Genomic DNA, 288358 nt, shown 5'->3' with positions numbered 1-288358 from the left:
ATCAGAGGACTTGAGTTTTAATCCTGACTCTGCTACTTGCCTGCTTTGTTACCTTGGACAAGCCACTTAATTTCACTGTGCCTCAGCTTCTTCACCTGTAAAATAGGGATTAAATGCCTGGTCCCCCACCCAACTTAGTCTCCGAGTCCCGGATGGGACAGTGACTGGGTCCATCCTGATCAGTCTTGTATCTACCTCAGTGTTTATTACAGTGCTTGATGCATAGTAAGTGCTTAACAAATACCACAGTCATTATTACTGAGGGTGCACCAGAGGATTGTCCCCGGCAGTTCATCATCAATCGTATTTGTTGAGCGCTTACTATGTGCAGAGCACTGTACTAAGCGTTTGGGAAGTACAAATTGGCAACACATAGAGACAGTCCCTACCCAACAGTGGGCTCACAGTCTAAAAGGGGGAGACAGAGAACAAAACCAAACATACCAACAAAATAAAATAAATAGGATAGATATGTACAAGTAAAATAAATAAATAGAGTAATAAATATGTACAACCATATATACATATATACAGGTGCTGTGGGGAAGGGAAGGAGGCAAGATGGGGGGATGGAGGGGGGACGAGGGAGAGAGGAAGGAAGGGGCTCAGTCTGGGAAGGCCTCCTGGAGGACGTGAGCTCTCAGCAGGGCCTTGAAGGGAGGAAGAGAGCTAGCTTGGCGGAGGGGCAGAGGGAGGGCATTCCAGGCCCGGGGGACGACGTGGGCCAGGGGTTGATGGCGGGACAGGCGAGAACGAGGTACGGTGAGGAGATTAGCGGCGGAGGAGCGGAGGGTGCGGGCTGGGCTGTAGAAGGAGAGAAGGGAGGTGAGGTAGGAGGGGGCGAGGTGATAGACAGCCTTGAAGCCCAGGGTGAGGAGTTTCTGCCTGATGCGCAGATTGATTGGTAGCCATTGGAGGTTTTTGAGGAGGGGAGTAATATGCCCAGAGTTCACCCCCTCCTCCAGAGGTCACCCCAGCCCTGTACAGGATTCTGTTAAAATCTCTACAGATGGGGACTGCAGACGCTGGTGAAGGCATCTCCATTGATAATAACTGAAGCACGCACTTGGACAGCAGAGCAAAGTTGGAACAGTCTCTCCATTCCATGGCCCATGCAGCACGATGACCCTGGAACACTCCTTCATTTTCCAACTCATCTTCTAAGCAGTTAGATGACATTTCTCCAACTGGTGGCTCTTCACTAGTCAACAACAGGTGAAATGCTTGTGAGTTTGAAATGTTATTTTTATTTCAACCAGGGGCCCAATTTTCCCGGTAACCCCTAGAAGGTTATTTAGGGTATGGTATGGTATGGTATGGTACGTTCAGTGCTGGCAGCCTTAATGGTGTGAAAGACTTTATGCCCCTTTGTCCTGACAAAGACACTGATGTAGTTTAAACTGCCTGTGGTGGTGTATTCCATGAACAGAATCAATTTTGCCACCATCTTAAAGTATCAAATCTAAATAAGGCAATAGAGTGTTTAACCAGAGACTGCCCCATTGTCAGCACCACTGTAACGACACAGTAAAGCAAAGCTTCAGACAATGCTGTATGCCAGTTTAAAACTGGGAGTTAACTACTGAGGAAAGCAGATGACGGCTCTGTTTATCTGCTGTGTGACCTTGGGCAAGTCAGTTAACTTCTCTGTGCCTCAGTTTCTTCATCTGTAAAATAGGGATTATGGTTGTGAGCCCAAAGTGGGATAGGGACTTTGTCCAACCAGATTACTTTGTATATGCCCCAGCGCTTAGTGCAGTGCCTGGCACACTGTAAGTGCTTAACAAATGCCATTAAAAAAAGATTGACCAGAGGAGAGGAGAGGAGAGGAGAGGAGAGTTGTTCTCTTTGAGTCAAGTTTCAGAAGGAGTGGGAGACAAGGATGCAGAAGGGAAAACAGCCCCAGGAGCTTCAAACATAAACCTTGACAAACACAACCAATCACTTTTTTGCACAACTGTGGCCAGATCTCTGGATTCCCTCGTTAGTCTTTTTGGTCACACACTCAAATAGACAAAATTCATAATCAATGGGATGTTATTTGATTACCAAGAACAACTATTTAAAATGTATTTGGGGCTATGGCAGGGCTCCTAGGTCTTCCCCAGAGCTCTCTGGGAGCCCTCTAGGGCTAGATTTCACCTAGGTTACCCTCCTGGACTAAGTCCTCAAGAGCTGTCTCTGAATCACACCCTGGACAACCATGTCAAGTTATTATCTTGCTGCATAATGGCAGACACATTTTTAGTGTGAGCAAGCCACGATAGATAAGAACAAGATTCATCCTTGTTTTCTATGTGGGATCTTAGATAGGATTAATGCCCAGTGCCTTTTCTTTGTTAAGCTCAATCATTACAAATGGGCTCACCTATCTATCAATAGTGAACATCACTGCTTCCATTCTGGAATCGACGCTTAACCTGTTCAGATTGTTTTGGATTTGTGTCATTTTATTAATAGCTTTTATAAATGCATATAGAGTAGATGCTATCTGCATTTTTGCTTAAAAAAACTAAAATGAATTTCTTGCAGTTTCCTTCTATCCCCCACCTGATAACTTTATTCCCTTTTGTTTTTTTCATGTAGTTTTGGATTCTCCCCAAAACACACACAAGACATTTGCAGAGCACTAAAAGACTACATTCAACCATACATCAGCTGGCTTACAAGAGGGAAATAACATGTTTAATAAAAATAACTCTTTTTTCAACCTCTCAAGCTTGTTATAGTTTACCCCTAGTCTAGGTCTGACCCCTCATTCCCACCATCCACGTCCCTGAAACAGATTTTCTCTCCCCAAAAACAAGGACACATCATTTGACTTTCCATTTAGAATCTACTCACTTTCCAGGAAATGTTTTCATCTAAATCAATCAATCCAAGGTATTTACTGAGTGCTTACTGTGTGAAGAGCATTGTATTAAGAGCTTGAGAAACTACCACAGAGCTGGTAGACAAGATCCCTGCTTTCTAGGAACTTTCAATCTAGTGTTCCCAATAACATGCGCCCAAATTGCAAATTTCTCAAATTTCTTAGAAATGAGATGGCAACCATTTACGTGGTCAAGAAAATGTGGATTCTCCTCTATTTTTTAAAGTACATATTGGTTTGGTCCAGAACTTCACCCGGCTTCTCTGTTTTCTGTACATTTTGTTCTCCTATCCCCACATCAGCATCATCGACGACTATACTGCATCAGCATTAGTGAGAAAAGCCCAGTGCTATAGTAGGGACATAAGGAGCCCAAGGAATCACTGCCTTCCAGGAGCTTAACAATTAGGATGCGTCGGACATCATATGCAGTTACTAAATATTCATTGAGCTGAAATGAATTGATCAGGTTCATGTATAGTTCAGGATAGCCGGGATCAAATTCAAAGCCCCTAGCAACTTAAATTTTCCCATCATGAAAGATTTCTTCTTCACACGAAATCTCTTCTTTTCTATTAGGAGCATTCTTTCCTTAGACACCGTGGTATTGATATAGCCATTACAATCACTGAGCCCGTGTTTAATCCAAGATGAGATTTGTGTTTTCCAAATGCATTTGATGGCTTGTTTTACCACAAATTAAATCTTTTCATTTCAGTAGAATGGCTCCCAAGCATTACCATGGCATCATGCTCACATTCCCACTATACTTCATTCCATTTTTCCCTTATCCTACTCACCTTCCTCCAAAATCAATTATGTTTATCATAGGTGCAGACTAGGTAGTAGAAATTAGAGTTAATAGCCATACATTTTTAGCACCCGAGGAGAAGTTAACCACAATGTATTAACCTTGACCAGAGTACAGTGAAATTGATGGGAACGTTCTAAATTAAAACAACCAATGTATATATTCACATCATTTTAACGTCTGCAGCTGGTAAAAATTCCCTCAGACACTTATCTCTCTTACAAGGACCTAAATCTTTCCCATATCAAGACATCATTTTCTCTCAGGAGAACTGGATAAATTCCACAAATCAGAGGTACCGATTTTGAGAAGCAGAATGAGCCTGTGAGTTGGAGGACCCGGTTTCTAATCCTGACTCCACCACTTGCCTGCTGTGTGACCTTGGGAAAATCACTTAACTTCTCTGAGCCTCGGTTTCCTCATCTTGTAAAATGAGGATCGATACTTGCTTTCCCTCCTACTTAAACTGTGAGCCCCCTGTGAGATAGGGACTGTGTCTAACCTGATTAGTCTTGCATCTACCCCAGCACTTAGTAGAGTCTTGGCACTGATGCTCCATAAGAAGCAGCACGACCTAGTGGATAGGCCATGGGTCTAGAAGGACATAGGTTTAATCCCAGCTCTGCCACTTGTTGGCTGTGTGACCTTGGGCAAGTCACTTTACTTCTCTGTGTCTCAATTACCTCATCTATGCAATGGGGATTAAGACTTGTGAGCCCCATGTGGAACATGGACTGTGTCCAAATCGATTAGCTTGCATCTACCCCAGTGGTTAGTACAGTGCCTGGCACATAGTAAGTGCTCAACTAATATCAGTACTATTATTAATAAGAGGAATATGGGGCTTGGCACACGGCAAAACCTTAACAAATACCATTTAAAAAAACCACTGAACGAACACCACATTTATTCATTATTATGGGTGAAAGGAGAGGGGGGTTTTTGAGAGGGTGAGGTTGGGGGAGTCAAGCAGGATGGGGTATGGAGAGGCAGTTGAGCTTCAGAGAGCTAGTGGGTCCCTCTGGCTCCATTTTAAACTCTTACACCCTGTTAGGAGGCTCCCAGCAATTTGCAGTCCTCTTCAGAAGCTCTCGCAGTTACCAGAGCACTAGGGAGAGGGACTGGGAGTCGAGCTCCAACAGCTGAGTTTCAAACAATAACTTTGCCCCCATAGCCAAAACCCTGCATGGCGAAAGCCCATGTAGCCCTATTGTAGAGGATAAACCTTCAGGATTGCCCATTCTAAAGGAATGAAGATAGTCAGTGCCTTTATCTTCCAAAAGCTATCTCTGGTCACGGGACACCCTAAAAGTGGCTTCTTGAGCAGTCAAGCAAGGGGACTCAGCATGGCCTAGTGAATAGAGTGAGAGCCTGGGAGTCCAAAGGTCACTGGTTCTAATCATTCATTCATTCATTCATTCATTCATTCAATCATATTTATTGCGCGCTTACTGTGTGCAGAGCACTGTACTAAGTGCTTGGGAAGTACAAGTTGGCAACATATAGAGACGGTCCCTACCCAACAGTGGGCTCACAGTCTAGAAGTCTCTAATCCTAATTAGAGAAGCAGCGTGGCTCAGTGGGAAGAGCACGGGCTTTGGAGTCAGAGGTCATGGGTTCAAATCCTGGCTCCGCCACACGTCTGCTGTGTGCCCTTGGGCAAATCACTTAACTTTTCTGAGCCTCAGTTCTCTCATCTGTAAAATGGGGAATAAGACTGTGAGTCCCATGTGGGACAACTTGATCACCTTGTATCCCCCCACCCCAGCACTTAGAACAGTGCTTGGCACATAGTAAACACTTAACAAATGCCATTATTATTATTATTATTATCCTGGCTCTGCCATTTCACTATGTGACCTTGGGCAAGTCACTTAACTTGTCTGTGCCTCAATTCCCTCATCTATAAAATAGGGATTAAGACTGGAAGCCCCATGTGGGACAGGGGCAATGTCCAGCCCAATTATCTACCACAGTTCTTAGGACAGTGCCTGGCACACAGTAAACACTTAACAAATATCATTATTATTATTATTATTATTATTATTATTATTATTCAATAGATTTCCCCCATGTGAATGGTTTCATGGACAGACCTGGCTCTTCTCTAGATTGTAAACTCCTTGAGGGTAAGGACCGTGTCTTCTAACCCTATTGTAATCTCCCACAGTCTTAGTACAGTTCTCTTTACACAGTTGGAGCTCAATAAATATTATTCATTGATTGATTAATAAAATCAGTCAGTTTACTGACAGTTGAGAGCACTGTCAAGAGAATTCGTCATTTTGGTGCATTGCAGACATTAAAATCTCTGATTTTTCAAAAGCACCTACACTGAACAAACTTGCTCATTGAGGAGTATCACATGCAGGATAATCCAGGGACAATTATCAGTGGTGTGAACATCTAATTGAAATGAGGCCTGTGCAAGGCAGAGAAGGAAAATGTGGCCAAGAAGCTAGGCTTTTTTAGATGGCATTTTAAACGTTTTCCTTAATGCAGTGGCAGTGAACATAGAGCTGCACAAAAAGTGTTTTTTTTTTTAAAAAAAACACACTACATTCTCCCCTGTAGATACAGGCTCTCGACTAAATTGAAAAGGATTATCAGTTGTCAGGTTGACACTTGTGGGTCTTCTATCCAAATAGGCATTTCTTACCTCACCTCCTTTACCCAAGTCATTCCTGTGACACACTTTGCCTAGGAACAATAATACCTCACATCTGCTGTAGATCTGCTAACCTGAAGAACAGAGCACTTTCACGGCATTCCCTGCTCCATGCCCCGCCATACCCCTAAGAAGCAAACGGTCAGCAGGCATTATTGTTCCCATTTTGCGGATGGGGAAAGTGAGGCAAGGCAATAGGACCGACTGAAGTGTATCTCAACTTGGCCACTGGCCCGGAAGGGCCATGAAGAGAAAGAGTGCCTGGTGTTTGCATATTTCTGTATATATTTACTTATTTACACCTCTCCTCCACATTTCTGGTTTTATAATTAATCGATTGTTGCAGTTACTTATTCTGAGGATATAATTTGTAAACATTTTTACATCTGTCTCCCCTAGTTGAGCATGGGCACGGGAATGTGTCTCGGGCTTCTGTTGTACATTATCAAATGCTTGGTATGGTACATTGCATTCAGTAGGTCATGAACATATACCATAATTACTTAGAACAGTGCTTGGCACATAGTAAGCGCTTAACAAATACCTTCTTTATCATTGTTTACTCCTCCTATTGCAGAGCTCTAAATAAGCAGGCCCACATTTGCAGAAGAGAACAGTGTCCCCACTGTGAGAGCAGGAAGTGATCCATTAATCAATCAGTTGCATTTATTGAGCACTTTCTGTGTTCAGAGCGCTGTACTAAACACTTGGTAGAGTACAGTACAACAGAATTAGCAGACAGGGTTCCTTCTGGTAATGAGTTCACAGTCTAGAGGGATCAGCCCATTCCCCTCCCGTGCTCTCCCCCACAATGTTCCCCACCCCACAGCTACAGTATGATCTGTAACATTTCCATGAGGGAAACGAAGTGGGGAGTTTTCTTTGAAATGCAGGGGTAATGCCAGGCACAGGAGTCTCAGAAGATCCCAGCAGGACACAAGGGAATGAGAAATGCTAAGGAATGTTGGGATTAGGGCCTTCAGTAACTCAGTTAGAAAGGTTAAACCTGGAACTAAATCTTCTGACTTTACTTCCTTCTAATAATAATAATAATAATGATGGCATGTATTAAACGCTTACTATGTGCAAAGCACTGTTCTAAGCACTGGGGAGGTTACAAAGTGATCAAGTTGTCCCACGGGGCCTCACAGTCTTAATCCCCATTTTACAGATGAGGTAACTGAGGCCCGAAGAAGTGAAGTGATTTACCCAGTCACACAGCAGACAATTGGTGAAGCCAGGATTTGAACCCATGACCTCTGACTCCAAAGCCCAGGGTGTTTCCACCGAGCCCCGCTGCTTCTCTAATTCTAATAGATTTCTTGTAGGATCTAAATTCTGCGGGAAATACACCATGTTGCTTTTTGCTCGTGGGGCATGAAGATAGTCTGATCTCACCTTCCAGACCGGCCTGGCTTCTAAATGAAATTTATAGAGTTATTTCATAGTAGAAACAAAAATGGTCCCTGAGGGAGGAGGGGATGGGGAAGAGGAGAGGTGATTTAGGAAATTTTGAAGAAACAATCAGTCAGATAATCAGGGGTATCGATTGAGTACTTAGTCCTTGCAGAATCCTGCACTAAGTAAGCACTTGGAAAAGCACAGCAGAGTATGTAGACTTGCTCAAAGCCCTCACGGAACTTCAATCTAGTGGAAGAGACAGATGTTATTAAAATAAATCACAGACGGGGGGAGCAACCAAGTGTAAAAACATGCACATAAGTGCAGTGGGGGCTGGGGTGAGTGAGTTTCGAAGGATTTAGGGGCGAGGACTGGTGCACACAGAAGATACAGTGAGGAGAGAAACAGAGTGGGAAACTGAGAGATTAGTCAGGGAATCAAAGAGAAGGGAAGAGCTCCATCAGCTATTTCAATTAACTTCTGATACTGGCCCCTCCCCCTCAAAAAGAGAATAATTAAAATCAGAAAAATCAGGTAAAATCCTTATTTCTGCAACAGCAAGTGCCAAACATTGCCAACTACCCTGAATGAAGGTATTTTGTGTTTTCTAACATTAACAAAGAGTGTTTGCTTATGACAATGCCATTGACTCAAGTGCTTAATCCAGTGCTCTGCACACAGGAAGCGCTCAGTAAATACCATTGATGATCATGATGACTTTTTGACATTCTCAACTTTGCAGTTAAAGTTAAAGTGGAGGCCGCACTTCTGAAATACAGTGCTGTTTTGGAGGGATGTCATCTTTTCTTTGGATTCCTCCAGCCTTGCGATTTATTCATGCAGGATATACGTTATTGCTTTTTCACAATGGAACACCCAGCTATTTATGCCTTAAGTAGCCAGAAGAAAAGAGTTGCATTGACATGTTACGCTCAAGGCACAGATTCCATGCTAATTGTTCCAGGTAAATTCACCCCCCTCCACCCTTACAGCATTTATGTAAGTATCCGTAATTTATTTATTTATATAACTGCTTGTCTCCCCCTCTAGACTGTAAACTCATTGAATAATAATAATACTAATGATGGTATTTGTTAAGTGCTTACTATGTGCAAAGCACTGTTCTAAGCACTGGGGGGATAAAAGGTGATTAGGTTGTCCCACATGGGGCTCACAGTCTTACAAAGAGACTTTAACAGATGAGGTAACTGAGGCATAGAGAAGTTAAGTGGCTTGCCCGAAGTCACACAGCTGACAATTGGCGGAGCCGGGATTTGAACCCATGACCTCTGATTCCAAAGCCCGGGTTCTTTCCACTGAGCCATGCTGCTTGTTAAGTGCTTACTATGTGCAAAGCACTGTTCTAAATGCTGGGGGGATACAAGGTGATCAGGTTGTCCCATGTGGGGCTCACAGTTTTAATCCCCATTTAACAGATGAGGTAACTGAGGCCCAGAGAATTGAAGTGACTTGCCCAAAGTCACCCAGCTGGCAAGTGGTGGAGCAGGATTAGAACCCAAGACCTCTGACTCCCAAGCCTGGGCTCTTGCCACTAAGCCACACTGCTTGAAGGCAGGGAATGTAACTACCAGCGTGGCTCAGTGGAAAAAGCCTGGGCTTGGGAGTCAGAAGTCATGGGTTCAAATCCCGATTCTGTCGCTTGTCAGGTGTGTGATTTTGGGCAAGTCACTTAACTTCTCTGTGCCTCAGTTACCTCATCTATAAAATGGGGATTAAGACTGTGAGCCCCCCTTGGGACAATCTGATCACCTTGTATCCTTCCCACCACGTAGAACAGTGCTTGGCACACAGTAAGCGCTTAACAAATGCCATCATCATCATCATCATCATCACCAACTCCATTATATTATTATATTGAACTCTCCCAAGCACTCATGACAGCACTCTGCACACAGTAAGTGCTCAATAAATACGGTTGATTGATTGATTAAATTAAATGGAAGAAAATAGTCCAGAACATCGATTCAGCTAATCATAGAACAGATATTGGTTAAAAATCTGTGATTATTCTTACCATGTTTTATGGGACCATATACCTGGTCTGCACAAGGCAAGAGTAATCCGAAGGATTGTGAGATTTGCTTCCAAATGTTTTCCCCATTCCATTATGATCTTATTCTCCAATGGCTTGGACTGAGACCGAGTGAGAGTCCCAGCTGGGTGTCCCAAAGGCTATCTCTCAGCTTTACCAAATGGATGTCCATTTATCCGTAGGACCTCTTTCCTTTAGTAGGAATAACGTGGCAAGAGTCAACTGAGCCAACAGCTTGAAAATAAAAGGAATCTGTGGAGTGTGGGAGTGGGGAGGAGAGACTGAATCATGAGGATAACTCCTGGGAAGCAAAGCACCAGCAGAGAACAGTACAGATTGAATCAGGAAAGGGTCAGTGGGACCCAAGCCCCTATGATTCATCTTGTTGATGTTTTCCCAATTGCTCCCTGTCTCCTCACTGACTCCAAATTATGGGATAATCTACTTGATTGTACTACTTGAGCCTCCTTGGGGCCTATACTTTGCTATTCCTTGTGATCAAGGGGGACATGATCAAAGGGGACACTGCTGCTGTTGTTTCCTGGATTTCTCAATTTCATTTCTGTGTGAAATCACCAATTCTTCCCTCTCCCTCCATGACTACATTTCTCCAGTTTTATATCAGATAATTTTCAGCCAGTCGGTCCCTGGCCTGTACTGATATCAATCAATCAGTCAATCAGTCATATTTATTGAGTGTGCACTGTGTATAAAGCACTGTACTAGACTCTTGGGAGAGTACAGTATAGCATTGGATGCCTTTACGACCTGTGTTTTTATTTTCAACATTTGGCCTCCCTCTGCCATGGCTCAGAAACAGTGCCTCGGTTTACAGTGACCTGGGAGAGAAGCCTGATGGTTGTGGAGAAGGCTCTTTGGCACTTTCCTGGAAGGTTCCTGATGAAGTCATTAAATTACACTGACCTGCATAATCTGCCTCATGTCTGTTACTCCTGGTTGGCAAAGGTTTATCTGGTACCCAGAACTATCATAATAACAATAATAATAATGGCATTTGTTAAGCACTTGCTATGTGCGAAGCACTGTTCTAAGTGCTGGGGGGGAATACAAGGTGATGAGGTTGTCCCACATGAGGCTCACAGTCTTAATCTCCATTTTACAGATGAGGTAACTGAGGCTCAGAGAAGTTAAGTGACTTGTCCAAAGTCACACAGCTGACAAGTGGCGGAGCCGGGATTAGAACCCGTGACCTCTGACTCCCGAGCCCGTGCTCTTTCCACTGAGCCACACTGCCGTGAGGTAGATTTTCTAGCCTCAGGGATTCCCTGACTCTACGTCATACCAAATGTAAGAACATTGGGATGGCCCAAAACCCTTACGTGTGTTTGGGAATTGTAGTCCAGGTGCTTTTCATAGGCCTTGGAGTATGCTCACTGTAGACCAGTAGTAATGAGCAAGCCCCATTTGTACCTCCCATGTCTCAGTCTACCTATCTGGTCATAAAGGACCCTCCTGTCCATCACAGGGCAGTAGTGGAGGCCTCCACTGGATTGCTTGCACCCCCATTACCCCAGTAGCAGTCCCTCTGTTAAGCCTAGAAGATAGGCCTAAGCACTTTGTAGACACCATGAAAATTTGTTGAGGATAATGAGTTGTTAGAAGGCGACATTCTAGGCACCTGCCGGCAGCCATGTGGGTGCATTTTTTAGAGCGGAAGAGTGAAAGAAGGTAGATGGAGGAAGAGATGGAGAGGGAAAGAGGGAGGTCCACGGAAGGAAAAGCAGGACAGGTAATAAATTAGCCAAATCAAGCACCTAGGACATCTGTGTTATCGAAATCATCCAATTCTCCCTCTCCACATTTCCGATCCAACATGAGACTAAACAAACAACTCTAGGGGTTTTACTTATCCAGGGAATATTAGAGACAAGATCCACCAAGTATAGCAGACAAGCCAATTTTGCCTTGCAAGTCAACAGGTCCTGGCATAATTCAGGTCATATATTTCTAGGCTGCAGATAAATATCCAGCCCTCTCAATCACATCGACACAGTTATTACTGTTATTACAGCTAAATCTTCTCATTTCCCTGACATTATTAACCACGACAAATGCTGCCCCTGTAGCTTTATTTCACGTCGTAGATCATCATCTACTAAAGCCGAGAACAATAGCATCGTCTTCAGCAGCCCTTGGAATGTTGCTCTCACCCTTTGAGAGCTGGGCTGGTGGTAGTTTCCACCCAAAACAGGGCTCTTAACCCCACGGCCATTACAACGTACCTATAACATGTTTTCTGGAGGCCAGTATTTCCCAGGCCTTAAGTGTAATCAGAAGAATTTGGGCATATATTACGCTCTTATTGTGTGCTAAGGCACAGGAAATACCCACTTACTCTCCCAAGCACTTAGTACAGTGTTCTGCACATAGTAAGCACTCAATAAATATGATTGATCAATTCATTGTGTGATTAGGTGTGGTACAGGTAATTGCCTTGCTGATTTCCCAATACTGGATCTGAAGTGGTCCTATCATGATCTCATAAGCAGCGTGACTTGGTGGGAAGAGCCGGGGCTGGGAGTCAGAGGACATGAGTTCTAATCCTGGCTCCTCCGCTTCTCAGCTGTGCGACTTTGGGCAAGTCACTTAACTTCTCTATGCCCCAGTTACCTCATCTGTAAAATGGGGATTAAGACTGTGATCGGGACAACCTGAGTGCCTTCTATCTACCCTAGTGCTTATAACAGTGCTTGGCACATAGTTAGTGCTTAATAAATACCATTATTATTATTATTATTGTTATCATATTGGAGGCAAAGACAGTTCAACAATTTACCACGCTCCCCACCATCAAAACCCTCCTAAAATCACACCTCCTCAAGGAGGCCTTCCCAAGACTAAGCTCTGTATTTCCTCTATCTGCCCTCCCCTCTGCATCGACTGGGCCACAAAATAGACGAGTGGCAGAACCGGTACAAGAACCCAAGACTCCTAACTTCCAAGCCATGCTTTTCCCATTGGGTCAGCCTTTTTCCACTCTTTGGTCCCAAATCTTCTGATGCATCATGAGACATGTACATGAAAGCAAGGCGTGAGAGATTCAGATGACGATCATGCATGCCATGGTCAGCTCAGGTTGTTCTATAGCATTTGATTCTGCCTTCGTTCTAGCACATTTTCTCTTACTGCAGCAATGCACGTTTGTCCTCTATGGCAGCTCTGACTCCTTGAGGATGTCTCTCTCTCTAGGGAGATAAGTACTACAGGAATAGTTTCAAAGGAACAGATTTTAAGGCTGGCCTTCAGGATGTCATTGTAGCATTTCCCATGGCCAATTCTGGAGCATGTACCATCGCTAAGCTAAATAGGGAATCCTATTACCATCCGTTCGTACCAGATGAACATACAATAAAAGAAAATGAAACAAATGGAATGAAATAACTGAAGTGAAATAAGTAAAATAAGTGAAATGAAGTTCTTTTCATCAACAGGCAGAAAAGCTTGCTCAGCCTATTCTGGGAGGTAGGCAAGCTATTTGAAAAGGTCGGCTAGAGACTCCCAAATTCATTTCATCTTCATTTTCCTATGGGCAACTCTGTCACATTCCTCTCCAAGTCCTTGTTTGAAAATGTCTCTCATTCGGTTTTGTGTTAGTTAACATTAACTGTAGACTGTGTTTGGGCTCCTTTTCACTCACTCTCTTCCTCCCCTACCCTCCACCCCATTATTCAAATGTCACATTATTGTCCCTTTGTTAAAGAAAAACAATCCCTTGCAAGCAGCGATATTTCTGGCTGTAATCTAGAGTAACACACAGACATTTTATTATTTTGTATTTTCACAGGATCATAAGGGTGCCCAGTGCTGTACAATAAATCAACTCACTCCAGGATAGTAAACAAACTAGAGGGTAATGCTTGTGAGAAAAGAGCTAAATGTTACATAAAGTGTTCCATACTGATTGAAGTTCTCCTGAAAAGTGTGTCTTGTTCAGTGTGCTGGCCTCAACAGGGGCTCGGTAAATACCACTGATGGATTGAGACCATCCTAAATATTCAGACACAGTCAGACTTCTCAGGTCCTGTCCCAGATAAGACTCACAGTCTAAATAGTACCTCATTTAACTGATAAGGTAATTGAGGGACTGAGAAGTTAAGTGACCTGCCCAAGGTCACACAGCAGGCAAGTGGCAGATCTGGATTAGAACCCAGGTCTTCTGCCTCCCAGGACCTCTTTCCACCAGGCCATGCTGCCTCCCACCATTAGAGGACTTTATAGGCCATTCTGACTTCCATTTTAAGAGATAAAAAAACTCTCTTGGCTTCAGGTTGCTGAGACAGGCTAAAATATTGTGCAAAACAATGGCTTTTGTAGATGTGGATGGGTTTCCTGTGTTATGTGGCCATGCTGATCAAGGACCAGACATAGCTCCCCTACTAGGCCATTTCTAAAGAGCCATTTGGAGATACTTCAAATGGACAAGCTGCCTTTTTACTCGAAATATTGGTTTCTCCCCATTTGCAAACAGAAGGCTTCCATCTGCTTGCTTCTGGGAGATTCCTAATTGCTGGAGGATACTTGGGGAGGGCTCAGAGTGGGAACAGCACTGTTTATTCAAAACAAGGACTCAGTGAACGATTAGATTTCACCAGGCTTTGAAATGAACCTGTGCCTGGGCCAATTTCCTTAATACGGAATGTGAAATGAGAGGGAGATATGTGGGACAATGGGAGAAATGAATTCTCAGTGAATGAATGCACCTCCCCCTTTATATTTTAAAAAACAGCTAACACTTTTGTGCTCAATCTCTGAATGTTTTGACTGGCTTAAAGAAGGACACCTGGGATTTGCGAAGACAAGGAAGCAATTGTATAATGTTGCCCCAAAGGCCTCGAGGCCGCAGAAAAATGAGCCATGATGCGTTAGCCGCCGAGTACACTACTAGGTCTTAGGCCTCAGGATTTATCCTAGGGACTCCAATTTTAATGTTTTCTATTTTTTAAGAGGGCATTGCTGTTGTACCTGATGGAGGCTTTCAGAAACTGTGGCTGTTTCCTGGCGGAAAAGCAGTGTAATTTTGTGTCTAACCGATGGATTTTTAGAGGATGAACCTTCGTGATGCTCATGTGAACAAAATACAAGTTTAGTTATCAACTCATATTGTACTCTCCCAGGTCCTTAGTACAGTGTTCTACACATAAGTAAATGCTTGAAAAATGCCACTGATTGATCGATCACTTCATTTAGTCAAATCTCCTGGATCGGCGCAGGGCGCTTTCAGTTGGATAAATGAGAGCAAATGCCTGATCTAGTTGGGTTCCATAGTCTGGGGTCACTCCAACAATTGAGGATGGGCAAGAGTGTGGAATACCAAGACTTGGGGCCTGATTCTGTGGTGTTTTCCCAGAATCTCCCTCATTTGATGGGTGGCTCTGCAAATGTAAGTTGAAAAAGCAGCACCCTATCAAATGGCCACATATTGAAACATTGAAGAGACATAACCACCCAATCGTCTGTTTGTGAGGGGCTCAGTGATGGATTCAAATGTGTGATGACCATTACCTGGCCCAAAGCCAGACCTATGTAACAATATTAGTAAGTTGAAAAGAGACGTTCCTTCTCTGAATTGTTTCTTTTTTAATAAAACTTCAATTTAAGCCTTTCATGAACATTCACTTAATTTGACTAACAAGAGTCAGCAGGCAATAATCTCGATTTATTAACAATTTTTCCGGGCTGGGGGAGGGAATTTAACCTACTAATTAGCTGGGTTCATTAAATAGCACAATCAGACGGAGCTTTGTTTTTTTCTTCCTTTAAAACAAATTAAAAATGTAAGGCCAGTTGAAGTTGTTCAACTGAATTTAGGTTGGAAAGAAAACATCACAGCAGTTCTTCTCCAAGAAATGGCCATGGCTATTGACAATCTAAATAAAATATACAAAGTGCCAGCCTGGACCTATAAGATTTTATGCCTTACAATCCTCTATTATTTAAACAGGAACTAACTGAAGGTGTGCTTATCCGGGAAGCAAATCATTCGTCTTTAATTTGCCATGCATAGCAGTGTTGAAGCTGAAACAGGCATAAGGAGTTGAAGATTATGATGAAGACATTAAAAAATGATATGAATGGTATTAACTTTTGGGAAAAATGCACAACAGATTTTTAAGATTAACAAAGGCTAACGGGAAGTATCTCCTAACTTATTTGAAGAGATCAATGGAAAAGAGACCAATTTTATTCTTGGCTTTCTCGAGCACTTAAACTCCAAACACTACAGCTGTGACAAAAACTAAAAGATTCATTTTCAGGGTGAACTAAATATTATTCAGAGGCAAAATAGCTTTCTCTTATCATTCTTTTGGGGGTTTTTTTCAAAGAGAAATATGTTACGACTAATAAAGAATTTTATCTTCAGGGGACAAAAAAATACTGATACAGAGAAATAATCTCCCTCATCTCAGAAGAACTGACTTCAGTTGTTATATTACACTTGTTGGGGTTTTATCTGAGCTCCAGACTCCAATCTATGGAATCTCTTAGATTAAATTGGCATTTCACGATCTAGATGTAGTTTTAGATCAAACGGCTTGGTTTGGGATTTCTACCGAGTTTGTTTAATGTGATGCCTTTAGTTTGGGTATTGGCTAACTGTCATTGCAATTGCTTGTCTAATTTGATGGGACTACTTTGGATGCTCCGCTGAAATCTGTGAGCAGCTTCTAGAATCGCTGATTAGTTTTAGGAAAACAGAGAAGTTCATTTTTAAAAATTAAAAAAAACAAAAACGAAAGGCCAACATCAGGAAACTTGACAGAACACTGCAAGACCCGTGAAGTGGGGGGAATTGTGTTCAAGTATTTCTCATCTGCTCTGATGCTCTGGAGCCTCCAACGAGCAATGGGCACAAATCATGAAACGCCGTGTCGCCTCTTTGTGATGCTGTCATCTGTCTGGACTGAGCTGGCTGGGAAGGTGGAAACTGCCAACGTCATTTTCACTTCTGAGTCGAAGCTGACCAGAACATTCACGATTCACTGTCACGGGGAATCTAACTCACCTTTGAGTGGATTGCCATTTCAGTAAAATTGTAGCCTACTGGAAAGAGCACAGGACTGGGAGACAGGACACTCGGGTTCTAATCCCTGTTCCACCTGGTGTGTGACCTTAACAAGTGACTTAACTTCTTCGTGCCTCCTTTTCCTCATCTGTAAAATGGGGATTAAAAATCTGTTCTCTCCCCCTTAGACTGTGGGTCCCTGTGTAAGACAGGGACTGTGTTTGATCCAGCACTTAGAACAGTGCCTGGCACATGGTAAGCACTCAATAAACGCTATTATTATTATCTGACTGTATTGTAGACATGCCAATTCATGGCACATAGCTCATTACAAATACTGCAGCCATCATTATTAAGTAAAATTGGACTTATAGATTCAGCTTGAGTGTTTATGAGCAAAACTGGGGACAGGGTCAATGACTGAGGACCATAGACTAATAGCAAAAATACTGGTGAGAGACAGCAATGTGGCTTAGTGGATAGAGCACAGGCTTGGGAGTCAGAAAGACCAGGGCTCTAATCCTGGCTCCGCCACATGTCTGCTGTGTGACCTTGGTCAAGTCACTTAACTTTCCTGTGACTCAGTTACCTCATTTTTAAAATGGTGATAAGAGGGTGAGCCCCATGTGGGATAGGGAATGTGTCCAACCTGATTAGTTTGTATCTATCCCGGCACTTAGAACAGTACTTGACACATAGTAAGTGCTAACCAAGTATGAAAATTATTGTTGTTCTTCTAATTATTATTATTGTTATTATTTTGGTCATCAACACCTAAGTGGCTAACAGAAATTGTCTGCATGATTCCTATTGTCTCTAATAGGAGTCACTCACAGTTCAATCTCTGCTCTGGGCCTGGCATTGGTTAAACAACAGCAATCTACCCAATTTCTCATACTATTAACTCAAAGGGAAGAAATATCAAGCCTCTTCCTTCTGATGCCATCCCACTCCTGAGAATAGAGACTAGGTGGCTTTTATAACTCCTGAAAATCAGACTGCCGGAGGAGCTGTGTTTCCCCTTGAGAAAAGAAATTATGAGTGTCTTTGATCTAGCTTTTTTTTTCCTGAGGTGAATTTAATGCTTGTGGAGAGTGTCAGACTGACAGCCCTGTAAAATGAAGAATTGAATCGGATGATGAGATGGATGTCATTGAAGGGGAAGCCTGAAGCTTCTCACTTGAGCCAGTTTCAATCTTGTAAGTCTGGGGAGAATATTGGCCTACATACCCAGGTGCAGGAATCATGTCTACCTACTCTAATGTATTATACTCTCCCAAGTGCTTAGTACAGTGCTCTGCACTCTGTAAGCACTTAATGAATTCCATCGATTGACTGATGGTCAGATGATCGGATACTTTCTCTTCTGCCATTTTCTTACCCTGAGAGCTCAGCCACATCACTGGTCCTTAGTATGACCATCTGCAAAATGACTTGATTTCAATCTTCTCTCCCACTTCCACCAAAGGACATTTTGGGAATAAAGAATCTTGGTTGTATGGAAGACTTTGACCTCCTTGGAGGAAGGGCAAGATGATGCCTTAGAGAAGCAGCGTGGCTCAGTGGAAAGGGCACGGGCTTGGGAGTCAGAGGTCATGGGTTCAAATTCTGGCTCCACCAATTGTCATCTGTGTGACTTTGGACAAGTCACTTCACTTCCTGTGCCTCAATTACCTCATCTGTAAAATGGGGATTAAGATCGTGAGCCCCACATGGAACAACCTGATCACCTTGTATCCTCCCCAGCGCCTAGAACAGTGGTTTGCACATAGTAAGTGCTTAATAAATACCAAGACTGTTATTATTATGCTGATAATGATGATGATTATGATGAACAAGACAGTGCTGATGATGGTGATGAGGATGATGGCGTGGTGAAAATGATGCAGACGATAACGCTTATGATGGTGCTGATGACCATGACAAGATAATATCTGGCTACTTAACATGAAACCTGCCTGGGAAGTGAAAGCTCCTTGAGGGCAGGAAAAAAGACCTACTAATTATGTTTTTGCTTTTATGGTATCTGTTAAGCACTCACTATGTGCCAAGCACTGTACTAAGCACTGGGGAAAATACAAATGAATCAGTCCCTGTCCCACATGGGGCTCCCAGAATTAATCCCCCTTTCATAGATGTGGGAACTGTGGCACAGAAAAGTTAAGTGACTTGTCCCAGGTCACACAACACACAAATGGCAGAGCCGGCATTAGAACCCAGGACCTCTGAATCCTAGGCCCATGCTCATTCCACTGGGCCACATGTCTCTCATGCTCTTGGTACAGTGTTCTGCTCACTGGAGGTGTTCAATAAATACGATTGATGGATTGGATGATCGATTGGCAGGCAGAAACAGTCCATAAAGGCAACTGGATGGAAGGAGAAAAGTCAAAAGAAGAAATACCAGCTAGGGAAACCTTTCATTTGTGTTTATTCACCTAGGCCTGCGGGTTCACAGAGATTCTTCATGCTTTTCATAGGTTTGCCCCCTTGCCACTGAGGGTGGTGACCAAGTAAGGGTGCTATAATAATAATGATGGCATTTATTAAATGCTTACCATGTGCAAAGCACTGTTCTAAGAGCTCGGGAGGTTATAAGGTGATCAGGTTGTCCCATGGGGGGCTCACAGTCTTAATTTCCATTTTACAGATGAGGTAACTGAGGCACAGAGAAGTTAAGTGACTTGTCCAAAGTCAAACAGCTGAAAAGTGGCAGAGCTGGGATTTGAACCCATGACCCCTGACTCCAAAGCCCAGGCTCTTTCCACTGAGCCACGCTGCTTCAGCACCAGCCTAGGCTAACTGATCCAGCAGGTTGGTTGTTTCAAAGTTGTGAAAGTTGTGGTCAGGAGGATGGAACGGTTGTTCACCTTATCCTATAACACAAGGACAAATACGATTGAACAAATGAATGAATGAATGACAAGAAGGTGCATACACGGAAACTTGAATCAAGTTGCTAGGTTTTAAAAAAACCTAAAAGGGAACTCTTCTTCACTCAGTAGGTAGTAAGCAAATAGAATTTGCTACTTCAAGATGTTAGAGGGATTTGAATAAATTAGTGAGTGAATAGGAGGGTTGTCATCATACAGTTTCTCCAACTCTCCTCGCTGCCCAGAATACTAGGTTTGAAGGATGCCTGGTTCTGTTCTAATCCTGGTATTGCTTATGTTTTCACAGATTTTCATGTTCTATCCTCCATAGAAATTTCCAGCTTCAGTGATCTTCCACCTGCTTAATATACCAATATCTTTTCAGGGGTGTGATAGGTGTCAGCATCAGACACCTTAACCTAGCTCCGGTTCTTCCTCCATTCCACGTTTGGATCCTCAGCAATGAGTCAGTCCTCTTGCTCATTTAAAATTCATTTCTAGGCTGAGAAGACTTGATCCCCAAAGCTTCCAGTCATCTGCTCTGCCACATGAAAATGTCGACTATTGTCGCTAGATAATAGCTAGACAGTGTATCGCTGACATCTCAGATGAGAAAAATAAAAAGAAAATCTAGGAAATCTAAGGAAAAGGAAGGTTGTCAAAAAAGAGGGGGTGGATGAGATGGTGAGTAGCCATTCAAGATGTCCCTGGCAGACCAGATAAGGATAGGAAGGAAAGCATAAAGATAGGAAAGTTTGTGAAGGTGAGTTTGTAGTGAGAAGAATGATTTCAAAATCCACCTAGGAGCCACCTAGGAAATGAATGTGCCTTTGCCTTTCTTAGGACAGAGTCCCAAATGGCATCTGTGAGAGTGGCTTGTGTGGAGTTGATTGGCTGGGATGGAGGAATCGGAGTAGGAGATGGGATATTCAATTACCTCAGATACCATGGGAAAGAGGTTGGCAGAGATAGCTGAAGATATTTCAGGGCAGAAAGGGAGGATTTTCCACTCAGAAAAAGCTTGCAGGACCGAAAAGACTCAACTATTACAGTAAGAAAAGAGCAGAGGCTGAGAAATTGAACAAAGGAGGATGAAGATGAGCAGGAATTGGTGGAGTCGATGGGTGCAGGAAGGGGTTTGAAAAAGCAGCTGAGAGATTAAAGAGGTGGAACCAGGGTTTGGGAGATGAGAATGACAGAGCAAAGATGAAGGGATGAAGGGCCAGCAGATATTTTCTGCAGGCAAGACTTGGTTTGGGGAAATGGGAAGGAAAGTCTTTCAGAAAATGTAATTCTTCTTCTTTTTAATGACAAACAACTTGCATCATTATCAGTTTTCATGTGCTTCCGATTTTTACTGAAGGATTTTGGATTAAAGCCTCAGCCTCAAATCAAATAGAACAGGTTTGCAGTGAGAAATGAGTAATGCTAGGCAAGATTTTCAGAGGGAAAAGGCTGCAAATGAAAATGATCACAATGAGTAAGTATAAAATTATTATAAAACTGTCACATTTCTAATATTTCATATCACTTTTGACCATAAGCTCCACAGCTATAAAAGCAATATATTTTACTCTTCCTTGTGCACAGATGATGGCACGCATTCTTCAGGGCTTATGATGTTAAAATGCCTTTAATTATGTTCCAGATAGCTATTTGTAAGGCACTCTTCAACCTCTTCAAGGTCAGAGTCTTCCCCTTTGCTGATCCTCAGATCTCCGTTCTATGATTTCTGTCGTACTGATATGAAACCTATTCGATTCCTGGGAATTTCTAGATTGCTGAATCGGCCATGCCGACAGAGGCCAGAAGAGAAGGGTTCCATGATACAGTGTCTGGGGGCTTAATCTCTGTCTGTTTCTCCTCTGTTGGCCTTCGAGGTGAGCCAAACTGAGACAGGAACATACCCTGATCGCAAAGGCGAAGACAGAACGCTCCAAGCCGCTACCCATTTTGGCTTCCTTTGGTGTCTGGAATATCAAACGTATGGTAAACAGGCCGGGCTTCTTACAAGCTTGTATTTCTGGTGACACTCAGTAATAGGAACAAGGAAGAAATGATTGGTTGCCAATCATGGCACTAAGCAGGCTCCTTGAGAACCCCGGCCTGTAGGTAGTTTATGTTGAATTTAAACGATCGCTAGATAGGCTGCATACTGTAATAGACTTTACACCCAAACCATTAATTTAAACTCTCAGACACCAAAACCCAAATAAAGAATCATCTTCATGGATCACTGACCTTGTTAACGAGGAGCAAATAGGATAAATTGTATATTACAGGAGTACCTGCTAGCCCAGCTCTGGGAAAGGGTATATCAACGTAACGACTGGGGACATTCCGTTTTCAGGGTGTTTCCAATCTCCCCTAGCTGGACTGCACATAAACATTTGACTCCAAGCTGAGCCTTGGTAATAAAAGTCTTTAAAGCCTCGGCTGTGGTTTCTGAACTTCATTACCCACTTTTTGTCGTGCTGGCACCTTTTTTAAGCAGAAAGAGTAGCAGTCCCGTCCACCATCTGAAAAGGAAGGTCAGCAGGCTGTGAAGTAGCCACTCAAATCCTTCCCCCAGGGAACAACAGCCAGTGAGAGCGTTTGCCACCTCTAAAGGGGCATTTGTTTCTGTGACAGCAACAAAAATATCCCCAAACAAAAGCTAAACTACTCTGTATTCATGAACAATAATACTAATAATTGTACTCTTCCAAGGGCTTAGTATAGTAAGTGCTCAATAAATACCATTGATTTATTTACAATTTACAAATTTACAATTACCCTCAACCCATTCCTAAAAGATTTGAAAATTTGAAGATACCTATTTTCTGGTTTTGGGGAGCGACTTATCCAAGGTCAAAAACATGTCAACAATCAATCTTGGGAAAGACTTCTTCTTGGGGAGACTTATATTACCCGATCATTGCTATAGGATTTAGGTATTTCGATGGAGACATTTTAGGCTGTGTTTAAATAGTCTAATGGGTCAGACCAATTGGATGAGGATCTTCTGAAGTCGGAGGGGCACCCCAGGGTAGAAGGCCTCCAAAAGGTTGAGTTAACAAATAATATTAGCATTTATTAAGCTCTTACTATATGCACAGCACTGTACTAAGTATAGGAAGAGTACAATGCAATTCGTAGATCTATGTTTACTGAATCCTGCATCTTTTCCAAGAGAAACCAGCATTTACCAGCATTTAGAGAAGCAGCGTGGCTCAGTGGAAAGAGCCCGGGCTTTGGAGTCAGAGCTCATGGGTTCAAATCTCGGCTCTGCCCATTTTCTGCCGTGTGACTTTTGGCATGTCACTTTACTTCTCTGGACCTCAGTTACCTCATATTTAAAATGGGGATTAAGACTGTGACCCCCGTGGGACAACCTGATCACCTTGTAACCTCCCCAGCGCTTAGAACAGTGCTTCGCACATAGTAAGCGCTTAATAAATGCCATCATTATTATTATTATTTACCCATCTCCTCTTCCCCTACTCCCTCCTGCACCTCCCTCCAATTCCCACGGCACATATGTATATGTGTATATATAACTGCATATATATGTTATTTATTTATTTATCTAGCTATCTCCCCCGCTAGACTGTGAGCCCATTATGGGCAGGGAATGGGTCTGTTTGTTGTTAGATTGTACTCCCCCAAGCAATTAGTACAGTGCTTTGCACACAGTAAGTGCTCAAGAAGTCTGATGGAATGAACGAACAAATGAATGAAAATCAAGGGAAGTGTCCAAGTGTCATTAAGAGTCCCGAACTCCATCTTGTGAATTGACTGCACTCTGGCGTGAGCTGTCTGCTGTGTGACCTTGGGCAAATCACTTACCTTCTCTGGGCCTCGGTTTCCTCATCTGTAAAATAGGAATGAAGACTGTGAGCCCTATGTGGGTCACGGACTGTGTCCAATCCAATTATCTTGTATTTACCCCAGTGCTTAGAACAGTGACTGGCACATAGTAAGCACTTAACAAATACCGTTATTATTATTATTATGTTCCCCGCACTCTACTAAGCACTGGGGTAGGTACAAGTTAATCAGGTTGGACACAGTGCACATTATTATTATTGTTATTATTATTATGGTATTTGTTAAGCACTTACTATGTGCCAAGCACTGTTCTTAGCGCTGGGGTAGATACAGGGTAATCAGCTTGTCCCACATGGGCCTCACAGTCTTGATCCCCATTTTACAGAAGAGGTAACCGTGGCACAAAGAAGTTAAGTGCCTTGCCTGCCGTCACACAGCAGACAAGTGGCAGAGCAGGGATTATTATTAATAATAATAACAATAATAATAATAATAAAGGTTTTTGTTAAGCACTTACAATGTGCCAGGCACCGTACTAAGCTCTGGGGAGGACAAAAGCAAATCGGGTTGGACACAGTCCTTGTCCCATATGGGGCTCACAGTTTCTATCCCCATTTTTCAGATGAGGTAACTGAAGCCCAGAGAAGTGAAGTGACTTGCCCAAGGTCACACAGCAGACAAGTGGCAGAGCCGGGATTAAAACCCATGACCTTCTGACTCCGAGGCCCATGTTCTTCCCACTATGCTACACTGCTTCCCATTAGATTGGATTAGAACCCAGGTCCTCAGACTCCCAAGCCTGTGCTCTTTCCCCTAGGCCATGCTGATTGTGTTATATTCTCCCGAGTGCTTAGTACAGTGCTCTGCACAAAGTAAGGAGGCCATAAATGTCATTGATTGATATTCAAGGGGAAAGGTGATGCTGACCTTGAAAGTCCTCAGATTGTAAGATCGGATGTGTTGGAGAAGAAGTCCATGCCGTAGCACATTCCTCGAAGGGAAGGGAGCTAACTAAGCTTCCCAAAACAGACCCAGAGTTTCTAAATAAAGCAGTTTATCCCCGGAGCTCCTGAAACCCATACCCTCATGCAAACAAACACACAAAATAATATATGTGTATATCATGTATGTGTGCCTGTATGTATATATATATATATATATATATATATATATATATATATATGAAAAAATTCAACTTCATTATCTACAGGGCAAAACTGACTTTATAGAGCTTTTTATATATACAAAATCAAAGCAACAATTTCATGTAGGAGAATTTTGATAATTTATAAGCCATGCCTTTCTTGGTAAGGCGATTTAAGCTGTCTGAATTCAGCTCCCTGAAGAAACTAGCATGAAATAATGGTGTAAATTTTAATACAATATGCAAGGAATTTGAGCATTAAAACTCCCATTATCAGCAGTACCATTATCGGTACAGGGGTTGTATACCTAATTCTCTGTACATTATGCTAAAAAATTTACGCATTATGTCTAATGCAATATCAAAGACAATGTTAAGCAAAAATTAACTACACTAAAGTACAATAGGCAAAGAGTGAAATTAGAAAAGAACGAGTTAGAATGATGTCAGTAAGCAGACTAAAGCTTCTAGTATGGATACAAAGAATCCTCACTGAGAGACTGAAAATCTTGATTTATTCTGAGGAACTGGAAGAAAATGTACTCTGGCAAGTTTTCCTCATGCTTATGAATCTGCTCATACTGGGTAAATAATTTTCAAAGATCATTTAAATGAAGATATATTTTTTTACTGTTACCAAGAAAAGCAAGTAGAATAGCAAGATTGATTCAGTTCACTGAGCAAAACCTGGAAGGTCGGAGGCTACGATGTCTAATTCAATTTATCTCATTTGCTGGCTGATCTCGGTTGTGTGATCTCGGGATGGTCACTCGACCTCAATATTCTCCAGTACCAGAGGAGTCACCTCACAGGATCATTCGTTCTTACCTCCCCTGCACAACCAAATGTTCACCAGTGCTACTGAAATGGAACAAAAATGGACTGACATGAGTTACCCTCTATATCCCCCTGTTCCTGACCTGCTTGGGAGAGAAGGGTAAAACATAAAATAACGGCCAAAAGGGGACAAAGAAAGAAGGAGAGGAAATTAAGGGGACACACAGGCGTACACACACGCACACATTCTTCTCCAAATGACCTATATAATCTAGAGTTGGCTATATAAAAAAATGCTGCCAAAATTAGTCTGCTCACCCAGTGGGAAATCTATCTCCCAGAAAACCCAATTCCCAGGACAGAGACAATGGGCTCAGCCATTGGGGAGGAATCTGGACTGAGTATTCTCCGGCTCCGGATCACCTCTCCTTTGCGGGGAGCTGACTGGGGTCCCGGTAGAGTAGAACAGCCCCAGACACTGCCTCCTACATCTGTGTTGGGCAGGAAGGTCATTTTAACCTTTGGAGGCGGCAGGGCCTAGAGGACAGAGCACAGGACTGGTAGTTAGGAGGCCTGGTTTCCAATCCCGGCTCTGGTACTTGCCCGATGTGTGAACTTGGACAACTCACTTAACTTCTTCGGGCCTCAGGTTCCTCTCCTCTAAAATGGGGTTATACTTCATCTCCCTCCCCTTTAAACTGTGAGCTCCAAGTGGGGCTGAGACTGTGTCTGATTGTACTGAATCTACCCCATGGTTAGTAAAGGGCTTGGGGCAGAGAACCCGCTTAACAAACCCCATAATCATTTGGATAAAAAGGGCAACTGCCCAGGGTTCTCTACCTTCAGGGCAACCCCGTGACCAAGAGGAGTCGATTAACGACTGTGGGGCCCATCAAAATAACCTCAACTGCGCTCATCCCTCCTTCTCTTATAGTGGCCACTGTTGGCCTATAGATTGTCCCAGAGTGCTGGAAAGGAAGCCTTACTATGGAGGCAGAGATGCGCTTAATCATCCCAGAGGGAGAGAGGGGGCAAATTCTTGGTTGCCGAGATTTCAGATTCCATTCTTCCCTTCTCCTGGACCCTCCACAGCCATAATCGGAGACTAGCAGGAAAACCACTTATACACTTCTCTCCGAAATCGTGGGGAGAGTCGAACTCTGGGTCAACATTTGTCCTCACAGCTGGATTGAATAACACCCTAGAAAATTGCTTTAGTGGCCAAATCCAATTTTATTTCTCCAGACAGCAACGTTTGTTGATGATGGTCTGTTTGCAACTGTGAACGGACAGAGTGAAAAGTTGGGGAAGTGGACAAAGGCAATGTCGACATGCAATACGGCATTCTCCCAACGACTTTCATCTAATTCTCAGTCCTGTATCGAAATCTCCGTAACTCTTCTCTTCCCTGCCTTTTGCTATGCAGAGACAGATCATTAATCATGTCCAATTGAGTGGTGATTTCGTGATGTGAACAAACTTCCACTGGGGATTCAGACCAATGAATAACCCTTTGGCATTTTAAATCACAAACACAATTACTACTGAAATCAGCTTCTCGATGTTCATGACCAGGTTTGGCAAAAAATACAAGCGAGTTTCTCTGGAGGTTGATCCTTCCTTATGTTGAATGGCACGAAATTTTAGAGCTATGGACTTGTTTGGGGCAAAGGTGTCATAAACCATATATTAGTACTGACTCTGGAGCATCATGCCTTGGCTCTACAAAATCCCACAGAGGTTCATTTTCATTGTCATCAAAATGAGGTGAAAATCAAATGAAAACATTTTGAGAGGCCATCACATTTTACCCCTTTTTATCCCTGTTTAAATCACGTGTCATAGACTACAGTTTAAAGCTTTCTTTTGGGCCACTTAGTGTGAACTGCCTAGCAAGTTGATCCCTCCCCCATTTCACAGATGAAAAGGCCAAAGAGGTGAATTACTTGGTGTGGGTCAAAGAGAAAACTAACAGCAGAACTAGAGAATTAACCTTCTAGATTGTAAATTCCTTAAGGATAGGGATCGTGTCTACCAAAGACATGGTGCTGTACTTTCCAAGCACTTAATACAGTGCTCTGCACAGAGTAAGTGCTCAAAATATTCCCTTGATTTATTGATTGATAACCCAGATCTTCTGGCTCTAGTTTAATTTCCAGCCACTAATTCTATTTTCCGTATTCTGCATATAAAAGAAGTTCAGCCACAACATGATTTCATGGTGTGTTTTCTTTAGAACACTATTGCAGAATAATGGAACACTTTTCCAACATCGCATATCTTTCTGGGTACATTGTAGCATGGTGTCGGAGGAGATAGGTTTGCAAACGCGTACAGCATCAGACAAAGCACGAATACAACACTGCGAGATACGACACTGTGAGTGTCCTTGAAAGTGAGGGTCTTCAGGACAAAACCAACACATCAATACAACACTCTCAACACAACCAACGTAACACACCAACATACCAACACAACCAACACAATACATCCAATCACTTATCCTGTCCTGCCTTGATTACTGTATCAGCCTCCTTGCTTATCTCCCTGCCTCCTGTCTCTCCCCACTCCAGTCCATACTTCAGCTGCTCAGATCAGCTATAAAAACGTTCAGACCATGTTTCCCCACTCCCCAAGAACCTCCAGTGGTTGCTGTGAGCAGGGAATATGTCCATTTATTGTTGAATTGTACTTTCCCAAGCTCTTAATACTGTGCTCCATAAATATGATCGAATGACTGAATGAACAACCTCCACCTTACAGGAGAGCCGACTCTACAGTTAGAGTTTAAGCTCCTTAAAGGGCCAGTATAATGTCTTATACTTCTTCTATGTGATCCCCAGGCTTGTAGTAGATAATACTCACTAGTGTGTAAACTATTTGGGGTCAGGGGGCATTTTTGCATTCCTGATGTGTTTTTCTAAGTGTTTATTACAATATTCTGCACATAAGTAGGTTCTCAATAAATAGTATTGACTAGTTGATTGATTGCACCCAGTGGGGATGCAAAAAATACTGCTGTTAAGTGGGGTCCAATCAATAGCACTGATCCTAATGCCATAATATGTTTCCAATATTCCAAACAAAAATGTTGCTACCAAAACAATCACCATAAGCCAGATATTATTTAGGATTTTTCCAGCCAAGGACTGCAAACAGAAGAGCCGATGAGCCTTACCAAAATGTCCCTGGTTAGTCCTTCAAAACTGAGTTTGCTATGAAATCTTGTCCCCATATGAAGGCAACCCAGGTACACTTAGGCTTTCAAACTTTAGTTCCAGTTACCTGTAATTAATATTAATTAAGGCAGAGGCTCTCGTTTATGAGAAGACTGTGGGAATCTGCGGGGTTCGTTTTCCTATTTGTCAACTTTTATTTGAAAACAGCAGGTGAAATTCTGAATTGAGCAATGTTTAGCCTTAAACTATCCTGCGGATTGTTTTGTATCTCTGAAATTGCAAAGGACCACTTTGGTCGAGGCTCCTGAACACTTTTTATTGCTAATTTTGGCAATAAACCTGTTAATTAGTTAATTGTAAAACATTAGTGAACCAAGCAAAAAGAATCCATCTGTTTATAAAATGTAAAAGATATCTTCTGGGCATACCGCTTTAAAACCCAGGGATAGCAGTCTTTGAATCACCTACTGATTGCAAAAACCTTTGTTTGCTGTGCTTTTACAGTAGCGTCATAGCCCTAGAATTATTTTTAATAAAATTGCCCAGTCCAGTTTGGTCTAGTATGGCCAAAGTGTCACTTGAGGGGACAGTGATTTGGGTCCTCAGATTTAAACATAGCTTATCATCTAGGTTTAGACCGGATCAAGCTCCAAAATCTGGACGTTTTCTTCGGTGCAGATGGAGAAAAAATGTTGCATTGTCCCCTACTGCTCTCCCCCTCCAAACTCTTGGAAAAGCCACCGGGATCGGAGGGATATCGGACGCCAGGACTGCCTACAGCAAATGTACTTTTTTGGGCCACACAAAATGGTTGGTGCCAAGTGCCAGGTGAGGATTGGAAGCCCTCCATGATCATTCGCTACCTCTCAGGTGGAAATGTGAAAGTCCAGCTTTGCCCCTGGCTTATTCTGAAACATCTGTCCCTGGACCAGGGGAGTCTCTGGCAAAAGGCTGGATAACTTTTCATGAAGCTAGGTTATAGGACAGTACACTGAGGTGGGGGTAAGGGGCAAGGAACTTGACTTATACTTCCCAAGTGCTTAGTACAGTGCTCTGCACACAGTGATCGCTCAATAAATACGATTGAATGAATGAATGAAAGGGAGGAAGATGGGGTGGCGGGCGGGGGGGAGTTGTTGCCAGAAGCAGCGTGTTGAAGTAGGGGAATAGAAGAGGGGTCAGCTTGTATCTGAGTTCATTGTTTTGGCTTCAACTGGGACGACAGTAACTCAATGCTGCTACTAACTGAAATTGATAATTGGGGAGGTGGATGGTGGAGGGGTGTGGGGGTTGTGGGTGTGTATGTGTGTGTTTGTGCACTCTTTGGATGGGACTTTCCCACAGATAACTGGCAGCCTTCATCTTCCAGGGCCCACCCCACGCAGTCATCCAAAGCGTAGATGCCATTTTTCACCTCCAGGTAAAAAAAGTACCTTTTTTAAAACGCCGGCACATCACGTCTCGTTTGTCTCACATAACATTTGACTTCAGGATAAAGATCTTCTTTCAACTCAGAAAGCAAACCTCTCGTCTATTCATCCGGATTACAGCATCATTTACATATCCAAATGGAGCATTTATTTTATCTGACCAGGAGTGAAGATGATACAACATACTTGACTGATTTGTAAAATATATAAGGATGGAATATTGATAGCACTCTACGATTTGAGAAAAGAAAGCAGAATGATGCAGGGTGGAAGCTGATAAGGATGAAATGGTTTTTCTCTGAAGTGAAATAGATAACCTAAAAAGATAGAGATTGATGATGGTCGTCTCGAAGTCTAAGAAAGGGGACACCAGAATAAAAAGGGAATGAATGTGGGCATTCCAATAAAAGGAAGCAGGAAGTTAAACATACAGCACTAATTGAATTATATGGTGTAACCAGATAACATTCTATTAAGAAACGATGAAGTCTGTAGTAGATTCAAGGCATCTAGTGAAAACATATGTCAGCTTGAATCCCTGAAGTTTATTTTCAAAGTGGCAGCTTCTAATTGAGTCAAACAATTTCAATAATTCCATTATTATTTGACTTAATTCAAAAGGGTGATAAACACAATCCTCCTTCGTGGTTGTATCAGTCATCACAATCCAATAAGCCAAGGCCAAAGACACTCACAGCTAATAAGGGAGGCTCTTAGGGAAACCTCTGAATTTTCTAAGGCAACAACGTGTTACTCACTCAAGGTACCAACAATGGCACTAAAGAGTACAGGCCTAGGAATCGGGGGTCCTGGGTTCTAATCCAAATCTACCACCTGCCTGCTGTGATTGTCTTTATTATGGTACTCGTTAAGCACTTCCTACGTACCCGACACTGTACTAAGCACCAGGGTGGATACAAGCTAATCAGGTCAGATACAGTTCTTGCCCCACAATCATTTAATATCTCTGTGCCTCAGTTTCCTCATCTGTAAAATGGACATTAAATATCTGTTGTCCAATCCCGCCACAGACTATGAGTCCATGTGTGACATGGACTGTGTCCGACCTGATTATAATGGCATTTATTAAGCGCTTACTATGTGCAAAGCACTGTTCTAAGCGATGGGGAAGCTACAAGGTGATCAGGTTGTCCCACAGGGGGCTCACAGTCTTAATCCCCATTTTACAGATGAGGTAACTGAGGCACAGAGAAGTTAAGTGACTTGCCCAAAGTCACACAGCTGACAATTGGCAGAGCCGGGATTTGAACCCATGACCTCTGACTCCAAAGCCCGTGCTCTTTCCACTGAGCCACACTGCTTCTCTACCACCTGCCTGCTGTGATTGTTTTTATTATGGTACTCGTTAAGCACTTCCTATGTACCAGACACTGTACTAAGCACCAGGGTGGATACAGGGTAGATATCTTGTATCTACTCCAGCTCTGAGCAGCGGTTGGCCCCAGAGTGAGCACTTAATAAATCCCATGACTACTGTTGTTGAGACTGGTGAAAGCCCAGGGTTTCAACATCAATGGCATTTTCTGAGCACTTACTATGTGCATAGCACCAGACTAAACACTTGGGAGAGTACAATACAACAGATTTGGCAGACATGGGTATCTATGGCATATTGTGAGTTTGATGCCAGAACATTTGTGTACCAGAAAAATGCCTTTCCAGAGCATGTAGGACTTTGGCATCTGAGGCAACAGGGAAACAGGACATGCCACCGTCTTTTAACGAAGAAAGGGCATCACTCAAATGTACCAACCCAGAGGCAGGATTAATGGGGCACTCTCCAACATTGACAAGTCTGAATAGAAGATAAAGTGGTCAGAGATGCTCCTTGATCCACCAGGCAAGGCTGAAATAGTGGTCCCCACTTCCACCCCTGGGGTGGTGGAAGTGACGAACCAAGCCTCACTGGGCAACAGAACTCTCATTATAATCAATGTTAATCCACTTGAGATGGCTAGTGAAATGCCCAGTAATAATAACAATAACGATAACTTCGGCACTTACTTTGTGCCGAACACTATACTGAGAACTGGGGTGGATACAAGCTGATCGGATTGGACACAGTCTCTGTCCCACATGGGGTTCACGGTCTTCATCCCCATTTTACAGATGAGAGAACTGAGGCCCAGGGAGGTGAAGTGACTTGCCCAAGGTCACACGGCAGTCAAGCGGTGGAGCCAGGATTAGAACCCAGGTCCCTTGGACTCCCAAGCCCATACTCTATGCACTAGGCTATGCTGCTTCTTAGATGCAGAGCAGTAGAACCTGCTCTGTACAGTCTCCACTCTCACTCACTCTGAAATCCCTCTATCTGACCACAGCCGTGAACACCATTTATTCATTCAATCGTATTTTTGAGTGCTTACTGTGCGCAGAGCACTGTACTAACAAGACAGCCACCACCTGGATATTGGGCCAGGCTAGAGCAAGTCAGAGAGCCAACCTACATCCACGGATCCCTGCGGATCCCTGCATGAGAGGTCAACTGAAAGAGAGCAAAGAGAGAGACACCCAAATTATGAAGTACGTGCATTTCTCCATCCAATATGTGCTTCCCAATCAGATGTAAAGATACATTATTTTCCACTTCAGAGGTTTTTGTCCTTTGAAGGATTTCCTTCACGTCATCTTTTGGAAGATAAATCCCGGCAGGAGATCAGACCACAGGGTCATAAACCAAGCTTAGATTGATGAGTGCTGATGCAGAGCAATAATAATTCCCAAACTGTGATGGGAAAAGCTATGCTCTGACTTCCTCCGCGAATCAATGCATTTTGTGCTATGGCCAGTCAGAATTGTGAAGACTCCTAAGGAAATCAGTGTGTAGCACTTTTATGAATAAATTGACTGCTAATTGCCTAAAGCTACCGCCTATTCACTTTTATCAGATGATAGCAGCTAAACATATGCTAAGTGATTTTAAACACAGGAAAATTTTACTCTTACCAGATCTCTTCTTATGTATTAAACCAGCTGAATGAACCTTCTTCTTAAAACCGTTTTCCAGGGAAACCTACGGGATTGTCCTTCTTTTCCCCTACTCTGGGAGCAGTTCAGACCACAGATCGCCCGGTAAATGCTGGGTTTAACTTTCTCTGAACTATTTCACATGGATTTGAGAATTTCTTCCTTTTTGAGTGTCTCATGACCGTTGATGAAGGATGTTAACAGCTGTGGGAGTACCAATTAGAGTCAATTCTAACCTGATTGACATGGTGAGTGAAATGCCCAGTAGAACCTGCTCTGTTCTTCTGAAAGGGAGATTTGCTGTTTTATGGTTCTGGAGAGCGTGAACGCTGGGTGTAATTATCCTAGTGCAGGTACCCCAGTGGCACCTAATTACAGAATCCCACCTAACTTCACGTGGCGTACGTGCACAGAGGAAGAGAAAGAGAGGAGGCTTTGACAGTTGTATCCGAAGCAAAGGTTTTAAATGAAGGCACGGAGGAAAATTAAAAATGAAAAGTGAGAAGTGCTTCTAGAAACCAGGAGGCAGCAGGATGGAGGAGAGGGATGTGCTCAAACCCTGAAGTAAAATACTGGGCTCCCAAAATATTCTAGTCAAGGAAAAGCCGATTAATTAGGACATGGTCAGATTGTGAGCCCACTGTTGGGTAGGGACTGTCTCCATATGTTGCCAACTTGTACTTCCCAAGCGCTTAGTACAGTGCTCTGCACACAGTAAGCGCTCAATAAATACGATTGATTGATTGATTGATGTGAACAATGCATTTCCTGGGGAAGCAGTGTGGCCAAGTGGAAAAAGCAAGGGCCTGGAACCCAAAGGACTTGGGTTCTTACCCCTGTTATTTTATGACCCTGAGCAAGTCACTTCACTTCCCTATCCCTCAGTTCCTCCTTTGTAAAATTGGGGTTAAATATCTATTTTCTCCCTCTTACACTGTCAGCTCCATGTCAGTCAATTGCATTTGTTGCGCACTTATTGTGTGCAGAGCATTATACTAAAAGCTTGGGAGATACAATATAACAATATAACAGACACAGAGAAGCAGCATGGCCCAGTGGAAAGAGCCCAGGCTTTGGAATCAGAGGTCATGGGTTCGATTCCAGACTCTGCCACATGTCTGCTGTGTAACCTTGGGCAACTCACTTAACTTCTCTGAGCCTCAATTACCACATCTGTAAAATGGGGATTAAGACTGTGAGCCCCAAATGGGACAACCCAATCACCTTATATCCTCCCCAGTGCTTAGTACAGGGCTTTGTAAATAGTAAGCGCTTAACAAATGCCATCATTATCATTATTATTACCATTCCCTGCCCACAATGAGTTTACAGTCTAGAGAACAGTCTTCACAGTGTAGACTGTGGGACAGGGACCCTCTCTGACCTGATTATCTTATATCTACTGCAGTGCTTGACTTGTAATAAGCACTTACAAATACCATTATCATTATTATTGAGAAGTAGTCATCTCAAAATAGGGGTTATTCACTGAGTAGGATATTGCTGATTCCTCCAGGAAGCTTTCCTGATTTACCTCATTCTCTTAGCCACTCACCTCACCCGTGACCCATCCCACCTCCTCATATTATTCTTATACGCACCGTATCCACTTGAACAGAATTGGAATCACTGTATATTCATCTGCCCCGTCTTCCCTATCAAAGTGTATATTCCTTGAAGGTGGGAAGGACAACCCACATAGACTCTTAGACCCTATTACAGTACTGTACAGTTGATGGCACTCGATAAATGTTCGTTGACTGACTGCTCATGAAATCACCGACTTTGAGCAGGACACTGCTTTCCCCCCATAAACCTACCTCTTGCCCTTACTTTCTCATCTCAGACATTAACATCACTATTTTCCCTGATCAAGAAGCCTACAGAAGGAACAGAAGTCGGAGAAATGCTGCCTTTTAAGTAAGAAAAAATAGTTAACTAATAGTCATGCAGTGTAACAGTTGCTGGAAACTAAATGATATTTCCCATTTGCATGGAAATGTACCTCAAGTAGCCCATAGTGTGGAGAAGTAATAAATCCATTCCTACATCACTCTGGATCACCGTTATTGTCGGCAACAGTGTTTCTTGAAAGCTTGCTGTGCAGAGCACAGTAGTAGATACTCAGTGAATGTACAGAAAAGTAAAACACATGACCCCGGCTGTAAAGGGGCTTGTCATCTAATGAAGAAGGCAATTAATTACTGTTCATATCATTATATTTTCCTTGAGAGTGGGGGTTCATTCATTCATTCAATCAATCATATTTATTGAGCGCTTACTGTGTGCAGAGCACTGTACTAAGCGCTTGGGAAGTACAAGTTGGCAACATATAGAGACGGTCCCTACCCAACAGTGGGCTCACAGTCTAGAAGGGGAAGGCAGAGAATGAAACAAAACATATTAACAAAATGAATTAAATAGAATAAATATGTACAAATAAAATAAATAAATAAATGGAGTAATAAATATGTACAAACATATATACATATATGCAGGTGAGGGTTGTGCATTTTACCTCTATTATAAACTCCCAAGCACATGAAAACTCCCATTTTCCTCTATTATAACTCAGTACAGTGCTCAACAGTTAGTAAAGTACTCCCAAGAACTTAGTAATAATAATAAAAATGATTGTGGTATTTGTTAAATGCTTACTGTGTGCCAGGCACTGTGATAAGCACTATGGTAGATACAAGGTAAGGGGAAGGGGAAGGAGGTAAGGCGGGGGGGATGTTAAGGAGGAGAGGAAAAAGAGGGCTACATCTGGGAAGGCCTCCTGGAGGAGGTGAGCTCTCAGTAGGACTTTGAAGGGAGGACGAGAGCTAGCCAGGCACTGTACTAAGCAGTGGGGTGGGTACAAGCAATTGAAATTGGACACAGCTCCTGACCCACTTGGGGCTCACAATCACAATCCCTATTTTACAGATGAGGCCCAGAGAAGTGAAGTGATTTGCCCAAGGTCACGCAGCAGACAAGTGGCAGAGCTGCAATTAGAACCAATGACCTTCTGACTCCCAGGGGCATGCCGTATTCACTACGCCATGCTGCTTCTCACAATCCCCATCAACCTTCTCCTGAAGTTCCTGGTACCCCTTCTGTCATCCCAACTCTTGATGGCTTTGCCATCTACTGGGATGGCAAACTGAAGCCATAAGGCGTGAACTTCCTCAAGTTTCCCCATTACCTCCTTAACGGTTTACGACCTCACCTGGTCTTTCTCCTGTTTCTTTGCTATTTCTCAAGAGCTCTCCCACAGGAGCTCGAAATCTACTTCTTCTACCTGTGCCACAGACCTTGTCCCCATTCACCTTATAAAAGTAATTGACCCACTCTTTCATTCATTCAATCGTATTTATTGAGCGCTTACTGCGTGCAGAGCACTGTACTAAGCACTTGGGAAGTACAAGTTGGCAACTAGACTGTGAGCCCACTGTTGGGTAGGGACCGTCTCTATATGTTGCCAACTTGGACTTCCCAAGCGCTTAGTACAGTGCTGTGCACACAGTAAGCGCTCAATAAATACGATTGAATGAATGAATGAATGAACATATAGAGACGGTCCCTACCCAACAGCGGGCTCACAGTCTTCTCCCTTCCCTCACTGCTACCTTCAACCTCTGCTTCTCTTCTGCTTTCAAATATACCAAATGCTCCACCAGTAAAAGTTAATGGCATTTGTTAAGTGTTTAATATGTGTCAGACACTGTACTAAGCGTTGGGGATGAATCGAGTTAGTTTGGACACAGTCCCTATTCATTAATTCATTCATTCAATCGTATTTATTGAGCGTTTACTGTGTGCAGAGCACTGTACTAAGCGCTTGGGAAGTACAAGTTGGCAACATATAGAAGACGTTCCCTACCCAACAACGGGCTCACAGTCTAGACTGGGGAGACAGACAACAAAACAAACATGTAGACAGGTGTCAAAATTGTCAGAACAAATAGAATTAAAGCTATATGCATGGGGCTCACGGTATTAATCCCCATTCTACAGGTGAGGTAACTGAGGCACAGAAAAATTAAGTCAGTTGCCCAAGTGGCAGAGCTGGGATTATAATCTAGGTCCTTCTGAACAGCATTCACTCCAGTTTGGGAAATTAAAAAAGAGCCACAGGCCAGGAGGCTAAAGAGAAAGAATGCCATGAACCCAGATACTGTGTTTCTGTTAGCGGTCTACCTTCCTAATAATTTAAATGGTTGCATTAATAGAATATACTATGATTTGTTTTCTCTAATTAAGTTTAAAGGGAGAAATGTTCTGTCCTTTAAAAAAAAATAAGTCAGGGTGTCGCAGATGATTAATTCAGTTATATTTATAATGCAAAACATTTCATCAGGAAAATGGCTATTGAAAATTAGTTCTAAACTTCAGTGATACAGATATCATGGCAATAGAGTCACTCTCTTCCACACGTATTTTGTGGTCTATAAAAAACTTTCCTCATGGGAAATTTTTAGCTTGGCTCAGTGAAAAGGGCATGGGCTTGATAGTCAGAGATCACGGGTTCTAATTCCCGCTCGGCCACTTAGCTGTGTGACTTTGGCCAAGTCACTTAATTTCTCTTTGCCTCAGTTACCTCATCTGTAAAATGGGGATTAAAACTGTGAGCCCCAAAGGGACAACCTGATCACCTTGTATCCTCCTCAGCTCTTAGAACAGTGCTTTGCACATAGTAAGGGCTTAACGGACATCATTATCATTATTATTTATTGTGTTAATCAACACCCCAAAAGGAGAGCTGGAAAAATCTGGAAATTCATCTTCCTACCGTAGCCCAGCCCACACACTTGGCTCCTCTCCGGCCAGCTAACTCACAGTGCCCTAATCTCGGCTATCACATCACCAATCACTTTGTTGGGTAGGGACTGTCTCTATATGTTGCCAATTTGTACTTCCCAAGTGCTTAGTACAGTGCTCTGCACATAGTAAGCGCTCAATAAATACGATTGATTGATTGATCTTCTCTCTGGCCTGAAACTCCCTCCTCCTCACAAGCACCACTCCTTCTTCCTTCAAAGCCTTAAGGCTACACCTCCTCCAAGAGGCCATTCCCAATTAAGCCCTTTTTTTCCCTGATTCCCTCTCCCTCTGCATCACTTATGCACCTGGATCTGTCCCCTTTGAGAATCTGATAGTCACCTTATCCTCAGTCCCATAGTACTTAGGTGCGTATCCATAATTGATATATTCATATGATAATAATAATGATGGTGGCATTTATTAAGCGCTTACTATGTGCCAAGCACTGTTCTAAGCACTGGGGACGTTACAAGGTGATCCCGTTGTCCCACGTGGGGCTCACAGTCTTCATCCCCATTTGACAGATGAGGGAACTGAGGCAAAGAGAAGTGAAGTGACTTGCCCAGAGTCACACAGCTGAAAATTGGCAGAGCCGGGATTTGCTTAATAAATGTTATTATTATTATTATTATTATTATTATTATTATTATTATTATTATTATTATTATTATTATCTGGGCCTCAGATACCTCGTCTGTAAAATGGGGGTTGGGACTGGGGGCCCCATGTGAGACAGGGAATGTGTCCAACCTTATCTGCTTGTATTCTGCTTGCCTGACACACAGTCAGTGCTTAACAAAGACCACAATTATTATTATTATTATTATCCTGTACCTCCTCCAGAGTTTAGTACAGTGCCTGGCACATCAGAAGTGCTTAACAAATAGCATTTAACAAAAATACTAATAAGAGTCATTTATTCATTCAATCATATTTATTGAGCACTTACTGGGTGCAAAGCACTGTACTAAGCACTTGGGAGAGTACGATACAACAATAAACAGACACATTCCCTGCCCACAATGAGGTCACACTCTAGAGTCTGACTAAGGCATTGACATAATCAATCAATCAATCAATCAATCAATCGTATTTATTGAGCGCTTACTATGTGCAGAGCACTGTACTAAGCGCTTGGGAAGTACAAATTGGCAACACATAGAGACAGTCCCTACCCAACAGACAATAAGTTCAATAATGCAAGGATTTTCTGGAGCATTTTCCCCACTAGCATATTATTCTCCCACCACCCCCCCCGGAACACCATTATATCCTAATTTATCTGTCTGGGGAACCCTTTATAGCAGTAATAGTAATAATAATAGTGGTATTTGTTAAGTACTTACTATTTGCCCAACATTGCATACTCTGTGCTGGGGTAGAGAGAAGAGAATCAGGTGGGACCCAATTCCCACCTCATATGGGGCTCACAGTCTAAGTGGGGGGAAAATATTCCCTCTCAGATTAGAAAGGTAGAGTCTACCATCACTTACCAACTGCCTTGAAGACAAATAAATTCAAGTCAAGGGGCTTTAGGCTCATGACACTCTGTTCACTTTCCAGGCTTCTAGGACTCCGTGGAAATTGCTACCCAGACAATTGATACCCACTGCTGTTTTCTTTGTCATTGCTGGACAGGAGGGACTGCCGCTCAGTGATTTTCTGTCACCATCTGAAAGTGATGGGGTCTATGAAAAGTGTAATGGCAGCAGAAAGGATTTCCCGATACCCCACCGAGGAGGCACCGTAGTGTACTGTTCTTACAGTGTATTTCCAAAATATGACCCTCGGGTGCTTCCAAGTTGAGATTTTGGCTGTCGTTTGGCATCTTCAATTTCTCCCGGAGCGACTGCTCAGCTTTGCAGGTACTCTGCCTGGTCTAAAGATAGATTCCCCATAGGTGGTTGACAGCAGTTAAAATATGGGGCTTCATTTGTAGCTGTCAGACACTGAAGGATTTTCATTTTACTGTTTTAGTGGGGGGAAACCATAATAATAAATTGAAATAAAAGTACCTGGAGAAGTAGCCCCAAAATAAATAAATAAATAAGAAATCAGGGTTGGAAAGCACCCTGAATGAAATGACTTATGACCCGTATGCATGCTACAATAATTATGGTATTTGTTAAATGCTTACTATATGCCAGGCATTATTCTAAGTGATGCTTCACAAATATAAGCTGCATAACCTATTTCGGGGCAACTTTTCCTCTCATGTCACTTCATTTCTTTGGATTCTAGTGGCCATCTTAAAAGTGGGGGCCAGAGAAAGGATGCAAAGCTGGCGAAGAGGAGGATGGAAAGGTAAGAAGGAGTAAGAGAGTAATAGAGCAAGGGGAAACGGGCAAGAGAGGGGGTTTGGATTTGTCCACAGAGCTAGAGGAACACAACTGATTCATCTGTCGTTTTGGTCTGAAAGCAAGGGTGGAAATGCGGCGAAGACCTAGGGCTTCTTTTGCCCGATAGATGTCAAGCTCTGGGCTCAGACTCATCCCTGGCCTTGCTTCTGATGACTGCAGCGTCTCAGCAAGTCACCTGGCTGCCCAGAAACCCGGCAGAAACCCAGGTCTCAGGGTTGGCGGGGCCAATGTGCTGATTCCCTCCCCACAACCATCTCTCCTTCTCTATAAGGTGGGGATTTTTGCATGTGGGAACTCCTTTCCTACCTACCCTATGGTATTTGTTAAGCTCTTACTCTGTACCAGGCACTAAGCACTGGGGTAGATACAAGCTAATCAGATTGGACACAGTCAAACCCCCATTTATAATAATAATAATAATACCATAATCATGGTATTTGTTAAGTTCTTACTATGTACCAGGCACTGTACCAAGTGCTGGGGTGGATGCAAGCAAATCAAATTGGACAAATCTCTCCCATTAGCTGAAATGGATGCATCGCTCACCCAGCATTTCTTATTTGGAGAGTTATTTGCAACATCTTTGTGTCCCAAAGGATCTTTTGGGACTTTTCTGTCTATATCGAGCCAACTGGTCACCTCACTGTGGGCTCCACACTGACTCCCAGGCAGTACATGGATATTTTATATGCATCCAACTCAATGGCAATCTAAGGGCCTGTTCCCTGGGCTGCTCAAAACACAGGGAATGCTTTAGGGGGGGATCCACTGTGCTTCTTTCTGATTCAGGCCTTAATAATAATAATAATAATGCTGGTATTTGTTAAGCACTCACAATGTGCCAAGCGCTGTTCTAACCACTGGGGTAGATACAAGGTAATTAGATTGTCCCATTTGGGGCTCACAGTCTTAATGCCCATTTTACAGATGAGGTAACTGAGGTACAGAGAAGTTAAGTAACTTGCCCAAAGTCACACAGCTGACACGTGGCGGAGCCAGGATTAGAACCCACGACCTCTGACTCCCAATCGCCTGCTCTTTCCGCTAAGCCAGGCTGCTTTATTTGTACTTTTCCAGAAGTCAAAGAAAATCGGTAGAAAGGTGAGGTTGAGCTATAAATTGTCAGCAGGAGAAATGGTTTGGGTGTCATAAATGTAACTGCCTGGGCACCACTTAATCATATAAGGTTGACCGTGGTGGATACAGAGTTTCAAGCAGAGTGCCAGGAAACAGAGAAAGGGCAGTAATTCCCCCTTAAAAGCAGTTCACTCTCTCAATCCTTCCTCCTACTGCTGTGCTTTCCTTTAGGAAAAATCCCCCCTCAGATTCAAAACACTTGCTCCCCCAGAAATGCTCTGAAGATTGTGCTTTACACCCAGTAAGCATTCAATAAATACCACTGAACGATCGATTGCTTGATTGTGCTTGGTTGACCAATCGATTGATTTTTCTGGAAATGTCCTGCAGCCCAAGTCTGAACAGTCAAAGACAGGCTCATGAATCAGGAACCAAATATCTTCCAACCAGCCTACTGCTGCGATGACTGACACTTAACCATTTACTCTCCTCTCCAACGTGTCTGCTAGTCTGGAAGCAGGTGAAGTCCATTACCTTTCTTCAACAAGTTAAAACGACTCATTTTAGGGTTCCCAACTTAAGTAGTTGTGCTGGCCTCAACCTTTATCATCTTGGGGCAAAGCTCCCGCTTAGTTGGGGCAGTGTTCAGTGCGATGTTTTGAGTAGGGGATGGGGCTCTCCCTTAGCCATTAACTGATTCTACAGTGCCATAAATTAGCACTCCACCTATCATGACGGCATCCTGTGAGATGGGTCCAAGACTCTAGCCTTGGAGGGGGATTACAGTTTACCAAGAAAGATTTACAATCCGGTTCCCAAAAGACAGGTGAACTGTGAAGGTTGCACGGTCAGATCAAGAACTGGCAAGCATTGCCTGAACGAGTTTTCTTCCCCACTTCAGGGTTTTTTTTTTTTATGGTATTTGTTAAGTGCGTACTAAGAGCCAGGCACGGTATTAAGCACTAGGGGAGGTCATGGGTTCGAGTCCCAGCTCCGCCACATGTCTGCTGAGTGACCTTGGGCAAGTCACTTAACTTCTCGGATCCTCAGTTACCTCATCTGTAAAATGGGGATGATGACTGTAAGCCCCACGTGGAACAACCTGATCACTTGTATCCCCCCCCCAGTGCTTAGAACAGTGCTTTGCACATAGTAAGTGCTTAACAAATGCCATCATTATTATACAAGGTAATCAGATTGGACACAGTCCACGTCCCACATGGGCCTCAGAGTCTTAATTCCCATTGTACAGGTAACTGTGGCACAGAGAAGAGAAGTGACTTGTCCAAGGTCACATAGCAGATAAGCAGGTTCACAAGGACAATAGTCGCTACGCATTCACTGAAATGCAGGCCACAAGCCATGACTGCCGGCTTCCCCAATGCTTGCCTAGACTGTGAGCCCACTGTTGGTTAGGGACCGTCTTTATATGTTGCCAACTTGTACTTCCCAAGCGCTTAGTACAGTGCTCTGCACACAGTAAGCGCTCAGTAAATACGATTGATTGATTGATTGCCTGGTGGTCTAGAGATCGGAGGTGGGCAATGTACTAAAGTCATTTCACAGAGCCCAGAGGTTTATCCCCCTGACATCCTTGTGTCATGAGCCTTATGTTGCTGATTTGTACTTCCCAAGTGCTTAGTACAGTGCTCTGCACACAGTAAGCGCTCAATAAGTACAATTGAATGAATGAATCCCTCCAGACAAGCATGATGAAGGAGGCTGAAAACTGACCCATCTATATCCACTACCTGCCTCCCTTCCATTGCCTGCTAAGGAGATTCATGCTTATACTTATCCTGGGGTGATCCCGGAGGCACAGGGGAAAAAAGAAAGAAGGGTAAAGGGATGAGCCACAGTCCTTTGGGGGCTTGTGTCCCAAAGAGAGGTCCATTACCAAGTAGAAAGAGCACGGGCTTGGGGGTCAGAGGTCATGGGTTCAAATCCTGACTTAATACAGTGCTCTGCTCACAGTAAGCGCTCAATAAATACAATTGAATGAATGAATGAATGGCTCCGCCACTTGTCAGCTGTGTGTCTTTGGGCAAGTCACTTAACTTCTCTGTGTCTCAGTTACCTCATCTGTAAAATGGGGATTGAGACTGTGAGCCCCACGTGGGACAACCTGATCACCTTGTATCCCCCCCAGAGCTTAGAACGGTGCTTTGCACATAGTAAGCACTTAACAAATACCATTATTATTATTATTATTATTCTTATACTCTGTGCCTCAGTTACCTCATCTGTAAAATGGGGATTAAGTCTGTGAGCCCCACGTGGGACAACCTGATCACCTTGTATCCTCCCCAGTGCTTAGAACAGTGTTTTGCACATAGTAAGCACTTAACAGATACCAAAATTATTATTATTATTATTTTGAGGTCCTACCAGTAAGGCTCTAAGACACCAATTCATTCAGTCATTCAGTCCCTGATTCAATCGTACCCAATCATCTGGGTCAGGATTCAAGATAGGATGACTGAGAGTAATGAGGGAACAAAGAACCATGCTTTTATCACTTTAATGGAAGCTAGACTGCAAGCTCCTTGAGGGCAAAGATCATGTCTACAAACTCTATTGCACTGTATGTACCCTCCCAGACGCTTAGTACATCGCTCTGCACAAAGTTAGTATTCAGTAAATTCCACTGATGGCTCCAAGTCTATTGATTGGCCCTGGTTCCGTCTCTGCACTTCTTATAGGCATGGCAAGAGGGGGAAGTGGAGGTGATGTCTACAGTTTCCTTCCATTGGTAGTCAAAATGAGACTTCTTGGAAGAAATGGGCTTTAATTGGACTATTTTCTCTGGACCTTAATTTCTGAGAAAAAACATCCAAACCTTACAGGGCTTTTCAAATACTGTAAACAGTCTATTCTGTGTGTCTCAAGAAAAGCTGGGTTGAGGATAAAAGAAACACAATTTCAACAGAATTCTGCAAACTGACCCATCCACATTCACTCCCTGCCTCCCTCCCATTGCATGGATGCTAAAATGAAGAGGCTAAAAGAAACATAATATCAACAGAAATCTTTCTCGCCAGTCAACAGGAATGGAAATTCCAGAAGGCAAGTAGTGCAGCATTTCAGCCATTAGCTAATCCTGCTTGCCCCTTTTGGTGCAGTCGCCATTTCATTTATTAGCGAACAAAGCATCAACCGTGTTTTAATATTGCTTAATTCGAGAATAAACGTTGTCATCATCCTTTCAGAGAATTATGAACTGCGTTTTTATTTACTTGCAGGGCACAATTTTCAAACATGCGACAGACCATTGCTCATGTTCTTCATTGTCAGGGTATTAGGGAAATGTAGCATAGGCTTTAAATTTGAAACTGCTGTCCAATCAATAAGAAGATCCCACCATCCGAATAGTGCTGTGATATGTGACATTATCTATTCGACTGTTCTGTTCCTTGGGACTCCTGAATGCTGTCACCACTGGAAAATGAACAGCATTTGTGCTGACAGCTTTTTATTTCCTATTCACCTCTTCTAATGAATCTCTTCCGAAATGAGGTACAAGATTAAATAAATTTTATGTGCCATATCAAAACAGAGATATTAACCGTTTTTGTAGCAGCAGAGTTCCAAGTAAATTGCCGGGAACGTAACACACGCGCTACACGCAGTAAGAGTGGGGTGTTCAAATGGTATAAATCTTGTCAGCTTGCCATGCTAATGATTTGTAGGCCTTATTCTGTGTATTTTCATGAGAAGAGCAAAAGTGTGCTTTGGCAGAGTTTTCCAAAGCCTCAAATTAGAATCCGAAGGAGAATTTATTGCGAATGCGAAAGTTTAGAAAAGAAGGCCCGTAAACTGTAATAAAAGGCTACTATATCTTTAGTTCCCTAGATCCTAATGTGACAAGAGTATTATTATCCAGTAGATCCATAAAGCCTTTTATATAGATATTTTCCCCATAGCCCTGTTATTTTAATTTGTGCACAGATTTTAGTTCAGGCAATTTTCCACGGCAAGGTGTCTGCTGAAATAGAATTCCCCCACAAATGGCTGCCAGCTTCTAGCAGACAGGACTTAAAGGGTGATTAACCTGTGTGGTTCCTTCTACACCTCCTAGGAGCTAGGTAGTGTCTGTCCTGAACCCCCCACCCCCGGTGCCATGAAGTCACCCAGGAGTCTATCAAGCCGGACCGAGCCTGCAAACGACGACGGCATTCGAATGCTTCAGAGAATGGATTTCCCCTCCGGCAGGGCACGGTCCTGGTGTCTGAACCCTTTCAACATCATCGCAAAGTGTTTTTTCAATAAAGGGGCCCCTAACAGGATTAAATGTAATTTAGAGTCAATAGAAGGAAGGTTGCCATCAGGCAGTATTATAATAGACAGAAGTACCAGAAGGTAGTGTTCGGAAGAATTTCAGTGACCCGTTTGACTGTAAAAGATGAAACCGTCACAAGAAAGAGGCCTGTCTCCATCAGACTCTCCCACCAGTTCCGTGGTGAAGGCAAATCAATTCACAGTCCATTTAAGTAATAAGGACCGTATGTTATATTTTATGAGTTAAAAAGCACATTTGCAGGAGGTCCGAAAACACCCCTGAACGTTCTCCATATGGTCTTCTTTATTGTCCCTAGAGTGGTAAATAAAATGTTTTCAGTTCTGCCTGACACCGAGGCTTCATGTGCGCAAGACACGTAAAACCCACCGTGTGAAAGGATTGTAGTTTGAGCCTCAGCAGGGTGGCTCCTAAATCATCCCTCAGTTAGCCATCAGAGCCTCCCCAGGTGGAGCTCGGGATGCTTGCGTGCAGTGAAGAGGTCATTCTTCATAGAGGAGCGTTCTGGCAGGAGTCTTTCCAGAAGAACAGCTTGTTATTTAAACTGGGCTGGAGCCAGGAGAGCCCCTGCCGCAGGAAAGATGAAGTTCTTCTTCTCTCTTCTTCCATCCTTGGCCCAGTGAACGACCAAGGAACCTGGGAATGGGTGGATGGAGGTGGAACCCATTTATCAAAACCATGAGCCCGATGGGTCTGCGGCCCCGCACGAGGAAACAGCCAATGCAAGTTCTTTCCTCCTCAAATTCGGGACCCACAGGTAATGAGAGTTCGCCGACTGATCCTCGTGAATGAGAAGGAAAAAGAAGGAAGAGATTTTAAGAAGAAATAAGTTTTTCAGGCAACACTTGTGGATTTGAAACTCTTACGGAACGACTCCTGAAGCACTTAGGTTTCAGCAGGTTTGATAGGGAGGATGGGAAGATGTAGTGCCTTGAGACAGGAATGAAATGATCCCTCTTCTCTGGCACTAACAAGACCATCCTGGGTCCCTTGGGGAGCAGCTTAATCCCAAAATGTGAAAATCCTGCCTGCGGAAGGGTGGAATAAAAACATATTCTCCCGATAAACAGAGGCATCTGGGGAGTCATTTTGACACCTCACACCCAACCTGGAAATCAATCTTAGTTGCACAGAGAACATCCTAATGGTGGGAAAATCTGAGCAACGTGGGAATAATATGTCCAGGTAAGGTACACTGAATTACTAGCGCCCTCAGTTTCCAATCTGTGTTGTTTCTCTGAGAGGGATCTAAGAACCCTTCACAAAATCTTTCTCATTGAATGCTATTCTTACCTCCTTTTTCCTTCCAGGAGAAAAAAGAGGCTGAGGGACACGATGTGGCTTTTCAAGATCCCACTAAGAATGGCAGCATTTGGACTAACCTCAAGGCCCTTCGTTCCCTTTCCCTTTGCCCTCACGGCCTCCAGTAGGTGATGAGACGTTCCATGAGGGTTTAGGACTCTATGCTTTCCAAAAAAGTAAACCATGGCTTGTAATAGCTGAACAGAGGTGTCCTTGTCACCACCGTCCTTGAAGCCTGGAAAACCTGGAGTTCATTCGCATAGCACAGTGTGTTTCTCTTTGAATATTCTAATTGCAAGCTGGCAGTCTGGAAATTTCCCATGAAAGGCAGTGTCTGAGGGTTGCTGGAGACTTAAAGATTCAGTCCTCCAGGATGGTACCTGGAGATTTTGTAATTCGAAGCCATTATACAGCCTTTTCTGGCTTTCTTTCCCCATTGATATAGCTAGGTTTGTCCCTGTCTCATTCCTTCACAGTTCCACCCTACTCCCTATCTCCACTCCTGCTCACGCTGCAGCTCAGTCCTTCTCCAGCTCCAAGTTCTCTCCCTCCCTTCCTGCCTCCCTGCTCCTCCACGGCTGCAAAGGGGAACTAAAGAAGAGAAAAAGTAAAGTGTCCACCTTCTAGGCAAAAATAATACAATTTTAACTTGAAAATTGCCTTTGAATTAGCTCCCCACTGTATGAAAGCCTATGCAAATCACACCCAAATCATATTTGAATCCCACGCCAATCATCCACTAATTTTTATGCAAGGGCAGAGAAATCGGGCTGGGTTTAGCACTGAGAATTGTTAAAGTTTAAATGTCTCCAGGGTGGAACTGGGAAACTTTCTGGACTGAGCAAACAGTAGATAGGCACAGGAGCACTCTGGGAAGGACAAAACAATGTGGATTTTCTCTGTAGGCAGAGCCCTTTTCTGGGGAAAGCAGGACTGTCCATAGTAGAGAAATCACCACAAGGAGTTAGAAATACATATAGGGATATGTGTAAATAAATCAATCTCATTTATTGTGTGTTTTACTCCCTGCTCAGAAGGAGTTTAGAGGAAAGCGTATGTGCATGTAAATGGTTTGCTTTTATGGTATTTGTTAAGTGCTCAGTCTGTACCAGGCACGGTTCTACACACTGGGGTAGATAGAAGGTAATCAGGTCCCACATGGGGCTCACTGTCTTAATCCCCATTTTACAGATGAGGTAACTGAGGCCCAGAGAAGTTAAGTGACTTGCCCAAGGGCACAGAGCAGACGAGTGGTAGAGCTGGGATTAGAACCCAGGTCTTTCCAACTCCTAGGCCCAAACAATAGCCAACAGGCAATGCTGCTTCTCGTAGATATTTGTGTATGTAAATGCATATATGTAGATATACATACATATGTGGATATACATATATGTAAAGCTGAGCTTCAGGCTTGAAATTGACATTACTGACTTTGATATTAAAGCAGTGTGTGGGTGCGGTTCATAAATGCAACGCGTGACTCAGAGTCCCTTCTATAATAGTAATAATAATAATTATGGTACTTAAGTACTTAATTGTGATACTTGTGAAGTGCTTCTCTGTGCCAAGCCCTGTGGTAGATACAGAATTATCAGTTCGTTTACAGTTCCTGTCCCACACGAAGCTCCCTGTCTAAAGGTGAGGGATAAAAAGCAAACTGAGGCACAGAAAAATTGAAGTGACAAAGCATGGAAGTGGTGGATCTGGGGGATTAGAACCCAGGTCCCTTGTTTTGCAGGCCAGGGCTCTTTCCTCTAGGGTACGGAATTTACCTCTGTCTCCTGTGTCCCTTACTGCACTGCTGTATAAGTTATTCCAGACACTGGTTTTGTTTCTTTCTCTGTGACCCAACCTTCTCAAAGTCTCTGCTGCATGTCTAATTGCTGTATAATGCTGTATGATTGCTGTATATGCTTTATTCCATGGCTGGTATCTCCTGCTGCTGTTGCCCAACTCCAGTGCTCTGCCAATCTTTCCAGGTTTTCCTTTACTATCTGGGAAGCATCTCTTATTTTTCCACCATTTCCGGTTAGTCTCCTTTAGTCTCAACATAGAGCAGCTGTGCAGGCATTTTGCTGTCATTCATTCCCCTTTGTTGTCATGATGAGCACCGGCTGCCTTGGAAGTGTTCTAGACTCTCTTCTAGAAACGCATTCTTTGTGCCCCTATCTTCATTCATTCAATTATATTCATTGAGAGCTTACCGTGTGCAGACCACTGTAGTAAGCACTTGGCAGAGCAAAATATAACAATAAACAGATGCATTCCCTGCCCAAAAAGAGCTTGCTAACTGGTTTAAAAAATGATTCAGAGGTGGCTCCGGTGGAATATGTATATATGTTTGTACATATTTATTACTCTATTTATTTATTTATTTAACTTGTACATATCTATCCTATTTATTTTATTTTGTTAGTATGTTTGGTTTTGTTCTCTGTCTCCCCCTTTAGACTGTGAGCCCACTGTTGGGTAGGGACTGTCTCTTTATGTTGCCAATTTGTACTTCCCAAGCGCTTAGTACAGTGCTCTGCACATAGTAAGCGCTCAATAAATACGATTGATGATGATGATGGTGAAATTAACACTTGAGGAAGGTTTAGTACTGTCAGCTATAAGGACTGTTACTATGATCGCTTCTTCCATCTCCACTTATATCTGCATCTTGCTGCCATGGTAGTGAACTCCTTATTTTTTAGCCTGCCCTGGGGTTTTTTTCTGGCTCTAGCATCATATGAGTCCAAAAACCTGTGTAAAGTTTCAACTTCCTTTATATTCTGCTAACTTTATTCGTTAAAATTCACCAGGCTTTGTGGTCTATACTATATTCTTCCCTAGACAGTTAGGTACTAAAATATAGTAATCAGTAATGAGTACGGTTCTCCAGGTGAGGCATATAGCTAGTAATTAACTGGTATTAATTCCATCATGTTTGATTCATATTCTGTTCCCCAAGAAATGAAGCCTAGTATCTATTTTCCTTCAACAAGAACCCAGCAATTTCTTCAAGGATTATTCTGTAAATCTGTTTTTTTGGCTACTTGATGTGGGGGATATTTTCCAGTATATTACAAATGCATTCACTATTCCCTCATTCATAAAAATAATTAAAAGTTACAGGCCAAACGCTAATTCCCAGATTAAGGTTACCTGGATGATATTCTTTTGCCAAATACTAAGGTTGCCAGCTTTCCAGTTTACGAGCTTCTTGATGAAAGCTCGTACATTCTCAGCTCAATAAAGAGGCTTAAGTAGACAATTCCCCGGTGTTCAGAGGAGTTATGTGGCTAAAGTGTAAGCCTCCTAGTGAAAACTACCATTTTGTTTCTAGTTTTGAGTAACTTTAAAATTATTTTCTTCTTGAATAAAATCCATGGAAAACCGTTTTCTTTGCAAGAGGATTTGAAGGTGCTTGGCTTTTTTTCCCCACCTCTTCCCTAACAAATAAATACATTAATTAAAATGCAACTACGTCCAATCTATCGTTCCAACATCTAAGCTTTCTCTTGAATAAAACAGGCATTAAAAATATGCTTTACAGTTCTCTGATGACCTTCTAGACTTCTAAGCACAGTATCTATGGATTTTTAAGTATAATTAACAACTTCCAGTTGAGCATTTAAAGGCTCCAAGTTCTGTTTCTCTGACAGTCAAAAGACAATCAATCTTGTTCTCAAATGCTAATACAGGCAATTAAAAATAACATTAATTGAAAGACTGCAGGGGCTGTTAGTTTTTTTGGTGTGATTTTTTTTATGTTAACCTCATGGCAATCCTAATTTGCAGTACTAATTAGTGAGTTGCCCTCTGTATTATAAATCTTTGGAAGGGAGCAACGGTCTTTAAAACCCACCAGAGAGATGCAGATGGCCGGTGCACTTTGAGTAAGCCATTGTGCCAGCACTCAGGATATTTATTTCACCTGGAAGCCCAAATGTTATTAGGAGGGTGTGGGAGAGGGGGGTGTGGGGAGAATTATTTACAGGGAGACTGTTCATTTTCTTTTTTAGAAAAGAAAAAAAAAAACATTACTCATTTGGATTGTTGTAAAACTTGTAAATATGCCCTGAAGGATAAATAATATTCAAAGGAACAGCCTAATTAAAAGGAAAACTCAGTTGTCTTGAAAGTTAATATGAGGGCATATAAATTATAAATAAAATACACCGAATAGATGGAAAGGATATACTATGTAGGACAGGCATGAAATAAGATTTGGAACCTTGCTTTTTAAGTGATCTCAAACTGTAAGACAGTGTCTCATGGCCCCCCAAAATAAACAATTAATGGCAAAGGTTGAATTTCCTTCATATTCCATTTTTACCTTAATCGATCATATCTAATGAGTGCTTACTGTGTGGAGTGCATTGTACTAAGCACTTGGGAGAGTACAATATAACAGAGTTGGTTGACAAGCTTACTGTCTAGAGGGGGAGACAGACATTAAATAAAATACATTTTGTATATACATATAAGAACTGTGGAGCTGAAAGGGGGTGAACAAAATGTGCTGATACAAGTGCAAGGCTATTGCTCAAGGGAATGGGAGATCAGGGAATGAGGGATTAATTGGGGAAGGGCTCTAGGAGGAGATGAGCTTTATAAATGTGCTTAATATCCTCTTTTTTCCAGAAAATTCACGTTTTTAACCACGTTTCTCTCTCTCTCTCTCTCACTCTCCCTTCCCACCCCCAAGTCATGTGGGGTATTTTCACTGCCAGTCACAATAATATGCATCTTGACCTGAAAGAAATCCAGAAACTACTCCTTGTTCAATGTGACTTTGTTCCCTGAATTATATCCCAGGCATAAATAATCCTAGGAATGTAGATAGTGAAACCTGGGGCTCTAGAAACCATGCCCTACTTTACGTGAACAGGACAAATCTAGTTTGTTTGTTTGATTCTCCATTAGAGGTATTAAGCAAGTATGCTCTTGCTTCCAAGGGATTCATGATTTACTAAGGGAAGCTAGAAAGGTTGGGAGAAATAATAATAATAACTGTGGGATTTGCTAAGCTCTTTCTGTGTGTCTAGCACTGTACTAAGCACTGGGTTAAATGCAAGATAATCAGGTCCCACAGGGAGTCTCGTGGTCTAAGTAAAATGGGAATTAAGAATGTGAGCCCTATGTGGGACAGGACTGTGTCCAATCTGATTATCCTGCATCTACCACAGTGCTTAGAACAGTGCTTGTCAGTCAATCAATCATATTTATTGAGCACTTACTGTGTGCAGAGCACTGTACTAAGTGCTTGGGAAGTACAAGTCGGCACACAATAAGCACTTAACAAATACCATTAAAAAATAGGTGGGTGAACAGGTATTCAATCCTCATTTTGCAGATGAGGTAACTGAGGCATAGAGAAGTTAAGAGAAGCAGCCTGGCTCAGTGGAAAGAGTTTGGGCTTTGGAGCCAGAGGTCATGGGTTCAAAACCTGGCTCCACCAAGTGACAGCTGTGTGACTCTGGGCAAGTCACTTAACTTCTCTGTGCCTCATTTCCCTCACCTGTAAACTGTGGATTAAGACTGTGAGCCCCCCATGGGACAATCTGATCACTTTGTATCCTCCCCAGTGCTTAGAACAGTGCTTTGCACATAGCAAGCACTTAATAAATGCCATCATCATTCATTCATTCATTCGATCATATTTACTGAGCACTTACTGTGTGCAGAGCACTGTACTAAGCCCTTGGGAAGTTCAAGTTGGCAACATATAGAGACGGTCCCTACCCAACAACGGGCTCGCAGTCTAGAAGGGGAAGACAGACAACAAAACAAAACATGTGGACAGGTGTCAAGTTGTCAGAACAAATGGAATTAAAGCTAAATGCACAACATTAACAAAGTAAATAGAATAGTAAATGTGTACAAGTGAAATAGAGTAATAAATCTGTACAAATATATATACAAGTGCTGTGGGGAGGGGGAGGAGGTAGGGCCGGGGGGATGGGGAGGAGGAGAGGAAAAAGGGGGCTCAGTCTGGGAAGGCCTGTTGGAGGAGGTAAGCTCTCAGTAGGGCTTTGAAGGGAGGAAGAGAGCTAGCTTGGCGGATGTGTGGAGGGAGGGCATTCCGGGCCAGAGGAAGGATGTGGGCCGTGGGGTCAACAGCGGGACAAGCGAGAGCGAGGTACAGTGAGGAGGTTAGTGGTAGAGGAGCAGAGGGTGCGGGCTGGGCTGGAGAAGGAGAGAAGGGAGGTGAGGTAGGAGGGGGCGAGGTGATGGACAGCCTTGAAGCCCAGGGTGAGGAGTTTCTGCCTGATGCGGAGGTTGATTGGTAGCCACTGGAGATTTTTGAGGAGGGGAGTAATGCGACCAGAGCGTTTCTGGACAAAGACAATCCAGGCAGCGGCGTGAAGTATGGATTGAAGTGGGGAGAGACACGAGGATGGGAGATCGGAGAAGAGGCTGAGTAAGCACTTAAAAAACACCATAAAGAGGAGGGGACCACTGGAGAGAGGCTGATGCCACAACCGTGTCTGCACAGTGGCAAATAAAAAATACTTTGGAAAATGGCATACTACTGAGGGCGGCAGGGTCCAACCTAGATGCCCTGAGAATGCTTTTTACCAATCAATCAGTGGCATTTATTGTCCACATACTGAACTATGCACTTGGGAGAACACACTACTAAAAACCTATCCTCGAAACTAGCAAGCTATGTCAAATTGAAAGAAAATTTCCAGGCAGAGAAAGTTTCTCTGACCTCATGTAGACCACAAACTCCATCCCTCTGAGGTGTTTGGGGACAGACTCTCAGCGAGGTGACCGAAGTGGGGCTGGAGACAGAGGGGACCGAACATCGGGGCCAGCCAGGGAACACGGGAAGATCCCAGACACCTGCAATGTCATTCTGGGGAGCCGGGTCATCCTCGAAGGGCACCAGACTGCCAATTCACAGGTACAGAAACAATAGCCCTATATAACACGGCTCCAAACTGTACAGAAGCGGCATGGCCTGGTGGATAGAACACAGGCCTTGAGGGCAGAAGATCATGGGTTCTAATCCTTGCTCTGCCACTTGTCTGCTGTTTGACCTTGGGTAAGTCACTTCACTTCTCTGGGCCTCAATTACCTCATCTGAAAAATGGGGATTGAGACTGTGAGCCCCACGTCGGACAGGGATTGTGTCCAATGTGATTTGCTTGTAACCACCCCTGAGATTAGTACAGTGCCTGGCAAATAGTAAGCACTTAACAAATACACCTGTTTCTGTCTTTGTAATTAAATCACATTACCAATTAACCCATATGTCAAAGTACATTCATAATTATGAAAGTTTTTGCCTTGTTCAGGGGCAAGGTGACCTTCTTTAAAATACTCGACTGGAGAAACATTAAAGTAATGATTTTTATAAGAAGAAAAAACACAGCATAAGAAAAAAAGAAAGCAGAAAAAGAAATGTGTATTATTTATACAAATAAATACCGTTATTTATTATTATTATTTTGCTTTGCTGGGAACCAAGGAAAAGGGAAACAAATGATTGATGGAGCCACATGATAGAGTTGGCAGATACCCATCAGTGGTAACATTGTCTATGTGCTAGTTCAATTCTACTAGTAGTAGCAGAAGCAGTAGTACTAAGCAGTTGGGATAGCACAACAGATGAAAACACATGTTCCTTGGCTCAAGGAACTTATAATCTAATGGGGGAGACAGACATAGACAATATTTACAAACAATAGGAACAGGAAGAAGAAGAAGAATCGGGACTAGACCAAACATGCCAGGAAGAAATATTAGATGTAATTATTTCATGTGAATCTTTCTCATTTAATAATTCACAAGATTATGCAGAAAAAAGATGGGCAAAGAGTCATTTTAGAACAATTCATAACACGCTTTGACCTTGAAAAATGCATTTTTGGTAAACAGCGGTTCACAATTCAGTGTATGACTTGGTGTATTTCTTATTATTGAAAATGCTTTTTAATCTGTTATTTTAATCTGTTAAAATGTGATCCTTCATAATATCGACGCACAACCCACACCAAAGGGGTAAATGAGTTGAACAGGAAGACTTGCGGTGATGAACAGGATTACTGTGGCAGTTTTAATATTTAGTCTGATTATGGCCTTTATCCCAGACAACATTTCCTAGACCCAAAGGCAGGAAGAGACTCCTTTCAGACTCTACTGATTACTAATCATCATATCCTATCAGAGCTTGTGTTCAGCTCTTCCATAAATAATTGCAGATTCTTGTATCAGCATCACTTCCATTTTGTTTCCCTAAGAAATTTCTGTTTAATTCTGCTTTCTTTTTTTCTTATGCTGTGTTTTTTCTTCTTATAAAAAGCATTACTTTAATGTTTCTCCAGTCGAGTATTTTAAAGAAGGTCACCTTGCCCCTGAACAAGGCAAAAACTTTCATAATTACGGATGTACTTTGACATATGGGTTAATTGGTAATGTGATTTAATTACAACGACAGAAACAGGTGTATTGACACATATGGAAGTGGAATTAGGGCCTTGGGAGCTTCCCGTGAGGTTTGGTCTGCCATTCCATTGAGCTTACAGGGGCCTGGTTAGCCCATTGTGCTTGATGACCTTGGCATATTCTTTGGCCGATTTATAAGGCGCTCGAGGTAGGGCAGGATCTTCAAAATCAACGTGAAAGAGGCCGAATCGATTACTGTAGCCATCCGTCCATTCAAAGTTGTCCAGAAGAGACCACACGCAGTATCCTTTAAGGTTAACCTTGTCGATATGGATAGCTGAAATACAGAAGGCAGTATTTTATGAAAAAGAATCCCTGTTCGTCTTGATTCTTCTTTTCAGTCTGGGAGAGAACTGGCATATGGAAAGCGTTTAATAGATACCATTTATAAAAATTAGTTCTGAGGACCTGAAATATCTTGGAAAACTATTTTTCATGATATTTGTTAAACGCTTACTATGTTTCAAGCACTGTTCAAGCACTGAGGTACATACAAGTTTATCATGTTGGACACAGTCCCTGTCCCACATGAAGTTCATGGTCTAAGTTGGAAGGAGGAGGATTTAATCCTCATTTTATAGATGAGGTAACTGAGGCACAAAGAAGTTAAATGACTTGTCCAAGGTCACCCAGGAAGCAATTGGCAGAGATGAGATTAGAATCCTGGGCCTCTGACTCTGAGGCCCGATCTCTTTCCGCTCATGCTACTCCTCAATGTGTTCAACTTCAGTGTATTCAGTCTCCTGTTCCAAATGGAGAGATAATCAAGATACCACAGAGAGAATAGAGATGACAACAGTCCATAGAAAACCAGAATGAATACAGCAAGCATCCCAACAACACAGTGCTTGAGTTGGACACTGCATTTGTTGTGAGCCCGTTGTTGGGTAGGGACCGTCTCTATATGTTGCCAACTAGTACTTCCCAAACGCTTAGTACAGTGCTCTGCACACAGTAAGTGCTCAATAAATACGATTGAATGAATGAATGAAAAGAGGCTATTGAAAGGACAAATAGAAAATCAAGACAAGGATATAAAATAGGAGTCACAAGATGTTCAGAAATGGGCTGCTAATTCAACCGAGGCTTCATAGGGCATTTCCAAATATATAATGAATCTCCCGGTAATGCTGTGATTTTAAAAGAGCCTACAAACAACATTAGGAGCTCATTATTTTGAAGCCTTGAGCAGAATTCCCTAAAATTCCCTGTTTTATTTTCTGTCACAAATATAGATCTGAAATTGAAGAAACCCTTTGCTAGTCTTTCAGGGGATGTGTTTCCCTGGAGTTTACAGGCTTGGCAAGCCTTTGGTTAATGGAACTGTAGAAGTCTTTAAACAAGGATGCCAAAGGATCAACCAGCTGTGTCCAGGATGAGACAGAGCAGCAGAGTTGTGGGATGATCTGTAGTGACGTTTGAGGTTCCAGCAGGATTCACTGAGGCCAAGCCTAAGTTGTGGGAGCTGGAGAGGAAAACAGCCTTTGACTCTGTGACGTCTAGTTCCTAATCCAAAATGCAAGCTCCCCAGGAATCAATCAATAGAACTTGTTGAGCACTTACTACGTACACTCACACTGTACTGAGGACTTGGGAGAGTAAAATACAATAGAATTTGCAGATATGTTCCCTGCCCATCGTGAGTTTACAGTCTAGAGGGGGAGACAGACATTAATACAAATAAGTAATTTATGATATATAAGTTAAAAAGATATGTACGTAGGTTCTGTGGGGTTGGGGGTGAGGCGATTATCAAACAAAGGTCACAGATCCAAGTGCATACGTGACGCAGAAGGGAAAACGAGCTGGGGAAAAGAGGTCTTAATCAGGGAAGGGATGGGAAGGAAACACGTCCCTTCTTCACTCTGTACTTCCCAAACATCTAGTACAGTGCACTGCATCGTGATCATTCAATAACTACTGTACCTTGAGGTTTTCAGTCTTGCTACAAATCCGTATAAAAACCCAGCCTCTAATCAATCAACATTATTTACTGAGCACTTGCTGAGAGAAGGAGAGAAGAACAGAAGACACACGCTCCCTGCCCTCAGGAGTTTACAGTCTAATGGAGAAGGTAGCTAGACAATTATTTACAAGTAGTGGGTGCAGGAAGAAGAAAATTGCTGTGACAGGAAGCAGCACAAACCCGTTAGGATGGAAAGGTATAATTATGGCAGAATGAAATATCTGGATAATAATTGAAAATAAAAATAATTAATCAGTATTTATTGAGTTCCCACTTCTGCAGGGAGCACTGTATTGAGCACATGGGAGAGGCCAACAGATGTAGGAGACATGATCCCTGCCCACAAGAATCTTAAAAATCTAATAAAGGAGGCAGACAACAAATAATTTGGAGGTAGGACGAAGACATGTGTCTTAAATAGGAGGGTATATAATCGATATGCTCAAAAGGGCAACAGAAGGCTATCAGGGTAAGTGTAGTGAAGCAATTCAAAATGGTGGAGATAAATATGCATATGTATAGAAGTGCTGAAGGTGAATTCATGTGACTAGGGTGTTATGTGTTGTACTCTTCCAAGTGTTTAGTACAGTGCTCTGCACACTGAAAGCGCTCAATAGATACCATTGACTGATTGATTATTTGTCTATTGAAGGCAAGGATGGTGACTATTAACTCTTTTGTACTCTCCCAAGCACTTAGTGCAACGTACTGAGCCGAGTAAGAGCAAAATGAATGACTGATGGAACAAATTAATTCAAGCAGTTATCAAACTTAAATCTTAAGGACCTACCAAACCAGAAAAAGGAATGAGTAGTTTTCGGGTTGAGGAAATGGGGTGGAGAAGGGACATAAGAGGAAAAGAGGAAACAGTTGTTTCTCTCTGAAAGTGCCCATGGTCACTATTTAGTAATAACAGCATTTACCGTGCGCCAGCCAGATGCAATGCTCTGCACTGTTTGGGATATGTAAAACAAACAAGTTATATGTCCCTTGCCCGTGAGGGCCATTCACTCAAATGGGAGAAGCAGATATTAAAAAAAATATTTGGCAGCATTTATTGTTCAGAACCTCAAATGCAGAGAAGCCCATATAGGAGATTCTAGTTCAGATGAGCAGCCCCAATATATGTCACGTGGTTTAAATTTGAGAAGAAAAGAAGTCAATTCTAGATGAGATGGCTCCAATCCACTCAAGAAGATACTCACCTGGGTCCTCCCATTCACCTTGTGCATATCCCATACATTTGCAAAGCAAAATAAAGCAGCCAGTTGAATTAAGGATGGCAGGCGCAGACAACTGAACTGACCCAAAGATACTGGCAACATTCAGACGAGAACATATGGTTGGTATAAAAATGCATTTCAAACTCTGTTTGTCATGCATACCTTTCAAAGGTTCAGTTGTCTGTTGATGAAATACTACAACCTGGCTGGCTTTAATAAACTTCAAAAGCAAATGCAACTATTAAAAAACAACAACCTGAAGAATTTGTCTCCTGTTATAGAGGGCTTCATATGACGCCCACCCACCAGTGACTGAACTCATTCTTTTTAAATATTTGGGTTTGCAGTATTTTCCAAACTGCAGTCAATACTTATTTGAAAAATAAAATTCCTTCTGGACCTCAGTCTGGTGGCCATCAACTACATTTCTCCTTCGAAATTCTCGGGGAGAGAACATTATAGCATTGAAAATCCTTCAAGCCGCTGGAAAAAGAAAATAATTCAAGCATGCAACATTGAATAGGCAGAAATCAACTTTGCAGGCAAGTAATATACATATAATGATTTAAGTGAGTGTTTGTTAATCAACAAAATGAAAGCTGAAGTCATTGAATGTTCATATAAACTACATTTAAATACACTTTATCAGAGTTAGATAAATCAGTAGATCAATGATTAAGGAAAAAATATTCTGCCTAACTTCAGTATGATTACAAATAATCATGGCTAAATTTTGGAGTGGAATTGGAGAGGGGGAAATCCTAAATAAATCGATGCTATGGGTCTAAACTTGACTTTCTCATAGGAGTTGCTTCTATAAACGAGAATATTTCAAGAGAATTGCAGAGTAGCGATTAGCTCTCTTTGGCTCACCTAATTTGACTGTAAAATGGTGATAATGGTGCTGCTGTACTTCACAGCTTTGAAACATTAATAAATAGCTGTGAAGTAATTTTTAAAATGTAATTCCCTATGCACCTGGAAAACCTTTCACATAGCCGACAATCTTTAACTGCAACACAAAAGCAGTAGTAAATTCTGCTACTTAAGCAGCACCTGTCCAATTATGCAAGGACAGATAAGGAGACTACAAATCAAATCAAGAAGGCTAATATGTCCTAGGGTCCTCAACGTGACATCGAGGTTCAGATCAAACTGAAAGCCTAAGGAACAATACATGTTATTATTATTATAGTATTTGTTAAGGGCTTACTATATGCCAAGCACTGCACTAAGTTCTGGGGTAGATACAAGATAATCAGGCTGGACACAATCTAAGTAGAAGGGAATACGATTTAATTCCTTTTTTTAAAGATAAGGAAATTGAGGAAGATAGAAGTTAAATGACTTGCCCAGAGTCACACAGCTGGCAAGTGGCAGAGCCAGGACTGTAAACCAGGTCCTCTGAATACCAGGCCCGGGCTCTTCCTATTAGACCATACTGTTAATTACTTTGAGCCTGTATGATGGAAGAACAATTGCCAAATCAATACAGGTGAACCTATTCAAGAATATGTGTAGGAAAGGGAGGATTCAAATGTATTATCTTCGTCCACATCCCCCCAGGATATTAAACCATATCTCTTATCTGGAAGTATAACAAATAAATTCTGTTTGGGGTTGCACCACTTGGTTGGCTTTGGGTAAGAAGTCCAGGGGTGAGAAGACGGCAATTCTAGCATTAACACAGTCTGCATCTAACAGAAACTCATTACCATTGGCTTTAAGGCACTTAATGAGTGAGTCAACGGTATCTATAGGGCCCTAACTGTGTGCAGAGCACTGTACTAAGCGCTGGGGAGAATACAATATAATAATATGACAGACACATTCTCTGCCCACAACGAGCTTACAGTCTTAGAGGGATGAGCTTACAATCAGCTTTCCTCATCTTACCTAACCTCCCAAATTTCCCATTACAACTTACCCCCCACACTTCACCCCCACAGCACCAACCTGCTAACTGTACCTTGATCCCGTTTGTCAAGCGATGACCCCTGTCCATGTCCTCTCTCTAACCTGGAACTCCCTCCCCCTTCCAATCCAACAGACCACCACTCTCCCCATCTAAAATCACACCATGTCCAAGAGGCCTTCCCTGACTAACCCCTCATTTCCCCAACTATTCACCTTCCTCCTTGTGTTGCCTATGCACTTGTGTCTGTACCCCTTAGACATTTAGATTCTCTCCCCAGCTCTGCCACACATAACCCCTAAGCACTCTAATACTCACCACAATCCACACAAACAACACTCATATGTATCCTTATATTCTGCCCTTCCCTTATCTGTAATTTCTTTTAGTTTTTATCTCCCCCTCTAGACCACAAGCCCCATATGGGTAGGGAATTGGTCTGTAATTATCGTATTGTACTCTCCCAAGTGCTTAGTACAGTGCTCTGCGTGCAACACTCAATAAACATCACTGATTGATTGATTGAGTCAACTTGGTTCTACTCCCTCGGCTATGCTGAGGGAGTGGAAAACAGAGTAAATAGGCAATGATTGTCTGCCTGGAGAATTTTCATCTCTGAGAACAAGAGAGGAGGTGAAAGGGAGGTGCTTTCCCTTACTTGGCTCATGTGGCCATGGAAAAGCCTACAGAAAGAGCTTAATCATACTCAGTGGCTGGCCTGTTATTACTTATTGGACTTGATTCTTCCTGTGAAACAAGGAAGGGATATTTCCTTTTTACCTAGACAGTTGTTACAAAAAGTATTTGCTAAACAAAAAAGATGTTTTCTTTCAAGGCAAAGCTGACTTTTAATAGGCATGTTCCTCTAGTTTGTGTTATATCAACCTACTCTTGAATAAATTCCCTCAGTTATCCAGTTTTGCAAGATTGCAAGCACCTGGAGGGCAGGGATCATGTCACCTAGTTCTACTGTACTCTGCCAAGCACTTAATATAGTACTCTGAACACAGTAGATGCTGAATAAATTATACTAATTGATTGCCAAATGAGTTCTTTCACCTAGACACAACATCAAAGCATGTGTCTGACAGTCTCATTTTTTTAAAGGAAAGAGGCCCCTAGACTAAGACGAACTTTACTGCTGACAAAAAAGCTACACAATGGTATCTTCACAGGATCCTCTCTGAAGATGAATTAAACAGCTCAGAAAATAGCAACAGTGCCATCCCATAAATTCATAGCTTTGAGATATCTATGAGTAATAGAGATGATTTACATTAGACAAAGCTGTCCTGTTAGACACAGAACTGATGTTATCCAGTTTTATAAACATTGGATACAAACAAAAAATGAAGGTTCTGGAAAAGCTTTTTGTTTAAGAAAAGACATTTTTCACGTATTAATATTTCTTCCCTATTGTAACTTCCAGCAGGTGCCTACGTGGATTATTTAAAATGATCAGATTAAGCAGGAACTAAACTAAAGCTGTATCCGAAATGGTAATGACTGAAAGCCATTTTTTGCTTTTTTTTAATGATAGTTGTTAAACACTTATTATGAGACAGGCACCGTACTAAATGCTGGAGTACATACAAACTAATTAGGTTGGACGTAGTCTGTGTCCCACATGGGGCTCACAGTCTTAATCCCCATTTTACAGATGAGATAACTGAGGCACAGAGAAGTGAAGTGACTTGCCAAAGGTCACACAGCAGACAAGAGACGAAGCCAGGATTAGAGCCCAGGTCCTTCTGTCTCCCAGGTCACCCTGCCATCTCCTTCAATACAGGTTATATACACTGCTTGGTGGGAGTGTTCATCAGTTTACAAATGGGGAAATCTACCATTTACAAATGAGCATATATTGATAAAGGGAGAAGCTAGAAGTACACAAGAAAAAACTAGTTTCAACCAACTACAAAAAAGTTTTTATGATTCTCACTGCAAAGGATTTCCCATCAACTTTCAGGATGTCATGAATAGCTCAACTTTTAAAACGATATTATACTTCTGACTGTTTGCACCCAATCTTTAAAATGGTCTGGGGTTGTCAGTTCCTTTTACATGTTAATTCGTCATGATAAAAGACCTGTCTCTTATGTGCTGCCTATCATTCCTACTGAAAGCTAATAAGGTTGGATGGTTGTTATATGAATTCATTACTTGTGGTTCTCTGAGGCCTTTCTTTTCTCGGCACATAATTTCAAGTTTTTAGGCTTTCCTATTGCTGAATTGCTGTCTGGATCCAGTCCATACAAGTAATCTTAAATACGCAAGCTCCTTGTGGACAGGGAGTGTATCTGGTGCTTCTGTTGTAGTTCCCAAATGTATCACATTTAGTAGGTGCTCAATAAATTCCTTCACTACCAGAGGTGGAAGAAATAACAAAGAACAATTGTGGTATTTGTTAAGCTCTTATTTTAGGATAGATAAAAGACAATCAGGTTGGACATAGTCATTGTCCCATCTGGAGATCACAGTCTAGTGGTGAGGAAGAACAGTTATCGAATACCCATTTTACAAATGAGGAAACTGTGGCCCAGATATGTTAAGTGACTTGGCCAAGGTACCACAGCAGGCAAGTGTGCAGTGTGGTACAATGGAAAGAGCACGGGCTTGGGAGTCAGAGGTCGTGGGTTCTAATCCCAGCTCTGCCACTTGTCTGCTGTGTGACCTTGGGCAAGTCACTTCACTTCTCTGTGCCTCAGTTCCCTCATCTGTAAAATGGGGATTAAGACTGTGAGCCCCACGTGGGACAACGTGATTACCTTGTATCTATCGCAGTGCTTAGAACAGTGCTTAGCACATAGTAAGGGCTTAACAAATGCTATTATTATTATTATGTGGCAGAGTCAGGATTAGAACTCAGATTCCCTGATTCCTAGTTCCAATTCTTTCCATTAGGCCACACTGCAGTCAGAATGGTCCCAAATGAGGGACTAGTTTTTTTAAAAAAAATCCTATTTCATTTTTGCCATCACTCCAAACTGTCCGGAGCGATGATTCCTTGGTGGTGTGGAGGCTGTTCTCTCCTTGACTGGCATGTGGACCAAGGAAAGAACTTGACCCCAGTGCAGGACCGGCGGTATAGAGGACTCCACCTGCACTGATTTGAATTCTGAATTCATCTTCCTTGGCACAGATGTTCCGGAGGATGGAGGGACTCAGCCACGCTTCCCTTTCCCATTGCTAGCCATACCATCATCAGTCAATCAGTCACTTGAACTCATTGCATGCTTACAGAGTACATAGTGCTGTACTAAGAATTTGGGAAAATACAGTAGAATTAGTAGGCGCTCCTTGTGGGAGGAGAATGTGTCAACCAACTCTGTTGCATTGTGCTCTCCCAAGCGCTTAGTAAGGTGCTCTGCACACAATTAGTGCTCAAGGAGCATTACTGATGAATATCACAAGGAATACTACTGATTAATATCACCTGCACTCCCAAGGATTTTACAGTCTCATTGCATCTTGGCAATACTGATTTCACAGTTCTAACATCTCCCTCATATTATTTATTTTTTTTACGTATTTTGTGGCAGTATAATCTATTTGTATAACTATTCGAAGCGGGGGAGGTTAAAGGGAGAAGAAAATCATTAAATCATTAAATCCCTCCCTCCATAATTTTGTGATTCCTGTACTGGCATGAGCGAATATGACGTGACTAGCTAATCCTCAACTGGGTCATAAAGATTTAAATCCATGTTTTAAAACTGAGCAATCAAATTATGTTGTAACACAGTAGCTAGAAATAAATTCAATGCATAAATGCAGCTACTTCAACATTATTAGCACAAATAAGATTTATTCCTCCAGTTCTGCTCAAAGCTATGATTTTTTTTTTTTTACATCTTTTCCCACATCAAGAGGGAATATTTCCCGGTGCCAATCAAATAAACTCACTGGTAACATGCACGAAGAAATCAATTCCATAACAAACGTTCCAAAAGAATGACATTTATCACATCTAAGACAACTTCACTCAGGTTATAAATAAATGAAATAAATTCCCCATCAGTTTGGATGTGGATCTCCTTGTTCCAGATATGAACCCAATTCTCTCAATATCTTCTCCTGTCATCCCAACCCCACCTCCCACCCTTGAGTTCCCACATGTTTGGGAAAGCAAGCACATAAACTGTCTTGTAACCAATTGAATATTTAAGTCCGGCACTATGCTCTGTAAACTCAGGTCCTTAAGAAATAGCAGGAAAAGAAAATTCTGGAGATGAGAAAATTTCTCAGAAAATGAGGCAGGCCAACAAGCTTTGAAATCTGTCACAAAATTGCCCTAGTAGTAGATTGTAGGGGGACACTTATGATAATATTCATTCATTCATTCAATCATATTTATTGAGCGCTTACTGTGTGCAGAGCACTGTACTAAGCGCTTGGGAAGTACAAGTCGGCAACACATAGAGATAGTCCCTACCCAACAACGGGCTCGCAGTCTAGAAGGGGGAGGCAGATAACAAAACAAAACATGTAGACAGGTGTCAAAACCATCAGAATAAATGGAATTACAGCTATGTGCACATCATTAAATAATAATAATTTAATATATAATAATAATAACTGTAGTATTTAAGTGCTGCAAAAATAGTACAGTGTTTGTGTTCTGCACGTAGGTAAGTTCTTAATAAATATTAGTGATTGATTGATTGATTAATTGACTGCTGACTACTTACCAAGTACCTGGCTAAGCACTTGGGTAGAAACAATGCTATCAGAATAGACATAATAATAATAATAACAATAATAATAATAATAATGATGGCATTTGTTAAGCACTTACTATGTGCAAAGTACTGTTTTAAGCTCTGAGCACATAGTTCCAGCCCCACATGGGGCTCACCATGCAAAGGAGGGAGAAAATAAATATTTAGTTTCCATTTTAATTTCAGAGAAGTAGCATGTCTGAGTGGAAAGAGCCCGGGTTTGGGAGTCAGAGGTCATGGGTTCAAATCCCAGCTCTGCCTCTTGTCAGCTGTGTGACTTTGGGCAAGTCACTTCACTTCTCTGGGCCTCAGTTACCTCATCTCTTAAAGGGGGAATAAGAATGACAGCCCCACATGGGACAACCTGATAACCTTGTATCTATCCCAGCACTTAGAACAGTGCTTAGCACATAGTAAGCACTTAACAAATACCATTATTATTGTTACTATATTTTTATAGATGTGGAAGCTGAGACAGAAGTTAAGTGACTTGCCCAAGGTCACACAAGAGACAAATTGAAAAGCCAAGATTAGAACACATCTCCTAATTCCCAGCCCTGTGTTCCTTACACTAGGCCACTCTGCTTCTCCACGTTACATTTAAGTTAGTCTTATCTTTAAGAATTCAAGGTCTGGTACAACAGAAAGCTTCATAAATGATAACCTGATATCCTACAGTGTAGGGAGACAGAAGCCTTCAGTCAATCATTCAAGCATATTTATTAAGTGCTTTCTGCGTGCAGAACACTGTACTAAATGCTTGGGGAGTACAATATAACATATCTGATAGACCTGTTCCCCGCCCACAAGAAGTTTATATCTAAAAACGATACTGACTTTGTGCAATACTTGAAGCCAAAGGCTCCTGTCACCATTCTAAATCCACAAGAAAAAAAAGCCCTTATCATAACGTCTATTTGAGAATGAAAAAGGCCTCATCAAAGAGATATGTTTCAGTCAACCAGAAGGAGAGTGATCTATAAAGGGGAGGCAGAGTAATTTAGGTCCTGAATCCCTTTTGTTTGTGAGCAAGACTTGTGGGGAGAAGCAGACCCTCCTTATGAAGACCCAGGAAACCTTCCATGGTATCTGAACCTTGCTGTTGCAATACATGGTTGTATATGATCATTTAAAGAACGATTTCTCCACAGTGAAATAACGAAGATCCAGAGGCTGCTGCGCTTTATTCATTTTCTCTGCAGTGAGATTTCATTAAGGAATTTTCAATAAAAAGCTCAAGTAAGAATTCTGGTACAAAATATAGTAGTAGAAATTCCCCAAACGGAGAAAAAAAGATATACAATGAAAGAACAACTACATCTTCTAGGCGTAATCAATAAGCAACTGTTTTTATTTTTCCTCATAGTAAACTTTGAAATGTGCTATCCCTGCAACAGTTGCTACTAGTTTATGGATTTTAAAGATAAGTAATGTAGAAACAGGATTTTAAATTCTGAGGGGACCCAAGATTTGTTTTTTTAATCCAATAGATCTTTGGGATCTAATCTGCCATTTTGCTTTGGAGGAGATTTTCACGGTTTGTGATATAGATCACCGAAGCGCTAATTAAGCTGGTTCCTCACTGTAAAGTCTTTTTGTGTTTTTCTTTCAAAATGATAACTGATAGAACTTTACTTTTTTTTAGATCTGTGATCCTGTAATAGCTCCCAGTAATATACAGTTACAGTGAGACTGTGATATGAGCTGCTTCACATCTTAATACCCAAAGTGAACAGTGTGAAGAGAAAAAAGCACAAAATCACGTAAGATTGCTGAACTTTGTACTTCCTATTTCTCTAGTAAATAAATGACCACACCTAAGATCTTTTATATTTGTACAGAAATTGAACTATGTCTTGGAGAAGGCTTACTAGTGAGAATGAACTTTAATAGTTTGCCTTAGTACTCATTTCTCGATTCCCACTCTCCTGTCCTCTCTTACTGTTATTTCAATCTTTCAATCACATCAGGCTCCTCACTGTGACCCTTCCCCTCTGCTTTTGACCACACCAATATCCATTCTTTGAACCCTCTGCACTAACCCCCTATCATCCCACTTCTCTCGGGAAACAACATGGCTTAGGGGAACAAAAAAGCACAGGACTACAAAGCCAGTCGAGCTGGATTCTAATCATTCCCCTTCCTCTTCTCTGCTGTATTACCTTGGACAAGTCACCTAACTTTTCTATGCTTCAATTTCCTCTTCTGTTAAATGGGGATTAGATGCCTGTTCTCCCTCCCACTTGGAATGAGCGTCTCAGCTGGTAGAGGGACTGTGTCTGATAATATTGAATATTGATAATATTGAGTTAACGTCAATCAGAGAAGCAGTGTGGCTTAGTGGAAAGAGCATGGGCTTTGGAGTCAGGAGTCATGGGTTCGAATCATGGCTCTGCCAATTTTCAGCTGTGTGACTTTGGGCAAGTCACTTAACTTCTCTGTGCCTCAGTTACCTCATCTGTAAAATGGGGATTAAGACTGTGAGAACCCCGTGGGACAACCTGATCTCCTTGTAATCTCCCCAGTGCTTAGAACAGTGCTTTGCATGTAATAAGTGCTTAATAAATGCCATTATTATTATCATTATTATCATTATTATTATTATCAGCACTTAGCAAAATGGCTCACAGTAAAAACTTCACAATACCACAGTGCTATTACTATTCCTTTCTCCCATCCTTGTCTATTCTCCTTCCATGGATTGGTTACACCCACAGCCTCCACTTCATTTTACCAGTTCCCTTCTTGACCCTCTGCAATCTGGATTTCAACCTCTTCATTGAATTCCTCTGGCAAACTATAATGTGCTGCATTCTGTTCTGACCTTCCTTTACCTCTCAGCTGCCTAAACACTGCGCACAATCCTCTCCTTCTAAAAACACTCTCCAGCCTCTATTTGTCATCCAGTACTCTCCTGGTTTAGTTCCATCAGCTTTTTTTTCAGTTTCCTTTGCTGACTCTTCCTCTCATCACACAACATCTGTGGGCACCCCAACAAAGCTCAGTTCTTAGTCCTCCATTTTCTGATTCTGTATTAATTCTTTCAGGAAGCTGATCGATCCACTCACATGGTTTCAGAGACTGATCCCATGGGGCTGGGTCTCCAACCTATATCTTCAGCCCTGTCCTATCATCACCTACTTTATAATCCTCCCTGTTTGGGGATGGTAGTAACAGTGGAGAGCAAGGGGAGGAGCTGAAAAATACTGTCAATATGTTCAAAAGAATTTAGAAGAAAACTGACTGTGGGAGGTAAATGACACGGAGCTTTCAAAGTCATCTTTGTTTTCGGTGCCACAGCTCTCTCCCCATCTCATTTATCCTAAATTCTGTTGCATTTATCATTACTGCCCTCCTCAGAAAGTTCCAAAGGCCATATATTTCTTCTTGAAAAACCAAAAACTCCCAACTACCTTCAAGCCTCTCATAAGCTATCACTCTCTTGACTATGAGCCCACTGTTGGGTAGGGACTCTCTCTATATGTTGTCAACTTGTACTTCCCAAGCGCTTAGTACAGTGCTCTGCGCACAGTAAGAGCTCAATAAATACAACTGATGATCCATGCTCTTCCTCTGCTACACCTCGATTTGAGCTCTTCATTCTTCCCAAACAAGTAATCTAAGTAACGAGCAAAGTAGTTTCTTGTCTCGCACTCACTGCTCATGTCTATTCCCTGAAACATAATCCTTTCCTGTTCGCAAATCCCTCCTGAAAAGCTACATTTGCAACAAGCTATTCCCTAATTAATCCTCCCCTTGCTCTCCACTCTTACTACCACCCCCAAACAGGGAGGATTATAAAGTAGGCGATAGGACAGGGATGAAGATGTAGGTTGGAGACCCAGTCCCATGGGATCAGTAGCTCAAACCATGTGAGTGGATCTATCAGCTTCCTGAAAGAATTAATACAGAATCAGAAAATGGAGGACTAAGAACTGAGCTTTGTTGGGTTAATCAGCAGTGGTCATGCCACTGCTTTTCTATTTAGCACTCAGTCAGTCAATCGTATTTATTGAGCGCTTACTGTGTGCAAAGCACTACATTAAGCATTTGGGAGAGTACAATATAACATTATAACAGACACATTCCCTGCCCACAGTGAACTTACAGTATAGAAGGGGAGACAGGCATTAATATAAACGGATTAATTATAGCACTAAATCCAGGAGTGGCCAAGTTGTGAATTCTTCTTCACTTCTTCACTACAGCTCGCACACATGAGCTGTATTATTTGAGGGCAGAGGTGGACTGTGCTGCGTTGCTGCCTCTGTCCTTCCTGTGGTGGTGGCAATGCCACCGTCTCCCCAGGCCCCTGGCCTCACCCTCAGCCCAGCTCCTTCTGGCACTTGCCACCCACCCTGCACCCAACTCCAGGAATTGTCTCCACTCTGCCACTTTCCACCACTGCCCACTCTGGATTGCATGATCCAAGTCATCTTCCCCTCTGGATCATGCATGGTTTGGTGGGTAGAGCACGGGCCTCAGAGTCAGAAGGTCACGGCTTCTAATCCCAGCTCTGCCGCATCTGCCGTATGGCCTTGGGTAAGTCTCTTCACTTCCCTGGGCCTCAGTTACCTCATCTGTAAAAAGGGGATTGAAACTTTGAGACCCACATGGAACAGGGACGTGTCCAACTCTATTTGCTTGAGTCCACCCCAGTGTTTAGTACAGTGTCTGGCATATAGTAAGCACTTAACAAAGACCACTACTGTTATTATATTAAGCTTTTCATTTGTGGCTCTTCAGTTCATATGACTTGGACATTCTTGACTCAATCAATCAATCAGAAGTCTTCATTCATTCATTCATTCAATCATATTTATTCAGCGCTTACTGTGTGCAGAGCACTGTACTAAGTGCTTGGGAAGTACAAGTCGGCAACATATAGAGACGGTCCCTACCCAACAACGGGCTCACAGTCTAGGAGGGGGAGACAGACAACAAAACAAAACATGTAGACAGGTGTCAAAATCATCAGAACAAATGGAATTAAAGCTATAAGCACATTATTAACAAAATAAATAGTAAATATGTACAAGTAAAATAGAGTAATAAATCTGTACAAATATATATACAGGTGCTGTGGGGAGGGAAAGGAGGTAGGGCGGGAGGGATGGGGAGGAGGAGAGAAAAAAGGGGGCTCAGTCTGGGAAGGCCTCCTGGATGAGGTCTTCAGCAACTATTATGTGCAAAGCACTACAATAAGCACTTAGAAGAATTGAATAGAAGTAAAAGAAAGACCCTACTAGCCAGGAGCTTGCACTCTATTTGGGAGTCTGCATGTATACATTTCTTTTCTGTTTTGTTGTGCAGTTAATTGCTTGCACATTTTGACTCTTCAATCTATTCTCTGACTCTTTTACCTACTGTATATTTAGCAATTTGGGTCTTCACGTCTTCCTCAAAAGACTGCAAGCTCCTCGAAGGCGGGTGCCTCATCTTTCACTTCTAGTCTATGTACCACAAAAGCCACTCAAGTTGTGATGATGATGATGATGTTAACTTACTAAAGTGACTTCAGAGTTCTGAAATAACAGATTCATAACTTCTTCTCCCCATCCTGAACTACCTTAATAATTACGGTTGGTTGACTTATCTGGGAAATTATGACTGGGCTAAGAATTTCATCCTTTAAGCCTTTAAAACGAGTCACGTGAGACGAAGAGTAAAAAGAAAGCAAACTCCATAGCTGCAATGAGGCCTCACCCATGCTACAGAAATTCTCTGGAGGATGCGGCAGTTCTCTAGGGAGTTTGATTTGAAGTCAACTCTCTGCCCTGAGAATTTACTCGTCTCTTGAGAAGCCAGCCAGCTCTGGGTTTTCAAAAGTGCACAGTCTACCACGGCGTGGGCATTAAATATTCAACAGCAGCCGCAGCAAATTCTCCAGAGTTTGAGCCTAGAAGGACAAGCCATAGGCTTCTCTGGGTCCATGAGCACACACACACACACACCAGACACACACACACACAGACACAGACACACATACACCTTCTCAGCCCCCTCACTGTTTGCTACAGTAGTACTACTAGGTTACCACCTCTGTCTCTGGAGAAAACTCCTTTTATGTTGAAGGAAACGTCTTCTGGATGGATTTTTTTTTATTTTAATGGCAAAAGGCATCATTAGTGAAGACAGAACACGAAGGCAAACATGATTCCAATCCCCAATCCACTACACTGGTAGTGAAGATAAGCCCTCACTCTCCTTATTTCAAGAGTGCCAGAGCTCAAACAGTTCCACCTTGGGTTTTCAAAGCTATTTTTTAATTCCTATAAATGTCAAAGCATTACCATTCCACTCGGTTTCTTCCCTCTTGCAAACAGCTGAATGAATTATTTTCACATTTTAAGGGTAAAATCTTCTCCCTGACTAATTTGTCACCACAGTATGCTCTCCCACCTTGAAAGTCTATTCCCCTCCTTACCATAAAAATCCCCAAGATTTAGCATACGAAGGGTACAAAAATGTAGCACAAGTGAAATCCAATTCTTCATAAGCTCTTAGGATCGCAAAACCGTTTCTTATTTAATTTTAATAGAGCTCATCATGAATTACTGCTAATGCCGAAGCGACATTCCTGGCAGACTATCGGCTGCATATGCCTAAGCCAGAATCTAACTTGTAATGGCCAAAATGCACGGAGCCTGCATGGGTAAATTCCTTTGCACTCCTTCCATTAAAAGTTGGTATCTTAATCTGATTCTAGCTTTTAATACCCATTTCCATTTATTTCCCTTTTTCACGGTGACCCAGAATGACCTGCCTTCATTGTAATGCTGGTGGGCCAGCTTAAGGGAGGGAAGGGAACTCGAGAATACTAACGAAACAAGAACTACTTGCCAGGGCCAACACTCAGCTAAACACATGCCATCATGCTGGACTTTGGGGTCAAAAGAGTGATTTTGTTTGACAAGTCGAGTGGGAGAAAGGGGACCTCTATGGATGATCTACCTATCTTCAATTCTGGAAAAGTGGATTTACCAAGGTCTTCCGTCATCTCCTCTGGATCATGACAACAGTGAGTCCACTTAGTGGGTAGTCTCAGTAGTTATTTTGCTCTTGGCATCCCTCCCACCAGCCCCACCAGAAATCATCAACAGGTAATAGCATCGCCAGTATTGCATACAGAGTACTGTCCTGGGTACTTCATGAACCTAACGAAGAAGTGTAAGTCAACATCTGTCCCCTAAATGAGCTTGTGGTCTAATAATGAAGATAAGCAGATAGACATAAATTGAAGAAACAGTGGTCAACAGAACAAGAGAATAGATAACTCCAAGCACAAAAGAATAAATGTGTAAGAAGTCCGCAAACAGCTCAGTACTAAGGGGGTTACCAAGAGGATGGTATGGCTGGCAGGGTGAGTGAATTAAACACTTAGTACAGTGCTCTGCACACAGTAAGCGCTCAATAAATACAATTGATTGATTGATTGATTGATTGATTGATTTGGACAAGTCACTTCTCTGGGCCTCAGTTGCCTCATCTGGGAGATGGGGATTAGGACTGTGGGCCCCACGGGGGACAACCTGATCATCCTGTATCTCCCCCAGTGCTTAGAACAGTGTTTGGCACTTAGTAAGCGCTTAACAAATCGCAGAGAAGCAGTGTGGAGTGCTCTGCACACAGTAAGCGCTCAATAAATACGATTGATTGATTGGAAACAGCACGGGCTTTGGAGTCGGTGGTCATGGCTTCAAATTCCGGCTCCGCCAATTGTCAGCTGTGTGACCTTGGGCAAGTCACTTAACTTCTCTGTGCCTCAGTTACCTCACCTGCAAATGGGGATTGACTGTGAGTCCTCCGTGGGACAACCTGATCACCTTGTATCCCCCCAGTGCTTAGAACAGTGCTTTGCACATAGTAAGCACTTAATAAATGCCATCAAAAAAAAAAATTAAAAGCAAGCATCCTTGTTTTCCCATGTTCCCAAAACTGTGTCTGCTCTCTCGGCAGCTCCAGGCACTCAGAAATCTTCCCAGGCAGACGAGATTCTTCCCAGGAAGGCAGGAGTCTTCCAACGTCCACAGGAATGGCCTCCTGGGAGCATGCGCTTCAGCCCTCAGGAGGATGCATCATCTGGGGGAATGGGAGGCAATTTCCCTGCACCCTCTGGGCAATAGGCATGAGTGGGAACTTCTGGTGCCTGTGGGTAGGTGAAGGATAGATACATTGCAGTGGACTTTTCCGTTAGCCAGGTACACTTCGGCCACCCACATTGGTCAGTGGGTGGGATGGGTGGGCACGGCCTAATGGAGACGTTATTACTGTCAAGGGAGCAGGTGGGAGGGAATCTCCAAGCTGAGTGACAGGAATCCCAGAATTCCACCAGGAAGAGTGTGAGGTGTCCCTCCAGCCCAGGAGTAGAGAGTCTAGGGGCTACAGACACCCCTCTCCAAGGAAGAGTTGACATTTTCTCACAGTTCTCCTTTATCTCACGTCTTTGGCAGGCTGACTGATGGTCAGTTAATTTGATTTTCTTATTCTATTTCTTGATATGCAAAGCAACTCTTGCAGTGTTAAATAGCTTCTGAGAACACTTTGAAAATTGTCCCTGCTACCTACAGGGATTTCATGTTACTATTCACTTGTGCCTAGGATCAAAATCAATCAATCAATCAATCAATCAAGGTATTTATTGAGTGCTTACTGTGTACAGAGTACTGTACTAAGCACTTGTGAAACTACAATGCAACAGATATGGTAGACGTGATCCCTGCCCACAAGAAGCTTTCAGCCTACATAAGAATAATGATGGTATTTGCTCAGCACTTACTATGTGCCAAGCACTGTTTTAAGTGCTGGGGTAGATACAAGGTAATCAGGTTGTGCCACGTGAGGCTCACAGTCTTAATCTCCATTTTACAGATGAGGTAACTGAGACACAGAGAAGCTAACTGATTTGCCCAAAGTCACCCAGCTGATAAGGGGTGGACCCAGGATTAGAACCCACAACCTCTGACTCCCAAGCCCATACTCTTTCCACTACGCCACACTGCTTCTCTTGAGACATAGTGAGGCAGACATTAAAAGAGATTATGAATAGGAGAAATAATAGAGTTTAAGAATATATATATATATATAACTACTGTGGTGTTGGGGTGCGTAACGAAGTGTTTAAGATATACTCAGCCAAGTGCATAGTCAATTCCAAATGACATAAATATTTTCAGTATAAAGAGCAAGGGAACTCTTGTGAACACAAGTCGGGAGAAGGAGCCACTGAAACAACACCTCCCTTGAATACTGAGAATAGGATTAAATGAAGCAATTCTGCCCAGATATGAAGCAATTATGCACACCCTGTAGGCTCTCAATCAACACTTGTTGGCTAACCGACAAATCCAATTACCCTGGTGTTGAATTTCCATGTTATCTTCAAGAAATATTTCCTAAGGGTGCACTCTGTGCATAGCACCATAGTAGTGCTTTCATTAGTTATGAGGATTCCTCTTGACTTGCTCAAATGGAATGCAAACACGTTAAATGATGCCAAAGCATTTGACTGGGTTGAGCAAATCAGATCTCACTTGATTTGGATTATTATTCAAATTTACTTATTTATATTAATATATTTTTCCCCCTCTAGACTGTAAGCTTGTTGTGGGCAGGGAAAGTAACTGGTCTGTTGTACCCTCCCGAGCACTTAGTACAGTGCTCTGCACCTAGTAAGCACTCAGTACAAACCATTGATTGATTATGCTTTTTCAAAAAAATGCAAATGTGTTTGCGTACAGTGACTAGGTAAAGAGGACCAAATTTGCCAACAGTGATGTGCTGTTGACCCAATCAATCAGTCGTATTTATTATTGAGCGCTTACCGTGTGCAGAGCACTGTAATAATAATAATAATAATAATAATGCCATTTATTAAATGCTTACTATGTGCCAAGCACTGTTCTAAGCGCTAGGGAGGTTACAAGGTGATCAGGTTGTTCCACAGGGGGCTCACAGTCTTAATCCCCATTTTACAGATGAGGTAACTGAGGCCCAGAGAAGTTAAGTGACTTGCCCAAAGTCACACAGCTGACAAGTGGTAAAGTCGGGATTTGAACCCATAACCACTGACTCCAAAGCCCGTGCTATTTCCACTGAACCACGCTACTTCTGTACTAAGCACTTGGGAGACTACAACACAACAGACACATTCCCTGCCCACAGTGAGCTTACAATCTAGATGGGACTAGACATTGATATAAATACATAAATTACCGATATGTACATAAGTGCTGTGGTGCTGAAGTGGGCAGGGTGAATAAAGGGAGATAGGGTGCTGCAGAAGGAAGTGGGAAAAGAAGAAATCAGCATGGCTCAGTGGAAAGAGCCCGGGCTTGGGAGTCAGAGGTCATGGGTTCTAATCCCAGCTGCGCCACTTGTCAGCTGTGTGACTTTGGGCAAGTCACTTCACTCCTCTGTGCCTCAGTTACCTCATCTGTAAAATGGGGATGAAGACTGTGAGCCCCCCGTGGGACAACCTGATCACCTTGTAACCTCCCCAGTGCTTAGAACAGTGCTTTGCACATAGTAAGTGCTTAATAAATGCCATCATTATTATTATTATTATTCTCTGTGCCTCAGTTCCCTCATCTGTAAAATAGGGATTAAGACTGCGGGCCCCACGTGGGACAACCTGATCACCTTGTATCCTCCACAGTGTTTAGAACAGTGCTTTGCACATAGTAAGTGCTTAACAAATGCAATCATTATTATTATTATTATTATCTGGAAAACGGGGACAAGTTTGTGAGCCCTATGTGGGACAGGGACTGTGTCCAACCCAATTACCTTGTATCTACCCCAGCGCTTAGAACAGCACCTGGCACATAGTAAGCGCTTAACAAATACCATTATTATTACTATTATTATTATCAGCCGCCAACTTGTACTTCCCAAGCACTTATTACAGTGCTCTGCACACAGTAAGCGCTCAGTAAATACGATTGATTGATTAATCAAATAATTAGCCAACATGTACGCTGGGGCTAGTTCCCGGGCTTTTGTTTTTAACTCTGAATTTACTTCAGTCTAAACTGGGCAATTTACAATGGGTAAGAGAATGAAGAGTCCAATTTCCAGCAAAAAAGTAATCTCTCCATGGGTCAAGATTAAATGAAACCAGTTGTGATGTCTAGTAAACCCAGATCATATGCCAAACATACGACATCACCTCTGTGTGGGATGTGAGATAAAAGCAAGGAATAGCATCCTTTGGGTCGATCACTGAGGGCCAATACCATGGCCGTTATTGGGGAACAGAAGATAGGCATGAGGCTGAAGGCAATTTCATTCAGAATTTTCTGTCTATAAACCGGGTTAGTGGCAATTGGGCAACAAACTGGGAATCCGGTTTATAGCAATCATATTTATTGAGCGCTTACTATGTGCAAGGTACTGTACTAAACACTTTGCAGAGTACAATTCGTCAGAATCATTAAAAACTAAAGTTTTTAAAGTTTTTAAAACTAAAAAAAATTACAGTGTGACCCAGAGGATGGATCAGAGGCCTCGGAGTCAGAAGGACCTGGGTTCTCATCCCAGCTCCGCCATTTGGCTGCTGTGTGACTTTGGGCGAGTCACTGAATTTCTCAGTGCCTCTGTTACCTCATCTGTAAAATGAGACTACTATAGCCCCACTATGACTACTATGTGTGACACGGACCGTGTCCAACTTCAATAGTTTGTATCTACCCCAGTGCTTAGTAAAATGTCTGGCACACAGTAAGCACTTAACAAATACCATAAAAAATAGGAAAAGGAGAATCCCCAGCGGGAAGCAAGCCTACCTACGTGAAAGGGTACATTTGTCTCTTTGGGAAAAGATGTTTATCACTGGCCTAGGGTGAGAAGCAGCTCTCTTAAGTAGCACTCAGACATGATGCCTGGAAAAAGATGAGAAGTGAAAGATGTCGACTTCGAATTCATTCATCCATTCAATCGTATTTATTGAGCGCTTACTGTGTGCAGAGCACTGTACTAAGCGCTTGGGAAGTACAAGTTGGCAACATATGGAGACGGTCCCTACCCAACAGCGGGCTCACAGTCTAGAAGCGGGAGACAGACAACAAAACAAAACCCTTTCATTCGTGGGCTGATAAAACACATTTCTAATCCTGTTAAAGCTTTTAATTGTTTTAATAATGAATCGAGGGGTGGAGAGCCAGGGGCAGGCATTGTGAATGTTCTGAAGTTGGAACATTTTTGTATTGACCTAAATTCATTTGTTCTACTCTCTGGTCCTAGGCAATGCTTGTGTGAATGTCAGATTCTTTTACAGAGGCAAATTCACTAAAATATGGTAATTGACCAAATGAATGTACAAAAGTTTGAAATCATGGTTCCCAGCAGATTTAAAATAGATTTATATCCCTTAAACAGTATTGTCAAGCATGGCCCATGTTTGATAGAAATAAAATAGCTGTAAACTTGCAGTGGCTTGCCTTGTAGTGGAAATTGTAACTTTGACTCTTGATTTTAAGGTATTAAAATTCTCAGACACAATGCCGATTTAACAGGTCAGAGGCCCAACCAAGAAAATAGTAGAGAGGTAGCCAGCTGCGGGGGTAGGAGAGGAGAGATTAGACAAAGGGAGGGAATAGGGATGATGAAAAATAAGAAGATGAAGAAAGAAAGGAGATGTGGTAGGGGAAGGAGGAAATGTAGGAAATCTAAGGGAAGGATAATAGGATATTACATAGTGGGGAAGAAAGAGTGATGGTAGGGGAAAGAAATGGACAAAAATGGAGGCCAGAATGTAAAGAAGAAGAGAAAACACCAAAATTCTATGCATTTGAAAAGAATTGTTAATGTCTTAACAATGGCCTTTTTTAAAATCTTCCCAATCACTTTCAAATCAATGATCTCATTTCCTCAGGCCTTTGTTTAAACCTTCCCAATCACTTTCAGATCAATGATCTCATTTTCTCAGTATAAATCAATCAATCACTGCTATTCACTGAATGTTTACATTGTGCAGAGCACACTGTTCAAAGCACTTGGGAAGGTACAGTAATAGTAAACACAGTCCCCTGCCCACAAGGAGATTACCATCTACAGGAGAAGCTTGTAGTCCCTACAAAGTAGGGAAAAACATTTGCATTTTGAGGAAACAGAGGCACAGAGGGACTACATGACTTGCCCAAATTCACCCAGGAGATCAGAGCTACCCCTTATTTCCTGACAAGGCCTACCCTCTCACTCCAAACCCACAAATTGAATCTTGTGTGATTTCAGCCAAGACTTTTCAAGCTGGACTAAGGCATGACTATGGGGAATTCATAATCTAATTTACAGGAGTAAATCATTTGTCAGATCTCTGCCCCTCCCTACTAACTCTAACACAAAGGAAGGAGGAATCTTTGACATCCTTTGCCTAGGGCTTTCCCCCATCTGTAACAAACTTCAGGAGCTATTTTTTGCACTAACAGAGACCTTTTGCCAGACGCTGGCAAAGTAAACAGCTTCAGAGCAGGGAAATAAATTACTTCCCCAGCAGTGGCTAAGACTTTTGTGTGTACAACTGCTAAACAGGATCCACACTGAACAAAATTTTTGGGTCAAGAGCCAGTCTAAACTAGGGCACTAATTCTGGAACCCGGCTACCAGCGCTTAGAATAGTGCTTTGCACATAGTAAGCGCTTAACAAAAGCCATCATTATTATTATTACTATTAAATCCCTCGGTCTAATGCAGTATCTGGCTTATCAAGAAGAGATTGATATTAAAATCAAATTTAAGGAAGGAAGTTCAAAATGACTGCTGAATTTAGCTGAATTAAGACACACATTTACCAAGCAACTTCCTGACGACCACATTTAATGCCTTTAAATTGATAGATTAGATCCCTTTGCCCATGTTTTAAAATGTGACTTTTATCGCCCATGGTGGTGACTGGAAAGGAGTTGTTCAGCTGGGGATTTTACACTAACTCTTTGACCTGGTGCAATGCATTAAATTGTCCATGGAAAGGTTTTAGGTTTTATGCCCTCTATTGAGATTTTGTTTAACTCGAATCTGAGGTGACCCTTTTGAACCTAAGAGCTTCAAGTGATAACTCATGTGATGGTTATAAGAGAAGAGAAGAGTACCATTCATTTTCAAGATGGCCCAAAGAAAGGTGAGATGCTTGGCTTTTACAGTCCAGAGACTGAGAATTTGCGAGTTGAATCAATATTGATAGAGACCATTCTTTTAAAGAGCAGGAACTAATGTTATGCCCAGATGATTGAGTTGTTCAAATTTCAAATCAAATAACTAGAGAAGAGCAAGGAGAGCCCAAAAGGGACATTAATTTTGATATCTCATAGTTTATTTTGTAGCCCGAGAAGTTGTCAAAAGTTCTATTATAAAAAAGTGAGTGAATCTTCTCCTGGTAATAGTATCTCCCTAGAGTTAATTTCTGTACCGAGATGTTATAGGAGGCTTCAAGATTTGTTAAAATTAGTGTTTGCTCTTTGCTAAAAACCAGGGTTCAGTATTGGAAGAGATGTATTTCTCTCCTGTCGTGTCGTTTTTATATAATTGTTCTTTTGAGAAGAAAATTTTGTCACCTCTTTCATCAAGAAAACAATCAAAATGTCAAGTTAAAAATAGGCACAATTCACATTAAGCTTTGTTGAAAATAAAAGTTAATATAAAAACATATAAATATAAGGCACCCGTAAGAGTTGCTTCCAAATCAGATCGGGAAGATCTAAACCCTAATGTTTTCCAGTGGATTGGTTTTTCGCTCAAAAGATCGTTAAAACATCTAGCTAACTTCTATTTTTTGTGTTTTCTTCCTCTCCTTCAAGGACTTATGTTTCTTAAAAAGAGTGTATGGGTTCCCTTGTGGCCTAGATTACTATCTTCCTTTCTGAGAGACCACATAGGCCCCCTTAGAACATTTAATATGCTTCGTTTCACTCCACCTGTATTTAATCAGCTGAGAGACAAGGTTGTCCATCACCATTTTTTCTTCTCTTCCTCAGACCTTGATTATCAAGAAATCAGTCAGTTGTATTTTATTCACCCCCTTGACTGGACTTGCATCATGCCTCATCAATCAATCGGTGGTATTTATTGAGAACTTACTGTTTGCAGAACACTGTGATGAACACTCGGGAGAATACAGTACTTTAGAGGTGATAGACATTATTCCTACCCCTCAGGGAGTTTACAGTCGAGTGCTTCAGAAATAGAACTATGGATCACGGTGAATTGGCTTGAAACCCTCAATCCACAGACGCCAGAAGTGATCCTTCCTTATACTTGATAATATGCTAGAGAGATATTTTAGAGGTATTTAAAGGTACAACCTTAACCACATGAGAGGATGTCAAGGAGAGTTATGATCACTTGATTCTTCCAACTACTCCATTGTCACTGGTGGATAATAGAGATGGTAGAGACAGGTCTGGCATGAGCTAGTAGTGTGACCCAGGATAGCGAGGCTTATGTCCTTCACGGCCTATATGAAGGTTGGTGAAGTTGGAGTTTGAAGAGAGATGTGTGTCTACAAAATGACACTCAGCACGTATCACACCAGCACACTTCAAAGATGTAGATACTATGATTTTGGGGGTGTTGTCCAGGAGACCCCAGAGCTATCCCACTGTAAGCTCAATCAAGATAACTAACTGGGCATTCCACTCACCTCACAAAGACTCTCTTGTGTAGGACCCATTGCTAAAATTAATTTTGCAGTCTCTTTACTTGGTCATCTGCAGGGACAAACGGGTGGTGCTTCATTTTGCTTTTCACTTTTATTTTGACTTTTTCAATATGTGAGTGCCCTGAGCCGTGATGAATGAACATGGAAATTGATGTGTGCCCTACTTGGAACTAGGATTTCTTTTTTTAGTTTTTATTTTGCTATGCACTGAGATGCCAAGGTAAATATGGCCATTTGTGCAAGGTCTCCTTGAAAGACATTCCTAGTTATGAATGCTGAGTTTCCAAACTGAAAAAAAGGTCAAGAAAAGAAACTGGTTTAAAACAACAGCTGATTGTGGATAGAAGAACTGTAGAGATGTTAGAGAGGGCCCATGAAGAAATCACTCAGTAATCCAGGACTGGACTTTACCCTCGGCTGGGCATTTCATTTTGCAAGACACAAGAAAATGGACAATAATGTGGATGGTCTAAGAAAAGAAATCATTAGTGTAAACACTCAAATGTGTAGTCCTGCTTCCTGAGAAATTCTGGAACATGAAATAGCATGATCAGCCACAACATCAAGAAGAAATGCGTCAATCTGCCTGCCTAGGTAGCTATCACTTTTTTATCTATATTATCTGTGTCTAAGATGGTGCTATTAATGGTGAGATTTATTCATGTGTGGATATGGCTAAAAGAATCATTGGGTGGCCAATGCTTACAGAAGTCCCTGTTCAACTCGTGAAGGTATTCTCCTGACATCCATCCTCTTGAACATCATCTCTACCCAGTGTAGTATTGTAATGAGCTTTGCTTTGATGCTGACATAAGAACTTGATTTAATAGACAATTATTACCGTAACACAGTCCATATACATGGTACAAGCGTTGAAGATGTGCCTCCTTCTACTTTTGAACCTACTATTTATAAACTACCAGATTTGGTAGAGAACAACATTGTGTTCATCTTGTCCATACCTGTCATGCATGCAGAGATTTCAACCCTATGCCCTTTTCAATCTGCACTTATCTGAAAAATGACTTTAGTCTAGGATCTCATTGTTTGTGATACAGGTTATCTTTTACACAAAACCTAGGCATTTCTGTATCTTTTACATGATACTCTCTAGACACATCATCTCACCTTCTTCTGATAATGGTAAGAACTAAGATGATGGCTATAAAAGCTGGCAATAGTAGAGGAGAAGAGAGAGTGGGGAGATTTATGCTACCCATGTACCCCTGAAATGGGTCACCATGGAAACAAGACTTTGGAAGGGCATTTAGCTAACATATTTCAGCTTCCCAAATATTTCCTGATTGCAGCCACCACCTAAACCACCCATCTCCCACATCAAGTGACTTTTCTGCTCCACTCAGTCTCTGGAAAGCTTAAACATAGCTCACTGTGGGCAGGAAATGGGTCTACCAACTCTGTTGCACTGTACTCTCCCAAGTGCTTAGTACAGTCCTCTGCCCAGAGTAAGTACTCAATAAATACCATTGATTAATTGATTTGATTGGCAATTCTGGTATCATTCAGAGAAGAACAGCCCTTAGATACACTGATCAAACAGCTCAAGGATTCAGATGTGTGACATGCGGGCATCATAATTTCATTCAATCGTATTTATTGAGCACTTACTGTGTGCAGAGCACTGTACTAAGCACTTGGGAAGTACAAATTGGCAGCATAGAGAGACGGTCCCTACCCATAGGAAGTTGAATAGTAATCACTCTGCTCTGATGTATGAGGTGTCACACGCACTCATATTTTGCACTTAATTTTCAACTCCAGTGATGTCAAATTTTACATCACTGGACAGTGTTCTACTGGTTGGGTAGCAGAATTAATTTACAGGTTTCAGGTTTCTGTTGTGAATGAAAATATCGGTAGGGATTCCTAACGGTAGAGTGATGCAGAACCTGTTTTCTTCACTCTTAGTCCAGTTAGTCCATAGCATTTGGCTTATTCTGCACATATAGTCCATATTCATATTCATGTCTGCTTCTATGTGTTCACCTAGAGCACATTAACAGTGTTTAGTAGCTCCTGGATGATTGATTCAAGAATTTTCAATGATGCTCATAAACTGTAAAGTTGGAAGAGTTTCCCAGGGGACTGGATGTATAATCTAACACCAGTTTCCAGCTCTCTTGTATCCTCAGGCATGACTACATAGAATAAATTGAATATGACTTGCTACGCAACTTACTAGACCAAATGAGTTTCCAAAACTATTTTCAAGGTTAATGCATCCCTACATATATTCACAAAAAAAACTCTGAATGTAACAGAGACTACTATCTCATTCTTCTTTCTTACTCCTTTACTAAATTACCCTCTCCCCAGTTTCACTAGATTCACCCCAGTCCATATTTGTTGTCTGTCATTTGTGTGTAATGGTTTTCTTCCATCTGTCCCCCAATCACAAAATCCTCTACCTGTTGTTCACAGCCCTGGGCAAAGAGGGAGATGGATCGTGCCCCACTGGAACAAAGGTGAAGCAGATTTGGTCCTTCTGGGCTCTACAGGAGCTGAGCCATTAGTGGCTTGGCAGTAGATAAAGTTGCAAACTTACACCCAACTTCTATATCTTTTCAAAAACAAACTAAAATATATATTGGGGAAGGGAGCCTCTCCACACAGCTTCTACTTTATCTTCTGAACTTGGAAGGGATTTTTAAATGGTTGGTTGCTTTTCAGAAAGGTTAATGTGTTCACCTGTGAGATGCTTTCTCGGGTTTCGAGAAAAAGATGTTCATTTTTGAACAAGCAGTCATTTAACCCAATCTGTCCAGTTAAATGGCTCGATTTTCCATGACCCGAGACAGGGAGAGGCGGATAGCTGCCAGATAGACATTACTTTGGAAAAATGGATGTATTTCTCTTTTCTATCCTAGTGTTGGAGTAGAGCCCTGACAACAGTGGAATCGTTTTGTGCTCAGCGTTTTCTGGTTGTGGAGAATCCTATGGCCAAGATTTACAACCGTCTTGTTATAATGTATCAGTTTCAACACTTTCGGTGAAGTCTTCAATAACCACACTGACATCTTGCTGTGGGGTTTTGTCATTAAAAGCCTAAAGCTGGTCATTAGCAACCCTGCTCCGCAATCACATCCTGCTGTGCTAGCTCAGGCATAGATCTGGACTGGCATGTGGGGTTGCTTTGAAGGCTCCTGAAATCCCATCTTTAGAACAACCTATGTTTAACAAGAGGAGGGATGAGGAGGGGAAATCTGGAAAAGAAATATACCAACTACTCTAGAATGTAAAGGTCCTTGTGGGCGGGAAGATGCCTATCAACTCTGTTACATTGTACTCTCCCAAGCACATAGTACAGTGCTCTGCACACAGTAAGCACTCAGTAAGTATGATTGATTGTTTGATTGACTGAACTACCCATTTCTCTCACTTTTCATAGTTTTGTCTCCTCATCTTTCTCTGGAGGTCCAAATTATGCCACTAAACCTGCGTGACATCTCAAGAATCAGTAAATTCAAGCTCTGACTAGTCTGAACCAAAATAATTCCTTCGGGCCTTTCAATGAGAGGAGGCTTTACCCCCACTGTAGTCCTCAAGGAAAGCATTCCCGCCATACAGGAATCTTCTCGAGGTTTTTTGGGTCCATATGATACACTACCAGAACAATTTCAGATGGAGGTGGGGCATTCTTGGAAAGATGCATCCATGGCATCTCTATGGGTCTGATATGACTCGACAGCATTAGACAACAACAATATGGTGCCCAAATAGACTGTGAGCCCCATGTGGGACAACCCAATTACCTTGTATCTCCTCCAGCACTTGGCACATAGTAAGCGCATAACAAATACCATAATTATTATTATTATTTTGTCTAAGGAAGTAGACACGGAGCCCAGGAGAATGCCCTTAGGTGCCAATCTTTAAACGTGCTGTTGGAGAGAAAGCGTTATTCTCAGAAATCACACACCCAATGTCCATCTGACTCCATGGGTCTCGGGAAATGCTGGTTCTCAGGACTTCCACAAATGTCTTCCATGGGCTGTTACTATTTTTAAGGATTCCCATGGTTACCTTTTAACTTTGGTGTTCTTGATTGCTAGCCCCAAGTAATCCTCATAAGAGCCTTGGAAAAGTGCTAGCATTGGCAATGGTGTCTGCCATATACAGTGCTCTGCACACGGTAAGCGCTCAATAAATATGATTGAATGAATGAATGCCATTTTATAACAAGTTTGGGTTTTGGAAAGGAACGAGGTACCTACGGTCCCATAAGCCAGTCATACACACATGGTAGGTTGAAATGCTGCCCCACACTCCTCCAGGCTATTATGAATGGAGGTTAGGATTAATGGATGGTGGCACAGCCATGCCCTCTCCGCTAGGTCCCCGTGTCAGCTATGAAATCCTATCCACTTAAGTTCTGGCCTGCAAAATGTGATCAATAGGGGAACCAGACATCGGGCTGGAAAACCAGAGCCCTGATTTCTATTTCCAGCTCTGCCAAGCAGGATCTCGGATGAGTCATTCAGCTTTCAGTATCCATCTCTAAAATGGGATCGGGCATACCTGTCTCCCAGGAATGTAGCCCGCGCTGCTTAATGGGATAGGGAGAGGATTTTGAGCAGTTCGGTTTAAAAAAATAACTTTAGAAATGGTAGATTATCTATGTGCGGTTGGACCCATCCTATTGTAAATATATTTTAAATGTGCCACCAACCCTGTTATATAGTTCTCCCCCGAGCATTTAGTACAGTGCTCTGCACATGGTAAGTGCTCAGTGAATGCCACTGATCTATACATACAGTGCCTGGCCCGCACTTAAGCACTTAACAATTATCATTAAAATTAAAAAGTCAGGCCGACTCCCAAGCCAGTGCTCCATCCACTGGGTCATGCTATATGGCTAAGCTGTGAACACAGGGAGACAGACTGCACTGTGGGCTGTTGGTTAAGCCTTCTCAACACCGATAAGCATAAGACAACCAAAGGGAATTTGCTGAAAGTGGAGCAAGACAGCATTTCAACACTTTACATCTCAGCAGCCCTTCCAGCAAACTCAGGTGTACCACTTCAGGCGAGCGACAGAGAGACCCAAAGCAGGATCAATCATTCAAAAAGAAGGGCAGCCTCCAGAGACTGAGTCCTTTTCAGCCTGGACGAAGGAGACAGACAACTCCTTTTAGTCAAGACCTGTGTGTTTTGCCTCGAGAGATAAAGATGACTAAACTGATCAAAATGAGAATGTTCAGACACAGAAAAAAGAGGGGTCGCTCGAAATTGGGCAGAAGAAATAGTGCATGAACTACACAGCCAAGTGCCAGTGAGGGGGAAACAGAACTAGAAACGAGGACTACCAGGAGAAGATGGCCGTGTCCCATTTGTTTTCCCTCATGATGAGCGTTGCAGGGGAATAAGTTGTCAGAGAAGACATCAATATTTTAAAATACAATCACATCTTCTATATGGGGAAAAAAATGCTTCTTACTGAGCTAACAGGGTGCAGTTTCCTTAAGGTAAAATAGGACTGTCATTCTGCAGCCTATTGCTCAAATATTTAATTAAAATGTTCCCTTTCACTCTCTGCCAGTTCATTTCTTGGCATGTAGGGTATAAAAATATGCAAACAAACATGCCATAGTTGGCAAATACTAATCTTTTTGAATAAGTAATGGTTCCCCCCCTCCTCTACAAGTTGCAAGGAATAAATGCTGAAAAGCTTCATTTTCTAGTTGATTCTAGTCCAAGATGTTGAAGCTAGAATAAAATGACTCACCTTCCCTTTTTTTTCCTAAACACATCTTTCTAATCGCATTGCTCTGTACTGATTTACATGAATTTCAGCTTCAAAAATCATTGGTCTTTGCTGAATGCAAATAGGCATGTAGGAAAATTATATTAAGTTTGCACAATTGATCTTTCATCATTTCAAATGGTACCTTTGAACACTTCCTGTAAAGACTGTCTGAAATACTCCCAGCGCTGAGGGTCATCAAGTGGAGCAGGGTCACCTTGGGAAAACCCATTCTCGGTGATGTAAATTACAGGGTTATTATACGTATCCTAGAACAAAAGAGCAGAAGTTTTATTCCGAACAGATGCAGGAAAAGCCCATAAAATCAGGTGCATTACCCTCTATCTTCTCTAAGCTACCACCCAAAACTAGTTTTCATCAAATTGCACTGACCCTATTAACTTAATTTTCCATGAGCTGACCTTTTATGACTAACAGTGGAAAAGCAAAACTGTGCAAATACCCATGAAGACAGAGAAAGGACTGTTATTTTAATGAGAATACGGAAATATCCTCCCTGCATCAGCATCTGCTTATTATTGATGCTCTTTAACCCCTTAATGCTGCTAGAGGCACAGAGTCCCTTCCCAGGAGGGGAGAGCCGGACTACTTGCGATTTGCAATTGTCATTTCAGCTCTGCACGCTCTTTCTGACGTAAATGAAAACCCGCCAAGTAGCCATGGACTACCTTGAAAAAGGCACGTACTGGGCTCTATTCTTCCTTGGGGTTGTTGAGCCACTGGGTGACCTCTGTAGGCCGGCAGGAAACATATAATGCTTCCAACTAATCTACTGCCTGGCGGCGGAGGTGCTCTGGGGAGAATCCAGCTCAGCGACAGCCTTGTAAATGCTTTTCAAAAATCAATGAGGCGCTGAAAAGTCACTTAGCCTCAATGCCTTGTGTCGGTCCTGCTCAAATTTTCCTACACAGCCACTGCAATTTCTTGGTGGTCCCTAGGTCCTCAAATCTGCCCGCAGTAGACAGCCCCAGGGTGCGCCCCAAATTGCAGATGCCCATCGTCTCTAGATCGTCAACTCTGCCTACAGAAGACAGTCTTGGGGTTCCCCCCCAAACTGCAGATGCCCATCAAGGCTACTGCCCGATCCTATCCCTGTCAGGAGAAGTCAGAGAGTGTGAGTGATCTCGCACCTCTGTCACTACAATGAATCCTAGGCACCTCCCACTCTTCCCTTTCCCACTTCAAGACAACCCCCATCGTGCGTATGTGGAGGTGAAGGGGTCGACAATAGGGATGACAGGGTGGTGGGGATGGAGGGGACTGACGACAATCACCTTGATGTATTTCAGGAGTTTACGTAAGCCCCATGGAACTACATAGATCCATGAACTCCCATCCAGCTTGGGCCAGGATGGGTCAGGCAAGAGTTCCGCCTCCACATCCCGTAAACAACTGAGTTCTCCCTCTGTATTGGCTCTGGCCGTCGCCAGGCGAGATGTGTAATATTGCAGGGCAAAAAAGTCGACGGAGCCTTTGATCATTCTCTTTTCCTCCTCGGTAAATTCGGGGAGTCTTGACGCCGGAAGGCCTTGCTTCTGACTCATGGCGGCTACCTGGGATTTTACCAGGGTGGGGTAATCGCCGTCGATGAACAGGGGCTTGGCAAATGAGTCCAGAAAGAAGGCCATGCACCGTGCTGCTGCTTCCTGATCGGCCACGGAGCCAGGATCCGCTGGCTCCACCCACGGGGACTGTAGGGCTATAGAGACGAGGCCCTTCTGGGCCTTCCTAAACAACGAATCGTAACTGTGCCAGGCTTTGGCGTGGGCCTTCAGCATATTATGAGCAGCCTGATAGGCTCCATACCCGGGGTGAGGCACACCCGGAGGCATCTTGCCGACTTCGTACGCCAATCCGGCCCAAACGCTGGGCTCGTTTATCGTAACCCAGAGTCTGACTCGGTCGCCAAAAGTGCTGAAGCAAAACTGGGCATATTTGTCAAAAAACTCAACCATGGCTTCGGCCCTCCAACCGCCTTGGTCTTCTAAATGCTGGGGTAGGTCAAAGTGATAGAGGGTCACCAGAGGGGTAACACCATTTGCTAACAGGTCGTTGATGATCTTGTTATAATAATCAATTCCTAGGGAAAGGACGAAAGGTAATAGTCATGAAGAGAGTAGCCTTTTGAAACAACAGATTTGGAACCATCCGACGTATTCTGTCTTAATGGTGAATTCTAAAAGATTTAGAACTCAGGAGAGGTTCTGTCCCAACAGGTTCATTTTTTTTTTAATTTTCTTCTCACTTTTTCTCCCCTCCACTACATGCACATCAGCTAGCCTTTTGCACACGTTCATTTCTTTGGAATTGTGTGGAATTTTCCTCTAATGTTTTTCACATGCTAAAGGGAAAGATGCCTGAACCATCTCATAGGCTTATTATATATAATCTATCTGCTTGAGAGGGAACATGACTCTTTAGAAAAGAGCAGAGGTTTGGGAGTTCGGGAACTAACTAGGAGTTAGGAGCTAGGAGTTCTAATCCCAGCTCCACCACCTTTCTACTGCGGAACTTTGGGAAAGTCACTTAACTTCTCTGTGCCTCAGTTTCCACTTTGGTAAAATAGGAATTAAATTCCTGTCCACCCTCCCACATAGATAGTGAGCCCCACGTGACAGGGACTGTGCCCTGCCCTGATTTTATTCATTCAATCATTCAATCATATTTATTGAGCACTTACTGCGTGCAGAACACTGTACTAAGCACTTGGGAAGTACAAGTTGGCGACATCTAGAGACGGTCCCTACCCAACAGCGGGCTCACAGGCTAGAAGGGGGAGACAGACAACAAAACAAAACATATCAACAAGATAAAATAAATAGAATAAATATGTACAAATAAAATAAATAGAATAATAAATCCGTACAAACATATATACATATATACAGGTGCTGTGGGGAGGGGAAGGAGGTAAGGCGGGGGGGTTGGGGAGGGGGAGGAGGGAGAGAGGAAGGAGGGGACTCAGTCTGGGAAGGCCTCCTGAAAGTGCTTAACAAATGCCAACGTTGTTATTATCTATCCATACGTGTATGTGATATACAAAACAGGACATACATTTCTTTAGTGTCCCTCAAAGTAGACTTCAGGATAGGTTTCCTTGCTTTTCTCACAAATGAAAATTAATTGCAGGACCTGTGCCAAGATGCAAGTACTAAAGTCTCCCTCAATGTAAGTTAATTTCTTTAGTGATTCTCCTGGAAAAGCAAATTTGGATTTTTTTTTTCTGCAAATCCCCCACATCCTACCCCCTCCATTGGTTTTCAGGATCCTTGTTTACTAATGCTTCAGAGCAGAGATATGTGTCTCCACCGGGCCTTTAAATTCACTTCGTTGGAGGCTGACTCAGATTCTGAACCTTCTAGCTGGAGTCTGTCATCTGTCCTTTTAAAAAGAGCACAGGATATACTACTATTAATAACTAACCCGTGCACTGCAATTCAATCACAGCAGGGGTTGACCAGTATGATCCTTATCCTCCAGTGAAGCAGGGGTGAATAAAAATATTCTCTGGAAGTCAGCTGCTGACTCAGGCGCCGTGGCAGGGCACTAGAGCACGTCTCAGTAATTTACCTCACACAGGTGAACACTTCCCTTCCGGAGGGTGTAATTTATCCACACCGGTTCACGGTAGGATCAGGGCCACCATTTGCTATGAATTCCACAGTAGGCGTCAGTTGCGGTTATGTATGCCTGGAATCTTGGAAGGAAGAACAACAGGACGCCAGTTCCGGCGGCTTTGTTTTCTTAGAATTTTCATTCAAGGTTAAATGAAACCCCAAACTATGTGACAAGATGTCTTGGAAGTCACTGAAGGAGTGGGATCTGTGGGGAGCTGAACTGGGCAACCTCCCAGCTACTAGGTTTAAGGGAATCTGTCTCCTCTGGGCTTCGCCTTCCTCTCGACTTGCAGGGTCACCTGCCCTGACAGGGAATCAGTCAATCAGTCAATCAATTTATTGAGCACTACATGCAGAAGAGTTCCAGCTCACATTTGTCCCAGACAGAGGGGGACAAGGATGGACTTTCAGAGTGGGAATGATCCCTTTCCCAACTGGATCCTAAAACCATCCTGGGCTCCATTCTGTGAGGGGAAGACTCAGAGAGCAGTGGCAGCTATTTCCACATGACCTTTTTTCCCCATCAGGGTTGGGAGCCTCACTCCTCTGGGATCTTAAGCTCTCAACCCAAGCCTCCAGCATATCTTGACCCTCTGAGATCCCTTTTTGGCCCATGTTCCTCCAATCCCCATGCAAACCCCTCTTTCAAAATGACCTAGAGGCTCCTTCTGCAATACTCTTTGATTGCCTGTATTCCAGATGGAAGCACCAGATAAGTCCCTACAACTTAATTCAGTTAGCTTTCCTAATAATAATAACTGTGGTATTTCTCAAGTGCTTACTATGTGCCAGGCACCATAATAAGCGCTGGAGTGGATACAAGGAAATCGGGTTGGACACAGTCCCTGTCCCGCACGGGGCTCACAGTCTTAATCCCCATTCTACAGATGAGGTAACTGAGGCACAGAGAAGTGAAGTGACTTGCCCAAGGTCACATAGCAGACAAATTGCAGACCCGGGATTAGAACACTCGACCTTATGATTCCCAGGCCAGTGCTCTATCCATTATGCCATACTGCTTCAAGGAAGGGGTCCTTAGGATTGAGTTTCTTCCTCCTCTAACACCAGAGTTTCTCTCCATTCTCCCTCTGAGTGAGATCGGTTTAAGCGACTACCTCACCATTACAAAGTCCTGCCTCTGCTACTTTTTTGCCGTATGACCTTGGGCAAGTCACTTAACTTCTCTGGGCCTCAGTTTCCTCATCAGTAAAATGGGGATAGAATACCCATTCTCACTCCTTCAGGCTGGAAGCCCCAAGTGGGCCAGGGATAGATCCAATCTGATTATCCCCCAGGACGTGGCACTTAGTAAGCACTTAATAAATATTATCATTACTAGTACTGCTATGTTATTGTTATTATTATCACTGCAGACAGGAGACTGCTTCATTTTGTATTTCCCAAGCAACTAGCACCATACACTGCACCAAGAGGAGATTCGATAAATATTAATTCTTCAAATAGCACTACTGATGTCCCCCGATCCATGATGGGTTTTCACTGACCATTTGGGCCACCACTTGAGTGGGTCTGGAGTAATCCACTTTGGAAATGCCATAAAAATTGGAAGTAAGAAGTGGAAGCCTGAACCTCTTCCAAGCCTCAAGTTCTGGGAAGCATCTGGTCCTAGTGTTGAGGAAACAGTTCCAGTCACTGCTAGCCTTTGGGGCTCAGCTCCATGGTTCTGAAAACTGGGGAAGGCAAAATATACTCAGTTCTTCCACAAAGGCATGTTTCCGCTATGCGTTTTGGATATAGGACAGTAGGGGAGTAGGGAACTTTCATCCGATGAAGTGCACCTTTCTGGACAGAATGCAATGCAATGTCCCCCCACCCCTGCAAATAACAGATGCACACATGTAAATTGAATTTTCTTTATACCTGGGGTTCATATAAAATGCAAACTTCCGGCTAGAAGAGAATAGGATTTCCAAGTGCAGTCCACCAGGTTTCCCCTGCTGATCAAGAAGATAGGACACAGCACCCTAAATCCACCGGATGATGTCCTCTCTTTCAAATTATAATCATTGTAGTATCTGTTAGGTACTGCTCTTAGCACTGGTATGTGCCATATCAGCAGATCAGACACAATCCCTATCCTACATGGTGCTCACAGTCTAAGGGGGAGGAAAGACTGGTATTTTATGCCTATTTTTAGAGATGAGAAACTGAGACATAGAGAAGCTAAATGACTCGCCCAAGTCCATATAGCAGGCAAGTAGCAGAGCTGGGATTAGAACCCAATTCTCCTGATTCCCAGGTCCATGGCCCTTCTATAGGCCACGCTGTTTTTTTTAAGCTACTGAAATGATTGTCCCCAGGAATCTGTGCTGGCAATCCAAGGACTATATTGCAGGAATAGATCAGTGTCTCCAATTAGCACTGGTCTACAGACCCAGGTCCCACAATAAATTAGGTCAGGCCAAAAAGAAACCATAAAATAGAGGGCTAATCAATTATGAATAAAAATGGAGAAAATTTTAAATGACCCACAGGATTGGTGACCTAAAACACAGTAAGCTCCCACAGGGCAAAAATTGTGCCAACCAACTTTATTGTACTCCCCCGATCATTTAGTACAGTATTCTATGGAGAAAGCACTCAATAAATACCAATTGATTGACTGAACAGAGGTTCCTCAGGCTAACAATGCCCAAGACACACCATAACAAGGACACCAGTAAATATGGTGAAGAATGTTTTGCAGGCTGGAATGGTTTTGGAACCTCTATGGAAAACTGCTATAAGATAAAAAATACAATAAAAAAAATAAAGCTCTGCAGTTGTATCTCAGGGCTGCCACAATTCAGTTGCAACAACATGTTATTATTTTAAAAATAAATTAGAACCTTATGTTGGTATGCCAGAACATATTTTGAATCTTAAAGCTTATTGTTTCTTTTCTAATACAACACTCCTTTGTTCCAGCTAATTACTAGAAACTTGCAATGGCTGAAATTTAAAAATAAACATTTTCTTGGGAAACAGGATTATCTTTAAAATTGGTGAAGATGTTACACACACTAACTCTCAGAGCAAATAGGAATACTGGAACTGGTCCAGCAATCAAATGCCTTCTTGTTAAACCCCAAAAATTTGACATTTGAAACAAAAATCTCAGGACCCATTTCCATTTGGCAAAATCTCCTTCCAGTTGGAGAATATAAGATGTTACAGACTTTCAAATGTCCCCTTATTCAGTTTAAAATTGTTAATGATTCAGGCGAGGGGATTCTTTTGAAAGGACAGGGCTGTGGGGTTTTCTGATTCCTTGCCTGCTCTTTGGAAAAATGTTTATAAAAAAGATGATGGCCTTTCTAAGCGAGGCAGTTCCAATTGCTTCAACAGATCACCGCACAGAAGATGCAGGCTCCTCTTTATTGAAAACTGGTCTACGTGGAGTCCCTTCTTTGCCCTTTGGCTCTATGTAAAGTTTGTAATATTAATCAGAGGGATTTGATAAAGCAAACATCAGAACCAGGCAACCAAAGCGAAGGGAAGTCCTGTGACCACTTGTGGGAAATCAAATGAAAGTATTGAAACCAGTCACCCCCCTCCTGCCTTCCAGTTCCAGTGGGACTTCATCCCTCGTCCCCAGGAGAGGAGGACATGGTGGGTGGGAAGGTCTATGTGGTGAATGGGAGAGTCCCACAATCGTCCCGGAGGCTTATTCATCTTCAAGTTATTCTTTGGGTGAGTTTGAGGGGTTTTTTGGAGATGTTTTGGTATTACAAAAACCAGGCCAAGTCGTGACATGGTCTTCTCTCCATGCCCACCCCAGAGTCATTAGAGGGCAGGATACACTTTCCAAGACTACAATATGTCCAGAATGCACTCAAGCCACTTGAATCTCCCTAGAAGCAACAGCTCTACTTCCCCCTCTCCGCTGTCCTGACGCTCTCCAGCTCCCAAATTATTTAATAGGTACCTAGCTCTGTACATAATAATGATGGCATTTGCTAAGCACTTGCTTTGTGCCAGGCACTGCGCGGGGGTAGACACAAGCAAATCAAGTTGGACACGGCCCCTGTCCCATGTGGGGCTCACGGTCGCGATCCCCTTTGTCACAGATGAGGTAAATGAGGTCACACAGCAGACGAGTGGCAGAGCTGGGATTAGCACCCATGGCCTTCTGCCTCCCAAACCCAAGCTCTATCTATTATGCCACAAACAGATGACCAAACACAATGCCACATTGGGTCAGATCGATGGTCTACCCAACTCAGTTTTCTGCCTCCAGGGATGGCAGCGGAGGTATGTGGAAGAACAGAATGATGATTGCCCTCTTTGACGTCCAACCACAGCATCGTGCACCCTACCATAATAATAATAATAATAACAATTATAACAATGGCATTTATTAAGTGCTTACTATGTGCAAAGCACTGTTCCAAGCACTGGGGAGGTTACAAGGAGATCAGATTGTCCCATGTGGGGCTCACAGTCTTAGCTTCAAACTGCCCTAATTTAGCTCTAATGCCCCTTGCTGTTCAGCTTCAGTTGAAAACCTGCTTACATGGCACCTTGCCAGGTGCCAAAACCTGGGTGGAAATAATAATAATAATAAAAATAATGCCATTTATTAAGCACTTACTATGTGCAAAACACTGTTCTAAGCACTGGGGGTATGCAAGGTGATCAGGTTGTCCCACATGGGGCTCACAGTCTTAACCCCCATTTTCCAGATGAGGTAACTGAGGCACAGAGAAGTTAAGTGACTTGCCCAAAATCACACAGCTGACAAGGGGCAGAGCCAGGATTTGAACCCACAACCTCTGACTCCAAAGCCTGTGCGCTATCCACTAAGCAACGCTGCTTGTCTATAGTTTATGTTTCTACATTTCTGTCTCGGGTTAACAAGTAGGTGTTTGGGTTTGCCTTATCTTCTTCATTAGATCATAAGCTCTCTGAAGGCAGGAATGGTGACTTGAAACTACTTTTATCTCCCCACAGCACCTAATCTGTGTTTGGCCCAATAAATGCTGCTGATTATTATTAAAAATAACAATAATATTAATAATCATTTTGGTATCTGTTAATTATTATGTACAAACCGCTGTACACAGTGCCGGGGTAACTACAATATAGGCAGATTGGACACAGTCAGAGTCCCACACTAGGCTCATAATCTAAGTGGGGAGGAGAACAGTCCTCTTAACTCCGTTTTACGGATGAGGAAACTGAGGAACAGAGAAGTTAAATGATTTGCCCAGGGTCACACAGCAGGCGAGTAGAGGAGCCAGGATTAAAATCCAGGTCCTCCATCTCCCAGGCCCTTGATCTACCCATTAAGCCATGCTGCTTCTCAACTGATTAACTGACGTTGACCCCTGTTTCAAATTCCAAACAGGGAGAAGGATCTTTTAGCACTCAGTCTACGCTTGGGTAATCAGTGGGGACCAGATCGAGAACACCCAGACCAATGCAAGTCAGTGACCTCAGAAAACGGATCATCGATCTCCTTGTGCTCTCTTCCTGACTGGATTCTTTCAGACATCTATTGGTGGGATCCAGCGACATCCTTCAGATCACTAGCAGTCCCTCTTTTGCCAGGGCACCTGTGAATTCTTCATTTTATATAAATTGAACTTGCTAACTGCAACAGCCTATCTATATTCTGCTTATGTTCTCCAGTGATAGGGGCTATAGAAATGTCTGATGGAGAGAGCGATCATTTGCCCAGATCCAATGAGAACCACTGTCAGCATATTTGCAATGAAGACTATATGTCCCGGTGGCATGAGCCCACTGTTGGGTAGGACCGTCTCTATATGTTGCCGACTTGTACTTCCCAAGTGCTTAGTACAGTGCTCTGCACATAGTAAGTGCTCAATAAATGCGATTGATTGATTGATGACATTCTTCCCGGGTTCATAATGCAGTGCCAATTGATAATCTCTATAAGAAATCCATCATTCGTGAGATGTCTCGGGACTCTCATATACATGCCACTTATTTCTACAAACCAAGAGATTAGTTGCCCTCCCTCCATCCCCACCTGATTTCCTTAATCAACTCAAGTTCAGTAGGGGCGTCTCATATTTCCACACAACTCCAAAGGACTCAAAATCATTTTGAGTGGCTTCTTTTTTTGCTATTCAGATATCAGATATCAGAGTTTAGGAGCCAAATAAGATCTCGGTGTAGCAAAACATTCATTCCCAACCCGAAGATCTTGATATTAGAGGGAATATTAGTTAGAAAGTTGATATAAACCCATTTTTAAAACCATGCCATAATCACTTTGGAAAACTTGCAATTTCAAAGCTAAGCCGCAGAATGGCACCCTGGATTAATTATGCCAGACTGCAGCAATAACCTTGAATTAAAGCTGCAACCTTCTATTTTTAAGAAACAATTGCCTTTCTGGTTGATGAAACCTGTCGTCCCATCAGGTAACAGACGTGACCAGGAAAGAGAGAAGCGATAATGAGTCAATCCAAGCTGTTTGATACATTTCAAATCTTCCTCCCACAGAGTGTAGCTGCCACAAGCTACATCACCAGTCTGGTTCTTGAAAACTCGATCTCCTCCCTGATGGGTGAATGTATCCCAGACATTGGGGCCTTTTCCATCTGCATCCCAGCCTCCTGATTAAAAAGAAAACGGAATCTGTTACACTTCTGACATCAAAAGGCATATGCTGAATGTAAATATTTATTACCAAAGAGAACGCCAAAAGTCTCCATAGGATGGGAGCAAATCAGATCGAATGCTTTTTCCATGTTTATCGCACTGACGGCTTGATCATTTTTAGCTTCCCATCCTAAGTCCCAGTGGCATAACTAAGGCTGGTTCAGACTAGGCTAGACTCTGACTTAACCAATTAATCAATGGAATTTACTGATCACTTACCGTATGCAGAGAACTGTAGTAAGCACTTGGGATCCAACAGAGCAGGTAGACACATTCCCTGCCCATAACCAAACTCTCTATCAGTGGTTTAAGGTACTCTTGAACTCTAAGAAAGCTTTTTAGATGAGCATTACTGTGAGCCCATTGTTGTGTAGGGACCGTCTCTATATGTTGCCAACTTGTACTTCCCAAGCACTTAGTACAGGGATCTGCACACAGTAAGCGCTCAATAAATATGACTGAATGAATGAATGAATCCAAGCTTCTTGTAAATCAACATCCCCTCTGAAAGTATTTAAGGACCCATTTGGAATAATAATAAAAATGGCATTTATTAAGCACTTACTATGTGCAAAGCACTGTTCTAAGCACTGGGAAAATAATAATGGTATTTACTAAGCACTTATTATGTGCAAAGCACTGTTCTAAGTGCCGGGGCGGTTACAAGGTGATCAGGTTGTCCCACAAGGGGCTCATAGTCTTAATCCCCATTTTACAAATGAGGTAACGGAGGCACAGAGAAGTTAAGTGACTTGCCCAAAGTCACACAGCTGACAGTTGGCAGAGTGGGGATTCAAACCCATGACCTCTGACTCCAAAGCTTGGGCTCCTTCCACAGAGCCACACTGCTTCTAGACTGTGAGCCCCATGTGGGACAGGAACTGTGTCCCACCTGATTAACTTGTATCTACCCCAGCACTTAGAACAATGTTTGGCACACAGTAAGCGCTTAACAAGTATCATAATTATTAAAAAGGCAAAGTGTGGTTAGCACTGCTACTGAAAGGCAAAGAAATATTAGGTGAAGGACTGGCCCAGTTCGAAGAGAATCTAACTTCCACAGCAACAGTAAAAGCACATCTGCTGAGAAGGGTGTAACCTAGGGAATTAGTGGGACTCGGAACCAGGAAACTTGGGTTCCAGCCCTGCCTCTGCCACTTGCCTGCTGTGTGCTCTTGGGTAAGTCACTTCGCTTCTTGATGCCTCAGTGTCCTCATCAATAAAATGGGGATAAAATATATCCACTCCCATTCCCTCTTAGACTGTGAGTCCCTTGTGGGACAGAGACTGTTCCGATTTGATTATTTTGTATCTAACCCAGCATTTAGTACATAGTGCTTACTAAACACCATTGGGATATTTAAAGACCATTTTAAGCGTTCTCAATTCAGTTTATTTGTTTCAAGTTTCTTGGAATAAGGAACATCCTGTCTCCAACTAGTAAAATCGTCATGAGCAGGCATGAAAAAAAGCGTCATTTTTCCATGGATATTGAACTGCCTGGATTGTAAATAAGGGGATCCAGGAACATTTATTTTGAGCCGTGGGGATGGAGCTTGCAAGGACATTTTAGAATGTCACTCAGAACCCCTGACCCAGAAAATCGGATCCATATAGCCTGAAAAAAGGCTCTTTTTGAAAAGCAATCTTGAAAGACAGTCTTAATTGTCCTTTTCCCCTAAAACTATAGATGTAGCTCAGATTAATGCTAATCCTCAAACCACAGTTGCCTTAGAGTAAGCTTAAAAGTGATCTCGTAGTGACCCCAGAATAAAAGCGATTTTAGGGGTTCTTGGATGGTTCTTCAGGGTTGAGCTGCAAAAGCACCAGTCTTAGGACTGGTCTTGGAAAAATCACCCCCAGTGAACTCTGCAGGTGCCAGGCTTGTCCAGGTTGGGCATCAGAATTTCTCTCCAGGCCCAGGAGGTCTAGAGGGAAAATGGTCCTCCCTAGTTAGAAAGATCCCAGGGAAGAGAGACATAGAGAGAGAGAGACCCAGTGTCCCTGACCTCAGGGGATCTGCAGCCCCTCCATAGCATGAATCTCATGACTGAGGGTACCTGAAAACCGATGTCTGAATCTCTGGGACCATGCAAGTCAACCAGGTAGGCTTGCTAGGGGGAGCTGAATTTCAAATTTGCATTGCCATAGTTCCCCTTCCTCCATAAACTCCACAGAAAAAGATTCCCACCCCACTGGAATCTAAGCTCTAGTGTCTTCAAATCACCATGCATCTGCCCCATTTACAATGGCTAGAGCTCCTTTGAAAATAGGCAAATAAGTTGGCACTACTTGTCAATTCAAGGAACTCATTTGACTTTGTAAAAAAAAAACCATGCTGGGAAAGCTAGTTTCTAAATGTTTCCAAATAAATTGCTTTTGCATTTATTTACGGCGTAGAAACCAGAGGCAGAATTACCTCTCTCTGGCCAGGCTGTTCTATTCACTGTGTTCATGGGTCTTGCCAAATCACCATGTGACGCGAGGTTCAGCGTACTGGAGACACCTAATTAGAAGTGTTACAGGAATCTGCAAAGTCACAGTGAGTTCCCCTGGGTCCGTTGTCACATTCTATGTCCTTGCGCTGAACCCATTTAGATTATGCAGTGAACCGACCCAAACTAATTGCTTCCATCGCTCTTACCTCCTATCACGGAATCGAACTTCAGTCTATCTACATCAGAGAAACTTTAAGCTTCGTAAAATGTTTGTAGATAATAATCCTGCATATTTCTTCAAGACTCGGATTTCTCATGATAGAGTATTGCAAAGTTACAGTGCAGGGACAGTAAGAAATACTTTAGAGGGAAAATAGAGAATGAGAGGCAAGAAGGCAGCAGGAGCCGGGGGGATTCTCGAAGCAATCCTGTGGGTAAGAGCCGATGGCTTCCCACACATTTTAAGCAAAAATGTAATTTACCTTTATTTGCTGAAACAAAACTGTAAAGAAACATTAGTTGTTTTGCATTGCCTGTGGGTTTAAAAATATTTATGAGTCTGAAACCACTTACACCAAAGTAGACGCTTCATTTCAATGACATAGTCCATACGTTGGCCAACATCCAAGAGCGTACTGATGCACCATCAAAATTTAAAATAATGTTTATTCTATTTGTTTATTCATTCATATATATATAACACCCTTCACAGAGTATCTGGGACACTGTACAAAAGGTTTACATAAATTTGACTGCCTTTTCTCTAGGCCATTTGGCACAATCTGGCAGACAATAAATATTCAATGGTACTTTACATTGACATAGTATCGTTTATGCAGGCAAATCTAAGTGCTTTATCCACTAATATTAACATCACCTTTTTGTCCATAGTTCAAGGGCAGAAATTAAGAGACTTTCAGAAGATCTCACAGTATGCTGGTGGTTTTAGGAAGCTGAAATCCTAGGTATTCACATACAAGAGTCCTGCCCGTTCTAACAGCAAAAAATTAAAATTACAAGGTCAGTCCTCTAGACTGTAAGCTGATTGTGGGCAGGGAATGTGTCTGTTTAGGGTTATATTGTGCTCTCTTAAGTGCTTAGTACAGTTCTCTGCACACAGTAAGCACTCAATAAATACGATAATGAAATGAATGAGCAACTGACTATTTATTGAGCGTTTATTGTGTGAAGTGCACTGTACTAAGCACTCAGAAGAGTACAATATAAAAGTAGACAGGTTTCCTGCCCCCATCAAGCTTATAGCCTTGAGGGGGAGAGAGATGTTAATATAAATGAATAAGATGTTTTTTTCCAGTGTTTGCAGGAATGTTATGCACACCGACTTATAAAGCTGAACATTATTAGTTAGTTTCTTCCCAAAAGATAGTAACTGCGGTATTGTATCCATGTCTGTGACTATATTTTCTAACCTGAATTTTCATTTGCCCAAAGCCTGTTAAAATTCCAAAAGTTCTGAGAATGGCTTGTTGTAAATGAATTCTGTTTTAATTTCACCTTCTAATCAAATTAGGTTCATCAATAGAAATTAAACGTGAAATTCATTCATTCATTCAATTGTATTTATTGAGCACTTACTGTGTGCAGAGCACTGTACTAAGCGCTTGGGAAGTACAAGTTGGCAACATATAGAGACGGTCCCTACCCAACAGTGGGCTCACAGTCTAGAAATGGAAATGAAATGGAAAAACTACCCACTAAAGACTCAGACTAAGCTTCTGAGCTTAAAGTGAATTGGAGACTTTAGCAATTCTCCAGCTGATTTTAGTAATAATTGTGATACTTATAAGAGGCTAACTAGATGCTAAGTGCTGGGATTCATACAAGATGATCAGATTGGAAAGAGTCCCAGCACCATACCAGTCTAAAAGCTAGAGAAAATGGGCATCATCTCCATTTTACAGATGAGGAAACTGAGGCACAGAGAAGTTAAGTGAGTTGTCTGAAGTCACCCAGCAGGCCAGTGGTAGGTCACCTGACTCCAAGGTCTATGCTCTTTCCACTGTCATGCCACTTATTAATGGAGAAAGGCATTTATAATTTGGGGCAATACTTTGCATTCCCTTCAATTTCCTGGATAACTGCCTCAATTACCCAAATTTCTCAGCCAGTGGGGATCTAGGCCATATATATCCTCTGTCTCCTACCCACTAACTATGGGAGTCCCTGAAGGTTCAGTTCTGGGTCCCCTTCTATTCTCCATCTCTACCCACTCCCTTGGAGAACTCATTCACTCCCACGGCTTCAACTACCACCTCGATGCGGATGATTCCCAAATCTGCATCTCCAGCCCTGATCTCTCTCCCTCACCGCAGTCTCGCATTTCCTCCTGCCTTCAAGATATCTCTACTTGGTTGTCATTCATCACTCAATCGCATTCATTAAGCACTTACTGTGTGAAGAGCACTGTACTAAGTGCTTGGGAAAGTACAGTACAGTAATAGAGTGACAATCCCTGCCCACAATAAGCTCACAGTCTGGGGTTGGGGCGGGGGGGGAACGTTGTCCCACCAACATCTCAAAAATAACATGTCCAAAACAGAACTCCTTATCTTCCCTCCCAAACCCTCTCCTCCCTGTGATTTACCCATCACTGTAGACAGCACTACCACCCTTCCTGTCTCACAGGCCCATAACCTTGGTGTTATCCTCGACTCATCTCTCTCATTCAACCCACATATTCACTCTGTCACTAAATCCTCTCAGGTCAACCTCCACAACGTTGCCAAAATCCATCCTTTCCTCTCCATCCAAATTGCTACTATGTCAATCCAAACACTTATCTTATCCTGCCTTGATTATTGTATCAACGTCCTTCTTGACCTCCCTGCCTCCTGTCTCTCCCCACTCCAGTTCATACTTCACTCTGCTGCCCTGATCACTTTTCTACTAAAACCTTCAGTCCATGTTTCCCCACTCCTCAAGAACCTCCAGTGGTCACCCATCCACCTCCTCATCAAACAAAAACTCCTTACCATCGGCTTTAAAGTACTCAGTCACCTTGCCTTCTTACCTCACTGCTCTCCTACTACAACCCAGCCTGCACTCTTGGTTCTCTAAAGCCAACCTATTCACTGTTCCTCGACCTCATCCATCTTACCACTGACCTCTCGCCCACATCCTGCCTCTGGCCTGGACTATCCTCCCTCTTCATATCCAGCAGACAATTACTTTTGGCCATTTCAAAACTTTATCGTAGGCACCTCTCCTCCAAGAGGCCTTCCCTAAGTCCTCATTTCCTCTTTTCCCATTCCCCTTGCAACTTGGAATTGCTCCCTTTATTCACCCCTCCCTCAGCTCCACAATACTTATGTCCACATTTGTAATTTATTTATTTCTATTAATGTTTGTCTCCCCTGCAAGACTGTAAGCTCACTGTGAGCCGGGACTATGTACTCCATTATACTGGACTCTCCCAAGGGCTTAGTACAGTGCTCTGCACACAGTAAGTACTCTAAAAATACTACTGATTGTTGATATTTTCCCAATGAATGATCTAACCCTCAGCCAACGATTTTCAGTCGCAATGTGGGCCCATAAGATTCACTCCACTGGAGCATGCAATGATATTGCCCGATGGCCAGGCAGTGTGGGAAAGCGTGGGGCTAACCGGGCCCACAATAAATGCTCCAGAGCAGCACCTTGGTCAGTTTAGGGTTGGTTTTCATTGCATTTGCTCAAACTGGCATATTGAGGGCAGTTCCACCGAGCCAGGTGAAGCGAAGGGTTGTGCAATCATCCTGTGAATTCAGCACAGTCTAGACAGCCCATCCAGGAAACCTAACCAAAGCGTATGAATTTTTGTTTTACTTTGTAGACTGGCCTCAGGAGTCTGATCCCTTTAAATACCATCCATGTCTCAGCCAGAATCCTATTCCCCAGGTTCCTCTTCAAATGAAAGATTGGAGCGGAACTATGAAACAAGGTACTAAAAAGAAAAAACTAAACCTGATGGAATTGCTTTTAAATGAGTCAACCTGTATACCTGCACAGAATTTCCCAAAACTCTAGGAAAAGCCCAAACTCAGGAAACCATCCACTGTACCAGCTGGAAATTGAGGGGATTTTCTTAAATCCATAGCATCATATTCATGGATCAATTAATTGATCAATTGTATTTATCGAGGGCTTACTGTGTGCAGACCACTGTACTAAGCACTTGGAGGAGTACAATATAACAAATATACCATAATATTCCCTACCCACAGTAAGCTCACAGCCTAAAGCGGCATGGACAGCTATTTAATGTTTGATCTAGTCAGTCAGGAACCTTGGTGTCCGGTTCCTAGACAAACTTTAGGAGTGCTGTATTTCCTAACCCATTTGAAGAGCAGTGGTGGTCACAGTATCTCTCACAGGATCCATTTATAGATGGGGGTGACTTCATCTACTAACATTCAATTCTTTCAAGACTAGAAGATGGAGGCCACGGTGGAGGTTGGGGCGGAGGAAAAGTAAGAACTATGGTTTGGGAAAGCAAGGGCTTTGAACAGCTTGAGAATTTGGTTCACACCCCATTTGGAAACTTGGCCTACCCCCAACCCATCCAATCAATCAATCCATCAATACCATTTATTGGCATGTACAGCGTGGCTCAGTGGAAAGAGCACAAGCTTGGGATTCAGAGGTCTTGGGTTCTCATCCCAGCTCTGCCACTTGTCAGCTGTGTGATTTTGGGCAAGTCACTCAACTTCTCTGTGCCTCATCTGCAAAATGGAGATTAAGACTGTGAGCCACATGTAGGTCAACCTGATTACCTTGTACCCCCCACCCCCTACAGTGCTTAAAAGAATGCTTGGCACACAGCAAGTGCTTAACAAATGCCATTATTATCATTATTATTATTATTACTGTGTACAGACCCCTGTCCTAGGCTCTTAGGAGAGTACAGTAGAGTTGGTAGCAAGGATCCCTGCCCTCAAGAAGCTTACAGTCTGGAAAGGGGAGACAGGCACTAAAACAATTTCCAGATAATTTACAGTCTGCAAACCAGTCACTGGAAATGCAGGTGATGGCACACCAATACACTGAAGTCAATTTTATTTGTATTTCCTATTTCCCAGCAAACGCGCACAAGCTTTTTTTCCATGAAAATTTCATGAGGCTTTATAGCAGTTGATTTGAAAGAAATTGAAATAATCCCTAGTTTAAAGTCCCTCGAGGCCAGAACCCTGTCTTAAATACTCCAAGTTCACCAAGCAAATGCAAAAAATTATCCCTAGCATTTAGCCTCCCAAGCTATGTTAAGAGATTTGTTAACATATGCGGTGATGTGTGTCTCCTAATTGAGACTGGAATCTAGTCTTGGGTAATGATTTATAAGATACATGAAGTTGTTATGGTCCATCAGGTGAAAAATCAGCTTTTCCAAAGATCCCTAAATATGCATTTGTATGATGGACTGTAATGACTCTAAAGGAGCTATTACTGTCTTTTGAGTAAATAATGAACATTTTTTAAAGTCCCCGAGCACATATTTAAATGATAATTCATGGTTGTTGTTTTAACTCTATCTGTATTTTCACATTATGCCACAACTGCCTTAATACATCATCTTTAGGATTTTCGAGTAAATAAGACCCATTCAAGTCAATTCTTCCTTGCATTTCTGATAGGGAGTCCCTGAGGGGAGAAGGGCCTTTCACTCCCACTCCTGGATGACTGCCAGCGGATGGGCCAACCTCACCTGGCCATGACGGCTAACAGAAAGGCTCCCTCTACATTCATTCAGTCGTATTTATTGAGCGCTTACTGTGTGCAGAGCACTGTACTAAGCGCTTGGGAAGTACAGCCTAAAAAGAGTCCTTATGCGTGGGCAAAGAGAGTGAGACCAGCAAGTATGTCTCAGAGAGAGCCTCGCCCCATCCCTAGCATAGCCCTCCACCCTGAGATGAAGAGATAATATTGATAAGAAATAATCATTATTATGGTAGCTCTCGAGCTCTTACTATGCGCCAAGCACTGTTTTAAGCGCTGAGGTAGATACAAGGTAATCAGGTTGGACACAGTCCCTGTGCCACCCTGGGCTCAACGTCTTAATCCCCATTTTTCAGATGAGGTAACGGAGAAGTGAAATGACTTTCTCAAGGTCACACAGCAGACAAGTGGCAGAGCCGGGATTAGACATCCTCTTGGCTCCCCTCTTGTCCCCCCTTTTAGACTGTGAGCCCACTGTTGGGTAGGGACTGTCTCTATATGTTGCCAATTTGTACTTCCCAAGCGCTTAGTACAGTGCTCTGCACATAGTAAGCGCTCAATAAATACGATTGATGATGATGATGATGATGACTCCTAAATCCTTGCTCTTGCCACTTGGCCATGCTTCTTCAAGACCCTCTCTTGGTCACAGTAGTAGTGATAGTTGTAGTAGCAGTAATAAGTAGTAGTAGTTGCTGTCTGTAAGCTCTCTGGGGGCACGGATTATGTCTACCAACTCTGTTGTACTTTTCCCAAACGCTTATTACAGTGCTCAGCACACAGTCAGCACTCAACAAATACCATTGATTAATAATAGTATTACTCCATATTTGATGCCTGCTAAGTGCTGAACATTATACTAAGCACTGGGGTGAATACAAAGTAGGCGAATTGAGACCGATCTTCATCCCACAAAGGCTCCTCAGGACATTGTTGTCTTTCTCCCAACTCCCCACAGGGAGGGAATGAGCTGATGACTTTCACTCAACAGTCTCTTTGTCATGGTTTCCCTTTTTTTTAAGCTACCCTCAAAACATAGTAATTATGATCCTAAAAACCTACAGAAAGGGCATGAACTGGATGAAAAATTTCAAGGAATTTTTCATTACCTATTAAAAAAACTAAAAGTTAAATTTAGTTATCTTGTACACTCATTATGCACACCCTATTTGACACATAACAATTTCAAAGGAACACAGCCCCGTTGGTCAGATTCACGGTCAAACCCTCTAACATTAGCACAATGACTGTGTCTGTGCTACCATTGCTGTGGAGAATGGCTCTTTGTTTGATTGGTTTGTAAACTTACAATCATTTCTATAAACTAAAAATGCCTGTTTCCATGAAACTTGTGAGACACGAAGTTAAAATTAAGGCACCTTAGTTTTTTTTTCTGAAATGTGTTTGGATGCACACAAGGAGAGTGAAGTGGGGAAATTATCTGGATAATTCAGGCCAAAATCCTCCTCCTCCCTCTTTCCCCTTCAGCATGTTTTCCCCAGGAGGTTTAGGACCTGAATTATCCTTATTGGCTGCTCTTCAAACTTGTATGGTGGTTCACCTCCATATGCAACTTTTGGAATCCCCTACCTTTTTCTGTGAAGACTTAGGTATAATGCAGTCTTTTCCATAATAGATATGGATTTGTAAATCCCAGGTGTAATAATATGCATTATAAGGCTGAATTAAAATAACTGGTTCAAATCGGAACTCTATCACTAGGTACTGCTATATTCTACCTATGAAAGGACAAGAAATTCAGGCCCCAGAGAGATTTAAATTGAGATTTAGTACTTAAACTTTGTCCATTGTGAGCCTTGCTCTGAACCTAGGAGTAGTATGCTCAGAAAGGTTATAGGGTCTGGATCCATTAGAGGGTAAGTTGGTCTTGTGCAGGGAAAGTATCTTTTCCTTCAGTTGCACTTTCCCAAGCATTTGGGAACAGTGTTTTGCACTTATAGCCCCATAAGATTTATAATAATAATTACATTACAAATTGCACTTGATATGTGCCAAGCACAGTTCTAAGAACTGGGGGAGATACAAGTTAATCAGGCTCGATACAGCCCCTGGCCCATGGGGGGCTCACAATCTTAGTACCCATTTTACAGATGAGGTAACTGAGTCACTGAGAAGTTAAATGCCTTGCCCAAGGTCACACAGGAGGCATGTGACAGAGTCAGGATTAGAACTCAGGACCTCTGACTCCCAGGCCTGTGAATTTTCCACTAGGCCCGCAATAAATACCACCATTACTACTACTAGCTGGCATTTGCACATCTCCTAGGCAGGACGACCTCCTGGGAAAAGAAACAACACCATTTAGTAGGCTGCTGCCTCAGTTATAACATCTCATTCAACGGAAAATTGTCATTGGGTTAAAATTTACAAAGAGTTAAAATTGGGTACATCACAACTTACTAACACACCGGTGAGGCCTTCCTGACATATACAATGATCACCTATAATTTCCCTGCTGCCTTTCAGCCTAACAAATATTATTTTACAGTTTTATGTTGCTCTTTATAGCACACCTAAAACCCATAATTTCCCTCTTGCTTACACCTCTTATTTATGTATTTATTTGTTTATTTATCAGATTTATATGGCGGCTTTTCTCTGAAGCCCTGGAGGTTGTGCACAGCGTACTTTTATGCGAAGAACATTAAGCGCTTCTGAAATCATAAGCAAAAAAATGGCTTAAGATAAAGAGAAGTGGGGGAGAGACAGACACCTGGGAGAAACCGCGGAAACAAGAGAAAAGCACAAGTGAAGAGGGTAGACTAAAGCCTGCCTGTTCACGATCAGTTTCTCAGGAAATACAACCCCACCCACTCCACTTCCATTACAGTCCAGCCTTCATTCTTTATTCTTCGTTTTCAGAACTTCATTCTCAGTCCGATGAAGCTATTGGAATACAGGATTTAGCATTTCTTTTTCACTGTTTCTTCTCCCCTCATCCACAGAAGGGTTCTTAGTAGCAGAAGATGTCTCTGTATCGGGCTAGTTTCCATCTTTGTCTCCTAGGCCTCCAACTAGAAAGACTAGCTGGTGGTGGTGTCACTGACCCTCAGGGACATTTCTCTGTGGAAAGGTTTCCTGTAATCTCCTCTACCCAGGAGGGATCCCTATCACCAGGGACAAAGATAGTCACTTACTTTATTTGTGTTTTGTCATAAAAGCTCTCAGATTGTTCCTCAACCTATCATAACCCACCTGAGGACTCTCAGAGTAGCTTGCAGTTGGGTATCCAGTCAGCAGAATGTAGTCAGGATCTATTTTGACTGGCCAAAGTGGCATGGGCCAGCTTGAATTGCAAGCGGCTGGTTTTAGTGCATTTTTTTGCTGTTTGGTTCAAATCTAGATTTGTGAGTGTGAAAGAAAGACAGAGAGAGAGAGAGAGAGAGAGAGAGAGAGAGAGAGAGAGAGAGAGAGAGAGGGTGTGTGTGTTTGTGTGTGAGTGTGTTTGTGTGTGAGAGAGAGAGAGAATCCTTAAAAATCCTAATGGTCATATCCTCATGATGTGACCAGACATCCCACATTAAGAGGGAGAGTCTTCTCACACTCAAAAATATGGGACGATGGGCCCCTCTGCCCTCCCCCCTCCACTTTGTCCCCTTCTCCCCTTCTATTCTATTCCCTCTCTCTGACTTTTTCTGTATCACTGACTCTTTGTTTCTGCCTCTGTCCCTCCCAGTCGCTCTCTTTCCACCTTTTCTGCCTTTTTAGTCCTGCTCTCATAGAGACTCTGACCTCTATCCCCTCCCACGTTGAGCTACCAAACGTGTAGTATCCTTACACCAGCAGCACTGACTGACTTTTCACCTAAATTGTAGAACAAAAAAGTGAAAACTTGTGCTTCTGTTTCTCTAAGTGGCCTACGGTAGGTTTCGGTTTATAATCAAAGGTGACAAAATTTAGTGGATAAGTAGGGAAAGTCCAGGGCAGAGTACAAAGAGAATGTGACACTAATTAGCTCAGCAAAGACTCTGGGAATGAAATGGTGATCATCGATGAACGATTTCTCCCAGGCACAATACAAGGAGGAGGAGGAATCCTCCCTTTATTCGCCAGGGACCCAGAAGTAAAGCGATCTGGCTTAGACTGTAAACCCCGTGAAGGCAAGGATTGTGTTTTCTAGCTCCACTGTTCCCTCCCAAGCCCTTAACATGGTGCTGTGCCTACAGTTATAAAAAAAAGGTATTTGTTAAAGCGCTTACTATGTACCAGGCAGTGTTCTAAGCGCGGCGGTGGATACAAGCAAATCAGGTTGGACACAGTCCCTGATCCACGTGGGGCTCACAGTCTCAATCCCCCTTTTCCAGATGAGGTAACTGAGGCCCAGAGGAGTGAAGTGACTTGGCCAAGGTCACACGCAGACAAGTGGTGGAGCCGGGATTAGAAGCCATGATCTTTTCACTCCCAGGCCAGGGCTCTAGCCACTAGGCCATGCTGCTTCTCTACGTCATGGATTCATTGATCCATGTCATCCCGGAGGGCCTGGAATGCCCTCCCTCTACCCATCCGCCAAACTAGCTCTCTTCCTCCCTTCAAGGCCCTGCTGAGAGCTCACCTCCTCCAGGAGGCCTTCCCAGACTGAGCCCCTTCCTTCCTCTCCCCCTCATCCCCCTCCCCATCCCCCCATCTTACCTCCTTCTCTTCCCCACAGCACCTGTATATATGTATATGTTTGTACATATTTATTACTCTATTTATTTATTTATTTATTTTATTTGTACCTATCTATTCTATTTATTTTATTTTGTTAGTACGTTTGGTTTTGTTCTCTGTCTCCCCCTTTTAGACTGTGAGCCCACTGTTGGGTAGGGACTGTATCTATATGTTGCCAATTTGTACTTCCCAAGCGCTTAGTACAGTGCTCTGCACATAGTAAGCGCTCAATAAATACGATTGATGATGATGATTGATCCCGATCCTGTCCCCAGCCCAACCAAATCAATGAACTCCCTCCGGCCTCCTCTCCTACCTTCCACCTGGTAAGCTGCCGTTGCTGCTCCCCAAGCAAATCCTTCTGGGAAAGGCATGATGGGCTGCTCTCTACTGCTTGGTCGAGCCATGATGTTGCTGGAGAGGCTGGCTGGTGGGGCCTCCGGGGAGAGCACGTGCATAAACGGTCTGTCGGGCTCAAGCTGCTAAATTGTGCTGCTGCAAAACACGAACGAGACACAGGTTGGGATGAAAGGGACAAAGTTCCCCGGGCACGCCCTCAGTTCACGTGGACAGCGAATGACTTGGCAGAGTCGCAGACTAGACAGAAAGCCCATTGTGACTGGTTCCCACGAAAAAAGCTCTTCGGCCGTTGGCTTTTCCAAGCTGTCGGCCTGTGTTGCAGTAGCAGCACCAGCGATGGTCGCTGTGTCCGTATTTGTCAAGCACTCACTGTGTGCGGAGCGCTTTACGCAGCACATGGCAGGAATTAGGCACGGTCCCCTGGTCTTCAGGTGGCTTACGGTCTAAAATCAGAGCCAAGGTAATTTGGGGAGAGGGCACAGCTGAGGCCATGTGCACTTCTTTAGGTTGTGAGTCCCTTAGACCGTGAACTCCATGTGGGACAGGGATTGTGTCCAATCTGATTAACTCTATTTATCAATCAATTGTATTTATTGAACGCTTACTGTGTGCAGAGCACTGTACTAAGCGCTTGGAAAGTACAAGTTGGCAACATATAGAGATGGTCCCTACCCAACAGCGGGCTCACAGTCTAGAAGGGGGAGACAGAGAACAACACAGAACACATTAACAAAATCAAATAAATAGAATAGAGCTAATTCTAATAGAATAGAATTATCCTAGCACTTGGAACGATGCTTGACACATAGTAAGTGCACAAAGACACAACTATCCTTATTATTTTGGCCCCCAGGTTAAATCACTGGAAATCCAACAAAACTACGCTGTTGAATGATAATAATAATAGTGGTGGTATTTGTTAAACACCAACTATGTGTCAAGCACCATTCGAAGAGCTGGGGTAGATACAAGCTAGTCAGGTTGTTCCATCTGGGGCCCCCAGTCTTAATCCTTATTTTACAGATGAGGGAACTGAGGCCCAGGGAAGTGAAGTGACTTGCCCGAGGTCACACAGCAGACAAGTGGTGAGCTGGGATTAGAACCCATGACTTTCTGATTCCCAGGCCAGGCTCTATCCACTATGCCATGCTGCTTCCTGGCTTTAAGAATAAAATTACTCCCAAGGAAACAGCTGTTTGTGATGTTGTTTTCCTGGCACTAGCTCAGTGTGGCTCTTGGGGCTGCTTTGAGAGAGAGATGGGGCCGGCGGAGGGAGTGACACATCATCATCATCATCATCAATCGTATTTATTGAGCGCTTACTATGTGCAGAGCACTGTACTAAGCGCTTGGGAAGTACAAATTGGCAACATATAGAGACAGTCCCTACCCAACAGTGGGCTCACAGTACATTGAGGGGTGGAAGCAGAACAACCATTCATTCATGCAATCGGATTTATTGAGCACTTAGTGTGAGCAGAGCACTCTACCAAGTGCTTGGAAAGTACAATTCAGCAATAAAAAGAGGCAATCCCTGTTCACAACGGCCTTACAGTCTAGAAGGGGGGAGACAGACAGCAAAACAAGTAAACAGGCATCAATAGCACTCAGAGACATCAATAATAGGATGGAAGGGTGCAGGGTAACATAGTCTCCCTGCCCAGTGTGCAGGGTGGAAAATCAACTCCCTTCACCCTCCCACCCCGACTTAATCAATCAATCAATCAATCGTATTTATTGAGCGCTTACTGTGGGCAGAGCACTGTACTAAGCGCTTGGGAACTACAAGTTGGCAACATAGTTGTGGACTTAAGGTCCACAAGGGGCCCCTTTGCAGACTTCAGACAGCCTGTCCTTCCTCTAGGCAAGATAAAGAAGGAGATTTCATTCCCTAACTACGCCTCCAACGTTTGAACACCATTCGGTCGATTGAGACGATCATCTGAAGATAATAAAAAGCAGCATTGGACAGAAAATTGAGGGATGAAGGGGAGAACTGGGTATTCTTTGAACGATTTGAAACAATCACTGGTGCTTACTGAGCCTTTACCTGTGTACAGAACACTGTACTAAGGGTTTGGGAGAGTGCAGTACAAGAGTTGGTAAACATGCTCCCTGCCCACGAGGAACTAACAGTCAGTTTAAAACATTTAGTAAGTAGCAACATGCCTTTAAATCCTCTGTATTTATTAATGACAGTGGCCTTTTTTCACGACGGTGGCTTCCTTCTTTTATGGGGCCTTCGGAATGATTACATTTTACAAACAGCTGATCAGCTGAATAGAACGGTGATTTACTTCTATTCTTTCACTTCTATACTTCGATTTATTCTGATGACTTGACCCCTGTTCACATTGTTTTGTTTTGTTGTCTGTCTCCCCCTTCTAGACTGTGAGCCCCTTGTTGGGTAGGGACCATCTCTATACGTTGCCAACTTGTACTTCCCAAGCACTTAGTACAGTGCTCTGCACACAGTAAGCGCTCAATAAGTACGATTGATTGATTGACTGATTGACTTTCTAATTGATACTGGGGCAACCTTTTCGGTCCTTTTATCCCATTTGGGCCCCACCTCTCTCTCCCACACCCCAGTAGTGTGGGAGACTTGTACTTCCCAAGTGCTTAGTACAGTGCTCTGCACACAGTAAGCGCTCAAGCTATAATTCTATTTGTTCTGACGATTTTGACACCTGTTGGCATGTTTTGTTTTGTTGTCTGTCTCCCCCTTCTAGACTGTGAGCCCGTGGTTGGGTAGGGACCGTCTCTATATGTTGCTGACTTGTACTTCCCAAGCGCTTAGTACAGTTCTCTGCACACAGTAAGCGCTCAAGCTATAATTCTATTTGTTCTGACGATTTTGACACCTGTTGGCATGTTTTGTTTTGTTGTCTGTCTCCCCCTTCTAGACTGTGAGCCCGTGGTTGGGTAGGGACCGTCTCTATATGTTGCTGACTTGTACTTCCCAAGCGCTTAGTACAGTGCTCTGCACACAGTAAGCGCTCAAGCTATAATTCTATTTGTTCTGATGATTTTGACACCTGTTGGCATGTTTTGTTTTGTTGTCTGTCTCCCCCTTCTAGACTGCGAGCCCGTGGTTGGGTAGGGACCATCTCTACATGTTGCCGACTTGTGCTTCCCAAGCGCTTAGTACAGTGCTCTGCACACAGTAAGCACTCAATAAATACGAATGAATGAATGAACCGTATTCCTTCACCTAAATGGCGATGCTGATCGCATTTCAGTAAGCGCTCAATAAATACTATTGATAGATTGATTGATTGATTCCTAATTCCCAAAGTCTTCCTCTCCCCAATTGCCTTCAAAATACCCCAATCCATTGTCTTTACAGGGCACAGCCTGTGATATTCACACTGTCATTTATTTGTCATTTATTAATGACAGCCTGTGATATTCTGATAACACACAGAGAAGCAGCGTGGCTCAATGGAAAGAGAACGGGCTTTGGAGTCAGAGGTCATGGGTTCAAATCCTGGCTCCACCGATTGTCAGCTGGGTGACTTTGGGCAAGTCACTTCACTTCTCTGGGCCTCAGTTACCTCATCTGTAAAATGGGGATGAAGACTGTGAGCCCACCGTGGGACAACCTGATCACCTTGTAACCTCCACAGTGCTTAGAATAGTGCTTTGCACATAGTAAGTGCTTAATAAATGCCATTATTATTATTATTATTATATTCCAGTCTAAGATGCATAACTGAACTGGGCTGCTCTATCCTACTTTAAACGATCACTACATAAGGCTTGTCTCTGCCGTTTGAGCTAAAGTGATGGGCCTTTGAGGTCAAATCATCATCATCAATCGTATTTATTGAGCGGTTACTGTGTGCAGAGCACTGTACTAAGCGCTCGGGAAGTACAAGTTGGCAACATATAGAGACGGTCCTTACCCAACAGTGGGCTCACAGTCTAAAAGGGGGGGACAGAGAACAAAACCAAACATACTAACAAAATAAAATAAATAGAATAGATATGTACAAGTAAAATAAATAAATAAATAGAGTAACAAATATGTACAAACATATATACAGGAATACCTGTCAAATACCTCAGGACTTTAATGCTGAATGAAATAAAGAACTTCTAGACTGAGGGCCCACTGTTGGGTAGGGACCGTCTCTATATGTTGCCAACCTGGACTTCCCAGGCGTTTAGTACAGTGCTCTGCACACAGTAAGCGCTCAATAAATACGATTGAACGAATGAATGAACTGAAGAAATAAGCAACCGCTTCCCTTTCAGCACGCTAGGTGGCAATATTGCAACTTTTTTGGGGAATTGCTAATTTAGCCGTTTGGAGCCCCAATAGTTTCTGCAACTTGTCAATGTGCACTTTAATAATGTTAATCTTGAACTGACCAAACATATCGCCGTGCATATGCATGTTCCAGCACGAAAGTATATTTTGAACGAGCCCTTTGCATAGAAAACGACAGCAAAGCAACACAAAAGGGGTTCTATCTAGGCCTTGAAAGAAGGTGCTCTCCTGTGAGTTTATTTTCCTAGGACTCTCTTTTCAATTAGTCCAAAGTCCCTGCCTTTGGTAGATAAGCCCCACCGCACCCCAATGGAGGCAATAAATAGGAAATGGGTGGCAGGGACTGCTTTATGTTGCCAACTTGTACTTCCCAAGCGCTTAGTACAGTGCTCTGCACACAGTAAGCGCTCAATAAATACGATTGATTGATTGATTGATGGATTGAGAGGGTCAGAGGGAGACAGAAGGATCACACCCACAAGGATTTCATGTGGCAAGCCCCTAATCTGAGACTATACAATAATGATGGCATTTATTAAGCGCTTACTATGTGCAAAGCACCGTTCTAAGTGCTGGGGAGGTTACCTGTATATAGGTATATATGCTTGTACGTATTTATTACTCTGTTTATTTATTTTATTTGTACATATTTATTCTGTTTATTTTATTTTGTTAATATGTTTTGTTCTCTGTCTGCCCCTTCTAGACTGTGAGCCCGATGTTGGGTAGGGACCGTCTCTATATGTTGCCAACTTGTACTTCCCAAGCACTTAGTACAGTGCTCTGCACACAGTAAGCGCTCAATAAATATGATTGAATGAATGAATGAATGACTACAAGGTGATCAGTTTGTCCCATGGGGGGCTCACAGTCTTAATCCCCATTTTACAGATGAGGTAACTGAGGCACAGAGAAGTGAAGTGACTTGCCCAAAGTCACACAGCTGACAAGTGGCGGAACTGGGATTAGAACCCACGACCTCTGGCTCCCAGGCCCGGGATCTTTCCACTGAGCCACACTGCTTCTCTCTACCCAGTACCTTAGAGAAGCAGCATGGCTCAGTGGAAAGAGCCCGGGCTTGGGAGTCAGAGGTCATGGGTTCTAATCCCGGCTCCGCCACTTGTCAGCTGTGTGACTTTGGGCAAGTCACTTCACTTCTCTGGGCCTCAGTTACCTCATCTGGAAAATGGGGATTAAGACTGTGAGCCCCACGTGGGACAACCTGATTACTTTGTATCTCCCCCAGCGCTTAGAACAGTGTTTGGCACATAGTAAGTGCTTAACAAATACCAAAATTATTATTATCATTATTGTACCAACCTTTCAGGCATCTCTTACACTTATGTGTCTACTTTTTCCCATCCTTAGCACTTAGGTACATATGTCTATTCGGCTGATCATTCAATCTTATTTATTCTGAGTCCACTGCTTGTGAACATATCTATGCCTGTACACCTGCATTAGAAAGTAAATTCCCTGTGGGCAGAGAATATATCTTATGCTTCTGTTGTTCTTCTCAAGTGCTCAGTATAGTGCGTTGCTGAAAAAAATATTATAATTACTAATCTGACTACATCTGTATAATATAGTAATACTACAGTGTATATTATATATAATCAAATAATAATTATATATTGTGTATGTGTGTGTGTGTGAGAGAGAGAGAGAGAGATAGAAAGGGGGAGAGAGAGTGTGTATCCATCAAGCACCTAGAGAAGCTGTGTGGTCTAGAGCATGAGATGGAGAGTCAGAGGACCTGGGTTCTAATCCCACTACTGCCACTTGTCAGCTGTGTGACAGTCTGCAAATCACTTAACTTTTCTGTGCCTCATTTACCACATCTGTAAAATGGGGATTAACATTGTGAGCCCCATGTGGAGCACAGACTTTGTCCAACCTGATTAGAACAGTGCTTGGCACATAGTAAGCACTGAACAAATACCATCATCATCATTAGTCTGTATCTACCCCAGTGCTTAGTAAAGTCCCTGGCATATAGTAAACTCTAAACAAATACCGTTAAAAAATCAAGCACCGACAAAATAAAAACAGATGCTTGGGAAGAAATCCTGCGTCACTCTCCGGAGACAAGCTAGGAGAGAGGGGTTGTGAGGAAGAAAACAACAGTGGGTGTAAAGTGGGATTTCCCGAAAGAAACCCAAGGCTGTTTCAAATCCAAATGAACTCTTCCAGACTCAAGGGGGATCAGCCTTAACTGCTCCTGACAGGAAGGTTATTCACCGACTCAATCAGAGTCAGTCTCACTTGAGCTGACACAGTGGGGGTTTCGTTGAGTCAACCGGCAGAGCTGACTTTGGGGGCTTTTCCTGCCCTAAGCGAGATGGAAGATGTAAGACCAGCCAGCCTGGATCTACTAATAGCCGCCACGGAACAGCTTGTCGCCCTCAATATTTTGCTTCCGTAGTCACCTACCTGGTAGGTCCATATGGTGACCAAACACAGCAACTCCTTTGCTACCTGACTGGATAAATCTTCACTTTGCTCAGATTATTATTATTCTTGTGAAAATGCTATTCGATACTTTTACACTCTATTTTCAGGTGAGGCTCTTCACGGAAATTGAATTGTGTCTTGAAGTCGCAAAACTGAACTCCTTACCTTCCCACCAAAACCCTGCCTTCCCACTGTCTTTCCCATCACTGTAGACATCGCTATCCTCCCTGATTCACAAGCCTGTATCCTTGGCGTTATCCCAACTCATAAATAATAATGGCATTTGTTAAGTGCTTATAATGTGCCAGGCACTGTACTAAGTGACTCATCTCTCTCATTCCACCCAGTCTGTCAGTCTGTATTCAATGTCACCAAATCCTGTCAGTTCTACCTCACAACATTGCTAAAATCCACCCTTTCCTCTCCATCCAAATGCCCACCATGCTAATCCAAGCACTTACCCTATCCCTCCTGGACTGCTGCATCTGCCTCCCCCTGACCTGCCGGCTTCCTATCTCTCCTCACTCCAATCCACAATTCACTCTGCTGCATGGATCATTTACCAACAAAAATGTTCAGTCCACGTTTCCCCGCTGATCAGGAACCTCCGGAGGTTGCCCATCCACTTCCACATGAAACAGAAACTCCTTACCATCGGTTTTAAATCACTCCATCAACTTGCCTCACTCTACCTCATTTCACTCATCTCCTACTACTGCCCAGCCTGCTCACTTCCCTCCTATAAGGCCAGCTTACTCACTGTGCCCTGATCTCATCTATTTAATAACCGACCCCTTTCCCACATCCTCCCCTCTAACCTGGAACACCCTTACCCTCCATATATGCCAGACCACCACTTTCTCCACCTTCAAAACACTGTAAGGTCACCTTCTCCAAGAAGCCTTCCCCCATTAGGTCCTCTTTTCCCTGGCGACCTTTCATTCATTGATTCATTCAGTCAGTCAGTCATATTTATTGAGTGCTTACTGTGCTCAGAGCACTTCACTAAGCACTTGGGAGAGTACAATACAACAATAAACAGATACATTCCCTGCTCACAAGGAGCTTACATTCTTCCCTTCGGTATTATCTATGCACTTGGATCTGTGACCTTTGGATATTTGATATTCACCCCACCCCCAACTCTACAGCATTTACGTACGCATCTCTAAATTATATATTACAACTTGCTTATTCATATTAATGTCTGCCCCCACCCCCACCCCCCACTAGACTGTGAGCTCATTATGGGCAGGGAGCCTGTCTGCTAAGTATCGTACTGTACTCTCCGAAGCTCTCCAGAGCACTCAGAAGTAGAGCCCATAGTAAGTGCTCAGTAAATATCATTGACTGATTGACTGACTGAAAAAAAAGTGTTTTGGACTGGGTCATGCTGAAGGGACTTAGGTTCTTAGCTAACATTCAAGTGTGCTGTTTGTACCCTGCCTGTCAAAATTTTCTACCTCCTGTACTTCAAAGGCATTTCTTTCAAGATTCAAACTGCCACACAATGCCACCAATAAGTAGCTGCAACAGTTTCTACTTTCCCCACAGAGTGAAATCTCCCTCTTCAGAGATTTTTTTAAATTTTGCATAAAGTATTCCTCGGTTGTTTTTAGGTCTACTCAGTGACTATATTTGATTTAAATCATGTAATATACATGTATTTCCCTTTTGCTTTTTACAAATCTATGTTCAGACTTCAAAAAACCTCCAAGTCTGTAGTTTGGAAAGCAGTAGGACACCTTCCCAAAGTCCTCTTTGACCTCACATACAAACACACAGGCACATACCCAGATAAACAGAATCTCCCTCTGTTCATTCAGAAGAGGTATTGATTCTCTGAAAACCCTGCTTGTCATTGCTTTCAGGAGAAATGTCAGCTCCTAGCCACTACATTAAGCTGCTAAAAAAGAGATTCGTTTTTAGCGGCAGATTCGTCCCAACCATCTCAAACAGCTATATTCAGCCTTTAGGGCTAACAGTATTTGTTCTCCACCAACTGTAAATATTTTCTTGGTGGGAGAAATCCAATAAGACCACAAGACTTTGGCCTTCAGAGTCAGTAAGGGAACCTTTAAAAAGGTAGGGCTCTTTTTTCTCTCTCTCTCCTTTCCCTTTCAAAATTCAACAGGCTCTCATTTTATTGCTGGGGGCTTTGGCTTCTAAAGTGCCTCAGAGGTTTCATGAAATGTATCCTCTTGCTGTTGAGTGCTTTCCCACATATAATGTAGCTACAGATCTGCAAAATCACCTGATAGGACGAGGACATTCTTTGCATATGTAGACCCATTCATGGGACTTAGACAATATTTCCTTTGTCTCTCTGACCACGGGTTGGCTCAGTTTCACCTTCACAGAGAACCAAGTTTACGCTATTGTTTTCTTCCTGGGATCTCTGATGCCTTCCTTTCCCCAGGAATATTCTTGAAAACCAAGGAACACAGAGCACCACATTTCAGATTCTGCTTATACAATGTTATCACTACAATGGAATCCAACCCCACACAGGAAGCTGGCTGGAAGGGCTGAATGCCTGCTTCCCACACTATCCAGGTAAGATGGGAGAGGCCAGAAGGAGGGAAATGGAACAGCTGTTCTCTCATGAATATTTTTAGCAGCTGCTGTAGCTGATAGAGAGGATGCATTACATAATCATACCAGCCCTTCCCTTGATGCTAAATATAGCTAACATTCAAGGGTGCTGTTATACCCTGCCTGTCAAGATTTTCTACCTCCTGTATTTCAAAGGCATTTCTTTCAAGATTCAAACAACGATGGAGATGCAGCTGTTATTCATGCACTGTGGTCTAATATTGAATGTACAGAGGTCAGAGATCAAACCTTGACCCTATCACTAACTTATTCTCTACTTTGGAGCATTCTTAATACCACTTTGTATCTCACTTTCCCACAGTCCCTGACTGTACCTCTGGAGAGCTGTGAGGATAGGTAGGGAAATGATCCAAGATCTTGAGAGGAAAAAGGTCCTGGGCAGTCAAATTGTTATATTTCCAAGACACAGAAACTAATAATAAGGATAGTAATAATAATAATTGTAGCAACTGTTAAGGTGTCTAAGCACCGTTCTAAACACTGTAGTAGAAACATAGACTCAGATCAGACAAAGGACCTCAGGAAGCCCAACAACTAGGTCTCATGAATCCAGAAGGATGTTCCAACTCTTTAGAGGGAAAATTTCTGGCCAAGGGAAATATTCTGGTTCCCATTTCATCCTTTAGGCCAAAAATTCATGGCACTAAATCAATCAATGGTATCTACTGAGAGCCAACTGAGTTTTGGGGTCAAACTTCTTTTTTTATTATGGGGCTTTCCATATCACTAGTTACACAAACCCCAAATTAAAATTACATCTCCAAGAGGTCTTCCCCAAATGTACCCTCATTTCCCCCACCCCTTCTCCCTTCTAAGCCACCCAGGTACTTGGACCCTTTAAGCACTTGATAGTCACCCAATCCTCAGTCCCACAGATTCATTCATTCATTCAATCGTATTTATTGAGCGCTTACTGTGTGCAGAGCACGGTACTAAGTGCTTGGGAAGTACAAATCGGAAACATATAGAGATGGTCCCTACCCAACAACGGGCTCACAGTCTAGAAGGGGGAGACAGACAACAAAACAAAACAAGTACGTATCTGTAATTTATTTTAATATGTCTCCCCTCTAATTATAATTATTATTATTATTATTATGGCATCTGTTGAGCACTTACTATGTGTCAGGCACTGTACTAAGTGCTGGGGTGGATACAAGCAAATTGGGTTGGACACAGTCCCTGCCCCACGTGGGGTTTAAGTCTCAATCCCCATTCTATAGATGAGGTAACTGAGGCACAGAGAAGTCAAGTGACTTGCCCAAGATCACACAGCAAAAAAGTGGCAGAGCCAGGATTAGAACCCATGACCTTCTGGCCCCCAGGCCCTTCTCTATCCACTAAGCCATGCTGCTTCTCCAGACAGCAAACTCCTTGTGGATAGGGAACATGTCTACCAACACTGCTGCACTGCAGTCTCCCCAGCGCTTAGTGCAATGCTCCGCATATACCAAGTGCTAAATAAATAGTAAAAATAGTAACAATAATATTTATTCAGCACTTACTTTAGGTAGAGCAATGTTCTAAAGTGCTAGGAGAGAATGCACAGATAGGAATTAGACTTGATACCAGGGTTCACGATCTATAAGAATCAAATACCATGGATTGATTGATTACCAAGATGTTTACTTAATTTGCATGAGTGAAATTGTCTCTCAAAAATGATCCCAAGATTACATGTTTGCTTTGGCTGTCTGCTTTGGTAGGCTAGCAAAGTCATCATCATCATCAATCGTATTTATTGAGCGCTTACTGTGTGCAGAGCACTGTACTAAGCGCTTGGGAAGTACAAGTTGGCAACATATAGAGACAGTCCCTACCCAACAGTGGGCTCACAGTCTAAAAAGTCATTTTAACTCTGCCTTTTGACAAAAAATGGAATTTAAGAAAGAGAAGAGGGGAAAGCACAGAGTTTCTCTAATCCCCCAAAATAATCAAAAGCCTGCTGCGTGCTTAGTTGCACTCTGATTTGTAAATCTTCCATCCACTGCTCATGGTGACCTTCTGAGCGTTCCCATTGAGAAGACAATTAGACATTAATTAGTGGTTGCCCTGCCTTTTGAAGTGGTAAACTGCTAGCTAATAGACATGTTGATTTAGGGTAGGGAGTAGAGGATCTGTTCTGAGCCGTTTTTCTAAACAATTCCATTTTCCCCTTCCTAAATGCATACTCTATGTAACTATTTCTCTCTCATAGAAGACCAAAATGAAACGGTGGTGATTTAATTTCGGGTAGAAGGCCTAACAACCTCCCACCATCAGAATGGTTTGGGACGCTTTGGGAGGGGGTGGATTTCTTGGCCAATAGGGTTGGAAAAGTTCACCCCACTGGGGGTGGAAACAAGCTCCCTTGAGAGCAGAGTGAAGTAGTTGAACCCTGGCTGGTAATTTTTTGTTTGTTTCGTTGGTTTTTGTGGTATTCGTTAAGCTCCTACTATGTGCCAGGCACTGTAATGATCACTGGGATAGATATGCGCTAATCAGGTTGGCTTCTCACTGCTCTGAGTCCCATCCAGGAGATATCTTCATATGGTAATTTACATCTCGCTAATATATATACCCGGGATAAATGAAACTAGAGTGGGTCACTTTTGTTATTAGCTTAACTGGGGAATTATTTTAGACTAAATTCTATTTCTCAGCCTTTTTCCAGGCAAACACGTGGCCTAACTGCATGGCGTGGATAATCAAATCCTCGGCTTGGCTCCTATCCCCACTCTTTTTTTCACCAAACATTTTGTTATTGTAGTAGGATTGTATGTACTGAGTGCCCCCTGGATTCAAAGTGCCATACTCAGTGCTTGAGTAAGTTTAAGAGAAGCACTAGAATCATTCCTTCCCACAAGGAGCTTACATTCTAATGGGAAACAGACATAAAAATATTTACAAATAGAATAATCAGAATAAATAATCAGAGAAGCAGAGTGGTCTAATGGATAGAGAATGGGCCTGAGAGCCAGAAGGACCTGGATTCTAATTCCAGCTCTGCTATTTGTTTGCTGTGTAGCAACACTGGGCAAGTCCCTTAAATTCTGTGTGCCTCAGTTACCTCCTCTGTAAAATGGGGGTTAAGACTGGGAGCCCTATGTGGGACATGGACTCCATCCAAACTGATTACCTTGTATCTACCCCAGTGCTTAGAACAGTGCCTGGCACATAGTAAGCTCTTAACAAATACCATAAAAAACTGAATGTGCAATCAAATATAATTAATATATCAATATATAATACAATGTACACATATGTATATATGCAAGGGCTCCCCCTTCTAGACTTTGAGCCCATTGTTGGGTAGGGACCGTCTCTATATGTTGCCAACTTGTACTTCCCAAGCACTTAGTACAGTGCTCTGCACACAGTAAGCGCTCAATAAATATGATTGAATGAGTGAATGAATGAATATGCGCTTAATAATCTTAGGACAGTTTCTAGGTGGCACTTCCTGTTTGTGTTATCTTCCTCTGCAGTTGATTTTGCCCTCATTGTCTAATACTGCACGCTTTTTATAGAGAGGGGAATTTCTCTCTCTTTTTCTGGATCTTTCCCCTTTTTCTACCCTTTCCTCTCCATCTAAACTGCTAACACATTAATCCAATCACTTATCCTATCCCACCTTGATTACTGATTGCTGACCTCCCTGCCACTTTTCTCTCCCCACTCCAGTCCATACTTCACTCGGCTGCCCGGATCGTTTTCCTACAAAAACATTCAGGGCCTGTTTCCCCACTCCTCGAGAACCTCCAGTGCTTGCCCATCCACCTTCACATCAAACAGAAACTCCTTACCGTCGGCTTTAATGCACTCACTCACCTTGCCCCCTCCTATCTCACCTCACTGCTCTCCTACAAGCCGGCCCCACACAATTTGCTCCTCACTGTACCTCGATCTCAGTGTGGCTCAGCGGAAAGAGCCCGGGCTTTGGAGTCAGAGGTCATGGGTTCAAATCCCGGCTCCACCACTTTTCTGCTATGTGACTTTGGGCAAGTCATTTCACTTCTCTGTGCCTCAGTTACCTCATGTGTAAAATGGGGATGAAGACTGTGAGCCCCCCATGGGACAACCTGATCACCTTGTAACCTCCCCAGCACTTAGAACAGTGCTTTGCACATAGTAAGCACTTAATAAATGCCATTATTATTATTATTGTCTCATCTATCTTGCTACTGACCTCTCACCCACGTCTGTCTCTGGCCTGAAATGCCCTCCCTCTTCATAGCCAACAAAAAATTTCTTTCCCCTGTCTTTAAAGCCTCACTGAAGGCACATCTCCTCCAAGGGGACTTCTCCAAGTCTGCTTTTCCTTTTCTGCACTGATTTACGAGAAGCAATGTGGCTTGGTGGAAAGAGCACCATCTTGGGAGCCAGAGGTCATGGGTTCTAATCTCACCTCTGCCACTTATCAGCAACATGACTTTGGGCAAGTCGCTTAATTTCTTTGTGCCTCAGTTACCTCATCTGGAAAATGGGGATTAAGACTGTGTGACCCACATGGGACAACCTGATGACCTTGTATCTACCCCAGCACTTAGAACAGTGCTTGGCACATAGTAAGCGCTTAACAAATACCATCATCATCATCACTCCCTTCTCCTTTGCCTTGATTGGCTCCCTTTATTCATCCCCCCTCCCAGATCCACAGCACTTATGTAAATAACTGTAATTTATTTATATTAATGTCTGTCTCCACCTCCAGGCTGCAAGGTCATTGTGGGCAGAGACTGTATCTGTTATATTGTAATAATAATAATAATAATAATGGCATTTATTAAGCGCTTACTATGTGCAAAGCACTGTTCTAAACACTGGGAAGGATGCAAGTTGATCAGGTTGTCCCACGAGGGGCTCACACTTTTAATCCCCATTTTACAGGTGAGGTAACTGAGGCACAGAGAAGTTAAGTGACTTGCCCAGAGTCACACAGCTGACAAGCGGCAGCGCAGGGATTTGAACCCATGACCTCTGACTCCAAAGCCCGGGCTCTTTCCACTGAGCCATGCTGCTTCTCTAATTGCGCCCTGCACACAGTAAACGCTCAATGAAGACTACTGATTAATGGATTTTTCCTCCTTCTTTTTTGCTTTTTCCCTTCTCATCCTTTTTCCCTCTCGACAAGAAGACCATTGCCCAGGCAAAAAGTCAAAGATCAGATCAGAATGCCCAGTCCTACAATACCTGAAGGACTCTTGTTCACAGGTGGCCCTGATGTGAGCCTGCTCAAGAAGCCAGATGTGATGCCTGGAGGTAAAAATCACCGAGCATGAGAAAAATTGGGCAGACAGAACCACTGCTCTGACAGTATCGGGAGAACACCACTCCCACACAGTCCCTGCTGAAGTTATTGAGGCAATCTAGTATCAATTTGGAAACCTGTAAATGGAAATTGCTGTTATCAAACAAATGAGAAGATTACAAAGCTCTCCCGGAGATGTTCGCTGGTTCTGGAAGTGCCCTCAAATGCCCACAATTTTCCTACCTCTAGTCTATACAAATGGGGAAAAATAGAAAAAAAAATAATTGATGGCCCAAAATGCTGTATCTGACCTTTTCTTCAGGAATGAAGTTAAAACAGATTCCTGCAAATCCTAGAACATCCCATCCAATTTTCTCTAGGCAGATAACTTCCGGACCATTGAGCAGATAACACATATATTCTAAATGTTTAAAACTAATTTTTAATCCACCAAGCATAAAACTAATGTTAACTCTTTGCAAAATGCAGGTTGAAAATTTGTCTTTTTGTGGGTTTCCACCGAAAGATGGTGCGACAAGTTTAGATTTGTCAGGTCAGCTTCCAGAAATTAAATATTGCAATGAGAACGCTACAGCTTCAGTGCTATTTAAATAATGAAGTACTCATTATAATGTGGATATATACCAAAGGATGTACTTGCAGTAATCAAGAGACCCAGGGGCAGAAACAGCCAGAGACAGAGACAGAGGTTGAGAAAGACCAACGGAGGTTGAGAGGAACAAAGATGTAGTTAGGGAGCAAAAGACACTGGCTGCATTATAAGCCTAATGTGAATTTCTTTTCCCTTCATCCAACACTTTCACATCACCTTCATTCACCACACATACTTGGCGTCATCACTAGCAATAGTCAGCAGGTCAAGGGTTCTAATCCAGGCTCTGCCACTTGTCTTCTGTGTGACCTTGTGTGTCACTTCACTTCTTTGGGCCTCAGTTACCTCATCTGTAAAATGGGGATTGAGACTGTGAGCCCCACGTAGGACAGTGATTGTGTCCAATCCGATCTGCTTGTATCCACCCCAGCTCTTAGTAAAGTGCCTTGCACATAGTTAAACATTTAACAAATACAATAATGATAATAATATTTTAATGGTATTTGTTATGGGCTTACTGTGCCAGATCATGGGGTATAGATGAGATAATCAGGTTGGACACAGTCCATGTCCCACATGGAGCTCACAGTCTTAATCCCCATTTTACAGATGGGATAACTAAGGCACAGAGCAGGGAAGTGACTTGCCCCAGGCCACACAGCAGGAAAGTGGCTTAGCTGGGATTAGAACCCAGGACCTCTGACTCCCAAACCCACGCTCTCTCCAGTAGGCCATGCTGCTTCTCTATTAGCCTAATTTCTCTGGTCCTGGAAGGGTTGGGTGGCCCAGAGGCAAGTCAGTGAAATCAGTGCTAACAAATTATTGCAAAATTGTGAAAAGTCCCTGGGACCCCCTTTTTAGATCCCTCTCAAGTCCAGTTTCTAGGCAGTGCAGTCCTCCAGGTCTCTTCCCCCAGCCTCTAAACGATATTGCAAGAATCCCAAACTCACTAGCCATGATCCGAGAGGGAATCCCAAATTCCTAGTGATCTTTCATGTTGGAGCACTTCCTCAAGGCACCCATAAGGGATTGATCAAACTGCATTTATTGAGCACTTACTGTGTGCAGAGCACTGCAGTAAGCACTTGAGAAAGTACAATACAACAGAGTTCGTAGACACGACCCCCACATGGAGATGACAAATGTAAAGCAAACTGGTGCTGTGTAAAGCTCGTGAATCAGAGGGTCTGGGTTCTAGAGACACCTCTGCCTCTGGCCTTCTCTGTGTGGGTTTGGGCAAGTCGTTTAATTCCTCTGCCTTAGTTTCCTCATCTGTTAATATGAGGATAGTAATACCTGTCTTTCCCTACTTCACAGGGATGTGGTGAGGACAAAAGTGAAATAAGTAATGTGAAAGTACTTCAGGTACAAAAGCACTATCTAGAAATTGATGGTCACATTTTTGGTGATAAATGTAGGGTTCGTATGAATTGAGATTCATAATGCAAGGAAAAGGGATACTGCTTGCACTGAATTTTCCATTGATCTGACCTCTTACTGAAAGACTGCCAGATTGATTTGCCAAACCACGCCACGGTGAAAAAGGCTTAGGAATACAATACAAGCCCATGAACTTGTTTACAATTTGTTCTTTCTGGCACTTGGGGAGGTCAGGCACTTGCTATTAGCTAAACCTAGTGAAGACAGTGTAAATCTCTCTCCCGCTCTTTTCATACCACATCCTCAGAGTATTGCTCTTTGACCTCTAAAACACAGGAACACGAGCACACTGCTATAAATCCACCTGGAAATGTTAGCCATGACCTTGCCCTAGATGGCTCTCACACGTGATTTAACTCAATATGTCAACCAAAATCTTTAGAAGAGAACGACATATTTTCTATCGTATTAGGAATGTACGTTTCTCTGGCAAGTGAGAGAAGGGTCCTTATAGAAAGGTTTAGAAATGCAGGCAAGAATGTTTAAGTGATATCCAACTGGCCAGCTGGTTTAACAGGAAACTATAATGAGGAATGCAGGTCTGAATTGTGAAGCAGAAAGTTGGAAAGCAATCATTTTGAAAGAAGCCTAAGGGTAATTGTGGAGGAAATGTAAATCAGTCATGCAAGTAGGCTTCCCTCTACAAATCCAGGACATCTGAGTGCCAGCAGCAGAGAGGAGCTTTCTCCAAGCTGTTCTCTCAGTGTCTGAACAATGGCAGAAGATCTGTGGCTGACTGTTTCACCTAAGAGCCAGTTTCAGATTCCTGGAATCCAAATATTCCAGGCAGCAGAATCCACTTCTTTCACCTAGCTCCACACATACCCATTCCTCCCTGGTGGAACCAGGGCTGTTTACAAATGGGACAGGTGGGGAAATGGAGGAAAGGGTGGGAGGAGAGAGTTAGGTTTAGATAGCATTGGTGGGTCTCTCAGATGGCCAACGGATAGAACCTCTGGGCATATGCTCACATAATCCAATGAATGGATCACACATCCTTGGCTCTCATAATCAATACCCTGGTACTTCCCTGGCTTCTTTCAGTGGAGGAATCTGCCATGAACCTATTTCACCACTCCCTGCCAACCTTTCCACATTCCCACCTCCCTCTAGTGAGCCATTAGCTACCTCCCACTTTCTTACTCCCTCTGATCCCTTATTTTGGTAGAGAGACAGTGAATAATAAACTTCCCTTTTGTCTGTTTGCCTACAGATCCACCTTAATATTAATACTAATAATGACAGTGCTCGCTACATGCCAAGCGCTTCGGTAGACTCAAGATGGTCAGATTGGATATTTTCCCTGCCTCACCCTGGGCTTATAGTCTAAACGGCCGTAGTTCTTCAAGAAATATTTGATTTTTTGCTTTAAATTTGCTGTCTTAAACCAGGTTCAAAGCCTTCCTGAAATCCTAATTCCTCTGGGAAGTATTCCTTGAATAATTTAACTCCCCAGCCCTTTGCCGGTCATGTTACTCCAACATTCATTCAATCATATTTATTGAGCGCTTACTGTGTGCAGAGCACTGTACTAAGAGCTTAACCCCAACTCAGCCTTTAAGAATTTATAACGTCCTAAGCACTTATGTCCTCATCAATTTGTTTTCTAGTCTTTACTCACAAATCCATCTTTCCCTACTCTTCATAACATACTCAGCTCATATCCTTTTACTCAGTTGCTTCGTATAGCTGTAATTCATTTTAATGTCTCTCTCCTGTTAGTTTGTAAGCTCCTTGAGAGCAAGTAGTGTATCTACCAACTGCATTGTACTTTCCCAAGCACTAAGTACAGTCATCTGCATGCAATAAGTGCTCAATAAATAAGATTTATTAATTGATTGGACAGAGGTTGAACAAGGTATTTTATCCCCATTTTACAGATGAGGAAACTGAGGCAGAGAAAAATAAAATAGTCTGCCAAAGTTCACACAGCAATCAATCAAGCACTGGAATTTATCATGCACTATGTGACAAACACTGTACTAGGAGCTTGGGAGAGTATCCTCCCAAAAATACAGTATGAGCTGGTCGACATTTTTTCTTTTTTTTTTTTAACTGTATGCGGTAAGCACTTACTATGTGTCTAGCACTATTCTAAGCACTGGATAGGTACAAATTAATCAGGCTGGATTCAGTCCTGGTCCCATATGGAGCTCACGGTCTAAGTAGGAGGGAGAACTGGCATTAAATCCCCATTTTGCAGTTAAAGAAATTGAGACACAGAGAATTTAAGTGACTTCCCCAAGGTCACACAGCAGGCAAGTGGTGGAGCCAGAATTAGAACCCAGGTCCTCTGGCTCCCAAGCCTGTGCTGTATTAACTAGGCCACAGTGCTTTCCATGGACATGAGCCCTGTCCACAGAGAGCTTACAGTGTAGAGGTGGAGACAGAGAGGGGAAATGGATATGTACAAAAGTGCTCTAGGAGTGGAATGAATATCAAGTGCTTAAGGGGTATAGATCAAAATGCATAGGCCATGGTACAGAAGGGACGGCAAATAGGGGAAATGAGGGCTTAGTCAGGGAAGGCCTTTAGGAGGAGGTGTGATTTTAGTAGGGGCTTTGAAGGTGGGAAGACAGGTGGTCTGTTGGATATGAAGGAGAAACGTGATCCAGACCAGAGAGAAGACAAAGACAAGGGCCTCTAGAAAGAAAACAAGATCGGGGTACAGTGACTAGGATGGCGTTAATAATAAGAAGAATAAATAATTCTGGTATTTGTGAGGCACTTACTATGTACCAAGCACTGCTCTGAGCACTGGGATAGATACAAGGTAATCAGGTTATCCCACGAGGGGCTCACAGTCTTAATCCCCATTTTAAAGATGAGGTAACTGAGGCACAGAGAAGTTAAGCGGCTTGCCCAAGGTCACACAGTAGACAAGTGACAGAGCCGGGATTAGAATCCACGTCCCTGGACTCCCAAGCCCGTGTTTTTTTCTATTAAGCCATGCATTAGAGCAGCAAAGTGAGCAAGTTGGATTGTTGTAGGAGATCAGTGAGATAAGGTAGGAGTGAGAGAGTTGCTGGAGACAAATGGAGCTGGAACTAGAACCCGGATCTTCTAACCACCAGTTCTGTGCTCTTTCCACTAGGCCACCCTACCATCATTTAGGTAATAGGGAAGGTGGCAGCAAAAATGGCTATGATTTGTCAAACTAGGAAATGACATCCTATATTTGGCCCTTAAGAATAACCACTTGGGGTACCCACTCAGAGCCCTTGCGGAGAAGTTCCCAAGCTTGTCTTGCACTTGTGCCACTGACTGCCTTTCTAACCCAAACCTCCCTCAGACATCTCCAGGCCCCTGCAGCTTGTCCCCACATACCTCTCGACTCTCTCCCCTCTCAAACTCCTGGGTACTTCCCAACTCCTGCCACCACCCCCATGCCCCTCTTTCTACTTGGGCGGGCAAGGAGGGTAGGCAAAACATTTTTAATTTTCTGCATGGTTACCTCCCATTATGACTACAATATTGTCCAAGAGAAGGAGTTTCAAACAACAAGAATGATTAAGGAGCTTGATGATGAGGAAAGGTGAAAAGACTTAGTGAAACAAAGACTGAAGCAGCAGTCCTCAGATATGTGGTGAGTTGATTAAATGAAAAAGGGAAGGAACTATTTGACACTGGATGAAGAGTCTTTTGTTTTTTAATTTCCTAAAACTCACCTGTGCTGGACAGCAACGACATGGGAGGGAGTCAAGGGCAGAGACTCAAGTTTACTGCGCAGAAGGAGGCAATGGTAAACCACTTCCTTATTTTTACCAAGGAAACTCTACGGATGCACTACCAGAACTATCAGATGCTGATGGAGGTGGGGCGTTCTTGGACAGATTTGTCCATGGCATCGCTATGGGTCGAAAATGACTCAAAGAATAAGACAAGATATCCTCATCAGTGGTATTTACTGAGCACATACTAATTGCAGAGCACTGTACTAAGACCTGGTACTAAGGTCTTTGCCATAAGACTAGGTCCCAGCAGCTTTGTGTGGGGAAAGTGGAATGCTTTTTCCTCATGTTTTAGAGTTCTGGAAATGGAGTAGATTGTATATTCCATGAGGGTAGGAACTGTGCCTCTTTAATGAATGAATCAATCAATCAATGGTTTTTATTGAGTGCTTTACTGCATGTAGAGCACTATTCTTTTTCTTTATTGAACTCTCCCAAGCACTTAGTACAGTGCTCCAAGCAGAGTAAAAGCACAGTAAATTACACTGACTGACAGAGGAGGAGGAGTAATGGAATTTATTGAGTGCCTACTGATTGCAATGCACTGTGCTCAACATTGATGAAAATGGAAGTCCCAAAAAGTTTGCAGGAGGATCAATCTTCCAGAGACTTTGAAACTGAAACAGATAAAAAGTCAGAAAGTCCCTAGCATTTTTAGCAACTTTCAGGCCCACTCAGCAGCCTGAATCAGAAATAGACAACCTACTCTGATAAATAGGAACCGACTCCTTGGGGCAACAGGTTTCCAGCTGTGAGAGCAGAGCCATTCTTTATACCGACATGGCTTGGTTGACTGGCCTCCTCACTCATCCAAAGCCTCTCAAATGCTGGGATAAAAAGGGCTAATCATGGCCACGTTGGCCTGAAATCACCCCAGAGTAGGTCCTTCTAAACCACCAGCTCCCCAAAGCCTGCCTGCCACTTACAAGCATTCATTTGTTTACTCCTAACTCCGTTAAGAGCCCTGTTATTGCACCCAAATGAAAGTAGGCATCTTCCTCTCCTTTCCACCCCCAGCCCCTGCTTACTAAACCCTCCAAAAACTCATCAACTAAGCCCATCCCAACAGTGAATTCTCTGCCATTTCCTTCTTGTGGATAGGAAGGAGTAGTCCCTTCAGAAGCCTTGAGCAAAATGACACCTCCAATCTAAGAATGGCCTTAGGGATCAATAGGACTGCCCATTTCCTCTACTTACTCAAGAGCCCAGATTCCTCACACACCTTAAAACTGTTGTCATTTGTTGTCAAATGTCTCAGCAGGAGGCAAACTGTCCAGAGGTTTAGGCTAGGACATGACCATGTATTAGTTTCCTATGTTGGCCAACATCTTTGAAACTATATCCCTGGATTGCAAAGCAGCAATTGCAAATTGAAATATGATATCCAGAAGTCCAATATAAATAGAAAAGAGTGACGTATAATGTATCAACCATTTACAAGCTCTTTATAATGTTACTGGCGCAGCACATCAACATTACTGGGATCATTCTTAATGAGCTACAGAACAGCTATTCACCACATCTTCTCCATACCTGAATAAAATAAACACTGGTACATACAGATTCATTTACAGTTGCTGGAAGCACAGTATATCCAGAGAAATACTTTAAAACAAAGTTATTTTTACCATATCCCTTAAGAAAGAGCAAATTTCATAAGTTTTTTAAAAGGCATTTACTAAGTGCTTTCTATACGCCGAGCACTTGTGCTAAGCATTAGGGCAAACCAAAGAAATCAGATCAGGCACAGTACCTGTCCCAAATTGGGCTTACAGTCTAAGAGGGAGGAAGAACAACATTTAATCCCCATTTACAGATGAGGAAACTGAGGCACGGAGAACTTAAGTGACTTGCCCAAGGTCACACAGCAGGCAAGGAGCAGAGTCAGGACTAAAGCCTAAGTCTCCTAATTTCTACTCTGCTGCTCTTTTCACTAGGCCCCTGATAAATTTAATTTGCATACATTTGCTCACTGAAGGCAGGGAACATCTTTGCCAATTCCATTATGTTATACTCTCCCAAGCACTTAGTACAGTGCTCTGCACACAGTAAGCGCTCAACAGATACAATTAATTGGTCAGTTGGATGCTGGAGTGTAATCTATCCTGCATGTGTGCTTTATCAGATGCAACCTCTAAAACATAAACTTAAACGCGCACCCCTACACGTGTTTTCCGTGTCTGCTGCCTGACCTTTCTGGTTACATTTCCTCAGGGAACAAGCTACCATTTGGACATCCCTCTCTAGGCAGTCCCTTATATGAAGGTGGATTCCAAATTTAGTACCATTTCTTGGACCGTATATAGGAACATGAAGGCTAGCAATCTGCTGACCCTGTGAGGACAGTGCAGACAGAAAAGCAAGTTAGAAGTGTTAAACACTGCCTGTTGGATCTGATGTTCTGGGGTCTCAAAGGAAAAAAAAAGTAATTTTTTTTTAACAGTACCAGGCTGTCCTGCTCCATTTGCACACTTAGGAGAGAGGCAATAAGAGTTTATCCTAGTAAATCCAGAAAATTGATCAATCAAATATAGCTTTTCCCAGAAAATAAAGCAGTCAATAGAATGATAGATGTGACTAACTGTTCCGTGTGGCCTGAGTCTTAAGGTTGTACCATTCCTTTCCTCTTCTCAGAAAGGGGTTGAATGAGAGGGAAAAATCAAGAAAACTCTTCACTAGGGCAGAATGGAATGTCTTTCTTGCATGCAGAAGCTTGTGTGTATGTGTTGATACCTTCTTCCCAAATGACTGAAATTTTTGGAGGCGCAACAACTTGTCATGTGCTCTTTTGGGCCAGTCTTACTTCTTCTCTTCTAGTTTATTGACATGCCAAATCTTTCCTTTTTCACTAGGAAAGTTTTTCCACAGTCCCAGGGCCCAAATTAACCCTTTACAGTGTGAACTCCCTCAGATGAACTGTATAGACAAAGTAAGCGAACCCACAGCAATGCAGGAAGGTTTGGGGGACCTGGAAAACTGAATAATATCCCAAGAAACCGATCAACAAGAAACATTTTATTGTGAACTCCTTGAGGTCAGAGATCATGCCTACAAATTCTGTTGTCCCGTACTCTTCCAAGTGCTTACAACAGTGCTCCTCACACAATAAGCACTCAATAAATACCACTGATTAATTGCTTGATGACACGTTTCCTTTCCCAAATACTTGACTGACTGCTTGAGGGATAACATCAACCTTTCAAAAAAGCTTTGATCAACCTTTCAAAAAAGATTTGAGGTGAAAAATCAATACCTTGTCATGGTGGAAAGCATTTATTCAACACCTACTTCTACAAAGAGCTGTGCTATATACTACACCTGCGTGCCTGTGCCTGCCCTTGAGTGGTTCATATTCTACAAAGGTCTAATGCCATAAACAGCGTGGCTCAGAGGCTTTGGAGTCAGAGGTCATGGGTTCAAATCCCGGCTCCGCCAACTGTCAGCTGTGTGACTTTGGGCAAGTCACTTAACCTCTCTGTGCCTCAGTTACCTCATCTGTAAAATGGGGATTAAAACTGTGAGCCCCCTGTGGGACAACCTGATCACCTTGTAACCTCCCCAGTGCTTCGAACAGTGATTTGCACATAGTAAGCGCTTAACAAATATTATCATTATTATAAACAGAGGCATTAAGGTCAAACATGTGAAGGAATGCTAAAGGCGCCATGTGCAAGCGAAGGGGTAAGGGTGTTTGGGGAGGTAGAGAGTAAAGTTGGAAGGAATTGCTACCTTTCGATTCTGGGATGCTCAGGGTTCAGAGTCTGGCAGTCTCAATCAGAGTCACGGTGCCCAGTACAAGGCAGACCTTCCTAGCATCCTGCATTTTCTGGAAGCCTTGAGTTCTTCCTGCCTCGTTGGAGCAAGGCGATTGGGATGGAGGCTTAAGGGTGACAGGGAAGGGTGGGAAGGGAAGGGAGAGTGTATCATGTGATGCTGGCAGGGCCATCACCTCTTTGGAGCATTTGGTCTCACTACGATCTTCTGCCTCAGGGCCATCTGTCACTGGCCAAGTGAGGGTCCCCAGAACGCAAAACAGAGTCAGTGTGGCCTCGTGAATAGAGCACAGGCCTGGGAATCAGGAGGACCTGGGTTCTAATTCCGGCTGTGAGACTTTGGTCAAGTCAGTTGGCTTCTCTGGGCCTCACCTGTAAAATGGGGATTAAGACTGTGCGTCCCATGTGGGACATGGATTGTGTGTCCAACCTGAATATCTTATCTCTCCCCCAGTGCTTAGTCAGTGCCTGCAAATAGTAAGGACTTAACAAATACCGTAAAAACAAAACAAAATGAAACACAAACTGCATCCTAATTGCTCTCCTCTCATCCCTATGGCCACGGCTTTAGCTAAGGCTAGGTGGCCAGAACCAGTAAGGGAGCATCACTAAATAAGTAGCCACTATGAGAGCCACTTTAACCACTAGGAAAAACACATTCATTCAATCGCATTTATTGAGCACTTACTGTGTGCAGACCATTGTACTAAGCACTTGGGAAGTACAAGTCGACAATGTATAGAGACGGTCCCTACCAAACATCAGCTGCTATCCCATCCTTAGCGTGGCTTCTCTAACCTCCCCTCAATTCACCCCCCCAACACATTGCCATCTTGAAAGTCCTCCTAACACTACCATCCTATCCAGAAGGAAGTGGCATTGTCATGCTCCAGGAAAGGCAGGAAGGAATGAACTTTGTGAGTCTGAGGATTCCCCACAACCCCAAGCCCTAGCCCCTGCTCTACACACTCCTGGAGCTCTTAGGCTGGCCCCATTTCTGGAGGATGAGTGGCAAGGCAGAATAGCGTTTTAATCTTCATACTGGTAGGAGCCTCTTGCTTTTTATGTCATATGTCAATCACTTCCTCAGACTACAGGAAACTATCATCTATAAGACATTTCATTTTTCATTAAATTGTCCCTGCGTAAAATTACTTTACGTGGCTAGGATGATCAAAAATCTTTTCTCCACCGAGTGAGGAAAAACCTTATTTTATGTATACCATTTTCTGGAAATTGGTTGAAGGCTGTTTTGGTTAAATTACAGCCCTGGCTATGAGTTACCTACAGCTCTTGAGAGCTATGACACTCATAGGGGTTTTAAGAAGACCAAAGATAGTAATCAGTAGTACTCACCAAGTGGTACTCTATATATAGCACTGTACTAAAGTACCTGGGAAAAGACAATAGAAATCCTCACTCTCAGGGAGTTTACAATTAAGCAGACATGTTTTTATCTTAGTCTGTTTTGGGGTTTTTGTTAGTTTTATTTGTTTTTTTAAATGTTACTTGTTTAGCACTTACTACATGCCAGGGACTGTACTAATAGCTGGGGTAAATACAAGCTAATCTGTTTGGACCCAATCCATGGCCCATATGGGGCTCAGTCTTAATCTCCATTTTACAGATGAGGTAACTGAAGTCCAGAGAAGTGAAGACACAGCAGACAATTGGCAGAGCCAGGATTAGAACCAACGTCCCTCTCGACTAGGCCATGCTGCTTCTCTGTCTTGTTCTGCCTTCTGCTTTTGCTATAAATCAATCAATCGTATTTATGGAGCGCTTACTGTGTGCAGAGCACTGTACTAAAGCCCCCAATTGCAACTCCAAAAATTCTTTTGGCACAGTTAAACAAAAAGAATGTAATCCCAGAAGACAACTGTTTTCACACTGATCAAAAAATATTTGTTTAAAATTCCAGCATCATTGAGCAAGCTAGAACTGTGTTTTCATCATTCTCATTAAGAGTAAGATTCAGTGAACATTATTCTGAATAGTTTGGACTCAATCAGAATCTGTATATTTTCATTTGAGCCTCCTTTATATCCTAAATCATCATTATTGCCCTTGCTCTAGTTGGTTGGTTTGTTTACAGAGAATTCTGCAAATACTAGGTTCCCCATTTTTGACCTAATTCTGTCCCTAAGTAGGTCTTGGGTTTTTTATTTTGCTATAAATACATGGAGAATAATAACTATTTTAAGTATTACTGCTTACTTGTGTCAAAAGTTAACAACTGGTAAGAGGCTTTCATTTTTCAGTTTGCCCTTACAAATGGAATGCTTAAGCAAGAAACACCTGAAACATTCCCCGTTTGAATTTAATTCACTCTGCAATTCAGCATCGACTGCAGAATGAGAATTTGCTGTTTATGTTCCCTAGATGGAGAGAATTAGAGGACCATTGGACTGTGTTGATTTTTTAAGTACACAACTGAAAATATTTCAGTCATGTTTCATTTTTATGCAGAGAAACCAAAGTACATCGAAATCGGTAGGCAGGTTTGCACTGGATTCAGGAAAATGAAGGTGAGGAAGCGTATCATCAAAGCTTGTCTATTCAGTGCCAAAAAATGACATTAATGCAATGCCATGTTTGAAATATTAAATGGACAGAAGTCCAGAATTCAGTTATAACTCATTGAAATGATAACTCACCCTCTTTCACATTCATAGAACTAAATTCCTGATTTAATATGTATTTCTGGCCATTGTATGAGAATACTTTTCTTTGGGGAAATGCTTAGTGCTGTTTTTCCAACGTTTTGGTTCTGCTGGTTTTCTTAAATACATAATGGTACTCTGAGGCTTTGACAATGGGCATATGCTTTGTAAAAAATATGAATAAAATGAATAAATGTGTATGATAGAATTGTTCTCTGCAAACCATAATTCTGAATTGTCTGCCCTTTGTGTATTCAAATTCTCACCCATAATGCTATATTTAAGCACTTTCCCTTATTTAATTTCATCATTTAAAAAATACAGACTCATTGTCCTCATCCTTTAAAGACAAAAAAAAGGCATTTTAAAAGGAATTTCTTTAGGTTTCACCTTCTGTGATCTTGTCATTCCAATGTTTCTTGGCTTTCTTATTTAAGGATTTGAAATAAAAAATAAACCTTAGTTCACCTATCACGTGGGTAAACTACAGTCACAGCTGGAGAGTAACACATTTGATCTGTCTATTCCATCAGTTAAGATTTATGCTCTCAATATCCTTGATGGATATTTGAGGTGAACACAGTATACGAGAAGACAGACTCTTATCTGCATGACTGAAAACATTTTGGGGAGGAATGAGAGCTGATGAGGACAGAAATAGGAGCGCATGAACCCCAGAAATACTCTACGATACTTTCTCGTAAAAGCCAATGCCCCAACTCAGTGTGTTTTGTTAGGTTAAGACACAATTTCTAGGGGAAAAAAATCTGTAATATTTTTGTGAAGACACAGTAGACTTCATGGGAATGATTAATAAAGTGACAAACTGAAGACAAAGGAACTGCGTCAGATCAGGTATGACTTCCCACGTCTGCATCAGTTTTTTTCTTTTCATTATTAGCCGGCATCAAGACTTGTGAGCATATTTCCTACCTATAACACAGAAACGGGGCAATCCACTTTGCTTCAATAGTAGGAAGCATAAAAACTAAGAGTCAGGCCTCAAATTTCTTAAATATGTTAAGATGAAAATTGAAAAAAAGAAATGATTTTGGCTCAGAGGAAAGTAGAACTTTATGATAATCCTGTTTAACTGTGCTATGCTGCTACATGGAATAATTCTAGAGCTCTGGAAACTGATATGCTTTGAATCCTCTAGAAACTTTTGTCTCCACAGGCTGCAGACACCATCGAAAAAGACAGTTCTTTGACAATTCTTCAGAAATCACTTCCTGTTGAAGTCATTTCAACTCTGGCTTTTGTGTTAATAGTTTTAGCAGGTAAAACCAGATTATCTTGTATCATCATCAATCGTATTTATTGAGCGCTTACTATGTGCAGAGCACTGTACTAAGCGCTTGGGAAGTACAAGTTGGCAACATATAGAGACAGTCCCTAACCAACAGTGGGCTCACAGTCTAGAACATTATTAATGTATTAATAATTATGGTAATGATCATGATTATAATAAACCAATCCTGCCCCCTTCTAACCACCTAGTGGATTCCCTATCCCTTTTCATGCCTTCAGAACTCACCCTAACCCCCAGTTCCACCCAATCCAACATCTCCCTTGCTCCCCCCCCCCTTCTACTTTGGCTTCTCTTTCTCTAACTTTCTTAAATTTAGCACTCCTTTCCTCACTTCTGTTCTCGCCAAAGGTCTCATTCATTCATTCGTATTTATTGAGCACTTACTGTGTGCAGAGCACTGTACTAAGCGCTTGGGAAGCACAAGTTGGCAACGTATAGAGACGGTCCCTACCCAACAACGGGCTCACAGTCTAGAAGGGGGCAGACAGACAACAAAACAAAACATGTGGACAGGTGTCAAGTCATCAGAACAAATAGAATTAAAGCTAAATGCACATCATTAACAAAATAAATAGACTAGTAAATATGTACAAGTAAAATAGAGTAATAAATCTGTACTAACATAAATACAGGTGCTGTGGGGAGGAGGAGAGGAAAAAGGGAAAAGGAGTCTCCTCACTCTCCCCAACCCTGCCAGGAAACCAAGTTTCCATGACCAGCCCAACATTCTTTTTCTTTTAAAAACTTTAATTTTTTACATTTTTCTTTTTATTTGACTTCTGCTTTAACACAGCACCACACTGCCACCCCACCCACCTTTCCTGGCTTGAAGCCTCCCTATCCTTCCCTATTCAAAGCCACCAAGGCAGAGACAAGACCAGAGACAAGACCAGAGACAAGACCCCCCCATCTTACCTCCTTCCCTTTCCCACAGCACCTGTATATATGTATATATGTTTGTACATATTTATTACTCTACTTATTTATTTTACTTGTACATATCTATTCTATTTTATTTTGTAGTATGTTTGGTTTTGTCTCCCCCTTTTAGACTGTGAGCCCACTGTTGGGTAGGGACTGTCTCTATATGTTGCCAATTTGTACTTCCCTAGCGCTTAGTACAGTGCTCTGCACACAGTAAGCGCTCAATAAATACGATTGATGAGGAGGAAGAGGAGGATGGGATGTGAGGGTGGGATACAGAGGGGTCGCCTTCCCAAGCCTCTTCAGCAATCACCCCCGACTCATCCCACCTTAGTCCAGCCCTGCCCCCACGTGTGACGCAGGGGTTGGAGCTGCAGTTTGGGAAATTAAAATAGGGTTAAAATAAGACAGAATCTGTTTATGTGCATCGACGTGAAGCATGTCATGAACTGGATGCTTCACCAGACACTGTTTGTGATGGTCACTCAGTGCTCCCACACGTGCTGCTGCCCTGGAGGCATCCAGGTGAGGAGTTATGTAGAACTACTTCTCAAAGTCGGCACAACAAAATGGATTTAAGTTAAACCTAAAGGAAACCACAGGCTCTTGCCAGCCTGCATCAGGAAGTCACCCCATGGACACCTGAAGCCTTCTGCTCAGGGTATAAGTGGATGGAATGGGTTGTAGACTAAAATAACCTCAAAAATGAGTTCTCCCTAGCTTCCTCCTTACCCCAGGTGGAGTTTAAAATGACAGAAATACCTCACCACAGGAAGCTCTTTTTTTCTGGCCAGGTTTCAGGGTAGCAGGCAGCAGGAAACAAGGTCCAAAGAAGTACATCAGACAAGACCTTTTACCGAAATTCCCTCTAAGGAAGAGTCCAACTCATTCCCACCCTTTCACCCCTGGCTCTGTCTCGGTGGCTTTGAATCGGGAGTGATGGGGAGGTTTCTAATATTGTCAGAGAAGATAAGGTCCTCCCGGGATGCACTTTAGCTTCTGGAAGATGTAGGTAAAACTAGCTACTTTGCACTCTGGTCCTTTCCTCCCCAGCAATTCTCTTGCCAGACTTTTAGCCAGGTCTTTCTGAATTTTAAGGCACAGGGCTTCAGGGGTGACTTTTCTCCTGGGTAAAGGACACATTATAACTAGAATAAAGAGATTAGTGGCAATCAGAAATATGCACCTTAATACCACTTTGGGGATTTGTAGTTGCAAGCTCAGAGATGATAGAAACATCTTTATCCTTAAATAAATAAATAAATAATAAATAATGATGGCATTTATTAAGCGCTTACTATGTGCAAAGCACTGTTCTAAGCGCTGGGGAGGTTACGTAGCGCCATGGGGCAGGGGGTGCAGGACCCAGGCCCCAGGGGGCTGGAGGACAAGGGGACACTCTCAGAGAAGCAGCATGGCTCAGTGGAAAGAGCACGGGCTTTGGAGTCAGAGGTCATGGGTTCGAATCCCGGCTCTGCCACATCTGTTGTGTGACCTTGAGCAAGTCACTTAACTTCTCTGAGCCTCAGTTACCTCATGTGTAAAATGGAGATTAAGACTGTGAGCCCCACGTGGGACAACCTGATCACCTTGTATCCACCCCCACCCCGGGCACTTAGAACAGTGCCTTGCACATAGTAAGCGCTTAACAAATGCTATTATTATTATTATTACTATTCTTATTATTATTATTACAAGGTGATCAGGTTGTCCCATGGGGGGCCCACAGTCTTAATCCCCATTTTACAGATGAGGTAACTGAGGCACAGAGAAGTGAAATGACTTGCCCAAAGTCACACAGCTGACGAGTGGCGGAGTAGGGATTTGAACCCATGACCTCTGACTCCAAAGCCCATGCTCTTTCCACTGAGCCACGCTACTTCTCTAAAAAAGACCACACGGGCAGGCACGGCACCACCCCAATCACCACATCAAGGGGCTTGGGAGAGAGTATTGTATTGTATCCTTGTATCTATTGATCTAGTGTATCTTTGAATACAAGAGAGAATGAGACAAGATTTGGATCCTCAAAAATAGAGAAAAGAAGTAAAAAGAACAGCAGGAGAAAGGTAGCAAGTCATAAAACAAACAAGCTGGTAGCATTTTTGTGGCCGAGAATGCCAGCCGAAGGATACTGGAAACCATAAAGTTTGCCAGAATGGTCTTCATTCAGCTAGAACTGCTTTACTTTGCTGCCACTGCACCTTATTCATTAATCCAGCATGCTTTTGAAGGGCAATGTCTCTCCTATTTCCCCAAACATAAGAGGCACATTCATTCTAGACTGTGAATCCGTTGTTGGGTAGGGACCGTCTCTATACGTTGCCGATTTGTACTTAGAGAAGCAGCGGGGCTCAGTGGAAAGAGGCCGGGCTTTGGAGTCACAGGTCATGGGTTCAAACCCCAGCTCTGCCAATTGTCAGCTATGTGACTTTGGGCAAGTCACTTAACTTCTCTGGGCCTCAGTTCCCTCATCCGTAAAATGGGGATTAAGACTGTGAGCCCCCTTGAGGGACAACCTAATCACCTTGTAACCTCCCCAGTGCTTAGAACAGTGCTTTGCACATAGAAAGTGCTTAATAAATGCCATTATTATTATTATTATTATTATTCCCAAGCACTTAGTACAGTGCTCTGCGCACAGTAAATGCTCAATGACTGTCTCTATATGTTGCCAATTTGTACTTCCCAAGCGCTTAGTACAGTGCTCTGCACACAAGTGCTCAATAAATACGATTGAATGAATGAATAAATACGATTGAATGAATGAATGAATTTTCCAAAACAAAATTACTTGCTTTGAGTCTCACTTGGGACCTGATTAACTTGTATCTGCCCCAGCACCCAGTACAGTTACTTAGAAGCAGCTTAGCTCAGTAGAAAGAGCCTGAGCTTGGGAGTCAGAGGTCATGGGTTCGAATCCCAGCTCCACCACTGTCAGCTGTGTGACTTTGGGCAAGCCACTTAACTTCTCTGTGCCTCAGTTCCCTCATCTGTAAAATGGGGATTAAGACTGTGAGACCCACATGGGACAATCTTGATTACCTCGTATTTTCCTCCCCACCCAGCGCTTAGGACAGTGCTTAGCACATGGTAAGTGTTTAACACATACCAACATTATTATTATTATTACAGTGCTTGGAACCTAATAAATGCTTACCAAATACCACAGTTATTAGTGTTATTATCATTAAATGTGTGATCTAGACTGTGAGCCCGCTGTTGGGTAGGGACTGTCTCTATGTGTTGCCGACTTGTACTTCCCAAGTGCTTAGTACAGTGCTCTGCACACAGTAAGCGCTCAATAAATACAATTGATTGATTGATTGATCCAAATTGATCATTTTGTCTGCAAGGAGATGAGTGTGTCTTAAATTAGCTGGTTGTGGGTGGAATCAATCAATCAATCAATCAATCAATCGTATTTATTGAGCGCTTACTATGTGCAGAGCACTGTACTAAGCGCTTGGGAAGTACAAATTGGCATCACATAGAGACAGTCCCTACCCAACAGTGGGCTCACAGTCTAAAAGGGGGAGACAGAGAACAGAACCAAATATACCAACAAAATAAAATAAGTAGGATAGAAATGTACAAGTAAAATAAATAAATAGAGTAATAAATATGTACAACCATATATACATATATACAGGTGCTGTGGGGAAGGGAAGGAGGTAAGACGGGGGGATGGAGAGGGGGACGAGGGGGTGAGGAAAGAAGGGGCTCAGTCTGGGAAGGCCTCCTGGAGGAGGTGAGCTCTCAGCAGGGCCTTGAAGGGAGGGAGAGAGCTAGCTTGGCGGATGGGCAGAGGGAGGGCATTCCAGGCCCGGGGGATGACGTGGGCCGGGGGTCGATGGCGGGACAGGCGAGAGCGAGGTACAGTGAGGAGATCAGTGGTGGAGGAGCGGAGGGTGCGGGCTGGGCAGTAGAAGGAGAGAAGGGAGGTGAGGTAGGAGGGGGCGAGGGGATGGACAGCCTTGAAGCCCAGGGTGAGGAGTTTCTGCCTGATGCGCAGATTGATCGGTAGCCATTGGAGGTTTTTGAGGAGGGGAGTAATATGTCCAGAGCGTTTCTGGACAAAGATAATCCGGGCAGCAGCATGAAGTATGGATTGAAGTGGAGAGAGACACGAGGATGGGAGATCAGAGAGAAGGCTAGTGCAGTAGTCCAGACGGGATAGGATGAGAGCTTGAATGAGCAGGGTAGCGGTTTGGATGGAGAGGAAAGGGCGGATCTTGGCAATGTTGCGGAGCTGAGACCGGCAGGTTTTGGTGACGGCTTGGATGTGAGGGGTGAATGAGAGAGCGGAGTCGAGGATGACACCAAGTTTGCGGGCTTGTGAGACAGGAAGGATGGTAGTGCCGTCTACAGAGATGGGAAAGTCAGGGAGAGGACAAGGTTCATCACACTTTGGGGGAATTCCAGCACGGGACTCTGCTACAGGAAGGGGAGTGACTGGTGGGAAAATACACTCCACCCTGCCATAATAATTGTGGTACTGGTAAGCGCTTACTATATGTTAAACACCGGAGTAGATTCAGAATAATCAGATCAGACACAGTCTCCTAAATTCATCAAGGCTATCGTTTCATGTGCATCACTGCCTAGACAGCCATGACTGCTCTTACTTCCAGCCTAAAAGTTTGGAAGGCTTGCTACCACTTCATCCTCACTCTCCTCTCGGGAGAGAGGAAAATGGGGCCCAATGTCAAGGATAATTTGGGGCTCTGAGGTGTTTGTTTCCCTTTAACCAGGTCGTCTAGAGGACCGTGAACCTAAATTAGAACACTGTTCACTTTCATCAATCAGCAATGGTATTTACTGAGTGCTTACTGGATGCAGACCACTGTACTAAGCTCTTGGGAGAGTTCCCTTCAAGGCCCTGCTGAGAGCTCACCTCCTCCAGGAGGCCTTCCCAGACTGAGCCCCTTCCTTCCTCTCCCCCTTGTCCCCCTCTCCATCCCCCCCATCTTACCTCCTTCCCTTCCCCACAGCACCTGTATATATGTATATATGTTTGTACATATTTATTACTCTATTTATTTACTTATTTTACTTGTACATATCTATTCTATTTATTTTATTTTGTTAGTATGTTTGGTTTTGTTCTCTGTCTCCCCCTTTTAGACTGTGAGCCCACTGTTGGGTGGGGACTGTCTCTATATGTTGCCAATTTGTACTTCCCAAGCGCTTAGTACAGTGCTCTGCACATAGTAAGCGCTCAATAAATACGATTGATGATGATGATGATGATGATACATGGAGCTGGTAGAAATGTTCCCTGCCCCCAACGAGTTTATAGTCTAGAGGGGGAGACAGACATTAGTATAAATAGCTAATATATCATTTATGAATTTATCAATATAAATATATAGTGCTGTAGGCTGAGGGTGGGTCGAATATCAAATGCCCGGTGGCATTTCATCTGAGTTAACTTCGTGTAATCATAAAGGGAATCTGCAGAACTTTGGCAGGAAAAGGAAGGGCAATGGCAATGAAAATGATACTGTCCTGAGGCGAGGGCAAGATCCTCCTCCAGACCATTCCCTCTGGAGGAATACAGACAATCCCATTTCCGCTAACTGCATGCTTTTCCTGAATTGAACCACTGAATCATTAATTTCAGAAATCACATTTTGCCATCCAATTACTCAGCAAGCCCTGACATGATCAATGATGTTAAAGGTTTTCAGCTGGTTGTATTAATCAATTAAGTGTAGAGTAAACAAAACACAACCGTCAGTGAATCTGAATCCACTGCTGATGAACTGGTGTTCAAAACAATTAATAATGAGGTAATGCTTGAAAACTGAGGGCAAAGGCCTAATTGATTTTTCAAAAGAAGGAACATTCTAAATGCTCAATTAGTTAATAATTTGCCTACTAATTGATTTCTTCAAGGTGTCTAACTGGCAAAATTGAGATGGGTTCCATCACTCTCCTTCTACAAAAGCTCATTTCTAGGCATTTTGATAAGGCATCAAGGAAGGTTAGAGGAAGATCAATTTAGTCCCTCATTAGAATTTGAAATGTTTCCAAGGATGAAGAAACAACTATCAAAAACAAGGAAATAAGTAATAAAAACTTTGAAGACCATTCTTTTATATGGCTTCATCAGGAATGCTAGAGAGATAAATCAGCCTGAAAAATGGATCGTTCACAGCCCTATTAGAAATAAAGGAAGAAACAACAATACTTGCCGGATGGGAAGGTCAAATCTGACACTGAAAGAGGTACTTGGTGTAGAAACTTAAAAGTTTGCTCTGAGCGACAGTGGAAAGGGGAACATGACACCATTGCACAAAGAATTTCTTTGCCTTCCTTGCTTTATTAATGTCATAATTACACGTGTGATTCATTCATTCATTCAATCGCATTTATTGAGCACTTACTGTGTGCAGAGCACTGTACTAAGTGCTTGGGAAGTACAAGTTGGCAACATATAGAGACGGTCCCTACCCAACAACGGGTTCACAGTCTAGAAGGGGGAGACAGACAACAAAACATACAGACAGTTGTCAAAATCATTAGAACAAATAGAATTATAGCTATATGCACATCATTAACAAAATAAATAGAATAGTAAATATGTAGAAGTAAATAAATATGGGATTGGTTATGCTATCTGCCAATGGCCATCTAGTAGGAATAATTATGTTTGTAAAACTGGTGATGCTGACTTGTACTTCCCGAGCGCTTAATACAGTGTTCTGCACAGGTAAGCGCTCAATAAACATGATTGAATGAATGAATTAATGAAACATGCCTTGGACAGAAGGCAGGGCTCCGAAGAACCTCTCTCTGGGCCAACAGAGGCAAAGTTGACCCTGCTGACTTGCAAATGGTGAGCAGAGGTTGCCAGGAGGGTGGAAGAGGATAGATTCAGGTGGAAAGGGGTTATAAAAGGCAAGGGATCAAAATCAGTGATGAAAATGGCGACTTTCCAAGCATTATCCCATTAGGGATAGCACAAATCTAAACTAACTCTGGCAAAGTTGACCCTGCTGACTTGCAAATGGTGAGCAGAAAGCCTGCTCCAGACTTGAGTGGCTGTGGACTGCCAGATACAACGTCCGGGTGAGATCATTTTAGAGATCTGTCTCCCTGTGGGCTGAAATATGCATTTTTCTTCTGTTCCACTTTCCCAAGCGTTCTGTACCACATTTTGCTCTCTGCGAGAGCTCAATCAATGCAATAACTTCTACTACTACAACAATACTATTCTACTACTATTGAGATAAAAGGATGGGCTGCTTTTCTGGGGCTTAGGATGGCCACAGGAACCTGGAAAATAGCTTTCTCCTACCCCACGTTTTTAATGGTTATTTGAAATGCAGTTTGTACACTGTCTGAAGGGAATAGAAAAAAGCGTGGTACGGTCCAGTTAGGAAAAAAAATGCTGACGGGATGTGTACAAACACATTAATGTGACATGTGTGATGTAGCTCCAGAAAAGAAAGCAGGAAATGGCATGTGGCCACTTTCCAGCCCCCTTGGAGCTGCGGATGCAAGCTAGGGGTCTGCAGAGCATGGGGGCATGACCAACCTACATGTCTGGGAGACGTAGGCCTAACACAAACCTCACAAATACATTCTTCAGCGGTTGCATCAGTGTCTCCTAAGCAACATCTTTTAAACTGGATTTTCAGAGTCATCAACTATGCAGAAACCCACCAGTGGTGTTTGGCAGTAGGATGCTGAAGCTGCTGGGCTGTGGAGAGCGGCAAACAAAGAATCGGTATTTCTCCTAGGACACAGGAGTTTCATTCCTGTAGATTGCAGGCTCTGCCGTAGTCTGTAAACTCCTCGTGGGCAGGGATTGCGCCTACCGACTCCATTATATTCTACTTTCCCAAGTGCTTAGTCTAGTGCTCTGCACACAGTAAGTGGTCAATAAATACACCATTTATTGATTGACTGCAAAACCACCATGAAATCCCAAAACTATGTTGTGTCAGGTTCTTTGGGTCTGTTTGCTTTTTCAGTGGAAAAGAAAGGGTTGGGGGAAAGATGGTTCTAAAGCAATCAAAATGGTGCATATTTTGAATGGGTGAAAGCCAGAAAGCCAGGAAAGTTGTGGAAGATGAAAAGGACTTATAAAGTTTGTTTCACTTCATGCTTTTTAATGGTATTTGTTAGCTCTTACTGTGTGCCAGGCACTATACTAAGCGCTGGAGTAGATAGACGCTAACTCAACTGGATACAGTCCGTGTCCCAAATGGGGCTCACAGTCCTAATCCCCATTTTACAGAGAAGGTAACTGAGGCACAGAGAAGTTAAGTGACTTGCCCGAGGTCACACAGCAGGCAAGAGGCAGAGCCAGTAATATAATCCAGGTCCTCCAACCCCCAGGCCTGTGCTCTTTCCACTAGACCACACTGCTTCTCACCTATCTCCTGGGCTTCATTCTCTCCCCAGTCATCTATACTTGATCCTACAGCCCGGATCACTTTTCTAAAGTGTCTGACCCAGTTACCTTGTATCTACCCCAGTGCTTAGTAGAGTGCCTGGCACATAGTAAGCACCTAACAAATACCACAATTATTATTATTATTAAAGCATATTTCTGTACTTGACTGCCCCTCGCCAAAAGCCTCCAATGGTCATCAATTCCTCTTCAGATAAAGCAGAAATTCCTGACCATGGATTTCCAGACAATCTGCTTTCTCCTTCCTATTTATACACTCTCTTTCTTCCCCTGTGCCCAAATGTAAACGTACTTATTGCATACTTACATACTCCTTTCAAGCTAAAGTGCTCACTGGACCTTATTCTCATCTCTCACTGCCAACCTCCTGATCATACCTTCTCTTCGTCCTGGAACTCTCTCTTCCTTCACATCCACCTCTCTCCCCATCTTTAAGACCCTTCTGAAATCTCATCTCCTCAAGGAGGCCTTCCCTGATTAATCTCTCATCTCCCCACATTATATCCCCACTTCTGCATCTTCTGAGGATTTAGGACTCTTTTCCATTTAACCACCTATCTTTATACTTCTACTTCCTCCTACCTGCAGTTAAAACCTCCTTCAAGGCAGGGATATTGTCTACTGATTTTATGGTATTCTCCTAAGTACATACCACAATATTCCGCACACAGTAGATGGTTAATAAATACTACTGATTGATTGCCACCTCAAGGCAACCAATCTGTGTCGAACCATCAATTTTAAATATCTGTGAATGTTTCCCTTTGATATACTAATGAAGGATTGATAAGAGGATTTCCACAGGATTCTGTCATTTGTCTTGTTGTCAGAGCCCCATTTTGTTATAGCCAAGTCATAGCTATGTTTGTTCAGGTAACTATGTTTTCCTATTGTTCATGTGCATTCTACCTCTCCAAAGGGTGTAATGAGAATAATAATAATAATGATAGTATTTGTTAAGCTCTTACTATGTGTGAAGCACTGTTCTAAGCACTGGGGGGGATACAAGGTGATCAGGTTGTCCCACGTGGAGCTCACAGTCTTAATCCTCATTTGACAGATGAAATAACTGAGGCACAAAGAAGTTAAGTGACTGGCGGTCATGGTTTCAAATCCCAGCTCCGCCAATTGTCAGCTGTGGAACTTTGGGCAAGTCACTTAACTTCTCTGTGCCTCAGTTACCTCATCTGTAAAATAGGGATTAAGACTGTGAGCCCCCCCGTGGGACAACCTGATCATCTTGTAACCACCTCAGCCCTTAGAACAGTGCTTTGCACATAGTAAGCGCTTAATAAATGCCATTATTATTACTATTATTTTCCCCTACTTGCTCTCCTTCCTGCATCGCCTATGCACTTGGATCTGCACCCTTTGAGCACTTGGTATTCACCTCATCTTCAGCCCCACAGCACTTATGTACACATCCGTAATTTATTTTAATGTCTGTCTCCCCCTCTAGACTGTATGTTCTTTGCAGGCAGGGAACGTGTCTACCAACTCTATTGTAATGTACCCTTCCAAGTGCTTACTACAGTGCTCTGCACCCAGTAAGTTCATTCATTCATTCATTCAATCGTATTTATTGAGCACTTACTGTGTGCAGGGCACTGTACTAAGCGCTTGGGAAGTACAAGTCCCAAGTACAAGTGCTCAATAAGTGCCACTGATTGATTTTCCTCAGTTTGATGGGGCCAGGGAGAGGCTGGTAGAACCCAGCTTCCCCCCTTTTAGACTGTGAGCCCACTGTTGGGTAGGGACTGTCTCTATATGTTGCCAACTTGTACTTCCCAAGCGCTTAGTACAGTGCTCTGCACACAGTAAGTGCTCAATAAATACAATTGATTGATTGATTGATTCGGATTTCCCATTGATCCTCTTCTTCCTACTGTAAACTGCCTTGCCACTCTCAAGGGAGCTGGCTGTCACAGTCACTGCAGCTGCCTGGCTTGAGTTATGGCCACTTCCTGGGGCTCTTAGGCTACTGTTAGCTAAAATGTGTTCTTGAAGAAAGTGCTCCGATGGTTGAAGTTGATATTATCTAATCTTCAATTTTGTTTCCTTTTCGAACTTCCCTTACTTTGTTTTCTCCCTGTTGTTGCCCCCCTTACTAGTAATGTATCTTAAAAATTGTTCATTGTTCCTTCCTCCTGAGGAAAGCACTCCATATCTAAAAAATAAAGAAGAATAAATGAATCCCCTTACCTCCTTAATGAAAAAATGAATAGGGTTTGAACTAGAAAAGATCCCCAAGGAACCCCAGTTCTTACTTCCATCTTGACAAATAAGCCCCTGACGCATTTCTCACTCTGATAATTACTCTGGGTTTGCCTGGGCAGCTGGCTAACTACATCTATTTTATAACAGATCCATAAACCACGGCTCTTATTTCCCTCACATGCCTGGAAATATTCACCATATGAGGCAGTTTAGAGGCATCACCTTCCATTTAATGTTAAGTAATAAGAATAATAGTTGGTCTGAATGGTCAAAAAGGCTGTGTATAGGCCTCTCACTTACGTTTTTAACAGTATGGTGCAGGCTAAGCTTCTGGGAGCCTAAAATATTTTCTGCTCATTAACAGTTTGTTATAAGGGTATAATAGGATGGTGGCAAATCAATTGAAATAAGTAAAAAAAAGTGCTGCTTGAATTAACACCTCTCAGAACTTGGTAACTCACTGGGATCTGTATATCAGCTAAAGAGCACTGCCTGCAGGCCTAGAAAAAGTGTATAAAAGAGATAGTCACAAGCCAGATTTCTCACTAGCCAACTAGATGAAATGAAATTCATTTGTGAAGAGGTTTCTCTCCCACTCTCAAGCCTCATAGCTTCCAGGTGGCCAGGAATATATTGAATATTTTGAGCCCAATAGCAGGTTTTAAAATAGGGATGGAAATGAATTCGTAAAGTTGAGTTATCAAGCCCCTACTGGCATTCATTAAAATCTGAGGAGAGGGATGTTGCGTGTTCAACAGTAACACTCTTCAGGATATATATATTTTTTAAAAACAGTATTTAAAAAAGTTTCAGGGTTAGCTATCCTTTTGCTAACTAGTCATTTATACCTTAAAAAAAAAGATGTATTCCCCAAAGGCACAGTTTAGTTAGCTCACTGATCTTGGTGAGGTTTATGATCATGACATTTTCAACAGGGATTTCCTTTTACACAAATGTGTGATATTTCTATCACCACAGGGTATTGCTAATTATACAAGATGACAAAGGGAAATGAAACTTTTTTTAATGGCATTTATTAAGCGCCTACTATGTGCAAAACACTGTTCTAAGCACTGAAATAATATTTCTGTTACCAGTTTGAGAGACTGTGATTTCACAAATATTCAGTGTCTTTCTAGATTCTGGAGGAAATGTTCAACAAATTGGATGATCATTTAAAGCTGATATTGTTTTTTAAAAAGGAGATGTGATGCAGAAAAATGAGCTCTCTGGGAAAAATAGGTACCCTTCTGAATTAACAGCCCATAAATTGTAATTAATCTAGAGTAATACATAGGTAATATATGTAATTGGAAAACTGATTATGGTATAATTTAATTATATAGGATATTGACATGCATTTCAATTTCAATATTTTAACACTTAGTACTTATTTAGCAGGCTATAACCATTTCATGAAACTGAAATTAAATCTGTTTTGGAACTTCAATTGGAAAAGCTAAAATCAGAAAAAAATTAGTTTTCTATTCTTTGTGCCATGCCAGGGCTTTAGAATGCTTCCATCTTGGAGTCAGGTGCAAAGTGAACCACCTAAGGGCCTGATTCTACAAAATAAATCCCGGCTTTTTGTGCTGTGCAGCTGCCTAAGGATGGAAAAATCATTTTATGGCATCTTGAGCAAACTTGTTCCACGTAGAATACATACCTTCTGCAGTTTTTGTTGAATCTAACTTTAAAATATGTGATAATTCTATTTCTTTTTCCTCTGAGAGACATGGATGCAGTGGAGAATTAATCTTTCCAGTTAAGAAGCTGGTGTCAGTTCTTTTTTGCTACAGTCTTAGCTCGTTAAACCACAGCTGCCATAACTGACATTCTGGAATTCCATTATTGTAGACATTTCCTTCCTAGAACGGTTGTCAGCTCTAGTCATGAAAAGAATTGATGGGTTGCAAAATGGATGGAGTTATTTCTGGACCGTCCTCTTGGTTGAAACAAGGCAATTTAAATGAACCAAAGTTTGACTCTCAAGACACATTCGTTCTTCCCAAGAGTGGATCTGTAATGCTTGTTCCATCCCCTCCTTTGGCAGGAACACTGCTCTCGCTACCTTGAGGATTCCTCCCAATTTAGGGGCTTCAGCTCTTACTCTGTTGCCTGGGATCCTGATTGGTGCCGGGAATCCTTAGAAGGTAGGCTCAATTACAAACATAAAATAAGGAGCTTATGGTATGTGTAAAGGAGTCCCTGAGGAATCCCAAATTCGGCAGACAATGGCACCCAACAGATGGTACAGCTCCTCAGTTGTAGCCCAGAGACATCAGTACGGTTCCCCAGTTCCCCCAAGCCTCTGCCCAGAGGAAAGGGTCTCCCTGCCTTGCTGACAGTTGTGGCAATTCCAAACTCTGGAGTAGCGGCAGCCTTCAGATAGCAGGCGCAGATCCGGAACCAGTCCGTCTTTGTCGCGACGGCAGCTCTATCCCAAATTCAGTCATAATCCACAGCAGTGTGGAAAGCACCAGACTAACTCCTGGGAAGACTACGTGGACATTACCTATAAGCAGCTGGCAATTCAAGACAAGGTCAATTAAAATGACTCAGAAAAGGCAAAAACAGTTTAAATAGAATATCTGAACTGTTAAGACTGCTAAAGTGTAGTATGAGCCCCATATAGGATGGGGATTGTGTCCAACTTGATTATCTTGTACCTACCCCAATGCTCTGTACAGTCCTTGGCACATAGTAGGTGCTTAATAAATATCACACATACTATAATCAATGCTTTACAGTCCCTGGGCAACTCAGTGCTCCAGATGAGCAGTCCAGTGTGGAAAACCCACCATAATCTTACTGAAGTTTCAATGGGGGAAAATAACTCCTGCCCACCCCATGCTTCTGAGGGAGGGCAGAGTTTCTCACTAAAGTTGGAGGTGGGTTGCAAGGGGCTGCCCTCATTTTTCCCCCTGCCCTACAGTGGGGTCCTGGATTCCTGATGTTGGGGAAGCTCAAAGGGTACAAGTTTCATCTCACTCTTAGCAGTGAGGATCAATGCAAAAGCAGCCCATTTTCATACATCTACAACTACCTCTAGTATATCAATCAATCAATCAATCGTATTTATTGAGCGCTTACTATGTGCAGAGCACTGTACTAAGCGTTTGGAAAGTACAAATTGGCATCACATAGAGACAGTCCCTACCCGATAGTGGGCTCACAGTCTAAAAGGGGGAGACAGAGAACAGAACCAAACATACCAACAAAATAAAATAAGTAGGATAGAAATGTACAAGTAAAATAAATAAATAAATAAATAAACAGAGTAATAAATATGTACAACCATATATACATATATACAGGTGCTGTGGGGAGGGGAAGGCGGTAAGGCGGGGGGATGGAGAGGGGGACGAGGGGGAGAGGAAAGAAGGGGCTCAATCTGGGAAGGCCTCCTGGAGGAGGTGAGCTCTCAGCAGGGCCTTGAAGGGAGGAAGAGAGCTAGCTTGGCGGATGGGCAGAGGGAGGGCATTCCAGGCCCGGGGGATGACGTGGGCCGGGGGGTCGATGGCGGGACAGGCGAGAGCGAGGTACAGTGAGGAGATTAGTGGTGGAGGAGCGGAGGGTGCGGGCTGGGCAGTAGAAGGAGAGAAGGGAGGTGAGGTAGGAGGGGGCGAGGTGATGGACAGCCTTGAAGCCCAGGGTGAGGAGTTTCTGCCTGATGCGCAGATTGATCGGTAGCCATTGGAGGTTTTTGAGGAGGGGAGTGATATGTCCAGAGCGTTTCTGGACAAAGATAATCCGGGCAGCAGCATGAAGTATGGATTGAAGTGGAGAGAGACACGAGGATGGGAGATCAGAGAGAAGGCTAGTGCAGTAGTCCAGACGGGATAGGATGAGAGCTTGAATTAGCAGGGTAGCGGTTTGGATGGAGAGGAAAGGGCGGATCTTGGCAATGTTGCGGAGCTGAGACCGGCAGGTTTTGGTGACGGCTTGGATGTGAGGGGTGAATGAGAGAGCGGAGTTGAGGATGACACCAAGGTTGCGGGCTTGTGAGACGGGAAGGATGGTAGTGCCGTCAACAGAGATGGGAAAGTCAGGGAGAGGACAAGGTTTGGGAGGGAAGACAAGGAGCTCAGTCTTCGACATGTTGAGCTTTAGGTGGCGGGCGGACATCCAGATGGAGATGTCCTGAAGGCAGGAGGAGATGCGAGCCTGGAGGGAAGGGGAGAGAGCAGGGGCAGAGATGTAGATCTGGGTGTCATCAGCGTAGAGGTGATAGTTGAAGCCGTGGGAGCGAATGAGGTCACCAAGGGAGTGAGTGTAGATTGAGAACAGAAGGGGACCAAGCACTGAACCTTGGGGAACTCCCACAGTAAGAGGATGGGAGGGGGAGGAGGAGCCTGCAAAAGAGACTGAGAAAGAACGACCGGAGAGATAAGAGGAGAACCAGGAGAGGACGGAGTCTGTGAAGCCAAGGTCAGATAACGTGTTGAGGAGAAGGGGGTGGTCCACAGTGTCAAAGGCAGCTGAGAGGTCGAGGAGGATTAGGACAGAGTATGAGCCGTTGGATTTGGCAAGCAGGAGGTCATTGGTGACCTTTGAGAGCGCAGTTTCCGTGGAATGAAGGGGACGGAAGCCAGACTGGAGGGGGTCGAGGAGAGGGTTGTTGTTGAGGAATTCTAGGCAGCGCGTGTAGACAACTCGTTCAAGGGATAGACAACTATCCCAAGAAAGTGATGTGGAAGTGATGTGGGAAGACCCCTAACCTATTTCTAGGCCATGAACACTCCTTGGTAAGATGTCCCTCAAACCAGGTTTTTGCAGGCCTGGATGTCTGATCTCATTTAAGCACAGAAAATTTCAGCCTTGATAACACAGTTAACTTCAAAACTCATTAATTTTACACTCAAACTTTCCTCCCTTACATTCACTAGCATATCTCTCATCCTGGGTAACCGATTGAATCCAGCCCTAAAATGGTTAAAAACAGTTATCCTTTGAATTTCAACAGAGGGTTTCAGGAGAAGCCAATTCCAGCAGACAGCTGCTTGCCAGACAACTCCGGTTTGGGGCCACTGAAGGGGCTATAGCTTTTCTTCAGCTAGAGCCAGGCCAGTGGTGTGGAGAAAAAGATGAAAAATAGTAAATGGGCAAGAGCAGGAGTGGGGTTGAAGGGGAGGAGGCTTAAGCTGGGAGAAAGAAAGGGGTCAAGAAGGGTTTGACTTAGCTGACCAGTTTACTGAATCTAAGAGAGATTAAAAGCTAGTGATGTCAAGAATATCGTCAAATATGCTTAAATCACATAATAAGTGAAAGAGAAAGAACTTAAGAACCTAAATGCCATGACTGGGCCGGAGTAGTATAAGGTCTTAGCCATTATGCACTTAGTCTTAGCACTTAGAACAGTGCTTGGCACATAGTAAGCGCTTAACAAATACCATCATCATCATCATGAGGATTATCAATTGCCTGGGACTGAGAACCCAAAGGACCCGAGTATTACTCCTAAATTCATTCATTCAATCATATTTGAGCACTTACTGCAGAGCACTGTACTAAGCGCTTGGGAAGTACAAATCGGCAACGTATAGAGACAGTCCCTACCCAACAAAATGTCAATTGCCTACTGGGTAAGTCCTTAAGTTTCTCTATGCCTCAGTTTCCTCATCTGTAAAACGTGGATAAAATACCTGTTCTTCCTCCCCTTTAGGATGTAAATCCCATATGGAACAGAGACTGCGTCCGATCTGCTTGTATGTTATCTACCCCCATTGCACAGGGCTTGGAATACAGTATGTGCTTAGTCAGTATTACTAGTGTTATTATTATTCTGCCCTTATCTTAAACTATGCTAAATGAAATCACAAAGGAAAGATTGAAATGATCAAAATTGCTTATAAAAATGTAAAAATACAAAAATGCTTTGGAGCGCATTCCCAGGGAAGTAGTAGATCTTCACCTTTAGGCTGTTCAAAGCTAGGTCAAACTACATGGTAGAAAGCAGAAGGCATAAAAACATCAAGTCCACTCACCCTTTTCAGATCACTGTGGAGATCACCTGGACATGAACGACAGCCGTTCGAGGGCATCTGAAACCAAGAAAGTATGTCACTTTGCTGACAAATCAATGAGGTGAGAAGGAAACCTTATTGATAGAAAGAAAAATCAGGCTTGTTGTCATGGAGGTTTTGAGCCAAATGTCATAGGGAATGATGGGAGATGGCTGAGAATAAAAATCATAGTATTTATATGTTGCCCACTTACTATGTGCCCAGCACTGTACTAAGCACTGGGTGGGACACAATCCCTGGTCCACGTGGGGCTCTCACTCTAAGCAGACAGCCAGTATTTAATTTTACAGATGAGGAGACAGGCATTGAGACACAAAGCGTGTTTCTGGTCACTCAGGAGGCAAGTGACAGAGCCGGGATTAGAACCCAGGGGCTCTAATTCCCAGACCTGTGCTCTTTCCAGTAGATTATGTTGCTGCCAGACGTGAGGGAGAAATAGGAGCAGTGACATAGGTGAGGTCTTCAGTTTGAAACAAGGAGAGCATCTAGGAAATAAATCGAGAAGTCTTTTGGAGGCTCCAGAGGATTCTGGAGGAAGAAGGGAGGTAGTGAGTCTTGAGAAAGATGCCTCTATGGGAGAGAAGTCTCCAGAAGCTACAGTCCTGGTGTTCGGGTACCACAAGTCTCAATCCCAACTGGAGAAAACAGCAGAAGGCACTTATTTTGGCTTTCAGCATTTAGAAATGTGTGACTGTCTTATGAGGAAGAAACTCTATGGCCCTATGCACATTGTTGCAGCACTACTGAAGAATATTAATGGAACCATTCTCATTTACTCAATCAGCCTATTATCCAGGTAAAATTCTTTTTTGGAAAACTACTGTCTCAAGTAGCCCAGCCAGCCCGCTGTAAATGTGAAAATGCATTAATACTAATGAAGTACGAATGAGTCGTATGGGTTACCAGGCAGACCCCGTCAATCCCGCGGTCTGTCAGATAGAGGAAGCATAGTTACAGTTCATGAGTATACTTAGTAACACATTTAACTGGAGCAATTGTGATCATATGCACTATACAATATGGTCCTGATGAATACTACCTACTAAAACTAACTTCTAGTAAAATAATAAAATTAACTTTGAAAGAATTTGCAACTATTTTGAGAGTAACGGAATTATAAGCATAAAAGCAAACCATGCAAGGCAAACTTGATTGCCGTTTTGATAGAATTTCTAAATTTATGGCCTACAGGAAGATGGAATTTTTATCTGATTTTCAGTAAATCATCTGTTAGTGTCCTACTCAATCTTAGAGAATTGATTCAAATTAGCATTGTCTGTGAACACGGTAACATACTGAAAACTGTTTGAAGGGTTATGATAAATGCTAACCTGTGGGATTTCAAATGCATGAACTTTTCTAGTGAGTATTCATCTTGAATTGAGGAGAGAATAAATATAAAAATAATGACTACTCTGCACATAGTATGCACTTAATACCACTGACTGACACCTCAACAAATATTATTTGATGATAACGATGCTGATGGCAGTGGTGGTGGTGATGAAAGGCTTATGCCTTATTCATTCAATCGTATTTATTGAGCGCTTACTGTGTGCAGAGCACTGTACTAAGTGCTTGGGAAGTACAAGGTGGCAACATATAGAGACGGTCCCTACCCAACTGCTGTTGGATCCTGGAATAGAATTTGAGCTTCTTCCCCAGAGTTTAGCGTAATCACATGTGAGTCCACGTGGTGTTCACAGTCTTAATCCCCATTTTACAGATGAGGCCACTGAGGCACAGAGAAGTGAAGTGTCTTGCCCAAGGTCACACAGCAGACAAGTGGTGGAATCAAGATTAGAATCCAGTTGCTTCTGACTTTCCATTAGGCCACACTGCTTCCGAGTACGCGCAGTGAGGGAATATACACTCTCAACATGTCTATTTTAAACAGTTAATTCGGAAGATTACTGAGCAGCTGTGCTTTGGAAGTGTCTCCGAAATCACTGGATTTCACATGCAGAGTTACTGGGATTTTGGGTCTCAGGAATTACTTGGAAAGGACATTGTTAGCATTTTTACCTTTTTTATGGGCGACCTTGCGGAGAATGAAGTGCTTGCTGCTTTCACAAATGCTCGGGCTAAATGTTTTGCGGAGACCCATTGAGATCCTGAGCCAGTGGAGACCCATTGTAATCCTGAGCCAGTTTCGTGGAGACCCACTGTGATCCTGAGCCAGTGTGCCTAGACACCTCCTCCCTCCCACTCTGGTCACCCTTAAGGAAGTTCCTCCAGCTTCAAGTAGCTGCAGGGCAGAAGGAGAGGGTTTCTCCAGCCTTTGGCTAGAACATTGGGCTAAAACACCTGGGCATTTCCCAGGCACATCAGGATTCACACCCTCTTTGCAGGGGCTGGCCAGAAAGGGCATCTGAAAGCAGTTGGGACAGGATTAAAAGGGCCAGGAGCTGAAAGTAGACACAGATTAGGAGTAGGTGGACAGGGATTGATAGACAGATAAATGTGTCTGTTTATTGTTATAATGTACTCTCCCAAGCACTTAGTACACTGTATACTAGTGTATACTAGTACAGCACATAGTAAGTCCTCAATAAATTTGAATGAATGAATGAATCATAGGAGATCCATTTGTCTTCTTCCTCCCAATTTAGTTGGGAACCATAGAGCTCACATTTCCACCTTAACACATGTTTGGAGCAGAAATTTGAGGAGCAGCATGGCCTAGTGGAAAGACTCGGAGTCAGAGGACCTGGGTTCTAATCCAGGTCTCCTGTGTGACCTTGGGTAAGTCACTTCCCTTCTCTGTGCCTCAGTTACCTCATCCAGAAAATGGGGATTAAAACTGTGAACCCTATGTGGGACTCTGATCCAATTATCATCTATCTACTCCTCTTAATAATAATAATAATAATAAAAATGACATTTGTTAAGTGCTTACTATGTGCAAAGCACTGTTCTAAGCACTGGGGAGGATTCAAGGTGATCAGGTTGTCCCACATGGGGCTCACAGTCTTAATCCCCATTTTACAGATGAGGTAACTGAGGCCCTGAGAAGTGAAGTGACTTGCCCAAAGTCACACAGCTGACAATTGGCAGAGCTAGGATTCAAACCCATTACCTCTGACTCCAAAGCCTAGGCTCTTTCCACTGAGCCACACTGCTTCTCTATTGCTTTTGCTGTTTTGCTTTTGTTCATGTTTGAGTTTTGTGTGCGTCTGTGGATGTTTTTGTATGTGTTCCTGTGAGTGGGCACATCTGCACACATGAGTGAATTGTATGTTGAGGGTTTTTTCCTTTGTGAATAATTTATTTTCTATAAAATTTTGTCTGTTTTTCAGTCTAAATACCCTCTCTATTCTGAACTCCCTGACCCTATTCAAAATGAAATTTGTTTGCGATCTTTCAAGACGATTTGAGGGTCAAATACTAACTCCACTTTATTCTTCCAAGTGCTTCGTTGGGTGCTCTTCACACAATAAGAGAAGCATGCAATTGGAGACATAGCGTGACCTACTGGAAAAAGCATCGGGTTGGGATTCAGAGGACCTGGGTTCTAATTCCAGCTCTGCTACTTGGGCAAGTCATTTAACTTCTCTGTGCCTCAGTTATTTCATCTGTAAAATGGGGATTAAGACTGTGATCCCTATGTGGGGCAGGGGCTCTGTCCAACCCTATTATCTTGTATAAACCCCAGCACTTAGTGCAGTGCCTGGCACCCAGTAAGTGCTTAACAAATAAAAAAAGACCCAGAAAACTAAGTACTCAACAAATACCATTGACTGAAATTGTGAAAGAAACTTACATTTGCAGTGCTTTAATAAGAACATCAATCATTCAATCCGTGGTATTCATTGAGCATTTAGTGTGGAGAGCATTGTACTTAACACTTGGAAGAATACAGTACCATAGAGTTTGTAGACAACAATCCCTACCCACAAGAAGTTTGCAATCTAGAGAGGGAGACAGACACCAAAATAAATTACAGATAGGGAAAATGGCAGGGTAGAAGGATATATACGTAAGTGCAGAGGGATTGAAGGTGGGGTTAATATTAAGTGCTTAATGGGTACAGACCTAAGTGCAGAGGCAATGCAGAAAGGAGAGGAAGTAGGAGGAATAATGGCTTAGTCGGGGATGGTCTCTTGGAAGAGATGCGATTTTAAGGAGGTGGGTATGTTGGCCATCATTCCTGACTGACCAGAAAAGCCTGGGTAATCAAGGTTTCTAAGCTCTCATTTGGAGCCTGTCAAATGTTCCATAATTTAATGTAAATGCTTCTGACGTTGTCTGAAAACTCACATTTGGCTCTTTTAAGCGTGTTCAGACTATAGTTTCCTGGAAGACTTGAAGGATAAAAACCCTTCTTCCCACCCATTCTCCATCTTACTTTCTCAACTTTACCATGTCCCAGATCTCAGGAGGGGATAGTCCATTCTGAAGCAGTGACTCCTGCTTTTTAAATTTTATGCTTAATTAGGCTAATCATACCCAAAGATGAGGCTATGCATCATCCAAAGAAAGGATGGAAGAATCATTTATTACAGTACAGAATATGCACTTTATATGTTTGCAATTATTTCTTTCGAAGCATCCTGATGCTCCCTTTCTCTACACCCCAGGAGCTCTGCCCAAAAAGCACAGTTCAGATCACAGAAATAAAACAAAAGGAACGAGAGAGGACAGAAAGAAGGAAGTGAATAGAAGTTGGTCAACTACAATACTGACAGGTCAAGAGTGAAGAAGGCTGTGTCTGAACAACTCCATAAGATCTTCAAGAAAATAATCGAAATGGCTTAGTCATTTCTCTGCTTGCAGGCAGCGGGCTGGACTAAATGATCTCTTGAGATCCCTTCGACCTCTATCTTCTGCTATCCAGTCTGAAACCTGAAGGAAAATTACAGGGAATGAATGAATTAAAAAACCAAAAAAAAAAAAAATAAACAAGAACTACGGGAAACTCAGGGTAACTTTGGGTTCACTGCGTCTTTTCCAAATTTGGTTGAAATCAGCAGATGCAATTTAGAATTATTAAAGTAGAACAGATAGATTGATTTAATAGGTTCCCTTTCAACACGGCAAAAGTGAAATTTAGCTGGAAAAATCACAAATTAATCATGTGGAGAAAAATATGGCACAGCTATTCAGTGAGAGGGGAAGATCTGAAGATAGGGGATGGCTAAATAGGTGGAAAGACCATTCCGTTCAGTATATTCACAATGAGTCTTCAGTGTGATTTATTATTCCTTCCGTATGAAGCCTAATGTCCCATAGTGGAGAGTTCCCATCTATACAAAGGATGAAGCTATTTCTGTAATACCGTTTCACTGTCCTTCTCATTCATACACATTGAGTACACGCAGAGATAATCCCTCTGCTATCCTGATATGTTGGCTATTTGCACTGTTTGTTGCTGTTTGTGAATCAGCCCTGGTATGACAATTTTTCCAAAGTCTCTGATTGAGAACAACCCTTTCCTGATTGCCGTGTCCCAGGCATAATTGTTTTAGTCGTCCTCAACATGCCTCCCCCCTCTACTTCCTTATATCTCATTTCAGCTTGTCAAAAAGCAGCTGCGTGGGTATCATGTTATCATCCACTCTCATGCCACATCCCGACCAGCGGAGCTGTGTTTTGAAGAACAACGCTCTGCCGCTAATGGGTTGACTGCATTCCAGGACCTCGTTGTCGGTGAACCTTTCTTGCCATTCGATTTTAAACATGGTTTAGGGTTGCCGCTGATGAAACAGTTCAAGAAACCAGATGCGTCTTCTGCGGTAGTTCTAGGTCTCACTTCCACAGAGAAACTTAAGGGGCTTCTCTGACTTTATTTAGATTACATGTACATGAACTTGAAGTTGATTAATTCTTTCAAAGCCCTAGGCTCATATGGAAACTCACACTGTAGGCTCAATCAGTTCACGAATCACTGAAAAGATTAGATTTTTTGGGGGGAGGGTGGGCAGTGGGAGGGGAGCTCTTTCATCCATTCAATCGTATTTATTGAGCGCTTATTGTGTGCAGAGCACTATACTAAGCGCTTGAGAAGTACAAGTTGGCAACATATAGAGATGGTCCCTACCCAACAATGGGCTCACAGTCTACAAATGGGCTCACAGTCTAGAAGCTCTTGCCTCCCTCTAGACTGTAAGCTCACTGTGGGCAGGGACTGTGTCTGTTTATTGCTGGATTGTACTCTCCCAAGCCTAGTACATTGCTCCACACCTAGGAAGCGTTCAATAAATACCACTGAATTGACTTGAATTTTCTCCTCCCCCAAGACGATAGGGTTTCAGATAAGAAACCCCGGCACTAAATGAAGAATCCTGCACCTTCAGTATTTTTCTCCAGCTTCTTCAACAGTAGACTTTCTATTTTGAAACTCTCTACCCACTGAGAAGCACTGTAACCATGTATTTATTTAAAATGCAGCCTATGTTTCATGGGTCTCATCCCCAATATTAGAAGGGGCCTTCTAAAGTAGTATGTCTGTCTAAAGTAGTAAGCCTGTCTCTCAGTCTCTACAGGAATCCCGCCTTATCTGTAATGATAGTGGACACATCTGCACTCTTTGATGTTCACTCTTTGATTTGCTCCTTTTAGTATTACCACCACAACATTTGGTGGTTGCACCTTTAAAAAAAATTACTGGCATGAAAAAAATACCAAGAAATCATCAAATTTATTTACAAATACACTCATTTTTCTCCTGTTGTCAGTTTCTCTCAACCCCCGTCACCAACACCAATAGTACCTATACGCAAAACATATTACGCAATTAATATGCCTAAATTAATCAATGGTATTTGAGCACTTGCTGTGTGCAGAGCACTGTACTGAGCACTTGGGAGAGTACAATGCAACAGAGTTGGTAACCACATTCCTTATAATCTAGAAGGGGAGTCAAACATTAAAATTAATTACAGACGTGTACATAAATGCCTTGGGGCTGAGGGTGGGGTAAATATCCAGGTACAGATCCAAATGCATATAAGCGACACAGAAAAGAGAGGATCAAGGGAAAAAAAGGAGGTGCTCAATACATATGACTGACTGAAAGAATGAATGAAAGAAAGCTTAATCGGGGAAGCCCTCCTGGAGGAGATGGGATTTTAATAAGGCTGTGAAGGTGAGGAGAGTGGGATCTGCCTGTGCAATCATCTGGGGGTAGCGTTAGAGAAAAGACTTGTAAAACATGCACCGTATAGCCATTTGTGTTCAAAAACATCAGTACTTTCGGCATCGCCTAGCAGCACTAGTGCATGTCTGGGAGTCACTTCCCTGTGCCTTGATTTCACCATCTGTAAAATTGAAATTAGATACCTGTTCTCTCTTCTCCAACGACCATAAGTCCTATGAAGAACAGCGGCTGTGTCTGATATGAATGTATCGTATCTACCTCAAGTGCTTGGCAACTAGTAAACAAAAACCAAAAACCAACATAGTGAACAAAAACGTTCAGGACACGTCACCCCATTCCTCAAAACACTCCAGAGGTTGCCCGTCCAACTCTGCATGAAACAAAAACTTCTCACCATTGGCTTGAAAGCCCTTCGGGCCCTTACCCCCTCCTCCCTCACCCTGCTACTCTCCTTGTACAACCCAGACTGCGCGCTTGGCTCCTCTAATGACAGCCTTGTCACTGTGCCTTGATATCACTTATGTCCCTGCACCCCTAGCCCACCTTCCTCAAATCTGAACAGACAATTACATCCCCTCCCCTGCCTTACTGAAGGCACTTACTGAATGTGCCTTAGTCCAATTCACCTTACTGAAAGCCTTATTGAAGGCCCATCTCCTCCAAGAGGCCTTCCCCTTTCCTCATCTCCCACTCCCTTCTGCATCACCCTGATTTCTCCCTCTGCACCTAAGTCCATATCTGTCGTTTACTTATTTGTACTGATGTCTGTCTCCCCTGCCCTCGAGCCTTTAAGTTGGCCATGGCAGAGGAATATGGCCCATTTACAGATGAGGGGACTGAAGCCCTGAGAAGGCCCATCTCCTCCAAGAGGCCTTCCCCTTTCCTCATCTCCCACTCCCTTCTGCATTGCCCTGATTTCTCCCTCTGCACCCAAGTCCAGATCTGTCATTTACTTATTTGTATTGATGTCTGTCTCCCCTGCCCTCAAGCCTGTAAGCTCGAGGAATGTGGCTCATTGTTGTATCGTATTCTCCCAAACACTCAGTACAGTGCTCTGCACAGAGTAAGCACTCAATAAAATGAATAGTAGAGGTCCGTGACCCTCAATGTCCACAAGCGTTGGTGTGGCCAAAAAAGATCGAAAACAGTCAGTGCTTCAGAAAGCTTGACCGTTTTGGTACTTGTACGTTGTACTTGTACTTGTACTGGTACTTGCTGTAACTGGCGGCCATGTTTGACGCGGCTCGGCCCTTTCACTGCCTCCCACCCCCTCAAAAAGAGCGCTACCCGTCCGAATGGCAGTCCCCTCCTTACAACGCTCATCACAAAACGTTGTAGCTTTTTTTTCCCCACTAGCTACTCGCCACCGTCTCTTTATTCAAAGTTTCGTGAATAGGGGTGGTTCCTTTCCTTCATCTCCAGCAATGCTAAACCCGTGAGGAAGGTTTCTGCAGCAGCTGCACAGTGGGATAGAAACAATGGTGGGGATGGAAGTGAGGGGACTACACTAATAATAATAATGAGGGCATTTATTAAGTGCTTACTAGGTGCAGAGCACTGGTCTAAGCACTGGGGAGGTTACAAGGTGATCAGGTTGTCCCACGGGGGGCTCACAGTCTTAATCCCCATTTAGAGATGAGGGAACTGAGGCCCAGAGAAGTGAAGTTACTTGCCCAAAGTCACACAGCTGACAAGCGGCGGAGTCGGAATTAGAACCCACGACCTCTGACTCCCAAGCCCATGCTCTTTCCACTAAACCACACTGATTCTCTATATTTATTCATTCATTCAATCGCATTTATTGAGCGCTTACTGTGCAGAGCACTATACTAAGCACTTGAGAAGTGCAAGTTGGCAACGTATATGCCAATATTAACAAAATAACAGAATAGTAAATATGTACAAGGAAAATAGAGTAATAAAGCGCTTGGGAAGTAAAAGTTGGCAACATATATGGCAACATTAACGAAATAAACAGAAAAGTAAATATGTACAAGGAAAATAGACTGAGCCCCCTTTTTCCTCTCCTCCTCCCCTTCCCCCCCGCCCTACCTCCTTCCCCTCCCCACGTCACCTGTATATATGTTGGTACAGATTTATTACTCTATTTATTTTTCTTGTACATATTTACTATTCTATTTATTTTGTTAATGATGTGCATTTAGCTTTAATGCTATTTGTTCTGATGACTTTGACACCCGTCTACGTGTTTTGTTTTGTTGTCTGTCTCCCCCTTCTAGACTGTGAGCCCGTTGTTGGGCAGGGACCGTCTCTACATGTTGCCAACTTGTACTTCCCAAGCGCTTAGTACAGTGCTCTGCACACAGTAAGCGCTCAATAAATACGATTGAATGAATGAAAATAGAGTCATAAATCTGTGCTGTGGGGAGGGGGAGGAGGAGAGGAATGGGGAGGGAGGAGCCAAAGGGCGGGCAGAGGAGAAGAAGGGAGAGGTGTCGGCGGTGGGCCATGGTGTTGTTGTTGTTGTTGTTGTTGTTGTTTTGTTGTTGTTGTCCGGGCCTTCTGAGGAGAAGCTGATTCCCCCTTGCGAAGTACAAGTTGGCAACATCGTGGCTCAGCGAAAAGAGCCCGGGCTTTGGAGTCAGAGCGCATGGGTTCAAATCCCGGCCCTGCCAATTGTCAGCTGTGTGACTTTCGGCAAGTGACTTCACTTCTCTGGGCCTCAGTTACCTCATCTGTACAATGGGGATTAAGACTGACAATGAATGAATGAGTAATGATGGTATTTATTAAGCACTTACTATGTGCAAAGCACTGTTCTAGGCGCTGGGGAGGATACCAGCGTGGCTCAGTAGAAAGGGTCAGGGCTTTGAAGTCAGAGGGCAGAGGTTCAAACACCGGCCCCACCAGTTGTCAGCTGTATGGCTTTGGGCAAGTCACTTAACTTCCCTGGGCCTCAGTTCCCTCATCTGTAAAATGGGGATGAAGACTGTGAGCCCCCTGTGGGACAACCTTGTATCCCCCCAGCGCTTAGAACCGTGCTTTGCACATAGGAAGCGCTTAATAAATACCATCATCATTCATCCATTCACTCAATTGTATTTATTGAGCAGACTGAGCCCCCTCCTTCCTCTCCCCCTCCTCCCCTTCTCCATCCCGCCGCCTTACCTCCTTCCCTTCCCCACAGCACCTGTATATATGTATATATGTTTGTACGGATTTATTACTCTATTTATTTTACTTGTACATATCTATTCTATTTATTTTATTCTGTTAATATGTTTTGTTCTCTGTCTCCCCCTTCTAGCCTGTGAGCCCACTGTTGGGTAGGGACCGTCTCTGGATGTTGCCAACTTGGACTTCCCAAGCGCTTAGTCCAGTGCTCCGCACACAGTAAGCGCTCAATAAATACGATTGAATGAAAGAGTGAATGAATTGAGCGCTTACTCTGTGTAGAGCAATAAATACGATTGAATGAATGAATGAATGAAGCGTTTACTGTGTGTAGAGCAATAAATACGATTGAATGAATGAATGAATGAATGAATGGAGCGCTTACTGCGTGTAGAGCACTTAAGCGCTTGGGAAGTACAAGTTGGCAACATATAGAGACGGTCCCAATCCAACAGCGGGCTCATTAATTAGCATTAACGAAATAAACAGAATAGTAAATATCTACAAGGAAAATAGTCACTTCATTTCTCTGAGCCTCAGTTCCCTCATCTGTAAAATGGGGGTGAAGACTGTGAGCCCCACGTGGGATGACCTGATCACCTTGTATCCCCCAGAGCTTAGAACAGTGCTTTGCACATAGTAAGCGCTTAATAAATACCATCATTATTCATTCATTCAATCGTATTTATTGAGCGCTTGGGAAGTCCGAGTTGGCGACATATAGAGACGGTCCCAACGCAACAGCGGGCTCATTAATTAGCATTAACAAAATAAACAGAATAGTAAATGTGTACAAGGAAAATAGAGTCTTAAATCTGTGATGGGGGAGGAGGAGAGGAATGGGGAGGGAGGAGCCGAAGGGCGGGCTGAGGAGACGAAGGGGGAGGTGTCGGCGGCGGGCCATGGCGGGAGAGGCCTGAGGCGTTGTTGTTGTTGCACATAGTAAGCGTTTAATCAGTGCCATCATTATTCACTCATTCATTCATTCAACCGTATTTATTGAGCGCTTACTGTGTGCAGAGCACTGTACTAAGCGCTTGGGAAGTGCAAGCTGGCAACACACAGAGACGGTCCCTACCCAACAGTGGGCTCACAGTTTAGAAGGGGGAGACAGAGAACAAAACCAAACATATTGACAAAATAAAATAAGTATTTATTGAGCAGTTACTGTGTGCAGACCACTGGACTAAGCGCCTGGGAAGTACAAGTTGGCAACATATAGAGACGGTCCCTACCCAACAGCGGGCTCACAGTCTAGAAGGGGAATACAGACAACAAAACGTATTAACAGAATAAAATAAATAGAATAAATATGTACTAGTAAAATAAATAGAGTAATAAATACGTACAAACATATATACAGGTTGGCAACATCTAGAGACGGTCCCTACCCAACAGCGGGCTCACAGTCTAGAAGGGGAATACAGACAACAAAACGTATTAACAGAATAAAATAAATAGAATAAATATGTACAAGTAAAATAAATAAATAGAGTAATAAATACGTACAAACATATATACAGGTTGGCAACATCTAGAGACGGTCCCAACCCAACATTGGGCTCATTAATTAGCATTAACGTTTGGTTCTGTTCTCTGTCTCCCCCTTTTAGACTGTGAGCCCACTGTTGGGTAGGGACTGTCTCTATGTGTTGCCAATTTGTACTTCCCAAGCTCTTAGTACAGTGCTCTGCACATAGTAAGCGCTCAATAAATACGATTGATTGATTGATTGATTGATTAACATAATAAACAGAATAGTAAATGTGTACAAGGAAAATAGAGTCTTAAATCTGTGATAGGGGGAGGAGCCGAAGGGCGGGCTGAGGAGACGATGGGGGAGGTGTCGGCGGCGGGCCATGGCGGGAGAGGCCTGAGGCGTTGGTGTTGTTCTTGTTGTTGTTGCACATAGTAAGCGCTTAATCAATGCCATCATTATTCACTCATTCATTCATTCAACCGTATTTATTGAGCGCTTACTGTGTGCAGAGCACTGGACTAAACGCTTGGGAAGTCCAAGTTGGCAACATATAGAGACGGCCCCTACCCAACAGCGGGCTCATTAATTAGCATCAACAAAATAAACAGAATAGTAAATGTGTACAAGGAAAATAGAGTCTTCAATCTGTGTTAGGGGGAGGAGAAGAGGAATGGGGAGGGCGGAGCCGAAGGGCGGGCTGAGGAGACGAAGGGGGAGGTGTCGGCGGCGGGCCATGGCGGGAGAGGCCTGAGGAGGCGGCGTTGGCGTTGTTGTTGTCCTGCCCGGGACAAAGGCAACATGGCTGGGTTGTCGGTCCTTGTGAGGAGAAGCTGGTCGGTGAGGCTGGCCGGCCTCAGGCCTCGGCGCTGACGGGCTGCCGCCCTCGGGAGGATGGGGAGGATGGGGCCCCGCGCCCGCCAGGCCCGCCATGGCCCGCCCTGGGTGCTGAGGTGGGCGCTGTGGGCGGCCCTGTGGGCGGGGGGCGCCGTGCCCGCCGTGCCCCCTGTGCCCCCTGTGCCCCCCGGGCCCCCCGCGCCCCCCGGGCCCGGCCTGCCCCCCGGCTGCAAGCAGGACGGCCGCCCCAAGCCCCCCGGCCGGACCCCCAACGCCGACGGCAAGGTGGTCTGCAGCAGCCTGGACCTCGCCCACGTCCTGCCCCCCGACACGCTGCCCAACAGGACCGTCACCCTGTGAGTAGCGCTGCGCCCCTTGGACGAATCATCATCATCAATCGTATTTATTGAACTATTACTGTGTGCAGAGCACTGTACTGAGCGCTTGGGAAGTCCAAGTTGGCAACAGATAGAGACGGTCCCTACCCGACAGTGGGCTCACAGTCTAAAAGACTTTAGACTAAAGTCTAAAGGTTGTACATATTTATTACTCTATTTATTTTACTTGTACATTTCTATCCTACTTATTTTATTTTGTTGGTATGTTTGGTTCTGTTCTCTGTCTCCCCCTTTTAGACTGTGAGCCCACTGTTGGGTAGGGACTGTCTCTATGTGATGCCAATTTGTACTTCCCAAGCGCTTAGTACAGTGCTCTGCACATAGTAAGCGCTCAATAAATACGATTGATTGATTGATCATCATGCCTTCCTTCATTCAGTCGTCTTTATGGAGCGCCTACTGTGTGCGGAACACTGGACTAAGCGCTCGGGAAGGCCAAGTTGGCACCATCTAGAGCCGGTCCCGACCCATCCTGGGCTCGGGTTCTTACCACTAGGCCCCGCGGCTTCTTATTCTTGGCTTCCTGTGAGATTGGGTTCCACATGTTTACCATGGAGGAGAGTAGTGATATTACAATCAATCAATCGTATTTATTGAGCGCTTACTGTGTGGCAGAGCACTGTACTGAGCGCTTGGGAAGTACAGGTTGGCAACATATAGAGACGGTCCCTACCCGACAGTGGGCTCACAGTCTAAAAGACTTCAGACTAAAGTCTAAAGGCATCATCATGCCTTCCTTCATTCAGTCCTCTTTATTGAGCGCCTACCGTGTGCGGAGCACTGGACTAAGCGCTCGGGAAGGCCAAGTTGGCAACATCTAGAGCCGGCCCCGACCCATCCTGGGCTCGGGTTCTTACCACTAGGCCCCGCGGCTTCTTATTCTTGTTTTCCTGTGAGAATGGGTTCCGCATGTTTACCATGGAGGAGAGTAGTAATATTACAATCAATCAATCGTATTTATTGAGCGCTTACTGTGTGGCAGAGCACTGTACTAAGCGCTTGGGAAGTACAAGTTGGCAACATCTAGAGACGGTCCCTACCCGACAGTGGGCTCACAGTCTAAAAGACTTTAGACTAAAGTCTAAAGGCATCATCATGCCTTCCTTCATTCAGTCCTCTGTATTGAGCGCTTACTGTGTGCGGAACACTGGACTAAGCGCTCGGGAAGGCCAAGTTGGCACCATCTAGAGCCGGCCCCGACCCATCCTGGGCTCGGGTTCTTACCACTAGGCCCCGCGGCTTCTTATTCTTGGCTTCCTGTGAGAATGGGTTCCGCATGTTTACCATGGAGGAGAGTAGTAATATTACAATCAATCAATCGTATTTATTGAGCGCTTACTGTGTGGCAGAGCACTGTATTAAGCGCTTGGGAAGAACAAGTTGGCAACATATAGAGACGGTCCCTACCCAACAGTGGGCTCACAGTCTAAAAGACTTCAGACTAAAGTCTAAAGGCATCATCATGCCTTCCTTCATCCAGTCCTCTTTATTGAGCGCCTACCGTGTGCGGAGCACTGGACTAAGCGCTCGGGAAGGCCAAGTTGGCACCATCTGGAGCCGGCCCCGACCCATCCTGGGCTCGGGTTCTTACCACCCGCGGCTTCTTATTCTTGTCTTCCTGTGAGATTGGGTTCCGCATGTTTACCATGGAGGAGAGTAGTAATATTACAGTCAATCAATCGTATTTATTGAGCGCTTACTGTGTGGCAGAGCACTGTACTAAGCGCTTGGGAAGTACTTCATCATCATCAATCGTATTTATTGAGCGCTTACTGTGTGCAGAGCACTGTACTAAGCGCTTGGAACGTACAAGTTGGCAACATATAGAGACAGTCCCTACCCAACAGTGGACTCACAGTCTACAACTACTTTTACTTGTTAAGCCTTTACTAGACCCCGCGGCTTTTTATTCTTAGGCTTGTCTTCCTGTGAGATTGGGTTCCGCATGTTTACCGTGGAGGAGAGTAGTAATAATAATAATAATGATGGCATTTATTAAGCACTTACTATGTGCAAAGCACTGTTCTAAGCGCTGTGGAGGTTACAGGGTGATCGGGTTGTCCCACGGAGGGCTCACAATCTTAACCCCCATTTTACAGATGAGGGAACTGAGGCCCGGAGAAGTCAAGTGACTCGCCCAAAGTCACACAGCTGACAATTGGCGGAGTCGGGATTTGAACCCAGGACCTCTGACTCCAAAGCCCGGGTTCTTTCCACTGAGCCACGCTGCTTCTCTTAATATTACAATAATAATTGTAGTTGTTAAGCCCTTACTAGACCTCGCAGCTTCTTATTCCTAGGCTTGTCTTCCTGTGAGATTGGGTTCTGCATGTTTACCATGGAGGAGAGTAGTAATATTACAGTAATAATTGTAGTTGTTAAGCCCTTACTAGACCCCTGCTACTTCTTATTCTTAGGCTTGTCTTCCTGTGAGATTGGGTTCCACATGCTTACCATGGAGGAGAGTAGTACTATTACAATAATAATTGTAGTTGTTAAGCCCTTACTAGACTTCGCGGCTTCTTATTCTTAGGCTTGTCTTCCTGTGAGATTGGGTTCTGCATGTTTACCATGGAGGAGAGTAGTACTGTTACAGTAATAATTGTAGTTGTTAAGCCCTTAGTAGACCCCGTGGCTTCTTATTCTTAAGTTTGTCTTCCTGTGAGATTGGGTTCCACGTGTTTACCATGGAGGAGAGTAGTAATATTACAATAATAATTGTATTTGTTAAGCCCTTACTATGTACCAAACACTGTTCTATGTTCTGGGGTAGATACAAGTTAATTCCCAGACTGAGCCCCCTCCTTCCCCTCCCCACAGCACCTGTATATATGGATATATGTTTGTACGGATTTATTACTCTATTTTATTTGTACTTATTTATTCTATTTATTTTATTTTGTTACTATGTTTTGTCTTGTTGTCTGTCTCCCCTTTCTAGACTGTGAGCCCGCTGTTGGGTAGGGACCCTCTCTAGACGTTGCCAACTGGGACTTCCCAAGTGCTTAGTACAGTGCTCTGCACACAGTAAGCACTCAATAAATACGATTGAATGAATGAATGAGTGCAAAGCACTGTTCTAAGCGCTGGGGAGATTACAAGGTGATCAGGTTGTCCCACGTGGGGCTCATAGTCTTCATCCCCATTTTACAGATGAGGGAACGGAGGCCCAGAGAAGTGAAGTGACTTGCCCAGAGTCAAACAGCTGACAAGTGGCAGAGTTGGGATTTGAACCCATGATCTCTGACTCCAAAGCCCGGGCTCTTTCCACTGAGCCACACTACTTCTCTAAGGTGATCAGGTTGTCCCACCTGGGGCTCACAGTCTGAATCCCCATTTTACAGATGAGGGAACTGAAGCCCAGAGAACTGATGGCATTTATTAAGCGCTTACTATGTGCAAAGCACTGTTCTAAGTGCCGGGGAGGTTACAAGGTGATCAGGTTGTCCCATGGGGGGCTCACAGTCTTCATCCCCATTTTACAGATGAGGGAACAGAGGCCCAGAGAATTTAAGTGACTTGCCCAAAGTCACACATCTGACAATTGGCAGAGTCGGAATTCGAACCCAGGACCTCTGGCTCCAAAGCCTGGGCTGTTTCCAACGATAACTTTGGTGTTTTTTTATTAAACGCTTACTATGTGCAAAGTACGATGGGGAGGTTACAAGGTGATCTGGTTGTCCCACCGGGGGTCACAGTCTTAAGAGTCTTAGAGAAACAGCATGGGTCAGTGGAAAGAGCACGGTCTTTGGAGTCAGTCATGAGTTCAAATCCCAGCCCCGCCAATTGTCAGCTGGGTGACTTTGGGCAAGCCCCTTGTCTGGGCCTCAGTTCCCTCATCTGTAAAATGGGGATTAAGACTGTGAGCCCCCAGTGGGACAACCTGATCACCTTGTAACCTCCCCAGCGCTTAGAACGGTGTTTTGCACATAGTAAGTGCTTAGTAAGTGCCATCATTATTATTGTTATTTATCCCCATTTTACAGATGAGGTAATTGAGGCACAGAGAAGTGAAGTGACTTGCCCAAAGTCACACAGCTGACAATTGGAGTCGGGATTTGAACCCATGACCTCTGACTCCAAAGCCCGGGCTCTTTCCACTGAGCCACGCTGCTTTGGGGAAGCCAGGCCACTCTGGCCACTGGGCCCATCGTCGCCGCCTCCCGCCCTCCGCTCCACTCGGGACAGGCCCCACGTTGCTCCTTTTCCATCCCCAGTTTCCGAAATTCGGGACCATTTTTTGTGTCAGTCCTGCCCCCCGCCACCGAATCAGCTCCGGAGACGGCGGCCTTCCCACCGCCTCCCAGCAGCCTGTTGCGTGAACCAAAGTGCAGGCGAAGAAAGCACACCAACAGTCCCCCAGTGCCTGCATTCATCCATTCAGTCGCCCTTATTGAGCGCTCTGCACACAGTAAGCGCTCAATAAATACGATTGAATGAATGAATGAATGGAGCACCCGCTGTGCGCAGAGCACTGTGCTTAAGCACCTGGAAACTACAGCGTGGCTCAGTGGAAAGAGCACGGGTTTGGAAGGCGGAGGTCATGGGTTCTAATCCAGACTCCGCCCCTTGTCAGTTGTGTGACTTTGGGCAAGTCACTTCACTTCTCTGGGCCTCAGCTACCTTATCTGTAAAATGGGGATGAAGACTATGAGCCCCAAGTGGGACAACCTGATTTCCTTGTTTCTGCCACAGCACTTAGAACAGTGCTTGGCACATGGTAAGCGCTTAACAAGTACCAAGGTGGTCTTTATTGCTGCATTGTAATAATAATAGTTCTTGCCCATAAGGGGCAGCCGCCCCTTTTCGGTAGAGGCACCTAAATAATACAGTAATAATGGTATTTGTGATGCGCGTACTGTGTTGCCAAGCACGGTTCTAAGTGCTGGGGTAGGTACAGAGTAAGGGGGTTGGCCCACAGACTTCATCCCCATTTTACGGATGAGGCAACCGAGGCACAGAGAAGTTAAGTAACTTGCCCGAAGTCATCCAGCCGCCAAGTAGCAGAGCTGGAGCCAGAACCCACGACCTGTGACCCCCGAGTCCGTGCTCTTTCCCCCAAGCCACGCTGCTTCCTATTCGATCCAAGACGGAAAAGCAACACGAGCCCAATATTACCAACCAAACAGAAAAAGCACTTTGTTGCACTAAAGGTGGCCAATTAGATATTTTGAACTCTTGACTTTGCTTTTACAAATGCAAAACGGTCAGACTTCTCCAAGGAGTAAAAAGAACCCAAAGTGCAATCTCGAAGTTGTAATATGAGTTAGTCCTGCGTGGAAAAAAAGTTATAATTTAAAAGTGCTGAGATAAATCATTTCTTTAATAACTTTAAAATGGCAGCACTTAGAGAGCTCTAACTCTCCCAAAGTGGAATTTGATTTTCGGCTGAAACCGAGCATGGAAAGTTTCAGCTAGTTTTACAAGCTTCACTATTGTAAAGATGTTGACATTTTGCCCCTTCCAAACCAGCGGGCAGTATTCAGTTATTCCTTGGAGAAAATCCTTGCGGTTAGACCGACCTTGTTTGTTTTCATCCAACTTTTACAAAGATAGTTATGTGGAAAACTTAGACACTTCTACCGAAAATCACTCGTTTCTTTTTTCAAAAGGTCATTAGAAAGAAGTGTTTTTACTACTTTGACTTAGTGGCTTTTGTACCCCTCCAAGCGCTTAGTACAGTGCTCCCTGGGCCCAGTAGATGTCCAGTAAAGTGCCAAAGATGGAGCGAACAATCAAGTTCTGTAAAGTGAGTTGGGAAGGACTTAACTTTGTAATGATTTCTACAGATACAGCTTCAAAACCCAGCTGTAGAGGGCATCTGTAAATACAAATGTTAATTGCGAAGATAACTTTGGTGTTTTTTTTCCAGCATTTCTAGTGGGAATTTAGTTGGCGTAGAATTAAACACAGTAGCCCGTGTAGTTTTCACAACTTAATTCGTGACGGCACAAAAATAACTTCAATAGCCCAGCCATTGTTTTTAGAGGCGTATCTAAATGATACCATTTGGTGGCAGTAATACTTTTTCAATGAAGTAGATTTCTGGGGAAAGAGTCATTTTGAAAATAAAATAATTTTAGGGTGAGCCCAGTGTAGGAGTCAAGCCCAGGGGGGAAAAAAAATCATATTTGGGAAGGTATTTTTATACTCCGGTCCTAGTTACCACTCAGAAGTTACCCTAAAAACAGTTGTAAATATTTTGGTTCAGGATCAATTACACGTAAGTTGATTCAGGTTTTGGTTCAGTTTGTATAACGATCTCAGCCTGTTACTGGCCTCAGCTGTTTCCCATCAACTCCTGCATGCCTGTTTGCCTCAACATATTTTCCATTTTCCTTCCAGGAAAATAGTAGATATTATGGTGTAGAAAACACCTTTTTAATTATCCCCTGTGAAGTGAAATACTGCTATTGATCTGTCTGAGGTACATTTTCACCATTCTAAAACAAAGGTAAAAGGGATTTGCAGTTTTACCTCTAATCCAAAGAAGAATGGTGGTCTGATTCAGTTCGATTGTCTCCCTGATTGAGGAATGTACACTGTTGTTAAGGAGCACCAAGATGTTTTTCATGCATTTTTGAGGTAAATTACTGAGGTGCTTAGTAACTGATGGAACTGGAATGTCCCTTTATTACGTCACTGGGCATGGGCTGATTGGTGCCCTCCTATTTGATTTTTGGGCAGGGCTAGTTTTATAAGGTTTTTATTTAGGCCAAGTTGACATTTAAAAGTTTTCAGTAGTGGAACCATAAGATGTAGCTAATGCTACTTACGATTGGACTCTTAGATTCAACTTGAAGAATAGAAGAAACTTGTAGAGCATGGTTCAATTCCACTAGTGTGAACTGTTTCATTTCTTGCAAAGGGAAGTGTCACTTCTGCAATTCCAGTCATTGTTTCTAAGGACATAGGCAGAGGAACCTCTTTGATCATTAGCGAGAATCTTAGCGAAAGGAAATTAAGGGTGGCATGTAAATCCAAGGCCATATAATATACTTATAAATAACGAACATGAGTTAGTTCCTAATTGTAAAAAAGAATTGAAGCTTTGTTAAACTGTGGGTTTTATATGTAAAGGGTCTTTCAGCTTTGAACAGAGGACTATTTTAGAACAGTGACTAAACTGAACTTTTTTGGTGGGGGTTTTGTTTTTAATTTGTGCCCATTTTATTATTGTGGTTGGGGGAGGACCATGTAAAGTTTGGGAAGATAATCTGCCGACCTAAGGGGGGAAAAGAAATCCAACTACTCGGAGTCTTATGCTTAAAGAGTTAAATTCAGACGGGGTTTGAAAGTAGAAGATTTGACATGAAGTTTTAGTGGAATAGCTCTGCTTCGTGGTGGAAGTGTCTGGTGAGGTTGTTGACGGGAGGAAGAGGTGCCTTCCCTGACCATGTGATCCATCAGTGGTTTTTGAGGGCTTGTATTTATTCATTCATTCAATCGTATTTATTGAGCGCTTACTGTGTGCAGAGCACTGTACTAAGCTCTTGGGAAGTCCAAGTTGGCAACATATAGAGACGGTCCCTACCCAACAGTGGGCTCACAGTCTGGAAGGGGGAGACAGAGAACAAAACAAAACATATCAACAGAATAAAATAAATAGAATAAATATGTACAAGTAAAATAGAGTAAAAAATACATACAAACATATATATATGTATATACAGGTGCTGTGGGGAGGGGAAGGAGGTAAGGTGGGGGGGTGGAGGGGGAGCGCTTGTACTCCCCCAAGTGCTTAGTACAGTACTCAATAAATATTGATACTGTTTGATTTCAGAGCACTATACTAGGTGCTTGGGGGAGAATGTTTTTTAAGAACTTACTATGTGTCAAGCACTGAACTAAGCTCTGGGGTAGATAAAGAGCCCGCTATTGGGTAGGGACCGTCTCTATATGTTGTCTACTTGTACTTCCCAAGCACTTAGTACAGTGCTCTGCACACAGTAAGCGCTCAATAAATGCGATTGAATGAATGAATGAATAAAGAACAGTGCTTTGCACATAGTAAGCGCTTAACAAATACCATTACTATTATTATTATAAAAGATCATCAGATCCTATTTGGGGCTCAGAGTGGGACGTTAGAACAGTCAACCCATCATGTTTATCGAGTGCTTAGTGTGGCGAGCACTGTACTAAGTGCTTAAAGGATACAATGTAACAGAGTTGGTAATACGTTCTCTTCCCACAAGCTTACAGTCTAGAGGGGGAGACAGACATTTAACATAAATAAAGCACAGTGTTGGGTAGGAACCGTCTCTACGTGTTTCCAGCTTGTACTTCCCAAGCACTTAGTACAGTGCTCTGCATACAGTAAGCGCTCAATAAATACGATTGAATGAATGAATAAATAAAGTATGGATATGTACATATGTGCTGTGGGGCTGAGGGCAAATAGGGAGCAAATCTAAGTGCAAGGGCATTGCAGAAGAGAGTGGGAGAAGAGGAAATGAGGGCTTAGTCACATCTCTTGGAGGAGATGGGCCTTTATTAAGCCTTTGAAGCTGGGGAGAGTGATTATCGCAGATGAAGAGGGAGGGTGTTCCAGGCCAGAGGCAGGACGTGGGCCAGAGAGGTGCAGGACAAGATGGAGGAGGTCAAGGTATAGTGAATAGATTGGCATTAGAGGAGCAAAGTGCGGGCTGGGTTGTAGTAGAAGAGCAATAAGGTGAGCTGGGGGTGAAGGTGGTTGCTTCAAAGCCAATGGTGAGGAGTTTGATGCAGAGGTGGATGGGCAAATACTAGAGGTTCCTGAGGAGTGGGGAAACACGGACTGAACACTTTTTTGTTAGACAAGTGATCCAGGCAGCAAAGTAAGGACTGGAGTGGGGAGAGCCAGGAAGCAGGGAGATCACCATGGAGACCAATGCACTAATCCAGGCGGGATCAGATAACTGCTTGGATTAACATGGTAGCAGTTGGCTGAAGAGGAAAGGGAGGATTTTAGCGATGTTGTGCAGATCGAACAGGTATCGACTCTCTACTTTGCAGACGAGGGAATTGAGGTACAGAGAAGTTAAGTGATTTGCCCAGGGTCACAGAACAGGCAAGTGGCTGAGCCGGGATAAAAACCCAGGTCCTCCGACTCCCAGGCCTGTGGTGTTTCTGCTGGGTCACGCTGCTTCTCTATATGAGTTACTAGACACGTTCCCTGCCCACGAGGAGCTAACAGTCTAGAGGGGGAGCAGCCATTATAATGGATGTACATAAGTGATGTGAGGATATGGTGAATATCAAGTGCTTAAAGGGTACAGAACCAAGTCCACTGGTGACGGAGAAGGGTGAGTGAGCAGGGGAAACGAGGGCTTAGTCAGGGAAGGACTCTTGGAGATGTGGTGTTTTTTTTTTAACTCCTCTGAAGGTGGGGAGAGTTGTGTTCCACATAATGGAAGGGGGAGGGAGTAGAGGTCGGAAGGAGGACAGGAGCAAGGGGTTGGCAATAGGGAAGAAGAAATTATGGTACAGTGAGTAGGTTGGCATTGGCCAAATGTGTGGACTGGGTCGTAGGAGGAAATCAGTGAGGTAAGATAGGAGGGGGCAAGCTGATTGTTCTTGAAATAAACGTGAAGTTCTTGAAATAAACGTGAAGTTGAGTTTCTATCTGATGAGGTGGATGAGGAACCATTGGAGTTTTTGAGGAATGGGGAGTTATGGCCTGAGTGGTGTTGGCATCAGGGTGGACTGGAGCCAGGAGAGATGGGAGGTGGGGAAGTCAAGGCAGAGGCTGATGCAGGAGTTGAGATATGGTATGTGCTTGAGTCAGCATAGTAGCAGTTTGGGTGGAAAAGGCAGATTTTATATTTTAGCAGTGTTTTGAAGGTAGCAAAGACAGGCTTGGGTGATGATGGATTGAATTTGTGAGTTGAAGATAATGGCAAGATTTCAAGCTTGTGAGACAGGGAGGATAGTGGATGGAAAATATGGGGAGAACAGGGTTTGGGTGGGAAGATGAGGAGTTCTGTTTTATACATGTTAATTGTGAAGCATTGGTCCAGGTAGAGGTATCCTGCAGGCAGGAGGAAAAAATGAGGTTGCAGAGAAGGAGAGAGGTCAGCACTGGAGAGGAGATTTGGGAATTATCTGTGTAGAATTAATAGCGTAAGCTATAGGAGTGAATAATAATTGTTGTATTTAAGTACTTACTAGCAAATCAGGTTGTACACAGTCCCTGTCCCACACAGTGTTAATCCCCATTTTACAGATGAGGTAAATGAGACACTGAAAATTGAAGTGTCTTGCCCAAGGTCAGACAGCAGACAAGTGGCAGAGCCGGGACTAGAACCCATGACCCTCTGGCTTTCCAGGCCCATGTTCCGTCCATTAGCCCATGAGTTTTCCAAGGGAATAGCTGTACCTGGGGAACAGAAGGAGATCCAGAACTGAGCCTTGAGGGACTTGGACTGTTAGAGGGTGGGAGACAGAGAAGGAGCCCGCGAAAATGATGGGAAAGAGCCGCCAGAGAGAGAGGAGAACCGCCACCAGAGGACATCGTCAGTGAAGCCAAGGTTAGATAATGTTTCAAAGAGATGGGAGTGGTTCACGGCATCAAAGACAGCTGGGAAGTCGAGGAGGATTAAAATAGTGATGGCTGTTGGATTTGAAAAGGAGGAGGTCAGTGATGACCTTAGAAGGGGCAATTTCTGTGGTGTGAGGGGGGTAGAAGCCACATTGGAGGGGGTTAAGGAGTTGTCAGGAATTAGAGGAAAGGAAGTAGGGTCAGCAGGTGTAAACTTGCTCAAGGAGTCAAGGAGTTTGGAGAGGAATGTTAGGAGGGAGATGGAGAGTGTAACCGGAGGGAGTCACGGAGTCAAGGGAGGGATTTTTTAGGAGAGGGGATGCATGAGCCCATTTGAAAACAGTGGGGAAGAAGCCTTTAGAGAGGAACAGTTGAAGATGGTCAGGGAGAGAAGAAGGGTGGGGGCAAGTGCTTTTAATATTGTCCAAAGGGAAGGGCTCAGAGGAGCAGATGGAGGGGGTAGATCTCTTGAGATATTGCTGGAAAAGATGGTAGTGTCAGAGGGGAAGGAGGAGGTTGGGATTGGAGAGGAGCAGGGAAGATTTTAGGGAGATCATCCCTGATAGCTTCAGCTTGATCAAACTGTGTGGCCAGGTCATTAGGGGCAAGAGATGGGGCAGGCTGGGGGTCAGGTTTTGACGAGGGAGTTGTTGCAGACAATGGGCACACATTAGAAGGGAGAAATAATGGGGCCGGCTGGAGAAGAGCGAGTTAAAGCAGACACACTTGAGATGGACAAACTGGTCCCGGTGTCTGGATTTCTGCCTGTAAGTGCTCCACACACCGTGCACAGGAACAGAGGAGGTGTACTGAGGAGTTGACCCGGGCTTGCGGGTTTTGTGGTATGAGTTCTGCAAAGGGACGGGGGAATGAGGGAGTTGGGTTCAGTAGAGAGGGTGGTGTTGAGGGTGTCAACTTGTATGTCACGAGGAAGTAGTTGGGTAGGGAGACCAAATGACCGTTGCCAAGAATGAGTGTCTTCCTGCATTAAAATCATTGTGTGCCCTGTATAATGAACTTCGGGGGAAAAAGTGTGCTTTATCAGGAGTGGACCTTAATGAAGAACCATTCACTCTGGCAGGCATCACAAAATCTTCTTTAATGCAATTGGGATCAAGTCAACCAATTCATTGTGCTCTCCCAAGTTGCTAAGTGCAGTCAACATTTTTCACACAAAGTGCTTAATAAATGCCATTCATTAATTACTGTTGCTAACAAAACAGGTGTGTAACAGCTATAGTACGCACACATCTGAAAAGCAGTCTGAGTTTGAGGTACCATTTCAGGAGTTCTCTTCAGTAAATACACTTGTTCCCGAAACCCCTTAGTCTGAAAGAGTGGCCTCGAAAGAGTCTCTCCTCAGTCTTTAGTTCTCAGTCTCTCGTTGGTTGGAGTTAAACCAACTAAAATTTCCATTGTCTATAGTTGGGAAACAACCTTATGATATCAAGTGTTCAGCTTTTGTTAGTGTCATTGTGATAGCTAAAAAGTGACATTTGGTAGTCTCCATTTTATTCTCTCATTTCCTTCTCTTGGATTACATATATATATATGTGTGTATATATATATATGTGTATATATATATATATATATATATATACAGTGCTCTGCACATAGTAAACACTCAGATATGATTGACTGATCTGCTGCTGGGCTGAATCAATGTCATGCCTCTCTGTACCCTTAATAATGTTAGTTCTTTTCTCCCTGGCTTTTTATGTACTTGCCTCTTCCTGCCCCCTTTTTAAAAATACTGATATTTAAGTACTTACTATGTGTCAAACCCTGTTCTAAGCACTGGTATATACAAGTTAATTAGGTTGGACACAGTCCCTGTCCCTCATGGGACTCAGTCTAAGTAGGAAGGTGAATAGGAGAATTGACAAAGAGCAATCAAGTAACATGCTCGGGGTCACACAGCAGGAATTTGGCAGAACCGGGATTAAAACCCAGATCCTCTGACTCCGAGGTACGTGGTCTGTCCACTAGCCATCTGGCTGCTGGATGTCCTTTGGCAACCATTCTCTTCATCTGCTTTGTCTAGTGAAGCTGATTGGAAAGACCACCGCCTCAGTGTTGATGGATTGGCAGAGTTCAAAAATTTCATTAATGGCAATCCTTACTGGCCATTTGGCATTCAGGAAAGTTTTCCAGATCAAAAAACTCAAAGGGCAGATTGGATTCTTGATTCAGTTTTCTACTTGTAAGATAAAAACCAGACAAGCCATCAGTTGAGACTGTACGAGATAACGTCCATTTTTAAACACTGCAGTTCCACAGCCCAGGGAACCACTGGGGGAAAAAAAAATATTTCTTTGGTGGGATACGGAACAACAATTAAAATTCTTACCTTCTAATTAACCAAGGGAATAGAGCAGCTCCCCGATCCAGTTTAACCACTCATAGCGCCCGGGGTGCCCAGTTACTCAGGGCCTTTACGCTGTCTCCTTTTCCTCCTACACTTGGATGGAGTTTGGCTTGGCCTTTGAGACGGTGGAGGTGGTGAATAAATGAAAGTGGGAGCATCTGTGGAGGAATTAAATGTCTCCTGGATGCCTGTCAACGATGATAAAAGAGCTGCCCGGAACACTTGTGGGCTGTTGGCTGTCAAAATTAGGTTGCAATTAGTAATTCCTTAAAGCCTGTGTGCCGTGCCATTTTTACTCCCCAAACCAAATACCGATGGTAGCTTTGGTCCTCTCCCCCTAATTCTGTCCAAAGAGACTTCCCTCTCAATGGAAACCCTTGGTGTGGTAAGAGCCTGGACCTAAGAAGATTACCGACTTCTCTAGTTTGTGTGCAGACTAGACAGGGACGAACAATGCACCTTTGTCTCAGTTACCAAATGTTGTCGAAAATATGTTTTTGATCACTGTGCGTGTGCCTACTTTATGACCTCCTTGAGATAATTGCATGCCTTCTCTACTTCAGTTTTTAGTCTTTCTAAAAGGGCAAACAAGGGTAAAAGTACATTATACATTGGAATAATAGGATAATTAGGGGAGCAGGAAGGTTCATATGTGGATGTAAGCCATGCCTCCTTAAGTAATGTCTAGTTCTTCGAGAATGTGAAAGTTGCACTCTTCCAACTTTGCACTTTTCCAATAAGGAAAACCCAATGTTGTGAAACTCGTCCCATTCCAGCGCTTTCTACCTGTTACAGGCATGTTGAGCCCAAACAGGCTCATGTTGTCAGGGGAAACTTCCCTAATTTCCTTCAGTGGCCTAGTCAAGCTATCTGGTGAAAGAAAACATGCTATGCCAGAACTGAAGTTTGTCTTCCAGGCAAATACAAAGTTTAGTACTTTGTGAACAAATAAACATGGTGGTCCCACCTTTGAAGTACTACATAATCAATATTTTTTGCTAATTGAATATCATTAATGCCAAATTTTCTTTATCCTGTCTTTCTCTTTGATTTTTAGTCCTCTCGCTTTTAACTTTCACATTAGACTTATTCTAGCTTCATTTCAAGTGATATGATATGTAAGATGTGTGGCCTAGTGGAGAGAACACAGTCCTGGGACTCAGAGGATTTGGGTTATAATCCTGGCTCTGCCAAATGCCTGCTGTGTGACCTTGGGCAAGCTACTTAACTTTTCTGTGCCTCAGTTCTCCTATTCTTCCTCCTACTTAGACTCTGAACCCCATGCAGGATAAGGGATTGTGTCCAGCCTAATTTATTTGATTTCTCCCCCCGTGCTTAGAATAGTAAGTGCTTATTACCATACAAAAATGCCTTCATAAAGGAGAGGGCATCATCATCATCATCATCAATCGTATTTATTGAGCGCTTACTATGTGCAGAGCACTGTACTAAGTGCTTGGGAAGTACAAATTGGCAACATATAGAGACAGTCCCTACCCAACAGTGGGCTCACAGTCTAAAAGGGGGAGACAGAGAACAAAACCAAACATACTAACAAATAAAATAAATAGAATAGGTATGTACAAGTAAAATAAATAAATAAATAGAGTAATAAATATGTACAAACCTATATATACATATACAGGGGCATCAAACCTACCCCTGTTATGTCTGCTTTTAAAGCATGTTAAGAACAAAACTAGAGTTGTGAAGATTTGTCTACAGATTGTATATTCAGTAGTTCAAAGAGGACCAAAACTGGCATAAACGATATTTTGGAGGGGGATTTTTTAAGTACGATGTTTGTATTACACATATCAGCCATTTCAGGGTTTGTCACCAAAATCTCATTCACAGTTGCCCTTTAGGTTTAGATGGTATGAAGTAGAATATTTTAATTACATAGTCTTAAATTAGATTTGAATATTAAAAATCTGGCAACTGAAAGCAGATCTATAGTAATGTCTTTTCAGGAATTGCTAAAACACTTCAAATAATGTACAGACTGATTAGATATCTTGATTTGTGAAGTGGGATTTGGTTTACATTTGTAACAGTTACAAATATGATGAAGTATTTTGCTTTTCACTATCAGCAAAATCTTGCATTTATTATGGTATACTTTGATGACTGGGCAACTGCCAGTCCATTGCAGAGAAAAAAAGTAAATTTACAGGGAGTACATTATTCATTATTTTCCAGAGAAATAGTTACCTTGAAAGCAACTTTGAAGACAACTTCAGGTATTTTTACAATTGGTATATTATTTTTCTCCCAATGTCAGGAATGGAAGAAAATCAGCCTTTTTATTTATTGCAACATTTATTATTTATGCAGCTTTGGCTAACTTTCCCCATTGTTATGTGACTTGTATAAACAAATGATACATATGTAAAGATCTTCACCTGAACTCAGTAAAACCAATAATGTAAATCAAGTGAAAATGCGGTTTTAACTTGAATGTGTTTCTCATTTGCTAATGTCAGAAAATCTACAGTTGAATAATAATAATAATGACATTTATTAAGCACTTACTATGTGCAAAGCACTGTTCTAAGCACTGGGGAGGTTACAAGGTGATCAGGTTGTCCCACGGGGGGCTCACAGTCTTAATCCCCATTTTACAGATGAGGTCACTGAGGCACAGAGAAGTTAAGTGACTTGCCCAAAGTCACACAGCTGACAAGTGGCAGAGCCGGAATTAGAACCCATGAATGCTGACTCCCAAGCCTGTGCTCTTTCCACTGAGCCACACTGCTTTATTTTGGAAACCTTGTATATTTTCTACTTGAGAGTGCCTTATTTATTTATAAATTGTGCTTTTGGATTCTGGACAGGTAGGAGCAGGAAGAGGAAGAACTGGTGTCTCTTGGATGGGTATTCAAGGAAATAAGAAAAAACCATCTCATATGTTACTTTCCCTTTAGAGCTCATGGAGTGTCTTGTGATCCTCAAAATACAAATTAAGAAAAATTCAGGTTTATGAAGCATTTTGTATTTGCTATTGATGTAGTTTTTTTTTCTGTTTGTAGGATTTTGAGCAACAATAAAATATCAGAGTTGAAGAATGGTTCTTTTTCTGGATTAAATCTCCTTGAAAGATTGTAAGTACCATGCATTTTTTTTTTTATTAAATCATGGGTCCCATTTTGAAAAGGAAATATATATTTTTTAAAATAGTATCTTTTAACTTGACACATTTCCATGCTTTGTTCATCCTTACTTAACAACCTCAAAATTATAAAATCAAAAATTGAACCTAACTGGCAAATCCAGTACCAACCAATTCTTTATTCTTCCACCAAACACTTATTTCTCCCAAAGTGGTCAGGAAGGGTCTATAGGGAACCATCCAGTGCCGAAACAGATGACTCTTAGGAGTCCTCTGCAGAGTTTATTCAGTGTTTATCATCTGCAGAACTCTGCATGAGAGGGGAACAAGTCAAAATTGAAGTAGTTAAATTCTCATCTTGCTGTCCAAAAATCCAACTCTACTAGGTCCACACTGAAAAATCAGACAGCCGCAAGAACATTCTTCCATGTCAGTCTTGTGTGAATTTAGTACAGAATTTTTTTAAAGGATGGGTAAATGATGGAAGCAGTTTTGAAGGAAGGAGACTCATTGTTTAATATATGTAATCTAAAAAACCCAAATAATCTTAGCTCTTAATGAAGTGCAGCTGTCGAGGCAGTTATATGAATGTCTTGGATATGAGTGTACAGTTTAATACAGACAAATGAATGTTTTCTTATCCCTCCACAATGGCGAGTAAATAGATACCATGATACATTCCAGCTGGGCATTTTCATATCATTGGTGTTTAAATATTTTACCTAGAAGAATGTCTGAAGATTGCACTGTTGAACTTGAGGGGATGTTTCCAGACATTTAAATGCTTTCGTACACTCTCCCTTCAGTGATTGTTATTACTTTTGAAATTTTTGTTGTGATTGTCTTTTCCTAATATTTTAACATTCACTGAAAAAAAAAAGACTTTTTTCCATCATTATCATATTGATTAGCAAGTTCAGGGTTACAGTGTTGAATTTTGAATTGGCTAACATTTAATAGTAATACTATAAATACATCTACCTCCTACACTGTAAGATTGTTATGGACAGGGAATGTGTCCACTGATTCTGTTGTACTCTCCCAAGTGCTTAGTTCAGTGCTCTGCACATAAGTGCTCAATAAATACCCTTAATTTGATTTAGACTGCTCTTTGATCATGAACATTGTATTAATGACATTTATTGTGTGTATCATCCCTTTAAATATACTTGGGTTGTTTAGGTCATTTTTGTGGATCTTGGGAATGTGTCCATCTGTTTTACATTATTTTCTAAGAAAAGCAGTACTTTAACCTTTTTTTAATGGCATGACGTGCTTACCCTGTGTGTCAAGCGCTGTAAGTGCTGGGGTAGATACAAGGTCATAAAGTCAGACACAGTCCCTGTCCCAACATGGAACTCAGTCCAAGTATTGAATCTCAGTTTTACAGTTGAGGAAGCTGAGGCACAGAGAAGTTAAGTGACTTTCCCAAGGTCACACAGCAGTCAAGTGGCTTTTGCCTCGACCCCATCTCTATTTTCCAGAGCTTATTAAGAATGTTACCTAGGGTTTTTCAGTAGAAGAAAATCTCATTGTGAATTATATTTTGGGTGGGTTTTTTTGTTTGTTTTTTTACTGAATCCTCAGCAGTCACAAGTGAATTTCCAGTATAATTTAAATTTTGAAATACAGGATTGAAAACCGTGTATGGATTGAAACATGCTTTACTTTTTCACTGACTCAAGTGGTTTCCCTAATCATTGTACAGAGTCTTTTTTCCCTATTTCTTGATAGGTGTTCTCTTTGTAACCTCTGTCTTTGAGTTGGTTCTTGCACAGGGCACCTTTCTCGATCTACCTATTTCTATTTTTAATATGCTTTTTTAAATCCCATTCTTTCATTGTTTAGATGGGACTAGTGACCACCTGTTTTCCATCTCCATTTGGGAAAGATTTAATTTAAGTAGTCAGTTATTGATAGGGCAATAACTGAATCGTATTGGGTGACCATGGGAAGTTGGGAATTGCCTTCCGGGAGATTTGCTCACTGTAGGCAGGGAACATGTCTACACATCTTGGTTGTCTTGCACTGTACTCTTCTAGGTGCATAGTACAGTTCTCTGTACACAGTGAGCCCTCAGTAAATACCATTAATTAATTTTTTTTTTTTTTAGGAATGTTACTTTTTCTATAATTGCAAGTTACTCTGGAGCTGTCTCTGCCTCACTGTCCCCACTGCTGAGACTATTCTAATCAGGCCAGATGTGACAGTAAAGATAGTTAATGCTGGGAAAATAGAAACTTATATACACTTGTTACTGTGTATGTTATATATCAATCAATCAATCAGTCGTATTTATTGAGCGCTTACTGTGTGCAGAGCACTGTACTAAGCGCTTGGGAATGCATATGTTATCCTGTTGTTGGGTAGGGACAGTCTCTATGTGTTGCCGACTTGCATTCATTCATCCATCCAAACATTTATTGAGCTCTTAGGGTGCAGAGCAGTGTACTAAGCGCTTGGGAAGTATAAGTTGGCAACATGTAGAGACGGTCCCTACCCAACAGCGGGCTCACAGTCTAGATGGGGGAGACAGACAACACAACAAAACATGTGGACAGGTGTCAGGTCATCACTTCCCAAGCACTTGAGCTTCCCAAACTTAGTACAGTGCTCTGCACCCAGTAAGCGCTCGGTAAATACGATTGAATGAATAATATATCATGCAGTGCAGTTATTGTATCTGTATTCATAACTGGTTAAGATTTTTATTCACAGAAAAAAGGGGAAGAAACAGGGAGAGACTGTTGTAAAATCACTGACCTATTACGCTGGTACAGATTTTATCTGGTGGCATAAAACTAAGCTACAGAGAAACATCACCCTGAGTTCATTAGCTGTACTGTAGCTTTACAGAGAGACAATTAGGAGAGGTTAAATTCTGACAAACCTGTTGAATTGCATGGATTAATAATTGCACCCTCAACCCCATCGTGAGGCAGAAGACTACCAATAGGTTGTCTTTTAGTGCTGTGCAGTGTCCTAGGGCCTAGTCTCAAGTAAGGACAATTTTCCCATTGAGATTCCTGGAGAAGGGACACTCCCAACTGTTTAAATGAAGCATTTGTACTTGGCTGTCCAACTGGACTAGGCTGTGCCGAGATTATTTGACCAAACATTACACTTGTCATTACAGTGGGATTAGGAAACAGAACAGTAGCTGGGATGCAGAATCCAAGATAGTTCACAGGGAAGGATGAAAAGAGATGACGTCACACATTTTATCCCTCACTAATTTATCCTATCTGTCAAATAGGATTTCTCCACCATTGATAGCTATATGAAAATATACACAGGTGTCTTATTCTAAAATGACATCACAGTGACTTTTACCTTTGGGTCAAAAAAACCGAAAGGCCTGAAGTGATTACTGTGTGAGGGCACTGTGGTAAACGTAAGAGCATTAGATGAAACAGTCTATGTCACACAGGGCTCACAACATAAATGGTTAAAAACAGGCACAATTAAGAGTAAATTTAAGAATAAAAATGTTATGCATTTAACAAAAACAAGGTAACAATATATAACCATCCTCAAAAGGGGGATCACTTCCTGTGTGAGGTGAAGTAAGGACAATTGCTCTAAGTCCATTTTCTAGATTTGGCATGCCCATTAGAGAATATATGTTCCTAAGAAGGAGTTCTAAAAAGGTTAGATTGGAACTGTGACCCTTTAAGACTTAAACGATGTTGTTTTTCCCCGAACTTCTGAAAGCAGTTCATGTAAACTATATCAAAAATCGATGAAAAGATACTTGTCAGGCCTGACCTATCCTTCAGAACTTGGACTGTCTGTTGACACTAGACTCTGTTTCATGGCTTAACTATGATGAGCCTAGAAACATGCCCACTAGTCCAGAAAAAACCTCCCCTTTCCATATTCCACTTCTTCAACTGGTAGATACAACTTTTTCCTAGTTCTCCAACGAGTTTCTGTGTTTCTAACTTTTGGGAAAAGGTAAATCTCTCTGGTAAATCTTGAAACCTTTTTTAGTAGCATTGATCAGCCATGTGTCTGAAAGCAATTAAAGAAAGCTTGGCACTTCATTCTTGCAGCAGATCCTTGGAGGACAAGTTTGCAAATAGCCCCGAATCCTTCAGGATGTTATAGTATTTGTCTATGTTGGATAGATCATTTTACTGATGTTCTAAATTCACCCTATTTTGAGGATCAGGCAAAACTTCCTCATCGCCTGCTTCTTTTCTTTGTTCACCCTCTTTCTCCACTTCCCATTTCCAAATAAGAGCTGTTTCTTCTTATCCCTTACCTGAACAGTTTACCCATCCCTGCCTGGGCTGCCAGACTCCTCTTCCCCACTTTCGGTCTTTGTCATCTTACTCTTTCCTTCGCTCAAGAGGACTTTGACTTACCATATCACAATCTTGGGAGTCAGAAGAAGCTTCCATCCGTCTGCTGTGTGACCTTGGGCAAATCACTTCACTTCTCATTGGAAGGAGCACAGGCTTGGGAGTCAGAGGTCATGGGTTCTAATCCCCGCTCCGCCACTCGTCAGCTGTGTGACTATGGGCAAGTCACTTAACTTCTCTGTGCCTCAGTGACCTCACCTGTAAAATGGGGATTAAGACTGTGAGCCCTGCGTGGGACAACCTGATGACCTTGTCTCCTCCCCAGCGCTTAGAACAGTGCTTTGCATATAGTAAGCGCTTAGCAAATGCCACCATCATTATTCTCTGTGTCTCATTTACCTCATCTGTAAAATGGGGATTTAGACTGTGAGTCCTGTGTGGGACAGGGACTGTGTCCAACCCGATTGCCTTGTATCTACTCCAGCGCTAAGTACAGTGCCTGGCACGTAGTAAGTGCGTAACAAATGCCACAATTATTATTAAAGCATCTCCTTTAGGTCTGTATTTTCTCTTTCACTTACTGGCCACCGATTGCAGATATCCTCTGGAGCTTAGTCTAGGAACCCTCTGCTCTCCCAATCACTTGGCTCGATTCAAGTCCAGTCCTTGCAGATTTAATTTTATTTACACAGTAGCGCAGCATAAACTACAAATGGGATTTTCAGACTAATCTATGATATTTGAAACGGATGCTTAATGCATGCTTCACTGCAGACTAGACCTAAGTGTATTCCTGTTTTTTCTGTTGCCCCAGGTGTTTGAAGGGCAAGACAAGCATAGGTACACATCATGCTGATCATTCCTGTTTGGGCTTGTCTCATTTCTTTTTTTTCCTTAACTCCTGGACTTGTTTGGGCACTACTATGTTTTCTGTGGCTTGTTCCTCATCTTGAGTCTCACAGAGAATGCCGAGCTTTTAAGTTTAGTCCCCGTATCCTCTTGCTTGGAGCCTGGGATATGGGCCCTTTGTGTTCAGTCTGCTAGCATCTCAGTGCTTTTAGCATCTTGGCAACCTTTCTAAGGTAGAGCATACAACTGACAAAAAGGGGATCACTGTTTCATTTGAGTTAGATACAGTTACCAGGATTTTGCTTCTTGTGTCTTACTTTGGATGGATCTCATTTTGAAGCCTCATTGTGTTTGCTCTGGTAAATCTAGACTGCATTTGCCTTTTAAAAACCTAGCGCGCGGTGAGGTTTCCCTCTTGGTTGTAAAAGCTGGACCTTGCTTCCTGCAGAAGACTGACCTCATTCAAGCAAGGGGGTTGTCCTGAACTGGCTGTTGGGGGGAACCCGGGTATCCCTGTTATTCCATCTTCACTTTGCCATTACCACTGAGGCTTATAGTAGTAATAATAATTGGGATATTTGAGTGCTTACTGTTGTGGCCAAGCAATGTATTAAGCTGTGGGGTTGCTAGTTGGTGGAAGCTAAAGTAGCCCTGCTCTTGGGAAATGTACAACACTGTGTCAACCTGAGTAGTTATTTCATATTAAATGTTTTTCCTTTCTGTCTTGCAAGTGTTAGTTACATATCTCACAGTGGGTCAGTTCCTCTATAGTAATGCCTGTTTACATGTTTATAGAGCCCCCCCCCATCTCCCCCACCTTACCTCCTTCCTTTCCCCACAGCACCTGTATATATGTATATATTTGTACGTATTTATTACTCTATTTATTTTACTTGTACATATCCTATTTATTTTATTTTAATATGTTTTGTTCTCTGTCTCCCCCTTCTAGACTGTGAGCCCACTGTTGGGTAGGGACCGTCTCTATATGTTGCCAACTTGTACTTCCCAAGCGCTTAGTACAGTGCTCTGCACACAGTAAGCGCTCAATAAATACGATTGATTATAATTCTATTAATTTCTGTTGATGCCTGTTTACTTGTTTTGATGTCAGTCAATCAGTCAATCAATCAATCGTATTTATTGAGCGCTTACTGTGTGCAGAGCACTGAACTAAGTGCTTGGGAAGTACAAGTTGGCAACATATATCTGTCTCCCCCCTTCTAGACTGTAAGCCCGTTGTGGGCAGGGATTGTCTCTATTGCTGAATTATACTTTCCAAGCACTTAGTACCGTGCTCTGCACACAGTAAGCGCTAATAAATGTGATTGAATGAATGTTGGCGATCCCACTAATTCAGGAGGCTTTTGTTTAATTTATATGTCATAAGCATTTCCACAAAACTCAGTTGAAGCGATGTGACCGTTAGAAGAAAATGAGTAGACAGCATGAAAACTTGATTGTTTGAAATTTCTAATAATAATAATAATGATAGCATTTATTAAGCACTTACTATGTGCAAAGCACTGTTCTAAGTGCTGGGGAGGTTACAGGGTGATCAGGTTGTCCCAAGGGGGGCTCACAGTCTAAATCCCCATTTTACAGATGAGGGAACTGAGGCCCAGAGAAGTGAAGTGACTTGCCCAGAGTCACACAGCTGACAAGTGGCGGAGTCGGGATTCGAACCTACGACCTCTGACTCCAAAGCCCGGGCTCTTTTCCACTGAGCCACGCTGCTTCTCCAGTTCTTCTAGTTCTCACTATTGAAGTTGTGGGAGGTTAAAAAGAGATTAGTGCTTGAAAGTATTTTTCTTTTATGAGTTTGATTTTCATCTTTAGGAGACTCACTATGGAGTTCAATCAGTAGAAAAACGTTATATACCATTTTACCAGAGTCTGCAGCTCTCTCAGGTGTCAGACTGTATTCATGAAGATATTTCAAGTGGTTTGGAATGTTCTTGTCAGAAGCCTGCCAGCTGACTCTGTTTTTTGCTCTTTCTGTTGGAGTTCACTCTTGAGCCCTTCCTTTCATATGGCTCAGCTCCAAGGAAGCCCATCACCAGTAGTTACTCAGACCAGACCCATCTTGCCACTTCTTTGTTGTTTAGCTTTTTATACTTGATTTAGCTTTGCTGAATTTCAGTGAAGCTTGCCGAATTTGTATTGTAGCCAGTTCATGGCTCAAAAAAGTCAGGGATTATTGCTCTGCCATCTTTAAATTATTAGTCCTACTGAGAGCTCACCTCCTCCAGGAGGCCTTCCCAGACTGAGCCCCTTCCTTCCTCTCCCCTTCGTCCCCCCTCCATCCCCCCCCATCTTACCTCCTTCCCTTCCCCTCAGCACCTGTATATATGTATATATGTTTGTACATATTTATTACTCTATTTATTTAACTTGTACCTATCTATTCTATTTATTTTATTTTGTTAGTATGTTTGGTTTTGTTCCCTTCTAGACTGTGAGCCCACTGTTGGGTAGGGACTGTCTCTATATGTTGCCAGCTTGTACTTCCCAAGCGCTTAGTACAGTGCTCTGCACACAGTAAGCGCTCAATAAATACGATTGATTGATAATCCTTATTTTGTACTTAATAGCTATTTGTAAAAACCAGATGTTTGGAGCGACTTCCTTCTATTCTGAGCTTTAGTGTCAAGTTGAAGGTTCTGATGCTGTTTTAGTTTGGAGTAAAAAAAAAAAGTAAAGTAAAAGCTGCCCATAGTTGCTTTTTAGATTGCTGAATATATTCTATATTTGTAATATTGTCGTAGTCTTCCAGTCTAGAAACTTCAGAATAATTTTGAGACTATATTTGGCAATATAATGGATTGAGATGTTTTTCGCATTCACTGTGAAGTGCAATGCATAACCTTCCATGGTTCTGGAATTCTGTAAGTGCATAGACCTAGGGTATATGCCCTAAACCATAAAGGAAGTAAAGAGTTATGGGTTAATTAATCATTGGTATTCACTGAGTGCTGAGCTCTTGGGAGATCTAGTCCCTGTCCTCCATTTCTTAAAATCTAGATGAGGAGGTGGACACTAGCATACATTCCAGTAGAAGGAGGCAGTGGCATATAAAGACTTTGTATTGGGCAGGGGATGTGTCTGCCAACTTTGTTATATTCTAGTCTCCCAAGTGCTTAGTACACTGCTCTGTACACAGTAAGTCTTCAATAAATAGGATTGACTGATTGAAGTGAGGAGGTGTGAGTACTCAAGTGTTAAAGTGGGGCTCCAGCAGGGCAGGAAGAAGCATTTAGGAAGTTGGGAAGGTTATGGCTGTTGGGATTCTGGACACCCTTGCCTGAGTGGTTAGGGGTTTAATATCTATGATGCTTTTCCTCTTCTTATTTTGCTTGTTTATGTAGACAGTTTCTAAATAAAGAAGCAGTCAGTACTAGAAAAGCAGAGACCTTCACCAGAGCCATTCAGACAAGAGTTGAGAGTCTTGTCAGAAGGTGTGAAGACTTTTCAAGGCATTTTATTGGCACATTTTACAATTTTAACAGTAACAAAAACTGATGCATAACCATTTTAAATTATTTTAGCTGAGTCAAAACCATGCTGCAAAATCATCTTTAGAGAACAATTTCTAGTTTGAAGACTTTTCTTTGAAAGTAGTCTCCAATTTCAGTTGGCCAAAGAGATTTTCTAGAATGCAACAATGCTGCCAGTTCTCTTGGGTTAACAGGACAATAGTAGCTGCGTAGTAGCCCATAGGTCAAAGGTAATGTAAATTTGGTCTCCTGCATTTGATCTTTCCCACCTATTGAAATCTTCCATCAATTTGGTAATCAACCAATCATTCATATTTATTGAGCACTCATTGTGTGCAGAGCCCTGTAGTAAGCTCTCAGGAGAGTACAGGACAACAGACTTCGTAGACGCGTTCCCTGCTCACAGCAAGCTGACTGTCAAGAGGGGTAGACAGACATTAATATAAATAAATACATTTTGGATTTGTACCTAAGTGCCGTGGGGCTCACGGAGGGGTGAATAAAGCGTGCAAATCCAAGTGTAAGGTTGATGGAGAAGGGACTGGAAGCATATAGGACAATTAGAGGGACCTAATTGTCTTATTCCCTGAAAATGAGGGGTGACTGTGTTCCACATTTGCAAGTGCCTAGGCCTTCCTGCTAAGATGCTCTCCAGTGATTATTATTTGCATCTCTAGGAGGCCTTCCTGGATTGATTTCTCATCTCCAGTGCAACTGCCACTTCAGCCCTTCCACATCATCATCATCATCAATTGTATTTATTGAGCGCTTACTATGTGCAGAGCACTGTACTAAGCACTTGGGAAGTACAAATTGGCAACATATAGAGACAGTCCCTACCCAACAGTGGGCTCCAGGGCCTGTACCACAGTCAACCAAAGCATTTATGCACATATATAATCATAATAATGGTATTTATTAAGCGCTTACTCTGTGCAAAGCACTGTTCTAAGCGCTGGGAAGGTTACAAGGTGATCAGGTTGTCCCACGGGGGGGCTCACAGTCTTAATCCCCATTTTACAGATGAGGGAACTGGGGCACAGAGAAGTGAAGTGACTTGCCCAAAGTCACACAGCTGACAATTGGCGGAGCCGGGATTTGAACTCATGATCTCTGACTCCAAAGCCCGTGCTCTTTCCACTGAGCCACGCTCCTTCTCTCTCTAAACATATCTACAGACTCCTCTACTTGAACACTTAATCACCTATCATCCTTTCTGTTTTTTTTTGTCTACTTGTAAATGATTTTGTGTCTTCCTCTTTAGATTGTAAACTTCTTGAGGGCAGAGACTGTGCTTTTTAACTGTGTTATAGCCTCCCAACCACTTTCAACAGTATCTTGCACATAGATGCTCAGTATATTTGATTGAGATAGATAAGATTTATGGCTAAACCATCATTTCATTTTCCAATTATCTTGTTGTAAAGACTATACAAAATAAAACAGTACCCCTACTTCAATATTTTAGGGAACATATTAGTCGAATATTCTTTCTAAAACAGTTTTCCTCTAAGCACAAGCTTTTAAAAGGTAAGACTTTTACCTTTTTTCATGTGAGTCACGTGAAAACATTACCTTGAAAAAATAATTACCGGTAAAGTTTGCTTAGAGGTTTGGCCGATTTGAAGGATTATCATCTTTATTTAAATTATTTAATGCAGAATGTCTTATCTCATAAACTGTGAATGATTTGTGTAATGAGATGGAGCTATGAGCTGCAGATTATGTTTTAGACAGGTTTTACAAGTTGCAATTAGACATAAACTGTTCTGGAACACTTAAAATCTGTCTGGGTCATCATCAGCATATTGGCTTCTATCACAATTGGGGATTCTTAAAGCAATGATAGACAGAACAATATGAATAAGATAGGGGCAAACATTATAGCCAGGGTGATGAGATCTGGCCAACCAAGTGCCTGTCAATAAAAAAAATGGTGTAAAATACATTGAGTCTGGTTTTGTGTGTGTGTGTGTGTGTGTGTGTGTGTGTGTTAGTAGCATTTGGGTTTATGTAGAGAGTATGTGCCAAAAAGATTTTTTTTGTGGAAGATTAAATGTGAGGTGTAGAGGATCACAAAAATCCTTTGGGGAATCATAGGTTGAAAAAATTTGAGATGAATTTTCCATTGCTCATTTAGGACTGTGATTTTTATGATTTAAAGCAACAAGATAAATCAGGGACAGTGCTAGAATAATATTTAGCCTACTGACCTGCATCTTGCTTTTATGATCCATTTGTAACTTCCGCCTAAAGTGTTTAAAAGAGTTTTAGAGTACCTATTTGGACAAAAACAGTGTTTGCTGTAATATATGACAGTGTCCTTTCTCTTTTTAACAGGGACCTCAGAAACAACCTTATTAGTACAATAGATCCTGATGCTTTCTGGGGACTTTCATCTCTAAAAAGATTGTAAGTATTTCACTTGCTGTGAATTTGGATAATGCGTAAATGCTTTACTAGCGCTCAATAAATACAATTGAATGAAAGAATATTTTATTCCGTCTCTTTGGTTGGGACCTGAGAAGAGACTTTAAATGCAACTTTGCCATGGTGAGTAGGGTATGTGTGTTCCTTCCGTTATGATGGAGAGAGAAGGCTTCTTTTGGTTTTGGAGAAAGTTATCTCCTCCGCTGTCTGGATTGATTAAACACCATTTTCTGATATTTGAGTGCTTTGCCAGTTGCTAATGAAAATGGCACTTGGGTTTTGTACATAAGCACAGCGGTTAAGCCATTCTGAGACTTAGGAATGAATAATTCATTTGTCACTACAGAGGCAAGCAGTTGATTTATACTATGTGGCATAAATTGTTAACCAGTGTATCTGCTTCTTAGCAAAAGTTGGCCACATTTTAACCAACAGCCTTTTTTACGTTTGAAGTCGTGACAACTGCATCTTCATTTTCTGTCAAGTGGAGTAATGTATTTATGGTGTGGTGTATCTAATAGTTGGCTCACTCCAGGAAATTATAACATTTAAAAGGAAACAACACACAGTCATTGTGACCACCTGTAATGTTTAAATATAAGCATTCAGTAAGCAGTCCCTACTCCTATATCCCACCTCCAAATGTATCAGTATCCCAATCCTCCTGAGTCTCATTCCTACCTCTTCCAGTTCTGGAACCGCTCCTGGTTCCACTTTGGTCACCTGCATGCTTCTGGCAGACCCCTCTGTCTCTGTCAAGGCGGTGAAGAGTAGATGAGTGTTCATTATATTACCAGCTATTGTATGTTGAGAGGTTTTCAGTAGATCTGAGCCTTGCTCACAAAGGACTTAGTTTTTTTTGCGGGGGTGGGGAGGGGACGTGGAAACACAAATTCATAAATAAATATTAAATTCATAAATAAATAAATATTTGCGGGAACTTGGACAAGTCAGTTCACTTCTCTGTGCCTCAGTTATCTCACCTATAAAATAGGGATTGAGACTGTGAGGCCCATGTGGGACAGAGAATGGGTCCAACCTGATTGGGTCCAACTTAGTTCAAAGCCAGGCACGTAAGCATTATCAGTTACCATAAACCTTCTACTTTAGCATGTTCTCCAAGCATTTCATGCAGTATTGTGCAAATGATATGTGCCCAATAAATGATGTTGATACCGACTTTCAAGTTGAATCATCAGTTAATCACGGAATACTAAAACCTCATTCTACGGTAGTTTTCGAAAATCTTATGTAATAGGAAACAGAATTATGGGCCATAATTGAGTCAAAATTTGTGGACTTGGCTTTTGAGATTGTAGGCATTTTCCTAAACTAAGAATAGGTATTTAATATGAGTAAAACTGATACTGATATATATAGATAGATATAGATGTATAAACGGTATATATTGATATACATTTATAGGGGTGTGTGTGTATATCTATATTTATTTATATATTATAGATATATATATATATATATATATATATATATATCTTTTGCCTCTGTTTTCTTTTCTCAGTCAGTTTTATTTATTGAGCATTTACTAAGTGCTTGGGAGAGGATACTACAACTTCTGTTCTTTAAGTTTATAGTTCTGGACATGTGTTTGGGGGAGTGTAGTCTCTGTGTGTCTCCTCTGCAGTCTACTTCTCTGATCTCTGATCTTGTTCTCACTCTCGGCTTCCAGGCTGTCCGTCCCCTCGCCCCCTCGTACCTCACCTCCCTTCTCTCCTTCTCCAGCCCAGCCCACACCCTCGGCTCCTCTGCCGCTAATCTCCTCACTGTGCCTTGTTCTCACCTCTCCCGCCATCGACCCCTGGCCCACGTCCTTCCCCTGGCCTGGAATGCCCTCCCTTCTCGCATCCGCCAAGCTAGCTCTCTTCCTCCCTGCAAACCCCTACTGAGAGCTCGCCTCCTCCAAGAGGCCTTCCCAGACGGAGCCCCCTTTTTCCTCTCCTCCTCCCCATCCCCCCGCCCTACCTCCTTCCCCTCCCCAAAGCACCTGTATATGTTTGTACAGTTTTATTACTCTATTTTACTTGTTCATATTTACTATTCTGTTTTGTTAATGATGTGCATTTAGCTTTAATTCGATTTAATCTGACGACTTGACACCTGTCCACAGATTTTGTTGTCTGTCTCCCCATTCTAGACTGTGAGCCCGTTGTTGTGTAGGGACCGTCTGTATATGTCGCCAACTTGTACTTCCCAAGCGCTTAGTACAGTGCTCTGCACACAGTAAGCGCTCAATAAATACGGTTGAATGAATGTGAATGAATCTTTACCTACACAAGGGAAACGTGAAAAGCAGTCCCACCTTCCATTGTGTTCTCTCACCACTATTCCCTACCATTTTACCCAGCAGGACCTATTCATGGTTAAGCAAGGCTTCTGCTAGCCACTGGGTAGGGCAAAATCTGATAGGGCAAATAGGGCCAGAGTGGAAAGAGCCCGGGCTTTAGAGTCAGAGGTCATGGGTTCAAATTCCGGCTCTGCCAACTGTCAGCTGTGTGACTTTGGGCACGTTACTTCACTTCTCTGTGCCTCAGTTACCTCATCTGTAAAATGGGGATTAAGACTGTGAGCCCCCCGTGGGACAACCTGATCACCTTGTAACCTCCCCAGAGCTTAGAACGGTGCTTTGCACATTGTAAGCACTTAACAAATACCATTATTATTATTATTATTATTATTATTGTATTTACTCCAGCACCCACCATAGCCCTTGACCCATAGGATGCACTCAACATATGTCGTGCTTATTATAATTCAATAAGATCTAGCTAGGAGTTCCAAATATTCCCAAAAAAGGTTGGGGAAGGTGGTGGTGTGTACGAAGAATGTTTTCCTCAGACTTCTTTACGGGAATTCTACGTATTTCCAAATTCCTTCTGATGTTTTTCACAGATTATAACTTACTTTTATACACTATGGTCTCTGAGGGTGTGCTCTGCAAAAGCTTTTTTTAGAAGTGAACCTTGACCCTCCTAAAGTCCCCTGTTCAAGATACTGGTGAATTTTGAATTCAGCCTCTCGTGCTCTGCCTCACCGAGAAGTGGGAAATCTTTAGTTCTAGGTCAGGAAATAGTCGAGATGTTATTAGTCTTTAATAGCTTAGGTCCTGAAAATACTTGTTTTAAAAAAAGTCAATCGTAGTCATGACCCTGCAAAGTTGGGCCTCTTAATTGAGCTGTTTTCTATCTTTTGATCTTTTTGAGCTTGAGCTTTGAATTTAAGGGGCCTCCTTTGCTCTATCGTATGAAAAGGAACAGTTGAGAAATAGAGAAGGGCCATATGGAAAGTTAATAGTTAAGAAACACAGAACTAAAATATTAATGTTAGCCCTAAAGGATGTGGCATTTTAATAGTCAGGGAGGGTATCACTTTTGAGAGGCCAACTTTTTAAATGTTATGGCCTTTAATAATGTAACTGCTACCTAGCTGAATTTATAGAAGTTGTGCTGTACTCTAGTAGCAGCCAAAATATATATTAGACCTTTCAGGTGTCTTTGTTGTAGTTAAAAGCCCGTGTTTGCTTGTGCGTTGAGGAAAGTTAATTGTAACTAAAATATTTGCTCATCCTAGTTTGTTTTGAGGAGAGTCTATTATATTTTGTAAACAGAATTTCACTGTACCTTCAGTTGGAATTAATACTTCCGACATAGTTGAGGGCTTTTTTCAATCGTTACTGCACCTTTGGCAATATTCTTCTTCCAAGTTGTCCGTCATAAACTAAACTTTGTATGCCATGGAGGTCTTCCTTTGGTCCCGATCATGTTTCTCCATTTTGTTTCCAACATTTGATATGAGGCATCACTGCATTGCACCTAGTAAAATTTGTTTCTGTTTTTAGCCATTGAAAGTAATGAAATTTTAAGTTTCAGTAAACTTACTTGAAGAGCAAATGGCTGATTTGTTGGGTAGGGACTGTCTCTATATGTTGCCAATTTGTACTTCCCAAGCGCTTAGTACAGTGCTCTGCACATAGTAAGCGCCCAATAAATACGATTGATGATGATGATTGAAAGGTGGCACTTGTGCGTTTGCAGACTCTGGCTCTCCCCAATAATCTCTTACTAAAATCTCTTTAGGAGGCTATTAATATTGGAGTCTAGAATCAGAACTATTACACACTTCTGTTTTCATTGTTGTACTTATTGAGCGCTGACTGTGTTTATTGAGTGCTTATTGTGTGCAGAGCACTATACTAATCCACTCCCAGGTTACGTTTTAATGGATGATGGGGCTGACACCTGACACATAGTAAGCACATAACAGATATTTTTTAAAAAAAGAACAAATGGTTCTGTTTTTCAGGTAGGTAACGGGCACCTCTCCTTCCCATTGCCCTCATTCATTCATTCAATTGTATTTATTGAGCACTTACTGTGTGCAGAGCACTGTACTAAGCGCTTAGGAAGTACAAGTTGGCAACATCTAGAGACAGTCCCTTCCCAACAACGGGCTCACAGTCTAGAAGGGGGAGACAGACAACAACACAAAACATGTGGACAGGTGTCAAGTCATCAGAATAAATAGAAGTAAAGCTATATGCACGTCATTAACAAAATAAATAGAATAGTAAATATGTACAAGTAAAATTAATAGAGTAATAAATCTGTGCAAACATATATACAGGTGCTGTGGGGAGGGGAAGGAGGTAGGGCGGAGGGGATGGGGAGGAGGAGAGGAAAAAGGGGGCTCAGTCTGGGAAGGCCTCCTGGAAGAGGTGAGCGCTCAGTAGGGCTTTGAAGAGAGGAAGAGAGCTAGCTTGGCGGATGTGTGGAGGGTGGGCATTCCAGGCCAGGGGGAGGACGTTGGCCGAGGGTCGACGGCGGGACAGGCGAGAGCGAGGCACGGTGAGGAGGTTAGCGGCAGAGGAGTGGAGGGTGCGGGCTGGGCTGGAGAAGAAGAGAAGGGAGGTGAGGTAGGAGGGGGCGAAGTGATGGACAGCCTTGAAGCCGAGAGTGAGGAGTTTTTGCTTGATGCGTTGGTTGACTGGTAGCCACTGGAGATTTTTGAGGAGGGGAGTAACATGCCCAGAGCGTTTCTGCACAAAGATGATCCGGGCAGCAGCGTGAAGTATAGACTGAAGTGGAGAGAAAATTATGACAGCCTCATAGCTCAGCTTGCCTGAAGGACTTTTCCTGCACCAAGGCATCAGTTTCTGAGCAGTGTCATCCCACCAGAAGAGCAACAATTTCACAGAATAAAATAATGTTACTGTGTGGTGAGCTATTTGATGAGCACTCTAGGATTGTCTTCCCTAATACACTACTGTCATAAGCGTTTGGCTCCCTACAGTTGAGCAACTGTCTCTTCTCTCCCTGTCACGTACATGTATAACACGTGCCTCTTGGTAAAGTCTCAATATAATTGTAGTTTAAGGATGAACTTTTAAATGTGTTGCACTCCATCCACTCAGTCACCTGACCCAGCAGGAACATGACTGGCTTGAAGCGAGGGAGTGCCAGTGGTGTTGCATGAGCAACTAGCCCCCATATCGGTTATTCGATGTAAATTCTCCGACCCATGGTCTTCATGACTGGACCAAGATTTGGACGATGGGAGAATCCATCACCCTATTCCTCAAAAATGTCCAATGATGATCCAGTTGGGTTCAAGGTTCTCAACCCGCTGCCTCCTTATCATTCCTCTTTCTTCCATACAATCTAGTTGCATGCTTTACTCCTTCAAACATTAACCCCTAAATGATTCATTTTTACGTGCTATGGAACTGCTCTCCATGGCCTTCCCCAACCTCCTTCAAATGCATCATCGAAGCCAAATCCTTCAAAAGGTATTTTGCAAGTAAATCTCACCTCCCTGGGCAGGTTATCCCACCAGAAACTCTTAGCACTTGTGGGTACATAGCTGCATGTGTGCATTTTTTTATGTACTGTTGTGCTTCATATCTGTTTTCCCTTGTGTTCTCATGTAGATCGTAAGCTCTTTGAGGTCAGTGACCCTGTGTTTGTCAGTTTTCCATTATTTAGTCTTGCACAGAGTAGGAACTCAAGTACTCATGATGTATTGTGTAATATATTTTTTTTTCAGAGACCTGACAAACAACAGAATAGGATGCCTGAATGCAGATATATTTAGAGGACTCACAAATCTCGTTAGATTGTAAGTACTTGTGTTTATCTCTAAAATATTGCAATGTATCAAACATTAGCTTGGGGAAGCAGCGTGGCTCAGTGGAAAGAGCCCGGGCTTTGGAGTCAGAGGTCATCGATTCAAATCCTGGCTCCGCCACTTGTCAGCTGTGTGACTTTGGGCAAGTCACTTCACTTCTCTGGGTCTCAGTTCCCTCACCTGTAAAATGGGGATTAAGACTGTGAGCCCCCCGTGGGACAACCTGATCACCTTGTAAACTCCCCAGCGCTTAGAATAGTGCTTTGCACATAGTAAGCGCTTAATAAATGCCATCATTATTATTATTATTAGGTAAGTCCTGTCGGTTCGACCTTCACAACATCACTAAAATATGCCCTTTTCCCTCCGGTGCTACCATGTTAATTCAGTCACTTATCCTATCCCTTCTTGATTACTGTTTCAGCCTCCTTGCTGACCTCCCTGCCTCCTGTCTCTCCCCACTCCAGTCCATATTTCACTCTGCTGCCCGGATCATTTTTCTACAAAAACGTTCAGGCCATGTCTCCCTATTCATTCATTCAGTCGTATTTATTGAGCACTTACTCTACACAAAATACCATACCAGGAGCTTGGGAGAGTACGTAGTACCAACAAACAGACCCACAACAAGCTCCCAGCTAGAGGGGGAGACAGACATTAATGTCAATTAAAAAAAAATAAATGACAGATATATACAGGTATGTGCTGTAGGAATTGGAGGGAGGATGAATGAAGGAGCAAGTAAGAGCAGCACAGAAGTGAGTGGGAGAAGATGAGAGCGGGGCTTTGTCAGGGAAGGCTGCTTGGAGGAGATATGCCTTCATTAAGACTTTGAAGTAGGGGAGTAAGGCTCCTTAGGACACTTCAGTGGTCGCTTGCTCATCCACCTTCGCATCAAACTCCTCATCATTGGCTTTAAAGCACTCCATCACCTTGACCACTTCTACCTCACCTTGCTACTCTTCTACTTCAACCCAACCCACACGCTTTGCTCCACTGATGCTAACCTTCTTGAGTTCTGTGGGGTTGAGGGTGGAGCAAATATCACATGCCCAAAGGTTACAAATCCAAGCGTATAGATGACGCAGAAGGGGGAGGGAGCCTGGGGAAAAGAAAGCTTAATAGGGGAGGGCATCGTGGAGGAGGTGTGAGATTAATTCTAGTATGACTTAAGTAAAGGAAATCTGTACATCAACTGTCTCCCCTTCTAGACTGTGAGTCGGTTGTTGGGTAGTGACTCGCTATATGTTGCCGACTTGTACTTCCCAAGCGCTTAGTACAGTGCTCTGCACACAGTAAGTGCTCAGTAAATACGATTGAATGAATGAATGAAGAACAGTTGCCTCTTGTATTCTAATTTGTTCCTCAAACAAGCAAACTCACATTCACTGTTGCCCATGTTGGGAATTGTGAGAGCCAGTGAATTCATTTTCCTATCTTTTTTCTCTAATTTTTTTTTTCAAAACTGACCTCTTGCATTCATTCTTCTTTTCATCTGACGTTCAGTGGGACCAACTGTGTGCAGCGGGTGTGTGGGGAGGGTGTACAGTCTATCCTGTCAGTGTACAGTTTAGATCCCCTGTTTCTGCCTGGGAATAAGGGGATCTCATACAGACTGTTTCAGGCTGTTCAAAAGGAAATGAGGCTTGTCCCCAAAGTGTCTCAACCATCCTCCAACTCCTCCTTGCATCCCAAGCAAGAGAATAAACCTGTCTCCAAACCCTTCCCGTGGGAATGCCTGCTGCCTTGGCTGACTCTCATCCCCCAAGACTTCCCTGAAGCTCAGGCATAACCCCGGTATGCAGGGAGCTCTGAGATGCCTTAGCATTCTTGCCTTTTTATGTGACCAAGTGACTGACACAAAGAACTGTAGCATGCATCTTACATCTTAAAATCCCAGCTCTGGCTCCTGTGGTTGTAAATTAAAGTTTTAAGTCCTAAACGCATGTCATGTCAGTACATGTTTTCTAAGGAAAAGTAGTAAGTATGGCGGCCTATGCAGCTTCTTCTTCCTCTTTGCAGCAGAATTCCCTCCTTGAAAGTGTGGCCTGATGGAAAGAGCATGAGCAAGTCACTTAACTTCTCAGTGCCTCATTCATTCAGTAGTATTTATTGAGCGCTTACTGTGTGCAGAGCACTGTACTAAGTGCTTGGAAGAGTTGCACTATTGCTTTTAGGGTGGTTTCTGTTAACCAGAGTGGACCCGGGAGCTGCTGATTTAGGGTTAGTGCTTAGTGCTCTGCACACAGTAAGCGCTCAATAAATACGATTGAATGATATAGCAAAACTCTTATCCCCTTTTCTTCAGTCATGGATGATTCCCTTTCGTCTCCCAGACCCCTCTGTCTCAGAAAGAAAGGCTACTGCTTTTTAGTATTCCATTTGTTTTCATTTCACTGTTACTCAGTTGGAAAAAAGTATTAGGAGACAGCTTATCGCTGCTGTCGGTAATACCTCATTTTCACGGTGAATAATTACAGATCTTGTTGAAAAGTATCCTCTGCCTAACAGTATTTAGTCATTTGCCCTGGCAGGCCTCCAGATTCATGACCTACATTTTGAAAGGTGAAAGGTGTGTAATGTAGAGGGGAAACTATTCAGATCCATTACCTCTGGATTCATTCTTCAGGCTCAAGTACAGATCTTGGTCTCAACCTTGACAGTCTCCATCTTTAGGAAGGTTGACAGAAGAAGAATTCAGATTGGCCACTTATCCAAGGTTGGCATACAGATGTAATCACCAGTTTATGCATCAGCAGTCCCTTATAGAAACAGTCAATCACTTCTCTTACTAGAGTCACATTTCCTCTGGGAAGCCTTCTCTGCCTAATTTTTCATTTCCCCACCCTATTTCATCCCCTGTTGTGTGAACTATGCACATGAACCCTTGTTCCCTAAGCGCTTAAGTACTCATTCCCCCTCCGTAGCACTTTTCCATGTATCTTTAAGCTTTCTTGCTTCCCCCACTTGTAATTAATTTTTGTATCTGTCTCCCTGGCTAAACCGTAAGCTCTTTTTCAAGCACTATGTGCATGTAGTCCCCTTTTACATTATATTCAACATAAGTCTACACGTTTTTCACGTTTTTAGAATTTCAGTCCAAATCTATTCAATGAGCCACATTTATTGCAGTGGCTGCAGGAGGTTTTGGCAGGGGGGATTGTGAAAACTGCATTCTAATCCCTAGGAAATGGGGAGGGGTATGGGTTGTCTAATTCAATTCTTAAGAAATGAATCTTTACTTTGGCTCTTGCCAGAAAGCTTATTCTTGATCTAAACAACTGATTGCTTTTTATGTAAAACTTGCCGGCACCTGTACGTATAAGCTTTTATAACACGACACCCCTGGAGCGTCTTCATCTCACATAAATGGTAATCCTTCATGTAGTCCACCTTTGGCAGAGAGATTTTCACTTACCTGTAATGCTGGTTCTCTAAAAATTCAGCATTATTGATGGATTACTTCGGTCCACCCTTCCATCACTTCAGTGAGACGGGGGTAAATTGTAATTCCTCTTTAGTGCTCTTAGTATATGCTGTTTGGAAACACGTTTTGGATTTCCTTTTAGCTTTCTTGCTGTGAAAAAGAATTGGCGAAATGGTCATTGTCCTGTTTCTGAAATGTAGGGAGTTAAAAATTATTTCTTTCTATAGGTCACTGAAACAGTGACCCGGCTCCAAATCCCGGCTCTGCCAATTGTCAGCTGTGTGACTTTGGGCAAGTCACTTAACTTCTCTGTGCCTCAGTTACCCCATCTGTAAAATGGGGATGAAGACTGTGAGCCCCCTGTGGGACAACCTGATCACCTTGTAACCTCCCCAGCGCTTAGAACACTGCTTTGCACATAGTAAGCGCTTAATAAATGCCATAAAAAAAAACAGTGGTAGGAAAAATGTATGAAGTGTTTTCATAAATGATAGAAACAACTTCTTTTGCAGTTTCACATTCTGAAATGTTTTAGTTCTAGGTGGGCAGTAGGGGTACCCTTATTCAAAAATAGCTTGGAAATATTTTGAGGTTATGTGAATAGTGGTTGCGAATTGTGAAGCTTTGAAAATATGAAATGGAATTTGATAGGATAAAAATAAAGGCAGTAACTACCATTCACTATATCTTTTGCAGGAATCTTTCAGGGAATTTGTTTTCTTCATTGGCTCAAGGAACTTTTGATTATCTTGGCTCATTAAGGTCTTTGTAAGTAAAAAAAAATTGTTTATTGCTTTAAATATCAATTTGCAGAGTTTAAAATAATAATGGTGCTTTGTGTGAAGTCTTTACTATGTGCCAAGCACTGAAGTTGGAATAATATAAGCAGATTGGACACATTCCCACAAGGGGCTCACAGTCTGAGGGAAGACAAGTTTTTTATTAGTGCTCCAAGTGATTTTCATGTACAAAGAACATAATTTTTCAGTTGAATATATGATTTGGACCGATCACCAAGTTGACCAAGAGCAATTGTAACCTCTAATGACAGTATAGCCTCTTGCAATGGGTAAAAGTACATCTCCCCAGAGGAGTAAATTTTGGAGTATTTCTGGTTCTGTATCTTGATTTCCCTCAAGCTGTTTTTGCCTCCACAGTGGGAGCAGGTCAGGCTAAGTGCCAGTGGAATGGACAGTGGCAGGGTGAAGCTGCGCCAATAACCAGAAACTTTCTCCACTACTGTGCCAGACCTGGCTTGTTTGAGTATGGAATTTGAGAGTGTATTGGGATCAGCCTCGTGGTGATGCCTTGGATGTTTATCAACCCATTTTTAAGCTGAGAAGCTATCAATTCTGGTCATAAATATTACCTTTAAGACTCTGCCTGGCTTGATTGTGCTGAAATTAGGGTAGTCGGGACAGTGATCAATTTAGGAAGGAGTCTAGACCTACAGACCTGTTGCCCGACAACCTCTTTTGAATGATATTTTGGCACTTGACCGTTGTGTAAGATTAGGGTTGTTTAATAATGACGGTATTTGTTAAGCGCTTACTATGTGCCAAGCACTGTTCTGAGCGCTGGGTGCAACTTGAAGTGAACCAACCATATCTGTATCCTCACACTTTAACCTTTTCCTGCTGAGAGAAGAGCAGAGATGCTGAGGGTTACTTAAAGTGCTTGCTCTCTGTGCCTGCCTGTATTCTCTTACTTTTCAGCAAGCAGGTAACCAAACTAATCACGTTGATTTTTGACTTTCAGTATAAGAATCTTGAAAGCTTGTGGAATGTTTTTTAGTTCTCCTCTTGTTTTGATGCAACAGTGTGCACTCATTCCAGTAAGAAAAGAACTGTTTAAAACAAAGGAACCTATACAAAAAAGATGGAAAATCAAAGGTCATGTTAATGTAATGTGATGTGAAAATGGTTCTTCTCGCTGATGCAATATCTTGTATATTACAGGGAATTTCAAACTGAGTATCTTCTTTGTGATTGCAACATATTATGGATGCATCGTTGGGTAAAAGAGAGAAATATCACTGTACGTGAAACCAGATGTGCCTATCCTAAGTCACTGCAGGCACAACCAGTTACAGGAGTTAAACAGGAGCTACTGACATGTGGTAAGAGAAAAACGTGGACAGTCATTTAATGCCTAGTACATTTGGGCTTTTAAGCTCATGATCAAAATTGTCTTTATTTTGTCTTTTGGAATATTCTTATATTTTTGTATGGTGTATATGTAGGTTACACACGTAGGTAGATAAGTATATAGTTTTTCTGTCTCTTACACACACATGCACGTACGCACGTGCACACCCTCCAGGCTACAGTCGCTCTGGGATGAAACCACTTTGGAGATACAGCCTGTATTATTTGAAACATGCCTTACCCCAGGTTACAGGAATGTGATGCCTTACCCCATTGTTGTGGCTGGCTGGTCCCCATATCATCAATCATATTTATTGAACACTTACTGTGTGCAGAGCACTGTACTAAGCGCTTGGGAAGTACAAGTTGGCAACATATAGAGACAGTCCCTACCCAACAGTGGGCTCACAGTCTAGAAGGGGTAGACAGAGAACAAAACCAAACATATTAACAAAATAAAATAAATAGAATAGATATGTACAAGTAAAATAAATAAATAAATAGAGTAATAAATATGTATGTATTGCAATATGTATGTATAATAATATGTAATAATATTATTAATATATTACATTATATGTAATAATAATATGTATATGTAATATGCAATAATATGTATGTATTAGCAATGAATGGATCTTGGAGAAAGCTCTGCCCACAGTTTTTGTCGGGTTTTCAGGATGTAGGAGAAATCCCTGAGCAGGTAACAAAGTTGCAGTTAAATGGGGACGCCTCCTTGAAGTGGATGATGCAGATAGGTTTATTATATTTCATTGATGGATTGTCCATTGAGACTTTGTTGCAAACTTTGATAATCCAGTCCCTCATTTTCAAGTGCCAAAACAGATGGAGAAGCTCTGGTTTTTCCACCACCAGCTAAGTGCTTGGGTTTAAAAAGTCCCAAATTAATTTTAAAGAAGCAGGTGCACTTATATATCATTGAAGAAGAAAACCTCAAGAGACAGTTTGGAGGTGCCCAGAGGTCTGCAAAAATTAGCCTGCTGCAAGGTGCTTTAAGAAGTAAACAGGCTGCTGTTGAATAAAATTGGCCAAACTTCACAAAAATATAAACAATATATATCTCTGCAGCCTTTTGAAACGTTCTCTTCGTAGTTCAGCTCCTTTTTCATTTGTTATTGTTTTTTAATGGCTTTAATAAAGATTGAATGCTTGTTTAGTGTCATAATCGTATAGCACATAAAAGAAATTCATATTAGTTTTCCAGAGGTCCTGGAAGGGATCCTAGTGGATATTTTGTATGCATATGGAAAAATGTACCCCATGATCTAACCATTTTCAGGAAAATTGACCTGGTTATAACATGGATAATGTCTGTAGATTTCCATTGTATTATGTACATGTACACACAAATAGAGTCATTATTTGAATGACCCATCCTGTTCCTGATTGTGGTTTACCTGTTCTGCTTGTCCACCTAGCAATCCCCCATCTGTACAACTTTGATGCAGGAATTAATTTTTAATTGTATTGCCTACCTTTTCTTCTCATTCATTCATTCAGTCGTATTTATTGAGCACTTACTGTGTGCAGAGCACTGTACTAAACGCTTGGGAAGTACAAGTTGGCAACATATAGAGACGGTCCCTATCCAACAGCGGGATGGTTTGCTTGTAGCTGGTCCATTTCGGTCTCCCTGACAGTTTCTAAATAGTCATCCTGCTAACATTCATTTTCTGTTAAGTCCCATCCAGTGATGTGGTATTGCAACAGATATTATTTCAGAGCCTATGATGGGACCAAATCTCCTAGGCATATAGTTGGTTCAGTAATACCACCTTGCAATGTACGGTCTACAGCTTGCTGTTTTGTCTCTCTCAAAGGACATGTCTGATTTTTTGATCCGATTTTCAACTTTATTAAGAAAAACCCTCTATTGGATTTATTTTGCAGAGGTGCAAAATTTAGTGACAACCTTCAGCAGTGTCTTACTCGTGAAAATGTTGAAGGTTGTAGAATTTAAGTGTACATAATTTCACTTTCCTTTTAGTTTAGAGCTGTATGCTGACTTTCTGTAGTGTTTGATCCTTTGTGTGTCTTGCATGTGCATTTGGGTACATAAAACAACTCCCAAATGAATTTCAAGGACAATTAGTGGAGCTCTTGGACTGGAAATACTCTCTGATAGCAGCTTGTTTGTCCCCTGTTGCACCCCAGTCACAGTGGTTTAAAACGGTTTTAAGTACAACTGGACTTAAATTATCCAATCTTGCTTTACTTTGGTGGTGGGGAAAAGATTTTTAATCAACTGGTAATACTGGAACCAATTAGTAGTAATGCCAGCGTGCCGCTCTTTCACCACTCAACTGTTCCATCATTTCAAAATTTTTTTTTAGAATTTGGTGGGTAGACTGTTCCGGTAATTCGTTAAAGCCAACTGAATACATGGTAGTTTGCTCAAGAAAGAATCAGACTGGGATGTAAGTTGGGTGTGGAATACATTTTACACTTTAGTTCCCTCAGCTCTGTTTTCACTTGGTACCCTATGGGATGTGTACAAATTAGTCAGCAAAAGAGCACTAGTCATATCGTCCTCGGAGTATGCTGGTTGTCTGTGGTTTCTACATTTTATTGGTTGACATTCTTACGGTGATAATTATGGTTTTTGTGGCCCTAGTAGCTCATGGCATTTGTTTTTATTCCTTTGACTCTAGATCCGCCCCTTGAATTACCCTCTTTCTACATGACTCCGTCTCATCGTCAGGTTGTATTTGAAGGTGATAGCCTTCCTTTCCAGTGCATGGCTTCTTACATCGATCAGGACATGCAAGTGCTGTGGTATCAGGATGGGAAAATAGTCGAAACTGATGAATCCCAAGGGATTTTTGTGGAAAAGAACATGATTCACAACTGCTCATTGATTGCAAGGTAAGTTTCATAAGGGCAGGGGTTTTGCTTCTGGAGTAGATACTACCTTTTAGGAATGTATTTCGGTAATTTAGATTTGAAGTAGTGTTTTAGCTTCACTTTCCAAGTTTAAAATACAAGCCGTGTGCCGAACACTATACTAAGCACCGTAGTAGATGCAAGTTAATCGTGTTGGGTACGGAGCCTGTCCCACGTGGGCTTGCATTCTAAGTAGGTGAGAAAACAGGTATTGAGTTCCCAGTTGACAGATGAGGAAACTGAGGCCTAGAGAAGTTGTGACTTGTGGGAGAGGTGGGATTAGAGCGCAGTTCTTTCTGACTCCCAAACCTATGATGTTTCCACTAGGCCATACTGCTTCTCTTACCTGATCTGAAGAGGTCCAGCTTTGTCCCTATCCAACTCTGCCCCCAAGCTTTGACCCTGCAAGTCAAATCTGACTCCTGTGGGGACGTTTGGCCGGGATCTGATGCAGAGCTTGATCTTCCTTCCTTTTCCTCATTTGAACCCCATTAACCCAATTTGCAGTTTGGATAAGTGTTGATAAGCAGGCAGGTAAAGATTTCTTTTGTTAGTATGAGGTGCGGTAATAATAACTGTGGTATTTAAGTGCTTCCTGTATGTCAGACACGGTACTAAGCGCTGGGATGGGTCCACGGTCATTGGGTTGGGCGCAGTCCCTTTCCCACCTGGGGCTCACAGTCTTAGGCCTCATTTTACAGGTGAGGTAACTGAGGCACAGAAAAGTGAAGTGACTAGCCCAGGGTGGAGCAGGATTAGAACCCGGGACCTGACTCCCAGCCAGGCCCGTGCTCTATCCATTAGGCCACGCTGCTTCATCTATGAAGAATGTCTATTCTCATATCATTTTCTCTCAAATGTTTTGTATGTTTACAGAACTTTTTATATGGCATATAGAGGTCATAGTGTATTAAAGTACAACATACAACCTTGCTATCTGGTGCATATTTTAATTGGAATATTCCAAGCAATTTGTTTGCGACTCAATCAGTAGTTGTCATATAGAGACGATTTTTTACCGTAAGTGTCTTCAGCAGGTTGTGTTCTATCAGCCCTACCAGCTTAATCAGACACACAGATCTGACTCCATTGACATCCGGAAGCCTCGCGATTGTTTGCTGTCACTTTTTCATGAATGCATTCACTGAAGACCTATTATGTCTTTGCTTTTGCCTGTGTAGTGCCTTAACCATCTCTAATATTCAAGCTGGATCCACTGGAAACTGGGGATGTCATGTGCAGACCAAACGTGGGAACAATACAAGAACTGTTGAAATTGTGGTATTAGAAAGCTCTGCCCAGTACTGCCCTCCAGAACGGGTGGTAAACAATAAAGGTGATTTCAGGTCAGTGCCATTCAAAACATTAAGACTAAATGATTGGTTCCTAATCTCCCTTTTGCCTTTGGTATTATTTAAAGGGTTTTTACAGGAGCGATGTTGACTGCAACTCCATGAGTGTTATTGTTGAAAAGAGCCAAGTGTACATGGGAATATTACTTTTTGTAGATTTAAAGGTAGAATCCAATGGAATACTTTACTGGAGCATCAGAAAATGCCGTGTGACTGCTATACATTTCTAAAAAGACAGTCACTATCTCAACTAAGAGAAAATTGTGTTAGACTGAGGACTGGAAAAATTTAGAGAGCATGAGGAATCAATTTAATACCAAACAAAGTGTTCTCCAGGGTTAACTCCTGCCCTAGGGAATACGGTTAGGATAGGGAACACCCAATTGTAGGTTTTGGAAACGATAACTGAATCAAGCCGTTGGAGCTACATTGTGGCTTTGATTGCCTCTGGGAGCCTGGCAGCAACTTGTCTCCCAGGTTCTACGGTAGCATGGCCCACCCCCAACAGTTAATTTCATTTCACTGGATTCAGGTTTTTAAATCTGTTCCATTAGTATTCATAGAATACCAAACTAAAGAAGACAGAAATGACAACAGGAAACCACTCGTCCTGCTCTAACCAAGGTGCATATTGTTCCTTAGCATGATGAAAATCTTCAGCCCTCCATGAGCCCCGGTACAGTTACGATCTAACTGAAAGTTTACTTCCCCCCGGCAAAAAAAACCTTCAGGTACACTGAAATGCTTCATCGTAGAGCCTTCTTACCTATACCTCATGAGAGTGCTTCATTAGCCGGTTGGCTTGGCTAATGGCTGTTTCTCCAACTATACTTACTTTGGGAGTTCATCCCCTTCTGGTTTCAGTTAACATGTGTATAAGCAAGGCTTCGAAATCTGCCTCTCCATCCCTGCCTTCTGACACTAGTTCCTGTTCCATATATCTCGCTGTCTGCAGGGCATCTCTGCTCTGATGGCCTGATGCCACTCCAAGCTAAACATGATCATATCTAAAGCAGAGATCCTATCACTTCCCAAAATTGTGTAGAGGCTTTCCATTTCTGGTCAAATCAAATTAAAATTCTCAATCTTGGGCTTCGAGACTTCATCAAATGCCTTTTCTTCCCCCATGCACCCCCCTGCCCTTCTCAACTTGCTACAATGCTAACATACTCCTACAGCTATGCAAACAACTCAGCATAAGCCACATCTGAGCTCTCCTTCCCCTGCTTTTCTAAACTTTGTACATCCATTCATGCAGAATGCTATTCAAAGCTCACCTCCTTGAAACTTTCCCAATGGTTCTAATCATTCTACTAATCCCTTTAGCAGTTGGGAAGTTGAAAAACAGGAACCGTACACTTGGTATTTGTGTTTCTGTGAGTCTGTTCTCATAGACCCCATCTGAGTCCCTCATCAGGCTCTAACCATGTGCAGATCAGGGCCTTCTCTATATATTGTGTTTGTCCTCTTCATGGATAGTATATATTGCACACCTACTGGGTTTTGCATGCATGGGAGAATTTAGCAACTATCATAGGGACTAGAGAAGTGTTCTTCCCAGAGATGGTCGCTCAAAAAATTATCTTAGTTCCTCCCCTCCCAACTCACCCTGTTTTTGAGGGAATAAAAGATGATTTTATCAGCAGCAATAGTGATGGTCCATGGAGGGACAGGCACCGACTCCTACTGGGGAGCTTCTCTGAAACACGCTTCCAGGTGCCAAAGTCGGAAGAAGCAGTGGTCAGAACTAGACTCCGGATGGAATTACTTTATTTCTTCCCTGAGTTGTGTGAGGGGAAGGATGAAGAGATCTGAGGTGGTGCGGAGGGGGACTGTAATTCATTGAGTGCCTATTGTATGCAGCACTTGGGCAAATGTAACAGAAATGAGAGGAGCAGTCCCAAGTACCCTTTCTTAGCCTTCTCTTCCTTCTCCTTTCCTTTCCTCCCTTGTTTCTTCACTGTTTTTTTCTTCTTTTTCCTTCTCCACTTATTTCTGGACTCTTACCTCTCAGCTACCTCTGACACTGTAGACTACCCCCTTCTCCTGAAAACACTTGGCTTCACTGACACCATCCTCCTGGTTCTCCTCCTGTCTCTCTGGCCGCTCCTTCTTAGTCTTTTACTGGTTCCTCCTCTGCCTCCTACCCCCTAACTGTGAGAGTCCCTCATGGCTCAGTTCTGGGTCCCCTCCTACTCTCCATATACACTCACTCCCTCGGAGAACTCATCTGCTCCCACGGCTTCAACTGCGAAATCTACTTCCTCTGGCCTGACCTCTCTCCTCCTCTGTAGTCTCTCTCCGGCCTTCCTCCCGCCGTCAGGACAACTCTACTTGGATGTTCTATCGACACCTCAAGCTTAAGATGTCCAAAATAGAATTCCTCGTCTTCCTACCCAAGTCCTGTCTTTCCCATCACTCTCCCAACTGCACCCCAAGTCCATAACCTTGGCAACGTCCTCAACCTATCTCTCTCATTCAGTCCTCGTATTCAGTCTGTCATCACATCTTTTCGGTTCTACTTTCACAACATTTGTAGCGGTCCTCCCTATCAAAACTGCTACCTTCTGAATACCTATCGTATCTCGCCTTGAGTACTGCATCGTCTTTTCTTTGACCACCTTCCCTCTGTCTCTCCCCATTCCAAGCCATACCACACTCTGCTGTCCAAATCATTTTCCTAAAAAATGTTCAGGTTTCTCACCACTCAGAAACCTTCAATGGTTGCCTATCTGTCTCTGCATCAAACAGAAAGAGAGGCAGTGTGTCCTAGTGGATAGAGCATGAGCCTGGATGGCATAAGGACTTGGGGTCTTATCCCAGTTCCTTCACTTGTCTGCTGTGTGACCTTGCACTTCACTTCTCTGGGCCTCAGTTACCTCTTCGGTAAAGATGAGGATTAATACCGTGAGCCCCATGTGGAACCTAGACTGAGTCCAACCCGATTATCTTGTGTCTACCCCTAGACACAAGCTGCTTCTAGGGAAGCGGCGTGGCTCAGTGGAAAGAGCCCGGGCTTTGGAGTCAGAGGTCATGGGTTCAAATCCTAGCTCTGCCACGTTTCTGCTGTGTGACCTTGGGCAAATCACTTTACTTCTCTGAGCCTCAGTTGCCTCATCTGGAAAATGGGGATTTAGACTGTGAGCCCCAGATGGGACAACTTGATCACCTTATATCCCCCCCAGTGCTTAGAACAATGCTCTGCACATAGTAAGTGCTTAACAGCCATTATTATTATTATTACCTCAGCGCTTAGTACGGTGCCTGGTGCACCATAAGCACATAACAAATACCATTTAAAAAAAATTGTCTGCCATTGGCTTTAAGGCATTCAGTCAACTCTTCCCCTGCTCCTTTCCCTCTCTGATCATCTACTACAGTCCAGCCCTTTGCCCCTTTCCCCTGTATACCAGCCAGTTGCTCATTGTACCTCTGTCTTGTCTGTCTCACCACCAACCTTTTGCCCATGTCCTCTATCTGACAGACCACCACTCTCCCCTCTTCAAAGCCTTACTAAAAATTCCATCTTTTCTAAGGGGTCTTTCCTGATAAAGCCCTCATTTCCCTTATTTGCCTTCCCTTCTGAATCACCCATGCAGTTGGATCTGTACCTTTTTATGCCTTTTGATATTCACCCACAACACTTACATGCATATCCTTTTACTCTGCCATTTCCCTTTATCTGTAATATATTGTGATGTTTATCTTCCCCTATATAATAATAATAATAATAATAATGGCATCTTACCTCCTTCCCTTCCCCACAGCACCTGTATATATGTATATATGTTTGTACATATTTATTACTCTATTTATTTATTTATTTTACTTGTACATATCTATTCTATTTTATTTTGTTAGTATGTTTGGTTTTGTTCTCTGTCTCCCCCTTTTAGACTGTGAGACCACTGTTGGGTAGGGACTGTCTCTATATGTTGCCAACTTGTACTTCCCAAGTGCTTAGTACAGTGCTGTGCACACAGTAAGCGCTCAATAAATACGATTGATTTTATTAAGCGCTATGTGCAAAGCACTGTTCTAAGCGCTGGGGAGGTTACGAGGTGATTAGGTTGTCCCGGGGGGGCTCAGTCTTAATCCCCATTTTGCACATGAGGTATCTGAGGCACAGAGAAGTGAAGTGACTTGCCCAAAGTCACACAGCTGACAGTTGGCGGAGCCGGGATTTGAACCCATGACCTCTGACACCCAAGCCCGTGCTCTTTCCACTGAGCCACGCTGCTTCCTGAGCAGGAGTAATATCTACCACACCTATTAGTATTGTGCTCTCCCAAGCACTTAGTTTAGCCCTCTGCACACAATGAGCACGCAGTAGGTACCATCGATTGACTTACTTCTCCATGGGTCAGCATGGCTTCTCGTTTGAGATTGCAAAAATTATGCCAAAGAAATGGGGCGTTTCTAACGGACTAAAATGCCTGTTTAATACTGACGAATTCTAATGATCCAAATTGTATTTTAGGGGTTATGGTATTTCACTGTGAGTTAATGGTGAAATTTGCAGTATAGATTGTGTAGCTAGGATGTGAGCAAGAATCATATATTCAGGCTTACTTTAAGGACAGGGGAAAGTGATACATTAGGGTAATAACTGCTGGGTAGATGTCAGAGTTAAAACAATACATTTTACGTGATCCTAAGTCGATACTTTGTGTCAAATATGAGTTAAAGTTTATTGGATTAACTGTAGTGGTGTTTTTTTGTTTAATGTATTCTCAATTCCAGTGATGATGCTGCACTCCTAAATCAAGGTGTCCTTTTTTTCACCTAAATAAATGTGTAGAAACTTTTTCAGTTCTCCAAAATGCCAGGGCAATTGTATAATTGTGATTCTGGTAGGGAGTTACATCTAATCACATCCCACCCTCCAGCAGTTTACTTTGGAAAAACATACATTTGTAGCTTTTTTTCTCCGATTCCTTTTTTTTTTTTTTTAAGGTTTTACTTGGAATTTTGCTAGCCTTTGGCCCCAGGCATTTAGAAATCCTATTGATTTGGGGTGCGATTCAAATTAGGCATAGATAAATTTAACTATGTACAGCATTTTTCTGGACAGGTAGCCGTGGTGAACATTTCATAATTCTGTTTATTTCTGAAATATTTCCTGTTTCGGCGTTTGCTCATCCTTCATGTTTTCCAGTTTTCACACTTGTTATGTACATTTTAAAAATAGTAAATATTTCCTTCAACTCTGTAGGTGGCCTAGAACATTGGCAGGCATTACTGCGTACCTACTGTGTACTCGAAACACTCCTGGCAGCGGTATATATCCTGGAAACCCACAGGACGAAAGGAGAGCTTGGCGTAGATGCGACAGAGGGGGCTTTTGGGCAGAAGAAGACTATTCTCGGTGCCAGTATGCCAATGATGTCACTCGAGTCTTGTACATGTTTAATCAGGTAACAGCATTTCTCCATTTTGGTTCAAAATAAGCTGAAAAAAATAAATGATGGTTTTGACGGCAGTTCTTCAACCGTCCACAATTGCTCGGCATTATTACTAATTTAACGTTTAAAACATTTGTCATACGATAAACAACAGTAAATCCTGGAGTAAAGATGATTCATTCATTCAGTCGTATTTATTGAGCGCTTACTGGGTGCAGAGCACTGTATTAAGCGCTTGGGAAGTACAAGTTGGTAACATATAGAGATGGTCCCTACCCAACAGCGGGCTCACAGTCTAATGCGTCTCAGATGCTAGGTTGATCCAGTACATTGACATTTCTATCATTTGGGCTTGTGTTGTTAAGCTCAGTGACTAGTTGAACAGCTGGTAATGTCATGAATGAGACTATAGTGCTATGGGTTATACAGTTATAAAATGTCTCTTTCTAATAGTTTCAGAATATTTTGTCTGTGCCAAATTATATAAAAATCCTTGGTGCTCTATTCTACTCTGTGATTGATTCTCATTGCCAGATAGCAGTCACTAACCACTTCTGAAATGCAGTCCAGAAATATGTATTCCCGGGTTTCTTTTCTATTAGTGTTTGGTACCTTTTCTTGTATCGGTTGTCCATGTCATCAAGTTAATAACAAAATTCTGTTTTCCATTCATCCATCATGGAACAAAAACTTTTGCCATTGGCTATGCGTTTGTGTTTCTCAGCGTGCTGCATGGTTGCTTTCTGCTTCTTGGTCCACTCCATTAGGTCCATTTTATTGCCCATTAATGAGCTATCTAGCCGCCTGACCTTCATTTTGCTTCATACATCATTTTCATTATGTCTTTAGCGCCTGTATACTTTCTAATCTTTTAAAGATGTGTTTTGAGGAAGAAACTAGATGTATAGTTTCATTTTTTAGTATGTGGAGTTTTCTGTCTGGAGATCTGGGTTCTAGTCCAGGTTCTGCCTCTGCCTTTCAGGGCCTCACTTTCCTCATATGCTCTTCTCCCTACCTTCCAAAGTGTTGTGAAGGTAGAATGAGATCATTGCTTGCGAAATCCCTTTGGGAAGATTTGGGAAGTGCTGAACAAAATCCAAAATATACATCACTCCATGGCTTATTGATTTTATCCATCTTTTCTTCTTTGACTCGTGTTGTGAAACAAGTCCTTGATAAAACAGTTGAATTAAATTCGCTTTTGTAGCAGTTTGTCAGGGTGTTTTTCTATTTCAGGGTTTCATTCGTATTTATTGAGCGCTTATTGTGTGCCGAGCACTGTACTAAGCTTGAAAAGTACAGTTCAGCAACAGATAGAGACAATCCCTACCCAACAATGGGCTCAAAGCCTCTCCATGTTGCTTTCTTCCTCCTGCTGCATTCACCAACAAACTTATTGCCCTCATTTGTGAATAATAATAATAATATAATAATGGCATTTGTTAAGCGCTTACTATGTGTAAAGCACTGTTCTAAGCACTGGGGAGATGCAAGGTGATCAGGTTGTCCCATGGGGGGCTCACAGTCTTAATCCCCATTTTACAGATGAGGGAACTGAGGCCCAGAGAAGTTAAGTGACTTGCCCAAAGTCACACAGCTGACAAGTGGCAGAGCCAGGATTTGAACCCATGACCTCTGACTCCAAAGCCCGGGCTCTTTCCACTGAGCCATGCTGCTTGAAAGTATGAATCCAGCTTTCTAGTCACAGTTATTTTGTTGTTTGGCGTTTGGATTGTGTTGGGCTGCTCTGTAACTCTATCGGCAATTATTTATTGCACAGGGATCTTAATTTTTACTTTTTCCAGTTAAAATTAATTCCCAACTGCATTCGACTCTCCCAGGCACATAGTACAATGTTGTGCGTACAGCGCTCAATAAATACCATCGATTCCCTGTCTAATGGTAATGAATTGACGGTAGCTTTTTCCTTCTTTAATCGGTCAGTTGAGCACTTTACTGTATACAGAACACTGTACCAAGCATTTGGGAGAGTACGTGGCTCAGTGGAAAGAGCATGGGCTTTGGAGTCAGAGGTCATGGGTTCAAATTCCAGCTCTGCCAACTGTCAGCTGTGTGACTTTGGGCAAGTCACTTAACTTCTCTGTGCCTCAGTTACCTCATCTGTAAAGTGGGGATTAAGACTGTGAGCCACACGTGGGACAATCTGATACCTTGTAACCTCCCCAGCAGTTAGAACAGTACTTGGCATGTTGTGAGCGCTTAATAAATGCCATTATTATTTGAGAAGCAGCATGGCTCAGTGGAAAGAGCCCGGGCTGTAGAGTCAGTGGTCATGGGTTCAAATCCCAGCTCTGCCAACTGTCAGCTGTGTGACTTTGGGCAAGTCACCTCACTTCTCTGGGCCTCAGTTACCTCATCTGTAAAATGGGGATTGACTGTGAGACCCCCGTGGGACAACCTGATCACCTTGTATCCCCCCAGCGCTTAGAACAGTGCCTGGCACATTGTAAGCACTTAATAAATGCCATCGTTATTATTATTATTATGAATGGATTAGCCCTGATCCAGTTATGAGGGTTTGGGGACCAAATCATAGCCCTTCTCATACCTTCTTCTTTTTGCATCACATTTGCCCTTGGATCCTTTCCATTTAAGCACTTAATAATCTCCCCACCTTCAGGCCCAAAGCACTTATGTACCTATCCATAATTAATTTGTATTAATAGCTGTCTCCCCTTCTAGACCGTATGCTCCTGGAAGCACATCTGCCGACTTTGTTGAATCGTACTCTACCAAACGCTTAGTACAGTGTTCCGCAGACAGTAAGCACTCAATAAGTACTTGCAATTGATCTCCCAAGTGGTTCTTTGTCCAGAAGCTTTCAGTGTGGGTGGCACAGCCCCACCCGGCAATCCCCTACTTAGGACAGCTTAACCCACCCGCTGCCTAGTCGACTTGGTGAGGCTGGGGGTGGCTGGTGAATAATTAATCAAGCTCTAGAGAAATACAGTATATCCCAGTGCCTGAAGGGGCAAGTGCCAGCTTGTAATATCAGATCCTGTCCTCACAGCCATGGAAAACTAGTTGATCGATACGATAAACAGAAAATTGAGCATGCACCCGCAAACCCATGTTTGGAAAAATCAGTTGGCAAGTCAAAGCTGTGTTTCATGGTACCACCCGTTTTCCACTCTAAACCAGTGCTGGGATAGGCAGGTAGGACTTTGTGGGTTTTGTCAGGGTTAACATTACCTCGTTTAGGAAAAATTCTACTGGAAGGAAATGATACCGAACTCAAAAGGAGAAATGTAACGATTAAATCAAATAATAATAATGGCATTTGTTAAGCGCTATGTGCAAAGCACTGTTCTAAGCGCTGGGGAGGATACAAGGTGATCAGGTTGTCCCACTTGGGGCTCACAGTCTTAATCCCCATTTTACAGACGAGGGAACTTCTGAAGCACAGAGAAGTCAAGTGGCAGAGCCGGGATTTGAAACCACGTCCAAATCTAAAGTTTTAATAATAATAATAATAATAATGATGGCATTTGTTAAGTGCTTACTATGTGCAAAGCACTGTTCTAAGCGCTGGGGGGGTATAACATGATCAGGTTGTCCCACGTGGGGCTCTCAGTCCCCATTTTACAGATGAGGTAACTGAGGCTCAGAGAAGTTGAGTGACTTGCCCAAAGTCACACAGCTGACAATTGGCGGAGTCGGGATTCGAACCCATGGCCTCTGACTCCAAAGCCCGGGCTCTTTCCACTGAGCCACGCTGCTTTGTTGATTGCTGCGCTAGCATTAAACTCCACCAAGAAATTATTTTATCTAAAGAAAATTCCAAGCACTTCTAATGCACCCTAGGTTGTCTGCTTCATAAATTGAGAACATTTAATTTTGTGCTTGTTTATGAAATGGCAGTAAGTGTTGAAAATACTTGCATCACCTACTAGCAACTTGATCCCTTTTCGTCACAAAACTAATAATGATAATAATGGTGGTATTAAGTGCTTTCTGTACGCTAGCGCTGATACACTGTAAGTAGATTGGACACGGTCCCTGCCCCTAATGGGACGTGCAGTCTAAGTGGGAAGGAGAACAGGTATTGAATCCCCGTTTTACAGATGAGGAAACAGAGACATGGAGAAATAAGTGACTTGTACATGGTCACACAGCATGCGACAGAACCAGAATTAGAACCCGGGTCCTCTGACCCCCAAGCTGCATCCATTATGCCACACTGCTCCTGGGTGCTTTTCATATTGGATGAAAATTTTCCAGTCTTTAGGAACTTTTCTAACAAATGCCTACTCAACCACAGCTTTGCATACATATACACAAGTGGTAAAAGAGTTGGTCATTGGAGGTAGGAGGGGAAATGTTTCTGAGTGATTGAAATTTGAAGGAGAGGAAGAAATTGATGTCCGGAAGAGTTTAAGGGAGACGCATTGGTCAAAGGAAGTGACATAAGCACTGATTCTGTGATAGGAGATAATATTCGGGGTCGCAAGGTAAGCTAAGCTCACTGTGCTGAAGCAGAAAGCAAATTCCGGTGGAAGTGAGGTGCCAGATAATACCGATGGCATTTATTAAGCGCTTACTATGTGCAAAGCACTGTTCTAAGCGCTGGTGAGTGAGGCCCTTGAAGCTTTTATTTCTGGGACTTGAAAGTCGAATGCCTGTCGGTGAACAGGAACTGTAAACAATGGCTATAGCTTGCTAAAAAGAATTGCCATCAGTGGGGAAGTAGTTGGAGGAAGCAGTGGGTTTTTAGTGTTAAGAAGATTTATAAAAGTGCCTGAAGTTGAGGATAGGCTAATGAGAAAATTCGGAGGCATCATTCATTCAATCGTATTTATTGAGCGCTTACTGTGTGCAGAGCACTGTACTAAGCACTTGGGAAGTCCAAGTCGGCAACATATAGAGACGGTCCCTACCCAACAGCGGGCTCACATCTAGAAGGGGGAGACAGACGACAAAACACAACATATTAACACAATAAAATAAATAGAATAAATATGTACAAGTAAAATAAATAGAGTAATAAATGTGTACAAACATATATTCATTCATTCAGTTGTATTGAGCGCTTACTGTGTGCAGAGCACTGTACTAAGCGCTTGGGAAGGCCAAGTCGGCAACATATAGAGACGATCCCTACCCAACAGCAGGCTCACAGTCTAGAAGGGGGGGACAGACAACAAAACACAACATATTAACACAATAAAATAAATAGAATAAATATGTACAAGTAAAATAGAGTAATAAATATGTACAAACATATATTCATTCATTCAATCATATTTATTGAGCGCTTACTGTGTGCAGAGCACTGTACTAAGCGCTTGGGAAGTCCAAGTCGGCAACATCTAGAGACGGTACCTACCCAACAGCGGGCTCACAGTCTAGAAGGGGGAGACAGACAACAAAACATATTAACAAAATAAAATAAATAGAATAAAGATGTACAATTCCTTCAAAGTGTATCATTATAGTTAAAAGGTTTCTCTTGCACAGTCTCATAGGTATTGAAAGACTTGTTTATTCATTATACAAATGTTCCAAACCAAAAAGCTGGCATCCATACACATTTGGTAACTAGTGCATGGTCATTTTTAAAAGTGTATAGACTTTTAGATTTATATCTCAATTTTTATTCATTCTAAAGTTGATGAAAAAATATTTTTCTAAACTACAATCCCTTTGTTTTGCCTTGATCTTTTGTCGTATTTGTAACCTGAACTTTTCCTATTGTGCAATCAAGTTCTCTCTAGCTAGCTTTTCTCGACTCTAACTCATTTTCGGTGGTTCTTGAAACATGGGGGTTTTTTAATTACAAAATTTTTCTTGTGCGCTTTTCATAATATTTACTATCAGTGAAATTCATGCATATCATTTTCCAGAGGCTTGAGGAGGTTATTTTATTTGTCATAAATAGAAAATTACAGGATTCAGAATACAAGTTGGCTTATATTTGATAAAATCTAATTTTGGAAAAAGGCAAAAGCTTCCTGCTTTATTTATTTATTAGTGCTTTTTTTAAAAAATAATTGGTATCACGTCGGTTTGCTAAGCAACTCTATGCTCTTTCTTTTAACTCAGATGCCCCTCAATCTGACTAATGCTGTGGCAACAGCTCGGCAGCTTTTGGCTTATACGGTGGAAGCAGCTAATTTCTCTGACAAGATGGATATTTTATTTGTGGCTGAAATGATAGAAAAATTTGGAAGATTTACTAAAGAGGAGAAGTCGAAAGAGGTAACTTTAAATAATTTTTTTTTTTTTTTTAGATGGCTTCACTAGTCAGACTTCTGGGCCAGAAGTAGAGAAGTAGAGAAGCAGCGTGGCTCAGTGGAAAGAGCCCGGGCTTTGGAGTCGGAGGTCATGGGTTCAAATCCCGGCTCTGCCACTTGTCAGCTGTGTGACTTTGGGCAAGTCACTTAACTTCTCTGGGCCTCAGTTACCTCATCTGTAATGGGGATGAAGACTGTGAGCCCCCCATGGGACAACCTGATCACCTTGTAACCTCCCCAGCGCTTAGCACAGTGCTTTGCACGTAGTAAGCACTTAATAAATGCCATTAAAAAAAAAAAAGTAGTCTGCGTACTCATTCAAGGGGAATACTTCATCTTTCTGCTGTGTCTCCAGTCCAGCAGCCAAAGGATGAAAGGAATAACCAGACAGTTCCATGAGATAGATTTCAGTTCATTCATTCATTCAGTCGTATTATTGAGTTCTTACTGTGTGCAGAACACTGTACTAAGCGCTTGGGAAGTACAAGTTGGCAATGTATAGAGATGGTCCCTACGCAACAACGGGCTCACAGTCTAGAAGGGAATTCAGTTGCGGGATTGAACTTTTTGCCGCCAATGCAGCCGTGTATTGGCAACATGTAGAGACGGTCCCTACCCAACAACGGGCTCACAGTATAGAAGGGAATTCAATTGCGGGATTGAATTTTTTGCCGCCAAAGCAGCCGTGTATTGGCAACATATAGAGACGGTCCCTACCAAACAACGGGCTCACAGTATAGAAGGGAATTCAATTGCGGGATTGAATTTTTTGCCGCCAAAGCAGCCGTATATTGAAACATCTCCTCCTCGCTGGAAGGTCCCAGAATCTCCAGAGGAGTCTTGATTGAGTTATCAGACTGTGAGGGTGAATCCATTTCCACCCCCACACCAGCCATGATTTTTGCAGCTATTCTTCTATAACAAGTGTGCTTGGTTGGAAGGATGGAGTCTCCAAACACTTCTGTCCTCCTGGGAAGGTACCTCTTCCCCACGACTAGCTGCTTGGCAGTCTGCAGAGATACGTGAGGGGGAAAAGGAAGGGTCTGGCAAAGATGAAACCAAAGAGCTAAGTTTGTCAAAATGATGCTCGCCCCAGCCGCCTTGGCTTTTTTGGCTCATGTGGTTCGGCCTGTGTGGCAGTTTTACAATCTTTGCTCTTCAGTAGCACTCTTTTGACTCCTTCAGAAGCAAGACTTGACCCCTTTCAAGATAAGAATAAGAGTCTGAGAGAAATTGCAACTCATTTGTACCTTTATATTGTAGTACAGTCTGTCCTTCACAAGGTTAAGAAACAGGCATGTGATATTTTTGGCTTTGTTAAAAACTCCTGTTAGAGATTACGTTTACTTTTCTAAGCTCTGGGGACAATGCTCGGCACACTAAGCGCCCAGTAAGAATCATTGATTAATTGAACTCCTCCAATACTGGACACATACGTCTTCATTTATTGTGCATTCCTATTTTTTCTAATATACTTTAAACAAGAAAAAGTTTACGTGAAAGGGGGAATAGATTTAAAAGACATGGTGGGGGAGTCCCTTTACAGTTACTGAAGTAAGTAAACTTAATATCCGCTGATTCCCAAAGGTCAATTTTAAAAAACTGTTCTGAATCATCATTTTGTCTTTCTGTGCACAGAAATATGCCACTTGGCTTATGGATATGACCTTGAAAATTTATGTTTGGGTCATGGAAATGTTTCAGCGTCATCTGAATTTTTATTACAGGTCACAAGATAAAAGACATGTTTTTGTAATAGCAGTAGATTTGCAATATGTAGCATGAATTGTGATTATTTTTCAGCTCAATAAGTGGCATTTGATTTTTGACACACCAGAAAATTATCGTAAAGGATAATCTCCATACTTCTGCCTAGACTGTTTTTTTTTTTCCCCATCCTGCACGACGTGTTGGTTTTAAATGCTAATTTTTTTGGTTCTCACTCCCTTTAGCTTGGTGATGTGATGGTTGATATTGCAAGTAACATCATGTTGGCTGATGAACGTGTTTTGTGGCTGGCACAGAGAGAAGCTAAAGCTTGCACTAGAATTGTACAGTGTTTACAGCGGATCGCTACATACCGATTGGCAAATGGTGCCCATGTGTATTCAACTGTAAGTGTAAAGTTTTAAGAGTTCCTTGTAGGAGTCCCTTCAAGCAAATAAGTACCCTTCCAAATGGCTCACAACATGGTGGCAATTTATCTCATTTTCTTGTTAGAAAGGTTTCATTTTATAAAGGTATTTTTGTCTTTCCATGGTCTGATGCCTGGCAGTAGTAAGGGAAAATAATCTAATTTTAGTTTTCCAGAGTAAAATTTGTCAACAATTAATACTGTGTAGGCATCCCACCATAAAGGTCATAGCACAAGCTACCATGTTGGCTTGTATATATTTTTGATACATTTTTTTTCTTTAGGGGGGGGAAATGCATAGCTAATTCCTATTTTACTTACTTTTGAAGTATTCACCAAATATTGCACTGGAAGCTTATGTAATCAAGGCTACGGGCTTCAATGGAATGACATGCACCGTATTTCAGAAAGTGGCCACATCAGACCGTACAGGACTTACGGACTATGGAAGACGAGATCCAGATGGAAACCTAGATAAACAGCTGAGCTTTAAGTGCAATGTTTCAAATACGTTTTCAAGCCTGGCACTAAAGGTATAACGGACAATCTTTTTTACTCACTGAAGACTCTTCTTGGGAATAAATTATGTACATATTTCTGTGTAAAAACTAAAAAAAAGATAGTAAGCAAGAAACTAAAGAAATATAGCATAAAATGAGTCAGGGTGCAAAGTTTAACACCAAGCCAGTCTGTGCACATGAATATCTTTGAGAAGCAGCGTGGCTCAGTGGAAAGAGCCCGGGCTTTGGAGTCAGAGGTCATGGGTTCAAATCCCAGCTCCGCCACTTGTCAGCTGTGTGACTCTGGGCAAGTCACTTCACTTCTCTGGGCCTCAGTTACCTCATCTGTAAAATGGGGATGAAGACTGTGAGAACCCCCATGGGACGACCTGATCACCTTGCAACCTCCCCAGCTCTTAGAACAGTGCTTGGCACATAGAAGCACTTAATAAATGCCATCATTATTATTATTATTATCTTTGTCAGACACCACAAGGATAACAAAATTTATACCAGAAAACACACACAAATCTACTCTGGTAAACGACCTGTGAAAACAGCAAAACTGGTGTTCCAGTAAAATTTTGTTGAGCTATCAAACTTAGAAACTAGCATAACAAAATTGCTTTCAAATTTTACCCGTTTCTTTGAAGCATCGATAGTCAAATTCGTAGTGATGGACTTGTTAGTTTTCTTCACAGGTAGGACACGAGGGACGAACTATGCTCACCTTTGCTTTAATTGAAAAACATCACTTCCCTGAGTCTATTAACGAGCACTACAAAATGATATTAAGTTCCGGTAATTTAAAGAAACCAAATTGTTCAGGCAGTTTGCAGACTTAAGAATTGATTCCTAAAACCTGCGTCAAAAGTTGAAACCTTGTAATTTTGAAATCATTACCTCATAAGGGCGATATGTTGAAAGTCAAGGGCGGCTCCTCAACCAAGATCAGATTCCTTATTTTATACTACAAATTACCCCTAATTGTGTACTTAATTATAGGTGACCATTAATAGCTACAGTAATATATTTAAATTCTAAATAGCAGTGTTATTGAAATAAATAAATGAAGTAAAAAAGTATTGCACGTAAAGATCTTATTCACTGACATGACATTGAAGTGGGGCAAATTTTGCATTCTCATCACCCAAGCTTCTGACCTTTCTCTGTCTCTCCTGCCTTCCTACCCCCTTGTGCTCTCCTTTCCATTATGTTTCTGTTCTTTGAACTGATATTTGTCAGGTATACTTCCACTGTTCCTGCTGTCAATGCTATGCCCCCCATAACCCGCATTCTCCATTCGTCCTGGGGTGTTCAGACTGGGGAATTGAACCTGGGCTGGGGAGAGGAGAGGGCAGGTGATGGGGGAGAAGGCCTAAGATAAAAGTTCCCTTCTCCTTTCCATCCTGCGTTTCCCCACCTCCTCTCTCCTCCATTCAATCAATCGTATTTTTTGAGTGCTTACTATGTACAGAGCACTGTATCAAGCACTTGGGAGAGTACAATACAGAAGAATTAGCAGACGTGCTCCCTGCCCATAACGAGCTCACAGTCTAGAGGGGGAGACAAACATTAATATGGATAAATAATTACAATCTATAACGTAAAGATATGTACATAAGTGCTGTGGGGTTGGTGGTGGGGTGAATAGCAAGTGTCCGTAGGTCACAGATTGAAATGCATAGATGAAGCAGAAAGGAAAGCAAGGTGGGGAAAAGAGGACTTAATTAGGGAAAGCCTCTTGGGGTAAATGTGCCCTTAGTGTTGCTTTGAAGGTGAAAAGAGTGGTGGTCTGGCATATATGGAGGGGGAGGGAGTTCCAGGCTTGGGGGATGATGTGGTAAAGGGGTCAGTGGTGAGATAGATGAGAAAAGGTTGCAGCAAGTAAACTGGCTCCAGGGGAAGGTGTGGGCTGGGCTGTAGTGGGAGATTAGTGAGATGAGTTAAGTTGGGGCGAGTCGGTTGAGCGCTTTAAAGCCAATGGTGAGTTCGTTTGATGCGGTGGTGGATGGACAGCCTTTGGAGGTTCTTGAGTTGGGAAACATGAACTGGACATTTTTGGTAAATAATTTGTGCAGTGGAGTCAGTGAGGAGGCAGATGCAGTAGTTAAGGAGGGATAGGATGAGTGCTTGGATCAGCATGGTGGTAGTTTGCATGGAGAGGAGAGGATGGATTTTAGCAATCTTCATTCATTCATTCATTCAGTCGTATTGAGCGCTTACTGTGTGCAGAGCACTGTACTAAGCGCTTGGGAAGTACAAGTTGGCAACATATAGAGACGGTCCCTACCCAACAGTGGGCTCACAGTCTAGAAGGGGGAGACAGAGAACAAAACAAAACATATTAACAAAATAAGTAGAATAAATATGTACAAGTAAAATAAATAGAGTAATAAATATGTACAAACATATATTCAGGTGCTGTGGGGAAGGGAAGGAGGTAAGGCGGGGGGATGAAGAGGGGAAGGAGGGGGAGAGGAAGGAGGGGGCTCAGTCTGGGAAGGCCTTCTGGAGGTGAGCTCTCAGTAGGGCCTTGAAGAGAGGAAGAGAGCTAGCTTGGTGGATGTGGGGAAGGAGGGCATTCCAGGCCAGGGGGATGACGTGGGCCGGAAATTTAAGAGAAATCTTAAATTTAGCACCTTGATCTTGGCCCAGGCCCCTGGTTTTGTGCCCCCGGAGGGCGAAGGCTGCCAATGTGGCGGGGCGGCAGTGGGTGGGAGTTGTGACACCTCCCCAAATAAATTAAGAGCACACGCTGAACGGGCAATGCACAGGGAGATTGGGGAGCAAGAGGTGGTGAGAACAGGATGGGTGGTGCAAGAAAGCCATCAATCATTTCATTAAATCAATGATATTGAGTGCTTACTATGTGCGGAGCACTGTACTAAGCCATGGGTTAGGAAGTAGCTGGGCTTGCAAGCCTTGCACTGTAAAGCCAAAACCAATACATTGATCAGTTGAAACGGTATAGATCCTGGAAAGTCAGACATGCCATTTGTCCTATCTCAGAGTTACAATTCGAGGTTTACTTGTACAGAGTATCAAATGATCCAGCCTATTGCCATCGTGCATTTTTATTAAAGTATATTTCTCTTCTAATATAAGCCAATGTTAATTATCCATGAAAGTATAATTGGCACTTGCCCTAAAAAATAAAGGATCTAGGCTCCTACACCTAATGCCATAGTGGGAAGAAATGCTTAAAGTCTATTTTATAGAGGGTCCTAGCTTACTTTGTCGCTAGTTTTGCCCTATTTTAAATTAATATTTATGCCGCTGTAGTTTTTCTCCAAATCCAAGCACTCCCATTGAATGGAACATTTACTATGACTATAAGTATTGGACAATTCCCAAAGTCTGGTAGATAGATCTTACAGAAAGTTGACTGTGTAAAGAAACTGCACCATAAGCAACTGGCTATCTTTAAAGAACACACAAATTAGAATTACTATTTTAAAAACTTGAAAAATTGTTCATTGATGACCAGTTGGTTTATTTCCATTTTTCATATTTTTTCCAGTGATAAAACTGACTGCTTCCAGTCTAGAAGAAATAGTTTTCAACATGAAAGCTTATCTTTGGCATTTATCAATCAGTTCCACCTAAGGAGTTATTGTAATTACATCAGTAACTTGAGTTTTCAAGTTTGGCTTTGCCTGTCCCAGGCAAAATCGTATGCATGGAAATTGCTGAAAACAGGCTTATTTCATCATAGTGTCCAAAATTCAAGCTACCTTGGAAAAATGAATCTTCTAGTGTTCAAAGATTCATGTTTTACCTGCTTGACACTTTGATGCAAAGTTTGTCTTTCTCATTATAAAGCACTTTATAGAGTATCCTCTTCTGACCTATCGTGCCTCAAGGTATTCATCGTAATTTTGACAAACTGATACAATGTTAACCACAAAACACACTGATATTTTATGTGCTTTTATTCTCAGTATAAAGAATTTTCCATTAAAAATGTTTGTAAGTCTCTGTAAGGAAGAACTTTGTATAGTGTGTTTCGGGGAAGCTAATAACCTTTTAAACTTTTTTTTTTTTTAAGAACACTATTGTTGAGGCTTCTATTCAGCTTCCTCCTTCCCTTTTCTCGCAAAGGCAGAAAAGGGAAATCAGACAAGCCGATGAGTCTGTTTTCAAGCTTCAGCTTATCGCATTCCGCAACGGAAAGCTTTTTCCAGCAACGGGAAACTCAACAAATCTGGCTGATGATGGGAAACGACGTACAGTAGTTACACCTGTGATTCTCACCAAATTAGGTTTGTGGCAATTATTTTTTCTGGTAATTCAAATTCTACATTCCTACTAACACCTGGCTGTCATTTTTAGTAGTATAGCTTGCTCTTTCAGTGCTCTACACTAAGTGCTTGGGAAAATGCAACCAAAGCACAAGACCCAGAGGCTGCCCATTGGAACTTACATTTTAAGAAGAGACAAACAAAAAGTATTTACAAATGGTGGAGCAAGAATAAAGATACAACTGGAGATTCCCGGTAGCAACAGGAGAAGTGAGATTGAATAATGTGGGAAAGACCAGGGCTTACCTGGTAGATTGGTAGAGAGGGTGGCTGAAGCCATGAGTTGATAAGTTCTCAAGGGATTGCATGTAGAATGACAAGTGGAGAACTAGATTGGAGCCTTGTGGGATCCCTAAATTTTGGGGAGGAGAGGTAGTAGAGGGGCATCCAGTGAAACAAATAAAGATTGGTTGGAGAGGTAGGAAAAGAACCAATCAAACAATCAATCAATCGTATTTATTGAGCGCTTACTGTGTGCAGAGCACTGTACTAAGCGCTTGGGAAGTACAAGTTGGCAACATATAGAGACGGCCCCTGCCCAACAGTGGGCTCACAGTCTAGAAGGGGGAGACAGAGAACAAAACCAAACCTATTAACAAAATAAAATAAATAGAATAGATATGTACAAGTAAAATAGAGTAATAAATATGTACAAACATATATATATATACAGGTGCTGTGGGGAAGGGAAGGAGGTAAGGCGGGGGGATGGAGAGGGGGGCGAGGGGGAGAGGAAGGAGGGGGCTCAGTCTGAGAAGGCCTCCTGGAGGAGGTGAGCTCTCAGTAGGGCCTTGAAGGGAGGAAGAGAGCGAGCTTGGCGGATGGGCAGGGGGAGGGCATTCCAGGCCCGGGGAATGATGTGGGCCGGGGGTCGACGGCGGGACAGGTGAGAACCAGGTACGGTGAGATTAGCGGCAGAGGAACGGAGGGTACGGGCTGGGCTGGAGAAGGAGAGAAGGGAGGTGAGGTAGGAGAGGGCAAGATTGTTGTTGACAAAGTCAGGATCTGATAGTGGTCCAAAGAAAAGGTGGTTAGTGTTGAAGGAGGCCAAAAGGTCAAATGACTAGGGCCGCCTCTCTCCCTACTCCAATTGATATTTCACTCTGCTGCCTGGATCATGTTTCCCAACTCCTCAAGAACATCCAGTGATTGTCCATCCATCTCCACATCAAACGGAAACAGCTTATGTAGGCTTTAAAGCATTTAATCACCATGCCCCCTCTACCTTACCGCTCTGATTTCCTACTACAAACCAGCCCACATACTTGACTCCTCCGGTGCCAAGATACTCACTGTACCTCGATCTCGTCGATCTCATCACCGACCCCTTGTCCACATCTTGTCTTGGGCCAGGAGCATCCTCCCCTTCACATCCAACAGACAATTACTCTCCCCACTTTCAAAACCGTATTTAAAGCATCTCTTCGAAGCGGCCTTGCCCCTTTCCCTCTTCTCCCACTCCCTCGTGCATCACCCCTGACTTGATTTGCACCCTTTATTCACCCACCCTCAGCATTTGGGTACATATCCGTAATTTATAGTAGTAACAATAATAATAATAATAATAATAATAATTGTATCTGTTAAGCACTTACTACGTGCCAGGCACTATACTAAGTGCTAGGGTGAATACGCAAATCGGATTGGGCACAGTCCCTGTCCCACCTGGGGCTCACAGTCTCAATCCCCATTTTACAGATGAGGGATCTGAGGCCCAGAGAAGCGAGGTGACTTGCCCAAGGTCACACAGTAGAGAAGTGGAGGAGCCGGGATCAGAACCCAAGGCCTTCTGACCCCAGACCTGAGCCCTGTCCACTATTTCACACTGCTTCTCGGATACTAATATCTGTCTCCCCCTCTAGACTTTAAGCTCTACCAGCTGGCTCATATTGTACTTTCCCAAGCTCTTGGTACAGTGTTCTGCACACAGTAGGCGCTCAGTAAATGCAACTGATTAATTGAGGTCTCGATGACTTCAGGGATACGGTCTTGGTTGACTGTAGGGAGGCAAAGAAACTGACTGGAGCTGGGGAATGGGAAGCAGCTTGACCTAGTGGAACGAACATGGGCCTGGATTCTAATCCCAGCCCTGCCACATGTCTACTGTGTGACTGTGAGCAAGTCACACAACTTCTCTGTTCCTGTTACCTCATCTGTAAAATGGGGATTATATCCTGCTCCCTCCTTAGGCTGCGATAGGGACTGGGTCCAACCTGTTTCCACCCAAGCGCTTAAAACAGTGCTTGACACATAGTAGGCGTTTTACAAGTATTGTTATTATTATAATAATTATAATAAAGTGGTGTCGGGGGGTATAGACAACCCGTTCAAGGAGTTAGGGAAGGAAGGGGTGGCACGAGACGGAGTTTTAGCCATTGTAGTAGGTATCTAGCTAACAATCGGATTCTGTTTTGCCAGTAACTGTGCTTGTAAGAGGAATTCAGATAAGTCGTTCTTCTCTAAGTTTTATACCATTATTGTTTTAAATAAACAGATGGCGTGAATGCAGTAGCTCACCACATTCCCGTCAACGTCACCTTACGCCGCATTGCCCATGGATCAGATGCCGTTGCAGCCCAGTGGGATTTCGATCTGTTGAATGGACAAGGAGGATGGAAGTCAGATGGATGCCATATTGTTTTTTCAGATGAAAATATTACTACAATTCAGTGCTATGCTCTTAGTAATTATGCAGTCTTAATGGTAAGTAGCCATTAAGTCTCCATTAATTTAATATTCAAATGACATTTATCTAAAACTGTTGGGTTTTTTAAAATGGAAATTAGTGAAATTGGGGCTTGAGTACTTTTAGAAGTAAAGAGGTCTCTCGGATTACTTTTCTTTAATAAGAGTTAAGGGTGGTTATGATCTTTAAATGGTAGCCACATTGGGTTTAGGAGTATTTTGTATTTTCAACAGAACAAATGGCCTTCTGGACATCTGAATGGGGTTAAAAAAAAAACATCGTCAAAATTCTCAGTACTAACATAAATGAACAGTTGTACTAATTGATCATCTGCTTTTTAAACTTTGGACTCAACTGATTATTTCTTTTAGAGATCTTGAGGCAGCAACAGGCATTGAGCTTTGAGGCATCAGATGAGCCTGTCTGTTCAGTTTTATTGTCTGTAGATCTAAGCTTATTGTCTGTTGTTCACCATTGCCTGGAGCTCCTCAATTAATATTTTGAGCAAAGTAACTATTTACATTTGATATGCAGGGGCATGTTTTTTCCTCTGAGTAGAGTATAAGGAAAGGAAATAGTGGCCAAGTCCTCACGTGGGAGATGTATTTAGCATTATCAAACGCTCACCTAAAACTAGCAACTCCCTGTTTTTGTTGGCACGTTATCGTTTGTTAAACCCTTTTTAACTGAAGCAAAGCTTGCATTTCTTGAACGTATTCTGAAGGTTACGGGCTTTGAAATCGTTGAATGAAGGCATCAGTATTGCTATGCAGGAGAATATAAAGGATAATGAATTATGTTCTTTTAATCAATCAATCAATCAATCGTATTGAGCGCTTAGTGTGTGCAGAGCACTGTACTAAGTTTTAAACGTTGTGGTTCCGTGTTCTGCTCACTAAGAAGTAATTGGAAATTTTAAAATAATGATGTCATTTTCCCTTCAAACCTCCAGAATCATTGAGCTCTGCTCCCACCCTAAGCTGACACAACTTTTAATGCTTAGGGGGAGATTGTGCAGAAGAAATGGGTAGCATAGTGAGTTGGGATTTGGGTCATCACTTCTTGTCCTCACTTTCTTTTTTCTGAAACTTTCGTCATCATCATCAATTGTATTTATTGAGCGCTTACTATATGCAGAGCACTGTACTAAGCGCTTGGGAAGTACAAATTGGCAACATATAGAGACAGTCCCTACCCAACAGTGGGCTCACAGTCTAAAAGGGGGAGACAGAACAAAACCAAACATACTAACAAAATAAAATAGAATAGATATGTACAAATAAAATAAATAAATAAATAGAGTAATAAATATGTACAAACATATATACATATATACAGGTGCTGTGGGGAAGGGAAGGAGGTGTAGGTGTTGGTACGGAACTTCGTCCATAAATTCAGTGTCTGTGGCCAAACCTTGAAATTTGCACTGATGGTAATTAGCATTGGGAGCATTACTGGAATCAGTCAATAGTATTTGAGTGCCTACCATGTGTATTGTATGAAGTACCTGAGAGCCTTCCGAAGAGTAAGACAACAAAGTCCCTGCCCTCCAGGAGTTTGCATTCTAGCAGTGGAACCGTCCAATAGATACCTTATTGCTGCCAAAGATTGAATTCTCCGTAATTCCTAATATTCCATCATTTACCCCCAGCAGGAGCTGAAGGAATACTCATTACTGGAACACAGCATAATATTTTAGTAGCTTTCGATTGGCAATTGGTTTTCTTAATTATCAGATGACAACTGGTTTATTTAGAAAATAAATATGATTGAATGAAAGTGTATGACTCTAGACTGTGAGCCCGATGTGGGCAGGGATTGTCTCTCTTTGTTGCTGAATTGTACTTTCCAAGCGCTTAGTTAAGTGCTCTGCACACAATAAGCACTCAATAAATACGATTGAATGAATGAATTGACTATGAAATGTGTAGGATTACACATCTTGGAAGACCAAATAAATAGGGAAATCGACAGCACAATGCAGTATTTCGTATTTGTCATTTACACAATAAATAGTTGAAGGGAAAGTGATTCAATTCAGATGAAAAACTCTTAAAATTTCAGTACTGTTGACAATGTACTGCACCATGTAAACTTTTAAATTAGACTTAGGCAAAGTGTTTCTACTTTGGAACCGGAGGTATTGTTTAAGGTATTTTAATCAGCATAATCCTTTTCTGAAATGGAATAGGCTAGTCTCGGATCCTTTGTATTTACGTTTAATCTTTCCCTTAGATGTAATAGATTGTTGTTTGGGCTGAAATGCATTAACTAATATTTGTTTGCAAGAACAAATTACTGAACATTTTTCTTAAATATAACTGTGCCACCAGGAGGAGAGAAAGTGAAAGACATAGGTGTGTAGTACATAGAGTAGTCTAAAAAATAATGAACCACAATACTTCAGATAAACTTTACTTTTGTAACTATAAAATGCTACTTTAACACTAACCAAAATTGGAAGACATTTCATGTTGGATATTCTGTAGCTTTATAGAAGTTACTTTGCATTTTATTTTAAGAATTGGGGCTGTAATATATTTTAAATCTCATAATTGGGTTTTGTTTTATAACAAGTGTAATTCACAGTTGTAAGACAGCACTATTAAAGTGCTTATAGTAAAGGATACATTTTTACACTTGTAATGGTGATAACAGTAATTTTCAAACATGCAATTAAGCCACCCAGTTGATGAAGAAATGTAGATGGTTTTCTAAACAAGCTGAGAAACCAGAGGGCCCGTTCTTGCCTTAAACAGATTTTTAGCTTTTCTTTTGTGAAATTGCAGCATGAAAATGAGCTTCAGCCTCACCTTCCTTGAAATTTGTACTTCTCATGGAGAGCCAACAAAGTATGGTTCCTCCTGCTCCTCAATTATATGTAGAAGAAAGACATGAGCTCCGGGGGTGGTTTAAAAAAAAATATATGTATATATATATATACATATATATATATATATATATATATATATATATATATATATAAATCGACCCAAATTTGTTGCTTTACCTTTTTATGTGTTACTATTGTGTATGGTTGTTTTCATGCTTATGGTTTCTTTTTCTGATTAATAGGAAGTACTGTAGGAGGATTATTTTGACTGGATTTCTTCCAATTTCCAGAGCCAAGGAATTTAGATCATTATCTCCACATAATGTTTTGCTACTAGTCTTGTGGATAAAGCAATATTTAATGCCTGCAGAATGTGTCATGCAAATTGGGATTCAAAGTATTCCTTCATATTATAACTGTTCCCTTTTTTAAGGATTGGAAAAACACCATCTATTTCAAATCCTTGCATTTTGTAGGATTACTTAAGCCTAATTCTACAAGAAGCAGCATGATCTATTGGATAGAGCTTGGGCCCGGGAGTCAGAAGACCTGCGTTCTAATTCGGCCACTGGCTTCCTGTGTGACTTTGGGCAAGCCACTTAACTTCTCTGTGCCTCAGTTTCCTCACCTGTAAAATGGGGATTAAATACCTGCTCTCTCTCCTACTTAAACCATGAACCCCATGTGGGGCGGAGACTGTGTCTAACCTAGTTGACTTGTATCTATTCCAGCACTTAAAACAAAGTTTTCCACATGGTAAGTGCACACAGTAAGCGCTCAATAAATACAATTAAATGAATGAATAACGAAACATAAAACCATGTATTGAATGCTTACTGTGTGCAGAATACTGTATTGAATGCTTGGCAGAGTACAGTATCTGAGTCGTCCAGATCCGTACCCTCCAGGAACTTCCCTTTAGCAGGGAAGACAACCGTTAAAAGAAATTATAGATTGGGGTGGCAACGGAGTGTGTATATACACGTGTGTGTATATACACACACATACTGTGCTGGGGAAGTGAGTACATAAATACTTAAGGATGTTTGGACTCAAGAGCAGCTTCACGAGAAGCAGCGTGGTCAGTGGAAAGAGCACGGGCTTTGGAGTCAGAGGTCATGGGTTCAAATCCCGGCTCCGCCAATTGTCCGCTGTGTGACTTTGGGCAAGTCACTTCTCTGGGCCTCAGTTCCTTCATCTGTAAAATGGGGGTTAAGACTGTGAGCCCCCCGTGGGATACCCTGATCACCTTGTAACCTCCCCAGCGCTTAGAACAGTGCTTTGCACATAGTAAGAGCTTAGTAAATACCATTAAAAAAAAAAAAGAGCATAGGTGTCATGGTCCCTTCTAGACTGTGTGCCCGCTGTTGGGTAGGGACCGTCTCTATATGTTGCCAACTTGTACTTCCCAAGCGCTTAGTACAGTGCTCTGCACACAGTAAGTGCTCAATAAATACGATTGAATGAATAAATGATTGGAAGAGAGGGAAAGTAGCGTTGATTGGAAATACCAATCATCAGTGGTATTTATTGAGCAGTTACAATGTGCAGAGCACTGTACTTAGCACTTTGGATAGGACAGTACGTACGACGGAGTTGGAAGACTTGTTCCCTTCCCACAACAAGCTTGCAGATGAGGTGAAGTGACGGACTTGAATAGAAATAAACACCCCAATGCTTATAATAATAATAATGATGATGATGATGATGGCATTTGTTAAGCGCTTACTATGTGCAAAGCACTGGGGAGGATACGAGGTGATCAGGTTGTCCCACGGGGGGTTCACAGTCTTAATCCCCATTTTCCAGATGAGGGAACTGAGGCCCAGAGAAGTTGTGACTTGCCCAAAGTCACACAGCTGACAATTGGTGGAGCTGGGATTTGAATTCATGCCCTCTGACTCCCAAGCCCGGGCTCTTTCCATTGAGCCACGCTGCTCCTCGACAGTTCTTGGCACATAGTGAGTGCATAACAAATGGCACAGTTATTTTTACCATCCTGTTCTCGGCCTCCATGCTTGCAGCTGAAACGGGATACTGCAAGCACGATGGCCATAAATAGGGATTTAAAGAACAGTGAGCCTCGTTCAAACTGTGTGATCTAGCAGGTGGACTGTTGGGAGGTGGCTAGAGCTGGTAGATTACCTTGGTGAATAGCAGCTGGGAGATGGGTTATCAATCAGTCAATCAATTGTATTTATTGAGTGCTTACTGTGTGCAGAGCACTGTACTAAGCGCTTGGGAAGTACAAGTTGGCAACATATAGAGACAGTCCCTACCCAACAGTGGGCTCACAGTCTAGAAGGAGGAGACAGAGAACAAAACCAAACATATTAACAAAATAAAATAAATGGAATAGATATGTACAAGTAAAATAGAGTAATAAATATGTACAAGCATTTATACATATATACAGGTGCTGTGGGGAAGGGAAGGAGGTAAGATGGGGAGGATGGAGAGGGGGACAAGGGGGAGAGGAAGGAGGGGGCTCAGTCTGCTCGGGGGGTCGCGTAACTAGTTATGCATGAGAAGACTGCCAAGATTGGGACCCCGAGAGATGGACTTTATAATAAACAAGCCCACACTAGTACAGCAAGGATCTGTCCTTAAGTGGGAATAATGTGGCAAGGGTATCACTTTCATTGGCCTCTTCAGCGCTGCTTGTACACGTGGATAGGATCATGCTATGAGTACCCTCATTCATTCATTCATTCAATTGTATTTGAGTGCTTTATTACTTTATTTATTTTACTTGCACATATCTATTCTATTTATTTTATTTTGTTAACATGTTTGGTTTTGTTCTCTGTCTCCCCCTTCTAGACTGTGAGCCCACTGTTGGGTAGGGACTGTCTCTATATGTTGCCAACTTGTACTTCCCAAGCGCTTAGTGCAGTGCTCTGCACACAGTAAGCGCTCAATAAATACGATTGATTGATTGCAGAGCACTGTACTAAGCACTTGGGAAGTACAAGTTGGCAACATGTGAGGGTATTATTAGTACCCTCATCCTCAGACACTAGGGACAACTATCCAAACTTTCCAGTTGCATACCCGCTTGCGGGCTTAAACTTGTCATAACTTTGAAGCTCGGTTGTTTCTAATTATGTATAATGATCCTCATGACTCTCCCCCTTTATTAAGATTTACCTGAACTCTATGACTGCCTTCCCCCATAAATGACTTGGCATCTTGGATTATATTTATATTCATTGGTTAGCCCAGCTGTCTCTTTCAAAAAAGGGATGGGAAGTTGACATAATCTCTAGAGGACTGCCCTCCCTTCTAGGGTTTCCCTTGGGCAAAAGACTGAACCCACATAGCCTCGGTTTTTTGTGTGTTGTACTCTCCTAAGCGCTTAGTGCAGTGTTCTGCACACACTTAGAGCTCAATAAATGTGATCGAGTGCAAGCCCTCTACCCAACTGCTCTGAGTTTAGTTGTAAAGATGTACGTGTAAGCCCTTTCACACATGTGCTTGGGTTGGGAATCGACTAAGTGGCAAACAAGGGAATTTTAGTGGGGTTTTTTGTTGATGTTATTCTGTTTTTTTGGTGGGGGGAGGTTTGTATGGTTTTGAGTGGCAGACACTTCACTCCCAAACCAAACTTTGCTGATTTTTGATAACCGGGAAAGCTGTCATGGCCAGAGGCACACATTCCATGAGAAATCCAAGAGGGGAGTGGACAGGGGTTTTTCCTTGCCATACTCAGAAACATAGGTTCCCACTGCTGGGAAGCAGCGTGGCATAGTGGATAGAGCATGGACCTGGGAATCAGAAGGTTGTGGGTTTAATAATAATAATAATGGCATTTATTAAGCGCTTACTATGTGCAAAGCACTGTTCTGAGCACTGGGGAGGTTACAGTGTGACCAGGTTGTCCCACGTGGGGCTCACAGTCTTAATCCCCATTTTACAGATGAGGTAACTGAGGCACAGAGAAGTTAAGTGACTTGCCCAAAGTCGCACAGCTGACAAGTGACGGAGCAGGGATTTGAACCCATGACCTCCGACTCCAAAGTCCGTGCTGTTTCCACTGAGCCACGCTGCTTCTTATCCTGGCTCTGCCACTTGTCTGCCGTGCGACCTTGGCAAGTCATGTCACTTCTCCGTGCCTCAGTTTCCTCATCTGTAATATGGGGATTAAGGCTGTGGGCCCCATGTTGGCCAACATGTCCATGTTGAACAGGGACTGTGTCCAACCCGATTTGTTTGTATCCACCCAAGCGCTTAGTATGGTGTCTGGCACACAGTAAGCGGCTTAACAAATACTAGAATTATTATTATTGTTATTTTGCTTTTCCCTTCCTATATATGGAGAGGAGAATCAAAGGGTTGTATTTCCCTTACTCTTCTCTCAGCTTTTCTCTCACAAGGTTCTCCAAAACTGTGACTTTTCAATTAAGCCTCAATTTTGTGGGTGCTGTTTTTCTCATCTTTAGCACCTGAATTTCGTAGATTTCTAAAATCAGCTTCTCATCTCTTCAGGTTAATTATGAACCTTTTATTCTTCTTGAATATGTGCTTCTATTCTAGTGGCATTGTCGACTATAAATTAGTTTTTTGATGTGTTTCTACCCTTATTTAGGTTATAAATGAAAATATTAAATATAGGTTCCATTTTGACCCCTAAGGGGGTCCACTTGCCAACAGTTCTCCACTTTGAAATCTCAGCTTAATGATTACCTTCTGTTTTCTGTTCATCAGCCAATTTCTAACCCATACCAATGCTTCTTTCATCTAGTTTTGGCAGGTATTTACCCAATTATTTTAAGCTTATATGGCGCAATATCAGATGCACTGCAGGAATTTAAATTGACTAATAGTCTCGTTTTTAAAAATCTAATTGGAGAATATTAGATTTGGCAAGATCTGAATTTCACATACCTGGTGGATTCGTTAGATTGATCTTTCGAAATGAATTTAACATCTTTGTAATAGCGTTCTTGAATTAAGCAGTGTTTTGCAACAATTTTAATAAATTCCAGTGGTAGCTTGTTTATAGTCTCACATTGTAGAGTCCTTTATTTTGCATCACTTCTTGTTTTACTCTTAATGGCTCTGTTCTGTCGCGCATGTATCCTTTCTCGTGCTATTCTTTCAGCCCATTTCCCTCTTCAGAAACTTAGATTTCATTACCTGTATAAAGCAACTCTATGCTATAAAGGGAGGTGGGAGTATTATATACAACTCAATGGAATATTTTATTAACACCAGTGTTGGAAAAGGAAACCATAGAACGAAGGCTGAATTTCGTTTGTGCAGAATTAACTTGATTGTCCTTAATTTCCTTTCGTTAATGATTAAATCGGGGATTTTAATGGTATAGTAAAGCATTTTATTAAACAGGTCTTGGGGAGGGATTATATATCAAGGAGAAAACACTGTAGGAGACATAGCAGACATCGTGCTTTGTAACCCTAGCACCCCTCTCCCCCTATCTAAATGGAAAGAACTAGGAATAAATTTGTTTTTGCTGTCTTTCTCCCTCCCCACCACTTTTTCTGTCCTCGATCATCAATCATATTTATTGAGCGCTTACTATGTGCAGAGCACTGTACTAAGCGCTTGGGAAGTACAAATTGGCAACATATAGAGACAGTCCCTACCCTCGATGTCACTCCCTTTCTATTAAACACCTGTTCAGAGGTTTCTTTTTATCTGACTGTTCTGCACAAAAAGTTTGCCAAAGCTTGGCATGCACTCTATGTAGTGTCAAGAAAAACAAACTATAAATCCCTTGGAATCAGAGTTCCAGAAAAGTATCTTGTACATTTCTGTGGCAACTTAAACCATTTTCAGAGGTCCTTTTTTCTTGGCTGCAATCAGAGGATTTGCGGACCGGGGAAAATGCATTTATGCATTCTCAGGAATTGATTTCCTGGTTATCGAATGCTTTTATTCACCCAGTCAAGGAAGGGTCCTATCATTGTGTGTATTGGAATAGTTTGGGGCAGTCGGTCAACAGTGCTATTTGTAGTTATTGCACAATTCCCGTTCTTGTCGAACTTGCAACCTAATCCATCACAACCTGCGTGCCTCTTTGTGCCTCCTCACCACATTAAGAGGAATTGTAGTATTGCAGGAATGGGTAGAATAGGCTGATGGCTAAGCTGAAAGACACAGGAATTAAAGCTAATACACTGCAAAATCAACCTATTATTGTGTTTCTGGAGGAAAATCTGCCGGTCTGATGCCGTTTCTTTTTTTTTTTTTTTTATCCGTCAGGATTTGACAGGATCTGAATTTTACACCCAGTCAGCGGAGCTGTTGCATCCCGTTATTTATGCCACTGCTATAGTTCTTCTCTTATGCCTCTTAGTAATCATTGTCAGTTACATATACCATCACAGGTATGAAATATGAGTTATACAGTACTGTAAAATATGATTTAATGGGGGGTGTTTTGACTGGGGTCTTGCAAACTTTACAAATGTTGTGATCTGGAGCTAAGGAACCATTATTCTGCCATGCATCGGAGTGTAGGGGAGAAACTTCTTTATGAGAAAATCCGAGACCTGGTGCACTCCATGGCTTGAGTCCGCCAGAATTGAGGTTTAAAATTGTATTTTTCATCAGTTAACAAAATAATTGCCTTTTTTGTAAAGCTGGGATTGACTGGAAAGTAGAATTTTTTTAAAAAAATCTGGTTTGTCTAGACAACTGAACAAGCATGCTCTGTATATTCAACCTCGCCTACCAGTGAAATTCTCGGCAATAATAATCACACATATTACTTCTCAGAGAGATTTTCTACAGGTTTAAATTTATATAGCTGTTGTACTGATACTGTAATGCTTTATTCTCTTTGTCCTATATATAATGATATTTATGGGCTGCTTTTGAGCTACAGTACATAGAATTTATTCATCCAACTTGTTTTAATAGCATGCTATCATTTTATTTCAAATTGGAAAAAGGAGATTGTCCTTTCACTTCTGAAATATTTGGAAATGTTGCTCTAAGACTTTATAACAACTTTAATGCTGTTTTTGTTCAGCTGCATATATTTTAAGTATATTAGAATATAATTTTAAAATTGACACGTATTTTTTTTTAACAGTTTAATCAGGATCAGCCTGAAAAGCTGGCACATGCTAGTAAACCTGTGCTTTCATGTTTTCCTAACGTGTGTGGTGTTTGTTGGAGGCATAACTCAGACCAGAAATGCAAGCGTCTGCCAAGCAGTAAGTTAACATAGAGAAGCAAACCTTTGAACCACCCCGACCGCCCCAGATTGTAGCAAAATGAGACCAAATAATTAGAAAATTTATTGTACTTCTGTCATTAGCTTAAAAAAAAAGGAAAGGTTTCTTAAAGCACAGTATTTTTCCCTTCTGATTGCTGTTGATTTGAGATCCTCTGAATGTGGAGCACTTAGCTGAACACATTTCTTATGTGCGGAATTTAGTTTGGGAAAAATAGTTACTTGCTTTATGGTCACTAACAATTAAGTGGTTGCCATAAATAATGGAAAGACAGGCTCAAAGTAGAACCCTATCTTCTAGATAAGACAAATTAATTCTTTCAGGAATTGGTTGTCTATCCTTTCTTTGTGCCACTAATGAAGAAAATAATCGGACCAATATGGAAATTTGGAAAAGAATAATGCATAGTGAAAAATACTTCAAATGTTTGGAAGTATATTTTTTAATTTTCTTAGGGAGTACATTTTTTTAAGTTTAATTCGACACTTTACAAAACAATCATAAATCTTTTATTTTTCATATTATTTCATTTTTTATGTGGCACATAAAGATCAACCAAATTCCCCGAACTTGATTGTTATTCTTCAGAAGTGGTTAATGACTTAATATAATGGGAAATTTGACCCACCTAACTAGATAGTAAGTGAATATTCTGAACCTTGCACATGTGCATATACATATAATTGGAAAAGTGCTATAGTTACCCCTAAATAAAATGGCATTTTGTTGGGAAAATGTTGGGTACAAATGGCCAGCATTTGAATATGAGCTTCTTATTGCCGAAAAACGTACTTTCTTTGTTCCCAAAATGCCTAGTACTGTGGGCACAGTAGATACCCAGGAAACACACTGCTCTTGATGCTGATTATTATGTCTGTAAAATAGTGGAAAGTGAGTGGTGGATATCAGGATACTCTGATTTAGGTCTAGGTCTCTCAGTAAACTGCTGAGTAACCTTTCAGCAGGTGGACCAAGATTCAGTTTATAATAATAATAATAATAATAATAATAATTTTGGTATTTGTTAAGTGCTTACTATGTGCAAAGCACTGTTCTAAGCGCTGGGGAGGATACAAGGTGATCAGGTTGCCCCATGTGGGGCTCACAATCTTAGTCCCCATTTTACAGATGAGGTAACTGAGGCTCAGAGAAGTGAAGTGACTTGCCCAAAGTCACACAGCTGACAGTTGGCAGAGTGGGGATTTGAACCCATGACCTCTGACTCCAAAGCCCGGGCTCTTTCCACTGAGCCACGCTGCTTCTCTACAAGTTTATCTCTAGTAAAATTGTCTTGGACTCCCAGGGATGTTGTGAAGACATATGAGTTTATGTCAGTGCACTTTGGAAAAATAGTAGTAACTGTAGTATTTGAGCATCAACTGTGTGCAGTTCACTCGAGACATTTGAGACACACAAGAGCACAGTCACGTTCCCTGCCCACAAGGAGCTTATAGTCTGATGAAATAAAAATTTTAGGGCACTGTGATTACTCAGGGAATAGTGGTGGTCTCTTATTAACTGTAACAATTGAGGGTCCCAAAGGAAAGTCTCCTGGGTGACTTGATTCTTTTAAAATCTAATTTTTTTTCTTCACAAGGGTAAAGCAAAGAAAACTTTAAATTTCAATGTTGAATATATTCATTATAAAATTAATGTCCTTTTTGATATTTTTTATTTGGATCCTTTGTCACAAAGCACTCTAGCAATAGCAGCCTCTGCCATATAGGATCAGTATTAGTGTAATGTTTTCAGAACTTTACCATTTTTTTTTCCCTGTGCCAAATCCTTTCTTATTGCTTTTTTTTTATTATTCAGGACATCCGCTCCGGGAATGAGCAAATATTATTTACTCTGGTGACACTTGTAGTTTTTGTCTTTTTGTTCTTTACACTGTAGTCACCAAAACTAAAAGTAATCCAAGAAGCAGAAAATATATTTCCGCTATTTCTCTTGGAACAGAAAATCTTTCATCAAACCCCATTCAGTTAAACTGATTCTCCTCTCCTTGAAAATATATATCACCTTCTCAGAATGAATGGAAAGCACTTAACTCCAAGGTTAGGTACCTTTTTCCTTTTTCCCAGAACTGTGTGACAAGACCAACATTGGGAGAAAGCATCTCTAGTTTAGGTATAAATTTGGAAACTGGAGTTTGGTTTTTTTTAATGTCCTGCAATTTCATCAGAATGATACAACAATATGTGCAAGTAAATTAGAAAATACTGAATATATATATATGTATATAGTCCTGCAAAATACATTTTAAAAAATTATTCACTGCCCACATTTTCACCTGTAGCAATATGTCCCTCCTGAAGTGTATTTTATATCAGGCTCATAGAAAGCTCATTAGGTGGCCTCACCCCTCCACCAGGTGCATGCATACTCTGCACACAAGCCATGCATAGAACTATTTGAATCTCTACCTCTATCATGCAAGTAAGCAAATCTTTTAACTTTAATTTAACTCATTGCCTAAATATTAACAGCCTGTCTAATGTTGCTTGATTTGTTTATTTACAAGGCCAGACATAAAAACACCCCAATTGCATATATGGGTATATAGTATGCAAACATACACATACCATTGTGTCTGTTGCAGGCTTTAACTATACATGCCTTAGCCTTTTTTTTGTACTTCTTGCTGGCCACATCATTATTAGCTTAACCAGAGACTGAACAGGAAGAGGGAAATGCGATTAATGTGTTTCATATTAGCCATCCTTATAAAAAAGTTTCTGAACTGTACTTTCCTAGCACACACAGTAAGCACTCAGTAAATATGGAATGAATGAATGAAAATTGAAGAAACTTGGCTGTAATGAATTTTGGGAATTGACTGAATAGCATTTATCAAGTTGTCCATCGTTACCACGAACAGTGAACAGCTTGCTTTTAGTAATACATATTGTGCAGATTTTATACTATAGGAATTTTTTTGCACAACTTTCCGAAAGGGAATGTCTAAGTAAAATTCTTCAACTGAAATAGTGACAGTGCCAAAATAATTCTTGAAGCTGCCTAATCTGGATTAAGTCGTAGTTTGATGAAGATCATCAAACATATATATAGTGCAGGATCTATATATAGATGGCTGTAAGCTATAAGCAAACACACCCTTCACATCTTGCTGACTAGCTCACCAACTTTGACCTCAATGCCCAATAGTGGGTAGTAGCCATGCAACTTTCATTTCAGAACAGTTACAGTGGAGTCCCTCCCCACGGCCTCCACTCTCCCCACTTTAGCAGGAACACCTAGGGAAGACCAGAAATGTGGCCCTGGCATCCAGTAGCATGGCAAACCTGTGAAAGTCAGCACCATGTTTGACTCCCTCTGAAGAGTGGCACAGTTATCGGTGTTTATAGAAGCGGGTCATGGCGGTTCCGACTCTTAAACTCTTACCGTTTAAGAGTCTGTTTGAAAAAACACGTCATCTTTTCATTCCAGGTTGGCATCGTTCTTCATTATTCGACTCTCGCAACCGTACTGTGGGTGGGTGTGACGGCTCGTAATATCTACAAACAAGTCACCAAGAAAGCCAAGAGGTGCCAAGATCCAGATGAGCCCCCACCTCCACCAAGACCAATGCTCAGGTGAAGGCAGTGAAAATGAGTAATTAGTCTTATTCTGCATTCGATTTTCTACTGCAAATACTATATGCATTGTTGTCGTAGTCTCCCAAGTGTTTAGTACGGTGCCCTGCACACAGTAAGCGCTCGATAAATATGATTAAGTAGGGTGGTAGTAGTAGTAATAGCATTTCCTTGATGCTTATTGTGTGTGTAGAGCACTGTCTTAAACACTGGCTGAGAAGACACTGGGAATTAGACATGGTCTAATATTACAGTTGGGACCTGGGAATAATATTTGCTTCCCGATGATTTTTTTTTTCAAACAGTAGTTTTCCAGTACCGTATACCCAAGAATAAACTTCCAAACTGCTAAACTCATAGGTATTTAACTGTGCAGGTGGACAAAACACCTTCAGAACCACATTCAGTTAAAATCCAAATAGATCTTCTTGTGTGATTTTCAAAATTATATTTCTTGTATGTGAAATTGTTAATCTCTGTGATGCTTTTTAACATGTAGATCAGAAAGGTTTATGTATGAGAGGGAGGATGAACTTGAATTATATCCATCGGTTTTCATTTAAGCATTATTATCTTAGTACCCACAAGGTGGCAGAAGTTGACTAAATTTTGTTCAGCTTTAAAACCAAATAAATTGTTTGTTGTATTTTTATATAATAATAATGATGATGGTATTTGTTAAGCGCTTACTATGTGCAACACACTGTTTTAAGCGCTGGGGAGGTTACAGCGTGATCAGGTTGTCCCACGGGGGGCTCACCGTTTTAATCCCTATTTTACAGATGAGGTAACTGAGGCACAAAGAAGTTAAGTGACTTGCCCAAAGTCACACAGCTGACATTTGGTGGAGCCGGGGTTTGAACCCATGACCTCTGACTCCAAAGCCCGGGCTCTTTCCACTGAGCCACGTTGCTTCTGCTGCTATTCTATGAACCCGCAGAGATAAAAAAATAAGTTGACTTTCTTAATGACCAGGCTATTGGAAAAATTCAGCCTCATCGACCTTTCGGACATCACTTTTATGAAATTCACAAATGTTGTCACACTGTCATCATTAATAGCTAAAATAAAAATATTCCAGTACAAATAGGAAATTAGGGAGTAGATCATAAATGGGTGACTACAATGAGCTCTAAAGTCCAGGTGTGAGAGAGATTTTTGTAAGATAATTGAACCGCTAGAATGCTAAGGGTGAAATATCCTCTTTTAATTTGCTAATCCCTCAATCCTTTTTACGATGTGCATTTTTAGATTCTACCTTATTGGTGGGGGTATCCCGGTCATAGTGTGTGGAATAACAGCAGCCGCTAATATCAAGAATTATGGCAGTAGACCGAATGCGCCATAGTGAGTACTTAGCAACAAACTGCACGTTGTACATGGTGTGTGTGTGTTTGCTCAACTTGAATAATTGTTAAAGAACTTTTTGACGACTAAAACTTATTCCATTTTATTGGCTGTTACGATTCAAAACTGTCATGTGTGGAAGTGCGTATGTCTTACTTGGCTGTCTCCTGTTTTTCAGTTGCTGGATGGCTTGGGAACCCAGTTTAGGTGCTTTTTATGGACCGGCCAGCTTCATCATTTTTGTAAACTGCATGTACTTTCTCAGCATATTCATTCAGTTGAAACGACATCCTGAGCGCAAATTTGAACTGAAGGAACCGACAGAGGAGCAGCAGCGTCTGGCCACCAGTGAACACGGAGAGATCAATCACCAGGATTCATTGTCCGTGTCACTAGTTTCAACGTCAGCATTGGAAAATGAGCACCCTTTCCAAGCCCAGCTTTTGGGAGCCGGCCTGACTTTGATTTTATATGTGGCGTTGTGGATTTTGGGGGCTCTGGCGTTGTCTTCATATTACCCCTTGGACTTGGTTTTCAGTTGCTTTTTTGGAGCTACGTGTTTAAGCCTCAGTGCCTTCATTATGGTACATCATTGTGTTAACAGGGAGGATGTCAGACTTGCTTGGATAGCCACCTGTTGCCCCGGAAGGAGTACCTATTCGGTGCAAGTAAATATCCAGCCCTCAAACTCCAACGTGACCAACGGAGAGGCTCCTAAGTGGACCAACAGCAGCGCGGAGTCGTCCTGCACCAATAAAAGTTCGTCGAGTCTAAAGAACTCCTCCCAAGGCTGCAAACTAACGAACTTGCAGGCGGCTGCCGCTCAGTGCCACACGAATTCGTTGCCGTTGAACACAACCCCTCAGCTGGATAACAGCCTGACTGAACACTCGGTGGACAACGATATCAAAATGCACGTGGCCCCCCTGGAGGTTCAGTTTCGACCGAACGGGCACCCGAGCCGGCATCACAAAATCAGAAGTAAAGGGCACCGGGCCAGCAGGCTGACGGTCCTGAGAGAATACGCCTACGACGTCCCCACCAGTGTTGAAGGGAGCGTGCAGAATGGCTTGCCCAAGAGTCGGCCCGGCAATAACGAAGGGCACTCGCGGAGCCGAAGAGCTTACTTAGCTTCCCGGGAGCGGCAGTTCAACCTGCCCCAGCAGGACAGTAGCGACGCCGGTAGCACTCTCCCCAAGAGCGGCCGCAATTTTGAAAAAATCGGTTCCTCCAAAAAGGAGGTGGTAAGGAAGCCAGTCGCCGTTGAACTTGAAAGCCACCAGAAGTCGTACGGCCTAAATCTGGCTATTCAGAATGGACCGCTTAAAGGCAGCGGGCAGGATGGGTCCTTGCTCGCTACCGATAGCACTGGCAACATTAGGACTGGCTTGTGGAAACATGAAACTACTGTCTAAAACCGCCGGGCTTCATCGTTGAGAGACGTGAACACACACACACACACACATTCCCTTAAACTGTAAGCATTTTTGAAGAGACTGTTTACAACTATCGGGTGCCATTTCTGGGGTCAAAAGACCATGTGAATAAACTTTTAGAACTTTGGGGTTGTATCTGAGGTTTTTCTACAAACCATCCTGTGGCCCCTTTTTGTGAAACTTTTGTTTTTTGATTCTTTTTTCAGTATTGTTTTTTTTCTGAGAAGCAGAGCAGGAAGCGTTGTTAAACTGACCTGTAGCTTTCTGAAACCTGTAGTGTCCACAGCACATTTCAGGTTCGTATTTAAGTATGTATTAAATAGAACTTTTCCGTTGAGGCAAAGTAAGGATTCATTTTCCAGGCTAAAGCTATTCACTTGTCCTTTCTTTTTGTTTAGGCGTCTAATGACAATTCTAGGAATGTTTGAAAATAAATGAAAAACAAAAGCCAGGTGCATCACCTGCATTATTATAGGTGGCTGTGGTCTTGACGTTAGAATCTGATAGACATGACACATTTTGAAACGCCGTAGATTTAAATAAAAATAGTTTTTTGTTGTATTTTAGTAATTAACTCTGACTTTTTCCCTAAATGATGTCATTTTATACAGTATTTTCATGAAGGAAATTTTGAGTTCTACATGGTGCATTGATTTTTCATTTGATGTAGAAATATAGCTCCTTCAGGGTTTAAAGAAACACGGCTTTTGGTGACATTCTGACTCTACAAGTCTAATGGGTAAGACCTCTGCGTGACTGTCAGTCCATTTTACGTCATGAATCTGGAAAGATGATCCCTTTGAGCCCTGTCACTGTTGGTATCCTGGTATCAAAAAAAATTGAAGCATCCTTCCCTTTTGTAGCAAACTGGTCTGCCTTCTGCTATTTCCCTTTTAGAGTGTGAGCCCACTGTTGGGTAGGGACTGTCTCTATATGTTGCCAACTTGTACTTCCCAAGTGCTTAGTACAGTGCTGTGCACACAGTAAGTGCTCAATAAATACGATTGATTGATTTCCCAGCTGTTCACAGTGATGCCCCTTTGTCTGGGACTTGATTCTCCATAGCTCTAAAATGTTTCTTTTCTACATAACTTTAAAGTGTTTCTGTCTGCCTTGTTTACACCCTCCTCCGATATTAATTTTAAAAAGGTAATTAAATGCTTACTATATTCCGGACTAAGCACTGGGGTACATTGTACAAGCTAATCGGGTTGGACACAGTCCGTGTCCCACTTGGGGCTCATAGTCTTGATCCGCATTTTCCAGATGAGGTAACTGAGGCACAAAGCAGTGACTCGCCCAAGGACACACAGCAGACTGGTGGCGGAGCCAGGATTAGAACCCAGGTCCTTCTGATTCCCAGGCCTGTGCTGTATTCACTAGACCACACTGCTTCTCTTGGTTCATCATATAGAAACAATTTGGTCAACCTGTATTGCCATCCATTCTCCCACATCCCACTGATGAAAATTATGAGGGGACATTCTTTTAATGGTGGAAGACTATTTCCAGACTTAAAATTGTTTATGATCCTTCTTCGCCATTTGTTGTTGAGTATGGCACCGAGGTAGTGCTGATAAGCTACATGGATTGTACTGTAGTAGTGATTTATAAGGTAGCACTGAGCTTGTCTTCAGCCTGGTGACTTTTCATTCTTGCAAATGTTAGACTAAAGGCACCGAGCTTTACAAACTGCCCTTTACAGTGTGGCATGTAGTCACTGGTGAGTCCCAGGTTTTGAAATATAGTCTACAACCCCATTTCCCACATCTATCAATACCCGTCTTCCCTCCGACTAAGACTGTGATGATCTTGTGTGGGCCCCCAGTGCTCAGTGCAGTGTGTGGTGCATAGTAAGTGCTCAACAAATAGAATTATCATCATCTGTTGTTAAACCTCCTTCAGAGAGTGGGCCTTGAGCTATTGAAACGGGACTCATCCTGTCTGGGACTTACCCCTACCTAGAAGTGAACTCAGGACCCAAATCCCTCGCAGATTCCGGCCTGTTTTAGAGATACAGAGGTGGAATTCTAGGTAACCCAAAGTCTGATATTCACCAGAGTGCTGGACCTACCGGAAACCACAGCAACTTAGAAATGACCCCAAAATGTATCCTGACTCATTACTACCAAAATGTGGAGGTCCCCAGGGCTTTTGGCCGTGTGAAAAATTCTGCATTATGCACCTACCATAATGCTAAATTCATTAATGTGCTAACTGCTCATTTAGCTCCTAGATTGGATTGAAAAATGTGTTTCTAATCTGCAAACTTGTTTATTTTTGTGGTCATTTATTTATTTTTTCCTGACCAGTGACCAAATAGGTTTGTCATCACTTTAATAATAATAATGATGATGGCATTTATTAAGTGCTTACTATGTGCAAAGCACTGTTCTAAGCGCTGGGGTAGATACAAGGTAATCAAGTTGTCCCACGTGGGGTGCACAGACTTAATCCCCATTTTCCAGATGAGGGAACTGAGGCCCAGAGAAGTTAAGTGACTTGCCCAAAGTCACACAGCTGACAAGTGGCGGAGCCGGGATTTGAACCCATGACCTCTGACTCCAAAGCCCGAGCTCTTTCCACTGAGCCACGCTGTTTCTCAACTTCTCAACTTCTCACTTTCTACTTAATCTACTGATATTAATTAATTAAATTAATGATGGCATTTGTTAAGCACTTACTATGTGCCAGGCACTGTTCTAAGCACTGGGTGGATACAAGGTAATCAGATTGTCCCACATGAGGCTCACAGTCTTAACCCCCATTTTACAGATGAGGTAACTGAGGCACAGAGATGTTAAGTGACTTGCCCAAAGTCGTACAGCTGACAAGTGGCGGAGCCGGAATTAGAACCCGTTTCCTCTGATCCCCAAGCCCGGTCTCGTTCCACTGAGCCACACTGCTTCTCTTAACAAGACCGGTACTTAAGCTGGATACATTCACTACTAATCAATCAATCAATCGTATTTATTGAGCGCTTACTGTGTGCAGAGCACTGTACTAAGCGCTTGGGAAGTACAAGTTGGTAACATATAGAGACAGTCCCTACCCAACAGTGGGCTTACAGTCTAATCTAATAATAATAATAATGTTGGCATTTGTTAAGCGCTTACTATGTGCAAAGCACTGTTCTAAGCGCTGAGGGGGCGGACAAAGTGATCAGGTTGCCCCACGTGGGGCTCACAGTCTTAATCCCCATTTTACAGATGAGGTAACTGAGGCTCAGAGAAGTTAAGTGACTTGCCCAAGGTCACACAGCAGACATGTGGCGGAGCCGGGATTCAAACCCATGACTTCTGACTCCAAAGCCTGGGCTCTTTCCACTGAGCCACGCTGCTTCTCCGAATCACACTGATGTGGGAATTCAGTGCTCCACTTCTCAGCCAGGAACAGGAAGACTGCGTGCTCTTCCCCTTCTTGGAATGTCCGCTTTCCTCCATAGGATTGAGTTAGGGCCTATATCTTCTCTTCCCTCAGGAAAGTGTAATCTCCTTGTGGGCAGAAGATTATGACTTTGTCTTATAGTACTTCGTATATGGCATTGCACCCTGTGTGTGCTCACTAAATACTGTTAGCGTTAATACTCTTTTACAAGCCTACTTTTGGAAGCGTATCGGAGGTCTCTACGAGGTGCAAGATAATGATCTGTCTGGACGGAACGGAACTTCGGGTCAGACGCGGTAGTAAAACAAGTTTTCCTTCATGTGGTGTTCTTCAACACACAGCTGTGGCATTATAGGAGAACTGACTATACTTGAAAGCATTTCATTAGATTATTTTCTTTGCGGTCACCCGAACATGGCTTCACCCTACAACATGATTTGAATTTTCAGTTGGTTTTTCTATCTCTCATCTGCCTGAAGTACCGCCATTTCAGCATCCCAAGTCATCTGAAATATGAATCAACTCATACAAAAAGCGTGAACCGGAAATTTAATCAAGGCAGAAATCTTCTCGAAAGTGGCTTTGAATTTGCATTGTGCCTGCATCTGCAATAAAGCATTTTATTTGAAAGTGGGGCACTTAAATTGAAAACGGCCTCACATTAAAGAGCTCTTAAAGGCCTAGAAAGCCCTTGATTCTCCTCCCTCATTAATAGGACAGGGCTGTCATTAATGATTTAGACAAGTCAAAATAGTCGAGCAGAGATTCTACACGTTTTTAAAACTGCAGTCAGTGGGAAATTAGACCTGTATTTAAAGGTATAAAAATACACATTTTTTTAACATGGCTGGGCTGTTCATGTGCTCTTTAAGAAACCCAACATAACAGGTGAGTTTTTTTGTTTTTTTTTTTCCCCAAAGTCAAACCACAGGCCACAAACCTCAGCTTGGTATGTCGAGCACACCATGGTCTGACTCGCCCAAAGACTGTGAGTCCGCTGTTGGGTAGGGACCGTCTCTGTATGTTGCCAACTTGTACTTCCCAAGTGCTTAGTACAGTGCTCTGCACACAGTAAGCGCTTAATAAATACGATTGAATGAATGAACCTATAGTAGGAAGTTAGGTCCCAAGCATCAGGTGTTGAACAGAAAGTTGATTTACTGATACAAATTTGTTTTCATCCTGTTGTCGCTGCCTTTTTTGCAAGTTGAAATTTCACAAAACGCAGTCTAGGCATTGTTAGCGGAAGGGGTGACCAACCAAAAAAGCGATCATCCGTAGAGAGCAGTGGACAACCTGATCACCTTGTATCCTCCCCACTGCTTAGTACAGTGCTTTGTACATAGTAAGCGCTTAACAAATGCCATCATTATTATTATCATCTGTTGCTGAATTGTACTTTCCAAGCATTTACTACGGTGCTCTGCTCCCCGTAAGTGCTCAATAAATGCGATTGAAAGAATGAGAGTGCAACACAACTGTATAACAGACACATTCCAGACTGTGAGCCCGCTGTTGGGTAGGGACCGTCTCTATATGTTGCCAACTTGTACTTCCCAAGCGCTTAGTACAGTGCTCTGCACACAGTAAGCGCTCAATAAACACGATTGAATGAATGAATGAAAGGAGGATGTGCCGAGGTTGACTTGAAAATCGAAAAAGTGTTCCATCAACTAATATCCAAAATGGAAGTTTCATCCCTAAAAATCTTGGGTTAGGGGTATGGTCTGATAATTTGTTTGATTGTGATAACGTCAATTTAAAACTAGTTCTTACTAGCATTATCAATCGATGGTATTTGAGTGCTTACTGTGTGCAGAGCACTGTACTAAGTGCTTGGGTGTGAGAATCTTCTATAGAATAGCTGAAGGAAGAAAATAATACTGCTATTGAAGTTTTTGCACCAACCACTAATAAGTGTTGGACAATGTTTTAATATGTAGCCAACTTGTACTTCCCAAGTGCTTAGTACAGTGCTCTGCACACAGTAGGTGCTCAATAAATACGATTGATTGATTTGGCTGAAGTATTTCTCCCAAACTTTCCTTGTAAAACGAAATATTTGGCAGCTACGCGCGAGGCTGCTGCTTGATGAGTTGAAAGAACAAACTGAAATGATCATAATAAAAATGATTGTAGAAAGCGCTTCTTCTGCGCCGGCACTGTACTAAGCGCTGAGGTGGATACAAAATAATCTGGTTTTATGTAGGGTTCAGTCTAGGACGGAGAACAGAAACTGAGTCTCCATTATTGGAGATGAAGGAATTGAGGCACAAAGAAATCCGTTCATTCATTCAGTCGTATTTATTGAGTGCTTACTGTGTGCAGAGCACTGTACTAAGCGCTTGGGAAGTACAAGTTGGCAACCTATAGAGACGGTCCCTACCCAACAGCGGGCTCACAGTCTAGAAGTGACTTACCCAAGGGAACAGAGCAGGTATGTGATAGAATACGCTGGGGAAGCAGCGTGGCTTAGTGGAAAGAGCCCGGGCTTTGGAGTCGGAGGTCATGGGTTCAAATCCCGGCTCTGCCACTTGTCAGCTGTGTGACTTTGGGCAAGTCACTTCACTTCTCTGGGCCTCAGTTCCCTCATCTGTAAAATGGGGATGAAGACTGTGAGCCCCTCGTGGGACAACCTGATTACCTTGTATCTACCCCAGCGCTTAGGACAGTGCTTTGCACATAGTAAGCGCTTAACAAATACCAACATTATTATTATTATTATAGGGTGAAGATTAGAACCTAGGTCCTCTGACACCCAGGCCTGTGCTCTTTCCACAAGGCTATGCTGCTTTCCATAGAAAGCAGCGTGAGAAGCAGCGTGGCTCAGTGGAAAGAGCCCGGGCTTTGGAGTCGGAGGTCATGGGTTCAAATCCCAGCTCCGCCAGTTGTCAGCTGCATGACTTTGGGCAAGTCACTTAACTTCTCTGAGCCTCAGTTCCCTCATTTGTAAAATGGGGATTAAGACTATGGGACAACATGATCACCTTGTAACCTCTCCATCGCTTAGAACAGTGCTTTGCACATAGTAAGCGCTTAATGTCATTATTATTATTTCCAACAAACAGACTCATAGGATTAAGAACAGGCAGGTGTTGAGAATCCAGCTCCCCTCCTGACAACTGAGAGGGTAGAGATCTTGTGACTTTCCATTTATCTGACACACCCTTGGTTCCAATCAGTGAATTTGCAAAAAGGACATTTGGTTAAGGAAAGGAACAAAACCACATGATTCAGTTGACTTGGCCTCTTGCACATTTGCTGATTTATTCTTTTTCTATGGCATTTGTTAAGCGCTTACTATGTGCCAAGCACTGTTCCAAGTGCTGGGGTAGATACAAGCTAATCAGGTTGAACCCAGTCCCTGTCCCACATGGGGCTCACAGTCTTTATCCCCATTTTACAAATGAGGCCCAGAGAAATTAAATTACTGGCCCGAGGTCACACAGCAGACAAATGGCAGATTAGGGACTAGAACCCAAATCCTTCTGACTCAGGCCTATGCCCTTTCCACTAGGCCATGCTGCTTATAGAACTTCTCCATGGTGGAATGTCCGAGACAGTTGAGATCGTTGAAGGAATTCTTGGGTCCCAGTCCATTATACGTTCTGGAGTAAAATAGGAATATTCATTAGATCCAGTCCTATTAAACCTATTTTATGCTTCCATGCTTGAGGAGGTGGGTTTGGGAGATGTTTGATCAGAAGCAGCGTGGCTCAGTGGAAAGAGCACGGGCTTGGGAGTCAGAGGTCATGGGTTCTAATCCCGACTCCACCACATGTCTGCTGTGTGACCTTGGGCAAGTCACTTCACTTCTCTGTGCCTCAGTGACCTCATCTGTAAAATGAGGATTAAGACTGTGAGCCCCACGTGGGACAACCTGATCACCTTGTATTCCCCCCCCCAGCGCTTAGAACAGTGCTTTGCACGTAGTAAGCGCTTAACAAATGTCATCATTGTTGTTGTTGTTGCTTGGGAGTCAGAGGTCATGGGTTCTAATCCCGGCTCCGCCTCTTGTCGGATAATAATAATAATAGTAATAATAATAATGGCATTTATTAAGCACTTACTATGTGCAAAGCACTGTTCTAAGCGCTGGGGGGATACAAGGTGTTCAGGTTGTCCCACAGGGGGGCTCACAGTCAATCCCCATTTTACAGATGAGGTAACTGAGGCACAGAGAAGTTAAGTGACTTTCTGAAGGTCACACAGCTGACAATTGGCAGAGCCGGGATTTGAACCCATGACCACTGACTCCAAAGCCCGGGCTCTTTCCACTGAGCCATGCTGCTTCTCTAAGTCAGATGTGTGACTTTGGGCAAGTCAGTTAACTTCTCTGGGCCTCAGTTCCCTCATCTGTGGGGATTAAGACTCTGGGGCCCAAGTGGGACAACCCGATCACCTTGTATCACCCCCAGTGCTTAAGCGCTTAACAAATGCCATTATTATTATTATCCAGGAAACACTTCCAACTCAAAAGTCTTTAGGCATCATTGTGGGTTGTTCATGAACTGTTCTTGACACACAAGACATACGCAGATACTTACGAAATGCTTCACCACCTCAGCGAAACTCTTGAGGGAAAGTAAGCTTGAAGAGGTTGAGTTAATTTCCTAGGTAGGACCATAAAAACCTCAAACAACCAAATGTGGTTTATTTTGAATGACTCCCATCACGGGGTGCATTTTCCCACAGACTGTCAATCAATTAACCACTTTAGATTCTCTGGAACATGAAACTCCTTTGTTCTGTGTGCTGTAACATTAACCATCACTAAACTATTGTGAAATTTTTGTTAATTCAAAGCACAATATGACAGCCTTAAATGAGTTACGCGTTTTTGTAGGAAGCTTCAGAAGTAATAACAATTATGGCATTACTAAGTCCTTACTATGTGCTACATGCTGTCAGATGTAAACTTATGGAAACGGACGTGCTCTGATGACTAGTAGTAGCTTTTCAACTGTCGAAAATGAATTGTCCAACTTAGCTCCCAGCCTCTTTTTTTTCTTCATAAATTGCCTGGTGGCAGGCTAACGCCTAAACACCACTGCATGTTTGAAATTTATATTCAGTGAGGCTGCTCAAGGCCTCATAGGTTATTGCACAAAAGCCTAGATGTCAAAATTGATTCCTTTGCTCTGTTTCATTCATTCATTCAATCATATTTATTGAGCGCTTACTGTGTGCAGAGCGCTGTACTAAGCGCTTGGAAAGTACACTTCGGCAACAGAGACAACCACTATCCAACAATGGGCTCACAGCCTTAGTGCCGTTCTCTAACATCTCTCACGTTTTGCTCAGCCCTGCGTAAGAGACCAATCAATCAATTGTATTTATTGAGCGCTTACTGTGTGCAGAGCACTGTACTGAGCGCTTGGGAAGTACAAGTTGGCAACATATAGAGACGGTCCCTACCCAACAGTGGGCTCACAGTCTAGAAGGGGGAGACAGAGAACAAAACCAAACATATTAACAAAATAAATAGAATAGATATGTGCAAATTAAATAAATAGAGTAATAAATATGTACAAACATATATACAGGTGATACAGACCACAGCGAACCAGATCGTGAGGAGGGAAAAGGTGTACCCCAAGTCCAAATCCAGTGATCAGTCTTCCTCTCCCGTCCCATTCTCCCTCTACACTGAACTATTGCCGTATTGTACAGCATTTAGGTTGTTTAATCTTCAATTCTAATTTAGCAACTTCCACCTTTCCTTTAATGTACTTCCCAAGCGCTTAGTACAGTGCTGTGCACACAGTAAGTGCTCAATAAATACGATTGAATGAATGAATGAACTTGACTTCTGTGTCCACCATGCTGGCCTGTGACCCCACTTCCTCATCCCACCCAAAACCCCAGGGAAGACAATGACAGGTTGGGGCAGGACAGAGGGGTTCAGAGGTGTCTTGGGGTGGGGTCACCCTCCTTTCTCTCCCCTCAACCCCATCCCCATCCACCCCATCAGTTGTCTCAGTTTCTGCAGCTTCATCCATGGAGGGAAATCGAGGCTGTGTGGTAGGGGAGGGGATTATGGTTTCAGCGGCTGCTAAGGTTAGGGTTAAAAGTGACCCACTGTTGGATAGGGACTGTCTCTATATGTTGCCAACTTGTACTTCCCAAGCGCTTAGTACAGTGCTCATGCTCACAGTAAGTGCTCAATAAATACGATTGAATGAATGAATGAACTTGACTTCTGTGCCCACCATGCTGGCCTGTGACACCACTTGCTCATCCCACCCAAAACCCCAGGGAAGACAATGACAGGTTGGGGCAGGACAGAGGGGTTCAGAGGTGACTTGAGGTGGGGTCACCCTCCTTTCTCTCCCCTTAACCCCATCTGAACCCACCCCATCGGTTGTCTTAGTTTCTGCAGCTTTATCCATGGACGGAAATCGAGGCTGTGTGGTAGGGGAGGGGATTATGGTTTCAGCGGCTGCTAAGGTTAGGGTTAAAAGTGACCCACTGTTGGATAGGGACTGTCTCTATATGTTGCCAACTTGTACTTCCCAAGCGCTCAGTACAGTGCTCTGCACACAGTAAGCGCTCAATAAATACGATTGATTGATTGATTGAATGTATACCACACAGTACAATGGAAGACCAAGAGGGGTGGGGAAGTGATTGGGAGTATGAAAGGGCAAGGCCAGGATGGGTGTGTGTTGTGGCAGAAGGAAGCAGTCCTACTTGCAGGAATTGGACAAAATAATGTTGCCAACTTGTACTTCCCAAACGCTTAGTACAGTGCTCTGCACACAGTAAGTGCTCAATAAATACGATTGAATGAATGGATTGGGGGTGGAGTTTACATATGCTGGCCTGTAAGTGTAGCAAAACCCTGTCTGTCTCCCTCCTCTAGACTGTAAGTTCGCTGTGGGCAAGGAATGTGTCTGTTTACTGTTTTATTTCCCAAGCACTTAGTACAGTGCTTTGCACACAGTAATCACTCAAATACCATTGAATGAATATATGTAACCCAGAGTAGACTGTAAACTCCTTGTGGGCAGGTCACATAGCTGACAATTGGCGGAGAGGGAATTTGAACCCGTGATCTCTGACTCCCATGCTCTTTCCATTGTACTTCCCAAGCGCTTAGTACAGTGCTCTGCACAAAGCGCTCAATAAATACGATTGAATGAATTGAGCTGCTTCTCTACCTCAGCACTTGGAATAGTACAAGTAGATATTTATAAATGTAGAATATAGATAGATTGAAAAAGAACTAAATATTTCCTTGACTTTCTTTGTGTGTTCTGTGAAAACACCATTGTGAACAACCAAAACGGAAAGAGTACGTATATTGCAGTTATGTATTTATACCCGTAGATGTCAAGAGAATGAATTGCTTTTGTGGTAGATTGTCTTAAGTGTTTGTAGTAACTTTTGTCAATCCTTTCAGCTATAAATTTTGGTTACCTAGAAATATGAACAAGCCTTGTAAATTGTAAATTCGACTCACAAGGATTGGATTGATTATACAGCATAATGGACTTTTAGGGGAAAAAAACACCAGGCAACAAATCCTGTATCCCTGCACTACTTATATGTTTAGAAAAAAGACATTTTGCTTGAAAACCTGATATCAAGCCATATTTAGATTACCTGCCATATTGGTTCATCCAGTACAATTTTTGTCAGTGATTCACTACATTAAAATTTAAACAGGTACTGATGTAATTTGAGAAAGATGGAAAATTCCACTCTAGGTAGTGTGGCTTAGTAGAAAGAGCGCAGAACGACAGTCAGGAGAACCAGGATTCTAGTCCCAGCTCTGCCGTTTGTCCATTATGTAACCTGAGCAAGTTAAGGGAAGCAGCGTGGCTCAGTGGAAAAAGCATGGGCTTTGGAGTCAGAGGTCATGGGTTCAAATCCCGACTCCGCCACTTGTCAGCTGTGTAACTTTGGGCAAGTCACTTAACTTCTCTGGGCCTCAGTTCCCTCATCTATAAAATGGGGATTAAGACTGTGAGCCCCATGTGGGACAGCCTCATAATAATAATAATGGCATTTAATAAGCGCTTAGTATGTGCAAAGCACTGTTCTAAACGCTGGGGAGGTTACCAGGTGATCAGGTTGTCTCTTGGGAGGCTCACAGTCTTAATCCCCATTTTACAGATGAGGTAACTGAGGCACAGAGAAGTTAAGTGACTTGCCTAAAGTCACACAGCTGACAACTGGTGGAGCTGGGGTTTGAACCCCTGACCTCTGACTCCAAAGCCTGTGCTTTTACCACTGAGCCATGCTGCTAACCTCCCCAGCGCTTAGAACAGTGCTTTGCCCATAGTAAGCACTTAATAAACGCTATAAAAAAGTCATAAGTTCTGTGTGTCTCACTTTACTCACCTTAAAATTGAAATAAAATTCCTGTTTTTCTTCCCTCTTAGACTGGGAGATCCATGTCAGACTAGGGCTGTGTCTAATCTGATGATCTCTTATCTACCCTAGGGTTTGGCACCGGATAAGCACCGAATAAATAGGTTTATTATCATTAAGTGGTAGTAGCTGTGAAGTAAGTGATTCTGTGAGTACGGACTGCAAAAGGTTCTTACTGACAAGAAGTTGAACAGTGAGTTTTAAAGCTTTTGACTAACTTTCGTGTCCTAGGGCTGTTCCGGTTGCAGATAAATCAAGAGGTGGTCCAAAGGATGCTCTCTTGCTTGTAGAAGCTTTTAAAAGATTGAGAGTGGCTTGTAAGAAGCCTATTTGCATGACTGCCTATTTATGAGGGGTTTTGCCTGCATTTCTTGTGTGGCTATCTTCAAATATGATAGTTAAAAAGTCCATTTTGAAGTATACAGGGTGAAGGTGTCAAAAACTTATGTGAGTTTGTAACCCCTTCATCCATTTTTTTAAGGTATTGGTTAATAATAATGATAATAATAATGATGACATTTGTTAAACATTTACTATGTGCAAAACACTGTTCTAAGCGCTGCTGCAGGAAGGAAAGACATGGAGGGTTAAGTGCTTATTGTGTGCCAGACTACTAAACACTGGGGTAGATAAAAGCTAATCAGGTTGGACACAGTTATTGTCCCATATGGGACTCACAGTCTTTATCCCCATTTTACATATGAGAGAATTGAGGCACAGAGAAGTTAGGTGACTCGCCCAAGGTCACCCTGCAGACAAGAGGTGGAGCAGGATTAGAACCCAGGTCCTTTTGACTCCCAAGCCTGGATTCTATTCACTAGGCCATGTTTGCAGAGCTGAAGTTATACACGTTTCAAAACAATGGAGCATCTGAGGGACCCTTTCTTTGCATGGTCAAATTCTCTGCTTTTCGAAGATCCTGGTTTCTGTGATCCACTTGACTTGGTAAGTCTATGGAACAATCCGTAATTTTTTTAAATGTATTTTTCTGTCCTGGGATTTTTCCATTCTTTTTGCTATTGTGGTGGCTTCTCTTCCCTATTTGGGAAGGTTAGCATAAAATCATAGAAGTAGAATTAGTGAATCATCTGACTGTCCCTGAGAAGCAGTACAAAACCATATCACTATTCAAATTTAATCAAGCAATGTGTAAAATTCTCATTGAAAAGCTTTGTGAGAATAAAAGGAAATGGAGGCAAATCTATTTCTGAGAGTCCCACATGTCTCCCCTGGGTGCTTTTTTTATATATTCAGCAACCACCTACATATCATTCCAACAAACTCTATCATCTTGGCTTTATAAGTCAGTGTGATTTACATAACGAGTTGCAGAATATTATACTTGCATAGTGCCTTTAAACAAAGCTATATAAATTTCATAATCTCCATTTTCTGGATGAGGAAATATAAGAACTAAGACCTGAATTCATCTCCCCGGACATAATTTCCCTTCACTGTTTACATAATGTAGAAGAAAAATGTGTGGGAAGTTTTTTGTTTTGTTTTGTTTTTTAATATTATTTGTTAAATGCTTACAATATGCCAGACTCTGTACTAAGCTAATCATATTGGACTCAGTCCATATATCTAATGGGGCTCATAGAATTAATCCCCATTTACAGATGAGGTAATTGAGGCATGGAGAAGTGAAATGACTTGTCCAAGGTCACATAGCAGACAAGTGGCAGAGCTGGGATTAGAACACAGGTCCTTCTGACTCCTGGGCCTGTGTTCTTTCCACTAGGCCATATTTCTTCTCATGTACCCCAAAAAGGTGATTTTCCATAAAGGAGAAATTTCAATTTGCCACAATATTCAACATATTTCACGCAATTTTCTTTAGTCAAAATTAAAATATAATTTACGTGATTATGGGAAGACTAATAAAACTAGAAAAGAGTTAAGGTTTGTGGAAAAGGCAAATGGTGAAATTAATTTTTTTACTCAGGTAAATTCTGTTTAAAAGATTCTGAAAGAACATTTATACTAGCAATTGTCTGCGTTCTAGCCCTCAAAATTTAAAAAGGAACAAGCAAGGAATCTTTGGTGTTTTTTATAAAGGTAAAATTAAAGCTTATTTTTTAAATGTATCCTCATTCTGATGGCAGTATTGATTACTTCAAATGAATTTCAAACTGGGATTGCGTGTCCTATAGGGTGGATCAAACATACATGTGATCGAATAATAAAATGCAGTATGGTTCATTCATTCAATTGTATTTATTAAGCACTTATTAAGTCTGTACTTTTGAGGGTTATTTTAATTGAAGGGATGCCTAAATTCTTCATTTGTTTCATACAGTCTGTGCTTCCAGTATCATCCAAAGTCCTTGTGGTAGCTATCGAAAAGCTGACAACTGTATGCGGAAAATACATATAAAGGATGACAGGAAAATTATAATAATCTACTTTACAAAATTAGCATTGTGCTGTGAACTCTAAGCCTGAAAAATAAGAGGCCTATACTTGTAGCACTAGGCACTTCAATAGACAACCAAAATTTTTGCTCAGCAACCCAGAAGCGAAAGCTGTTGATGAATTTAGCCCTCTAGGTAGAATCCTAATTGACTAAGTATTAAACGGGATCAGAAGGCTGGAATTTCCTTTTAAAGGCTGTCAGAGTATGGTACAAATTTGGCATCAAATTTCAACCCAACCTGCAAGTATATCAAGTCCACTCTCATATGGTTGCAAAACTTGAAATGGACATGGTAATAATAATAATAATAATGTTATTTGTTAAGGGCTTACTATGTGCAAAGCATTGTTCTAAGCACTGGGGAGGTTACAAGGTGATCAGGTTGACCCATAGGGGGCTCACAGTTTTAATCCCCATTTTCCAGATGAGGTAACTGAGGCCCAGAGAAGTTAAGTGACTTGCCCAAAGTCACACAGCTGACAGTTGGTGGAGCTGGAATTTAAACCCATGATCTCTGATTCCGAAGCCCGTACTCTTTCCATTGAGCCACGCTGCTTCTCCTACGTATCTTTGATCAACCAGCTTCTTGAGCGTGCTCAGCAAGCCATATTTAATGTTGAAAGTTAGGACATGTGCAGCTCAGAAAACTGGTGGCTATCGCTCCCATTGCCCCTGTGGAGAAAGAATCTGTGGATACTCCTGAGCTTTGAGAAATAGTGGCTTTAAAGCAGTCCATCACCTTGCCCCTTCCTTCCTCACTTTGCTTCTCTCCTTTTACAACTCAGCCCGCAAACCTCACTCCTCTGGTGCTGACCTTCTCACTGTGCCTTGATCTCACCTGTGTTGCCGCCAACCCCTGGCCCACATCCCACCTCTGGTCTGGAATGCCCTCCCTCCTCAAATCTACCAAACAATCACTCTTCCCCCTCTTCAAAGCCTTACTGAAGGCACATCTCCTTCCTCAGGGAAGGCTGTGCCACTTTTCGTCTCCCACTCCCTTCTGCGGCGCCCTGACTTGCTCCCTTTACTCTCCATGCCTCTCCTCGTCCCACGACACTTATATTGATGTCTGTTTCTTTGTATTGATGTCTGTCTCCTCCCCCTGTAGACTATGAGCTCTTTGTGGGCAGGGATTGTCACTCTTTATTGCTATATTGTACTTTCCCAAGCGCATAGTATAGTGCTCTGCACACGGTAAGCACTTAATAAGTACGATTGAATGAATGAATGAAATAGTGCTAGTTCGTGAAGCCTAGGAACTGCCCAAGGGAAGCCATAAAATATATTCATTGCCAAATCTCAGACAGCGGAGCTGGGATCTGGAGGGTGTGAACTAAGCAGCAGTACAGGTGAAGAAAAAAAGGTGTTCAGATAAGACTGTGGAACAGAGACTGTCCAACCTGATTACCTTGTACAGTGCTTGACACATAGGTAGAGATTACCAAATACCATCGTCATTATTATTACGTTAGTGCATTGACTGTTGTGTTTTTCTCTATTTTTTTTTTCTTCCTATTTTGTGCTTTGGAATAATAGCAGCCAGAGAATTTGGAATTTAAAATCTAAGAATGAGTTTGGAAAATGAGGGAGAGATGAAAATGATGAGCCAGCAAAAAGGATCGATTGAAGAAAGCAAATTCTGCGGTGGAAGCAGATGAGGATTGTGTCTGCATTACCTTTAAAGACTTGGTATGGTTAGAGACTATTTAATACCAAGATTTGGTAATAGTGTTTATCTGGGTCTCCAGAGATGTGCTGAAAAACCTTCATGCTTTTTAAAGAGTGTGATGGAGGAAGTCAGAAAAGACTGATCCAAAGCAAAATGCAGAGTATCTTTAGCTTGGTTGAATCCCAATCTGAACAAAATGTCAAATTAACGTCAAGTGTCTTTAGAAAGTTGGAGTGGCCATGGGTCAACATGGTCGGTTTTATTTATATGGAATTCTGCCATCCCATATGCTATCGCTCTGTGTTTTGGCTCCAATGTCGGGAATTGGAGTTTGATTGTCCTAAACCTGATTGGCCTGATTGGCCAGAGCATGCTGCTGAATCTTAATAAGCCGTTTGGACACTTGAACGGCATTGGAACGATGGCTAGATGCTGAGTGTGTTTCCATAATGCAGGGTGTGGCAAGAAAGCAGCATGACCTAGTGGATAAAGCACTGGCTTTTGAACCAGAGGACCTGGGTTCTAATCCTGACTCTGCCACTTCCCTGTTGTGGGACCTTGCGCAAATCTCTGTGCTTCAGTTTCCTCAACTGCAAAATGGGGACTCAGTACATTTTCTCCCCCGTCCTTGACTGTAAGCTCGTTCTTTAGATCGTAAGCTCACTGTGGGTAGGGAATGTGTTTATTCTTAGATTGTACTCTCCCGAGTGTTTAGTACAGTGCAGTGCTCTGCACACAGTAAGCACTCAATAAATATGATTGACTGACTGACTGTCAGCCCCTTGTGGTACAGGGACTGTAACCAGCCTGATTTACTTGTATGTAGCCCAGTGCTTGACACATAGTAATAGTAAGTATTTAGCAAATACTATCTATCTATATCGATATATATTTATATATATTCATTCAATCGTATTTATTGAGTGCTTACTGTGTGCAGAGCACTGTACTAAGAGCTTGGGAAGTACATGTCGGCAACACATAGAGACGGTCCATACCCAACAGCGGGCTCACAGTCTAGAAGGAATCAATATGTCATGTATATAAGATATATAGATATAGAGATACGTGTATGCAACATCCCTGCTGTAGGACAACTGGGTTTGATCCTTCTTTTTCACGGGAAATCCCACTTTGTGTGAATTTGGCATTTTTTTAAAGATGCCTAGTTAAAGGTTTTGTATGGAAATTACTATACCATTTAGAAAGAACCCAATTCAGATGAGGGAGCACACAGTGGATAAAAATGAACTCTTGAGATTTCAAAACTATTATAATTTCAGGAGTCTTTTTCTGCGGAAATATGATGTGAAATCCTTTCCTCATATTTTGTTTTTCTTATATGATCCCATAACTGGTATGGTAATCTCCCATTGTATAACTTAATATCCTTCCATCTTTACGCAGATTCAATTTACGAATGAAAACATTTTTTTTTTCAGTCAGTGCTAAGTGATATTTTCCTTAAAGCTTATGACTTAAAGGCTTATCTGAATCCGGTTTTTCCAGTTCTACAGATATCTTTGCTCTTTAAAAAGTACAAAAACTTAAGATGCTTGCAATGTTTTTAATGGTATTTAAGCACATATGTGTCAGGCACTGTACTAAGCACTGGGGCATGGACAGTTAATTAATCAGATTGGATGCAGTCCCTGTCCCACATCAGGCTCACAGTCTCGAACCCCATTTTATAGATGAGGGTAACTGAGGCATAGGGAAATTAAGCGACTTGCCCAAGGTCACAAAGCAGACAAGTGGCAGAGCCAGGATTAGAACATAAATCAATGACTCCCAGGACTGTGCTCTATCCATTAGGCAACACCTCTTCTCAATCACTGATTTCAGCCAAAATAAAAATATGAGATCAGAATAGTGTTAAATTGCTGTTTATAATCTTAAATTGAGGATCAGTGTGGCTTAGTGGCTAGAGCACGGGCTTAAGAGTCAGAAGGACCTGGATTCTAATCCTGGCTCTACCACATGTCTGCTGTGACCTTGGACAAGTCACTTCCCTTCTCTGTGCTTCAGTTATCTCATCTGTAAAATGGGGATAAGTGTGCGAGCCCCATGTGGGACAGGGACATGTCCAACCTGATTAACTGGTATCTACCCCATAGTAAGTGCTTAAGAAGTGCCATAATTATTATTATTAAATTGTTTTCTGCTTTGGGAGATGAAGGGATCACAAAACAATTAACTGACAAATGTTGGTTATCTGACACTATTGTGTGTCGGCTCTCTCTTCATTTGTAACAATCTCAGAACAGTGACTGACTCTGTTGATTCAGTCAAAATCAGGGCTACAAAATTGTCTTTCCAAAATACCCAGCAGAGTTTTCACTCTTATTAGGTTCTTTCATAATTGAAACTACCCGTGTAGTTTTTTCATTCGGTGAACAGTTCTCTTTGTGGTTGTATATCCTCATCTACCTATTCCCTTTTTGCACCCTGGCCTAGTGGACAGACATTGGTCCTGGGAGTCAGAAGGATCTGGGTTCCAATCCTGCTTTGCCACATGTCTGCTGTGTGACCTTGTGCAAGTCACTTTATTTCTCTATGCCTGTTACCTCATTTGTAAAATGGGGATTAAGATTGTGAGCCCCATGTTGGAAAGGGACTGTGCCCAACCCGGTTTGCTTGTGTTTACCTCAGCGCTTAGTCCAGTGCCTGGCACATAGTAAACGCTTAACAAATACCACAATTACTATTACCCACTGGTCCAGAGGAAACACAACTGGCAGCACTTGAGACAGTACAAGATAATAATCTGACAGACACATTCCCTACTTGCAACAAGCTTACAATCTAGAGACTTAAATGGGTTGGAGAAGGACTTGTGATCCAACTCTGGACAAATATAGAGCTCTTTTAGTGGTTTTTGTCACGCACACGGATAATCTGTGCAGGCTGTTTGCTTTCTTTGCTCACTTGAGGACTAAAAAGTGGAACTCTCAAAAGCCAGGATCTGGACAAAAGTGACTCTGTGGGTGGGTGGAGAGTACGTTTCTTTACTCACTCCTTATGAAGGTGAGAGATTCATTAATTCATCCCAGAAACACAAAAAGCCTCATTCCAAATCAACCCTCCAGTTCCTGAGCTGGCCCGTGAAATAAGCTTTTTTTTTTTTAACCATAAAGTAATATGATTTGCTGTTGACCTATGATGGTAGCAGCTGGCCTTGCTGACAAGACAGCGAGCTATGAGTGATTTAAATTGCAAGTGGCTGCACTTTGCCAAAAGCGGCAGGCATCTGCTCTCTTCCACAGATGGAAATTCCAAAGATAACTCTCGTCTGACAGAAAAGCCGTGTTTCATGACTTGCAGACGTCCCATAGTAAAAGGTGAAGTTGAATTGTGTTTGGAACATTCTGTGACTGAAAGGGTGTTGGAAAAAGCTGAGCACCAATGGTGCTACCTGGCTGTCCATTCTTTCTTATCGATCCTTTAGGATAAAGGCTTCAAGAAAGGCGATGTTTTAACAGGAGAAGTTATCCTGCTTTTGTGTGCCATAATACAGCACTATGTGCGAAGTGGAAATATCTGAGAGAACAATGCAAGTTGAACAGCTGAAGTGGCAAGGGTCAATGAATAAAAATATTCATAATTAATTTCCTGACTCATGTCTTAATATATTCTATGGTACCTTTTTTTCCAACAATTGGAATTGTAAAGGTTGAAAGTACAGTATTGTGTTCCAGTATTGAGCTCGCAAATTGTATTCCTTTGAAGATCTGAAGCCCTAGGTTTCTTTATGTCTGTGTGTTATAATGTATACTTAATTACTTTCTTTCCTTTTCTGAAATGTTTTAGTACAATAGTCACCGAATTGGTATTGTTCCTTTTTCAGGCTGCTGTGGATTCACAATGGATAAGTAGAATGTTATACCATGTTTCAACCAAGTTAAATATGAATAGCCCTGAATCAAAGCTGTCTGAAATGCACACAGTGTTTCCCAATGTGTGGGAAGCAAGGCAAAATGGGAGTTGAACAGTATTCTTCATCCATGTCAGCAGGTAGATGTGGCTTGGCAAATTTTAGCCTAGAAAAACCTGCTTGTTTTGTAGATATAATCCGGGATTTTAGCATCAATACAGAAAGATAAATTAGTGATGACCTGCAGACCAGAAGGGAAACAGGCTGAGTTCAAAAGGAATATGACATGGTTAGAATTCTATAAAAAAAGGCTATGTAACTTTCTGAAGTGTTGCGGTACTCTTTCAACCTAATTATGTTTGCTGTTATGAGATATTAAGTCATTTTGATGTCAGGGAGGGTGGGAAGGTTGGTAGAAATGTAGGGGTAACAGTTCCCAGAGGAAGTCCACTTACCTATTCCCAGGAATGTGATTCAGGGTCGATATATAACATGCAATTGGTTAAAATTGTCAAAAAAAATTACATTTGAAGTTCAGAATATGCAAAAAAAGCTGTCTTCAATAGAAGTGGCCCCATTTAATTCAAATAGGGCAAGTAGTTAACTGAGAATTAGGCAGGTACTTCAAGTTATACTTTATTTTGAATCAGTGGATATTGCCTGGGTCTTTACACAATAAACTAGATTATCCTCTGGGCCCAATTCCTGCCTTGGTAGAAAGTTTAGTGCTTTGGAGGGTTCATTAGAACGTCACGAAGTCACCCCTCAGGAACTGAATGTGTTCACCTTGGGTTTTCCAGGATAAAATGGCAAAAATATAATAGGAAGAATTGCTGTGATCATATTCCCAAGAGTTTCAGATTCTGGTTTTCCCAAGATGAGGCAGGAAAGCCAATTAACTGAAAAGGCAGGAAGCACTGTTAGATTTACCCAAAGCATCCAGCCACCTACACAAAAAGCCCCCTTGGGCCTCAACTCAGGGAGTAACTGCTTCAAACTTGAGCACTAACTTTCTCTGTTAGGTTTAGGTACTTGGAAGAAGAATGTTTATAATTTTTATCTTCTATTGACCAAGTTTTCTAACACATTTTACTTTGCCTCCTTTGGATCCTTTTTGGGAAGGCATAAAAAATATCTGATCAACAATGATAGATGTACAATGCCACAGGGACTGATTTGTTGGGCTTCTTAGTCTGTAAAAAAAAAAATCAATCAGCAGGGTTTTTTGGGGCATTCTGTGTGGGAGCAACCAAGAGGATTTAATTCTCTACCTCAGTTTCCCCATCTGTAAAGTAATAATTTAATGATGGCATATGCAAGGATAATATACATAATGTATTTTAGCTAAGAATCTTAAAACATATCAGTGTGCTTCACTCTAAATCTCACAGTACACTAGTAACAGGCTCCCACTAGGTACTCAGTATAAATATATTGCTAATGGTGGGTGGGCAAGGTTATGGAGTTTTAGTTAGAAGCAGAGGGGGAAAGGGAGCCCTTTGAGATATAGTAAGATGAATGACGTTTCAAGAAGATCATCAGGGCAGGTAGTTTAGATTGTAAATTCCCTCTAGACCGTAAACGCAAAATGGGCAGGGAACGTGCCTGCTAATTCTGTTGTATTGTCCTCTCCCAAGCACTTAGTACAGTGCTCTGCACATAGTAAGTGCTCAATGAATACAGTTGATAGATCGATTGAAGGAGGCAGGAGGACCAGAGAGGAGGCTGACTCAATCAGGGATGGCAAATGCTTGAACCAAGATACTAACTGTCTGGGTGGAGAGGAAGGGGTGGATCCGGAAAGTATTGTGAAGGGAGAACCAGCAGGATTTAGTAATCGACTGAGAGACAAAGAGTTGAGGTTTGGTACTGAGGTTGCAGGCCTGTAGGATGATGGATAGGTCATGGAATTAATATTGGTGAGGAAGTTAGTAGGAGGTGTGGGTTTAGGAGGGAAGGTAAACTCAGTTTTTAGGCACGTCGAGTTTGAGTTGCTGGCCGGCGGTCTTGGAGACGAGACGAAATATAGAATTTTAGGATAGGGCAGAGGCTGGGATTGTAGATGTAGCTTCAGTTCTTAGAAAAGAATTTCACCAAAAGAAATTGAAGTGACTGAACTTTTAAAAAAACTTGTCTTAAATTTATTGGCCATTAATTCATTTGAAAAGTTGCACCTTATTGTCCAATTTAATTACCAGAATGATCTTTTGGAAGACTGTTCATTTTGGAAACTCACTGAAATTCATTCATTCAATCATATTTATTGAGCGCTTACTGTGTGCAGAGCACTGGACTAACGCTTGGGAAGTACAAGTTGGCAATATATCATCATCATCATCATCAATTGTATTTATTGAGCGCTTACTGTGTGCAGAGCACTGGACTAAGCGCTTGGGAAGTACAAGTCGGCAACATATAGAGAGGGTCCATATCCAACAATGGGTTCACAGTGTAGAATTCCTTAAGCAATTTTTCTCATGTGAAAAGCAGAAAAATAAACCCCCTTTTAAAATGAACGCTGGAGAATTCTAGATTTATATTTGTTAAACCGAAATTCAATTAAACTGATTCAACTAAGTTAAGGAATTTTTATGGACAACACTGGAAAACATTATTTAAAATTAAAAGATTATGTTGTTTGTCAATATGACAGCAACTGTAGTGATATTTAATTTGTAACAACATTAAGTCCTAAAGTTTTTAATCAGCAAGACCGCATTTGCAAGTTACCATGTTAAAGCGTTGTAAGTGTGACAAGATTTGTAACAAAATAGCTCCTATTGGAAATGAGGAAAAAGGTGATAGAAAAGAGGGAATGAGAGATAGATAAGACCTATATTCCTGGCAGCTTTTAAAGTAATTTTAATGTTTTATTCACGCACAGAAAACGGATACAGCTTCAGTGCCAGTGGAAGTTTAAATTTTAATTTTATGGTAGGTTAAAAGTATTATAAAGCTTAGTTTAAGATTAGTGCTTAGTATATTCTCATCATGAAACAACATCTCTAGGTTTGGCTAGCCACCTGCTCTGCCAGGAAGAGTCAACTCATGAAGAGAAAGATCTGGAAAGCAGTGTGTACCTATTTTAAAACTCAGTTACCTCCCCCTATTTGTAATGTTTTTCATGCTTGTTTCCCTTGCTAGATTGTAAGCTGCTTGATAATAATAATGATGGCATTTATTAAGCGCTTACTATGTGCAAAGCACTGTTCTAAGCACTGGGGATGTTACAATAATAATAATAATAATAATGGCATTTATTAAGTGCTTACTATGTGCAGAGCACTGTTCTAAGTGCCGGGGAGGTTACAAGGTGATCAGGTTGTCCCACGGGGGGCTCACAGTCTTCTTCCCAAAATACCTAACTTGCCAGCACAGTGAAAAGTAGGCAGCAGGAGAATTTGACTCAGTAATGAGGGTCACGGCAGTAATAGAGCTGACTTAACAATGCAGGAAGGAGAAGAGGGTTTATTTTTAACTTTTATTCCTAACCTGGCATGCCTGACAGCTAGCTGGTTTGCTTAGCTGGAAGCAGTTGTCAAACAGCAGCCAGAGACTGAAGAATCCTGACACAAAGGCCCTTTTTAGGGCCCTGCGAACGTTTGCAGTCAAACCCATGGCAGAAGATTTTGAAATGTTCTGGGAATCTATCTGTGAACATTTCGGTGCCAAATTTTGATTCAGATCCTAAGCTAAATCCTCCGGAGGGGTAATTGCAGGTATAACTACAGAAAACTTGCTCTGTATCCATGTTTCTGTTAAATATAGTCCTGCCTACATGAAGTGCAATGCAGAAAAGGGAGGGATGTTTTCTAGGTATTGAAAGAGTGCTCTTTGTTATTTTTTTATGGTATTTGTTAAGTGCTTACTATGTGCTAGGTATCATGCTAAGCACTGGGGTAGATGCCGACTAATTAGGTTGGACATAGTCCATGTCCCATGTGGGACCTCATAATCTTAATCTCCATTTTACAGATGAAGTAACTGAGGCACAGAGAAGTTAAGTGACTTGCTCAAGGTCATACGGAAGACAAGTGTCAGAGCTGGGATTAGAACACAGATCCTTCTTACTCTCATGCCAATGCTCTATCCATTAGAGCAGGCTATGCTGTTTTTTTGAAGTGTATGGTCTCGAGTGCCCAATATGGTATTCTGGACCCAGCAGATGATCAATAAATGCTGCTGTTTTGAGTGATGATGTAGAGATAAGGCAAGCTGCGTAGTGCAGTCATCTTATTATAGGATTATATCTATAAAATAGGTTTCAGAAATGGTCTGAGTAGAGAAGTGTTTGGTGCAAAGTGCTAGGATGGTAGTTGGGAGAAATCTGAGGGAGAAGAGCGATTAATTGGGGATTGACTTCTGAAGAAGATATGATCTCAGAAGGGCATTGGACTCAGAGCAAGCTGTGATATGGCAGATATGAAGGGCAGGGAACATATGTACCAATTTGTACTTAAGCACTTAGTATAGTGCTCTGCATGCAGTAAGCCCTCAAATACCGTTGGTTGATTGATTGATATGAAGGGAATGGAATTCCAGGAAGGAGGAAAAGTGTGATCAGGGGGGTCAGAGAGGTGGGAGAGACAAGCCTGAAGCATGGTGAGTACGTTAGCTTGATATGAATTAAGAATATGAGCTAGGGTGCCTTGGGAGAAGAGAGTAGATGAGGAGGGTGAAGGAGAGCTGACTGAGTGCCTTAAAGCCAATGGTCAGGAGTTCTTGAGGTGAAAAGGAATGGGTCATCTTTGAAGGGTTTTGAGGAGTGGTGAAACATCTACAGAACTACATTTTAGAAAAATTAATTGAGCAGCTCCCTTTGCTCTTCCCCTCTTCCCCCAGTCCCACAGCACTTATGTATGTAGTATGTATCTTACTATTTTTATTTATATTGATGCCTGTCTCCCCGCATATAGACTTTGATTCCAATGTGGGCAAGGATTTTCTCTCTTTATTGCTGTATTGTACATTCCAAGCACTTAGTACAGTGCTCTGCACACAGTAAGCACTCAATAAATACGATTGAATGAATGAATGAGTGAAGAGGAGAGATTGGAGGCAGAGTCCAGTGAGGAGTTGTCATGCCTAGTGGAAAGACCCCAGGACTGGGACTTCTAGTTGCCACTCTACCACTTGTCTTCTGTGTGACCTTGGGCAAGTCACTGTACCTCTCGGGGCCTCAGGTTCTTCATCTGTAGAGTGGCTGACCTGATAACCTTGTATATACTTTAGTGCTTAGCACATAGTACAAGCCTAATAATTGCTAAAAATTCATCATCAGGATATGACAAGTGCCTGGACTGGTGTGGTGCTGTTGGATGGTGAGGACGGGGTAGATTCTGGAAATGTAAGGAGGAAACACCACCTGGATTTAGCGACAGACTGAAGATGGTAGTTGATTGAGAGGGGTCAAGTGTAACCGATGATAGTTGCTTTCAGCGACAGGATGGGTGGTGGTATTGCCAACTGTGATGGGAAGTTAGAGAACAAAGGATTTAGGATAGAAAATGAGGTGTTTTAAACATCAAGCTTGAAGTGACAGCAGGATGTGTGTATTGTCATGTAGAGATATCCGGGAAGCAATAGAAAATACAAGACTGTAATGGAGGTAAGAGATTGGGGCTATATTTGGGAGACATCTTGATGGGGTGCTTGCCACAGGAATGGATGAACTCTCTCCTGGAGTAAGTGTAAATTGAGAAGAAAAGGGGACTCAGAACAGAGCCTTGAAGAACACCCTCAGGGGTTGAAGGGTGAAAGAAGAGCCAGCAAAAGAGACTGAGGAAAATACGAACTAGGAGAAGACTGTCAGTTATATAACTAGGGTATTTAGTGTTTCCAGGAGTAGGGGATGGTCCACAATGTCAGAGTCGGCCAAGAGGTCGAGAAGGAGTAGGATAGAGTAGAATATTTTCAATTTGGCAAGGAGATCATTGATGATCTTGGAGAGAGCAGTCTCAGTTGAGTGAAGTGTGGAAAGGGGATTCTAGAAGGTCAAGAAGGGAGTTGGAGGAGAGGAAAGGGGAGGCGGAGGATTGACACAGTCTATTCGATGAGTTTAGAGAGGACTGGGAAAGGTGATCATAGCTGCAGGGAACAGGGAGATCCAAAATGCCTAGATTCCCCACTAATGGCAACCCAGAAGGCAGGGCTGAGTTAGTGGACTGGTGGGCTTCATGCAGCCATGTGTTCCATCCCAGATTCCCGTACTCATCCTGATCTTGGGGAATCAGTCAATCGTATTTATTGAGCGTTTACTATTCATTCATTCATTCAATCATATTTATTGAGCGCTTACTGTGTGCAAAGCACTGTACTAAGTGCTTGGGAAGTACAAGTTGGCAACATATAGAGACAGTCCCTACCCAACAGTGGGCTCACAGTGTAGAAATGTGCAGAGCACTGTACTAAGCGGTTGGGAGAGTACAATATAACAATGAACAGACACATTCTCTGCCCATAGTGAGAGTCAGTTATCCTTTAAACCCCTTGAAAGCCCCAAAATATCACTAACAGGAGACCCGAGGAAGACAGAAATTGTGTTCTTTTCTCTGATTTATGTTACAAGTCCTTAGAACTCCTGTGCTCTAAGAGTACAGCAGGGTCTTATTGCTGATGGTAATGTAAAGGAAGAAGATGAGTAAAGTGAGAGTCAGTGGATGATTAGTGGAACAATGTTCAAGGTTGCAAACCAGAAAGAAGAACATGGGGAGGTAGGAGTGAGGGAGGTGAGTTGGATGGGAAAGTGTGTTTTGGGGGTTTTTTTTCCTGTAAATAAATGGATCCAGGGAAAATTTGGTTAGATCAGATGGGTGTGTGGCTAGAAGAGCAGGTTTATGCTCACTAACAACAGCTAGTCCTTAGCTGGTGATGTGCTTGTGCTTGAAGACCAGGAAATTAACTGAATTGGGCCACATGGAATGAAGTGGGAAATCTGTGAGAAAAGAAAGAATCAAGTTTGAGAGAAGGAAACAGATTTTCATTCTCTAATTACTGTTCTCCAATCCCCAACAGTATACCCTCTCCCAGTACTTGGCTTTCACACAAAATATCAACATGCAATGAAGAAAAAAAATTTTGACCATTGCTCTAGTTTAGACAATCAATCAATTTATCGAGCACTGTGTGCAAGAGAGCTCTGTACTAAAGGTTTGGGAGGGTACAGAACAATAGAGTTAGTAGACATGTTCCCGGTCCACAAAGAGTTTACAGCTTAAAGATCCTTACAATTTGTGGGTCTTCATCCCACTAGGAGCCAGAGGAAGCAATCCAATGGGGGAATATCTCTCCAGATCTCCTCTGAAGGGTGATGGCTATTTATTTAGCCATTCCTTTGTCTCCAGTGAGGATTGGCAGGAGGAAATAGCAACTGGCCAAAATAAGAGGCATTCGGATCCTTGGTGTTCCACTTTCCGTAAGAGGAAGAAACAAGGACTAGCATCTGAGCCTCAGGTAGCTCCCTTTGGACGTTGCTTGGCAACCACAGACAAAGAAGAGTTGAGGGTCAGCAGGCAATTTCTCTCCCCTGCATAATCTCACAGCACAGGGCAGTATGGTCAGGAAACAGGCCACAGAGTGATTTGTTTTCATTTTTACACCTACCGCAGAGGTTTCCAAAGGGAACTGAGCAGAACAGAAAGGCAGAGCCAAACTTCATGGGCTTGAATCTGGTCGAATCTTGCTCTGAAACTATGAACAGCTGCCACCCGAGCTACATTGTCCGTCTGTGGGATATGCCCAAGCTGCTTTTAATAGTTGAGAGCAATTTCTGGTGGTTAAATACTGTAAACCTGTAAACAGGTAATGTAATGAGACTGACAAATTGAGGCTATTTTTCCTTCTTTTTGGTGTTCTCAATCTAAAATGGCATTTTGTCAGTGTGAATCCCTGGAACTGGAATGGAGAAGGAAACGTAACAGTGAAGCATGGGAGTTGGATGATAGCAGCCTCCCAGTGGTGCTGCAATAGAGCCAAGATACTGGATTATTCAGTCGTATTTATTGAGTGCTTACTGTGTGGAGAGCACAGTACTAAGCACTTGGGAAGTACAAATCGGCAACATATATGTCACCATAGAAGGGAGGGTCTGGTGGGGTTCTGGGAGAGACTGATTAATTGAGAAGAATCCTGAAAGACAACCCTGTGGGTTCAGCTGAGATAGGGCAGCCTTAAGCTTAGGGCTGCAGATCACCCTTTTCCCGAGAAAAGAGTTGATGCTCATGACTCTACTCAGGCCAGTGGCATTCCCCAAGGAGAAAGAGCATGAAAAGAGCCTGAGCCTGAGAGTAAGAAGATGTGGGTTCTAATTCCGGCTGTGCTATAAGTCTGCTGTGTGACCTTCGGCAAGTCACTTAACATCTCTGTGCCTGTTGCCTCATCTATAAAATGGGGATCAAGACTGAGAGCCCCGGGTGGGACAGGGATTGTATCCAACCTGACTACCTTTCATCTACCTCCATGCTTAGAAAAGTGCTTGGCATATAGTGCTTAACAAATCCCACAGTTGTTATTATTATTATTATTAGTTGTAGTAGTAGTAGTATTACTGCTTGGAAAAACTTTGAGTCTCAGACCCCAGATGATACCTGAATGACACTGGTTCTGGAGTGCTGACAACCTACTCTAGGGTGAATGCCTCCAGTGCCGCTGATTGCAGGTTTTCTTGCTGTCTCTGTGGAGCAACCACAGATAACCTTGTTAGCAACATTGCAGGTTTTATGTTTTGAAGTGAAAAACCCCATCTGGTTCCCCCAACCCCACCCTTCAGGGATTTCTGCCTTCCAAAATACCTTCACAATTTCCCTTTCTAGACTTTTAGCCATCTGGAAAGACAAGTTCCACAAGAGAGCCAGGATCATTGCTTCTAGTGTCCCTGTTTCCATAATGTTTAAATTCATTCAATCGTATTTATTGAGCACTTACTGTATGCAGAGCACTGCACTAATGTTAGCTATTCAGTTTTCAGAGTGCTAAATCAGGTTCTTGGGGGAGCAAATGAAATAAGGAAAAACTTTCCCCTGTGCTTACAATAAAACAGGGCAACAATAAATAACAATTGACATATGTATAATATCAAACTGTAAGCTCCTTGAGGGCAATGTTTATGACTACTAGCTCTGTTATACTATACTTTCCCAAGCACTTAGAGTGCTTTGCACAAAGTGCTCAATAATACCTCTTATTCATTCATTCAATCATATTTGAGCACTTACTATGCAAAGCACTGAACTAAATGCTTGGGAGAGTAGAATACAACAATAAGCAGACACATTCCCTGTCCATAATGAGCTTACCATCTAGAGGTGGGGAGACAGACTTGAATACAAATAAATGAGATTACAGATATGTACCTAAGTGCTGTGGGGGTGGGGTGGGGATAACAAAGGCAATGCAGAAGGAAGTGGAAGATGAGGAAAGGGGGTGCTTAGTCTGGGAAGGCCTCTTGGAGGTGTACCTTCAATCAGGCTTTTTAAGGGGTGGAGAATAATTGTCTGATATACAATGGTGTAGAGTAGATATATAAACAAGGAAACTGATAAACAATAAGCAGGGAAGCAGTGTAGCCTAGTGGAAAGAGCATGGACTTGGGAGTTGGTGGCATCATGGGCTAGTCACTTAACTTCCTTGTGCCTCACTTTCCTCATCTGTAAAATGAGGATTCAATGCCTGTTGTCTTTTTTACTCAGACTGTGAGCCCCATGTGGGGCAGGGACTGTTTCCAACTGATTGTTACACTTATTACAGTGCTTGGCAAACAATAAGTACATAAATTATTATTAACTATTATCACTATATATTGGACAGTGAGAGCAGGATGCAACAAAAATCAGTGGAATGGTGGATCTCCTTGACATTGATCCTATTATTTAAAGACGGACCAACTAAAATCCCTACTTTTCCTTCTAATAGCACAAGGTTCCACATAATATCCATCAATCAGTTGAACTATCCCACCCTGAGGCTTCCAAGATCCCTAAGCTTTTCCTCTAGAGACTAAATGTTTTGTTTTGTTGTCTGTCTCCCCCTTCTAGACTGTGAGCCCATTATTGGGTAGGGACCATCTCTAGATGTTGCTGATTTGTACTTCCCAAGAGCTTAGTACAGTGCTCTGCACACAGTAATATGATTGAATGAATGAATGACATAGACTTCTCCTCCGTGAATTTGTTCAAACCCCGTCTCAAACCTAATGTTTTTGACCTGTGCAGTTTCCTACTTTCAACTTTGTGTTTGATTTTCTGCAAAGGTTATTTGTATGTGGTGTTAGGTGCACATTTTTTCTGCTGTTTATTGGGCCCTGTTTGAAGGGAAGTCATTTGCATAACCAAATCTCTTTCTTTAGTGTCTTGTGGTGTAGGCTTATTGCTTTGAGGTACTCCATAAGGTAAATTATCCTAATGAAGTCAGTATGTCGGGAAAAATTAACAGATGTTTGTGAAAGTGTAAACCTATTTTGCATTGTTTAAAGATGTGATTTCAGCTCATCTGTCTTCAGATGGCCCCAAAATGATTCAAATAAATAACGAGTCATCCAGAGAATGTGTTACTATGGGGATAGTCTTTGCAGACAAAGTAGGCAATGCCAAATTATATTTTAATTTTTCAGGGAAATAAATGATTTTGATTGTTTGATGTGTTTACCGTTTCAGAGTTGAGTCTGGTCTCTTCTGCAGCATCTAAGACAGAGTAAAAATAAATATGCCAAGAAGGGTGGCCATCCCTGGGACTCATTGTAACCATTGTCTGGGTTTTGTGGGGTTCCCAAGTTCAGGGTTAAGGACCCCCAAAGACCAAGCCTCATAGCTGGGTAAGGGACACCTCCCCTTCCCCTGACATTTTTGCTCAAAGGATGGTTTGATAGGTTGGCGTCCTGATGAAATTCCTAGTACACACCCTTTGGAGGATGACCAGATCCCCAGAAAAATGGCAAAAACTGAGGTGGGTCGCGGTCTGGAGCAGTGGGTTGCGGGGTGGAGTAGGGGCTGGGAGAAGTGCTTCTGAGGTATGTTCCAGGTGGGGAAAAGGGGGGAAAAACCTTCCATAGAGACAGCATGGTCTAGTGGATAGAGCAGATGCGTGGGAGCCAGAAGGACTTGGATTCTAATCCTGGCTCTGCCACTTGTCTGCTGAGTGAGCTTATACTTCCCAAGCGCTTAGTACAGTGCTCTGCACACATTAAGCACTCAATAAATACGATTGAATGAATCAATGAGTGCCAACTTGTACATCCCAAGCGCTTAGTACAGTGCTCTGCAACAGTAAGTGCTCAATAAATACGATTGAATGAATTTATTACGCTGTTTATTTTACTTGTACATATTTATTCTATTTATTTTCTTTTGTTAATACGTTTTGTTTTGTTCTCTGTCTCCCCCTTCTAGATTGTGAGCCCACTGTTGGGTAGGGACCGTCTCTGTATGTTGCTAACTTGTACTTCCCAAGCGCTTAGTACAGTGCTCTGCACACAGTAAGCGCTCAGTAAATACGATTGAATGAATGAATTTATTACTCTATTTTACTTGTACATGTTTATTCTATTTATTTTGTTTTGTTAATACGTTTTGTTTTGTTCTCTGTCTCCCCCTTCTAAACTGTGAGCCCGCTGTCGGGTGGGGATCGTCTCTATATGTTGCCAACTTGTACTTCCCAAGTGCTTAGTACAGTGCTCTGCACACAGTAAGCGCTCAATAAATACGATTGAATGAATGAATGAATGAATGAGCTCGGGCAAGTCAATTCACTTTTCTGTGCCTCAGTTACCTCATCTGTAAAGTGGGGATTGAGACTGTGAGCCCCGCATGGGACAGGGACTGTGTCCAATCCAATTTTCTTATATCCACCCCAGCGCTTAGTACAGTGCCTGGAACACAGTAAGTGCTCAACAAGTACCACAATTATTATTATTATCACCACTAAAGAAAAAGAGCTGCCACAAGACCTTTCAGAGATCAGTGGAGTTGCGAACAAAGTACACTTAAGGAGAGCTACTCGAAAGGTACTGATTTCATTCTCATTTCCACACAGAGAGACATGATTATCAGGGGTTTCTCAAGCTTCTTGAGGGCAAAGGTTAGTTCTACCCACTCTGTTATATTAAATATATGAGAAGCAGCGGAGTCTAGTGAGTTGATCACTGAGCTGGGAGTCAGAAAGACCTGGGTTCTAATCCTGGCTTTGCTACCTATCTGCTGTGTGACTTCTCTGTGCCTCAGTTGCCTGTAAAATGGGGATTAAGACTGAGTTCCATGTGGGACAATCTGTTCACCTTGTATTTACCCCAGCGCTTAATACAGTGCCTGGCACATAGTAAGTGCTTAACAAATACCATTGGAAGTGCTTAGTATGGTCTCTGCATTGATAAAGTACTCAGTAATAATAATAATAATAATAATGATGGCATTTAAGTGCTTACTATGTGCAAAGCACTGTTCTAAGCATTGGGGAGGATACAAGGTGATCAGATTGTGGGGCTCAGTCTTCATCCCCATTTTATAGATGAGGGAACTGAGGCACAGAGAAGTTAAGTGACTTGCCCAAAGTCACACAGCTGACAACTGGCGGAGCTGGGATTTGAACCCATGACCTCTGACTCCCAAGCCCTTGCTCTTTTCCATTGAGCCAAGCGGCTTCTCAGTATCATTGATTGATTGACAAGGATGCCTAAGGACACTTGAGCAGACTGTAGTGATAATTGAAGATATCTGCAGGGGACCTTTCATATCTCTTTAGGTATATAATTTATCAGTTGTTCTAATACTAAATACTGTACTAAGTACTGTACTAAGCACTGGGATGGATGCAAACAAATTGGATTGGACACAATCCCTGCCCCACATGGGGCTCACAGTCTCAAATTCCCATCTTACAGATAACTGAAGCACAGAGAAGTGAAGTAACTTGCCCAATGCCACACAGCAGAAGAGTGGTGGAGATGGGATTAGAACCATGAGCCTCCGGCTCCTAGGCCCCTGCTCTATCCATTACGCCATGCTGCTTCCCAAAAGTCAATCTGGCCTGAATGAATGAACCTCAGGTATTCTTGCCTGGTTCTCTACCATTCCACTCGGCCAGGACTGATAACAGTAATAAAAATTATGGTATTTCTTAAGCGCTTGCTAAGTGCCAAGCACTGTTCTAAGCGCTAGGGTAGATTCTAGGTCATCAGGTTGTCCCACTGGGGCTCACAGTCTTAATGCCCATTTTACAGATGAGGTAACTGAGGCACAGAGACGTTAAGTGGCTTGCCCAAGGCCATACAGCAAAGTGGCAGAGCTGGAATTAGAGCCCACGTCCTCTGACTCCCAAGCCCGGGCTCTTTTCATTAAGCCACACTGCTTCTCTGACTGATTCTCCAACTGATTTGACTGCTTCTCCGCTAATCTCCTCCCTGTGCCTTGTTCTCGCCTGTCCCGCCGTCGACCCCCGGCCCCCGTCCTCCCCCTGGGCTGGAATGCCCTCCCTCCGCACATCCGCCAAGCTAGCTCTCTTCCTCCCTTCAAAGCCCTACTGAGAGCTCACCTCCTCCAGGAGGCCTTCCCAGACTGAGCCCCCTCCTTCCTCTCCCCCACCTCCTCCTCCCCATCCCCCCACCTTACCTCCTTCCCCTCCCCACAACACCTGTATATATGTATATATGTTTGTACTTATTTATTACTTTATTTATTTTACTTGTACATATTTATTCTGTTTTATTTTGTTAATATGTTTCATTTTGTCATCTGTCTCCCCCTTATACACCGTGAGCCCGCTGTTGGGGAGGGACCGTCTCAATATGTTGCCAACTTGTACTTCCCAAGAGCTTAGTACAGTGCTCTACACACAGTAAATGCTCAATAAATACGATTGAATGAATGAATGCCCAGCAATTTTCAGTTTTGCTGGGATCTACAGAAAGGAGCTGAATCCTCCTAGTTTTCAATCCATATTCTACCATGAAACAATAACGAAGTTCCAACCAGATCTTGCCTATTGAGGCAGAGTTAAATTTTGCTACATCACTAATCTATATTCATTTAATCGTATTTACTAAGCACTTACTATGTGCCGAGCACTGTACTAAACTTATACACAGCTGCCCTGCCATGCCCACTAACCTGGAAATAGCAGTTCTTTTCTCTCCTCACTCCTCTCCCTCTCTATGTATGTATTTGTATACGTATATATGTATATACATATGTTTTTCCTCACAATAGACACAGCCCATCCAGTGCTATGCCCCTTAGAAGCACTCAGTAACTCCAGGAGCCTTTGGAACAGGGAGAAATGTAGATCACAAAAACTGGAAAAGACAAGGCTGAGCTGGATTGAAGGAATTGTAGATAAGCAGAGAAACATAATGGGATAAATAGGAGTGCTGGCTTGCCGAACTGGAGAGCTCCAGAAAATAGAAGAAAAAAGAAGGAAACAGGAGAGGCAATAGAGAATGGCAGGGATTCTCCTCCCCAGATAATAATAATAATAATATAATAATAATAATAATAAAATAATAGCATTTATAAAGTGCTTTCAGCAGAGCACTGTTCTAAGCGCTGGGGAGGTTACAAGGTGAACAGGTTGTCCCATGGGGGGCTCACAGTCTTCATCCCCATTTTGCAGATGAGGTCACTGAGGCACAGAGAAGTGAAGCGACTTGCCCAAAGTCACACAGCTGACAAGTGGTGGAGCCGGGATTTGAACCCATGACCTCTGACTCCAAAGCCTGGGTTCTTTCCACTGAGCCACGCTGCTTCCAGATCAATCTCACCCTCAGAGTCTGGATATTCTAGGGGGAAAAACACATGTTACTCAAGGACCCGGCAATGCCACATCCAGTTAGAATCCCTTTCCAAGACATTCAAGTACAAAACTAGACCAGAGAATTTCGTGACCCATGAAATTAACTGGTATGTAATTAAGTTAATGAAGGGCCATCGTTACCTCATCACTCCATTCCCTGCACAGCCAGCTAACTCCTTCAGGTTGCATTGTTCCGTGACATCCTTAGGAAGTCGTGTCTCAGTTAGAAACCCGAGTGTCCAATGTGAAGGAGCCTTGGGAAAATAATGAACTGAATCCATCCCAGACCTGGTTCAGTTCTCGGCAGGGGGTTTTCGGTATTCTCCAGGCAGGCATCTGGTAACGGCACAAGTAACAGGAGCTCAGCAGTGCGTCAATGTCCGAGACTCAAAACTGGCCAAGTTGACTTTAAGGGGAGGCATTTCACCTGGAAATAAACAGAAAGTGACTAAAACCTGAGAGTCACAATCTTAATATTACTGCACAAACAATTCGAACTGGCTATAGCGTGGGCCTGGGGGAGTCAGAAGGTCATGGGTTCTAATCCCAGCTCTGCCACTTGTCCGCTGTGTGACCTTGGGCAAGTCACTTCACCTCTCTGGGCCTCAGTTGCCTCATCTGTAAAATGGGGATTAAGACTGTGAGCCCCACGTGGGGCAACTTGATTACCTTGTACTTACCCCAATCAATCAATCAATCATTTATTGAGTGCTTACTGTGTGCAGAGCACTGTACTAAGCGCTTGGAAAGTACAAGCTGGCAACATATAGAGACGGTCCCTACCCAACAGTGGGCTCACAGTCTAGAAGGGGGAGACAGAGAACAAAACATATTAACAAAATAAAATAAATAGAATAGATATGTACAAGTAAAATAAATAGAGTAATAAATATGTGCAAACATATATATATACATATGTTTGTAGAGCAAAGAACAGTGCCTGGCACATAGTAAGCACTTAACAAATACCATTATTATTATTATTATAAACAGGCTGAAGAGCCCTCCTTCAAAATCTGTGTTTTAACCTATGAGAAGAAAAGTGGCCTACTGGAAAGAGCATGGACCTGAGGACCACCTGAGGACCTGGATTCTAATTCCACTTTTTCCACTTGTCTGCTATGTGACCTTGGGCAAGTCACTTAACTTTGCTGTGCCTCATTTACCTCATCTGTAAAATGAAGATTAAGACTGAGAGCCTCATGTGGGACATGGACTGTGTCCAACCTGGTTACCCCAGTGCTTAGTAGAGTGTCTGGGACAGAGTAAGTGCTTAAATACCATTAAAAAAATCTATTCTTAATAATTTGAAGCTAAACATATAGATCTGAATGAATTTTGTAGTTAGACTCCAAATGTGTCTTACAGGGGTCAGATCATGTTTATTTTCAGTGAGAAAGTCTCATCTCATTTCCAAAGTGTTCTAGCCCCTCTACACCTCTGAAACACACCGTAAGGGGCCAGATGAGAGAGTTGTTTGTATAAGACATAGCCTGTGGCCCTCCTATAGAAACTCCAAACTATTTATAAATATGGATGAATACATCATAGAAAACATTGCTCCAGACTGTCTCAAATTTACGAAAGCAAAGAAGAAAAACCACAGTTTGCCAGGTAGGCATTTATAGCACTAGGTATATTATTAAACTCTGAACGTGAAGGAGCAAAAAGGGAAGAAATAAGATTCAATGCCTATAAAGAGAAAAATATACTGGTAAAAAGCTATGCGAGAAGCAGAATGGTGTAGTGGATAGAACACGGGCTTGGGAGTTAGAAGGTTGTGGGTTCCAATCCCAGCTCGACTCGGAGACTGGGAAACTGGGAAACTGGGAGCCCCACAGTCGAATTTGCCTGCATCCATCCCATCACTTGGGACAGTGCCTGGCACAAAGTTAAGAGCTTAACAATACCACAACTATTATTATGATGATTTTGAGGGCTCAAGTGAAATTTAGAAGAGAATCTAAGATTTCTCAAGGTCTGAACCCAGTAATCTTAAGGAAAATGAGGTCAAATCACAGTGAGGCAAAATATTAAGTAAAGGACACATTTACAATATTAGTGGATTTGGGTGGTGTGACTATCCAATGCAGTGAGATTTTGAACAGTTTTGTAATTGTTTAACACACTCAAAATGTTTGCAATCCACTCACTTTGAAATCTAATACCTACACAATTAATAATAATAATGATAATAATGGCATTTATTAAGTGCTTACTATCTGCAAAGCACTATTCTAAGCGTTGGGGAGGTTAACAAGGTGATCAGGTTGTCCCACAGGGGGCTCACAGTCTTAATCCCCATTTTACAGATGAGGTAACTGAGGCCCAGAGAAGTTAAGTGACTTGCCCAAAGTCAATTGGCAATTGGCGGAGTGGGGATTTGAACCCATGACCTCTGACTCCAAAGCCCGTGCTCTTTTCTGCTGAGCCACGCTGCTTCTCTGCGTGAAAATTAAGTGAATTAAGTGAAAATAGAATTTTCTAATACATGCATGGTGGAATGGCCTGTTAGAGTGTAAACTCCGTGTGAGCAGGGGGCATGTTTATTGCTTTTGTTGTACTTTCCCAAGGGCTTATTTTAGGGCTCTGCTCTTAGTGAGTACTCAATAATAATAATAGTAATGGCATTTTTGTTAAGCGCTATGTGCAAAGCACTGTTCTAAGCACTGGGGAGGTTACAAGGTGATCAGGTTGTCATTCATTCATTCAATCATATTTATTGAGCGCTTACTGTGTGCAGAGCACTGTACTAAGCACTTGGGAAGTACAAGTCCCACAGGAGGCTCACAGTTTCATCCCCATTTTACAGATGAGGTAACTGAGGCACAAAGAAGTTAAGTGACTTGCCCAAAGTCACACAGCTGACAAGCGTGGAGCTGGGATTTGAACCCATGACCTCTGACTCCAAAGCCCATGCTCTTTCCATGGAGCCACGCTGCTACTCAATACTTCTCAATACTATTACTACTTAATAATAATAATAATGATGATGGCATTTGTTAAGCACTTACTATGTGCAAAGCACTGTTCTAAGCGCTGGGGGGAATACAAGGTAATCAGGTTGTCCCACATGGGGCTCACAGTATTCATCCCCATTTTACAGATGAGGGAACTGAGGCACAGAGAAGTTAAGTGATTTGCCGAAAGTCACACAGCAGACATGTGCCGGAGCCGGGATGAGAACCCATAACCTCTTTCCATTGAGCCACGCTGCTACTTCTGCTACTACTATAAATACTCTATTTAAAGACAATTCTCAACCTCACTCAAATCATACCTGCCAAATATCCAACTAATAGTCTCAGGAAAGACAGGAACTTTTATCAGAGAGACTGACTTCTGCATTTACAGCTCCAGAGACGGCAATGTAGTGCCTGCCCTCTGTAGGAAATGTGAGACGACCAGGTTCATTGTGAAATAAACCGTGCCAGGATTTGACCACGGAGTTGAAGGATTTTACGGAAAGGATACTAACCTATTGTTATCCTGGTTCTCTGAGATTTATCAAGAGGAAAAGGGATTAAATTAAGTAGGAGAGATTTAAGTTTGTTGTAAGGAGAAACTTTTTGCCAGTATAGAACTTTAATGGGCTCCCAAGGGAGGATGTGGAGATATTTAAGGAAAGAAAGGACATCCACTTGACCTGGATGAGTTCATTATTCTCCTACCTGGAGGCCAGGGCCTTCCTCTCATATGATCTCTCCAGGCCTCTTCAGCACCTGGATTCTATGATCCCCAATTTTTTCCTGTGGCGATACCTTTAGCCAGCAACTAATCTATCAGTGATATTTGTGGCACACTTAGTCTATAATCTGCACTAAGTGCTTGGGAAAGTACATTAGAGTTGGTAGACACAAATACTGCCCTCAGATAGTTTCCAGTCATCTCCTTCATCATCATCATCATCAATCGTATTTATTGAGCGCCTACTGTGTGCAGAGCACTGTACTAAGCGCTTGGGAAGTACAAGTTGGCAACATATAGAGACAGTCCCTACCCAACAGTGGGCTCACAGTCCTTCCCGTTGGTTGGCTTTTGGGTCCTTCGGTCTTTTGAACGAAGCTCCAGCTCAGGTGGGAATGCAGAGGAGCCTAAAAGTATGCTCTCCCGGGCTCTCTGACCTAAGGAAACTGCTTCTGCTGAACAAGATGCTGAAAGGCCGGACCCTAAGTGTAAGATGTGCTGAAGTGGTTTGCTTGGAGATGTGTTTGCTCCTCTGACAGACCATATGCCTATCTACACACGGGCACTGTAATAATGCAGTGCTTGTGAAGCACTTTGGGAGTTTGTTTTTGTTTTTTTTTAAATGGAATTTGTCAAGCACACACTCTGTACCAAGCACTGTACTAAGCATTGGTAGAGATATGAGATAATCCGGTTGGATACAGTTCCTGTCCCACATGGCGTTCTCAGTTTTGGAGGGAATAGGAT

At 42.4% G+C, this 288358-nt stretch overlaps 2 protein-coding genes across 5 annotated transcripts; one reads left to right on the top strand and one right to left on the bottom strand.

Moving 5' to 3' along the window:
- Positions 1-54624: 54624 nt before the first annotated feature.
- On the bottom strand, positions 54625-175252 carry LOC119933013 (cytosolic beta-glucosidase-like). 4 transcript variants are annotated; one of them, XM_038752182.1, is made up of 7 exons: positions 175140-175252; positions 155678-155734; positions 109970-110148; positions 96556-96783; positions 87851-88656; positions 86701-86824; positions 54625-55591 (listed from the first exon to the last, which is right to left on the bottom strand). In XM_038752182.1, exons 3-7 carry the CDS (start codon positions 110109-110111, stop codon positions 55389-55391), a joined length of 1503 nt encoding a protein of 500 aa, XP_038608110.1. In that variant the 5' UTR covers positions 110112-110148; positions 155678-155734; positions 175140-175252; the 3' UTR covers positions 54625-55388. The 4 variants fall into 4 exon arrangements, with proteins under 4 accessions (XP_038608110.1, XP_038608111.1, XP_038608113.1 ...); XM_038752183.1 differs by lacking the exon at positions 155678-155734; XM_038752185.1 differs by lacking the exons at positions 155678-155734; positions 175140-175252 and adding an exon at positions 151357-151375.
- ADGRA3 (adhesion G protein-coupled receptor A3) lies at positions 168322-250120 on the top strand. Its single transcript, XM_038751942.1, has 19 exons — positions 168322-168620; positions 184585-184656; positions 195658-195729; positions 201808-201879; positions 206012-206083; positions 207274-207434; positions 210135-210348; positions 211548-211712; positions 216934-217135; positions 223187-223342; positions 225330-225491; positions 225841-226044; positions 230063-230276; positions 232810-233018; positions 242063-242187; positions 242898-243021; positions 246493-246638; positions 247890-247985; positions 248164-250120. The coding sequence occupies exons 1-19, from the start codon at positions 168322-168324 to the stop codon at positions 249398-249400; spliced, it is 4002 nt and encodes a 1333-aa protein (XP_038607870.1). The 3' UTR covers positions 249401-250120.
- The last annotated feature ends 38238 nt before the right edge of the window (positions 250121-288358 follow it).

The sequence above is a fragment of the Tachyglossus aculeatus genome, chromosome 10 (genome assembly GCF_015852505.1).
Source record: "Tachyglossus aculeatus isolate mTacAcu1 chromosome 10, mTacAcu1.pri, whole genome shotgun sequence".
NCBI lineage: Eukaryota > Metazoa > Chordata > Mammalia > Monotremata > Tachyglossidae > Tachyglossus > Tachyglossus aculeatus.
This window is presented reverse-complemented; position numbering and strand designations above follow the sequence as displayed.

Bases quoted from the DNA above. Each gene is read 5' to 3' on its own strand.
- ADGRA3 (XM_038751942.1), top strand. From the start codon at position 168,322: ATGGGGAGGATGGGGCCCCGCGCCCGCCAGGCCCGCCATGGCCCGCCC. The intron at 168,621-184,584 runs GTGAGTAGCGCT...TTCTGTTTGTAG, and splicing joins CCCAACAGGACCGTCACCCT to GATTTTGAGCAACAATAAAA. The intron at 246,639-247,889 runs GTGAAGGCAGTG...GTGCATTTTTAG, and splicing joins CCACCAAGACCAATGCTCAG to ATTCTACCTTATTGGTGGGG.
- LOC119933013 (XM_038752182.1), bottom strand. From the start codon at position 110,111: ATGCACGTGCTCTCCCCGGAGGCCCCACCAGCCAGCCTCTCCAGCAAC. The intron at 96,784-109,969 runs GTAGGAGAGGAG...CTTTTTAATCAG, and splicing joins GGCAGCTTACCAGGTGGAAG to GAGGCTGGGATGCAGATGGA. The intron at 55,592-86,700 runs GTACCATTTGAA...TCTGTATTTCAG, and splicing joins TTTACAGGAAGTGTTCAAAG to CTATCCATATCGACAAGGTT.